Below are 288358 nucleotides of genomic sequence, written 5' to 3' on the forward strand. Positions count from 1 at the left end.
TCATCTGCATTCAGCACGACACAATTAACTATGTAGCCTCGCGGATCAGAAAAGAAGCCTCCTTTATACCAACAACTTCCAACAAGTAACAGCTTAATATGCACTATGGAGTTAATTTAGCAATCCCTGGAAGCATTACGTGACAGGCCCTGTTGTGACAGGAGCTTGCTGTTTCACTGCAGTCCCAAATGCACTCAGCGCTGCTGTACCACAAGGGCACGATCTAGCTGTCCCCCTCAATGAATTACTGGCTTAACTGCGTGCAACAGAATAAGTCTTAATGAACTGTGAAGCTGGGATGATTGCTGATTTGCTTATCTGGGCTCTCTCCTCAGCTCCTCTCTGGCTGTTAGTGTTGCAACTCAAGTTCTTGAAAAGAAAACCCTGTGTCCTTCACTTCCCATGTTCTCACAATATGATTATAGCCTTACCTTTTCTGCCTCTGCTCCTTACAGAACTGCCTTTTTCTGTGACTTTTCTGTGAAAACATTGCTTTGATTTGCATTCACGGACTTTGGAGCATAACATCTGGATGACACAAGCTGTGCCTGACATTTGAGGAGGTCATGTCACTTGTTAGACACATCAGATTCACTCTGTGGTCCAGCAAGCAGCGCCTTCTCCATTTAAACTGCTTTCAATAACACAAGTGACCTCAAAAGCATTTTCCCCTTTTTTTCCTAGGCTTATCCGACATCTGTAGACTCTTCACTCCCAATTTATGGACACATCTGAGTGGCAAAAATAAAGGATATGGTTTACATCCCACCTCCTTCTCTGCTCCCTTCTTCGTACCGCAACAACATCTGCTCTGTTATAAACTGTAAGGTGTTAATCATAAACAAGTTACAAGCTGTGAATGTTCGTACATGTAGTTAAATACCAAGTAAACACACCTACTGTAACAACCTTTCAGATTGTAGTACATAGATGTTGTTACAAAGTTTAATATTTTTGTAACACAAAAGAGAAAGATTGCATCCAGAACGGAGAAGCTGTACTTTTAAGCTTCAAAAGACTTATGTCTTCCTGAAAATAGAAACCAGTGTTGGCTTTGATTATGTTATAAATCCCTAAGGTACCTTTAGGCATTATTTTCAACCTAAGATCAGTACTTTCAGCTTTAATGCTTATGTGAAAACACTCCCACATTTCTTTCAGTCTGTCATATTTAGTTTGTTTTGATGAAATGGTATTTTTGTCCCAATCTATTCTGTAATTCTCCTCCTCAAATAGCTTACAATTACCTCTCTATTCTCTATAATTTGGTACGTTTGTGTCTGAGGAGAGACCATTTTTGCGGTTTTGTATAATTTCAGACCAAATTGCCTACAGCTCTGTCTGACAGAGGTGAGGTGAGGGAAATAATCTTATACCAAAGAGTAGTGGATGAACAAAAGACAGCCGAAACCAAATGGCTTAGATATGGTCCAACACACACATCTCTTTTACTTCTTCAAAGAGCTTTCTCACTCCCACTTCCCTTGATCACTCAAACTCCTCTTCCTCTGTTTCCATTATCGTGGCGGGAGACGAAGTTGGATCCATGAGTCATTCATCCTCATTCAATTCAACAGTTATATGTTTAAATTCAGCATGCGGTCTAAAAGAGACGGACATCATTTAATCAGGTTTCTAAATGACTTCTTAACGGAGACAGTGACATCTTCAGTTCTTGTCAATGAGGTTAGATATGTTCTTCCCCGTGTGTGCTTATGTCTATGTATGCATTCTTTTTTACATCAGTTTATTCTCATATTTTAACCTTAGTTACACTCATATGCATTACTTTTAATGGAAGTAAAACAATTGAATATTTTCACACATATCAAAGTAAAATGTTTGGTTGCTCCTTGACATTTGCAGTCGAGACTTATAGACACTTGTGGTTGTGTATCTAATCAATAAAAATATTTGTAGCGGGCTACTACGTGAACATTCTAGTTTTATGATGTTATACGACTTTAATGGACAGCTCACATACGGTAGTGACAAGTGTGTAACTCCAATTGTACGTGTTTCTTCACTACTGTGTGTGCTGCATACTGTAGTGTTTATTTCAAATGTCTTAATTATGACATATTTGTTCTTTGTAACTCAAAAACTTTCAATTTGAATTGAAATCCTTCAGCCATTATAATCAGGGGAGAAGTTAATAAACCGAGTGATAACACAAGCCCATTGAGGCAGTCGGGGGTGAGGAATAAGAGACTACTTATGCTCAAGTGCTACACATAATTAATTATCCATCATTAATCAGTCATCTGTTAAATCTCAGACATTTCTGGTATTATTGAGATGATTACTGAGTTCCAAAATGCATTCATTCCGATTTAATTTCTATTACAATTTGATGTTTGATTGAATTTATAAATCAAGATGTTCCAGATGGTGCCTCAAATTGGCGTTACGTTATCATTATCAACCAACAGTGTTTAATTTGTTGTCTGCAACCATAAATACCAGTATCCAATTTGGCCACCATTGTTGATGTCTTTTACTGCACCCAAGCTTGGAAATATGTGGCAACTGGCTCAATTAGTGATTCTCTATCTCACACAAAAGAATGGCAATACTGAAATAAAAGAGAATTGCATTTAGGAGAGAGCTATGGTAGGGAGCCAAGAGAATAGCTTTTTCTTGCAGTCCTACTTTTTTCAAAGGAAATGATCTCTTTAAAGATTATAGTTAACCCTGAATATGACCTAATTGACGGTGTAAACATTACAAGATGACTGTTTCCCGGTTGATCTCCTTGTGCTGTATGTTTATGTAAGCATGATTATGTCATGCATTCATATGTGTTTTCCCCCCGTGGCTTTTTTATGTCGGTCATGCAGCTCCAGAAACAATTCTGATTCACGGTATCACAGGCGCTCTCTTTATATTCTCTACTTTGTATGTAGGGCACATCATCGTTCTACTTTCTAGAATATATTCTGGTGTACTCCTTATGAAGACATTTCCAGAAGTGTGCTAATGTTTTCTATTGCTTCATACACCAAAGTTTTGTGTCATTTCCTCAAATATTTACTACTTCAGAGATAGAAGATATGAGACACTGAAGCAGATGCAGAATCGTGTACTTTAATTACTGATCAGGCTTTTATCGAATACTGTATAGTGCAGTTAAGGACCTGAAAGTGACACTGATGGTTACATACCATGATGTACAGCTTCTAAGAATAATCACTGACTGAGTGACCTTACTTCAAAATGTAATCTGGAATTTAAAATGAATGATTGCTGCCAGTATATGACAGCTAAACGACATCCAAGACATTTTCCAACCATTGTTAGGAGAAATTATACTCCTCAGAAGCTGGTATTTGAGAATGAATGGGCCTAATACAATGGTGCAGTTTAAATTATCTTTTTTTCTAGAATAAGGCAGCCTACAAAGCCTGATTTATGTTCCTTCTTGCGTTTTAGGAGATGTTTTAATGCATCTCTGTCTCCTTTAAAGCACTTCGTATTCCTTTGTGTTTTAACAAAAACCTCTGTGATGGGTTAGGGTTAGGGTTAGGCTGGTGATTTCTCTCCCTTTGACATAAATAACTGATCCTCTTCCCTCAATACATGTGACATGGTTGTTGTTGTTGTTGAGGTAGTTACTCTTCCTGCAATGCATTATTTGAGAAATGTAGGGGAAGCTATAAAAATCGTGATCATCATCAGGGACAGCAGGTGCGCTCAAAGCAGGCAGGTGTTCAAATGTCGCTTATCGGAGCCGAGGAGAAATGTGTTATAAAGTGGTCAGGTGGTAGGAGGAGTAGAAGCTGCAGCAGTAAACACCATTTGAATATGCGGGCATGTTAGTATTATATCCTAGGTCTAAATTATCCTTTACTTTGTGAGTATTTGGAATAACAAAGTGTTAAAAATGGCATAATGTATTCTTGAATCTTTCAAATTATTATTAATTAATTAATTAATTATTGGCCTTAAAGGTCACCTATTATGCAAAATCCACTTGTTCATGTCTCTTCTACATCAACATGTGTCCCCTCTGTGGAAAGAGACTCTGAGAGTTTCAGGAAAAAAGATTCTCTCTCTTTTTGTCCTCCTGATCCATTTCTATAAAAACCTGTGTGAAAATGAGCTGATCAGATTTTGGCCACGTTATGATGTCATAACGATTTTTTGGCTTGTGTCACCATTAGCCAATCACCAACCAAGGTAACCCCCCCCCCCCCCACCACCGCCCCTTATCATCTGAATCTCCTCCTAGAGCACCATTGAGTTATTTTTAACCAAATCTCTCTCAGAGGGGCGTGGGGAGGGGCTCCTGATTTTCATCTAAAGTAACAGACAGAGAATCAGCACTTTCGAAACAGGGCTGAAACCGAGGGGATTATGGGATGCTGCAATGATCTGTTTGGTATTTATAATAGGGGACCTTTAAACATATATGTGGTGGAGCCAAACGTTTTCAACCTTGTCTTTTTTAAGTATGCACAACCTAAGAAGTGCGCTGGGATAATTGAAAAAGGTTGGTACTTTTACCCTTCTTCCAATAACCTGCATGTAGTGTCCTCTACAGTACATCATGTCCTCAATGCAATAATGAATCTCTAATAGAACAGCAATTACTTTCTACTTTTCCAAGAATACATAATAATAATAATAATAGATTTATTTTGTTAGCGCTTTTACAGGTGCTCAAAGACGCTTTACAGATATAGTGAAAAGAAAAGAAACCTAGAAACATAGTGGTGCATTATTAGAGGATAACATCCCCAGGGTCGTATATTTTAACACATCAAAGCTTCTTTCTTTCTTTTTTTTTTTTACAGCTGAATGAAATCAATTTGCAAGCATACAGTGACTACCCTGATAAAAGCACGGGATACATTGCTATTTGTCCTTAGTGGCAAGAAGTGAGGCTTCAGTCAATTAAAAAAGCAAAACACACTACCTGAATATCCACAGGGAGTATAAGAAGAGCTTCTATTAATCTATTATTTAATATAGTTTCACACAAGCTCAGGAATGAGTTGTGCAATGTGAAGCAGCCAGGCCTCTGGATATGCACGCCTTAATGAATGACGTCTTTTACCCTTCAACAATCATTTCTGAGCAAGTACATTTCCATAAACAACCTGTTGATGTTTCTACCCTTGCTTGAATAATGTTTTTACAAAATCAACATGTTAGATTATTTATAACTACGAAATGCTGAAAGATAAACCCAACCAAACACTGACCATGCTGTGAATGTGTGACAGGGGTCATGGATTCTTTGTAATGCTTGTATTTCTACATTTTGAACCCAGCTCTCATATTGATTCACTTTTGATCTTACATGAAAGGATGTACTGTTGGCTCTGAAGTCTTCCAGGAAAAAGTATTCTGTCTATTTTAAAGTATATTCCTTCGTGCTGTGAAAGGGTGTGTGGTTAGACCATTTTCTGTGTTTATGGTTGCAGGTCCAATTTGAATAGTATGCAATTTAGCCTATATATTTATAACCATTTCTAAACCTGCTAGTGGTGTTCAGCGTCACTGGTCTGGTATCTGGTAAGAGGTTAGTTATATCTTGCAAGCTTCCTTTCTCAATACTATTTATTTATATACAATTATGTTCTAAACAATGGGGAAACTATGATGATATCCAGGAAGATCTCATGTTGTGTTTACAGATATTGAACCTGCTCTATTATTTGCTCGGGCGCCTCCCTAGGGAGGTGTTCCAGGCACGTCCAGCTGGGAAGAGACCAAGGGGTAGACCTAGGACCAGGTGGAGGGATTATATCTCTTCGCTGGCCTGGGAGCGCCTTGGGATCCCCCAGTCAGAGCTGGTTGATGTCGCCAGGGAAAAGAAAGGTTGGGGCTCTCTGCTGGAACTGCTACCCCCGCGACCCGACCACGGATAAGCGGGAGAAGATGGATGGATGGATGCTTAGAAAACAATTTTACAATTCCCACACACAATTAAATTGTATTCTCTGTTTAATAATGTTGTGGTTGAGCTGCGATCTTCATAAGTGAACATAATTATCTCAGATCATTACTTTGTAAAAGACAGAATTTGATGATGATACAGCAGGAAATAATTGTGAGTGCACAACACGAATTATTGCATTAAAAAGACAATTCTTAAAACTAAGAAAAAAAATGTGTTTGCACAATCTAATCTCACTTGAGTGAAAAAGAGAGTGATTTAGATTTTGCAAACACATTGTTTTCAAATATTCAAAACTTGCATTGCTACATTACATAAGAGGAGTTTTGTCAACAGCTCCTACGCAAAAATGGTGTTTGTTTGGCCCGTTTTAAGGAATGAAATCAATAGGAGGCCTGAGGGGAAATGTGACTTTATTAAATCTCAGAAAGGCCACATGTTAATGTTTGCTAGAGGAAGTAGAACTGTTGATAAAGGATGGCCTGGAGTACTTCTGCTGTTTATGGGATTTGAAGTAACTCCCAAAAAACTGCATAAGTGACCTAAGGGACCTCCCTCTGTGTGTACTAACACACACACACACACACACACACACACACACACACACACACACACACACACACACACACACACACACACACACACACACACACACACACACACACACACACACACACACACACACACACACACACACACACACACACACACACACACACACACACACACACACACACACACACGTAAAAGTAAATGTTGATTTCACAATGTAATCGCGATTGAATACAGACACTATCTGTATTTGGATCGGTTCCCTGTGCATGCTGTCAGCGCCACAGGCTAAGATCTCCATGGAAAATGAAAGCTTACTTTTGTGGAAAACAAAATGCAGTGTGCCAGGTGCAGTGTTGCCAACTCTTTTTAATGTGAGTAGTTAGCAACGCTAGCTCCAAACTATCTCAACAATGAACTAACACTGAAAAGACTGCTCTGTTTAACATTCTCCAAGCAAAGAACGACATGATACAACTCTGGAGACTTGTACTTCCATAACTGCTTGGGTTACATATTATTTCAAACCAGCATCTCTCCTGAATTATATCAAAAATACATTTCCACCTTTAGTTAACTTTCCATGTGAGATGTATCATTTACTAACTTGAATTCTATTTCCTACATTTGCTTAAAAGCAGACCGTTTTTGATTAAAAGCCAGGAAGTTCAGGCTTCTGTGCTAACTTTACTGACTGCTTTTGGATATCAGTTATTGCCTTTATATATTGACAATTACCTCTGGCAAGGGCTGGCTCTTCGAGACAGCAGCTTTGTCAACTTTGTGTAGGAAAATTGTCGGACTCCATGCAAATAATTTAGACCCTCTGAATTCTCTGCATGCATTTTTTCATGACCTTTCCACACGTGTATGTATTTTAACTCACCCCAACAGGTAAAGACTAATACTTTGAATGTGTGATTAACATGATTTTTTATCAATTGACAACATTATTTACAGCTACTAGCCTATTTGTATCTGCGTTTGTAGCTGTTTGGTTTGTAAGTAAGTGATACGATAATAATTGGAAGAAGAGAGGAAGAGGGAGGAAGGGAGGGAGAGATGGTGTCAATTGAGTAAAGTGCAGTCCTCAACATCTGTTATCACATCTCAAATGAGCTAAAATATGCTTGTAAGACACAAAGTATGTTGGCAAAAACCCAGACGTTAAAATGTGGTTATTAAAGAAGTATGTTTCTCTTTGGAAAAAAGTGGTGATTTGAATCATGATTGAAATGTAATGAAAATGGGGAACAGCTGTATGTGTGTGTAGCTCTATTTTGAAAGCTATTGGATAGGTGTGAAATAAAACCAAAACCAAAACACACCAATTTTGCTTTTGATGGAAATACATGGAAATGTGCAGTCAAATGTATTTATAAGATTTATTCTCTATGGGCTTCGGTTTTGTATATTTCCATGCAGTTTCTTATGTTGCAGGGCATTGAGCTGTCAGTGAGGCTGTGTAGAATGCATGTACATGTCCATATTGTAGCTGGAGGAAGAGGATGAAAGTAAAGAGGGTTGAATTGCAGCAGTCATGCCACAGTAACCTCGCATTTCTTTGTGTTGAATTCATATTGGACATTTCTCGCAGGTAACAGCGAGACAGAAAGTAAGGGTGAGAAAGTCTGGCTGGTAGAGGAAATTCGAAGAAGCTGTGACCGGCAACTTTTGGATAGCCTCAAACTGCCTCCGAACAACTATTGAAATGAAAAAAGGGGAACATCCATCCAAGTTGGACTGTAGAAGCAAACTAGTGGATGATAAGCAAAATAAATTGGGATTCCCAAAGAACCTTGGGCAAGTCGTTTTTCAGTCTGGCTGTATATAAGCACCATCAATTATGTCTGCATCATAGTAATGACCACCATTAAGTCTGTTCACTGTCACCATCATGCAGTATAATACGTTGTGTCCTACATTCTCAGCAAAGTGCTTAAGGTGAAGAATCAGAGAAGTAATCAGAACTGTGAATTATTTTTCTGTCTATTCTGCTCCTGGTGAAAGATCAGACTGCTCACTTCTTTCATTCCTCGAGGATTCGGGGTACTAAAATGAGCTCGTTTCTGTTCGAACAGGAGGGCACTGACATTGATTATAAGGTTTTTTCTTCTTTTCATATACTACATTTGTGCCCCACAGTGCAATTACCGGTCTTGCTTTTTTTTTCAATTTGACATGCCCTCCTCCTACTATCTACATAATCTACTCAAAAGGAACCCCCGGCTATCACCCACGGGAGGCCTTTTTCTACCCCATGATCACATTCTTCTTTGACATAAATGAATAAATTACCATTTTTATACTTGCTTTGAAAAGAGATTTAGCACCTTAGTATGTCTGATAGAAGTGCTGCTGTTGTGTAATCCTAAAATGTGGAAAGTCACCATCTCTGGTTATGACAATCCGAAGTGTGGCTATAATTCTTTATGAAGCCGTATAATATCTATGTCAGTTAAGATATATTCAGTGAGACTTAATATGAATAAAGTAATTATGTTGAATAGATTTCTCGAGGGATGCAGATTATCAATTCCATTAATGTGCTTGAAGGATTTGGAGGTGTAATCAATATTATAGACGTAAACAACTCAATATCAACAGCCTTCAGTTGTCTATATAGCTAATAGCGTGCTCATAGCAAGTCTGATGACAATTGTCTGAAGCCTGGTTTATCAGCCACAAATGCAACCTCGCTATGAAATGACAACAAGATCAACGGTTGTATTATTTCCTATTGCCAGACACAAACAGGAAATAACTAAAGATAGTTTTGTTAACCTACAAAGAAGCAGGCTAACTGAGTATCAACACTATTGTAAACTAAGACTTATGGAAAAGCTAGATGCCACACTTTCCAACAATAGGTCTCCTGTTATCTAACACCTCTGGTTATTTGCGGCTGTTTGAAAATAAGAATAGCCTTATTTAATCAGTGTTGTTAAGGTTTTTGTTAAAGCACATGAATGAAGGCTCGACTGCTACATGTTAGGAAGACTCGTCTTTATTCTGCTCTGACTGTTGCACATTGAAACACTGAACCTTCGAGCACATGAAGGGCCTGAAAACAAGTCATCTTTGCTGTTACTCATCTCTGCTTTTGTTGTGATGATTGAAAAATAAATAACTTTAATAAGTATTAAAGAGATTTATCAAATCAAAAACACCTTTCCTGCTTGGTTGCTAACACGTTTGCATACACTCTCGTTGAAATGATTGTTTATCTGCATGAAGACTCGATGGCAACTTTAAATGTACTCCAGCATTGCACTACTTTAGGCGCGTTTAGTTCCGTTAGTACCCCTTATGTCGCGTTCACACCAAAAAGAGTACTTAGTGCCGGGAACTTTTACCCCCATTTTTAGTGCCTACTAGAGAGGTGGTTCCAAAAAAGTACCAATTTCTATTGGCTGGGCGAATTGCAAACCACGCCCCATAAAACTCTAAAAAGTGTGGTGAAGCCGCCATTGTATTTGTGGCATTAGCATTATTAGCATTAGCATTAGCCCCCCGCACCAACGGAGAGAGAATAACTTATGGCAACACAAAAAAAAACATGGGAGCGGGGGAGATGAGGAGGTGTCGGCGTTCTGGCGATTTACTCGGAAGGCTTCAGTAGAAGCTGCTGGGAGTCCCAGCCAGTCCCCAACTCCGGGGACTTCCGGCCGGGGACTTTGCGCGGCAGTATACGCCGTGAAGTTGTTTGCGGCCTGCCAGTAAACCCAAAGCAGAAGAAGACGAAGTGACGTCAGCGGCTCAATTGTGTAATCTTCCCTCAGGGAACTTATTCCGGTGTGAACGCGATTAGTGCCCTGGGGTACCAAGTGCCGGGGCACTAAGTAGGCCTACTTGGTGTGAAAGCGGCTATTGTAACCGTATTTTCAGCTATATTTTCAGAATCTTATCCCAATTTCCATTTTGTTGAGATATATTTGAGTATATCCACTGGAAACTGCAGATATACCCCTTGGGTACAGTTATGGACTCTATGTGGGCAGATATTCTCTATTGAAAAATCAATACAAACACACACACACACACACATACCCACATCTGCACTCCACACACTCCAAACTCTGGTTTGCTGCTCTGTCGAATGTGCTCTCTATAAAGCTGATGGTGGAAAAAATGAAGCTGTAGCGCCCTCCAGTTAATGACACAAGGCTGAGTTCTTGTTTCAAATATGAGGTTTATTTTCGTAGTCAAACAATCTATTTCAACCCGTGAGAACTGGGTTAAAACACAGAAAAATACAAAAGGTGAGCAACAAACAAATATGTAATATATGCACACACGCACGCACGCACACATACACACACACACACACACACAGTAACTGAAGCACTTATGGAAGGGATGATAACTCTCTGAAGTCGTCTGTCTTTTGTTCCATTCCCCGTTGGAATGGTCTTTGACTAAATTGCGTTGGGCGATGAATATAATGCATTGTGTTGCAAGACTTAGCCAAATCCCTTTGCTTATTAATGCAAATACAAATGTGTTATGGCAGCCTGAGTAGACAGCTGGAGTTTTACGTTCTGCTTTTCTGATCCCTTCCTCAGCCACAATTCCACTTTAAGGCCCCTCCGCTGCCATTTCATTTGTATTACCTATTCACTTAAATGCCAACCTGTTCCCACTTTACTTTTCTTCTTTTGCCTTGCCCTCCCAACCTGCCTCTTCCCCTTGCCTTAAATGCATTTCTTTCAATTTGTTGGATTCCAAAAGTGTTAGAGCTTACGAACTTTACCAGAAGCATCCTTTAATTCATTTTAATGGAAACACTTTAAGGCACAGCATTTGATCTATCCATCCTCATTGATCAAGAAGATACAATACTATTTCGGTAGGTGGTTAGGGGAAAGTACAAATATATTGTGGGGGGTAGGGGACTGAGTCTATTCTGGGAAAACCCTAGACAATAAAATAATGAAACTGTTTACGAGATAAACATGGCCAAATGAGAAAAAGTCAACCTGGGACCCAGTGCTTCCAGGCATAGACAAGTTATATGAGATGAATTTGAAGACAGATCACTGTGTCGCCAATTAAGAGGCAACATCAGTGTATCGAATAAACCTACACAGCTTTGAAAACCCCTCCAGGAGAGAAAACTAAAATACTAGGAGAACTGTTTTTTTTTTGTATTTTCTTCGATCCATTTGTTCATGGACTACAGAGTGAGTTTTCATCAGATTGATTGCTCTGTGGTTTAGGTTTTTGGATAGTATTCATTTGTGATTAAGTGCAGACTCCCAGACTCTGCAAAGCACATTACTGCCTTCATGAAAGTCTAATAAGAAAACTGGCCTGACCTCCTTTTTTAAAATCAGTAAACCAGTCACTTGAATTTCCTTTTTGGCGATGCCTCATGTTCTTTCTGATAGGAACGTCAGTTAAGAAATGTTGCAAACCTCAATTTGCCAAACTTCGTATAGCTAGACCCATATCTATTCTGCCAGAAACCCAGTGAATAAAAGCCAATGTGATTATTCATCTGGAACATCATCACATGGCCACCAGCCACTCAGGGAAATGAATGCCTCCCATATGGCAATCAGAAAGCATGGCTCAGATTATTCTGGAAATCAGCATATGGTATTAATACATGGCCAAGATTTATTACAGATGAAGACTCAGCAATCAACCCACCATCAGTGTGAAGACATTTCTATCAACATAGGATTAACATTGTGCAAAGAGCCCATTTACAATAAACTTGTTTGGCGTCCACAAATCAGAGCTTTTCTATGTGCTCATCAACCGGAACAAACAGTGTGCAAATGTGTAAATCAGTGGATTGACTAAACAAAGGTCAACCGTTAAAGACAACCTGAAGACACGAGTGCAATATTGATGACTGAAAGGTAATTTTAATGTCAACATAACACGGATACAGGCAAGGATTTGATCTTGTCACTGATGCACCACCGTTGGAGGTGGATGAAAGTAATACATCTTATCTCTCGTCAAAATGATTTGTGTGAAAAAGACAAGTCTTTAATCTTCTGGAATAGCCTTTAAGTATAATCATACCAATACAATAACAGTATACAAGTAGTAGTACATATTCCACACTCAAATGCAGTAAACATTTTATGTGCAACAATATATACTATAGTAAAACCATAATAACATTTGATAAGCAAAACGAATTTACTTGGATAGGAAACCAATCTGTCCTGTATTTAGGAAAGGCCAATGTCAAACACAAGTTTGCATTGATCTTTGACAGATTTATGTCGGAGAAAAACACACACCCAAGGACAGCTTTAAATCAAATTAAAAGAGAGGCGGAAGATTGAGCTGCAGCAAAAATGAAAAGACATAGTGAGAGATTTAATGTAGTGCTCTTACTGGAAACAGGACCTAAGTGAGGCACATCATCAGCGTCATTTAGCTGCAGTGTATATTGCATTCAAGATATGAAGGATAAATTGATATCTCTGTTTACCATCTGAAATAAATGACTGACTGTAATTCATGCCAAGAAAAACAAGGTAATATATTAAATATGAAGACAGGTGTATACACTTCGTGTTGCCTCAACTTTTGATTAATACCCGAGCATTAAGGCAGCTGAACTTGAAGTCAAGTGAGGTAACAATCTGAAAGGAGATTATGAAGCTAATGATTTGTGATAAGTGTTGCTGGGAGAAATGTTTTCCTTACCAGAATGGATATTTGATATGCCTTAATTGACTTTATTTAATTTTTATGGCCAAGTCCTATCATCATAAACTGTTCAGTGTCATCTAATATTTATCTACGTACTGCAACTAAAGGATTCTCAATGTGTTTGTGAATGTAACTGCCCTGAATTCAGATGCTCTCTCTTTCTCTGTTCATAATTCACAACCATTAGCATTTAATCAGAGGAGCTGTAATGAACAGATCTCAGATTACTGTTTGATGCCATCTTTAAAACTTCCAGTCAGGCAACTGAGACAACTTCTAGCTTGCCTCTGCTGATCAGATCTGGATCAGGAGAACAGGGACTGCCTGCCAATCACCCCGTGAGTGTCTAGCAGGAAGTAGCCTATTAATCAAACCACATTCATCTGGGTGACTAAGTGGACTATGTGGGACATCTAACCACGATGCTGAGAGGTAATATAGATTTCGATACCATCACGTTGCATTTAGTTTGTCGCTTGAAATCATATTCACCTCCATGTGCAATTGTAAAAAAAAAACTCTGGCAAATACCACAACGAACTCTCTTGGAGTTGCCCTTCACTGGCTTCACACATGAGTAAATACCCAGACTTTAGGAAGCTACAACTTCTTAATCTTTTCATAGTTTCCATCATATTTTGCTAAAAAGTGGAGCTTTTGCTGTTTTGTGCCAGCAGGAAAAACAAAGGCAACGAGATTATTGAAATGTTGGTGAGGTCTTGACCCCATCCTCGTGTGTTGATTGATATGACACAGACAATGGTGATAGTGTAAGGATGACAACTGTTAATCAAATGCAGGACATCGGCTCTAAGAAGACGTGGCACAGGTCATAAAATGCAAAGCAGTCCCGTACAAAGCGGGACACGTGGACACCCGATCTGTGAAGTACATTTCTCCATCACACATTTTTCAAATGCTGGCCGTGCAGATGTCACGATTGTCTCACTTATACATCTGTTCCCACCGGCACTCTGCATTCCCGCTTTGTAAATATAAAGATTTTTCATTATTCTCTTACTACTTGAATACAAACATTTTGAGAAAAGCAGCAGCAGCAATTATTAAGATAAGTTATGATTTACCCTAAAAAACCTGCGAATGACAGCAAGGCCTGCCATTCACGCTAATCAATTAATATAATTAATTTACATTGAAAGAATACATCTGATCAGACAAAAAAACAACTGACATGTTTTAAATGTATATCTTAACAGAAAACATATAATTTTCACTGAATTTTCCAAGCAAAACAAAACATTTTTTGACATTATTAATATGATACACACATTGCACCCTGGTATGAGAGCTGCCAAAAAAAGAGCTCCACTGTAAAAATAAATAGGGTATTTTAACATATAAACATAAGTTCAAGGGCTGCCTCATATATATGAGTTGACTTAAAGTAAAAATGTACTTTGTTTCAACTTACGTTAAGTTATACAAGTTATTTTACTAATGATCATTCATTGTTATAACTTAATACTTTGAGTATTAATTAAGTATGAATTTTACATTATAGATTCAAGAAATGTTCATTATCTAGTCAAATCAACTTTAACTTCTACCTTATCTTAACTCACAATTCTAAGTTAGGATAACTTTAACTATATTTATACCGACTGACACATTCAAGTTATGTTGACTCATGTTTTCAAGCAATTGAACTTACATTTTCATGTTAAGTAAACTAGTGTTTTCTATTTCTATCTCTTATTATAATGACAAGTTCCCCAGCTTCCTTAAACTTCTTACTGACTGAACTTAGAACATTAAACATCACCCAAATGTATATCAAGGCTTGAAGTTACTTCAGATGCTGAAATAAGTATAAACATAAATATACAGTATACAACAGATATACAAACAAATTATAACATCTAATTTATGTTATTAATTTTACAAATAGGACAGAGGGTGCAGCACAAACAGTACAAAACAAAGAGCTTTTTGAACATTAAGTTCTTTCTGAACATCAGCAGGAGAGGACTCTTTCAAGACACTAGTAAATACTGAAATGAACATTAAATGTCCTCTTAAAATGCAAGTTTCTTCGTGACACTTCCAACATAAATGGAATTCTCACTAACCTAAAACATTTTTATTTTTTAAAAAACATTTCACTGTCGAGGCACAAAATACTTGAACATACAAATGAATAGGGTTGGGTATCGTTAGGATTTTATTGATACCGGTACTGCTTATCGGTATTTTTCGATACTCTTTACAATAATTTGGTGCTCAAAATTGTAGACATGAATCAAATCAAATCAAGTTTTATTTATATAGCACATTTATAAACGATTTTTGGTCGAGCCAAAGTGCTGTACATCAAATACAAATAGCCTACAGTAGAGACACTTTACAGCAAATACAACAGCACAGATTGTTCAGAATATCAGTATGAGAAAAACGACACCCTCTGTCCTTAGACCCTCACATCGTACAAGGAAAAACTTCCAGAGAAAACCCACAGTTTAAGGGGAAAAATGGGAGAAACCTCAGGGAGAGCAACAGAGGAGGGATCCCTCTCCCAGGACGGACAGACGTGCAATAGATGCCGTGTGTAAATCGAAGAGATAATACATTTTACAGCATATAGACCGAATGTTAGGAAATGCATGTGTCTGTAATAAGAAGATGAATCCACGAGGATGTCAGCTACAATCCTGTGGAAGCCATCAGGGAAGCAGCATGACGAGACCCAAGGCAGGACCGCAGGGACAGGTTCAGCCACGGCCCGAAGTCCACGACTTAATCCAGAACTCAGGATAGAGGATCCAAGACACAGGACTACAGCAAGAGGATCAGCCTCGACTCCAGATCCCGGCGTAGATATAGATACAAAACAAGAAAAAATATTTGGCTGGGTTAATCGGAACAAGAGAATACACAGACACAGACAGAGGGAAAAGTTAATTGGATAAAAGTTCTTCTTGATAACCATCTAGAAAGATCTCATGAACTTCTCCACTCAATCTATCAAGACCCGAGCAGTTCTATTAGATATAGGATAAGAAACAGAGATAGGGAGCACAACAACCTATCTCTTCGTCAGATGCACTCCCCCGCTTATCTAAGCGACTCTGTACCCCGTTACCCTCTACAAGGCCATAGACCAGCAGAGGGAAAATGGGGGGGTGGGTAAGGGTTTTTAAGAATAAACCGCAAGGGTCTAAAGGGAATACAAAATGTGAAGATTAAACAGTCATTTTATTATTTATTCTCTTAAAGCGATATTAACATCATTACTGAACTGACGTTTCCATTGGGTTTATTATACGGATGAGTCAAGACCACCATCTGGATATCCCCTCTAGCAATCATTCATTATGAGCCATAGAGTCATTTCATTTAACCACATCCCCTCCCAGAATAATCATAATCCACGCCTCCGGTGCTGGATCACCTCCAGCCACTTCTCCATGTCCTGTTGTCCGTTCAAATCCATTCTGCATTTCCTTTTCTCCCTGGCAATTCCTTTTTTCTATAACAGTTCTGTGGGCTTGTGTGATGTTTATTGTAAGACTGTAATGTCATTTATAGTATCGTGAGCGTGTCAGAAACTGCTGAAAACACCACTACCGACTGGTGATTGGACATTATTCAAATTAAAAAGTGCTGAAGCCTTAGTTAAACATGTTATATTTAAGTTTCACAGATTTAAAAGAGAACACATTCAAAAGAAAATATCTTTACATGGGGACATTGCAGAAGCTATGGAAGGTTAAAGTGAAAAGACTAAACTACTGCGAGGAAATGTTGAATATGGTTAATTTATTTGGATAATTGTAAGCTGTACTCGGCTCTGTTTGTGGATGTGCTTTTATTGTATTTTTGTTAATTTGCAAATGTAATTATATTCTTGGTCTGTATTTAAACTGATTTCTACACACAATTTATTTTTGCGTTATTTTGTAATCTGCCATATGTCTAATGTTGGGGAATGTTCGGTTGTGTTAATGTAATGTGATAAATGGAAAAAATCAATACATGTTTAAAAAAGAAAAGATCTTAACAGAAGCACAGGAAAGCATGGCTGCACTGACCCGTCATATAATTGCAAATTGCTTACCTCACTCCCACCCCTAGCATTTTTTTCACCTACTAAGGGCAGCAATCAATTCCTTCCTTTCAAACTATCTTTCCATCTCCTACCCGTATAAGAGAAGAGTCTTGAAGTGCAAGGCAGCTGGGTGTATGAACATGAGGGAGTTCAAAGTGTGCACCATTCGCTGGTAAAAGCTCCAATTCTGAGCCTTAAGTGTCACGATCTGTCTTTGTGGTGTTTTGTCTTGTCTAGATCTGTTTTTGGTTTTCTGTCTGCGTTGTGTTTTGTCTTGTTTGGATTTGTCTGTGGTTCCCTGTCGTTAGTTTCCCTGGTGTGTCTGATTACCCGATTGTGTTCACCTGTGGCCCCTGTGTTTTCTCCTCCCTCCTCACCTGTGTCTTGTTTGTGTGATTAGTCTTGTGTGTATTTAAGTTCTGGTTTTTCTGTCTGTCTTTTTCGGTTCGTCTTTTGTCATGACTAGTTCGTCAGTGAGTGTTCTGTTTTGTCTTTGTTTTCACCTAGCCTTGAAATAAAGGAATTTTCACTTTGATCTGCATTTGGGTCCTACCTGCTTCACACACCGTGACAGAACGAACCGACCACAAAATGGACCCAGCAGATGATCCATGGGAGGTTGAATTACAGCATTTAACCTTCTATCTGGCTTGCTGCTTCGATTGGTGGAAGGGAGCGTCCAGTGTTCGGCAGAAGAGGGCCGCTCTGGTAGAGGCGCTCCGGTTGGCAGTAGAGAAACCATGTTTTGTTGAGTTTTTACCTGACTGGATTTTGGACTTCCTTCAAGCATGTGATTCCAGGCATGCTAGCTCCCTGTCTCCCAATTCCCAACCTGGCACCATACGCCTTGGTGGATTCCGCCTGAAGTCAACCCGTGCTTCTGCCCCAGTTCCTGCTCCTGTCCAGGAGTCGTATTCCGGAACTCGTCAGGCTTATGGAGGTCCACGGAGTATTCAGGAGGCTGCTAAGAAGAGTCGTCGCAAGGCCAGGCTAGCAGCCCGAGCCCCAGCAGCCATGGTTCCGGCTCCAGTAACAGGCCCCAACAGCCATGGTTCCGGCTCCAGTGCCGGACCCAGCAGCCATGGTTCCGTGCTCCAGTACCATCCCACATAGCCATGGTACCGTGCTCCAGTACCACCCCACACAGCCATGGATCCCGTGTTCCGGTTCCTTGCCCAGCAGCCATGGTTCCGGCTCCAGTGCCGGCCCCAGCAGCCAGTTTCCGGCTCCAAAACCGGCCCACACAGCCATGATCCAGGCTTCAAGCTCCGGACCTTACAGCCATGTTTCTGGCTCCAGAACTGGATCTTACAACCGTGGTCCCTGCACCAGAGCTGGCCCATACAGCCATGGTTCCGGCCCCAGTTCCAGCCATGATTCCGGCTCAAGTACCGGGCCCAGCAGCCATGGTTCCGGCCCCAGTTCCAGCCATGGTTCCGGCTCAAGTACCGGCTCCAGCAGTCTGGTCCCGACTCCAGCACCTCGTCTCCTGCTGGCTCCCCAGCCGACGCCAGCTCCCCGAGTCTTGTCGGCGTACCGGCCGACTCCAGCACCTCGTCTCCTGCTGGCTCCCCAGCCGACGCCAGCTCCCCGAGTCTTGTCGGTGTAACCGGCCGACTCCAGCACCTCGTCTCCTGCTGGCTCCCCAGACGACGCCAGCTCCCCGTGTCCTGTCGGGGTACCGACCGACACAAGTTCCCTCTCAAGTCCCTCTCAAGTTCCTACCCGAGTCCCCTCTCAAGTTCCTACCCGAGTCCCCTCTCAAGTTCCTACCCCGAGTCCCCTCTCCAGTTTCCTACCCGAGTTCCCTCTCGGGTCCCCTCTCGAGTGCCCCTCTCGAGTCCCCTCTCCAGTTCCCTCTCGAGTCCCCTCTCCAGTCCCCTCTCCAGTCTCCTCTCAGTCCCTTCTCGAGTCCCCTCTCAAGTCTCCTCTCCAGTTCCCTCTCAGGTCCCCTCTCTAGTCACCTCTCAAGTTCCTACCCGAGTCCCCTCTCAAGTTCCTACCCGAGTCCCCTCTCGAGTCCCCCCTTTAGTCCCCTCTCTAGTCCCTCCTCTAGTTCCCCTCGCGAGTCCCCTCTCGAGTTCCCTTCTCTAGTTCCTCCTCTAGTCCCTCCTCTAGTCCCTCCTTTAGTCCCTCCTCTCTCCTCTAGTCCCCTCTCGAGTCTCCTCTCGAGTTCCCCCTTGGTTCCCCTCTCAAGTCCCTACCCAATGTCCTGGTCCGTTGGAGGTTCCGCTGGGGGTCCTGCCAACTCCATGTCCTGTCCCGTTGGAGGCCCCGTCGACTACTCCTCTGCCGGGGGTCCCTACCAATCGTATGTCTGTCCCGTTGGAGGTCCCGCCGTCTACTCTCCTGCCGGGGGTCCTGCCAACCCTTTGTCCTGTGCCGTTGGAGGCCCCGCCGACTACCTCTCCTGCCGGGGGTCCTTGCCAACCCTTTGTCCTGTCCCGTTGGAGGTCCCGCCGTCTACTCCCTGCCTGGGGGTCCTGCCAACCCTTGTCCTGTCTCATTGAGGTCCTCCCGCCATCTACTCTCCTGCTGGGGGTCCTGCCAACCCTTTGTCCTGTGCCGTTGGAGGCCCCGCCGACTACTCTCCTGCCGGGGGTCCTACCAACCCCCTTTGTCCTGTTCCGTTGGAGGCCCCGCCATCCTCTGTCTCGCCGGGGTCCTGCCATCCCGTGTCCTGGTCCTCCTCCGTGAGGGATCCTGCCGAGGCCTGTCCCACCAGCTCCGGTTTCCTGTCCGGCCGACACCGGGTCCTGCCCGGCCTACTCCGGCGCTGGCCCGTCAGCGCTTTCCTGCCCGGCGGTCTTCCGCCCTCGATCCCGGCCCTCTGTGAGCCGTGGTCCTTCGCCCTCGAGCCCGGCCCCCTGAGAGTCGTGGTCTTCGCCCACGATCCCGGCCCCCTGACTCTTCCTGCTGCTGCCCTCGTCCTCGAGCCCGGCCCCCTGACTCTTCCTGCCGCTGCCTTCGCCCTTATGCTCGGCCGCCCGAGTCCCCCACCTTAGACTCTGCCTTGCCCCCGGGCCGTCCGCCCGAGATCCCTTCCTGGTCCTCTGCTGTGCCTCTGGGCGGTCAGCTCAGTCCCGTCCTCCTGACCCCCTCTACCCACCCTGGTGGCCTAGTGATTGGATTTGTCTGTGGTTCCCTGTCGTTAGTTTCCCTGGTGTGTCTGATTACCCGATTGTGTTCACCTGTGGCCCCTGTGTTTTCTCCTCCCTCCTCACCTGTGTCTTGTTTGTGTGATTAGTCTTGTGTGTATTTAAGTTCTGGTTTTTCTGTCTGTCTTTGTCGGTTCGTCTTTTGTCATGACTAGTTCGTCGGTGAGTGTTCTGTTTTGTCTTTGTTTTCACCTAGCCTTGAAATAAAGGAATTTTCACTTTGATCTGCATTTGGGTCCTACCTGCTTCACACACCGTGACATTAAGAGAGAATCACTACTACAGGAAGCTGAGTCAAATCACCCTCAAGACATCCTAATATAAAATAAGAAATTAGTTCTAAGTGATGTATTCAAAAAGAAAACCTTGCAAACACTTTGTCAGGAATGAAATATAAAACAATATTTGAAGGGAGAGCCACACATCTTTTAGAGCGTACAGGGAGCAAGCAACAACGAGTATGATACATCAATTTTATTTTCCGTAAAGAACTGTACATGTAATGCATATCTTTTTACACACGGTTCACTTTGATGAGGTTCAGTGTCACAACCGAGTCGTGTTGAATTCTTAAGATCCATTACATTCCACAGATTTCCCTTTGGTTTCTCAGAACATCCTCTCGTCCTGCACCTGTTAGTGAATTATTCTCAAGGAGATTCACCTCATTAAAACAACATAAGACAAAAGCATGCACATTCGCACAGCATCTGGAAAACAAGACACAACAATGCCAATCCCACATTTCAAAATGTTCCAAAAAGACACATCTATAATTTTTTGTTTTCAATTTGGTGGCTCGTTTAAAACTGAAAACAAAACATTGTGAACAACATTCCTTAAATAATTCAAACTATGGGCAACCAGAGCTCCTTCATCACAGTGTAAATGTTTATCAGATCAAAATGATTTGTGCTTTGCAAACATTTTAAAAGCTGTTCCATGTTTGTATTAATGGTTTAAATCAATTGGCTTTCTATCTGTAAACTCCAGGCATAAACAGCTTCTGTTTCTGTGGTTCGTCATTTTATTTCCCGTGACAGTATACTGTAAGCACATTCAATTACCAGTATGTTCCCAAGGCGTGTCATTTTATTTGCATCCAAGTGAGCGGACGTACCTTGCTCCTAATTAGATCAGCAGTGCACCCTTTTCTGCCTTAAGCTTTGAGCTGATGTTGTCCTGCTGTTGCATAACCATGTGTGACACAAAAATAAAACTGGCTACCGTATAATGAGTATCTTAAATTGAAAACGAAAGATAGAGAACATTGAGGTTTAAGAACTTGTACTCTGAATCTCCCATGAAGCTCAGAGTTGATTTATGTCTTACAGTATACCTGCTTATGAAGCATAGCAGACATCTAACAGATCACGACACAATGTTGTATTTCTGATCATACCAAAGCTTTAATCACTGATGAGGTTTCTATAATTTGGGAATATGTTGTGACATATGGCTTGCAATTTTAATACTGTATCCATAACAAATAAAATGAAGTGACTGTGTTAATAGCAGCTGGCAAATACAAGCTACTTCATATGCATCATTTCCCTCATGTTACTTTTTCTCCATAAGATCATATCCATATGGTAGAAAAGCTAATGTCTGAAACATCTGTATTCTGTGTGATTACATTTGTGAAATGTCAATGTGAAGCACTTTGGACTGCACTTGTTGTATGAAAGGTGCTATACAAATAAAGATTATTATCAGGAAATGTCAAACCTGCTTCTATAATGTGCACATATTTTAGGGATGGTGACATGAACGCCAACAGCATATTGCAGAAAGAGTGTGTTTGAGCACAGCACTCAAAATGACTACTAGCTTTAGCTTTCATCTTTCAATGAGAAACAGTGATAACCTCCACTGCCCATTTCTGTTTAAAGACACTTTTATGCGTTAGTAATATACATAATATGTTTCTTTTTCAAATCAAACCAAAAATCAGCTTTAATTCACAGTTTTTTTCAGAACCTAAAATGTTTGGCCTTAGTTACAATCACTACCACTGTGCTGCGGCATCTCTCCTGGTGAAAACACTCCAGCCTGGTAATCAAACACCCAAATACCTGTCCTGAAAATGTGAAGCTCACCACATAGTCAGGCATGTATTAATGTACCAGAGAATACAAGTATGTGTTATTAACTTCAGCTACATTAAAAGGTAGAAGGTAAGAAATACATCCAACTACTAAATACTGTTATTTGACCTTTTTGTTTTTGATAAGCATTGTAATGCCACTTTATTTCACTTTGAAAACCATATTCCTCCTAGGATTTGGCACACTAAATCATTACCTTTATATTCCACATTAAAGTTGAATGAGAAATGTAAAAACTCAAGCTGTGAAGTTCAAACATGGTTTGTGGATCAATCCTTCAAGCTGTCGAGCATGGTGTCATTTTTCGGTCGCACGGTGAAAAAACCCCAAAGTAAGGGTGCAGACGGTGAGAATAGGGAACATAAAGGAACATAGTTGCATAATGTGGATGTAGGGTAAGAAAGTCAAAGAGAGAGAGAGATAATGTTTGTTCTTCCTTTTCGGCAATTGAGTCTCTTGCCTGAGGCATGCATGTGAACTTCAGCACAATGCTGAAGAGAAAACTTTCTTAAGATGACTCGGCTGAATCCTTAGAAAGAAGCAGTATGAAGGCAATGTGTTTGTTTTTAATAGAGAAACTGGCACTTGCCATAATATTAAAGATTGACACAATTGTATTAACTGTAAGGCAGTACTGTTGAATGAAAAAAGACTAAAGGTTTCCCCCTACAGTAACTCAACTCATTGTATGTACAACTAACCCTTTTTAACTATGCGTATTTCTTTGGTTTGAATTTAAAAGTCATTACTTCCCTCCATGTAAAACATTCCTCTTTTTTCGTTTTTGTTAAAGGTCACCTATTATGCAAAATCCACTTTTTCATGTCTTTTCTACATAAACATGACACTTTATGATGTCATAACGATTTTTTGGCTTGTGTAACCATTAGCCAATCACCAACCAAGGTTACGCCCCCCCCCCCTCCCACCTTATCACCTGAATCTCCTCCTAGAGCACCATTGTGTTCTTTGTAACCAAATATCTCTCAGAGGGGCGTGGGGAGTGGCTCCTTATTTTCATCTAAAGCAGTGGTTCTCAAACTTTTTCTGTCAGGCCCCCACTTTGGAGAAAAAAAAAAGTCGGGCCCCCCCAACACAAATAGTCAGGCTCAGTGGCGGCGCCAGAGATTTATTTTGGGGGTGCTGTGGGGTAGCTTGACGTTTCGTAGAGGGTGCTCAAACATTTAGGGATTCCCATTAATGTACCGGTCGCTACAATGGAATTTTCTACTGCAACAATCCCCACGCAAATACACAGTGTACTGTTACAATGAAGGCACGATAATCAGCTCACGGCATATAGGTGTAAGCAGGGGTAAAGTGCTATTTTTACAGGTGGTGTGTGGACCTCACATAGGGGGGTCCGGGGGCAAGCTCCCCCGGGAAGATTTATAAATATTGAAGTTAAATGCATCAATCTGGTGCACTTTGAGAGCAAAATGAAGAGATCTATGGATACCTCTCTCAACACCCATTTGAAACAGACCTGTTAACAGATTTACTTTTTCTTTAAGGATATTTTACAAATAACCCTTTTAAACTTTATTCTTTTTTTACTGTCATATAGTATTTCATACCTGTTTTTCATTTATTCTCTTATTTTTGTATAACTATAATATATATATAACGTTCCGGTTTTTTTAGCATAAAGAGACTGGGTTTTTGAGAGAGCGCGAGAGAGAGGGGGGGAAACCCCTGGTAGACTCTCTCCCGGTAGGCTTTGTGCTTCAGAGCTGGGTAAATAGCTCTTGGTAAGGTCCTCCCAGACGGGGTAAATATCTCTCGAATTTCTTGGTTGTTGGCTGAGTGGAATGATTTGATGAGAGATGTGTTTGTGAATATTATAACCCGCGACCTGTGAGGAATCTTCCACCGAATTAATGCGGATAGGAACGGGTTTTTGAATGTTAAAACTGCCGTCTGTGTCGGAAAAAGTGTAACAACAACGATCTCCAGTACCGGTGCGCTCTCTCTCGCGCACACAAAATGGCTCGTTCCGCACACACACAGAGTCGAGCTTTAATGAAACACTGAGACCCAGACGTAATAGTACTGCATCATATTATTTTAGAATCAATAATTTTTCAAATTCTGATTTTTTTTTAATAACCATTTTTCCTCCTGGTCTCTCGCGCCCCCCAGGGGGGGCGCTCCCCCCACTTTGAGAACCACTGATCTAAAGTAACAGACAGAGAGTGTTTCTCAATGTCGAGGAGGCTTGCTTGGTAGCACATGTACCTCCGAGTCAGTTGCTTCAGAAGTGAGGCAAGAATCCTTCCTAGCATCGGAAAACGAAGAATTGTGGAACAGGCTAACAGGTGTGCAGGTGTGCGTCATATGCGAGGCCCCGCCTTAAATGGAACGCGACTTCCGCCAAAGATTTGGAAATTGGTCCGTGCGCAAAGCATTGTGGGGATTTTAAGACCGCGGAGTCTACACATGTGCAGCCTCGAAATTTTCCGCAACGAAGGACGCCGGCCTCGGTAGAATTCCAAGTATCCTGGACATTGGAACAGTCCTTCGGCGGCACTCGATGACGTAGTATCCTTGAAATAGTGGCTCTGGAGCAGCCTTCCTTGACATTGAGAAACACCCAGAGAATCAGCCCTTTTGAAACGGGGCTGAAACAGAGGGGATTATGGGATGCGGCAATGATCTGTTTGGTATTTGGAGCCAAACACTTCAGAGACATGTTTTGTATATATCTGAGACCTATAATATATTGATGAAAAACAGTATGATAGGGCAGGAGTTCTCAAACTTTTTTCAATAATGTACCCCCTTTGAAAAAGAAATGCAGCCAAGTACCCTCTGATCAGAGCAGAAACAATGTGTTAGGGATGAAAAGCCTATAAAGACGTACAGTACAGCGCTGCACCATCAGTGTCTGATTTATTAAAACAACAACATTGTAACTGAGAAACACTTAAATGCTACGTTTCAAATGTTTACAATCCATCACTAAATTCATGGCAAACCAATTTTAACATCATGCAATAACACTAAGACGACATTAGTTGCTTTGAACTGATCTTTTTAATAAGTTGTACTTATAATGTAGTGAAACATGGGCTTGTGCTTCACTGAGGATCTTTGTCATTCTGACAGGGAGGCTAACTGCAGTTAGTACACTTCACGTTTTGAAATATGTGTAACTCTGTTCATATAAAACCCACACTGCTCAAACTTCTTTACTTTTCCTAAAATTGGTTTATTTATTTATTTTGAGGCGTGGGGAATGAAGAGAAAAATATATATGAGCATTTTATGAGCATGGGATTTTGACCCCTCATATAAACATATGCATAATGGAGTGCCACAGTGACGCATCCTAAAACCCGGAAGTAAGCTGCGCATGGGTTCCCTCAACAAAAAAGCAATGAGATTTCTCCATAGAATTTTGGAAAATAGCTGGAAATAAGGTCTGTGGTTGAGACACATTTAAGAGACGGATCACGTTTTGTTCAGTCGGATAATCTCCACATGTCTATTGTCTACCCTACTTTTATAATTTTCGAATCATAAATGTAATCGATAGATTTATGATTGTGGCACTATGTTGCGTTATACTTTGCGGCCACACGCCGTTGCTAAGCAACGCTTATTGTTTAGGTGTCCTTTGATAAGCAGGCAGTCATATCATTAACTAGAACTAGCTAGATCTGATAGATTTGGACATAAACGCGAGTAAAGTATAACCGGACTCGAGCGAGAGATCAGATCAGCTGCTGCTGACGGAGAACACGCAGCTCTGCATGATCACAGCTCTGTCGCTGTGACGGACCGGTGAGCGGACCAAAATACACTAAGAGTTAGACCTAACACACTTAGCTAGTTAATCTACTCTGTAACTAGCTAAACTAGTTATACATATATGTATTCTTTACTGTCGGGTCACTTATTACAGGTTCAGCGAGCTGCACGAGACTGACGGGCTGTCAGGAGAGGGAGAGGAAAAAAGAGCACCCCGTTTATTGTTCCCATTTTATTATCCAGCGTTACTGTAAACCTTTGAATAAAGTAGTTCATCTACTATTAGCAGTTTGTGTAAATGCATTACTTATGTTGTTTTTCCCATTAACATAAAATAAATCTCACGTACCCCCTGCAGTACTCCAACGTACCCCTAGGGGTCCGCGTACCCCCATTTGAGAACCACTGTGATAGGGGACCTTTAAGTGTTTGCTGTTAAGCTCTTTCTGCAGTAACCTGGACACAACTCCCACTTCCCGAGTGACCTTCTCACCTTTCCTTATGAGGACAGCATTGTGTCGCCATAGAGTTAACTAAATCTTTATAATTATCTCATTCTTATATCTTTAGCAAATACTCTATGTACCCTTGCCCTCCTCTGCACCGCAACGGTCAAATAGGTGCTTCCAAATATTCATATTTTTCTTTCAATTCAAACTCTCCATGTGTTACCATTGTTGATCTATGGCTTTGCACATGTGTACCCTGTATAAGAACACACAGACGTGTTATCATTTCAAATGTGAAAAATTCAACCCCAAGCATTTTTATTATTGTGAGGAACTTCATTTGTTTGTTTTTTAAAATGTGATATTTGTATATATTTTTTTTTTAGGTTCTAATGAAAGTAATATACTTATGATTCTATTATAAAAAAGTATTATTCAGACTATAATTTGCAATTATAAGTTGATTTAATCAAGCCATACTGGAATACAAATGTTTGTGGTAAAGCAATGTACATTCCCATTAAGCAAGAGGTTGTTTTTGAAGCACTTTGCAGTTGAAAAAGAGAGCATTAAACGGTAATACACTGTTAATCTGTTCGGTTATTGAGCTTCAGACACATATATTACAATTCCAAAGACATCTCCATGACAATATACCACAGTTAAATACCACACTGACAGTAATACACATTTGAAATGTCTTTTGACATTATATGGCAGCCAAAAAACGGTGTAGCACGACAACATGTTCAGTAGGCACCCTGAGATGGAAATACAGATATGAGCAGTAACTTCTCAACAATTTACATCTTTCAGCGCACTGTTCAGTTGAGAGGCATTGAATGTCACTCTTCTGTCAGTTTATCTACAACCAAGTGACAGTACAACTCCACAATACATCCCTAGCTGTGCTCTTTTTGTTGTTTTTTCCATGTTAAAAGCATCAAAATGTGGCCCTGATGAACAAGGTTTGTTTTATTAACCACGAAAACACATTACCTATGAAATGAAAAGCTAAAATGTTGCATAAGTACTTCAGAATAAAGACAAATAATTGACCACATTCTGCATACAGCATGATGCAGTAGCCAGAGGGACCTCCTTTATAACTCGCTGCACATTCAGTAAATGTTTTTACCAGCTTTCCTTTTTCAAGGTGCTGGAGCTTTTCAAACAAAGAAGGCAGGAGATCATCCTGAACTTGCTGTGTATTTCAGTCATTTAGTGTGCCTGATGTGTGGCCTAAAGTGCAGCATCATTTCGGACTGAATCAGTCAAATAAATAAATATATTACGGTGAAGGACTATTTTCCACTGGATATGGGTTTTTTGTTTCACTTTGTTTCAAATTGCATAGCAAAGTGTTCTTGTGCACATACTATAATTCATGCTGTAGTACTTGGCTATTCATGGGAAATAGTTCTACGATGTTGTTAATATGTTGCCATCAGTGTATGGAGTTGTGCTCTCGCTGTGTAAAGTCAGCACTGTGGGTTTTCTACAGTGCGGAAAGAAGTACTAACTGTATGTGATACTACAAAGCGTATTAGCATTAAAATAAACTTAAAGCCCTTCATTAAAATACCTAATAAATCAATTTCAGCACAGTACTTGAGGAAATGTACTTTTATACCACCACTGATATTCTCTAAATTAAATAGTAAATGAATAGGTTAAGACTGAATATATATGTATTGAGTTCCTTTGTTTTAATAGCCCTATCTTCACAGTTTTGTAGTTTTTATCACAATTTATTCTTTTTTAAATATTTGTATTTATTGTGTAACGCTACAAGCTATATACATGTGGCTTTAACTACACATGATGAAATATGTTGAGATGTGTTTGTGCTCTTTATAAACTCATATTGCACTGATATAACAGAACATTAGAAAATTAGGAGTCGATATAATGTAATTGTGACTTATTGTAATATTTTGGGGGAAAAACATTAGAGAAATGAATTTATTGTAATATCAAATTAAGCCTTCAGGGAAAAATATGGGTATTCTTTTCTGAATCTTTTTTGACACATACAAAAATACTATGAGGTGAGTATTTACATGCAGCTCCCAGTTACATTTCATTAAATGGTACATTTTTAATTCAAACCAAAGCAGTATTTGTAGAAGCAATCGATACAGCAGCAGCAGATATGTGGGTTTCCTCTACATTTGTTTTGGAACTGAAAACTAAAAACAGCCATGTTAATTGGCACATCTTATATTGTGTGGTTCTAGCTTTGTTCATGACTTGTTGCTAATTTCCTGAATTATGTTTTATGTTCATTACTAAGTTTGTATTTTTCATTTATTTCAGTGCAAAAACGTTACATTACGGTCACCACATCATACTGATTATGTACACAAAGACATCATCTCCTCTTCTACCACTCTAGCATTCATTTGAGGCAAGTTATTTGAGGCTTTTGAAGTTACTAAACAGTAGTACATGTTTACCAGTGGTTACCCCGGGTCCACACCCGCAGACAATAAAGGATGTTACATTTTTGTGAATTATTAATGTACCATTCATATTGTTTTGAGGTGTACGAGTACAATGAAACTGCAATGCTTGGCTCTATTCTACCAGGACAAAGCAGCATCTTTAAAATGTTTCATCTGTTAATACTTTGTAGTGGAAACTCAACCCTGTTTCGCACTTTAGCAAAGTTGTTGAGTGAAATGCAAAAATAAATCATTACATGATTCTCCAATACTTTTGATGATTGAAACACTTTTTGACAAATTACCCTGCACTTTATTCCGATCAATGTCATTTAACTGAAACCAAGCTACGGTATGTATGTCAGTTTCATCTGTGACACTTTAGCTGGCAACTGACTGGATGTCACATAAAAACAGGATTACCATTTAACAGGCTCATAGATTTAGATGTCATTCTTTGTTTGACCGATCTCTGACAGAGTCGTTGTTGTTGATCGGTTGAGGCGGCGACTGCTTGCTCCTCACGCTCCTGCCGTCCGTGGCGCCTCGCGAAGTCTCCGTCACAAAGAGCCGAACCATCCAGTTTGATGTGACAATGCGTTTGTACTCGTTCCTGAAATTCCGGTTGAGTAAACCATAGATGATGGCATTCAGACAACTGTTAAAGTAGGCCATGAAGTAGCTGACCACAAAAAGCCATTCTGGGATCCGGGGAACCACACGAGACGGATCGATGGCCACCGCCAAGCCAATCAGGTTAAGTGGAGCCCAGCAGATGGCAAACAGCACGAAGACCACAAACATGGTGATGAAATTCCGCACGTCACTCGGTCTGATGCGAGGACTCTCCTCTGATTTCACTTTGCGTCGCACCTGGTGAAAACACACAAGACAGGAATTGGACTGTTAATGAAAGGCTACCATTCTCTGTCTCTCTTTGTTACAGTCATACAAAAATACTGTCTTGAACTCAAACAGATACGCTGCTATGGACAATGTTGCACTAATGTACATTTCCCAAAGATATTGAACTGACTGTTATTTTGTATATTGAGTGTTGTGCTTTTATGTATGTCTTAATGTGTGCATATGTATACATGTGTCTGTTGATTGTGTACATAAAGGTATATACAAATGTTGCTACATATTTTTATATATATTTGTATTTTTGTATTCGGAATTGTGGGAAACGGTATTTCGATCCCTCTGTCTGTACACACAAACTGAAAGATTGACAATAAAGTTGACTTTGAGATATTACTCCAGAGGTCTGCCAAATCTAATCTATGTGCTTGTCAATCATGATATTCCAGCTAATCACTTTGCTCAACTCCTGTTATATGGCATTAAGGATGTCTATGATGGTATGAATAATTTTGTTCAGTATTTACTCAAACAGTAGAGGGTCAATAATTAAAGGTCAACATTTTAAACCTGGGAGTGACCATCGTATTTGACTATGTTTCAGTCCAATTTAGAACTGAAACCTTGTATCATTGTTTGGCCCAAGGGTGTGTTTTCTTACACCTGTTAGTACGATTCAAGGACTCAAGGATCCACGGCTTTTATTGTCATTTGTACATAGCTACAGTGTAGATATGTCAATGAAAATCTTAGGTCACAGGCTCCTCCAACAGTGTGTACACAATACAACAGATAAGTAGTGCAAGTAAATACAATTATAATAGAATAGAAATAGTGTAAGAAGGGTCTATATACAAGTAATTGGAATATGATATATTAGATAAATAATGTGTGAGTTGCAAACAGATTAAATGTATGGATGTTCTTTCAAAGTTCAGGTGTTTAACAGTCTTAAGGCCTCTGGAATGAAACTGTCCCTGAGTGTGTTGGTTTTAGACCTGATATTGAAACCATAACACTTTCTATCTGGGTGCAAAGACACGAATAACCACAGAGAGAAGCATTAGACTGACCTGAATCACAAGTACCCAGATGCGTAGATAACAGAATGTAACCACTGCAATGGGAACCAGGAAGTGAACCACCACCACGGCCACTGTGTAGGAGCTGCTGACATTCTGGTCAAAGGTGCAGGAGTAAACCCTCGGGTCGTAGCGCAGGGAGCCGACGAACAAGTTTGGGATTATGGCCACGACTGTGAGAACCCAAATTAAGGCAACAAACAGCAGAGTGTTGCGATAGCTGTACAGCCGACTGTAGGAGAATGAGTGACAGATGTAGCAGTATCTGTTCACTGCAATCCCAGTGATGTTGAAAATGGAGCCAATGACACTCAGCCCCATAACGAAACCGCTGACCTGGAAAGAAAGAAAGGTGTCAGTGTATAAGGCAGGGGTGTCCAAACTGTGTGTTATAGTGAGTGTTAAGAAGCCCAATTTTCAAAGAAATTCAGTCAATTAAAGTTGAAAACATTTTCTAACAAATCTAAGAAAAAAGCCCAATAACACATTTACATGACAACCTTGAAATATACCCTTCATATTTCCTCTTTTTACACTGAACAAAAATATAAACGCAACACTTTTGTTTTTGCTCCCATTTTTCATGAGATGAACTCAAAGATCTAAAACATTTTAGGGTTAGGGTTAGGGTAATGTTGTGAATCGAGTGGCCCATGGTGGTGGTGGGGTTCTATTTCGTATATGGCTTCGCCCTCTAAGGCTGTCGCTATTGGGTTTACCCTTCTGCGCCCCCGCGCAGTACTGAAACACTTGTAGTCCACGCCCACCCGCTAGGTGGGCCCCACCCTCGGGCCACCTTCCGGTATAAATAGGGAGGTTGCCCGGTGATCTGCTCCCTCTTTTCTTCAGCAACCAGCAGTTTACTGAAGCACGAGAAAGCAACATCATGAGCAATAAAGAGTGTGTCCGTATGTGCCCTTCGTGCAATACGGGCTACATTATGAGCTACAATTTGCATCCGATATGCGCAGCCTGTCTGGGGCCAGAGCACGCGGACGCGGCTCTCAGCCAGCAGGTCGCATGTCCTCACTGTGTGCGTCTTCCTTCATCCGACAGGAAGCGAAGGGCGGACGCTCTAGCTGCTGCGGGGGAGGAAGACGTCTGGGGTGGGCAGGAGCCCATCCAGGACAGCCTGTTTATGGAGGCGAGTGGGGGGCAGGAGTCAGACGACTCCTTCCCCGCCTCCCTCCAGGGCTCACCATGCGGCTCTCCCCTTCCCCCTCTTCCCCGGACGGGGGAGACGGGGTCGGAGCGAGAGTCAGAGGTGGCGGTGGAGCAAGTGGTCCCCTTCTCCGTGGCCACGGCGCTACTGGCATTGGGAGGCATCATGCTGGAGCTGCCGGAAATAATCGGCAAGGCAGCAGCATGTAGAGGTCTCCCCGTTCCACGAGTACGGGAGAGGGTGGCTCTGGACGACATGGCGGGCGTGTTTTCTCGGGTGCAGACGGGCAGGAGTGATCCGATCTGGCCGCGCTTCCCCGCCATTAGGCGTTATCAGGAAGGTGCAGCGGCGAACCCGAGGAGCTTGAGGGCTCCGGTGGCCACCTTTGTCCCCTTCACCAAGGTGGAGGGGTTCACAGATGAGGTTTTCCCAACCACCCCCGCTCTGGAACCGAGCTTAACGGCATTTTTCGTGGTGAGACAGGCCAACTTGGTCGCCGGACGGCGCCCTATGTTGACCGACCCCAAGGGCCAGTATGTCGCCCGCCAGGCTGACCGGGCGCACCAGTGTGCGTTCCAGGCGTCGGCAGCGGCAAACAATATCGCTTTGCTGACCAACTCGGTGGTGACGTTGGTCGAGCGATCCACCACCGTGGCTCCAGAGGAGGCGGAGGAGATCGCTAAGGCGGCCAGCACGGCGCTCACGCTGTGCGCAGCCGTGGCGGTGTCCCAGGCGAGGATTATGGCCTGGATGACACAGATCCAGCGTCACCTCTGGTTACAGCAGGCAGCGGTCACAGAGCCAGCCAGGAAGGTCTTACTGGACGCTCCGATCAGCTCGGACGGGCTGTTCGGGCCCCAGTTCCTGGCCATGGTTGATTCCATGAAGGCGGCTTTGGAGCAGGCGGAGGACATCCGCCAGCACGTCGGCTGGCTCCAGCCAGCGGTGAAGCAGCAGCGACACCAGCGGCAGCAGCAGCAGCCAACCCGGCCACAGCGGCAGACGGACAGACACCAGCAGCAACAGCAGCCGAGGCGTCCGTCAGCGGCGGCCGGGGCACCGACCCGCACCTCCAGGGCACCGTCCCGCACCTACGGGCCCCCACCAGAGGGGGGTAAGAAGGGAGTGAGGTACTCCCGTTCGGCGTCTACTCCACGAGAGCCGCCGAAAAAACAAAGCCGGCCTTGACAGTTTGGGGGGGAGTGTGATCGAAATAAAAGTCGTTTATTTCCTAACATGTGGTCTGAGTCATCAGTTACAAATGTGTGTCACATATCCCCCACCCTGGGAGCTGCCTATGACCTGTCGGTTAATAGCCAGCCGGGTTCGGTACAAAAGCCTGCGCTATTTAATCTATCGATTAATAAGCTGCGGAGCACAATAATTACACCAACTGCCTCCAATCTGATGATTAGTAGGCGGCATGGTTCGCGACAGGCTTCTGATGGTTATGACTCTTCGGTTATTAAACCACAGACCTCGCGGCATTCTTCTGTCCGAGATACGCCACCTATACACGGTCATAATAAGCCCATGAGCGCAGTGTTAACGCCTAATGTGGATATTACTGCACACACCTCCATCCATCCTCTGAGCGTGTACACGTCTCATGATGCGAGGCGGAGTGATACGCAGCGTGTGGAGGCCTCCGCACAGCCCTTTCGCTCTAGGCCCACCTTGGGTTGCCTCACGGGCAGCGGCGGCGAGGGCTTTGGAGTGGCTCGTCGTCATGACAACCACAACACATCTCGAACAGGCACGCCCGCTGTCAGAGTGTTTCTCGGCGTGGCAGCGCCTGTGTTTGATGGACGGATGGATGCACAGGCTGATCAGCAGAGGGTACACCCTGCAGTTCGCCTCCCCCCCCCCACAGTTCAACGGGATACAGGTGACATGCCTAACATCCCAAGAACAGTGTCTTGCGCTCCAAGCAGAGCTACGGGAACTCCTGTTGAAAGAGGCTATTTCCAGGGTTCCCCAGTAGGAAGAAAATCAGGGGTATTACTCTCGCTATTTTCTTATCCCGAAAAAGACAGGGGGAATGAGACCCATCCTCGACCTGTCAGTTTTCAACGAGGCAATAATGAAAAGACCTTTTCACATGCTGATGGTCAAAAAGGTGCTAGAGTGTGTTCACCAGGGAGATTGGTTCACCTCTATAGACCTGAAGGATGCTTACTTCCATGTGCCCATCATTCCGAAACACAGGAAATTCCTGAGGTTTTCATTCCAGGGAATAGCGTACCAGTACAACCGTCTGCCGTTCGGCTATTCCCTGGCTCCTCGTACTTTTTCAAAGTGTGTAGAGACGGCGCTGCAGCCGCTACACAGAGGAGGAATGAGAGTACTATTTTACCTGGACGACCTGCTGCTGCTGGCTCGTTCCAAGGAGGAGGCGGCTTTACAGACGGTACAACTCATATCGCATCTGTCAAAGCTGGGTTTCATGATCAACTGGGAAAAGAGCTGTCCTGTTCCAGCCCAGAGTATTGTTTACGTGGGGGTGGAATTGAACTCAGCCCGCATGAGAGCACGACTCTCACGGCAGAGAGTGGAAACGCTGACAGCTCTCCTTCAACGTGTCATACCACGCAGCGTGGTGACGTCACTCTCCGTGATGCGGCTGCTCGGCATGATGGCAGCAAGTCACGTGGTGATGCCCCTGGGTCTCCTACACATGAGGAGACTACAGAGGTGGTTCATCAGCCTCCGCATCGACCCCATTCGACAGAAGATGCGCATGGTGGTCATCCCTCTGTCCGTGGGTTCAGACTTAACATACTGGAAAAGTCCCCACGTCCTGTCAGAGGGGGTTCCCCTGGGCAGAGTTACGTCACACATCTCGGTGTTCACAGACGCATCTCTCTCAGGGTGGGGAGGAACGTGCATGTCGCAGGCAGTGGGAGGACAGTGGCCGGCTCACATGTCTTTCCACATAAATGTGCTGGAATTGATCTCCGTACGGAGAGTAATTCAGCATTTTGCCCCATTGCTGCGGAATCAGCATGTGTTGATTCGCACAGACAACAAAGCCGCGGCGGCCTGCATCAATCGCCAGGGGGGTGTACGCTCAGTGCAGCTCCTGAACACAGCCAGACGGCTGTTGATCTGGGCGCGCGCACACGTGCTATCCATCAGAGCACTATATGTGCCCGGAGAGCTGAACAAAGGGGCAGACCTCATGTCCAGAGGAGGTCCTCGCCAGGGGGACTGGAGCCTCCATCCCGAACTGATTGCCCAGGTTTGGAGCCAGTTCGGGAAAGCGGAGGTGGATCTGTTCGCCGCACGCGGGAACGCGCAATGCGAGCTCTGGTTTTCCCTGTCAGCACGGGACCACCCACCCCTGGGGGTGGACGCGTTCGCACATCGGCCATGGCCCAGGGGACTGCTGTATGCCTTCCCACCAGTCCCGCTGATTCCTCGGTTCCTGGACCGAGTGCAGGAAAAGCGGCTGTCAGTGATCCTGATAGCCCCGGAACGCACGGGAGCTTCCTGGTCTCCATGCCTACAGCGTACGCTGTCAGGCAAGCCGTGGGAGATTCCGTGGCGGGGGGACGCTCTCTCACAGGTGGAGGGAGCGATCTACAGTCACCCAGTGATAGGCCAGCCCTTATGGGCATGGCCCCTGAGCGGGAACACTTAGAGAGCTGGGGTCTCTCTCAAGATGTTGTACGCACCATTCAGGGAGCCAGGGCCGCGTCTACCAGAGCGTCCTACACAGCCAAGTGGGCAGCGTTCCAGCGTTGGTGTGTAGGGAGAAGCCTGGACCCCATTACGTGCCCCCTGCCTCACGTGCTGTCATTCCTCCAGTTGTTGTTGGACAGGAAGTTGGCGTTCAGCACAATCAAGGTGTATGCGGCTGCCATATCATCTTGTCATGTGGGTTTCGGAACAGGGACGTTGTTCAGTCACCCCCTGACGAAACGGTTTCTGCAAGGGGTAGGAAGACTCAGACCGGTGTCACGCGCACTGGCGCCTCAGTGGGATTTGGCTTTGGTGTTACGAGCACTATGCAAAGCCCCATTTGAACCTTTAGAGGAGGTTCCCCTCAACATGTTATCAGCCAAAGTAGTACTGCTTTTGGCTCTAACATCGGCGAAAAGGGTGAGTGATTTATCCGCTCTCTTTGTGGCACCGTCATGCCTCCGGATCCAGGGGGATGGCAGTTCGGCTGTGTTACGTCCTAACCCAGCCTTTATGCCAAAGGTCATCACTAGCTCTTTTAGATCAAGAGTGATCACCTTGGACGGGTTTTTTCCGCCTCCTCATACATCGGAGGAAGAAGCCACATCTCATCTCCTCTGCCCGGTGCTATGTGGCGCGCACAGCGGCAGTGCGCCGTTCTCAGCGCCTGTTTGTGCATTACAGAGAGCGCTCGATCGGGCAACCTCTGTCTACACAACGGCTGTCACACTGGCTGTGTGAGGCGGTGTCACAGGCGTATGTCTCATCGGGAGTGGAGCCCCCGGAGAATATCAAAGCGCACTCAACCAGAGGAATTTCCTCCTCCACGGCGTTGAGCGGAGGAATGTCAGTGGAAGATATTTGCACGGCTCTATCTTGGTTTTCCCCCTGTTCATTTATTCAATTTTATTTGAGGGATGTTTCCCTTTCCTCTATGACGCACCCTGTACTGGGTGTCCTGTCAGAGTGAGTGACGTCAGGGAGCCAGCTGAGCGCCTCTCTCCTGCCTCTCGGCACACAGAAAGCGGCCTTTTTCCCCTCGTAGGAGAGGGATGTTCCCCTTCCTCTAATACACTTCGTACAAAGTGTGTGATTAGAGGGAGTAACGTCAGGGATCCAGCTGAGCGCTCTCCTACCTGGCTGGCACGGAGAGAGCGGCTGTTTCCCCTCTAAATATCGCAGGATAAGGTGGGACCTTCGTCTCTACTTCTCACAGCGGTCGGTATGTATTGTTCCCAGCCTTCACCCCGTCAGGAAAACAGGTATGTTTGCTATGTTCCAGGGACGGGGAGGTGCCATTACGCATGGCACAACAGGCAGGGGGGTGTTATTGAGCAGGTGTGTCTGTGCTTCTAGTGCTGGACGGACCCAGTGGGGCGCAGACTACATCATGCTTCGCCCTTAACCCAATAGCGATAGCCTTAGAGGGCGAAGCCATATACGAAATAGAACTGAGGTTACCTAACTGTAACCCAGCTTCTATGAGTATTGGCGCAGCCCTCTAAGCGCCGGGCCCCACTGGCTCTACGAATAGCTGAAGAAAAGTTATATTGTATGGGAGCAGATCACCGGGCAACCTCCCTATTTATACCGGAAGGTGGCCCGAGGGTGGGGCCCACCTAGCGGGTGGGCGTGGACTACAAGTGTTTCAGTACTGCGCGGGGGGCGCAGAAGGGTAAACCCAATAGCGATAGCCTTAGAGGGCTGCGCCAATACTCATAGAAGCTGGGTTACAGTTAGGTAATCTCAGTTATGGTATGGGCAGGCGTATGTTATGGACGACGAACACAGGCCACTCGATTCACAACATTACCCTAACCCTAACCCTACCCCTCACACCAGATACTGACTGGTTTTCTGACCCCCCCAGACCCCCCCCAATAAAGCAAAAATGCATGTTTCAGAGTGGCCTTTTATTGTGGCCAGCCTAAGGCACACCTGTGCAATAATCATGCTGTCTAATCAGCATCTTGATATGCCACACCTGTGAGGTGGGATGGATTATCTCGGCAAAGGAGAAGTGCTCACTATCACAGATTTTTTCAGATTTGTGAACAATATTTGAGAGAAATGGTTATTTTGTGTATATAGAAAATGTTTTAGATCTTTGAGTTCATCTCATGAAAAATGGGAGCAAAAACAAAAGTGTTGCATTTATATTTTTGTTCAGTGTATAAGCAATCTGAAGCTTGGATGAGCTGCTAACAAAATAAATAAAACCCTATGGAGAGCTGGGATGTACAGCATTTTCAGGCATCAAGAATTATTTACCTTCATTGGATTGATTTTTCCAACTTTTAACTGAACTTATGAGGCGATATACCTCTAGTGAGTGTCCCAGACCTTTGTATATATATTTCTGTATGTGGCCCTCGTGAAAAAGGATTTAGACACCGCTGGTATAAGGTTTACTTGCTTTGTATTGGTAGTGAATGGAAACATGCTGTTACTAATGTGATCTTACCATGCATTGTGTGTTCCCCACTGACCATCCATCGTGGAAGAGAGCATAGAGAACCATGGGGTAGGGGTAGAAAGCTACCACAAGGTCAGCAAAGGCCAAACTCACCACGAACACATTACCTGGAGAGGAAGACACAGAGAAGCAGTCTCTTAAGTACATTCAAAGTAACCTTCTCCCTGATTGTGATATGAGTCGTGCGCTTCATTATGCAGGCGACACCATAATCAGGCTGTTCCTCTAATTCCGCTCTAATGGCTTCACGCCTCATCTTCTCATCTCAACACATTGATTTGCCTCCTGATAGAATGCGTAAGTGGCAACACTTTTGATGAATTAACATTTAAAGTGCTCAAATGTGGGCATGTAAAACAGCTTCGTCATGTTTTGCAATGACATGCTGTTTGTGTTGGGATGTCAGAATCCATATAGTACCCATATACTGTACTCTATAATACAGTTGTATACATTTATAGCTTAAAGCTTGCATTTGTTCCAGAAAGCTAGACTTTTTATTAGGCTGGAATGAGTTGTGGACTATGATTTATGTTCTCTGTATTTTTATCAATATTATAAATGTGTTGTTGCGTTGATTCATAAGTTAAAAATAAGGTATTTTTATTGACTGTTCACACCATTGTCGACTGCTGGCTCCTCACTCCTTTGTTTGGCTGAGAGAGCTAACAGCTAACGAAACACCACATTTATATCACAGCTCTGTTCAAAAGAGAAACAGTCAACAAGAAGTGTTACTCAGTAAACTGCAATGAAGATGATCTGCGATCCACTGAGTGTTCCAGTTCCCGTGTTGTTTTTCCTCGTTCGCCCATCTTCACACCTGCTCTGTATCAGCCTCGTTAGTCCTTCCCTGCTCCCACAGCTCTGTAAATTTGCTCCTGCCTAATTTCCTCATTCCTCTCACCTGGGCTTCTCCATCTTTCCATCTGCACTTCATCCCCTCGTCAGATTGTTTGAAGAAGTCCTGTTGTTTTTGTTCCCTCTCGGTGACGACCTCCTAACCTATCAGGCTCTCCTCTCCTCTTTCTCTGCTTCGATCTCTCAGGCAAAAAGCACTTTCTTTCAAGATAAGATCCAATCTTCCTATTCCAATCCCAAAAAACTATTTTCCATCTTCTCCTCCCTCCTGGACCCTCCAAAAGCTCCTCCCCCCTCCTCCCTTCTGTCAAGCGACTTTGTTAACCACTTTGAAAAAAAGGTTGATATTCGCTCTTCTTTTTCTGACTCACCTCTACTCACCGCTGGGTCACCAGACTCTCCTTCCACCAACACACTGACCTCCTTTTCCCCTCTCTCTCCAAGTGAGGTTCTTACCCTCATTACCTCTGCCCGCCCTACCACCTGTCCTCTGGACCCTATCCCTTCAAACCTCCTTCAGACTATCGCTCCTGATATTCTACCGTTTCTCACCCATTTCATCAACACTTCTCTAACTTCTGGTCACTTTCCAAACAGTCTCAAGGAGGCAAGAGTAAACTCTCTCCTAAAGAAACCCACTCTCAACCCGTCTGATGTTATAAACTACAGGCCTGTCTCTCTCCTCCCGTTCCTGTCTAAAACACTTGAACGCGCTGTCTTTAAACAACTCTCCTGCTATCTCCATCAGAACAACCTTCTGGATCCGCACCAGTCTGGTTTCAAGGCAGGTCACTCCACAGAAACTGCCCTCCTTGCTGTCACTGAGGAACTGCACAGTGCTAAAGCAGCATCCCTCTCCTCTGTCATCATCCTTTTGGACCTGTCTGCTGCATTCGACATGGTGAATCATCAGATCCTCCTTCGCACTCTCCAAGAACTTGGAGTTTCAGGCTCTGCACTTTCCCTCATCACCTCATACCTCAAAGACCGCACCTACAGGGTGACTTGGAGAGGGTCAGAGTCCGACCCTTGTCAATTAACTACAGGGGTCCCTCAGGGCTCTGTTCTTGATCCCCTCCTCTTCTCCTTCTACACAAACTCGCTCGGATCAGTCATTAACCCGCATGGTTTTTCATACTACTGCTACGCTGACGACACCCAATTAATTCTGTCCTTTCCCCGCTCAGAGACCCAGGTCGTCGCACGCATCTCTGCTTGTCTAGCTGACATCTCTCAGTGGATGTCTGATCATCACCTCAAGCTCAACCTTGACAAGACTGAACTGCTTTTCCTTCCGGGAAAAGATTGTCCCACTCTTGACCTAACAATCAACATTGGCACCTCAGTTGTTTCCCCGACTCAGACTGCAAGGAATCTGGGTGTGATCCTAGATAACAACCTGTCCTTCACTGCAAACATAGCTGCTACAACCCGCTGCTGCAGATACACGCTTTACAACATCAGGAGGATACGTCCCCAGCTGACCCAGAAAGCGACGCAGGTTCTGGTCCAGGCTCTCGTCATCTCACGCCTAGACTACTGCAACTCCCTCCTGGCTGGTCTACCTGCATGTGCCATCCGACCTCTGCAGCTCATCCAGAATGCAGCTGCTCGCCTGGTCTTCAACCTTCCTAAATTCTCCCACACCACGCCGCTCCTCCGCTCCCTTCACTGGCTTCCGATAACTGCTAGAATCCACTTCAAGACAATGGTACTTGCGTACCATGCTGCGAATGGATCTGGCCCTTCCTACATCCAGGACATGGTTAAACCGTACACCCCAGCACGTGCTCTCCGCTCTGCATCAACCAAACGGCTCGCTGCACCCTCACTGCGAAGGGGACCCAAGTTCCCATCAGCAAAAACACGTGGGTTTGCTATCCTGGCTCCAGGATGGTGGAATGAGCTCCCCATTGACATCAGGACAGCAGATAGCTTACACACCTTCCGGCGCAGACTGAAAACTCATCTCTTTCGACTCCACTTTGAGCGATAGAACTATTAACAAAGCACTTATATACTAATAAAGGGCTGCTTATCTAAAGCCAGTTGAGTAGCACTTGAAATGTTTTTGCTCTATGAAGCCTGATGTACTTATATGATTCTGTTCTATATGATCCAAACCTTCACTTTATCTTCTAAGCTTTTGGTAGTGTTAACTTTACTGAGATATTAATGTCAGTTAATGTCACCAGAAAGCAAACAGAATTAATTTATACAGCAACCTTCACAGCTCACAGAGTGCTTCACAATCAAATCTAATCAAGTGCATACAAAAATCTGAAAAACTGAATATTCATGGTACCTGACTTAACAAAAATCTAAATGCCTGTTTGATCAGCTGGGTTTCTTTGGTCAACAGAGTCCGAATACCATCTTTCTGTTAGTACACTATCCCAATGCTTAGGTTCTGCCGACTGGAAAGCAGGCTCTCCCCAAGTCTTTAAATGTGTTGTGGTACATTTAAAAAACCCTAAGTAGAGGATCTTGGAGCACAGCTTATGCAGAAAGTCCATGGTATACTGTAGAGCCTGGTTATGTTCATTTATTAGTATCAAAAACGATAATAAACAAAGAATCCTACGCACCAAGAAGCACACATATTAAACATTCATTATAAATGAAGTATACCACATGTAAGGCAGCTTCAATCAGGATAACTGGAAGGGAAAAATCATTAAATTAAACATTTAAATTGCACTCAGGATACATGTTGTGTTAGATAATGCAGCTATGTTATTCCCTGTGCCCCTGCTTGGAATAACATGCTGCATAATGAGGGGAAACTCTCAAGGGACCTGCATTGAAAGAAAATAAGTAATGTAAGGGGGTCAAAAACAGTAATGGCCTTTATAATTAAATGAAAAAAACGGGCCATCCATCCTTAGCGAAGGGCTTACAGTGATGAGTGTTATAATTATCAGAGCATCAAAGGGCTTGAGAGTGGCAGCTGAAGCATCCATGTAGAAAATATCCCCATCATAAGACTGATAAGACATGTGTCTCTATCAGTATGCACCAATATTTCAAATGAAATACAATATGGGGCGAAGCCAGGCTACTTCAGGCAGTCAACTCGAACAACACGTGGTGCGTCTCGTCCCTCTTACAACCAACCAAACACATTGTCCTTAACTTGCCGCTCTATTTAAGCTGCCAGGTCTTCCTGCCTCTGCCTCGCTAATGCTGCTGCCACTGCTGTGTTTCATGTTGCTGCTGCTCGCCTGCCCCACCACCCCCCCAGCTTCCACCCCAACATCCACCTTTAGGCTCGGGGGAGAGTTATCTAATCATCACTCAATGTTCTATGTACATCTGTGGAGTGATGAGACCCGAGCCTAGACGCCAAACTTAAACTATATGCTGCTTCTAATAAACATAGTAAGAAACAACTGAGTTGTCTGACTGAAATGACCATGATTAAATGTGTGTATGCGAGGGGTTATGGCAAATGCAGCATAGAATTTTAAATTACAGCCCGATGAGACTTAAAAAACTAATAGTGTTCTTTCTTTAGTGTTTTCCATTATTAAAAGGACTGTGGGCCATGGGGAAAGAACACAAGAAGATTCTCATTTAAGGGTTCCTTTAACACGTTAAACGGATATCTTGTTGGTCTGGATTGTTCATTATCAAATGCTTTGTGTCTGTGGGCTTGTGTTTCATTTTAATCACTGCATTATGCAATGAAGGTAGACGCACATAAATCACGGTTAAGACAGTTTGTGTTTGAGTTCAACCTTGAGGCTACAGCCTTATTTAACAAAACCATTACGACTACTTTTCTTCTAGTTCTTTTAAAAGGCTTGCTAGTTCGTTTTTGCGGCATTTTTTATAAACTTGCTTTTATGCGTTTCGACCACAAAAAGGTGCATGTATGTGCCGATTTAATTAAAGGTCCCATGTCATGGCAATTTCTACTGATCATAATTCCATTGTTGAGGTCTACTAGAACAGTGTTTTTCAAAGTGGGGGCCCCGAACCCCCGGGCCAGGGGGGTCACGCAAAGTTTGAGGGAAAGGGGAATTTTTTTTTTTTTTTAAAGTAAATTATTATTTTTTTATGTTATTAATAACTGCATATCTATCAATCTATGTGTCCTTTGATGCCAATCTTTAAATATTTTTTATTTATTAATATATATTTTTTTTAAATCACACGACCGCCCTTCACGCCAATCAGAATCGAGCTGCCGCTACTGAGAGTGAAACTGAGTATCTGCTCAGCTTTTGGAGCAAGTGAGAGCTAGTGAATATTTCGCTCTGCAGCTGGATGAGAGCATAGATGTAGCAAATATTGATGTTTATATATATATGTATATAAATATGTTTATTGTTAATATTACTGTTAAATATTATATATAATATTATTAAGGCATAAGTAGCTTTCAAAAATGCTCAAAATGTATGTTAATTGTTCATATTACTGTTTAATATTGTGTTAAGAATGTTTATAACAGAAGACACAATGAATGTAATGAATGAAAAACAAAAGATAAATACAAAAACATTTTAGAAGAATAACTGATTATTAATTATTAATACAAATATATATTGAGAAAATGTATTAAGCTGTATAATTAATTTGTCATATTTTCCATCATAATGTACTCATCATTTAAAAAAAAAATTGCAACAGGGGGGGCCCCGCCAGAGGATAATGCTATATGGGGGTCCTTGGCATGGCAAAGTTTGGGAACCCCTGTACTAGAATACATTTATATTGTGCAATTTTCCAAACTCACAGTGCATGGTTTCTCATACAGCATCTCTGTATAGTATGTGTATTCACTCTCTGTCCTAAACGGCTTGTTGGAGCTCCTCCCTTTGAGCCCAGTGGCCGTCTGCGAGACAGCGAGACATAGCGAAACCCAGCCCGACACACACACACGCACACAGCCTGGCTGGGAGTTTGTGTGTGTGCCCAGGCTGAGTTCCGCAGTGTCTCGCTGTCTCTGCGCATTATACCCGAAATAAGTCACTATACCCAAGAAGTGGAAAAACAATGGAAAAAGAAATTCCCAACGAGGCGTTCTGGGGCAGCATAGACAGGTATTTTCTGTGTTAGAGTTTTACTCGCGACAGGCTGTACTTTGAGGGTTTGTGACTCTGCAGACCGTTTACATGCATATAAACAGGGCTGCACATAACTGGTGCGCAGGTGCGCATGCGCACCTCCGCCAAAAAAAGAGCACCGGGTCATTTGAAACAAAGTGCATTTGCGTACCAACATTGAGAGAGGGAGAAGAGAAAAGAGAAAATAGAGGAGAGAGAGAGAGAAGAGAGAGAGTTGCATATGAACCATGATATGAACTCAGGGCCGGCCCGTAGCTCTGGCTAGATGTTCGCCTAGGGCGCCAGATCTGGGGAGGTGCTGCGCTGGCAGTTCTGGTAGGGAAAAAAACATTTTGACCGTTGGCGCTCATCCTAATTTTCGGCCTTGATGTAACAACATTCATAATTAAGTAAATGTAACACCCTTTTCACCCCGGTTACACGTTTAATTTGCCCTGTACGATGGGCGCTGTAAGTGATGAAAATTAGGGGATGTTGGCTTATCTGGCGCCCGCAGCTCACAGCCAAAATGCGAGTGAGCGAGGGAGAGAGGGAGGGTGCACCGGTACCAGCGCTGTTGTTATTATAATCTGGTGCTAGCTGCTCTAACGGATATAAGAAGAAGATGTTTCTACAATAATGTGGAGGGAGAGTCCTCTCCAGTCAGACTGAGAGCCTGATAAGTTAACTACAGCTCAGTGAGGTAAAGGACTCTGAGTCTAAGTTCAAACGGTTTGGTCACAATTTATGTAAACACATATTTCCAAGGCACTCCTTTATAATTATTGGGATAAACAGGTTTGAAATCATTCCAATGTATACTATAGGACAGTAACCAAAATATCCTTTAAAACTGGAGAGATAAAAAAAAATGCATAAATAAATAAATGTTAAGGTAAAATAAGATATGAATGAACAACACAAATAAAATAAGTTACATTAATTTGTTATTGGCTATGGTAGGTTATTGGTTATGTTCACATACTTATTTGATTACATCCACTTTTCTAAGATGACAACAGAGACTTTCGACCCAAACCCAGCTGTTGACTTGTGGATGCAAGCAGCTAATCACAGACTCAACCAGAGAGGAAGTAGTAGGCCTACATCATCAGCTACCATGTCTGACAGTCAGGAGGGTAGTGATGACAGCTTGTAGGATTACTGGTTGTGCTAATGTTGTCTTGTGTTCACCTCTGCATGTGTGTTCTGTGGTCACCTCTGCATGTGTGTTCTGTGTTCACCTCTGCATGTGTGTTCTGTGTTCACCTCTGCATGTGTGTTTAGTGCCGTGTGTCTGGCAAATAAAGTCAAGACCCCCTCAAAAGTTACGGTTTATTTCATTTTAAGGATGAGCACCAAGCAACATCTCCAGGTGCTCCTTTGAGAACCAGGGCAAAAAAGTTATGTGCACCCCTGGTTATAAAGCTACATAACACACAAGGGGATGGGTAATAACCGGAAAAGCATGACATGGGACCTTTAAGACTAACTGATAACATTTTGTATCATTCAAAGATTTATAAGTGCTTTTTAAAGTTGCTCAAAGAACTGCACTTGATCATCAAAGCCTATTTTGATGGAGATCATTTTAATCTGTTATTGCATTTGGTTGAAATTAGAAAGCGGAACTTGAATCATCCATCATGCAAAGAAAGTTAATGAACATACATGTAGGAAGGAGCTTCTTTTAATTATTTTTGTATAAACTCGACAGTTTCTGAAGTTTTTTAATCAACTTCTCATAGAAAGTTAGTCATAAAAACCCTCCAAACTTGTTTCCACAAAGGCATTTTAAATCAAGCAATCACAGATGAGTGCCAATACAAGTTTTCTGATATGTATGATAATTTGATTCTAACTAAGTCACCTCTAACACATCAAAGAGTGCAGCATATTTGGAATGTTGTTATTTCAGCTTGCCTTACACAAGCATTACAATATTCAGACAATTATCACCCTGCTGTGAGAGCAATATTTTATTTTTGGGTGGCAATCACCACTTTTCTAAAATATTCCACTGCGCTGCCATAGCATCACAAAACATGTGACACACAACAACGTTCCATAAACTCTTGTATAGCTGCACAGCTGTTGCAAGCCTTTTCATGCATAATTCAAAACCAAATCACCTATCAGCTTTAGCAAACTTTATTTGTTTCATTGTTTCGCTAAGCATTGTTTAACAGAGAAATACATGGAGGGGTACTTTTGCCATTAGGTTTATTGATGAGAGTGGAAGTCATGAGTAGAAAATATAGTCAACATAATGTTAATTGTGTGTAATGGTGTAACAAGCAACGTAAAGTTTACAAGTAAATCATTTGTTAGTGTGTTATTTCTACTAAGGAACTGATGGACATGTATTAGGACTGTTTTTCGGTTGTAAAAACACGCATATGGTGACAAAAGTGTAAAGAGAAATCCTTTCTGTTGATCACTTTTCTGACCGTGCTGGTGTAACTGTGTTCATTTTCTGTTGTTCAATTGTCCCACATTGTATTTTGGTTTGATTGATTGAAAAGTTTATTAACAGCTTGTATATTGGGTACAGTACAGCTCAAAACATACAATTGTTAAGGGGATGCAGACCAGAGAAAGACTTTCGTCTTGTTTACATCAGGGTCCCCCATTTCCAATTCATCATGTCATTTAAGACATATAAGACATATTTGACATACAGATGGCTTATTTACAATTTACATACAGGTGGTTTTTTACATACAGATTGCTTATTTACAATTTTCATTTTAGATTTCGTTCTAATGCATCCTAACCGGACATTTAAGACATACCAAGTCTACAGATATACAGTTAGTAACAGAGTCTAAAATGCGAGTATATACATAGATGGGGGGGGAAGCTGTCCATTGTACTACAGGTTGAGATTTGTACCATTACCGGGGCCAATTTTGCAATGCTCTCCCCCGAAGGTGCTCTTTAAGAGAGGTTTTGAAGGTAAGTATAGTTTTACTTTCCTTTACAGTTGTGGGAAGAGCGTTCCACCTTGATGTGGCATAATTGCGAAACGTGTATTCCCCCTTTTTTGTGCCAAATCTGGGTTTCACATGATTTGTGGAGCTCCCTCTGGTGTTATGATCATGGTATTCCTTGACCTTTGGGAAGTATTTTGACATGTACATGGGTACCATAGAGGTGTAGTGGATCTTGTAGACCAGGCCCATTGCAAGTAGCTGTACTCTGTCGTCTACTCTAAGCCATCCTAGGTTGTCAAAGTGGGCAGAGGTGAGGTGGGTTCTAGATGAAAGGTCAAGCAGTAGTCTGACCAGTTTATTTTGCGATGTTTGAATTTTTAGCGCCTTGGAGGTGCTATGGTACCATGACGTGCAAGCATAGTCATAGTACCCTTGAATGAGTGCTCCTGCCAGAGTTTTCAGGGTGTTTTTGTTTACCAGAGAGGAGATCCGGTATAGGAATCTAGTTCTTTGATTGACTTTTTTTATTACATTGGATGCCGTTTTGTCACAGGAGAGGTTTTGCCTCAAGAATAGATCCTAGGTATGTAATTTCCTTCTTACTTGTGACAATAATGTCACCCACTGCAACTGAGAAGTCGTCGGATTTGCTGAGATTATGTTTCGAACCGAAGAGAATGGACTCTGTTTTACCCAGGTGTAATGATAATTTATTATCGGCGAGCCAGGTGCAGATTCTGCCGAGCTCGGAGCTGAGGGTTTTTTCAACCTGCAATCTGTTCCTGTCAGAGACCAGCAGGGCTGAGTCGTCCGCGAACAGGAACAAGTTGCAGTCACATGCTGATGACATGTCATTTACATAAATTAGGAACAGTAACGGACCTAATATGCTTCCTTGTGGAACACCACAGCTTACTGGGAGGGGGGGGGACAGAGTACCGTTTACCTCCACCATCTGTTCTCTCCCCTCCAGGTAGGACCGCATCCAGCTCACCGATAGTTTATCAAAACCAATTGCTTTTAGCTTGTCAATCAGAATGGGGTGATTGACAGTGTCGTAAGCCTTTTGTAGGTCCAGCATCACCATGCCGCAGTACTTGCCCTCGTCCACCTCTTGTTTGATGTGGTCGCTCAAATAAAGAAGGCATGTGTCAGTGGAGTGGGATGTTCTAAAGCCAGATTGAAATTCATAGATTAGTTTATTTTCCGCGAGGTACTTTTCGACCTGTTCATATACTATTTTTTCCATGACTTTCGAGATGGAGGTAAGTATAGAAACAGGGCGGTAGTTGCCTGGGTCCAATTTGCTGCCCTTTTTGTGCAGGGGGGTTACTATTGCAATTTTGAAGTCTTTGGGTACTTTTCCCTGTTTTATGGAGAGGTTAATTATGTGAGCTATGACTGGTGAGATGGCGGTTGCTGTGTCTCTGAGGAATTTGGAGGGGATATTGTCGTGGCCAGTGGCCTTGTTAGGTTGGAGGGCGCTCAGTTTAATGAGTACCTCTGCTGTTGTTACCCTTGCTAGACTGAAATCATCTTTGCGTACCCCTAGGTTTTTGTAGTAGGTCATGATGTGATCTACTCCAAAAAGCCCTGACTGGGAGGATAATTTATTTACAAGAGTTGTGGCTATGTTTGTGAAAAAAATGTTCAAGTACTTGGCCACATCCAGTTTGTCTGTGATGAGCCTGTTATCTGTCTTTATGTTTAAGTTAGAAAATCTCGTTTTGAGTTTTTTACTGCAGCCAAGCTGGTTATTGAGTAATTTCCAAAGTTCACGGGGTTTATTTTTGTTTTCCTCAGTTTTGATATTGATGAAATTCTTTTTGGCAGTTTTGATCATGGAGCTTACGTCATTTCTTAGTCTGTTTCTTTCCATTTTGAGTTCAGTCACGTGGGCCTGGAGTTCACTGCTCGTGCTTTTGGAAAGCATTGACTGACTTTTATGAAATTCAGAGCATCTTTTGTCTCTGGTTTTCATGGCGGTCAGTATGCCGGCCCTTTGTTTTAGCTTTTTGCGGGTACAGAATATCATATAATGATCACTTAAACCACATGCTATAACCCCTTTACTGGAGATCCTGGACTTGTCAGAGGTCAGAATGAGATCAATGGTAGTTTGTGTTGTTTCACATACCCGGGTGGGTTGGGTGATTAGCTGGCTGAAGCCGTGCAGATCACAAATCCTACTGAAGGACTTGAAGACGGACGTGTCTTTACGTTGCATATCCGTGTTCCAGTCTCCAATAATAATTGTCTCTACATCCCCCACATCAGCCAAACACCCATCTAATGTATCATAAAAGTCACTCTGTTCCGGTGGTCTATAGATTGTCCCGACTATTACAGATTTAGCATTGTCAAAAAGAATTTCAACCCACACAGATTCAATATTTTCATGATGCAGGTCAGTACGGTTTTTGAAATTGGTGTCTTTATGTATGTACATGCAGACACCACCTCCATTCACGTTCCTGTCCCTTCTCACTACAAGATAATCTTCAATTTCAATCTCTGAATCTGTAATGGAATTGTCCAATTTGGTCTCAGAAAAGTATAATATGCTTGCCTTACCGTTCATGAATAGCTGCCTGAGTTCAGCCAGTTTGTGTCTCAGGCTGTTAGTGTTCAGATGAAAAATATGTAGTCCATTTTTGTTGCTTAAATGCACAATGTCGTCAGCTTGCAGATATTTGTCTTTGTCCGTTACAGCAACCGGCTTGCGTGAGGAATAACCTCCAAAGCGGGAGCTCTCGAAAATGCGACCACTCATAGCGAAACCGGATCGTGTGGGTTAGCATGCATATATTACATATGTGTTTGTTGCTCACCTTTTGTATTTGTCTGTGTTTTAACCCAGTTCTCACGGGTTGGAATATATCGTTTAACTACGAAAATATTCAAACCCCATATTTGAAACAAGATCTCAGCCTCGTGTCATTAACTGGAGGGAGCTACAGCTGGTAATGCCTGAGGACTGGATAAACTGACATTGCCACACATGCTTTCCTCTGGCACGGACCCAGAAAATCTGTGTGTCTGTGTGTGTGTGTGTGTGTGTGTGTGTGTGTGTGTGTGTGTGTTGTGTGTGTGTGTGTGTGTGTGTGTGTGTGTGTGTGTGTGTGTGTGTGTGAGAAAGAGCTAAAGCGGTTTGCTTCATTTTCTCCACCATCAGCTTTATAGAGAGCAGCGCACATTTGACAGAGCAGCAAACCAGAGTTTGGAGTGTGTGGAGGGCAGATAGATGTAGACCTGTGAGAATATTTCAACCATCTGTTCACTAAAACACAGATTATTATGATGATCACTAGTTACATGCAGATTAGATTCAATTAAATATCTTGTTATCTTGAGTGTAGAGCAATGGAAAGTATAGTTAGATTACACTACAATTTAATTTACCCAGCAGCCCCTGTGAGTGGGGTGTAATTTGGACAAGCAGCTGCTTGGAGACCTTGCATGTTTTGAATTTCCAGATGAAAGCATATACACACTGAGGCGTTACATTTTTTTATTTTGCAGAAGCAACTTATTTGGCTACACCAATCAAAAAAGGAAATTTACAAACATGCATGGTAAGCAGTATTTTTTGCACTGCCGGAAGTTTTTACCGAATGTTTTTGCTTAACAAGGAGATTGGATATTCCCTAGAGACTGAAGTTTGCATAGCTCTTTTTAAGGTAATTCACAAGATGATTAAATATCGAAATAAGAACAAAATCAAATCTTGTTTGTCAAAGGCATACAGATTGCTGTAATAAACCATTTTAGATCCATCTCAGTAACCCTTTCTGTCATAGTCTGCTCCATCATTCACCAGTAGTTTTCCATTCACCTGTCTCACCTGTTTTCCACATCCACTCGTTAGGTCTTCTGCACCCATTAGCTTCTGCCAGTATTTAAACCTGCACCTTACACACACTCTTTGCCAGATTGTACTTTGCCTCATGCTTGTCTTTCCCGCGTTTGATACCAGATTGCCCACCCGGTTCCGACCCTGCTTGTCCTCGATCTGCCTGTTCCCTGATCCTGCCTGTCCCTCGACTATCCTGTCTGGCCTGTTATCCGACCCTGCCTGTATCTACGCTGACCGCCTCGCTTACTCCCTGACTCTCTGCCTCTCCCTGACTCACCTTCTGCCCGCTGTCCTCCGGTGCGTTAAACTGCTCGGTTGGTATTCCTCAGATCCAGTGGAATCTCCATAAAGTGTATTACCAATTCTCCTTGGTTTCTCGAGTGCTGCATTTGGGTTCTCCTTAAGATTGTGACACTTTCACCATGGGCAGAGATTGAGAAAAATGGTTCCTCTAATTTGCCTTTTTATTTTAAAATGTCTTTCCTGGGAAAGGACAAAGGCAATTTCGCCTAGTAAGCATTTACTGTAAATGTGTGTTCAGTGAAGGGACAGGGCCTGTACAAAAAAGATGGTAAACGAATAATGGCAATAATGGGGACTAAATCCAGAAAGTAGTTATGTGGAGGGAAAAGTGGTCTCATATGTGAATCAAATCTGCAGTTTCACGTCGAAAGACTCGTCCTTCAAAGACAAGTTGGGAGCCGATCTAATTTTAGAAGGGTTATTAATACAATCCCCACAAGACATGATATGGCCAATTAACAGCCTCGATTTTTTTATAATAAAGCTGTCATTTCTGATCATTTCTGCATTCTGTTAAGAGGGAAGAACGTGACACAAAGGCAAAAGGGAGGCATTGGTTGAATCAATCTGCAGACATGAATGAACAAAGCTGTCGACAGGAAATAGAGAATTAGGAAAAATGGTGGAAAGAAAAAAGGGGGTTAATGGTTGGCAGAGGATCGTTCGCAGAAGAAGATAAGAGAGAATGAACTGATGACAGAAGACAAGATCAAATAGCTTTGTAGGTAAGGCAATAAACTATGTTGTCATCACTACTATATATCAGGGCCGTTTCCCAGCATGCCAGCAGCTTTCTCGCCCTGCAGACTGCCTGGTCAAATGTATCTGACCCCCCAAGGAGAAAAGAGACAAACCTTCCCTCCACTGTCAGGTCTTTAGTATTCACTCAGCTGCTCTTGAGATTCCTTAAGAAGTTTTATATGGAATGGCTTGACACACAAACCGCCCTTCCTCGCACCGTAATGATCCTGCTTTTTTCTTTTCTATTCTATGCTATTTCCAACGTGTTTTCAGAGGTTTTTCTCATGGAATAAAAAGAGACCAGACACTGACTGAGACTGCAAGGTGAATGGTCAGGCTATGCTGCCAGTCGGACATTGAATTTGCAGCATGACTGGCTACTACTTTAACGAAAATAACATTAAAAGTGTTCTGCATCACTACCACATTAAAACAAGTCCACAGAAGTGCTGTGTTTATATGCTCTAACTATTTCCTCAGGCGAATACTGAACAGTGAGTTAAACTTCCCTCTCATAAGCTCACACTTTTTTTTGCTGGAGCAAGGACAAATATAGCCCTCAGTGCTTTCCAACATTTAAAGTGTCTGAGTGCTTTTTCAAGACCAAAAAAAGAAGCTGCCAAGGAGGTAAACATCACAGAACTGTTGGAAAAGTGTTTCTTCAATAGCCAGAAATCTTGTAACATCCACACAAAGACAGCTGTGATGTTGAGATGGCATCATATTGATCTGGGACTGACATTTGAAGGAACACAATAGTGGCATATAAACAAGTGAAACAAAAAAATATACTTCTGATTCTTTGATGAATGTAATCCTCAAAATCCACATAAATAAAGAACTAGACATGTCCTTTTTGCATACAAATTCATGCCTTACTCATCATCATATTCCAATATATTCTAAGCCCCTATTCAATTATTTCTATGTGTAGAGGATACAATCAATTTTGGGTGAGCTAATTGATAAGAAAAACATCCCTTGGGTAACATTTTCATTAAAACCAGAAAGTATGTGACAAGTATTTTAATTTGACCGTCTTAGTTTATCTGGAAGTGGGTGCTGGAATCCTAACCAGCTCAAAAACATCAAACATGGATCAGCAGTATATTCAAAAAAAGAATAAAGAAATAACGCAGTTACCTTTTGCATCGTAAAAAAAATACTAGAAATGTCTTAATTCCATCCATCCATCCATCTTCTCCCGCTTATCCGTGGTCGGGTCGCGGGGGTAGCAGTTCCAGCAGAGTGCCCCAAACTTTCTTTTCCCTGGCGACATCAACCAGCTCTGACTGGGGGATCCCAAGGCGCTCCCAGGCCAGCGAAGAGATATAATCCCTCCACCTGGTCCTAGGTCTACCCCTTGGTCTCTTCCCAGCTGGACGTGCCTGGAACACCTCCCTAGGGAGGCGCCCAGGTGGCATCCTAACTAGGTGCCCGAATTAATTCAGTCCAAGTAAATTTTAAATGTTGAAGACGTTTTTGCGACAGTTCATGCAAAGTTTTATACAAATCTAAGTATGCAAATATATTATAAGTTTGCCCTCTGTACTCAGAACACTAAACTGCTTTCTAAAGCTTTATTCATTAAGGGTTATGTTTCTGCTCTTTATGCTGTGTGTCTATACTAAAACTAGCTTATCAAAGTCACTCATATTCTAGTTTGTGTATGCATCGGTATGTACTACTAATGCTAACATACTGATCCCACATTCATCTGAATACCATTTATTCCAAATGTGATGCCCCAGCCTGTGCAGGAGTGTGTGTGTGTGTGTGCTCATATACAAACTATGCCACTAAGTGTTACTGTTCATACATTATTCAAAATGTTATCTGTTTGAGGGGCTGAATGGACTCTTTTTGGCACAGACAGTCATTTGTTTAGTACAGTCCTCTGGGATATTTCACAAATATGTCAGAACAATTGCTTTTCACCTTGCAGCGATACATGTGAATTGGAAATTGTGGTAGACCAGAAAATCTTCTTTTAAAATCGTACGCTCATTTGTTTTGCCACGTAAAAAATAGCATGGTAATAGCATGACGAATTTGATGCATCACCATAATGATCTGGAAAACAGGCTATTTCCTCTATAACTGAGGGAACTTTGTTATGATTCTGGATTCTATATTTATGTAATAATCATTAGAACAGCATACTTTGAAAACAGATTTGATATAATACTTCATAAATAGAGCAAGGTCAAAATCAGGAAAGAATGAATGCAAATGTACATGGTGTAAACATTACCGTAAGTGACAAATAGAGCAGACTAAAGTTTTAGTATCACATTATGACGATGATAACATGACAGCATGTCATGAGAAAGTAAGTTTTGGGATCATTAAGTCAAAATGCTTCTTTTTTTTTACTGCAGTTATGATTAATTGCTCCATGGAAAAAAAGTTAGTTTGAAATTACAATAAGAAGAGTCAGCGTTCATATCCAAGTAGAGATGTCAGCATATGGACAACATTGGTGGAATGGCAACATAAAGTGATTTAAAATGTTGTCAGGTGGAAGGATGAGTGAAGGATTTAAGGCTGGTGTTTTTATTCCACACACAGAAACCTCTAACCTTCCCAAAAAATATGTTTTATGTGTCATGACCATGCATCGTGATTCTGAATGGGTTGCCAAGGAAAATAACCTTTAACTCGGCTTACTTTTATTTATTTTGTCTTTCTTTTCAGAGAAGAGAATTTGACGTATGTATTCAGAGTCAGCACTCACTTCCCAAGTGTCCAACTAAATTTGTCCTTGTGCAAAATGGCCTGTACTGTAATAATTCCAAGCAAAGTAGCTTTACAGTAATATCGATTTTTTAAAAAAAAGGGTCTAATCAATAAGGGCTGTTTCCGTGGGTGGACTTCTGACCAGATTATGGTTGCTCAAACATTTCTAGACAGCACTATCAGGATTGAATATGATAATTGCTCCACATAAGTACCATACTTATTACTAGTACCATACTTATGTATGTCCTTAGTCCTAGACTAAGTATAGATGGACTCATTTGTATTTAAAGCTCAATGCTGTTTGTAATTAATGTTTTTAAAGGCAGAGTTGTGATTTCAGGTAAAGGTATCATTTGCAATTTACTATACAGCATACAAGCTTTGTTCTGAAAAAACGGGTTTGTCAGGAACAACATGAATGAACTTTGATATAGAGATGGAAAAATAACTATTCAGTGTTGTTGCTGAATGTGATACATAATGCATGTTATGTCAGGCTTTGTGAATGTGCTGTGAGCCAGAGTCCATGTGAACATCTCACAAAAATGGGCACTGCCAAATGATTTCTCATCATTTGTCAAAACAACAAAAAGAAATTGGTTTAATGAGAGAGCTCAAGCTTGTTATGTAACAACACTTTGAGCCTAGCATGTGACAATACATGTCAAAGAATTCCAGAAAACCAAAAGCAAAATGATTCACAAAAAAAAGTGTTGAATATTTTCAAAATGTGCTTTTTTGTTGTTGTGGTAGCACACATTGCAGAGGTGGATTTCTCAAAAGCAAATCTGCATGGTACTTCCACCATGGGGGAATTTGAGATTAAGGTGAGGTTATGTATGATGACAATATTCACTGGTGTCAGCCCCTGACTTGTGATTACTGAACTGAATGAGGACACCTTTAAAGAGATGGAAGGAAAGACAGAGATTGAGCAGGAGAGATCTCGGGATAATCAGAAAACATCTGAGAAATCCAGCAGTTCAGAGGCTGCATGGAAGTTCAAGTTTGATATTGATCAGAACAATCAACCAAGACACTTTAGTAGTTTCAAAGACTTGATGTTTGAAAGTTCATTTCCAATTCAGATTCGATTAATGAGCCAGAGATTAAAATAACTTCTCCCCATGCATGTTAACAAGCAGCTGGTGATACAAGGACTGCAATGTATGTTGTGTTAATGTGGAGGGTGAAAAACCTTCACATATGGATATGACGAGTGTCAGGGAATAATTTACCCTGCATGTGCTCCTTCGCCCTCTGACGCAGAGGCCCAGCCTTGGACAGCTGCTATCTCCCTTAAGGAGGGGCTGCCCTAGCATTTTGTTGTTGTTACCAGTTTATGACCGGGTAACTCTCGGCCAGAGATAGTTTTTGTTGTGGGACACCTGGAACACATCCTTCTCGGGGTGTAGATGACCCGAGCCATAACCGACAACTAAAGTTGATTGAGTGTCCTCAGCTGTTTAGACTCTCTATTGAAGAATGTTGAGTACCCTCAGCAAACTAGTTAAACCCTCCTACCAGAGAGGAGACCCCTCAGAATTGATTGTGGCATCTCAACCTGTGTCAACTCGTGGTTCATGACATGTCGTGTGAATTCTCCGGCCGAAGCTCCAAATAAACCGTCAGTGTTTGCCATCAAAGCTCCAGCTCTCCTCGTGTCTCTGTTTCCAATTGCTTCAGAAGTTTCCCTCACAACGAGTATGTAATATGCTGTTAGAATAATACATCCTTGTATTGATGCTTAGGGATATTTTTATATATCCGCAACTCCTAAACTAAAACTGTACTATAGTACTCTTCAATACCTTTGTGTTTGTCAAGGCTGCATGTAAAATGAATGATCTCTAAAAAGATCTGAAAGTTATTAGGACATTTTGTAACTAATGTGGATCTCAAGCCTGTCCTGGCATTCCAAGTGCCATGTTTACCATCTTAGCTGAGCATGTTAGCATGCTAACAGGGGCTTATTAGCACTTATCACACATGGCAGTTGTTCTATAAAAACAAACTCCCAATCCGATGGCAAAGTTTTCCTCATTACTTTTGTTACACTTGGCACTGGTTTATTTATTTAAGTTTATCTTTGAGGAAGGTTACGACCTCCTGTTGTCATACATTTCCGGCATTTCCAATTCTCTGCTGGTGTCAGCGTTTTAGTTAAAAGAAAGACCTGAGTGAAACCCAAAGCCGAAGAGTAATTTACTGCACAATACTGCCAGTCAGCTCTGCATGTTGGTGCCCAGCAGTTCATCTTGGCTGAAGGTGATGACGCTCACCAGCCAGGCTTTGCTATCCCACTGTGGGCTGCAGCAGCATCTACATCCTTCTGCTGGGCGGGGTATTTATAACCAACAGTAGGAGAGCAGTAAGTGTGAAGCAGACAAATCGAGGACTATACAGTAAAACCACACAAAAGGTTGCTGAAATATGGTATGGTAAAACTTTGTGGGGGAAATTGGAGGAATCATGTACAAATTCCCCCAACGCAAATATACTTGATATACGAGTTACTTTTTAATAGCTGCAACGAGAAAACAACAAGAAAGTCTAAGAATAAATCTGAACGCAATACATCATATAAACTGAAAATGTCTCCTGGAGAATATGGCTGGAAAAATAGTTGATAAACAACTTCCTCCTTTTCATGCGAAGTTGCTGTGGCACCATAAGCACACACAAACCTTCACTGTGTAGGCCTACTCATCACTACTTTGACAAAAACATGGAAATAAGGTTTAAAATGTTAATGTTTTAATGTTTTTTTCCCCAAACAAAAAAACCAGCATCCAAATTATTCATAAACAGTTGTGAGAAATGATGGAAAGCGTTACTAACTGAGTAATGTTTTCCACTTCCTGTTATCTAAAGTGTATCAATCAATCTGTGAATCATATCCTCACTTAGTTTTCTTGCTTTTTCAACTTCCCTTTATGCTTCACATCTTTAGAAGGCACCATGAATGGTTGATGTCATGTTTTCCAGTCTCTGAATGTGTTTCTTTAATGCATGCCACATTAGTGATGCACTCATTAATCTTACCTGACCTCGGGTGTGAGTGCATGAGAATCAACTCGGCACAACAATGCTCAGGTCAGTCAGTAACCCTTTACTGCCAGATTTCTACAAACTTGCTTTTCTATTAGAGGTGATGAAGCTTCCTGTCTCCCTAACATGCAGAGGTGCACATATAGTACACGTGTTCCTGCCGGCAGCTGACGTCTTCTGGGTGTAATTGAAATGCTTAGCTGCTGGGCGGAGGATATTTCTTGGAAAATCAGCAGACTAGTCGTGATGTAGGGAGTGTGAAAATAAATGCTTTACCCGACAGAAAATTACATTTTGAATGGGGAAACTTTCACTACAAAAAAGTTTGTAATAATGTGTGTATGCTTAAATGGAGAAAAAGCAATTTACTGTGCTTTTTTACATTATGGCGATTTTCTGTTCTTGTTTTCTCCAGTCTGTAATGTTATCTTCTTAAACAACAGGTCTCGCAGCTAGAGCTGTTTGCAATATCCCCCTCTGTCTGAAAGCCTATTACATACGGGGAAGTAATGTTAACATTTATCACAAGAAGATGACAAAATGATTCCCTGGTGAGTACAATTTGAATATGGTTAGGCTACTGTTGTTTATCACAGACAAACATTTTATCTTGCCGGTTTTCTAAATAGGTGAAGCAAGTAAAAAAGAGATAACATAAATCTATTTATATTTTGCAAGGCTGTAAATCCAGCTGTCTTTCAAACCAGAACATTGTGTGAGCATCACAAATTGATGAAGCTATTGTTGAGCTTTTGTTCAAGGTGAAGATGAACTCACTTCAGGACGATAACATTAGGAATGCACTTTGTAGATGCTTTGCCTCAGGCAGCAAAACCCTCCATATCCTCCCCCCCAACATTATGGATGCACAACACCGGCCCTCGTTGATTTCCCCTCCACTTCTCACATTTATAATGCCTTCTGCTCCGTCTGCTGGCACATGCTCGCAGAGACGTTTCACAGCAGATGCATCTCTGTCTGTCTGTGGTATTTGCATTAATTCAACGTCTAATCGAGGCCATTTAGAACAGAAACTGGTTGCCATGCTGTGGAAAAGAGGCCTATCCGCGCAGTAGATTCTGTAGAATATGTTGCACTATGCGTGATTTGTTACATGTACACGTTACTTTGTCTTCACTAGTTTTTTGAATGAATGCATTAGACAGACATTAAGTCTGGTTAGCCGAAGCAGATTGACCTTTGAAGAGCACGCTGAACTGTGAAGCAAAGCAGATTATTAAATCAGAAAGCTGTTTTAGCTCGTCAGTATAACAGGGAACATCTGGAAAACACACAATGCACTTTTCGAGAAGGGACTATTTCCAATATTGAATATGGACCCACCAACAGCTGATGGTTAGGCACAACCTCTTTCACAATGTAAAATGGTTGGCTGGTTTTTTCACGTCATACCAAGAAGGGCCATAAGGATCAGACCTCGCATGCTCTATGTGGGAATGGTGACGAAAGAGACGAAAGGATTTGTTTATCCGCTAGTGATTTGCATTTGTTGAAAAACAGTTTTTTTCCTTGAACAAGGCGTCATCCTTATGTTAAATTCTGTAAGGAAAATATCACTTGACACCAGGTTGAGAATCAATAATCAGGTTCTAATTTATTCTTGCAAGAAGGAGCAGAGTTAAATCACAAAAGACATCAGGCTTAGTCCAAAACACGGAGATAACAACAAAGTTGTAAATCGAGGTGGCGCTAATATCATCCGCGGGTGTCGGAAAGGTGTCAGGGTCATCTGCGACGTCTTCTGGAAAGAGTCACGTACTTCCCATAGAAATTTGATATTTAGGAGACAACAAGTATGTGTCTTCTCATAAATATCAACAACCTGAAATGCCCTGCCTCAGAAGAAGAGGCAGCTGCAAGGTCGTACACAGTGCAGAGTCACACATAGTAGCAGTGCATTAAAACAACCCATAAAGTGGAGACAACAGTATTTCTCCAACAAATTCCATGAAATACCAGGCCAGTAGTTTTTCCGCAATCCTGCTGACAAACGAAAACACCAAACGAAAACATACCCTCCTTGGTGGAGGTAATTATGTCCGGTGGACTGACTGCAGCCTTTGAAGGGTTTACATTTCTCTAGGCATTCTGTTTGATCATAACACTTGGCATTTTGGTTGCAAAGCATTTCAGTGCTTAAGTTATACAGGGCTGCAATAATCAGGACAGAGATTCAACTTACTTACAAATACCCCTTCTGCTAATTCAAAATGTGTGTTTTAGTGAAGTCCCTTAGAGCTTTCTGATGAGCCTTTCCCAATTTCATGATAGTTGAATACATTTTAATATTAAAATGTAACACTCATACGTTAAAGTAGGGGGACATTGTATCTATGTAGGGAAAATGTCAATGTTGAACTTGGTCTCTGGAGCATCTTCAAGCTGAGTTTGAAAAGAGTAGTATATTCATTCACGAGTCAAAATCAATACGATCTGATTACGCGTCTAATCAAGGATTTCTTTCAAATCAAGAAGCATGATGGGCCCCTTTTCACATCTTTCTTTACTCCGTGTTTTTCTTAAACGGACTAATATGCTCAGCCCTAATGAGATGAACTGCTGTAGCATACTGTATCATGACTTCAAGGTTTATATGAGAAAACTAGTTGAAGGAAAATGTAACACTTTTCATCTTTTGACTTTTAACACATCCAAGTGCGGCTCTCAATCTTGTGCTTATGAAGTTTGATGGAAATTAAAAACATTTCCAAGTGCATTTCACTACGATTTCTTTGGCTTCTATGATGATTAATTATATGGTATCAGTTGTGCTGTGATCCCGTTTCAGTTCAACATTACCCATTTGAACCAAAACCAGATAATTCCCAGCCCACTGCAGTTACATTTAAACATAACAAAATTAAATAAAGCTCCAGATGCATCACACTCTTCACATTTGGCCACTAAACCTTTAGTCTGCATCTATATTTCTGTAGGGTTGCATCCAAGAGGAGATAAGGGGGTAGCTTCCATCCTGCTCCGCTGGCTCTGGCTGCGTCATGACTTAGACACACATTTTGTTTTTCTGTCTTGTTTGCTGGGTCGTCTGCAGTTCTGCACATCTCAGTGACAACTCCCTCCCATATCCTATTCCCATCCTAGATTGCCCTTCATTTCTCACGTCTTCTGTATTTCACCTCCTTTCTCCTGCAGCAAACCCCTTGCGTATTCCACGTCTTCACCCACGGCTGCCTGAGGGTTGAGAAACTTACATAATGCACTTAAAAATGATCGCAACGCATCCATTATGGATATAGGAACAAACAGCTAGCTTTGTGGGATTTGAATACTCGTAAAACAATGAAAATGCTAATCAGTTACTTTGCAGATGAAATGGGTCAATCTGTCTTGGTTGCTGAGTTTAAAGAAAATGGTTCTGTCAGTTGCTGTGTGTGTGTGTGTGTGTGTGTGTGTGTGTGTGTGTGTGTGTGTGTGTGTGTGTGTGTGTGTGTGTGTGTGTGTGTGTGTGTGTGTGTGCATATGTGCAAACTTGTGCTATTGAGTCATCCCCCATCTCAGCACTAACGTACTGATAACAACTCGGTGACTGTGATGACACTTGACAGTATAGTTCCTACATTGTCTCGGCTGTGCCTCCTCCCTTTATGAAACAGAATCACTCCTACATTTCGTAGCGAGGATATTTTCCTCTCCTGTCTAAAAGCTGGACTGTCTTTCTCTACTTTAGAGCCTTTGTTCTTATTCTATTGTTTTGCTTTTGAAGTTTACAAACCTTCCTTATTACTCCCCTTTCTCTCCCCTTTCTCCTGGGAGCTGGTCTCAGCTCCTCCTGCTTCATCCAACTGTCTGTGTTCAAGAGAATAACCGTCACGGCTCACCCAAATATAGAGGACGGTGTCTGGGCACAGCTCAGGCTGAAGTGGAGTCTCAGAGGACTTATTCAACTTCTTTCTAAATACACAGTGAGCAAGACAAACAACATTAAAACAAGTTAATGACACAATTATATGAGAAGAAGTCTAATTACATGCAGAAAAGGCCTCATAGATCAGTGGGAAGCTCCCCTATAGAACCTGCATCAAGCTACATGATTAAACCAGACCGAGGCTAATGTTCATCGCAATGGGTTGTATAATGGGATATCAAAAGCAATTTCCATGCTTGATTCCAAATGATTCAATATCAAGAAAATAGATAATTTCAAATCAAACCAGCAACAAAGCCCCTGTGTCTAATCTCTTCCCTCTTTTCTTTCTGAGCTACAGCTTAACACTCTCCCATATCCATTTAGCCAGTTCTATGATCTCTACCTCTCTCTCTGTTACGCACATAAGAAAGATCCAGGAGAGTATTTGCTTTGCTTTTAGCAGTCTGTTGGGTGTGCAGCAGAAAACCTGAGACAGCTCCTCAACACCTTGACCTGTTCAGCTGTTTGATCTCCTGCTTTGCTTTTAATGAAATATAATCAAACACAAAAGTGCTTGTGAGGCAAGAAGAAATATGCTGGGAGCATTCATTATCGCAGAAACCATGAAACAAGCATATCAGGAATCAGGATTCAAGGCTTCTCTACACGTCAGAGTGGAAACGAAGGGCATAACTATGTTTTAAAAAAGGATGAGCGGAATATTAACATTCATGAGGTTTTGAAATTTTAACTTGGCCAAAATATACTAGTGTAGCAAGTAAGTAATTCAACACCTTTCCTAACATTGAGACCGTGGCTAGAATGTGCTTCATATCAAAAATGCACCACAAACCTTGTTTTGTCTGTTGTCATTTAACTTGTGCATATTTGATGTTGTTTGGATGGTTTTCAGTTTGGTCGACTTCATCATTCTTATCCTCGTATGTATATTGCAGTATGTATTATAACTCAAGGAGGAGATACTACACAATGAATTGCCCAAAGAAAGTCTCACTTACCATTAGCATTACCCGGATCGTTTATGATTCCCATTACTGCATGTTCAACTTTTGCTAAAGTGCTACTCAATTCAATTTGTAAAAGTAAATATCCTTAAGTAGCACCATGAGTATTCAAACTACGAGAATGCAATTACAAGTCAAGTGAATCAAGTCTCTCGTTAAACCATCTATGTCTTTTTGAAAGATTTGAATGTCAATGTTGTTTTTTGTATCCGTATTTTAAAACAAAAGCAAGAAATAGTTGCAAGAGAAACTTTATTTTTAAAAGATCAGCGTAATATAATCTGATATAGGACGATGTTAAGATAAGGTTGGTTTAGCTCAGCAAGGCTCAGTTCCAGCTGGCATTTATCAAACATTTTGTTATTGTGTCTGGGAGGCGTGTGGTGCAGGTTCAGGTACAGGTTCGAACCCCACTGCAGTCAGCATGTCGTTGTGTCCCTGAGACACTTCACGCCAAATTGCTCCAGTGGGGATTGCAGTACTGAGTATGTAAGTCGCTTTGGATAAAAGTGTCTAACAAGTGACATGTAATGTAATGTAACAAAAATAAGTATAACTTTAATACACTGCATGATACATCTGTAAGAAGCCAGGTGCTTAAAGCAGCATTTCCTAACAATAATCAGTATAGACAGGAATGCAGTGTGGGCAAAATGGATCCCACGCATTGTCTGTTCTATGTCCTGTCAAAATGAGACACAGAAATCCTCCTTTCCCTTTTCATTAGGAGGAACTCTGGATTAATGTGTCAGAGCCACGGTATGCCGAGAATGTAAAGTTTTCAAATGTAGAGGAACTGTTCAATACATTAGGAGGTCGAAGATGTCCGTTCAAATCAACATACTTTCTCTGTCTACGAGTTTGCAAACTTTTGAGGTTAATGTATTGAATTGAATATATTTACCAGGGGCCAACCCTCACAGAACAACAACCGACACTACAACTCAAAATGAAGTTACGTTGGTTATCCAAGCAATGGGGGCCAAAAGGCCATTGTCCTCTCCACTGGTTACATTTGGAATCACAAAACTTAACGTGTGTAGTTTAGGTCAAGTTGAAGATTGGGTGTGGTATGAGAGGCGTAGAGAGCGAGGAGGGGGCCATTATAGAAGTAGTTGTCACTGAGGACGCTTAAGATGCAAAAAGATTTGGAGAGAGACTGGATTTGAATGTTTCAGTGCCAAGGAGAGAGTCAGACAGACTGGAGGTATTTTTCCATACTGATGCTGGCAGGTAGAGCTCGCGTCCTTGGGAGTTCAGACTCTGCAGAGCGCAGCGTGCTGGATGTGAAGCTGTTGCCGCAGCGTATCTGCTGCCAATCCTGCTCAGCTGGGCTCTAGTGATCAGGCTTCACTCCAACACAACTGTGCAACTGTTCTCTGACAAAATAACCTCAAGTCAAAGCTTCACTAATAGGCTCTCTGGGGAAAACAAAACTACTTCTTGGATGGAGCTTTGGATTTTGAGATGCAGCCAACAGTATGTTTGGCTGTAAAAAAGATCTACATGCTATTCATACGATAATGACCCAAAAGTAAACAAAGGCTGCAGTATAACATTACTGTTCGACACTGAATTGGCAAAGTTCACATATCGGGAGAAAAATGCTCAAATCATTTTCACGATTTGAGCTGTACTCTAAAAACCCTCTCCCCTCAGTACCTCACAGATCTCCTCCACCCTTACATCCCGTCCCGCACCCTTCGATCCTCAGACTCCGGCCTGCTCTCCATTCCCCATTCACGCCTCCGCACCTTCGGGGACCGTGCCTTCAGTGTCGCTGCCCTCCCACCCTCTGGAACTCCCTCCCTGCTGAAATCCGTAACGCCCCATCTCTGAACATCTTCAAATCAACCCTGAAAACTCACCTGTTCAACAAAGCCTTCCAACATTAACTCATTCTTCCCCCCCCCCCCCTGCAATGTAACACTTCCATTTCTGCCCCCTGTTTTATGTCTTGTCCTTATGTGTTTCTTTGTTAAGCGACCTTGGGTTGATGAAAGGCGCTATATCAATTAAAGTTATTATTATTATTATTACTTGCCAGAAACACATTTGGAATTTGAACAGTTTTTGGATTACAAGTCATGACGTTCCCGAAAGATCACGGGCACAGATAAGGAAGTAGATTGAGAGCACTTAGGTTTCCAGGTTGCAGCACCATGGATAGAGGCAGAGTCTTTACCCTCAAACCTACCTAAGGACTATTTCAGGCATTGTGTTTGCAGAGGCAGAGAGCCTTAGAGAAACGTAGCTAAAGGGAATGAAGAGGCAAATATGTGTTTTAAATAAATTCTCTGTGAAGTGAGTCGGTGTAATGTGTGATCCTCTCTTTGAAAGTTCTCAACACCTACACACCTTGAACAACACATCTCAGGAGACATACACCTCTGCCCCTCACAATTGTATAAGACACCTTGCACACACTCTCACAAACAAATTCCACAAGACATTCAAATGAGATGTGTAGATGAACTGTACTGCATGTTCCTGAATGCCCTTTGTGTTTGTGTGTGAATCAAAGCTTTTCTTAAACACAACAAATGGCTCAATCAACGGACAAGTAGCTCTAATTTCTAATGAATACATGCATGCGTGAGTGTGTGACGGTGTGTCAAGAGCACAACATTTCTCATACACGATCACGCCTGATGAAAGAGGCAGGCCTTCTACGGAAACATTGAGGTTTTTGAAAAGACAAAAGAGGAAAACGAAAGAAATTGTGCAATGACAATGTAGCTCCTTACGTGGGCAACACCGTTTTGATCAGTTTATCATATACTGGTATTATAAGTAGCTGAGAATGATGAAAGAAATGCACCATGTGAGTGGCAAAACCTCCACTGAAAATGTTTTTTAAAGCACTCTGTCTAGTGAGGTAGGCTATAGGAAACCTAGAAAAAAAACAAGCTGTAAAATATATCCGGTGTTGGAAATTATTCAAATTGTGGATGAGATTGACAGGTGTGCTATGTGTCCTGCAATGTACAATGTACTGATCCGCTCTTAAAGGTGGGGTAGGTAAGTTTGAGAAACCGGCTCGAGATACACTTTTTGTTATATTCCATGGAATGCTCTTAACATCCGATAGCAATGAATATCTTAAGTGCTTTGACAAAAAATCCATTAAAAAATGTCATCTGTGGAAGCCGTAATACTGTAAAAAGTACAACCAATCCGTTTAGCCGGCCCGGCTAAACGGATTAGATTGCCGCCTTGTCTGTCAGCCTTCCATCTCGTGCACGCACAAATGTATCTCGTGCCCTCATTGGGCGTGCATTGCAGCAGTACTTCAATGACTCGCCAGCAACAGGCGGCCACTTTCACCAGTCTGCTGACATCATGTGCGCGTTCATGTGTGTTGGAGGAGGTGCTCTGTAAGGAAGTCTGAAGGAAGGGGCCGATTCTTTTCGGCTGTGTACTTTCAAATTTTAGTGCACTCGAGCCGGTTTCTGAAACTTACCTACCCCACCTTTAAGTGTTGTCATGATCCTAATTGTGCAGAAATCCGAATGATTACCCTTTGCTCTAACAGCCAAGCCTCAAGCGCTTCCTCTTAATAGCTCGAGTGGCACTTGAAACAGGCCCTGTGGACAGATGAGCCTTTTTTTCCAAAGGGAGAACGTGATTACAGTCCAGAACACAATATTTTCCAGAGTTTTTTATAGGATACCAGTGTGTGTTGTGTGAGATTTACGTGGGACAAAAACTCCCACACTCCTTGTTTCAATCAGCCTGGGGCTACATGGCTTTTTGCACTCTTAATAATATTTTTTGTATGGATGTACTCCCAGGCTGCATGTCTTATATTTGAAAGGTTGTAGGAACATATAGTAGGAGTCATAGAGATGTTAAATACATGCTCATGGTTACAAGACATCTCTTAGTCATCTCTCTCATATTCATTCAAGAAGGGGGACGATCTATTTTGTTTGATTAATGTAAAAGCCGTTTGCATTTGGCTACTGAAAAAGTCCACTCACTGGTTATTCTCAGTTATTGGTATGGTTGAGTTTAATAACGTATAGCTCAGTGACATTTTCAGTAGGTTCTGTGTGTTATATTATCAATCAATCAATCAATGTTTATTTATATAGCCCAATATCACAAATGTTACATTTGTCTCAGTGGTCTTCACAGTTTGTACAGAATATCAGTATAACAATACGACACCCTCTGTCCTTAGACCTTCACATCGTACAAGGAAAAACTTCCGAAGAAAACCCACAGTTTAAAGGGGAACATGGGAGAAACCTCAGGGAGAGCAACAGAGGAGGGATCCCTCTCCCAGGACGGACAGATATGCAATAGATGCCGTATGTAAATCGAAAAGATAATACATTTGCAACATAGGTAGTCCAAATGTTTGGAAATGCATGTGTATATTAATGAGAAAGCCGCTGTGTTTCTTGCTAACTTTAAAGAGGTACCAAGTCCACACAGCTTTTCATGGTGGCCATAGTTACTGTATCTTTTTTTATACTGTGCTAATAAGCGATATTTTTGAAATCTAATTTTGGAAGTGTGTGTCATTTGCTTTGGCTCAATTCTTCTATGAGAATATTTATTTTCAAAACAATACAGATTTGAATGTCTTGTTCATAATAATGAATATTACTCATCAAACGTTTAATACAAATGTCTACACATGCTATATAACCACTTGGGGTGTACACGGGTTACTGATCAAAACGGATGAGTTGATTCTCATCGTTAGAGCCATCACTAGTAAATATTAATCCTTTATGTTTTGTATTCTCTCAGATATAAAAGTTGACAAAAAGCTCTGGCCCGACACACAGCACCAACAGGATGCCCACCAATTCACCCATTAGAAAATAACCTGTGAGGAGGTATATTGTTCTGTTTTTTATTGAAGTACTGCAGTTCTGTTTTTGTGGCAAATATTCTGTTCACTATATGACTTACTATGAAAGACCAGTGATGATTTGTTTGCTCTTTTTTTATAGAGTATGTAACATTGCTAAAAGTACTTTATGAGCACAAAGGAAGTGTGTTTTTTACCAAATACCAAACACGTGTTGCTTAAAGGTGGGGTAGGTAATTTTGGAGAAACCAGCTCGAGTGCGCTAGAATTTGAAAATACACAGCCGGGAAGAATCTGCCACTTCCTTACAGAGCCCCTCCTCCAACACACACGAACGCGCACATGACCAATGAGGGCACGAGATAAATGTGTGCACAGAACCACGGCTTCCACAGATGACGTTTTTGTATGGATTTTTTGTCAAAGCACTTAAGATATTCATTGCTATCGGGATGTTAAGAGCATTCCATGGAATATAACAAAAAGTGTATCTCGAGCCGGTTTCTCAAACTTACCTACCCCACCTTTAATACTTTGAATAATGGTGAAGAGTATCTGAAGGTGAAGGGTAAGTTTGTAAAATATTGTTTGTATAAAGTGGTTTAGTTCAATAAGATAATGATTAAAAATGGATTTGACGGTTAAGCCTCACACAAATAAAATCACCCTAGAAATGATCCTCTTCATTTCTAAATCTGTGAACTTGAAAACTTCTTAGCTTAGTAAAGAGCTTTACTAAATAAATGTCCTTGCAAACTTAGTTGACAAAGGATTCAATGCTCATCAATGCTAGAGTACCGTGTAGGAGTAATTCTTGTTCCATTTAAATGAATAAGTCCAAGGCAAACACAAAGTTTAAATAAGAGAGAACATTGAAAATGTTGTTTCATAAAATTGTGTTTTTGTGTTACTCCTCCAGGTATCTTGCCCATTGACTAATGAAAAAATAGTACTGGTTGAATTCTACAAAATATAAATGCATATTACCTTGCCCAATAAAGAGCAAATAAAATGGTCAGGAGGATACTCACATTTGATGTTAAACAATTTCATCCAAAACATATTAATAATCCCATTAGGGTGAGATACTTGTTTCATTATCTTTCTTAGTAAAGAACAACTATCAGTATATTCTGATTGAAGCGGGGCAAGTTAGGTGGTAAACAGAGCATATCAACAACATAAAAACTATGCATAATTCAGTATATTTTTGAAGGCGTTCATTATCATCAGAAAAGAGTTGAATAACAAGCTCAAGGGTGCAATTATACCCATAGGAAATAGTATGATTTGGCATACTTCACAGCAGCCGCATAAGGCCTCCTGGGTAATTCCAACACTATGACAAGCTTTTCTGAAGGACTCACCTGGGCTCATTCAACTGCTCTTACACATCAAACAGGAGATAGTCTTTGAACTTTAAACAGCAGAAGAGAAAGAGACACATAGATCTGCTACAGCAGTGCAGTGTGTCAAACAAGTCACTATAGTGGCATATGAGCTGTGAAGATAATAATCTGTCAATCAGCGCACTGCAGGGGTTAAACCCCTATCCGGAATTACTGTGGCTTTCAGCAGATATGTGGTACAGATCAGCAGGAATTGGTGTTCTGGATAATGTCATAAACTGGGAGCTATAGCATTAAAGTTGCAAGCAAACTAACCAGAATAAGGCATTTGGTTTAAACTACTGCATGGTGTCAGTTAAATGTGTTTTGTTTTTTTATTATTGTAAAAGCAGTATAAGTAAGATGCAATAATTTACTATGGACTGGTTTTTGATATTGGAGTTCACTGATTGAAGTGATATTTTGGGGGAAAGCAAGCTCCAAGGTGGCTTAAAACATGAAATGTGCAAAAATGCCAGCTACATGTAAAACACATTCACTATAGAATTTATAAGAGACATTCATTAGTAATGCAAATGATTACTGCCACAACAAAAGTCGTACAACAGGCACAAATACACAACGCCTTGCATTAAAAAATGTGAGTGATTGTTAGTGACTGTGATATATAATCACCTTTGTAAATACAACACCAAGGAGGAACATTTCTTACCAGAGTTCCTCAGTTTGCGGTTCCTGAACACGGATATGATAACTAGCAGATTTCCCAGCACGTCCACCACCGTGGTGAAGATCAAGACGCTGGCCAGGATTGCTATGACCCAGGCGGGGCGAGCGCTCTCGTCCGTGTCCAGTGCGCGCTCCAGCTGCCCCAGCCGTGGCTCTGTCCGGTTCTTTATGAGTGTGAATGTGTCCGGCATCACTGGCCCACAGCCCAACGCTGCCTTCAAGTCCCAACTGTGCTTTAAGTCCCGCAGGTACCGCCGGTACCTGTGTGTCCTAAACAAAACATGGATCGCGCCTGGATGCCTCTCCAAATTCCAAAACGCACGTAAAGTCTGCTACATAAAATCGAGAGGAGTTCGTTTAACCATGTGGTTTTCATTCGTGACCTTTATATAATGTCACATGGAGTCTTCTCTTCATTTGTGTCCGCGCAAAAGTCATCCGTATGCCAAGGACAGCTGATCAGACACCCAATGGTGCCACGCCTCCTCCCTGGTGAGAAGATTTCACTTAATTGTCGTTCAAATAACGTTTCATAAAACTACTTACATTAAAGTCTTCATCCTCTTCGAGTGCTTCTGGCTTGCTGCTTGGCATCACAGACTCGTGCGCCAACGTAAGACATGATGACAAAACATGTCAAACCATTACACCGCCCTGGAGTCCTTGTGTTGTATTCAATAGCATCTGCAAAAACCGAGGAACAAAGTGTCTTCCCGTTCCATTTTTGATGCCCTTACAATTCGACCAAGTACGACGCAGCCGGCGCTGTGTGTGCCGAGGAGGCTCAGTGGTAAATATCACGGAGATGCCCTCAGACTGGCACACGGCTCCGCTCTCCACAGATCTATCCTCCTTTCTCCTCCTCTCTGTGATTTCCACGCGCCATCTCCAATGACCATGCCGTGGCGGGCGTGCAAACAAAGACTCCCCTCATTTAACCTGCACGTACCCAGCGGGGGGTCTGCGCGGGAAGTCCAATCAGCGCACTGTGATTTATGTGGACCACGTGTCACAGACAATTTTAAGTGTGCACTAATTGAGCATAACAAGATACACATCTTCTGCTAGAGCTTAATGTTTATAGTATAACTGTTTTATTTGGTTTCCAAAAGCCTGTGTAAGAACTTGAGAAAAATCGCATGGAGCTATGAGTCTTTCTCTCACACAATATTGATTCAACCAATATCATTTAGCAGAGTGGGCATACATCCACAGGGGTGTCATTGTTAGACTCAGGACTATTTGATTGACTTTATGCACCATGCAGTGAAAGCAATTGGAGGCGGCAGTTTAATCCCATTAATCCATAACACGACTCACTGGTGGCAGCCAGTTGAACTTTCCATTTCATCCAGTGGACGTTTCATTGATGCTGTCAGCGCCTGTGGTGACACATTGAGGCCAGCACCATATACCATGCACTTGTTTAACTCTTCACCGCTGGAGGATTGCTAAAGCACAGCAGCAGGAGCAGACCAGTGTCAGCTTCAAAGCAGGGTGATGTGATGACCAGGCTACAGGCTGTGGGGTTAGCTAGACACACACACACACACACACACACACACACACACACACACACACACACACACACACACCACACACACACACACACACACACACACACACACACACACACACACACACACACACACACACACACACACACCACACACACACACACACACACACACACACACACACACACACACACACACACACACACACACACACACACACACACACACACACACACACACACACACACACACACACACACACACACACACACACACACACACACACACACAAACTGAAAACCCCAGGGTAAGGGCTGAACATTATCCCAAAATCACACACTAGAACCAATGGCATTGATGTGCAAAACATAAATCTGCTAAATAAAAACGGCAAAAGCCTCATAATATTATGCTATGAGTGTGGTGGACGTGCGTCATAGACTTCTAGTGGGATTTCTGTGTTTGCTCGTTAGGAAATAACTTTTAATAGTCCTAATGACTGACTCATGAAGCATATATGATTGTGGGTGTAAAAGCGGCAGGAAGTGAATGGATGATGGCCACAAAAACTGGGCATCAACATTTTCCTCTTCAAGAGCCAATGGCGTCATTATTTCATTGATATTGATTAGTGCTCGTTTGTTTGTTTGTTTGTTTATTTAAATGACAGTGCACATTAATCCACATTGCTGTAATTGTGCCAGTATTAGCCAGCAGGCTAATTTTCAACTGTTGTCCTTGGCAAGATGTTAAATAACCACAACAAGACTAGAGAAATAAAAACATAATTAAAAATAATACAACAGCAGTACAACAATAAATAGGAACATGCAAACAGATGAAATACTATCATACTATGATACAGTTAAAATTGTTCACATTTTTGATTGCTTAAAAGCCAGTTCTTAAGATAGTGGTTAAATGTATGATAGGAGGTGTTATTCCTTATCTGTATCCGTAGTGTGTTCCAGAGTGTTGATGCCCTCACAGAGAAACAGTGTTTACCAAAGGAACTGGACCTAAGAGGGACTACACAGTCCCCTCTTAGGGCAGACCTTGTGGTTCTGAGTGGTGGGGGTGCCTTGCCGTTTATAATCTTAAAAATGAGACATGCATCAGTGTGTTTTAAAAGATTTCCCCAGCTGAGCAGGTTATGTTTGTCCAGGATTTTGCAATGGTGGAATAGCTTAGGCTTTCTGTCCAAAACTTTGAGAGCTTGTTTGTGAAGTGATAGGATAGGCCTTAATGTTGTGCTATTCACCTGGGTCCAGCTGGTCATACATGTTAGGTGGGGAATGATCATGGCAGTCATATAGTTTTGCTACAGGTGTTGTCAAACAGTTCCTTATATATCTAAAGTTTGCTAGATTGTATTTAGTTATTTGCATTACCTTTCTCACTTGTTTTTTGAAGGATAGAGTAGTGTCAAGGATAATGCCTAGATATTTAAAATGTGTAACTGTTTGAATGACCTCCCCAGACACATAGACCTTGGGTTCACAGTGTGATAGTGTTGGTCTTGCTAAAAAACATACAGACTGTCTTCTTAACATTTAGATATAGCTGGGAGTCAGTAAGCCATTGATTTACATGAACCATTGCATCACTTAGTTTGGCAGCAGCTTGTGCCTTGGTTTTTTCATGGACATAAATGGCAGTGTCATCAGCGTACATTTGCACCTCACATCCAGTGCACACTGATGGCAAGTCATTTATATAAAGGCTGAATACAATTGGGCCCAGGATAGATCCCTGGGGTACACCCAGTTCCTTCCTCAGGGGTAGTGATGTCTCACCACTTACCCTTACACATTGAACTCTCTGACAGATAGGAGCTCATCCAGTCTATAGCACTGGGTGAGAAATTAAAATAAGACATTTTGTGAATGAGTACTTGATGATTGACTGTATCAAAAGCTTTCTTAAGATCTAAGAAGATTGCTCCAACAATGCCTCCATTTTTGATTTAATATTTTCCACAAGGAAACAATTTGCGGTCTCAGTGGAATGATTGGCTCGGAAGCCAAATTGCATGGGGTGTAGTGTGAAAGGACTACTGTTAAGATGTCCAGTCAATTGCTCAGCTACACCTTTCTCGGAGATCTTAGACATGACAGGTAAAATACTAATAGGCCTACAGTTGTTTGCATCAGTTGTGTCCCCGGATTTGTGGACTGGCACAACAATGGCTAACTTCTAGTTTTTTCCCTCCCTAAAAGAGGTGTTAATTATTTTAGTAATTGTCCCTGTGAGAGTGGCATGTTTCTTTAGAAACAGAGAATCCAGTCCAAACGTGTCTTTTGATTTGGAATTTTTTAAAGAAGAAATTATAGAATTCACTTTGGATTCAGAAGTCTCTGTCAGGGAGAAGACTGGCTGTGTACTATCAATAGGTGATGAGTGTATTTGACCAATTTGGGGAATGTTTATAGTCAGCCTCACAGAATTAACAAAATGGTTATTAAAAATAGCCGCTATTTCCGCTGGTCCCTTACATAAGGTTCCATTGTTATTGATCTCCAGCTGCTTTATTATTTTCCCTGTTACAGTATAGGTTCTGCAGACAGTCCCAGATTTGTTTATGATTTCCCTTAGATTCATGAATGAGATTAACAAAGAAGTTGGATTTAGCTGCCCTGATTTCCTTTGTAAATCTGTTTCGTAAGGACACAAATATATGCCTGTCAGTCACAACATGTGATTTAAGAGAGTGCCTTAGAGAATTATCTCACTCCTTCATTGATTTCCTGATGTCACTACTAATCCAGGGGAGGGTGTGTTTATTTTTGGCCTTAGATTTGCTTTTCCTGAGGAATCGTTTTGATATGTTTTGGATTGTTGACTTAAGGGCATGTGTGTTGGTCTTGTTAGCAATTAAAATCAATTTTGTATGGCATAATTTAATTTAAACATACCGTCAGCTTAAAAACTGTTTTATTCTGAAAAAACGGAAGTTCTCGCACAATCTTAATGCCAAGCTTTTATTCTGAAAATCCTTCATCTCTGGTTAGCATTTAGCATTTGGCTAATATTACCTCTCCTAGAAAAATGAATGTGAAATGACACGGAGTGTTGCACACCAAAACCTACTGACTTTAACACTACATCTATAGACGTCGAGATATTATTATTGCTGAATATTAAATGAAGGTAGGCCTACAGTTTATTTTAATACGTTTTGTTTACAGAAGTATGTATCTATGACGACTTCCGGGGCTACCGTGAATGATAACTGCCGTAAAGTACTTCCAGTATTACTAAAAGTAACGATTATAGCCGTTAAAATGCAATACATAAAATACCATGAAAGAGATAAGAGGAGAAAAGCCGTGTGGAAGTAAGCAATGAATGTAAAATGTCGAAATCCTCTGTTTAATGCGATGTCGGACATTGAAGAGTCTGCAGCCACATCAGAGACAACGCCGGATTTTGTCTCTTCATTACCTTCTGCTTGTTCTATTACCACGTTACTTAATTACCCATTTGAACATTTTCAGAGACTCCATTAGTCTCGTTATTTTAAGTTTCTTTCCTGGGAGCGAGAGGAGCATCACAGTTTTCTTCAGTATCCACATCTGTACCTGATAACATTTGGCTCCAGTTAATGTTTTTAATGTCCCTGTCAAATTCATCAATATCACTCTTGGGTATTCTTAATTGGTAAAATGTTGTATTGGGTTTCAAATGGAAGCAGGATTTAGTGAGCTTTCTGGCTATGAGTTAGGTTGTGGTCAGACAGACCAGTGATACTATTGAAGATTTGTGTCACCCTTTCAGGTTTGTTGCTGAAAATCAGGTCAATTTGGGTTCTTGAGGATGTGGTTATTCTAGTAGGCCCCTTCATTAATTGTGTGAGATCAAATGTATTTGATACCCGTTCTAGTGCCTTATTACTTGCTTTGTCCTCCCAATTAACATTGAAGTCACCCATTAATACTATTTCCTTAGCAAAACTGCATTCCCTAAGCATTATTTCTAATTTGTCAAAGAAAATAGCTTTTGCAGATGGTGGTCTATACTCCAATGAGAATGAAAGACATCTATGGTGACAGGTTAACATTAAGACAGATATGCTCAAGCTCATTCTCAGCAGAGCATTGAACCTCATTACATGATATGTGGTCTTTGAAATAAAACAGTAACCCCCCACCCCTGCCCACAGCTCTATCTTTCCTAAAAACATTATAGCCAGGAATATGTATGGCTGAGGATGGGGAGTTTTTATTCAACCAAGTCTCTGACAAACATAAATAGTCCAAGTTAGAGTCTGTTAAGAGATGTTTTATCTGATCACTTTTGGGAACAAGACTGCGGATATTCAAGTGAGCCCCCAGCAGACCACTGGGTTTTGCATGATGGTCCCACAGCACTCTGGCATTGTTCACTGTTTGAAAGAAGTTGAGTTTTCGCAATTTTTTAATTGCTGGATTTAATCCTGCGGCTTCCCGTCGAGGTTGTTGGGTAATTCTCAGCGCCATTGTTCCACAGAGGGTTTAGTTGAAATTACCAGATGGTGCCATCAAACACATTTGGACAGAGAATGTTGTAAAGAAAACAAGGGAAAACCTGTCTGGAAATACCCAACTGTGTATGTTTATTTCCTTGAAGCGAGTGTCTTTTGAAAAACTGCAACAAGAGTAATCATAGTGCAATCATGCAACACTTTGTAACACTACTCTGAAACGACAGGTTTGGAGAATAAAGTGTTGGCATTGAGGAAGGAGTGTGTTTTCTGTACAAGGTCTTTGGCATGCTTCGGCTGAATGGATGGGAATGTCGATCCGCTTGTTACCACTGCATTTCAATCACTGACATTAACTCAAAGCACCTCTGCCAAAGTGGTTCCTCTTATTCTAGGCAGCGCTTCTAGGATGTGTCATTGAAATAAGCAATTAGGTAAAAGCAATTGTGGTACCACACTCTGATTACCATACCTTTTATAGTGTCGGCTAGTTGACCAAAATCACTTGTTTAAACAATTTCTAGGCATTTATGATTTTAGATCTGATGACCTACCAACTTTGTTAAATGGTATGTTTGGAAGTTAAACAACATTTGACCCTTAACGGCCCGTCCACACAGCGGCGTGCATTGACGCTTGCCGGCGGGCGTGTCTGACACTCGACCAACAACCAATCACATGAATCTGCCGCCCCTGACACACAAGCAGCGGTTTGATTGGCTAGAGCTTGTACTGGCATATGATTCGATTGGCTGACGCTTCTGCCGAGGCGTCAAAAGTTGAACATTGCTCAACTTTTGCAGCGAGCAACGCCAGCAACGCTCCGCGTCGCTTCCCACGATGCAGTTCGGCTAAAAGTGACGTCACCCCATTCAAAGTGAATGGGCAGAAGCGTTGGAAGCTTCAACGCACGCCGCTGTGTGGACGGGCCGTTACTTGATGATAATGACTTAATATTTGTCACTGTAGAAAAATATGTTTTGTTAGAAATATATAAACCCTTTATCGAAAACAGGTGACAATACAGTTAATATTCATTGAGATATAACTACTTTATTTTGTTGTGTTGAGTGATTGTTTTAATTATTGGGTATCACAACCATTGGTAAATTGTCTTTCAACTCATAACTGCTCATAACTGGTTGCTAAAGCTTAAAACCAGAGTATGGAATTTGGTGCAAAATCAGCCCTAAACCAATGAATGTTTTAAAGAAATGTGGTACATTTTGGATTTGGAATTTCAGCTATTAGAATATGATGTTATACCATCAACAAAGAAACTGACGGAGGCTTAAAGTGCATTGTTAGAAAGTTATTTGCACTATGCTTTTGCATTTGTTTTTGAAATCTGAGTATAAGTATGTATATCAGCAAAAACTTTCTGACAGAGTTTTTGACTTTTTAGGTCTTTTTGACGCACAGTTTTGTGCTTTATGATTGTTCTTACATTTGAGTCAACAGATGGACTGTACAGGTTATTACCACAGGCATTTCACGCTTGCACAGTTCAACGAATACCTTATAAAAGTCATACAGCTGTTGCAACTTCAGCAAATCGAGATGCTTTTTCCGCTGTCAAGCATAAGAAACCCTGATGAATGATACCCAATATAGAACTGAAGACCTGCTTTCTACCAAAATCAGATCCCAGCAATCTCCAGGTGACAGCTTTCCAATTCCTCAAAGCTAAAGTATATAACGAGCAGAGTTCTGATGCAGCCAAATAGCCCCGCAGCATTTGGATCAATCATTCTGCCACACATTATTTACAAGATCAAAAAACTGGGGTGTTGTAGCAAACTCCAAAAGCGTGACACTGAAGACCGCTGTCAAATAAACACAAAAGAGCTCAAGCCTGATGTTGGGGTGGACAAAAAAACATATCCCCTGGTAATTGGATTCAACTTTTTCTGTGCTCTCTGTGGAGTTTGCAGAAAGTGGGCAAGAGAGAAAAATATAATATGATAGTAGAGAAGTCCGGCTTAATCTAATGACATTTATTTGCATTCATCACACTAGAAAATCCAATAAAATGACATAAAGTACGCTGTTAACTTCCCTGTCTCACAAATAGCCGTTTTCAGGCATATGTCAGAGGATTGCCTTCGTAATAATCTGTTAGAAAAGCAAGAGGGGGGGTCGATACATGACCCCATCCCATAAATTGCCCCCTGTTCCCGTGTTTTTCTCAGTGTATGCGTGTTGTGTCTGATTAATCGTCAGTTTAAACAATGTGTCAATATAACGTGATGGAATTGCCTCACACACAGACAGCAACTGGTAGCCATTCTGCTCATGTTGATGTTATACATAAATGTATGACTGTCTGTGTGTGCCTGCGCATGTGTCACCAGAAGCAGATGTTAGCACATACTGTAGATTAGGTCTAGCCGGGGGTGTAATCCTGGTGTTACTGAGAAGAGTGTGGATTTCTAATCGCCCACACAGCTACTCCTCAATAAGCAGAAAGCAGGGAATCTCTTATACTTGTCTCCCTTCTCCTCTCATCCCCTACCTCTCTGACATGATCTCATTCTCACCCCTAATCCTTATTCATGCTTCTGTCCATCCCTGCTGTGTCCAACAAGACCTGGAGCAATATCCAAAAAGCATAGAAAAGGAAAAGATAAAAACATGGGGGGTGTTCAGGGTAAAAAGAGGTTATTAGTGGCTTAGCTGACTTCATGTTGTATGTTGTTGACCAGATGGTCCGATGAGAGACAGCGGAGTTAAAGTGAATGGCTGGTCCGTATCAGTTTCCTCTGACGCATGATAAACAAACACACCAGCCACTCTGTTTATTGCTCTCCCTCTCTGTTTTGTTGCCTTTGGTTTGACCTATTCCTTTCATTAGGAGAGCCAACATGTGTGGAATAAAAAAGTGTTATGGTTGTCAATTATTTGGGAAATGTTGCATATTCCATAATAATGAAGTAAACTGTGAAAGTTGATGAATAAATATGTCCTATCCCTCAGACCACAGAGCTAGACTTTTCTACCTGCAGTTTTGTTGTTTATTCAGACAATACAGCGGGAAGTAGGTCATGTTGGGTTTCGCCTCGATGGATGCTGTCCTGTAGGTAATGACTCCTTTTCTCTCTCAAACTGAAGTCAATATCACAAAACAAAACAAAAAACATGAATGATTGGATTCAGAGAAAGCTGACACGCCGCCCGAAGCATTTTGTGTTGCTGTTATCACTCAAGACATCTTATGCATATTAGACTAATTGATCAAATCCAATTTTCCGAAACACAACAAGATTTAATTATTTTTGGGCTGTGAAGTTGGTAATATGAGTGGTGGTACGTCTCCCATCAAGCTTCATCAAGTTTTGGTGAGTTTGACACAGAAATGCATGATTTTTCGCTGAGCTGAGGATCCATCTCCCTCGGGTGCTGCCTTGTACCTGACTTTTTTGAGTCTTCTGTGGTTCAGGGATCCTTCAGGGAGACAGAATAGAACTGGAGCTATTTCCATCTATTGCACTGACACATACTGGCATATACTAAAAGATATATGAGGTGTTTCACTCAAAGTGATATTCACCGCTGTAACACTTGTTCTGACAAAATGATTGCTGCCATGGAAATACAGCTATGGCTGCAGCTGCTGGCCTTCTTTAAATGTACTCTTTTGAAAAAAAAAAAATTGTAAAGGATGTAATGATAGATTATTGATAATAGTCCAATAGTCCCCAAGCAATATTTAAACATACAACTCTCCTCCCCGACTGCATCAAAGGACACACAGGAGCAGACATGTTGGACATCATGCATCTGTACTAAAACACACACAAACACATGTACTGTACTCTACTGTACACACACACACACACACACACACACACACACACACACACACACACACACACACACACACCTCCCCTTTAATTGGCCACAATGTGTCATATGTGACAGTGAAAATGAACATCAGGGGAATTTCTAGTTGCCATGGGAATGTTTGTTTTTTTGCACAGTGTGCCTACTGTTGTTTAGGGGGGTTGGATGATAACAACTTAAAAGATTGTGCCGTGAAAGGAAATAATAATATTGTTAGTTACACACAGCGGTGTAGGCACTGACCATCACTCTCTTTTCTACCTTTGGTCAACAAAATAAAAGTATTTTGACCGGTCATCATATGAAGATGTAGATAAAGGGATTTTCGAAAGGCCACCTTACACCTTTAACCATGCAGTGATTATAATTGCTTTGTTATGGAGATTTTGTTACGAGGTGCATGTTCTATTAGTGAAATGCATATTTAATTTCTATGTTTCATGCTTAGCTGGTGTACATGACACGTACACATTTCTGCACTGACTGCAGAGTGTTGTCTAATCACTGACAGGTGCTTTTTTGAGAGCTGCACAGTCAGCATCATTGGATCACTGCACTGGGTCAGTTTGGAAATAAACTCAAGAGGAACAGAAAGTGCCACACAATAAGCTATTCAAGTCAGCTGAGTAATCAATTCCCGAGGTAAACAAAAGCTGATAGGGAGAAGATTATGCAAATCGGCTCATCTCTAACCCTTCATGTCAGGACATCAGTGACTTTAAGCTCTGCTAAATGAATCTGCCGGATTCCAGTCAGGAAGGATATGTAAAACATCATGTAGGAGGCGTGAAAGGAATGATTTGATAGGATTATATATTTTATGGGGATTATTTATCTCTTCTAGTCTGCGTAGAGATGGAGCTCAGCTGCTACACCACACCAGGTACATGCTCACCCTTAGGATAGGAGCCATTTCCTTTCCAAATAAGTTGAAATGTGTATGATAGGAGCATACTTTTTTAAAGTCGTGAACACCCACAGTAGAAGATAAATATTGTGCTTCCGCATGTCGGCCATGTCAGACTGGGAAGGTACTATGAGGATGATTGATGGCAATAAAGCAGTAAAACATGACAGTAAAGGTTGCTTACTTGGTAGCAGTCTTGTTGATCGCTCCATTGAAGCTCTATAGGTTAAAATGTGAGCCTTTGGAAGCTGCTTGGTCTGTGTCGAGTTTGCGCCTTCTCACAGTCTCACAGTATTCATCTGGGTTTCCTTCAGTGGCTCCATGTTCCTTCTTCAGTCCTGATGCAATGCGAACTGAAGACTGTCAAGTGACCACAGGTTTGAAAGTTTTCTGTACTTTCCGTCAGTCTGACCCGCCCAGGGACGTTGACCGACACAGACTTGGACACGCTTCGGCTACACACTAACACTAGACCTGAATAGGAATGAGTAAAGAGGATGAATGGGTGGATAGAGGGACACAATACTGTGCGACATGAATACATGGAAAAGTGACACTAAGCCCATGACAACTTTAAGACCTGACAGTACTGTATGTACAGCTACTTTAAAGAGTTAATCCCTAGGTGCCCTAGTCAGTTCACCATTCTTCACAGTTATTATGGAAAAACACATAAAAGATCAACCCACCGGCAAACAGATTTTTCAATATCAACAAAAGTAATTTAAAACATAAAACTTTTAATGGCATTTTCAGCTAGATTTCTAAGTACTCCATTTGAATCCTCTAACAATGTCCTCCTTGAATCTTTAAAGGCTATCTTTCTTTACAGTGTTACATCTTATTTAAGATACATGTACCGACATACTGTTTGATGATTTTCTCATCACAACGAAAAGAAAAAATCAATTTCAATTCAAAACACATATTTACCAGGAGATACAGTGCTTACAGATGAAGGCAGTGTATTGCAGTTGTGTCTGACAGCAGACTTTTGTCCTGCACCTTCACAATCCACAATTGTCCTGAACTGCCGTTATATGTAAATCCCAAATGATTCCTTTCTTTACATACCGCCTGTCTTTTAAAAGCGGTTTAGTCTAATTCCATATACATTCCATTAGTTGTGTTCAGAGTGGGAGCGTTATGAGTGAGGCAACCATGTGTAAACGTTTAAGGTGCAGCAATTTACAGATGCATTTTCGCCTCTTTCTCTTTCAGCACATAAACTCTGCAAATTCCCATATGTGGGATTAACTCTGTCTGCTGCTAAAAATAAGCTTTGGTAAAATACACAAGGTACATAATGTATAGAATCTGTGTGCTATGCATACAGTAAGTGAATCTGGTTATTTCAACACATTGTCTTTCATAACTCTAAAGAGGGCACTGAGTTAAAATGAAAGGTAAAAACGATTTGCATGAGAACAACTGTATGTAATCATAGCTTATATTAGCCATATACTCAATGATTTGTTTTCATTTAGATGCTTCTAAGCAACCAAACAAAGAAAAACACATATTCATGTCTGGTAATCTTAATAGCTATTGCAATAGCTCTCTGGGGCTGTGTTTGGTGATTCGGGTGGCTAGTTCTCTTCAACACTGACAATATGTGCCAATTCATATCAAAAACACGTAAAGCATTGCATGGTTGAGCCTACAATTTGATTGTGTTTGATGTCAACAGAACGAAGTATGAAATACACCAGAATACACAAGTTAGTATCATCTAAAAACACACACACAGACTGGTTCCTTTCATATTTGCACGTTGATAAATGCTACGCTCCAGTGGTTCTATAAGTATTAAATGTAATAGCATTGATTCACAGCCAATCTCAGCTACATGTCCCGCAGCAGAGGACTAGAGAACACGTATATTTCCTCTTATTCCTCCAGTTTATAAATTACCCAGGGGGTTGTTGAGGGATCAGTGTTTGCTTACAGCAGGAGGATAATGCGGGATAATAAAAGTATATATGGTAATACTGTATACCTCTTTCAATATTTCTATTTGGTGGACCACAATATAAATGTCAAGTACAATCAGAGAGGGTCAGTGCCTAGCTACTAAATCTGTATGTCTTAAAGGGTCTTGAGTGCTCATTTCAACTCGTCCCAGTCTGTGGAGGGGTCGGATTGGGTGGAGGCTCTGTTTGTCCGCGTGGCCCTCCTGGCTCTGAGGGACACGAGGTTCAGGAGTCTCTCCAGCTCGTCCCCGGACCCCGACAGGCTGCCGGAGCCGAGCCCCCTGCGGCCCTCCTGGGACCCCCGCCACTCCCCCGTCTGTAGGTCCCAGGCCCTGAGGGGGGGCAGCAGCTGAGCCGGGTGCAGGTTGACGGCTGAGGGGCTCGACGGGTACCCTTCGTAGGCTCGTCGTGTCGGGGGGAGAGTGTCATAAAGGCCGTCTTCACCGTGCTCTGGGTCACGCTCTCGGTATTCCTCGTAAACAGGCGAGGAGTTTTCTTCCCCGCTGTCAGGCTGCTGGTCCTCGCTCGCCCCCCTGTCTCTGCTCCCTTCTCCCTTCTCCTTTCCTTCCCCGTCGTGCCTCCTCTTCTCTTCTTTCTCCAGGAGGCGTTTCCTCACCCACTCCCCCGACTGATTCCTCTCCCAGTGGAAGGCCCTCCTCTCGCTCTCCACCTCCTGCTCTCCGCCTCTGTCCCCGCTGCAGCTTATCACTTTGTAGTCCAGCTGGAGAGACCGCGTGCTGCCCCCCCGTCTGATGTTCTGCTCGCTGTCACTGAGGTTCAGATTAGATCCCAACTCCGGTAGACGCAGACGTGAAGGTGACAACCAGGTCGTCGTCTGACTGCAAGGCTCCCAGCGGTATGCTGAGAAGAGAAGAACAAACGCAGGAAGAGTACGTTTTTTTTTAAATAGTTGAGAATAGTTTCAGTGAGACGTTGTTTTTTATAGAACAAAGAGACGACCTGTTTTAAAAGAGAATTATTTTTTAGTTAACATACTCTGTTGGCAGCCTGGGGCTTCATTCCCTGGACAAATGAGTGCTGCCAAATTACTTGAAGTATGTAGTTCTCTCTTACCTTACGGTCAGCCTTTGTGTAATGCACAGTGTGAGCAAAGAATGAGATTATGTATCAAGTAGGATTAGCCGGCGAAAGGTGCCACATCAATAAATCACATCACTTCTGAAAACACAGTATCATCATGATCTTATCTCCAGGAGGGAAAGCGAGGTGACACGGGGAATATGCTCTCAGCTGCTGAAGGGACTGATCTACTAGAGATGTTCACTATTCACTGCAGATCCCATCGCTGCCCTCGTAAAGCAACAACAGCTAACTTTAGATGTGAACAAATAAACCTTTACTTAAAAAGAAAAAGAAATGTTCGTAACATCGTGACTTGTTGTGTTTCTACACTTGGATTATCTACTCCCTTCTTTTCATTAAATGTGGTGCTAGTTTGATGCGCCTGTGTGTTTGCCTGTGTAAATGTGTGCTGTCTGTTTAGGAGTATGTAAGGTTTTCGTTTTGTGATGCAGAGGGAGGCGTGTGTCTGGCTCTGTTTCTTTCTGAGTTGCTGTGAAGTTCACTGTGTTCACTGGCACTGCGTGTTTACATTCTGTAATTTCTCCACTTCTCATTAAAATGCGTATCTCTGTGCAAATATAACCAGTCAACGGACTGACACATAACTCCCCACTAATCCACTTTTCATTCAAGTTACAGCATGCAGGTTGCATAAGTCATGGTCGGGGTGATGAGCTGAGAGTGAATAAATATGACATTAATGGAGAGAGAGAAGACAGGGGGGGGGGGGGCGGGGGGGGGGTTATCCCCTGTGTGGAATGGAGAGTACTCTTCACAAGCAGTGCCAGATTTTTGTATATAATTCATGACACGTGTAGAAAGAGAAATCTGACAGACTGCTGTGCCAACACTCCACAAAACATGTGGGAGTTCTCACTTTACGCCAAGGAGCTGAATGTGTTTGGATGAAAGCTTAAAGGATGAAACAAATATATAATATTATGTTCTTACAATCCACAATGGACTCTGTGATGCACACATTTCTTATTTGCTATGCAGGTGTGGACTTGTTGTCCGATATTAGAAACCACAAATAATATATCATGGGACAGGAAGCCTTTGATGTTGAAATGCTCTTTTCATAGAGACGACTGAATGCAGAAACACAGAGTGAATAGACGAACACAACTGGATGATGGGAGGGAGGCTGCAAGAGAGCTATTGAGCACATCACTGATTCGGGGTACACAATGCCAACAAAATCACAACACATTAAGTACACATGCACTCCATTAAACAGACACATGCAAACAGGAGTTATGATATTTGTAAGGGGTTATTACATGAATCCTGTTCACCTATTCTTAATTCATATTTTCTTCTGATTATATTCGTATCTGTCTTTTTAATGCAGTTTTTTTTCCCGAACTTTATGTTTTCGTCACTTTTTAGGACATGAAATAATAGGAGAAAATATACTTTTGCACAAATGTTAAACACACTGAATAAAATGGGTAATTTAGAAACGACCTTCTGGAGAATACTTCCATTCATCTTTTAATGCTAGCTGTCTGAAATTAGGGTTGTTGTGCTCCAGTCGGCTGGCAGAGACAGAGGCATAAACACAGTCTTGTTTTGGGTTAGTTGTGAGGTGCTTTGTTGACCCAGTAAATTACATTCAGCTGAGAACAAACAGACTTGGTAACAAGATGCCAATTATGTTGTGTTTGAGACTGTAGCACAAGCCACTGCCAAAACATTAGAGGAAGTGCAACGGGATCATTCCTAATCTTTATATAACGCTGCATGTTATATTAAAAATGTGTTGCAGAATCTGTGTCAAATCTAAATCCTTTGTCAAACCCACAGGACATGAATAACTCTTGGATGAAATTAATATTTGAGCTTTAAAGCAGACCCACCACAGATTTGAGTGGGAGACTAAGTAGTTATTAACAATTTCGAAATGAAATCCTTACCTGTAACTACAATGAGCTAGAATACTATTAATATAGGTCCCTTGAACTAATGAACTAGCATGGTCACACTATTAATATTAGATTATTACATTTATGAGAGATATTATACACATTTTATATGACGGATGGGAGATCAAGATTTTGGTGCTACTTGTAAAACAACTCACGATGGAAGAAAAGTGTGTGAAAGCGTACAGTCTTTCTGATCCTGCATTTTTGAAGTCAAAGCTGGTATTGATATTTGAAATCTACCCAAATTATATTTCTAACCTAAAAATGTATAAGTACAATTGTTTTGTTGCAAGAAACTACACTGAACAAAAATATAAACGCAACACTTTTGTTTTTGCTCCCATTTTTCATGAGATGAACTCAAAGATCTAAAACATTTTCTATATACTCAAAATAACCATTTCTCTCAAATATTGTTCACAAATCTGAACAAATCTGTGATAGTGAGCACTTCTCCTTTGCCGAGATAATCCATCCCACCTCACAGGTGTGGCATATCAAGATGCTGATTAGACAGCATGATTATTGCACAGGTGTGCCTTAGGCTGGCCACAATAAAAGGCCACTCTGAAACGTGCATTTTTGCTTTATTGGGGGGGTCTGGGGGGGTCCGAAAACCAGTCAGTATCTGGTGTGAGGGGTAGGGTTAGGGTTAGGGTAATGTTGTGAATCGAGTGGCCCATGGTGGTGGTGGGGTTATGGTATGGGCAGGCGTATGTTATGGACGACAAACACAGGCCACTTGATTCACAACATTACCCTAACCCTAACCCTACCCCTCACACCAGATACTGACTGGTTTTCGGACCCCCCCAGACCCCCCCAATAAAGCAAAACTGCACGTTTCAGAGTGGCCTTTTATTGTGGCCAGCCTAAGGCACACCTGTGCAATAATCATGCTGTCTAATCAGCATCTTGATATGCCACACCTGTGAGGTGGGATGGATTATCTCGGCAAAGGAGAAGTGCTCACTATCACAGATTTTTTCAGATTTGTGAACAATATTTGAGAGAAATGGTTATTTTGTGTATATAGAAAATGTTTTAGATCTTTGAGTTCATCTCATGAAAAATGGGAGCAAAAACAAAAGTGTTGCATTTATATTTTTGTTCAGTGTAGTAACCCGCATTTCCATACAAAGTCTGGGTAGTTAAATACATGTGGATAAACATAAATAGTAATATATGTTCCATAGGGCATGATATAAGTATTGAGAGCGAAACATTTTGAAAACAGAACAGGTTAGTTTTGGGACCTTAGCTTGAAAGCTGAAGCCTGAGGGATGGAAAGTTAATGGGATGTTGTTGCTTTGTGTTTCGCTCACCAGGGCTGTTCCGCTGCTGTTCTTTTTCCATGCTGGACACTACAAAGGGAGAGAGAAAGCCAAAGTCAGAGAGAAAGACTGACACAAACATCTCAGAAAACCAAAGGGGAAACTTTGAAACACAGAGAGATCCAGTGTTAGAAACTGTCAGAAATACTTCTAAGCAGGGTGTTTTTTCGTCTGAATAGAAAGGATGGACAGTCAAAGCATGGCTTCATTCACTACAGAATATCTGAGAGCTACACCAGTAAACAAAGACACAAATGAGAAACAGTATTTAACAGGAGATATTCTTTCATACCTTCACTTTCAATATTATCAACAGCTTCATTGACTAGACGTATGACTGTCACTATGGAGGCTAGGCAGAGTACAGAAAGAGAGAAGAACAACAACAGAAACAATGTCAGTGCACTTGTGAATAGGGTAAGGCGTTGTGTGCTGGGTGTGAGAGTGTGTGTAAGCGTGTGTGTGCACAGGTGTTAAGAACAGATATTTGTCCTCCAAACACATTTGTATGCATGTGTTATTTGGTGTGTGTTCTATAAGACAGTAGGGGATAAATGAGGTCTCTGCAGCTACACTAATTAGACAGGAGAAACGCACACCCACACACACGTTCCACTCCCTAACATCAAACCAAGTAAAGATCACAATATTGATTTATCTGGGGAAAATACAGACTATAAGACTGAAGAAAAGCGTTAAAATAGATTTTCTTTCATGAACACTTATACATAACCTTTTGATGAATGTTATGTATGAATTTGGTTGCATTGAGTTGATGTCTATTTTTAGCTTGATTTTCAACATGCACTTAAAATGCAAAGGTACACTGTCTTTACACTCAGCGAATTTTATCGCAGTGCTTCACAAACTTTTTCTGAATGTGACTTTTACATTTGAAGCAATGTCTTCTTGATGACTGGTTTCCCCTTTTTTTTTTAAAATAACGTTTCAAAGCAGTATGTGGTAAACTAGTAAACAAGCGTCTTGGTTCAGTCTTACCATTGTCATCGAAGGACTCTGAAGTGTAGGAAGAGTGTTCCTCAGAGGTGGAATCTGAGAGACGTGCCACTTCCTCCACCAGCCCTGATACACACACACACACACACACACACACACACACACACACACACACACACACACACACACACACACACACACACACACACACACACACACACACACACACACACACACACACACACACACACACACACACACACACACACACACACACAACACACACACACACACCACACACACACACACACACACACACACACACACACACACACACACACACACACACACACACACACACACACACACCACACACACACACACCACACACACACACACACACACACACACACACACACACACACACACACACACACACACACACACAGGTATTAATGTATTTCAAAACCCCTTCTATTAACGTACTTATTGACAAATTGGCAATATAGTCTCAACACGTCCCTCCGTCCTCTCGAGAAATTATAACAGCATCCAACACTCCTTTCAATTCACATATGTGCATCATTCATCAAACTCTTCACACCTAAGACATTGAATTCAGGTCTATTCTTAAACGCATCCTGACTACTGTGGAGTGTCATCCCACCCACTCCAGGCATCTAATACCATCTGCAGCAGCTGGTGGGGAAGTCATTGAGGGTACAGAGGTATTCTGGTGTTTGTGCAGCAAGATTTAAAATGGAACTTCTCTAAACGGCAATGCAAACAAACACTTTGAAACATTTTAAAAAGTTACTAAGAGCAGCCTGCTCTCTCCTCTGTTATCATCAAAGCCACAGTCACAAACATAAACAACTCAGATTACATTTCATTTGGAGGAAGCTGCTAGCATCTCCAGTTAGCCCCAACCTGCTTGTCTTTAGAAGCAACATTTAAAATGAATAGGCTTACAAGTCGGCATTGGCAGAATTGCGACTGAGTGATTGTTTTCAAACGACTGCCACAGGGTCAGAGCTAGCTGTCACACAGTCTTCACTGGCTGTGAAGACTGTGTGTTAGTACTCAGATCTACCAGGTATTCGAATCCAGCAGCACTGAATTAGTCTTTAAATTGGAAAAGTGATTCAGGAGAGCAACGGAGCAGAAATCCCTGGTATGGGTTTAAAAAGAAAAATCTATTTGTAATATAAAACTGCTTGAAAATCAGAACTGACAGCTTTGCTGATGTGATTAAATGTTACTAAAATGTAAATACTCCATGGAGGTTACTGGAACAAATGGAGAATAGCAGAAAGAGGGAAGTTTTAGGACTTTCACTGCCACCTCTTCAGACTCTCTGTGCCATTAAGTATCAACCTTGATTGTCATTTTTAGGGACGGGTGGCGCAGTGGTCTGTGCATCTGATCATCAGATCAAGGGGGGTGCTGGGGAACTCCAGTTCGAAACCCGCTCCTGCCGCCACTGCGTCAGGCCGTAGTGTCCTTGGGCAAGACACTTCACCCGGATTTGCTCCTGTGGGTAATATCCACAGTACATGTATAATACCAATGTGTACTTGTAAAAGCGCCTCGATGACCTCGAGGCGTGAAGATGGACGGTGTGGCGCAGTGCGCTGTGCAATGATCATCAGATCAAGGGGTGAAACCCGCCGCTGCTGCGTCTGTAAAGCAGTTGTGTCCTTGGGCAAGACACTTCACCTGAACTTGCTCCTGTGGGTATTGTCCACACATTGCATGTATGATATGTGTAATGTGTATTTGTAAAGCGCTTTGAGCATCTGGAAAAGCGCTATAATAAATGTAAGGAATGCTCAGGATTTCTTAATCAAATATTTCCCAAACTCACAACTTTGATTTTTATGACTTTAAGTACATTCTTGTATTGTAAAACTGCTTGTATTAAGGTATCAGTAAAAATAATGCATTTTGCCGAATGAAGAAAAGTTTGTTTCTAAAACTGAGGTAATAAACACATGTTTGAATGATCAGTATCACATATAAAATAGAATTCATACAGTATATCATGAACATCATATATAATCAGGGCTGCACATAACTGGTGCGCAGGTGCGCATGCGCACCTCGGCCAAAAAAAGAGCACCGGGTCATTTGAAAAAAGGCGCATTTGCGTACCAACATTGAGAGAGAGAGGAAGGGAGAAGAGAAAAGAGAGAAGAGAGGAGAGAGAAGAGAGAAAGATATTTGCGAGTTGCATATGAACTCAGGGCCGGCCCGTCGCACTGGCGTTGATTTTCGCCTAGGGCGCCAGATCTGTGGAGGCGCTGCGCTGGTATTCTGGGAGGGAAAAAAACATTTTTGACCGTTGGTGCTCATCCTAATTTTCGGCCTTGATGTAACAACATTCATAATTAAGTAAATGTAACACGCTTTTCACCCCGGTTACACGTTTCATTTGCCCTGTACGATGGCCGCTGTAAGTGATGAAAATGGGGGATGTTGGCTTATCTGGCGCCCGCAGCTCACAGCCAAAATGCGAGTGAGCGAGGGAGAGAGGGAGGGTACACCGGTACCGGCGCTGTTGTTATTAACATCTGGTGCTAGCTGCGGATATAAGAAGAAGATGTTTCTACAATGATGTGGAGGGAGAGTCCTCTCCAGTCAGACCGAGAGACTGATAACTACAGCTCAGTGAGGTAAAGGACTCTGAGTGTTTAGATAGTTCATAGTCTAAGTTCAAACGGTTTGGTCACAATTTATGTAAACACATATTTTCAAGGCACTCCTTTATAATTATTGGGATAAACAGGTTTGAAATCATTCCAATGTATACTATAGGACAGTAACCAAACATATCCTTTTAAAACTGGACTTTCGACCCAAACCCAGCTGTTGACTTGTGGATGCAAGCAGCTAATCGCAGACTCAACCAGAGAGAAAGAAGTAGGCCTACATCATCAGCTACCATGTCTGACAGTGAGGAAGACAGTGAGGAGAACAGTCAGGAGGGTAGTGATGACAGCTTGTAGGATTACTGGTTGTGCTAATGTTGTCTTGTGTTCGCCTCTGCATGTGTGTTCTGTGTTCGCCTCTGCATGTGTGTTCTGTGTTCGCCTCTGCATGTGTGTTCTGTGTTCGCCTCTGCATGTGTGTTCAGTGTTCACCTCTGCATGTGTGTTCTGTGTTCACCTCTGTGTGTTCTGTGCCGTGTGTCTGGCAAATAAAGACCGGTTTATTTATTTCATTTTAAGGATGAGCACCAAGCAACATCTCCAGGTGCTCCTTTGAGAACCAGGGCAAAAAAGTTATGCGCACCCCTGTATATAATATACATTAGTAATTAGCTTGGCTTTTATTTGGACTAAGCAATTTACCGTCCGTTTGTATGGGTTGTTTAAAAAGGTTGCATGCTTCTCAAAACCCAACCTATCTTTGTTACCCTTGTCTACTGTCACTTCCTCTAGAAATATCCTTGTTTTATTCAAAATGATGCATTTCCCCCACAACAGCCTCCGAGCAGTCAGGGTTTGGTCCATCATATAAACAGAACTCTGTCCATGCAGGCCGGGTTGTCTGAAAATCCACTTCAGCTTTCTGAGCCAAAGTTAGGTGTTCACGATCCGATGCGTGTGGAACGAGTCAAATGCTCCTGTGGGAATGTGAGCGGCAGAGCGATACCATCAATCACACTTAGTGAGGAGAGCAGCGGCAGAACCACCGGTGTGATTCAGCATGCAGGTGATGGAACACATTTAACACAATAAAAGACGTTTTTTTGTTTTTAAAGACAACTTTGTATTTTTCTATCTTTCTCACACACTTATTGTGCCAGTGACCATCGTGCCATGATTGAGGCTATGACATTGACCACTGCTTAAATAATGTGTGCATACGGTATGTGTAAATGTGTTTGTTGATTGTATAGGATATACATATTTTATACATATTTGTATATCTGTATTATTGTATTTTTGTATTCGGGATTGTTCAAAACGTTATTTCGATCTCTGTCTGTACTCACAAACTGAAAGATTGACTTTGACTGCTTTAATCCTACCAATGACACCAAGCCAAACCATATTCTTATCCTGGCACCTAAACATTTTACAGCCATCAGGCTCAGTTTTTCCATTATTTTTCTCCATTCAGGCAAGTTAACATTGTCTTTTTAATTGGAAATACTTCTCACACAGCTCCTAACTCCAACAAATGTTAACACTTTATCTCAGCAGCTACAACAGGTACCCAAATTGCTTTCTGTAATGCATCCTGTAATTAGAACAGTAATAGCTGTGGCTTTCGGACTGGAGAATGTTCCCTAAGAGCAGAGACGTGCACACATAGACTCTAGGTAGTGCTTGAGCACCTGCCCGTTTTGCCCTCTTGACAGCAATGTGCCCTTTTGAAAGTTCGTTTTTTCCAGTTTTTTTTATTATTTTTTTTACAGTGTACTGTATGTGGCTCATGGTAACATCGATCAATTCTGGATTAAAAGCTTCTAATATATACAACAATGCCCCAAATGCGCGTTGTAATTTTGTCAGACATCCCCACACGTGCCCCGCGGCACTCCCGTACGTGCTCTGGCTGCAGCCCCTCCCTTCCCTGCTCTCAAAGTGAACGCGCAGCGCGCAGAGCTGACAGTAGTCAGTCAGACAGGCCACGGCGGGTGTGTGGTGCAGCAGCACGCAGCAACACGATTAAAAGTGCCCTAGTGACGACCAAGTAAGTAACCACCAGGTAACAAATACAACGAGTGTATTGTTTAATCCCCTAAATCAGATGCCAAACTAAACTATACAGGGTCCGTACGGTCATTGAAAACCTGGAAAAGTCATGGAAATTAAAAATGCAAATTCCAGGCCCTGGAAAAGTTATGGAAAACAATATTTGTCATGGAAATATAACTAAAGTTGCGTCAAATATAATTTACATTTTATCTAATCGCCGAAATAATCTGCGGTCGCGAGCTGTTATGTGCCATCATGACGCGCATGGTGTTATTTTTTAATATATGAAGCGCGAGCTGTGTGCTCGAGTCTTCTTGCCTGTCGGGCCGGCTGAACTCTGCTGCTTCGTTAACTGTGGAGTCACTGTGGCACAGACTGAGCCGCTGGTGAACAGCTGTTAGAACGGGCCGTTCAGGTGTTCAGAGCAGAGCGTGATGTGAACTGAAAAGTGTTTCTGTCGCAATATCATTGTCACTATCTGCTAACGTTAACTTTAGCCTTCGTTTTCTAATAGTTTTTTTCATAGGCTATAAACAGAGGTGGTATAAGTATAGAGATTGTAGGCTACTAGAGTAAAAGTAGAAGTATCTGTACTTGTAAAGTAGTCAGATCTTGTACTTTAGTAGAAGTACTCAGATCTTGTACTTAATAAAAGTAGAAGTACTCAGATCTTGTACTTGAGTAAAAGTAGAAGTACCAGAGTGTAGGAATACTCTGTTACAGTAAAAGTCCTGCATTCAAAATGTTCCTCAAGTGAAAGTAGAAAAGTATTATAAAAATACTAAGAGGCATGAAAATACATTTTCAAAATACTCAACAGTGCTGCCAAAATTATAAACTGACTGCTACACAATTAAAATAAATGCTTTTATATATTTCTATTAGATGTAACTCTTTGGCGTTTCTGTTATTATTACCTGCTGCTTTAGTTGTTCTGACTGCTAAAATCCTCTGTTATTCCTAATTTCAACCCGATATTCCGTGGGGTCGGGGGGCTCGGATCCTTGTCACCTTTTTCATACCTGATGAGTTTGCATCCCTGACTACAGTTGCTTTAGCGTGTAGAAGCTAGTAAGCCTATTTGATTTGTTTTAGATAGGCATCTGCATCAGACAGCATATGGTTATTGAAATAAATATATATGCAATTACGACATACAAGATGTGCCTTTAATAAATCTCACACTACTAAGGCAGCCGGCGGTTCCACCAGGGGCGTCAATCCCGGGGGGGGGGGGGATTTCGTCCCCCCCTTAGCTTCAGATTGGACCCCCCTAAGTCATTTAGAATTAAATAACATAACCCTAACCTAACACCGAAATAAAGTAACCAAAATCCGAAAAGAAACTAACAAAATCCGCCATTATCCGGCAAATTTTTGCGCACAATTTCGGAGCGCACAATTTCGGCGCGACCGCCACGACGACTCAGAAGGTGCCCTTTTTTTTCTCTTGAGCACCTGCCCCTATAAATGTCTGTGCACGCCACTGCCTAAGAGCGTTCTGCATTTTAAGGAGCAGCTCAGGTTATAATGTTTTTTGTGAGGTGAAGTCATCAGTAAAATGTATTTTGAGCCCTCAAATATATGAAAGAACAGTAAGCAGTAATTGCACATTATAAGACGTGATTTGTTAAAGTTACTTCCAGTTATTTTACAGTTTATTAAATGTAATTTATTCATGAGCAGCAGCAGGTAGTGACAGAAAAACAACTACAATTCCTCATCAACTTGTGCGCATCTATGGAAATATAAAAATATGTTCTTGTTTGTATCGCTGTGGTGTAAAATGTTTAATTAAACTGTAACCCTCATAATGACTACATTTTAATGAACGTATTCTACTGTTACTGTGACCCCCATAGGGCAAATTGTTTTCCTTTTATGTGCATGCACTCAACAGGGAAGCAGATAAATCAAAATATCACAACAGGAAGTTCCCACCGCAGGCTGTATTATTCAAACAGGTTGAACAGAGAATCACAGTGTGTGAAGTCCACCTCAACACAGAGACGCAGCGTGATTATTTCACGGACAGAGAGCAAACTGTGTTGGCAGCTGAACATCAGACTAGATATATCTGACAATGACTTCTCATGTCCTCTCCGTAGACAAAGGTATACTTGAATAAAACTTGGATGAACAAATAAAAGTGTAAGAAAACGTTGTTTCTTTTTTTTTAGTGGGATGTAAGACAGTCATTTTAATAGAAGGGGACAAAGAAGCCAAATTCAGCAGTGTAATAGAGAAGTATTATCATGTAAAGCTCCCAGGCAGTTAATAGTGAAGCAAGAATGATGTGAGAGCAAAATAAAAAATATAGCTCTTAACCACACCTTCTTACTCTGGGCTATTGTCTTTGATGTGTGGGATCAAAGGCATGGATCGCTGTGAAATGAGCTCTCTCAGAGGAGTTGACAGTACGGGTGTAACACAATAAGTACATGACCATTACACTGTGCTTTTTCACAGGTCAGAAACTGTGTGTGTGTGTGTGTGTGTGTGCACGTGATGGCAGTCTTACCCTGTGGACTGTTATCTCTCTGTGTTCTCTCCAGCTCAAAAGCTCTCTGCCCCCATTCCTCCACTCTCACTCTCTCCATCCCCTCACCCCTCATCTCCTCTCCCTCCCAGGACACTTTGTGAGCTGGACTGTGGTCTGAGCAGCAGGCCGATGCAGAGGGGAGGTTGGGTGCCACGCTGCACACTGCGATACCCCTCCGATTGGCCAAACCTCGAACATTAGACATGTCTGAGAGGAAGCTGCTCAACTGTAGAAGGAGAGAAAAACAACAATGCACAAAAAAGACTAGTAAGATTATTGTACTGTCAACAAATACAATGAAAAGTCAGTCATACACACATCCTACTGCTTCGCTAGGACATGGCTCAAAATAGTCCCAAACAAATGCTCAGTTACAGTGCTGAGTTCCTTGAGAAAACCATTCAGCTTTTTACAAGATAATAAATAAAAGTAGATATTTAGGAGCTATTTTTTTTATAAATGTACTACTTTAGTAGAGTCAAAGACAGGGCCAGGAAGTGAGAGACTAATGTGTGTTGACTTTGGTCTTTTTATAACACTTATATAGACTATGCCCAGCCTATACTTTTCTTTAACCCTTTTATTTTAAAGCATATTTTATATTGCTTGTATAGCATTTGTTTTAACGTTTAAAGAACAAAACAAAACCAGAGAAAAATTGTGCAGTTTATGAATTCATTTCAGCCCAGGTCTGATCATTATAGCAGCAGGGGATTTGTTTTAAGACCACCAATCAATGGCACCTGCGTTATGAATTTTCAAATTATTCTCACGGTGGCTCTGAATCCAAATGACTTTTTTCTCCTAATCCTGTAATATTAATATTCGCATCACAGCACCATACATTCTGTTATTTGACCCCATTATCACTAATCGAGACAGGAGATTATGCACCAGAGAGCTGTTTAGGAACCTGAGTCTTAACGAGGATTAACACATCATTTATTAACAGCATATTCTTTAGTTGTATGGTATATTGACACAAGTGTTCTTTGAGGCTAATGTTGTTGTTGTTGCCTTGAAGCAGGTCTCTAACTGAAAGCTTGCTTATTAAAAAGATGCTTGCACAGATTTGAGAGCAAAGGTTTTTGGTTTTGTTTTTCATAACACTTTCCATTATAACTGCAATTTCATTGTGCCATAGTTTCTTTGAAATCAGAACGCTTTCATCACTCTACTTCCTACCACAAAAGCCCTTTTTTCTTTTTCGCAATTCAACTGCGAGGACAGAAAAACACGTTTTAATATTTGGCTAAATATGATTAAAAGAGGTACTATCATTTTTGAGTCTTTGTCAAACAATAAAAGACTAAAACTGAATAACAAAAGCACAACATCATTAAAGGGGGAGCTGGAAGATATTCTGATATAAATATTGATAGGTCTTTACATTTCATTTAATTTTCTAATCGGTGTACAGTGTGACATTACAGTATGTGCTCTGGTTTTATGTATCAGTATTTTGTAAGCAACTGTGACTGAAAGAATATTGCTTTTATGTTTTTTGAAGGGGCAGGTAAAATAAGATTTTCATCTCCCTGCTCCTTTCCCACATGCGCTATAAAAATAAATAAAAATTCAACCAGTATAAGTGTACATGTTTTGTGAAGTGTACATGTGTTGGTTTAAAATAACTGCCATGTGTGGAATAAACTAATACACAAATGATTTAAAAATATGTATATCATTTCTGACTCACTATCAAAAACCAAAATTGCCACGACAAAATATCTCAGTCTTGTTAAGATACAGTAGACATGCACATTAATTATAATCATTAATACAGTCATGCACACTTTTGTATACCTGACTGCCCTCACTGGATGTGGTCCTTTCCCCATCTCCCCCCCTCATACCCTGGCTGCTGAATGCTCCTGGTAAGGGGGAGTGGTTAGTGGGGTGCACCATGACCTGGGGGGGGGCCCCCAGTGCCGCCCCCCACCTCACCATAGGTGCTTGTGGTGGCTGGAGATCCCGAAACACGCACAGCTTTAAACTCAATCCCTTCTACGCCCATGCCAGTCTTGTGCAGCATGTATCTGGTCTCCGTGGAGATAGCTGAAACCCCCATGACAGCCTGAGTCCCCGGGCCTGGGTCTGACTCTTTCCTGAATCTAATTTTCTTCCTGAAGGCGATGAAGAGTATGAGGAGGAAGATGATGACAAAGATAAGGACCCCGATGCCCACAATCTCTCCTGGTCCGACATAAGATAGGGGTTCCGCCTGGGTAACACAAAGATAAATATCATATTTAAAAACATCCAAATAACCGTACTGTATCGCTGTCTGGTTGAATTCACCTCCAGTTAGATAAATAATAATCACATATTTCAGATTTGCAGAGAAAAGAAGGTGTTATGATAAAACCTGTCCTTAAAAATGCACATTATCTCTAATAAGAAATGTTGCCAAGGTAGGAATCCAGCTTTTTTCCCTTACTCCGATAGTTACAGTAGTGCCAATTATTAGAAAGTATCCAAGCAACCATACAACTGTAGTAAATATGCATGCTTATGGTAGAGGGCACAGAGACAGTACAGTTGACCTTCCAAGCCCAATTATTCTTCGGAGTTTGATGTAAAACTAGAAAGACCACCAGCATTACACAAATGTTAGAACCAAAAATAATGTTGGTGTAAAATTAAGATTCTATATCATGTGATGTTAGATAACATTTATTGTGTATACAGTATTCCTACTGCTCAGGATTGCAAGCATTACATTACATTTAGCTGACGCTTTTATCCAAAGCGACTTACAATAAGTGCATTCAACCAGGAAGACACAACCTTGAAGAAAATAGAATCATAAAGTACATCAGGTTTCATAGAGCCAAACATTTCAAGTGCTACTCAACTGGCTTTAGATAAGCCAGTCCTTTATTAGTATATAAGTGCTTTGTTAGTAATTCTTTGTTAGTAATTATATCGCTCGAAGTGGAGTCACATCTTTGGTCTTGGAGTAAACAGGACATTAATTAATTTAGCATCATTGTTTCTTAATAAGATACATGATAAGTAGGCTCCAGTAAAAAGGCTTTATTCCCAGCAGAAGACCTTTAAATGTCCTTAAAAACAACAAACAAAGCAAACGTATTAATTACTTGTGAAAGCAGCCGAATAAGATTTTTCAAATGGCTACTTCTCTACTAATTACTGTCTTCTACGGAATAATTAAGCACCTTCTCAAAATGTGTAACATGAATTGGTGTACAGTCTCTATTTAAGAAACATAGTGCATGACAAAAGTCAAGTGTGCCGACTTCAAAAGGACTCTTACTTTTCCACATTACCACACTTTTATTCATCTACTGCCGGGACAAAGATACAGCTAATGAAAAGCCGTCTGGGAGTCTGCTGCACAATAACAATTATTGACTGCTTCACAAAGTTTGAGAAAAAGTCCATTGAGAAGCAAGATGAAAGCGTAAAATCGAGTACTTTTTCAATTACACTTTTAATTATATTCTGTAAGACGTACTCCTATGTGAATTCAGAGTTTCTCAAACGTTACCTGTGTGTCATCCCCCTCATCGTCAGGTGACTGATCATCACAAAGCTGCCCCTCGTACCCCTCTGAACAGTTACAGTAGAACGACCCGAACGTGTTCACACAGTCGGCTTCATCTCCACAGCCGTCCTGCTCACACTCATCAACATCCTGGTCACATCTGCAGAGGCACATGGACAAAAGCATTGCTATGCGTGGGAGTGGTGAGGATTGTTAGCATCAAAGTGAAGGACAATAATGAATGATAAAAGTGTGTCAGCGAGTTAAAAAGAGAGAAAGAAAACTGGCTAAAAACTGGCCGATGTATTACTATAATGTTGAAAGCTTGCCCTTATGCAACACCATCAATTAGGAAACTGGTGACACAGCAACTCTCACCTCGGGTACCTTATGGCTGTGTGGTCCTATGCTGCAACAAATATGTGATACAGTTCCAGCTTACACAAAGTAGAGCCTAAAGACACGTTTTTAACTTTAAAACTCAGTTAAACAGAACATGTAGTGTCTGGGAATCTTATTACCTTCACACAATAAATAAATAAAATATCTTTAAAAAAACAAACACTTAAACTTGAATGAATGACAGGGATCAACCGATATGAATTATACATCAGGCCATAAGGTTTTGTTTGGGGTTTTGAATAACTTGTTTGTTTAATAACCTCTGATTCATATATTTGATTAATTTCTGTTTTGATTCCTTAGATTTCAGATGTGTAATTGTATGCCATTTGTCTCTGTTATATGATTATGCTGTCAGTGTTTGTTTTACTTGACATCCTGGTCACATCTGCAGAGGCACATGGACAAAAGCATTGCTATGCATGGGAGTGGTGAGGACTATTAGCATCAAAGTGAAGGACAATGATTAAGTCTTAGATATTGACTTAAATTAAAACCACATCCAACACTCATAAGTGCTTCTCATTGTCATTCCGCGCATGGTGCCTTGCTGTGACAGAGGGGGATAAATATATATATTTTTCTTTTCAATTACTTTTTTTTGACGACATTTTCAAAACAAAAAAACAATTGCTGAGAAACTTACTTGTAAAACTACCTACGTTTTGCTTTACATGGTAATTAAATGAAGGAGTCATTAAGCATTAGTGTCTGTCTCAGGCCTGGGTATATTATCCAGTGTTATCCTCATGAATACATTACAGCCTAATTTGCATAATCATGACCGAGCAGCTTTTACATTTGCGAGTCTAGGATTCAGCTTTTAAATGAAATGTTTCCCCCTTTAACGGAATGTTTCAATTCATTATATGACATGGTATTGTTATAAAAAAGCTCATATTTAAAATGTGCTATTATTACTAATCAATCTGCAGCAAAAATCCATTTCAGAGCTAATTACCCTCAACAGCTGCCTTTGGCTTGAATAGTATTCACTATAGCAATGGTTTCAATTTGTGTTTATCATTAACTGATAATGATAAGTACAATCTGCTGCCAGCAGAGAACATCTTCATTTTTATCTTTCTTATTATTTAGCTAGTTCAACTTCATCAAAAGCTTTGTCAGTACATAAAAAAGCAGAAACATGAACTCCATTGAGGGAAAACTGCTCTCTTGTGGCGGCTTCATTGAACAACCACAGTAGCAGGAAGGTCATTTCAGACGCAATTAATGAGCTGTAATTAAGAACGCAGCTAGAGAGTTATTACGTTCTTTCAAACTAAATTATACTGAATTCAATTAGAAAAGTAATTTATTTCACATAATAACAACACAGTGTACTAATGTGGAGGGATGATTGTGTGTGTGTGTGTGTGTGTGTGTGTGTGTGTGTGTGTGTGTGTGTTTCACGTTTGAATGCATGAGAGTGTCACATTCTAAATCAATACTCTTCCCGTCAGTGAGTACGTACAGTGTGAACAGAGATCAACATTCATCAACACTGTTTTTACAATCAATAGTTTAGGTCTAAAAGTGTGTGAGGGTGAGGGTGCAGGATCTTACATAATTCCCCCGAGTCCTGCAGGACAGCCACAGAGGAACGCACCGCCGACAGGCTTACATTCCCCCCCGTTCTGGCATGGGTTAGGCATGCAGGATGTCAATTCAACTTCACAGCGCCCCCCAGTGAAGCCACCGCTGCAAGTGCACACGACGCCTGTTGGAGAGAGATTCAAAATGTGTCAAATAAAAATGTAGATTTAACTTGAATAACTGACTGTGTATCTTAACACAAGCTGGTGGTCACTACTGCACAAACAAACCATCAAATTCAAATGAAGCTGAAATTGAGGCAGAAGCTATAAGATTGAGTGAATCTGTTTCAGATGGCAACATTTATTACGCTCATTTATTTATACAACAAGATGACTAACACCCACACACATCCATCCACACAGACCTCCAGAGGGCAGGCTGCTGCACATGGCTCCGTTGAGGCAGGGCTGACTGACGCATGGATCCGGATAAAGCACGCAGCCCAACTTGACCTCGCTCAGGCCGGCGATCTCGGCATAACGGCTCCTCTTATTTTGGAGAGGCAGCTCGTTGCCGTTCAGCCTCAGCGAGCCCAGGCATCCCTGGAATCCGTCCTGGGCTCTTGGCTGGGCCTTCGCCCCCCGGTCCCAGAGCCCAGGCCCCGGGCTCGGCCTCTCGCTCTGCCCGCTCACTGGCCTCACTTGGGCCCCAAAGAAAAATGATGAATCTGGGGCCAGAGGCCAAAGGCGAACAGGAGCTCTGGCTGCTCGCCTGCGCTCAACATAGCTGTCATCCAGTGACAGGAGGGTATAGTTCCTAGTCAGCTCCAAGGCAACAGCATGCCAGAGGCCGTCGTTTATTGGTCTGCCAGAGATACCCATAATGCCAAGGGTGTTGTCACAGTCCAACTGGAACCAGAGTCGACCCTCTTCAATCTGTGGAAGGACAGGGAACATACGCTTTAATGATTGTAGAGGAAACTTCTGTGGAGCATGCAGTGGAGTCACCGACTCAGGAAGGAGACACGGGAAGAGTCGGAGCTTTGATGTCAAACCACTGTGATTTATTTGGAGTTGGTACCAGAGTATTCACATCACAAATCCAAGAGTCAGAGGTTCTGACTCCACGGTAGAGTTGCCACGTCAATTCTGGAGAGCCTCTCTCTTGCCAGCCCATCTAACTGGTTTCGCAGAGAGTCATCAACATATTTGAAGAGATAGCCTAAACAGTGTGGGAACACTGAGCTACTTGCTTCGGACACTTATGACCTCGAAGATTTTACCTTGGAGTCCACAAATACAGAGAAGGAAGTGTCCCAGTGTACCCACAACACAGACCATCTGTATCCCAGTATTGACCGGTCACAGAATGGGAACAATAACATTATTGGCTAAGCAGCCTGTGTCCTTAAAGAAGGTAAACAGACATCGAGGTTTGTCCTGTATGTTACTAATTGGCGTCTTATGATAATTATTTCCATAACAATGATGATGATGATGATGCTGAGAAACAGCACACCCTTTGGGACACGATAATGTGCTTACCTTGAGCATGGTGCAGGGGTTAACACGTGTGAACATGATGACTCCTCTTCTCTGAAGTGTTCGGATCCTCAGGCCGAGCCTCATCTCTCCACTTTGGCCACTCTCTGTCACTCTGTACTTGATGTAGCTGTTTCCAGAGAAACTAAGAGAGGTTTGGCCTACAAGTCCACAAAACATATACACAATTAAAAAAGAGAAACTGATCAACTTTTTTTCCCCCAAATGCATCAGATACATAGGTATAAAATTCAAGCAGCAAAGTAAATCATACCTGCACACTCGGCTAGTCTCTCAGGCTGACACTGGCAGACAGATGGCGCTGTAGGACCAGAGCGGACACACTGCATGTCTGCTGGACAGGACTGACCTTCACAAAGTTCCACAGGACTGGAGCAAGTCCCCCCTGTTTGGGCCAGATACAAAAACCACATTAGAAAATAATAACTCTAGGAAGAAAAACAGCTTTAAAGGTCCCCTATTATTCTGTTTTTCATCAATATATTATAGCTCTCAGATTTATACAAAACCTGTCTCTGAAGTGTTTGGCTCCAAACACCAAACAGATCATTGCAGCATCCCATAATCCCCTCTGTTTCAGGCCTGTTTCAAAAGGGCTAATTCTCTGTCTGTTACTTTAGATGAAAACAAGGAGCCCCTCCCCACGCCCCTCTGAGAGAGATTTGGTTAAAAAGAACACAATGGTGCTCTAGGAGGAGATTCAGGTGATAAGGGGCGGGGGGGGTTACCTTGGTTGCTGATTGGCTAATGGTTACACAAGCCAAAAACTCGTTATGACATCATAAAGTGGCCAAAATCTGATCACATGAAATGAAAAAAACATGAAAAAGTGGATTTTGCATAATAGGTGACCTTTAATGCATGTATACATCTTTGTTTGCATGTATCCATCTCTCTGTTATGTGTTTTTCATTTTAACTTGACTAGAAATGCACTGTGAAAAGCGGCTGTGACAGATATACAGAACACTGTCAATGTCTGAGTGCAGTGCTCACCGGGGCAGGTGCAGGTCTCTTTGCGGCTGAACCTGGGTGACACCAAGCTGACCCTCTCTGTGCTGTAGGTGACAGTCGACTCCCCGTCCATCACCAGGGTCTGCTCACACAACCTCTCCCCACACTCCAGCTCCCCAGAACAGGCAGAGCTCACCACCTCCGCCCCAGACAGGATGCCCCGAATCTGCCCCCGCACGGCTGCTTCCTCCAGCTTAGCAGAGAACTCTTGCTGCGAGTAGATCCCACTCATCCGTCCGCCGCCTGATGTCTCTGGCATTTCCACCGCCAGAAGCAAATCCACTTTTGTTGTCCCCATCACCGGCTGAACACCCAGTATGTGGAGGGGATCCTGTTGTCCTGGTGACCATTTCCAACCGGCTAGTCCCCGCAGCGTTAGTTTGATCTGGTTCAAGTAGCGGCCAAGCAAGTCCTCCGGGGACAGAGAGCTGAAACGTAAGGTCAGGGCGCTACGCAGCAGCACATCTGTCACCTGTTCCACCTGCACTGACACGTCTGCTATCACAGCGAAACGTCCATCACTCACTGTGGCATTCATCTGGTATCTGAGGGAGGACAAGGGAATGTGTTTGTGTTTCAAGTTTTATCCATTTTCTTTATTGTTTGTTATCAACATTAGCTTCAACAAGAGCAGTTTCTATTCTTTCTTAGATTCACAAGAAGTGAAACAAACACTGACGGCATAATCATATAACAACAGAGACAAATTGCATACAATTACACATCTGAAGTCTAAGGAATCAAAACAGCAATTAATCAAATGTAAAAAGTACAGAGGTTATTAAACAAACAAGTTATTCAAAACCCCAAACAAAACCTTATGGCCTGATGTATAATTCATATCGGTTGGTCCCTGTCATTCATTCGAGTTCAAGTGTTTGTTTTTTTAAAGATATTTCATTTATTTATTGTGTGAAGGTAATAAGATTCCCAGACACTACATGTTCTGTTTAACTGAGTTTTAAAGTTAAAAACGTGCCTTTAGGCTCTATTTTGTGTAAGCTGGAATTGTATCACATCTTTTTTGCAGCATAGGACCACACAGCCATAAGGTGAGAGTTGCTGTGTCACCAGTTTCCTAATTGATGGTGTTGCATAAGGGCAGGCTGTGTGTGTGTGTGTGTGTGTACCTGCCAGGTTCCAGGCCCGGCAGAGCCACAATGCTGCCATCCTGTCTGTTTATCGTAAACATGCTTTTGGGCTGAAGCTTCTGGGTAAATGACAGCACGTCATTGGGGTCGCGGTCCGTTGCGTAGATCTGACCAATTGGCCCACCCTGGAACGTGTCTGTTACCATGACGATGAAGATTTCGATGGGGGAGACAGCGGGTTTATACTGACTGTTCCCGATGACTCTCATAAATATCCAGGAGGAGGAAGTCAGACTTGGTTTACCAGAGTCAGTTGCCTAAGAGACCAAAACAAAGTCACAGTCAGTGGTGGATAAAGTACTCAGATCAGAGGTAAAGCACAGTGTAAATATGCCAGTCCTGCATTCAAAATGTACTTTTCCGAACAAAAGTAAAACAAATGTTGCTCAAAAAGTTCCTAAAGATCATGAAGTAAACGTACAGTACTAATTCTACACAACGGCAACATATCAGAAAATTAAACTGTATCTTATTGTATCATCCTTTTGAATGCATTAATTTGTCTATCAAGGTTTTTTTCTATATATTGCCAGGTAGTTTTAATTTAAGAGAGGAATAAGAAATAATAATACAAATAAATGATTTGATCCATTTTATAAATCTTTATCCAAATATTCAATATAACTAATGATTTCAGGCAAATATAGTGCAGTAAAAATCAGGGCACATGTACTAAAGTTACATTTACTCAAGAACGGGGAATTAACCATTGTAGTTAATTACAGTACTTAAGTTAGTCTAGTATTAAGAAACTGTCTACTATTGGTTACATCAATCTGAGATCAAAAGCGTTGTGGAAGATCTCAAAAGATGGTAATAGCAAAGGGTGGCATTGTAGCTTAAACTGAAAGACACATCAATATTAAAGCTCAGAGCCCCCTTCAGTCTCATCATAATAATGGTGTTCATACAGTAGCTTCTCTATAATTGAAAATTGAAATGAGTTCATATGAGGCTAGTTATCAAGATGAAACAAATAATCTAATAGCCTCACATTTAGAAATACTGTGTAAACATGCTAACACAGTGTACTATGAGTCAGGAGTCAGAAAACCAGCTACTGCTAACCTGGATTTCAAGAGTGAACTCTCTGGGGGCTTCAGGGCCAAACACACGTTTGGCCCTCAGAGTTCCAGTCTGGTCGAAGGAGAAGAAATTTCCCTCATTTCCTGACACCAGTCGAAACTCAAAGGGAGGGCCATTTCTAGGGGAGTCTTTATCGCTCATTGACAGCTTTAGCAGGGTGGTGCCGGCAGCTTGGTTTAACTGGAGGCATTTGGAGAGAGTGAAGAGTTAATGTGACCCTAGCACAGATGAACATTGTGATGGAAACCTCTGAAGCAATGGCGACAGGACTCAGAGAGACACGGAGAGAGCAGGAACTTTGATGGCCAACACTGATGGTTTATTTGGAGCTTCGGCCGGAGAATTCACAAGACGTGTGCTCTGCCACGAGTTGACACAGCGGTTGCCCGACCAATGATTAAGATCTCTACCCCAGACCCATGTATTTAGCTGGTTCTGAGAGAATAATCAACATTGTGCATAACAAGACAAAACCATAACACCTCTATCAGCTGACGCCGACAGGCAGGAATAGGAAGAGAAAACACTGAGAGGGCAGCTGTGCTCAGCGAGGGCAGTACAAACTGATCAACTGGGTCAAAGTTATTGGCCTAGGAAAATATTTCGCCAACAAACATGAATATGAGAAAAACACACAGACTGGTACCTGTATGACGGCTGTGGAGTTGGGAGGAGTGAAAACAGGGGGGTTGTCGTTGACGTCAGATATGTCGATGTTGAGGGTGACGGTGGAGGACATGGCAGGAGAGCCACTGTCGAACGCCTGCACTGACAAAGAGTACTGGGATACCTAGATGGAGCAGGAGGGGATGAGAGTCCTCTTTGTGTAACGGGATATATGAGAAGTACAGCTAAGCCTTTATGACGTAAATAAATCGGAATATAATATATAACTTCATTTGGTGTTGACCTTGAGCGGACTTGGTATTTTGTGTGCTCACGAACCATAAAATTGCTATTGATGGTAAATGATATATTGAACTTAGAGATGCATCCTTACTAGTTCTCTGTCGAGCCGCTTATTGACTTTGAGCAGTCCTGTTACAGGGTCAATCCAGAAGTGGTTAGTGCGGTCCCCTTTCAGGATGGAGTATGTGATGCGCCCATTCACCTGGCTGTCCAAATCTTCTGCGGAAACCTAGAGAAACACACACACACATGGAGTGAAATGCAGTTAATAAGAGAAGATAAGATGTACTTTATTGACACCAAATTGGGAATTGTTTGCAATGCAGCAGCATAAAAAACAAAACAAGGCATTGCACATAAGTAGAAATGAACAATTCTAGAATTTCAAAATCTCAAAATAGAATTAAAACAGCATTAAAAGTAGAACATATACAGTAGATAACAAATCTATAAACTCTAACAATAAAACACTATTGAAGGGCCAATTTTCAGTTAACACAATAGAATATAATCAGAGGGATGAAACCCTCTTTAATGGTCACACATGCAGAGCACACAGCACACACAGTGACATTTGTTCTCTGCTTTTAACCCATCCTAGTACCAGGAGTCTAGATAAAACAGAACACTTAAGATCCAATGTGTATTATTGTAATCATTCTTTCTTTGCAGAGATGTCACACAATTAAAAGCAATGCACCAAAATTAGCTAGTTGCTAATTGACATCTGTTGTTCCTGGCCAAGTAGACAAAGACAACCATAAAACAACTAATATGTTACTTAAAACAGCACATATCACACAAAGTCCATCGGTGCGAGATAATAAATGGAAAACATGTACAAAATAAGAGAGCAAATAAAATGTTACCCTCGTTATTGTCTGCCCGACAGACGCATCCTCGCTGACCAGAACATTGTAGATGTCCTGACTGAAGGTTGGAGCGTTGTCGTTGACGTCCATCAGTTCAATGGTTACCATGGTAGCTGTGTTGAGAGGAGGGTTCCCGCTGTCCCAGGCCTCCACGGTGAGGTAGTAGTCCTTACACACCTCAAAGTCCAAATCATCAGCCACAGAAATAGAGCCTAAAATAAACACATTGTATAGGATTTAATTTAAGACCAGCTAAAGACACATCTTTTTAGATTAGCTTTTTATTAGCAACCCCCCACTTTAAATAGTCGTTATTATTTACCTACCTTTATATTGTTTTATTTATTTTATAGGCCTTAAAGGATTTATCTTATTTTATTAATCTAACATGTTTCAATAGCAATATTTATTTTTACATAGATTTTTTTATATTTTAATCGTTTAAACTTTATTAGAATTATGGCATTTTTATTACTGCTATCTTTTTATTTTAATTTCTGTTTATTACCTATATGTTCACTTTGTTTTATGGGGTTTTATATTTTATATTGTTGCAACGATTCAGTTGTCTTGAGAGAAATCATTATTTATTTAATTTGTATTATCATACCTTTTACCTCCTTGTGTCTATTAACCTGATAAAATGTTATATGTTGCTGCATGTACCTGTAAAGTTCTTAAAAAATTATCTGAGGGGAATTTCTTGTTGTTTATTTTTAACTTGTGATGTGTCATTTTGTAAAGCACTTGGAGCTGCATGTGTTGTATGAAAAGTGCAATATAAATAAAGCTTTATTATGATTATTTGAAGTGAGTTTTAGTTTTGCATTCAGCACATACAAGGACCTCCGCTCACCCTGGTTTCTGTCTATGCTGAACTTTCTCAGCTCATTGCCTGACCGGATGGTGTAGGCGATATCAGCATTCGCTCCGATGTCCACACTCGTCGCCATCACTCTCAGCACCTCGGTTCCCACAGCAACATCCTCAGGGACGGTGACGGCGTAGTCCCTCCTCTGGAAGACTGGAGCATTGTCATTCACATCCAGCACCAAAATGGTCAAATCCACCTGAGGGAGAGACAAACTCATTTCACTGCCCTGAGAGTTCAGTTTCAGCACAAGATAAGGATATTCATGAAAGAAAAGATACCGAGAGCTCCACAAACAAGAGAGGCGTCTGGGGGGGAAACCCATTGGCGTTTTAGTCCACCAAAGCCCCAAAGAGAATCTATTGAATTCTTTCTTACTTTCTTTTTGTAGATACATATTAAATAGAAAGTAACCCTGGATGTGTCATTTTGTTTCTGCTCTCTGGGATGTCAAAACAACTTCAAACAAGGCTGTGATGTTACAGAAACATTAAACCTTGTTATAATATGTATATTTTATTTTGGTAGGTTATATTGCAAACAAAAGTCTATAAACAATTGAGAAGTTCAATGTAGCTGAGGGTTGGGACAATGTATCATCAGTTTCTAGTATTTATTTATTGGAATGAGTTTGCAATGTTTCTGCTTTTCAAATATTGCTTAATTTTTACATGAGAATGTAATATTATAAGCCTCTTATTTGTTACTTTTTATTATTAAAACAAATATTGTTCCAACAATTTTGATAAGTTTGTTGAAATGAAAAAAATTCTGTTTATTTGCCTTCAGTTTTTCTTGTATGTCGTTTCATTAAGTGTTGTGGTTGTTGTAAATCAGAGACCCCTCTTTTAATCAAATTGAACATAATTTCATACAGTCACACCGTCCTCCATTAGGCATTATGTAAGTAATAACCTTTAGGTGTAAGGTTAAAACTGGTTACATAATGGTATTAGTTTAGATTGTCAACTCTATTTAGTGTTAGAAATATGAATTGGCTAGTATAAAGAATGGGTAGATGTAAAAGTACAAAGATGGATAAAAGAATCACACGTTTTCAAGCTAAACTGCATCAGACCTTCATTATTTTCATCCCTGTTCTGTAGTCTGGCATACACACGCAGCATAATGGTACGGTATATTGTAAGCTACATATGGAGTCAAAGAGGAGAGACACTTGATCCCAGTTCCACTCACTGCAAGTGGGATGTCTAAGCATTTCTATATTTTCTGCTATTATATAGAAGTGCCTGGGAATATGTCTACTACTTGCTACTATGACTACCTCAGCTGTTATTCCAGTTGCTACAAATTTGGTCCAAATAGCCACACCTGGTCTCACTTTTGTCTGGGGTTCATCTAAAGTTATAGCTAGTTCTGGCAGTCCTAAAAGAACCCTTTTTTTACCTATTTTCTCCCTGCCTCTGCGTCTGTATCTGTCATCTTCCCCACTTTCCCATCCAAGACACTCCACAAGTTGATGATTTATCTTGATTAAATCTACCAGGTTCTTTATCTGATCTCTTCAGTAAACAACATGTTTTTATTCATTGGTTTCTTGTTATTCATGTGTATGGACAGAAATACAAATTGCACATTATCAGCTGGTGGACTTACTAATGTGCCTTTTAATGTTTAGTGTATAAAATCGAAATGCATAATTATGGTAAAATGATTTCATAAATATTCACATCTATTCCTTTTTTTTAATATACATAATTGGTGTAAAGAAGCAGTTTCCATTTAGTCTGTATCTCATTTAATTTCCATGTTTATTTCACCTTGTTGGTAATTTGTGTGAGGACTGTTATTGCCCTTGTTTTAGAGGTGTCATATGTTGTGATTTTGAATAGCTTTTAAGATGCTTTTCCCTGCACTTACGCTTCGTGCATAGCATGGGAATGACTCAATGAGATTGAATGTGTGTCACTGGCATCACTTACCTGGGAGGACAGCGCCCCCTGTTGCCCATCTTGATCAGTGGCCTGGACACGGACTTGATAGGAGTCTTGGCTCTCTCTGTCTAGAGTCTTCTCCAGAATTACCATCCCTGATACGGGTTCAATGGAAAACAACCCGTTGACTGAATCCACCAGAGAATAGACTACTGTACGGTTAAATCCTGGAGAGAATGGGAGATAAATCCATGCACAGCGAAGACTTAATATTCATATCAAAATGTTTTTCTTCCTGTTCAAGGTTCAAGGTAGTCTTTTCTATTTTACAAATTGTGTGTGTGTCTCTTTTCATCAAACAGCTGCAGATAATTAAGTAATCTCATGTGCGAGTCAGCAGTTTGAATGCTTAGTGACAGTATCTTCAACCTGCATTCAATGTAACTTTATTTGCTCATTATCATCCTTGTTTAACACCTTACTCGTCCAGCATTAAACATCTTATTAGCTTACCTTCATCTGGGTCGCTGGCTTGCAGCCGGGTGAGCAAAGCCTTGGGGGCGGCATTCTCATAAACGCTAGCCAGGTAATGGGGAGAGGAGAAGGAGGGGGCATTGTCATTCACATCCAACACTTTGAGAGAAATGTCAGAGCGGCAGAACAGCCCTCCTCCATCAGTAGCCTGGGCAATGAGTTTATAAGTGGTCGTCATCTCCCTGTCCATGACCGTGGCCGTGCGCAGCTCACCTTAGGACACAAAAACAGAGATTTAGAAAGGAGGCTTATTCTCGGACATACTGTGTATATTGTTATTCCTATGAAAGCTTAGAAAATATAGCAACTGAATGTACCAGTGTTGGCATCCATGTAGAAATCTTCAACCCCGATGCCAAACAGTGAGTATTGGATCTCAGCGCTGGAGCCTGAGTCAGCATCTGTTGCGCCCACTGACACAATGCCCTTGTTAATGGGAATGTTCTCAGGGAAAGAGGCACTGTACACCGCCTGTCAAAACAAACACACACACACACACACACACACACACACACACACACACACACACACACACACACACACACACACACACACACACACACACACACACACACACACACACACACACACCACACACACACACACACACACACACACACACACACACACACACCACACACACACACCACACACACACACACACACACACACACACACCACACACACACACCACACACACACACACCACCACACCACACACACAACACACACACACACACACACACACACACACACCACACACACACACCAACACACACACACACACACACACACACACACACACCACACAAAGTTGAAACAACAGTGTCTGAAAAAAAACAATCTTGTCCAACACAATAAAACGATTGAGCACTGCCTCCATTATCCCTGGTGATAAACCGAGTATAGCAGAGTAAAGTGCCCTTTTCTGACCCTGCATTCACTTTGGTCGCCTCTGGAAATGAACTTTGTGACCCCACTAATTCCCCAAACATAGACCAGCACATTAAAAGAACGACATACTTTTTTTCTCTGTACTTCTGACTTACACTTGGTGCAATTAGTTGTCCATTGCATGATGGTGTGGCCGATCGACATGTATCACTGCGAAACTACTATATCTACTGCCAATTCTACTGCTTCACTTTCAACTGCTATTACTTCTACTCTTTTTACCACTATACTTATCGCTATTATTTATTTTGTTGCATCAGACATGACGAAACACTATGGCTAATATCAGCAGTGGAGGTTGTTTATGAACTTCTATTGGCATTACTGCTACTACCACTTTTACAGCTGACTTCCGCATCTACCATTACTTGAGGTAGAAATTATTGTGTTTCTCTTGTTAGAGCAACAGGCACTACAATACTACTAATACTTCTTATGCAACTGGCACTTTTAGTAAAAAAACATGAGAATAAGGCCATGATAAGTTAGAGAATAGTGTGTGACTCTTAACATATTTTGATAAATGTCATGCCGTCACCGTATCATGCCAGAATAAAACAAACTGTGTAGTTACCCTGGCCGAACTTGTAAAGGAACAGAAAGAATATGAGAGGAGAAGAGGGACACAGGGAGGGATGATTTCAAAGAGAATAAGTACGTTTGGAGAGAAAATTTAACTTTGTCAACTAATGATGTGAAATTAAAGGAGGGTATTTCCAGAAGATTGCACAGCTCAACGATTGTCCCTTTTCACAGTTTTTGGTCTCTTATACAACGTTCATTTGAGTTTGCATCTTAAAGTTGTCGGCAGAAATTAGCACCACACCTGATGTTAAATGTTTTTAATTGTCAATCATAAGTTAGTGTCATTGTTGCAACTCGAAGATCATAAGCTTTTGACTGTGGGTATTTAAAAGATTACAATATATTACGTTTCGGAACGTTACTTGTACTCAAGTTACAGTACAGTATATTCCTAGAAGTATATTATGAGTACTATTGATATAATGTTGAAGTAATTTAAATTCAGTGTGTACTTTAGTAAATGGTGAAACAAAAAATATTTAACTAATCCGGTTCTGCAGCTTTTTCACATACATAAATATTATTATGCAAACATTATTCAACAGCATTTAAAATAGAGGGGCTGCAGTTAATGTTTGTTGCTCTCAGATTCTGCATGACACGATAAGACAATGATCAACTATTCGTTATTCAACGTGTTACTATTTGTTCAATTTCACCTTAAGCACGAAGCAATTTGTCTGTGGCCAGTGTAACTCGGTAAGACATTGAAACATTTATGTTTTCTTTTCTATTTTTAGCCAATACTAATTGCAATGTGGTTAGCATGGACATACGCAGAGCACATTTCATGTCCCCCATATAAAAAAATCTAATAATCCATGCCCAAAATGCTAAAAAATGCACTTGTTGTGTTAAACATACTTGTCTTGAGACAAAATGTATATGAAGTTGTAGAAAAAGTGGTTTCAAAATATTATTTAAATGATCAAATAGCTCTCGAACATCCCCTAAAATGGCATTTTTCTCTTGTCCCCGCTTCTTGGTGACCAACTTGCATGTCAAATATAACATTTAAAATAGGGATTTTATTTACTTTTTTTGGTATTATTCTATTGATATATGTCTCTTGTAATGGTAAAATCAATTTGTTAAATCATAAACATATTTTAAATAACAGTAATGTTGCACAGAAGGTGTGTCCCTCAACATGCGTTCAACCCTGTTACCCAAACCTTTTTAGATTGGCACAGGAAGTGAACAAACTGTAAGTCAGATGACACAGTGGAAGTGACATCAGCAAGCCATGTGCTAGACCAAAACTAAGTCCTCTCTTTTATTCTTCATATTTTTACAATCTTTTCAGTCTTAAAAGAGTGTGGCACTCTGACCCACTAAACCCTGTTACTCATATTATCAGAATAAAGCATATTCATTTCAAAGTTATCTTTCTTGCATTAGATATCCAAGTTTGTCCTTGCCTTGAAAGTAGCATTACATGCTACATCTAGCAATAATTCCTGAGGTTAAAGCTCAAATTAGCATTGATTTTCAACCCTGTTACTATAATTAGAGTAACAGCGGTAATTCTTCATTGGAAAATATACATGTGATGCCTAGCTGGGGAAATCACTTTTTTTGATGGTTTTTTATGTTTTTCCTGAATACATACAAAAAAAATTAAATAAAAGGTTCATTTTTCAAAAATGTTGGTGTCTAAATTGTCCTCCAATTCTGGAATGACCCATATAATAATACTTCACTGTCCTACATTCCATTGAATTATTTGTTTTCTGTGCATATTTGAATTTGTACCCATCTACATGTGTGTATTCTGACCTGGTTGCAGATGGGACTGTTGTCATTTGCATCCATGACGGTGACTTCCACTGCAGTGCGAGCCACATATAAGCCGTCGCTGGCTGTGATGTTGAGCAGATACCAGTCCTGCTGCTCCCGATCCAGCAGGCCGCTCACATAAACCTTCCACTCTCCCTGAACGAGAGCCAGGCCAAACACGCCCCGCGGGTTTCCCCCCTGAAGATTAAACGGATGAGAATTAAACCGCTGTCACTTCAGAGCAAAGAAAGAGGCAAAGATGCATTGTAACAGACTTGTGAACAAACAAGAAGTGTCATTCAGTCCCAAGAAGAAAAATCACCAGCTCGGCAGCTCCCCACCCATCCACACCCCCACACAAATGATGCAAGTACCCTTTGGCATAATCAATAAACCTCTATCATCATGGCCTAAACCAGTGGTTCCCAAACGGTGTGCCGCGGCACACTGGTGTGCCGTGAGGCAAGTCTGGGTGTGCCGTGGGATTTTGTGACAACCATACGTTATTATTGCAATATACAACTACAAAAAAATAATTATTTTAAAATGTACTATATCAGTACTTTGTAGGTTTATATGTACGTAATCTGCGCGATTTGCGCGTCCACATCTCAACGTGCAGTGCTGCATTTCATGCTGAGTCAGCGATAACTTTCGAGGGGTGGAGGTATGCCCATTATTTTGAGTTCGTCCGAAGAATAGACAGGAATGTGACGGTGAGGTGCAAACTGTGTCCAGGCCAGAAGCTGTTATCCACTGCTGTAAACACCACGTCAAACACCTGCAAAGAACACATGCTTTTTTGTTTATATCACGGAGTCTGTTCTTCTTCTCTCTGTCTTCCGGTTGTTTGCCTGTTTTGAATGACAAATACACACTACCGCCGCCTGCTGGTAAGGAAAGTTATTGCCACTCACGCATGCGCAGTTCGTACGTGCTCGGCGAGTAAAGTAACGAGTTACTTTATGTAGATAGTAACGAAGTAGTGTAATATATTACTTAAAAAAAAGTAATATGTAATATATAACGACCCCATCTCTGGAGTTGGCGTTCTCTACTCTGGTTTACATGAAGAACAACAGGAGGTCACGGCTCTCTGTTGAACAGGACAAGCGAGTGGCCCTCTCCTCAGTGCCACCAAGGATTAAAACATTCTGCGTGCCCCGACAGGCACATGTATCTCACTAATTTGTAAGTCGGCAAAAAATATTTACAATAGCACATGTTTCAATGCTGATTGCTGAAATGTTACATTTATAATTTGTAGTTCAGGACCATGGACAATGCAGCTTCCTTGCATTGACAGTTCTCTGTGCTGAATTTCTGCTGAGTTTCCTTAGCCTCATTTTTAATTTTGTGACCTGTCTGGTTTAAATGAGTGTGTTGCTGCTTTGATGAAGCCTAATTTGATAAAGTTTCAAATTAATTTCTGAAATATTTCGTTAATAAATATTTCATGAGTAATATAGTTGTCTTTGTCACATTTTATTTGGCATTAGTAAATAATTATGCACATTTACAGATATTTTACATGATATGAATGATAACACGTGTTATAAGGGCTATTTTGCACAATAGGTGTGCCTTGAGATTTTTACTTGTCCTTTGGTGTGCCTTGGGCACAAAAAGTTTGGGAACCACTGGCCTAAACAATGGTGGTGGTGAAATAGTTATGGCCTTTCAAAGTTTAAAAAATGTGACCTTTTGTTATAACTAGGGCCGGGACTCGATTAAAAAAATGAATCTAATTAATTAGAGGCTTTGTAATTAATTAATCGAAATTAATCGCATTTTTAATCACATATACATATTTGACCTGAGAACAGTGAGAAGCAATTTTTTTCACATGGATTTTAGTATACCATTATGCGCATTCACACCGCAGTACTTTACCCACAAAGGTTCATGAGAATTTAGTTCATGAGAACTCTTTGAACCTGGGGGGGTGGATTAGGCAAATGAAGCCGCTGACGTCACTTCTTCTTCTTCTGCTTTGGGTTTACTGGCAGGCCGCAAACGGCGTATACTGCCGCCCAAAGTCCCCGGCCGGAAGTCCCCGGAGTTGGGGCCTGTAAATCGCCAGAACGCCGACACCTCCTCATCTCCACCGCTCCCATGTTTTATTTTGTGTTGCCATAAATTAGTCTCTCTGCGTTTCTGCGCTGGGCTAATGCTAATGCTAATGCGAGGATAATAAAATGGCGGCTTCACAAAACTTTTTGGGAGTTTTACGGGGCGTGGTTTGCAATCCGCCCAGCCAATCAGACATATAGCTCTTTTCTCACAAGAGAGCTGTACGAAAGTCCCTGCTCTCTAGCAGCTCTCTGCTCTCTAGCAGGGACTCTCGTGGGGGTAAAAAGGTTCTCATGAACTAATTTTAGTACCAGCTCTTTTTGGTGTGAACGCGATAAAAGAGGCTAACGTCCACGCTAGCTGCTATATGTTTTGCATTGAGGTGATACTTGAGGCTTGATGTGCTGCGGTGATATGCGAATTCCTTTTTGCATAATTTGCACACAACCGTGCTCTTATCGACGCTTCCATCCGTCCGTTTTTTAAAACAACATTTCCCACTGTTGTTCACTGTGGTTTGTTGTTGTCTGAAGTCATGAACGTTAGTTGGTGCTCCAGTATAATCGGTACGCCTGAAACTCATCCAGTGAGAAACGTTCCGCGGTGCAAAAATAAGTGCGATTAAAATGCGTTAATTTTTTTAACGCGTTAAGTTTTGTGTAATTAATTAATCTTAATTAACGCGTTAAAGTCCCGGCCCTAGTTATAACATTACAAAGGCCAAAATAGATCATCCTTAGATATTATCAGACAATTTTATGTGAATACAAATTATCAAGCTCAGTGTCAAGGTGAGAGTTTTCCCTGCGAGTCTGTATAGGGTTTTTATTACTCCCATAAAAAAGAGTTACTACACAAAGTCATGTGCGAGTGTCTGGAATCCCAACCAATATACCAACTTCATGTCGTTTTAAAGAATCATTGAGCCATCCTTGTGCTGGTTGGTGCTCTATATATTATATAAACTTTACTTTTTTTTAACCAAGCATTCTTTTCATATATTCATAAATGAAAATGTGGAAAACAGGGTCTCTCTGCCTTGATTGAGAGGTTTTCTTTGTACAATGGGTACATTGTAGACTCAAAAGGAAATTCATAAAAACAAAAGGTCCGTCGTGTTTGACATTTCATTTGGAATTTATTTAAATGTGACCTTTAATAATAACAACCTCCTTAGTGAAATTAATTATTATGCAACACCACCTTATCTCACTACATAATGCAATTACTGTAACACATTATTCCGCCATTATGTTAGTATTATCTTTAATTTCCTCACCAGTTATGTAAAAGTTGACAAGGCGGTTTTGGTCCGTGCCGTCTTGATCTTTAGTTTTTAGAAGAGCTACTACCTCACCGAGGGGGTCGTTCTCCGTTACTGCCCCCCGGTAAAGCTCCCTCTCAAACTGCGGGGGGTTGTCGTTAACATCGGACACAGTGATGGTAACCACTGTGGTGGAGGAGAGAGACTGAGACTCCCCCAGGTCAGAGGCCACTACTTCAAAGCTGTAGCTGGAGCAGGCCTCGTGGTCCATCTGACTCAGAGTGGTGATCCAGCCTGTTTTACTGTCAATAGCAAACACTGAGCTCATAGTGATGGGGCTACTGACGGTGCGAGCGTCCTTTGTCAAGTCCAAGTTGTAGTTGATCAGAGGTCCAAGTTTGTAGGTTACCTGGAATTAAGAAAACAAGTATTAACAAGCTTCTGAAGCATCTACAACACTGCAAACTTATGATAACTTGGCTTGGCTGTCACAGACCTGTCCATTCGAGCCCCAGTCTGGATCAAGTGCACGGACTTGTATCAATCTGGTCCCTACTGGCATCCCCTCCATCACTGTGGCAACATAGGCATTCGTCTCAAACATTGGCATGTTGTCATTCACATCGAGGATCTGCAAATAAAAATTAATTCAAAATATACTGAAAAATATTGCAAAAGGGAATTAAAATCCACTAATTCTCAGAATTATTCAAGCTTATTTTAATGGTATTCAATTTCCTTAATGCATTGATTTTGTATAATTTCCACATTTTGAATTATAACACGTCTTCCATTTGTGCAAAGTTTAATTATGTTATGAAGCAACTTCAGGCCCTCAAATAGAGGAATCATAGGAGAGAAGATAGGTTATTTCCATGTTGTCACGCTTTCACATAATGAATTCACAACAGTCTTTATTTAGCTGTATCACACACCTTAACCTCGACGTCCACAGTGAGACGGACTCGATCAGGTCTTTTCTTGTTGTTGCTGCGACCTTAAAGCGGAAGATGCTGATGAGCTCATAGTCGAGTGGCTTGATCAGACGGATCAGCCCCGTGTCCCTCTCCACCAGGAAGGTCCCTCCCTGGTTGCTGTCAAGCGTTTCTCCTCCAACTGCAGAGAAGCTCCCAGTCTGTCCGGGGACCATGTACACAGACCCCAGAGCTGTCCCTGCAGCTGTGTCCTCTGGGATGGTGAAGGAGTACTGAGGCTGGCTGAAGGAGGGAACAAATGCATCTGATGGGACGACGTGGATGAAGGCTGACACCAGCGAGTGTTTGGCCGGGGAACCGCAGTCTGTGGCTTTGACGAAGAAGGACAGCACCGTCCCCTGGAGGTGGTCCACGGTGCTTTTAGTCATCATCCAACCGCTGTCCGCCTCCACCTGGGCTCCGGCAGAAACCACAAGGAATTTTAAATCTTTAGATACAATCAGAATCAGAATCATTCGTTCCGCAGAGGGGAAATGTACATTTGTTAAAGCAGAAAGGAGCCAAAGGCAGCTTAATGTTAACTAAGAAGCATGCATAAAAAAAATATTAAAGATAAAAAATTAAAGAAAATTCCACAATTTACAAAATACACATCTGTAACAATAATCATAGTAATAAAGACAGTAATATGTATTCCACTTTTTTTATTTTCATCCATATCAAATTAGCCGTTTGTACTTCACGTTTCGTATAGTTCTTTATTTTCTCCTAGCTCGTACTTTTGTTTACCTTTGGAGCAGGCAAAACTAACTGAGGCATCAATCTTAATGTAACGTCATTTTAACTTGATGAGTAAAAATGTACAATTACAGATACCAGATGGCTTTTAATCCAATGAAATGGGGAGCTGGAGTCTGTTGAGAACATTTCTTAATTAAGATATATGGTATATATGAGTTTGAATATGGTCAACTCTCATTAAATACATTTGTTGTTGTAGAATTGTTCTCTTTTTCCTAAAGAAGACTGAGAAAATGTTTGCTGCTCTATTAAGTTATGAAGTGCAAATATAATTATTATATTGTGTGAAGTACAGCAGTATAAATTATAAAGTTGTAAACCAAATGTACTGACCTCCAGGACATCCACCAGTGAAAGGCGTGCCTCGCTGTAAAGGGAGTAGGTAACCCTCCCATTAGACCCAGCATCATTGTCAGTGGCTTGGATCTGTGTGACCAGAGAACCTTTAGCAACATTAGCTTTAATGCTCATGCGGTACTCCACGGCTCTGAATCGAGGGGCGTTGTCATTCTCATCAGCAAGAACCACTCGAACTGTGCAAAACGATGCCCGGCCTGGAAAAGGAACACGATATAAATGTCTATGTGATTCATACAAGTGTTTCATACAGACATAATTAGCCTCGTGAAACTGTTTTCAATCACTTGAGGTTATAGCGAATGGCAAAACGTAATGAATCTTTAATGCAAAAATGCTAATGCTTTTAGAAATTCTCATTTTGTGATCTTCTTATACAGAGGCTATTATCTTAGAGACAAACCAATGCAAGAACAGTGACTATTCGTGCATTAATGTTAGCTACATGCTTGGTCTGCCAGATTTAGGTATAACTTAGACTATTGTGTACGTCTAAAGTCATATACATGGGCTGATTTGAAGATAGCCTTTGTCAGGGAATCAGTGTTACAGCCTGGTTAGTGTCAAAAAGTATACCTCCACCATCCAGGGCCATAATGGTCAGCACCATGTCCTTGTTAAGAGGATTTTCTCTGTCTAATTTCTGAGCGGTTGATATGAATCCATCTGCATCGATGGTGAACTGAGTTTTCCCCAGGTCATTGATGAAGGAGTAGCTGATCTGGCCAAACAGCCCGGAGTCTTCATCTGTTGCACGGACCTGGAGACCAAATAGAAAACATATATATTTCATATTGGTCGTTGTAAGGCTCTACAACTTCTTCCATAGGAACTTCCAAATAAAAGCCCTGATGGACAGATAACTTAGTGAGCAGAAAAATATTGCAAAAGGGAGTACAAATTCACTCATTCTCAGAATTATTCAATCAGAATCAGAATCAGAAACAGATTTATTACCAGGTAGGTTTACACGTACGAGGAATTTGACTTGGTGTCATGGTGCATAAAAACAATAATTAAAAACACAGATAGAGAACTAGAAAAATATTTTAAAAATCTAGTAAAATCTAGCAGTATTTACATTGCAATGGTATGGAATAGAAGGAATAACATATGGAATAAAAAATCAGGAGTAATACAAAATATTTGTGTGCATTGTGTGCATTAATGTAATTAATGCACACAATGGCTGTGGCTCAGTGGATAGAGTGCTGGACTTCAAATCAGGGGGTAGCAAGTTCGAGTCCCACTGCAGTCAGGATGTCGTTGTGTCCCTGGGCAAGACACTTCACCCCAAATTGCTCCTGTGGGGATTGTCCACAGTACTGAATGTATGTAAGTCGCTTTGGATAAAAGCGTCTAACAAATGACATGTAATGCAAGATAATTTTAACGGTACTCAATTTCATTTTTGCATTGATTTTGTATAATTTCAACATTTTGAATCATCATTAGCAACAGCCCATCTTACTAGGCAAACTTACTTGAATGACCTTTGACCCTGGAGGAGCATTTTCTTGGACTTCAGCCAGGTAGAACCTCTGGCTGAACACTGGGCTGTACAGGTTGGCTCCGAGGACACGTACAATCACCTGAAGATCACAATCATCCTTATAATACTCATCCCCCTACATATCATTTTCATTTTGATGCCATCATAATAATCATTACTGACCGATTTGTCAAACATGATCACATCAATATGACATGCACACAGGCAGTGAAAGCATCAGGCCTGTGATCTAATGGTGATTGATGCAGCTGTAAACACTCGGGAGAAACTACTGTGGAGGTCTGCTGTGTTCACATCATGTCAGAAGGGGAAGCAAAATAATGAGGTGACATGTTGTATCTACATATAGACTGTCAGAGATAAGGGATATCAGAGCCTACTTGTAATTACCACTATAGGACAGTTTTTTTTACAGCTGGCAGGTCGTCCTCACAGTAAATCTCATATGACACGAGCACACATTAACCTCTAACTGCAGAGCGACTCAGCAGCCAATGGTACGAGGCATCAGTCGTACTAGACAGCTGCAAATGTATGAGATCAAATTGAAGCAAGGGATTTGCTCGGTATGAAACACTCCAAAGTTAAAAAAAATATCAAATCAGCTAATAGTCAATTGTACGCTCTCACCTGAGCGGTGTTGGTGAAGACTCCATCTGACACAGACACATTTAGTTGATAAGAGAGTTTCATGCCTTGTCTCCTCTTGTTAGATAGACTGAGCACGCCTGTATCTGGCTCCATCGTGAAAATCATTTTGTCATTCCCGGAGAGAATAGTGTACCTGAAAGCAATTTGAAAAAAAAGAGTACAATGGTGTTTACGTTGTTTCATGTAGTTTTGCTCAGAAGCTGCTGGAAACACAAAGTACCGACTTTTGTTGTTTTTGTCTGAGAAAAAGACAAACAAAAGTCCAAACCACTACGATTGCGTTCACAACACAAAACTAAGATTGCCTATAAGAGGTGTGCTTTTCTGAATATAATGAACAGAAACATTTAGACGGGATTCAGGGGGGAACAATGCACACACATTCTAACTATCACTTTTAGAAGAAAAACATAAAATCCACAGGTATATAAAACATATTTTACCTGAGTCTCTGAGCATCACAGATGTCGGCATCCGACGCCTGAACACAAGTCACAAAGTGCCCCCGGGGAGCCAGCTCGCTGACAAAGGCCTCGTACAACGCTTGGCTGAAATTAGGAGGGTTGTCGTTTGTATCGGTTATAGTCACAGTGACACTAACATCACTGCTGAGGGCAGGGTCTCCGCTATCTGTCGCCCTGACAATGAAGTTGTAGCGTTGGACGAGCTCATAGTCGAGCAGGCGTGCCGTGAATACCAATCCGCTGTTACTGTCAATGTGGAAGTAGTCGGTGCTGTTGTAGATGTCGGATAGGATCTGGTAACTCACCGCGGCGTTTTTCTCTGAATCTTGATCCTGAGCAAACACCTACAGGGAGAGAAATATTAAACATTTGCACTGCCTCATGCATTATTCAGAATATGGTCTGATTTGTTTACCCTGACATACTCAATCGTTACAGTACTAAGTCACTGAACACCGAGTCCAAATGAAAAAAAGTATGGATTGAGATCCAGCATTTAAATCTAAATCAAAACATTGTCAAGCGTCCAGCATAAACATTTTGTTGAAGCGCAATCATTTATCAACAGAAACCGACAATTATGCTGTATTCTGAAACCATTGTCATTTATATTATTAGTGTTTTAGTTCATTTGAATATGCATATGTATTGAGTGAAGCAAATGTTAGCATGTAAGGTGGCACAAAACTTTATATTTGAAGTGAAAAGCCACAACCTGCTTTTACAATGCATGAATAATTATTTTAGTAGACAATACTAGAATACCAATGAGCAAGCCAAAGTGTATTTAAAGGAATGAAAAAACATTTGTATTAGCCTATACAATATTGTTAGATACTGATTCTTTCTAAAAATCAATACTACAGTCAAACAAGGTCATTGACCTATTTTGATACCAATATATTCATAAATCTGTCTCAAATTCAGCTCGAGGCAACATGTTTCTCAGTGAGAGAACATCACTGGTCCATTATTTGCCAAAGGTCAAGGGCCCCCACAGGGAAATATTACACTATCATCTCATAAATAAATCAGTAAGCAATCACTCTAATATTCATCCACAATACTGCTGAAGTGAGTCCTAAGTGTTAACAGTTATTTAACATGAGTACACACTGGACTTACTCAATCAATAAACACACACACACACTCACACACACACACACACACACACACACACACCCACACACACACACACACACACACACACACACACACACACACACACACACACACACACACACACACACACACACACACACACACACACACACACACACACACACACACACACACACACACACACACACACACACACCACACACACACACACACACACACACCACCTGTAACACGGCTGTCCCAATCATGGAGTTCTCAGCGATCACAGAGGAGTATGAAGTGTTCTGAAACAGTGGCGGGTTATCGTTCACATCCAGCACGACGATGTCCACATCGACCTCAGACTTTGCCCCGGTCAGCGTATCTATAGCCTTCACCGTCAGCCGGTAGTACTGCGTGCTCTCGTAGTCTAACAGGTAAATCACGATGATGATTCCTGTGTCAAAACCAATGTCGAACTGCAGTGAAGGGTCTCCGTCTGTGATGGTGAAGATGATGCTCTGGCCTTCAGGGCTGGTGGCATTGATACAAAGGACAGAGGTGGAGACGGCTACATCCTCTCTGACAGTGAGACCATAGAAAGGTTTGTCAAACACCGGCATGGCTTTATTCACTATGGTAACAGGCAGCTCCACCTCACTGGAAAGAAGCGGGAACCTCCGTCACTGGCCACAAGGACCAGCTTGTACTCTGCGTTGGATAGGTCAGCCTCAAAGGCCCTCTTTAACGTCAGCTCTCCTGTCAGTGGGTTCACCTGCAACCAATACGATTAGTTGTTTTATGACATAAGGAGCATGAGAATGTACTAGAATGTTTTTTCAAATATATAGCACCCTGTAAGAACACATTTAAAGCAGGAATTTGTAGCTGTTACCTGAAAGTTCCTGTGTTGCTTCTTAAGACTGTATGTCACTTCTCCATTAAGACCGTAGTCTGAGTCGGTGGCGGACACTCTGAAAATAGCTGATCCAGGCTCTGCTTCGACCTGCACTGCAGCGTAGTAAGGGAGGTTCACAAACTCTGGAGCATTGTCGTTCACATCCTCCACCTACAGAAATAATCGTTATTTTAAAGAGGCCCTAATATTCTTTTTGGGGTTTTCCATTTCTTGTAGAGTGTAATATGTTTTTGTGCATGTGTAAATGGTCTGCTCCCAAAGTCCATGCCAACACACAATTGGATTGCCTTTATCTTCAGTAATATAATGACATCACTGTATAACACTCGCTCTTCTATTGGTTAGCGCTTCAACACATTGTAAGTGATAGACCTGGAGGTCTTTAAGAAAATCCAATGGGCTCTGTGTAAAGAAAGTTAAAAAAGAGACACCCACCTGAACTTGTACGGTCACCCTGGCCACCTTCACTATTTCATCTTCTCTGCGGACCTCCACCACCAGCTCGTAACTGTCTTTCTCCTCCCGATCAAAAGGCACTCCAGTGGTGAGCACCACCCCGCAAGTTGGCCGAATGATGAAGCGTCCGTTGGGGTTCAGTAGAGTGTACTTCAACGGTTCGTTAAGACGGTGGCCGACTGTGTTGACAACAGTGACCACAGTGACATCGGGTATGTTCTCTGGGATGGAGGCGGAGTAGACCGGGAAGGTGAAGAGAAGGCCGCTATCTATCGCTTCTCGGACAAGCACTGTGACCGACGCCATGCTGGAGAGCCGCCCATCCCAAACCTTAAAACCAACACATACAGAAGAGCATGAGTGCCTTTTTTATGGGCATTCAGCGCTGAGTGGGAAAGCATTCTTTTTTTGTTTATTTGACAGCTGACCCCCAATAAGCTAATGCAGAGGATGTAATCCTGGGGTTTAATTGTGTACTCAATGACACTATGTATGCATAGCTTTGTTTATCTTCTTAGCAAAACATAACACAACAGAAAAAACATTAGTTATTACCGATTTACCAGGGCATAACACCCTGCGTCATTTAGCTGAAGTGTTTCATAGCAACACGCTGAATAACAATAGGTTTGCAGCTGACCCAGTGCTCTGTCATCCCTGTGGGAATCATTCTTATGCAAGCCAGTTGAAGCCAACTACACGCTGTAAATCTAAGCTGGTGACAGGATACATAAAAATGATATTTATGTGTCATGTCCGCTGAACAAGTGTAGCTAATCACTTACCTTCACATTAAAGCGGTAACGGTCTTTACTGAGGTCTTGATTGAAGACGGTCACAACACCAGTGTAGCGCTCCACAGAGAAGAACTCCGCATTGCTGTCCACCAGAGAGTAAACCAGCTGAGGGGTGATGGATTTGTCAGGGCTCAGGGTGGGGTCAGAGGTCATATCGGGGTCCAAAGCCTCTACCCTGAGGACTTCGACTCCTATGTAGGTTGGTAGGAGGAGGACTGCGTCGTAAGTGTCCTGTGACAACTTTGGAGGTGAGTCATTGATGTTGATCACCTAAGATTGAAAACCATATCCACAAATAAAATACAACAAATACAATTGAGTCAGGTAGGTTTTTAAAGCGCTGAAAGGGGACTCATATGTCATTAACTTACCTTTATAATCACCTCTGCTGGGCTCTCCGCACTCAATGGAGGAAGACCACTGTCCCTTACATGAACCCGGAAGACAAACTCAGAGAAGTTCTCATAGTCCAGGCTGGAGATCGTTCTAAAATTCAACAAACATCCACATAATCACAAAATCATGAGACATATTGGTTTATAAGAAAGTTAATCATATGCCCAATATTTGTGGATTCTACAATTTCACATACCGGATCGATCCAGTCCCAGAGTCCACGCTGAAAAACATACGAGCGGTGTCGTCTATGATCTGGAACACCAACAGGGCGTTGTGGTTTCGGTCCCTATCGGTCGCATGGATGACGAGAGGGTTCCCATCCTCTCCCAAGACCACCGTGTTGACTAGAGCAGCCTCACTGATTACTCCCACATACCTGTTGAGGTGAAAAGATAACACTGCTGCAAAAGACGAAAAAGTATGCTTACAAATCTGGAAAATGGCATGTGGTGATTGATACCTGATTTCTCGGAAGACTGGTGGGTTATCATTCACATCCCCCACCTGGACGATGACGGTGGTGCTGGCCTCGACTCCCGCCATGCTCAGGGCATGCACCACCAGAAAGTAGGATGTAGTTTGCTGTCAAAACAAATAAATTCAGTGAGTAGTCGAAAGGGATATAATAAAATGTTATGTGCACTCCTTGTATAACAATCATGTCAACACTGAGAGCTTCAGCAGATGAAACAGAAGCGTCAACAAACCTCAAAGTCAAGGGGTCTGCGTGTGGTGATTACACCCGTGTGATGGTTGATGAAGAAGCAGTTCTCGTCGTTGCCCCTGGAGATTTCATATATGACGGCTGAGCGGCTGAGCGCATTAACGGTGATCACATGTGTTCCAATGGAGCTGTTCTCCATTATCTGTCAAATCAGAGACATCAGTATCAGTCCATAATATTAATAATATTTGCACAGTATGCACACAATACTTTCACCACACTGCTACCTGCACATTTACATATATATATATTATGTATGTATGTATGTATGTACACTGAACAAAAATATAAACGCAACACTTTTGTTTTTGCTCCCATTTTTCATGAGCTGAACTCAAAGATCTAAAACATTTTCTATATACACAAAATAACCATTTCTCTCAAATATTGTTCACAAATCTGCAAAAATCTGTGATAGTGAGCACTTCTCCTTTGCCGAGATAATCCATCCTCACAGGTGTGGCATATCAAGATGCTGATTAGACAGCATGATTATTGCACAGGTGTGCCTTAGAATGGCCACAGTAAAAGGCCACTCTGAAACGTGCAGTTTTGCTTTATTCGGGGGGTCTGGGGGGGTCCGAAAACCAGTCAGTATCTTGGGTGAGGGGTCGGGTTAGGGTTAGGGTAATGTTGTGAATCGAGTGGCCTGTGTTCGTCGTCCATAACATACGCCTGCCCATACCATAACCCTAACCCTAACCCACCACCACCATGGGCCATAGGTTTCAGAGTGGCCTTTTATTGTGGCCAGCCTAAGGCACACCTGTGCAATAATCATGCTGTCTAATCAGCATCTTGATATGCCACACCTGTGAGGTGGGATGGATTATCTCGGCAAAGGAGAAGTGCTCACTATCACAGATTTTTGCAGATTTGTGAACAATATTTGAGAGAAATGGTTATTTTGTGTATATAGAAAATGTTTTAGATCTTTGAGTTCATCTCATGAAAAATGGGAGCAAAAACAAAAGTGTTGCGTTTATATTTTTGTTCAGTGTATGTATGTATGTATGTTTGTATGTATGTACATTTAACCTTTATACATATCTGAATATATGTACATTCACCTGTATAGAGTTTAACTGTTATATTTATATTCATACTATTACTGCATGTTTATTTGAATTTTATGTTTTATTATTTTCTTTGTATTCTTATAATCCCATGTGTACTATCTGTGTTTCTGTCTTGTTCTGTTGTTCCTGCATTTCCCTATGGGGATCAATAAAGATCAATATTATCCCCCATGCACCCATCCTTTCAGTCAGCAATCTGTTTCTCTTTACCTCGGCCTGATACTCATTCAGAGAGAATTTGGGTTGCGAAAAGTCGGAGAGTATTAATGAGATGCGAGCTGAAGCTGTGGCCATTAATGGAGGAAATCCACTGTCTGTGACTCGCACAGTTAAGGTGTAAAAGCCCACAGAGCTGAGGGCCCAGGTCCCTGGCGATGAAAATAACACCTGTGGCATTATCAATGCCAAACACACCAGCAGTGTTCCCTGAAAGCAGCAGAAAGGTTACAGACATCGTTACTAGTAAATAAACAATTTGTTTTCCTGTGACACAACGTTACAAAGCCCATCACAGGTCGAAACACTTCACAAAATAGAAGCAAATACATACATTAAAATAAGATAGCATCAAACCTGCTTCAAAGGTATAGGAGAGTTTCCCGTTAATCCCATTGTCTTTGTCTAAGGCTGTCACTTGTAGGACAGGAGTGCCTATAGGAGATGACTCATAGGCCACAGCATCATATACAGTGCTGGTGAAATAGGGGATGTTATCATTAGAGTCCTCCACTGCCACCAGGATACGAGCCAGGTCGCGGTTAAATGGAAACTCCTGATCCTTGACCTGGAGTCAAATGAGAGATGAATATGGATACCGTTTTAGGATGCATTAAAAAAAAGAAAATAAAGAAATTAGCCAAAAAAGACGGCACATTTTCAGAGAGGAGCATCATTTGGAAGAGAGCCCAGGTAACGACACACACACACACAGATTAGTGGTAACAGCCAAACAAGCAAACCCCAAAACAAATATTTGTGTTCCCACCATGATAGTGAGGATGTGCTGTGTTCTGGCCTCGTAGTCCAGCCGGTCTGCGGTGTAGACCACCCCGGTGCCAGGGTTGACCCTGAACAGCCTCATACTGACTGGGTCTGCACTGCCATAGATGGAGAAGCTCAAACGGGCACGCTCGTCCATGTCCGAGGCTCTGACCCGCAGCAGCTCCATGTCCACTGGTGCGTCCTCTGAGACACTGACATCATAGGCTGGCTGGGAGAAGACCGGAGGGTTGTCGTTGCTGTCCAATATTCGGATAAACACCTGAATGACAAAGAGACAGAGGGAGAAAAGTAATTCAGACAAGTAATGTTGAAATAATCTATATTATATGATCATGTGTTAAGTCATGCTCATGAGTTTCATCCTTTAGTTTATCTAAAGAGCCTTTGTACCATGAATGTGCAAATGTCTGTCTGCAGTGTGTTATTGAGCATAGGATCTTGTAACATGTGATTATAAAAGGTCAAAAGCTGTAGGGCTGTGAAAACTAAAAAGAAGTGCATAAAACCTGTGAGATTCTGTTATTCTTTAGACGGACATCTATACTCTTAGCGGACTTGACGCAAGTATTCTGGCTCTTATACTGTTGTACAACAATATAATAATTCCTTCAATCAGCAGTGTGTCTGTGTTTCTATTTCGTTATATTTGGTTATGTCTTGAGTGTCTAAGGTTTCGGATCCACGACAGCAATGAGAGTGCTCCGTATATATTTTGTATGGATAAGAGCCATGTTGATAATACTGATAATATTTTATACAGTCGAGGTGTTGGGTTATCACATTCATTTTTCATTTGCAAGTTGGAAATACCAGCACTATTCACACTAAATCTCCTTAGTCAAAGCCTTAGGTATCTTTTACAAATTGGACAGGGTGTTTTCAATAAAGAATGTAACTTTGGCACATGACCTTTATTTACACAGTCTAATCCCATTAATCCACTGATATCAAGGATTTCCCTTACGAGGCAGAACGAGTAGGCCAGCCAAGACAGCAGGAGGAAATGTCAAAGACAAAGCCACATTTCATAGTCAGTGAGAGATCCTTTCAGGGGAAGGGAGTGCATGCATAGGAGGGAGAGATGCTGAGAGTATACAGCTCCCAGAGGAAGAGGTAACAATAATTTTATTTGATGTGGGTCTGGAGTGTGTAAGAGGCAGTGCCAGTGCATAACAAATCATCAAGTGTGCTCACCTGAGCTGTGGCAAAGTTAGTCCCATCTGTCACTTGAATAGTCATGTTGTACACAGACTGCACCTCTGCATCCAGGGGCTTGGCCACAACTAGAGTTCCCACCCCCACCTGAAGGTCATACTGCATGTCAAAGCTCCCTGGAATCACACACAAACACATACACAAATAGCACACACAGAGTTTCAGTCATTTAGTATTCAGGGAGCGTGCTAAACTCAGGTGCTCTAAGTTATTACTGTGTAATTGTTTTGGCCAGGTTCCTGCATCTGGAGCTGGAGGGTCTGTGAAATAAAATGAACTGAAAAGCAATGCAATGTAGCAACGAACCCACTTGGCAGCCAGAGAGCTGTTAACAGCCACACAAACATCTGTCTTATCACTCCAAAACACAACCCATCTCAGGGATCAAAAACCTGCAGCCGGGTCTTTCCGCGGGTGGTGAGTACAGTTTAGAGGCTTAATGTTTGATTAGGACGAGGGAGAGGATTGATATGTGTTCGGTATTCAGTGCCATCCTCCGTCTCATTCCAGCTTCTCTCCAGAGATATCTGGTAGCTGAGCTCTCTTCAGCATATGAATACTGATTGGCCATTTTTCACAGGAGCACTGAAGCATGTTCAGTCGCACCAAACCGCTGGGATTCGCTTTTTAATGCAGGTTTAGGTTGGTCAATATTACACTGTGATCACAAAGCATTAAAAAAAACTGAAGTCACAGTCTGTGGTCTCTAAATAAAAAGAAGTGTGCTGTTTCCCTTCTGTATGTTAGAGTTGCCTCTAGGGGGTCTTCAGACTTAGTTTGACTATTTTTGGTAGCATCTTTTACAAACATACACTTATCTAAACACCTACACTGTTAATACTGTTTCAGAGTATACTGTATGTCTGTAAGTGCAGTAGCAGCAAATGTTTTTAATTTTGACAAACTGTTTTAACGACTGACCGACTTTTAGTCTTAAAAAGCTTGATTTGCTAACAGTGAGATAAACAACATTTGTCTTGAGTGGGTCCCTGTTTTGTTCTTATTACATAATCTTCCAGCGTTTAAGAGTGTATAGTTACAGTAGGCTATGTCTATGACACAGTTTAATCTCACCACACAACACAATACATACACTGAACAAAAATATAAATGCAACACTTTTGTTTTTGCTCCCATTTTTCATGAGATGAACTCAAAGATCTAAAACATTTTCTATATACACAAAATAACCATTTCTCTCAAATATTGTTCACAAATTTGAAAAAATCTGTGATAGTGAGCACTTCTCCTTTGCCGAGATAATCCATCCCACCTCACAGGTGTGGCATATCAAGATGCTAATTAGACAGCATGATTATTGCACAGGTGTGCCTTAGGCTGGCCACAATAAAAGGCCACTCTGAAACGTGCAGTTTTATCACACAGCACAATACCACAGATGTCGCAAGTTTTGAGGGAGCGTGCAATTGGCATGCTGACAGCAGGAATGTCCACCAGAGCTGTTGCCCGTGAATTGAATGTTCATTTCTCTACCATAAGCCGTCTCCAAAGGCGTTTCAGAGAATTTAGCAGTACATCCAACCGGCCTCACAACCGCAGACCACGTGTAACCACACCAGCCCAGGACCTCCACATCCAGCATGTTCACCTCCAAGATCGTCTGAGACCAGCCACTCGGACAGCTGCTGCAACAATCGGTTTGCATAACCAAAAGATTTCTGCACAAACTGTCAGAAACCGTCTTAGGGAAGCTCATCTGCATGCTCGTCGTCCTCATCGGGGTCTCGACCTGACTCCGGTTCGTCGTCGTAACCGACTTGAGTGGGCAAATGCTCACATTCGATGGCGTCTGGCACGTTGGAGAGGTGTTCTCTTCACGGATGAATCCCGGTTTTCACTGTTCAGGGCAGATGGCAGACAGCGTGTGTGGCGTCGTGTGGGTGAGCGGTTTTCTGATGTCAATGTTGTGAATCGAGTGGCCCATGGTGGTGGTGGGGTTATGGTATGGGCAGGCGTATGTTATGGACGACGAACACAGGTGCATTTTATTGATGGCATTGTGAATGCACAGAGATACCGTGACGAGATCCTGAGGCCCATTGTTGTGCCATTCATCCACGACCATCACCTCATGTTGCAGCATGATAATGCACGGCCCCATGTTGCAAGGATCTGTACACAATTCTTGGAGGCTGAAAACATCCCAGTTCTTGCATAGCCAGCATACTCACCGGACATGTCACCCATTGAGCATGTTTGGGATGCTCTGGATCGGCGTATACGACAGCGTGTTCTAGTTCCTGCCAATATCCAGCAACTTCGCACAGCCATTGAAGAGGAGTGGACCAACATTCCACAGGCCACAATCAACAACCTGATCAACTCTATGCGAAGGAGATGTGTTGCACTGCGTGAGGCAAATGGTGGTCACACCAGATACTGACTGGTCTTCGGACCCCCCCAGACCCCCCCAATAAAGCAAAACTGCACGTTTCAGAGTGGCCTTTTATTGTGGCCAGCCTAAGGCACACCTGTGCAATAATCATGCTGTCTAATCAGCATCTTGATATTCCACACCTGTGAGGTGAGATGGATTATCTCGGCAAAGGAGAAGTGCTCACTATCACAGATTTTTTCAGATTGTGTACACTTTGTGTATATATAAAATGTTTTAGATCTTTGAGTTCATCTCATGAAAAATGGGAGCAAACACAAAAGTGTTGCATTTATATTTTTGTTCAGTGTACGTACTGAAAATGAAATTTGGTAAAGGTGAGAGAACTTATGCAATAACATTGTTGACACAGAGTACCCTACAGTTTTCCCTCTTTTGTAACAGAGATTCCTAGGGTTGTCTGTAACTGCACACAAAATCCTCAGGATGACTTATATTGTAACTTAAGTGGTAAAGGTAATTATTTCAAATGTATTTCCATTTAGAAAAAGGCTCTCGGATGTAAGAATGCTACAGTAAGAGGCTGAATGTGTCACACAGAGTGGAACAGCACAGTGGCTAAACTAATGATTTGAACCTATATGCTGCCTGGACCAGAATAACAAACTACTACTACGTGTGGAGTGCTTTTTCAAACACAGATCAATCAATACTGCCTTTGGCTAAACACAGCCCTGGCACTGGCATTTCCTGAATTTTCTACTTTTCTCCAGACCTGGGGCAATTTAGGAAATCATTTGGCAAAATATGCTTTGACCAGACCTGTTTCAAGTGAGCAGTTTCTTCCACATGCATTTTGAGGAATGTAGAAAGTTTCTCTGGCAAGACGTCCGCCTTAACAAGAGAGAAAGAGAAAGAAAAAAGAGGTTAGTTGAATTTAGGAAATCAAGGATGTCGTTGTGATCAAAGGTTTGCCTCATCTACAGCACTCTGAAAAGTCAACCTCTTGAAGTTTTTCACATTTCTATGCGTCATTAAATACTGCAAGAGGACTCAATACGTGTGCTCAGTGGCGGGAATGTGATTCATTCGTGGATGATATTCAAGGTCAGAGAAAAAATAATATAACTATGCGTTAATTTTTTGAAAAAGAAAAAAGCGAAATATTAATGAGCTGCACAATTACTTCACTGACATTAACAGTAATAGTGGAAAATTAATGAAAAATGTTCATGTTCACGTCTCTTTTACGCGTGCATAAAGACGAATAATCAACTCATCAAGTTGTTTTTAATTCATTTCCAAATGAACATTCAAGCAGGCGCTCTGTTTGAATTATTTAATCAGGGTAGCAATCAATAATCAGCTTTTTACTGATACTTAAACAATTCTGAATCAAGAGGCAAGCTTCCCATTTTTCAACAGGCAGACGGATATAAAACCAGTTATTTAAAAAAAATCCTTGTTTCCAACAGAGCAAAATAAACAAACCAATAAACCTTTATTGTATTGTAATTTGTTTGCCAGTGTGCTTTTGCCAAAATACATTTTAAGAAATGTTTTATTTAGACAATTCACTTTACCTGTGTACAATTAATCACAAGAAAAGAGCCGTTAGATTTTAACAAGGACATTTGCATAATGAGAAACTGTCTGCAGTACATTTACTGCATTAAGGGGTAATGTAAATCTGAAATATGTCCAAAGCTGTTATGGAAGTCTGTGGGAAAGCCTGCAGAGTCAACAATTGTAACACTTGCAAACTATTACACTGCATGGTGTGAAATGCATCACTTCCATTGTGTTGGTTTGGCTCACCCAGGATAGGTCTGACCCAAAAAACATCTCTCAAAACTATTATTATTATTATATATATATAATATATTATTATAAAAATCCAGCATACAGATGGAAATACTAATACAATTCTGACCATCGCTTTACAGTTATGATAGATAGTTGAATAAATCCAAAATTCCCTTTTAAATTATACAACATTTTAATATGACAAATGACAAGACTCATTTAGTTCAATTTGATAATGTGACCCGGGGGTGCATTTGAATGAATTGGTCACCTGAAATATTATGAATACCCATTATTCTTCGTTTATTGTCACACATTAATTTTCTTACCGATAATATTGAACCAGACAGGTGTGCTCGACTGGCTGACAGCCACTACTCCCACCGGCTGAGCCACGACAGCTGTCTCCGAAATAGAGAAATTGTAGGACCTCTGGGTAAATAGCAGAGTTACAGGCGAGGGGACGGGTTTTCGAATCCATTCTACGTGGAGTTTGACAGTAGACCATAATGGGGGATCACCGCTGTCCTCAGCTTTTATCTGAAAGACGGAACAATAAGGAGAAACCAAATATTCAGCTGACACATGCGGGAGCCAATGAATCAGGCGTTTGGGGAACATTTAACAATGATAAACCAGACAGGTAAACAAGCGAATGGAGTGTTTAACATTATGTTGGTATGCATGTATTCAGGGCAAGAAAGCATTGAGAAGATATTAGTATTCTGGCCACATTTATGTCAAAACTATGCCAATGAGCTCTATACTCATCTACATTTACTAACACCTGCACCTAAGCGACAACCTCCTATCAATAAATCATATTTTACTAACCTCAAAATTGATTCCAGCAATTACAGTTTAATGGGATGGCTGTCCCTGCCTGACTTTAACTACCTCGCTCTACTTTTCACACATTACACAGGAAAACATCTTACTCTTCGGAGGAACCTAGAGCATCTGAGAGGTAATTTTAAAACGTAGCGCTAAGTGGTGCTCATTTAAGAGCAGAATCTGTGAGCCAAATGCATTATTCAAATACAAAGAAACACAGTTGAAAGAGAGAAAATCGGTGTGTTTATAGTCGATCTCACTTTCATGTCACACATGAGTTATTTTCCACTGAAAGTGAGCACAACCCCAAAGGGCTCATGGGCGTGAGCGACTAATCAGTGAACCAGACGAATAAGACAAATCAAGTCTTCGTAGCGCATATGTAAAAGGGACTGGAGCAGGGTGAATACATTGTCAGCATGAATAATTTGATATACAACCACAAAAATTGCAATATGTGCTTGTGTTTAAGGAGTGCCATTTACTGCCAGAGAATCATAAATGCTTTGTGCCACCTGATGTGCATAAACACAAATTCAGCTGTGCCACTCCATCCACCTGGCGCTTTTGAGCAGATTTGCCCATGGAAACACTAAAAACGAACAAGCTCTCATACCTGGGCTTCTGCCTGATGAAAAATGAACTACGTGACTGTGTTTGCTACTGCCAAATTTGCAAATATATGGAAGCAGATCCACTAACCTAATGGAACCCAAGTGGCTATGAATCTATTTTGAAGAAAGGAAATTGGGACAGCACTTCGCAAGTGGAGAGAGAGGAGCACTGTTCCTGAGAGAGGTCACAGTCTTATGCATAGTAAGACCATATGATTGAATATAGATGTATCCTTTTGTTTGCCATGTTGATAATGAGTCGAGACCAAATAGCACTTCAGTAAAAATGTATTTATAAAACAAACTTGGAAAATGACACTCACGGTGAGGATGTCATAGCTTCCCGCTGTCACCATCTTCTTGGATGACACCATGGCAGTCCTGGGGTCAATACTGAACTTGTCTTCCTCATTACCATCGACAATGCTGTAGGTGATGTTGCCATTGGCTCCTAGGTCACGGTCATAAGCGAACACACGGTACACCTGTTCGCCACGTTTGTTGCGGTCTCGTTCGGTCAAGCTGATGCGATAGGTGATTTCGGGGAAAGTGGGCGGGTTGTCGTTCTCGTCCTCGACGTGAACTATGACCCAAACAGTGGACTGCCGGGTGGTCACTGGGCCATCTATCACTGTTACCTGAGGAAGTGTATGAGAAGACATAATGAGTTAGTCATTAATGTCTTTTGAACATGGTTTGTCGTGTGCTCTTCTTGCATGAATTTATTTACATCTTAAATCTCACACTGTGTGGCTGAGCTGATGGGAAATCTCTTTGTGTTATTGATCTCCTGGAGGCGGAGGCAGAGGTTTGATCATTGATCAATTGGATCAGATAAGGGTGAACACCGCCGCTGCCAGCCCGACTGCTCACTAGACTATTAATTACCAGCCGGCAGCAGAGACTGGCAGGCGGAGCAGTGGGTGGCACGCATGGAGCGGCATTTCTATCAAAATCTCAGGACAGGACAGGAGGATGTAACAACAAAGACTTCTCTGCCCCCAATTTCAAACTCGCTTTAGGTGTCAATGTTTAGGTATATGATGCTGTAAGGTGGAAGCGTCCTTGCCCAACTTTTTTATTTTGTAGTGTAGTGCCATACGCTGGGTTCTTATTGCATACTGCAGCTGAACAAAGCAGAACAAAGAGTTATTGTGTGTAGACAAGTCAATTGGCAATACGGAAAGAAAACACCACGCTGCAATACTGCGGGTGAACTGGGGGTTATTTCATTCCATTTTGCAGAAGGGCAAAGTGCTCGCAGATTCAACAGCATTTAATAATGTGTAACAGAAGTCTGGGGAAGTAGAAGTTTGCTCAGATCTCTGAAGTGGAGAATCTCTGATTATCATGTTCATCTGCATGCAGAGCAGCAGGAGCATGGTAATCACAGTTATCTGTGTGCCTAGTGTCTGCGCTTATCAAACGCTGGGCAGAGAAACTCCTCTCCTCCCTTTTCCCGTCCTGAGTAGAGAAGATAACCAATGATGAATGATTATATTTAGAAATTCCTAAACCTGGGGCCCAAAACTACAGCCATTCATCAGAGTTTATGGAGTGTTGAGGGCCTGCCAGGTTTGTCCTCCACACCGTCCCTGTTAATGGTGGCTAGTGGCAGGTGGCATGGCCAGATAAATAATAATACTAAAAATGTAATAAACACTGTTCCGGTTATTCTGTACCTCTAAGAAGTGCTCCGCCTGTTGTTCTCTGTCCAGTTTTCTCGCGGTTGTCTTGATCAGCCCTATGAATCATGAAAGAACAACTTCAGATTACACAAACACAGACGTGCAGATGGTGGATAGAGATGCTAGATTACAGACCTCGTCTCTTAATAATTTAGTGTTTATACAAGTTTCATTAAAGATGCACCAGGAAATATCAGAGAGGCCAACTCAGTGGACATTTTTAAACACATCTTTTTAGATTAGCCTTTTATTAGCAACACCCCACTTTAAATGTTCTTTTAGTCTTTATTACATTGTTTTATGTATTGTATTAAAGGATGTTATCTGATTTTATTAATCTAACATGTTTCAATAGCAATATTTCTTTTTACGTTGTTTTTTAAAATATTTTAATCGTTTAATCTTTATTAGGGGCGGTGGTGGCGAAGTCGATAGGGACTTGGCTTGGCAACTGGAAGGTCACCAGTTCAAGTCCCGGCAAGACCAAGTGCTACCGAGGTGTCCCTGAGCAAGGCACCGTTCCCCACACTGCTCCCCGGGCGCCGTTCAAAATGGCAGCCCTAACTCCTAACACTAGGATGGGTCAAATGCAGAGAAACAATTTCCCCACGAGGGATTAATAAAAGTCCATCTTATTAGAATTATGGCATTTTTATTACTATTACCTTTTTATGTGTATTTCTGTTGTTCCTATATGTTCACTTTGTTTTATGGGGTTTTATAAAGTTCTCAACAAATAATCTGAGGGGAATTTCTTGTGGTTTATTTTTGACTTGTGATGTGTCATTTTGTAAAGCATTTTGAGCTGCATGTGTTGTATGAAAAGCGCTGTATAAATAAAGCTTTTTTATTATTAATATATTTTTAAAAGCCAAACTCAATACTAATCAGGAAGTCTTCCACTTAAAAATGAGCGTATGCGTGCACTAACACGCACCCGTACAGACTAACCCTGCAGTCCTGGCAGAGATGACGGCACTTGGCACATGTTCATATGGAACTGTATAGCTGAGGGTCATTCGGTTGGCCAGCACGCCACCATGACAGAGCGAAAGGAGTGAGGCTATTCATAGTAACTGTGATCGAACCAGATTATTCCGATGACAACTTGACAAACCGTAGCAAGCTGCAGTTTTGATCACACACATTTTCCTCTGATGGTTTATGTTCTCTTTTGTATTTAAAGGTCACCGATTATACTGTTTTTCATCAATATATTATAGGTCTCAGATATATACAAAACATGTCTCTGAAGTGTTTGGCTCCAAACAGATCATTGCAGCATCCCATAATCTCCTCTGTTTCTAAAGTGCTGATTCTGGGTCTGTTACTTTAGATGAAAATCAGGAGCCCCTCCCCACGCCCCTCTGAGAGAGATTTGGTTAAAAATAACACAATGGTGCTCTAGGAGGAGATTCAGGTGATAAGGGGGGTTACCTCGGTTGGTGTTTGGCTAATGGTTACACAAGCCAAAAAATCGTTATGACATCATAAAGTGGACGAATTCTGATCAGCTCATTTTCAGACAGGTTTTTATAGAAATGGATCAGGACAAAAAGAGAGAGAATCTTTTTTCCTGAAACTTTCAGAGTCTCTTTACACAGAGGGGACACATGTTGATGTAGAAGAGACATGAAGAAGTGGATTTTGCACAATAGGTGACCTTTAAGGGTTTTAATTTGTTGTTATTTATTCTCCACACACACAGAAACAGTTTGTGGTAATTAATATCTGCTTTGTTAATTGAGTAAAAACTTTGCTAGTTAAAATAAAAAGCTCCCATGACATTATCCTCGCCAGAAGGCAAACATGGATTAAATATGCAGGCAATAATCCATAAGCAAATTCAGCCCTAATGAATGACAGTTTTACAATATTGTAAGCAGGCGTTGTTTTCCATAATAAATTGATTTTATTCATCACGATCCTTGTATAATATGTAACATCTCTCAAAAGCATCCAAACACTGGAAAACGTGGATCTCGTGTTCTAACACACAAATGCAGAAAGAAATGTATTGATTCGATACAAGTTAAAATACTATTATTTTCTACATACATGGGCACATTAAGACGCGGAAATACACACAAAAGCACATGCACAAATACACATATAAAGAGGTACAGTATAAGGAACTATTTATGTGTAGATTCATTGACTTTGTTACTGTGCTTGAATGGCAATGATGCATTTGTTTTAGGGTAATGAGCCGTTGCGTGGAAGTAGGATTATTTTGGACGCATACAATATCTATGCAGTTAATGGATAGACTAATACCACGGTGCAAACTCACACACTTTCACATTTTCGTGCTTGTGCATATCACAGTGTCACCTTGAGCTTGCTATGCAGGCTAACTTAAATTAAGCAAATTAGGAGTAAATCGAGAGCAGCGGTCACAAGCTGAAAGGGGGGGGATGTGGGGAGGTGGGGCTTATTCAGCAGAACATAGAGTTACTCTGATAAAAATCGATGATCTACAGAGTGCAGCACATCTGCAACAGTACATCTCCTGGTTGTATTGAAGATAGGTAAATATTCTCAAAAGAATCCTCACTCACGCCATCACAAAATGTATGTCATGGTCCAATACACTCCCCCTTCCTTTAAAATTATGTCAGTAGCAAATAAGGATGTGCTCACAATAACTACTGTCTGTTATGTCATTGTATAACCTATTTCTTTTTTAGGCCATGTAAGGGGAATAGCTGTCATATGATTTCTAACTGGAACAATGGAACACAAACTTCTACCCTTGTTCATTGTATATCTTGAATATTGACTGAAACATGTACAACTGATTTATTAATATCATGGGACAACAAAGCCAGTGCAATCGAACAGTGGATTGCAGGAAAAGGTCACACAGCCACCATCATTCCATGACGGGGCCCTCTGAAAACATGCCATTTTTAGAAACCAGCACTCCTTCTTCTAACACCCTTTGTCAACACTTGTCTTTTCCGTCTTCGCCCCCAACGGAGGAAGGCTCTACTCTCACACCCAGAGACAAACAGACAGCCCTGCAAGCTGTGACAGCACATTTGCACACTTTGCACTCGTTCAAAGTTCAGCTTCAATACATTTTGGGAATTGAAGCAATACCTCAAACCCATCAAGCTGACATTTCCAGAGTGAAGTTGAAAAATGTATTACTTTAAACCCCCCCCAAAACCCAGTTCTGAAAACAACCATTTTGAATTTTGACGGGGTTTTGCAGCAGCTCAGGTCCTCGTTTGGCTGGCTGCCAATTTGTGAAATGAAATCAATCGACTGGGTAATGTTTTTTCATCTATCCAATGAAGCCACACTGGTACATGGAAAGTTTCTGACTGAACAAACAGTGAGGCGTGATATTTATTGAATGCAACTCTCCTTTGTGCAAACTAATAGACTGGAACTGTCATGCCATTTTTTTTTAACATTATAGTAATGTAATGGATATGCCTTTCTAAAACTGCAGAATATAGTAGATCCACATTTTTAAAAGAATACACAAATTGAATTCACATTATTTAATGGGCTTCAATAAGCTAATGGGAGTACACCAGAAGGAGAAAAGACCACATGAAACATGAAAAACCTATTGCTCAGTTTTTGCAATGAAAGTCAATTTATCACAGTGTGAACAAGATAGGCATCCATGTGATCTCCATTGAATTAAATTAATGAGCAACAGATAACAGAATACTGTGGGTCTCTGACAGAGAAAGACAGCAGGACTCAGATGGCTAAAAACTCTCCCTTGTGGCGCGTACACACACACACACAAATCATTTGTATACAGCTGTTGGATGTGTGTTCACACAGAGACGGGAACACATGTGAATGAACTCTCTCATGTGAGTTTCACACATTATGAGGTGGCTTTATCACCATTGAAACCTTGCAATAGAGCTGCCCTCTGTAACCTACTGTAACAAATTAATCAAATGGCTTCATTTGCCACACTATCTCTCCTAATCTCTATCTCACACATGTTCATGCTGGATGTATGAACAGTACTAGAAATCTGCTGAAAAAACAATGACAAACTTACTAATGACACATGTGATGGATGCACCAGAACAGGGACAGAAACTAATCATTACAGCTGAGGAATAACCCACATCAATCATATTTGAATCTCAAGGATTTCAAAGAGTCATGAGTAACAGAGCCTGCCTGTTTGATGGCTACAGTTTGCATATTGATGAGCGTGTGATGACCAGTGTTTCTCTTTTGGGATCAATATTAGCCTTTTCACCCTTGTTCAGTCCAGTCCACTTCCCTATGTGATATCAATATTGTATGTATATGATGTTGTAATGTAAAAAGGCTTATTCACAGAGGGAAAGAGGAAGAGAAACGGACATACTGTAACAACTCTGAGTTGAGTTAACATGCAACCATTAGGGAATTCTATATTCCATAATGCTTCATAACTGTCACATACAGGCCATTGCCTTTTGCTTATTACATTGACATTTCTTTGAATCAGAATACAGGTCCCCGTGACATTCTGAAAGTTGCCCTTTGTTGTTTACAAAACACTCACAACCTAAACTAGGGCAGAGATAGCAAAGACTTCAACATTTTTACTTTTTCCTCAAGATTTGAATAAAACATTCCACCTCTTTAATAATTCTTTAAGCTTCAAGCAAAGCGTGTACAGAGAATGCACGGGGACCTCTGCAGACATCAAACTTGGCAGCCAAAAGTGAAGCATGTCAGAAATGTGTTTGTTTTATTAATGTGTGTATTCTGTGCAGATATAATGTTAATAAATCAGAATTACTAGAAAAAGAAAAATAGCAGAATTGAAAATAGTTTATAGTGCACAGAGACTGTGAAAAGTGTGGGATCAATACAGGCCCAATAGAGTTTTCCATCAAAGAGAGATATGGTAAAGTCTGACACTTGGGCTAAAAGACTGAGTTTTGAAATGTTGTTAATAATAATAATAATCCTTATATTTATTATAACGCTTTAACAAAGACTCTCAAAGCGCTTTACAAATACACATTACACATACAGATCATACATACATGTAATGGTCATCTACTGTTCAAGCATAATGTTGGGAAATGAGATCCAGTTCACAGGCTGCAGTTGTGAATGTTGTTTATTGTAAGCCTGTTCAAATGCATCGGGAATTTGAGTGTGTGAAATGTCTAAAATAAGATTTTTCTGAGCACATAAAATTCCCAGATGTGTATAAAACGATTTGTGGTTCTAGAAGCAATTTGAGAATATATAAATAAAGTATGTGCACAAATGATCTCGTAAGGTAAGTCGTGCTAACAGTCTGTTCACTTTTGGGACTACACAGGTACTGATTAACAACAGGAAACAATGTGTAAAATGAAAACTCAAAGATTCAGTGTTTAATTTAAAAGGTAACTCCATCAATGTTTCCTTATCATGTGCTTCGAAGCCTTTGAGAGTACTACTGTTGAAATGAAAAACTTTTTAAGCTGTCTGTCATGAGCCGACAATGTTATAGCTCAGTTGGTGGAGTACATAAAAATACACTCACCATTTATTATCCCACCTTTATAGCTCAATCTAACTAGACTGAAATAGAACTGCCTACTCACTATTACATAAATCAGGAGGCAGGTTTTACCACCCAATTGAGCCACATTCACAGAAACAGGCGGGTGCACCTTAAAGGTAAATTGGTCTGGACAGGAACAGGGAACAAAAAGTATCTTTCTGCACAAAGGTTTTTTTTTTACCGCAATCACAGACTTTCATTTCTCATGCAGTATTTTCCCACAGGCTCGAGAAAGTAATATACAATCACAGGCTGTCTGAGCATCATTTTCACAAGCTCAGACTTAAACCCCATGGTGATCCCATGGTACAGGGCTTATTGTGAACCCATATGGTGGTTTTCAGTACTTTTTTGATTACAAATCTAATTCCAAATCCAAGATAATACTCCTGAAACCTTTTGACAATTTTCAGATTTCCTTTTCCTGTCTACTTTCTTTGAGTCTCTGAGAAAACCCATGTTTTTATTCATACGACTATATATCACATAATGCAGAAATGTACTAGTTGTGCAGAGAACAAACAAAAGTAATGGAAAAGAAAATTGCTTTCACTAATTTAAACTCCTTCTTATCTGGAAGATATTCACCCACACACTGGCTTAATAAAAAACTAACAACATGAATTTCCTCAAGTGCATTGCAGAGAGCTTTCACCCCTTAAGATGACTGAAAGCAATATTCAGTTAAGAGCGTGGGGAAGATTGTGTGGAGGGGCAGCTCATCAGTGTCGTAGATGTTTGATTGTGTGGGCACAAAAGTCTTTTTAATTTGTTGTGTGGGATTCAAGGCCTTTTATTGAATGAACTTGGAGTAGGAGGGACATGATGAAAGAACATTATACTGATTTGAGAGGCATGCGAACAGGTAAACACAAAATACTTGGATCATTTATTTGTTATTTGTAAGAATATATCACTTTCTAGTTCAATAGTCTAGCGTATTAAACCGTCAATTATGATACCAAAATGGTTGCATTATTGGTCTTACCTGTTCTGGGGTTGATAGAGAAGAAATTCTGCGGGTTGCCGGCGGTGATGCGGTAACTTAAACGACTGGGAATGGCAGTGAGGTCAGGGTCCTGCGCCTGGATACGGATGATTGACACATCCTTTGGAGAGTTCTCCATGACGACTGGGTGGAAGATAGGATCTGAGGTGAGGGGAGCATTATCATTTACATCTTCTACCTGAGAGAGAAAAGGGGGAGAGGAAAATGAAGAGAAAGAGAGAGTGATACGTTGAGAGAGGGAGAGAAGGCGGAGGAGAATGACAAGAATAAGCAGTGTTGTTTGTTTATATTTTAACCGTCTACTTTATCAGAGTTAAATCTTAATTGGCCTTAGATGTGTTGATAAAACATAACCCTCTAAATCAGAATGGTAATATTGCGTTTGGAATCTTTTTTTAATCAACAACTCATAAAATGCATCTTGCCCTTGGTCTGGGTTGATCTGTTATCAATCACAAAATGGAATGTTTTTTACCAGAAAACGTCATGGATGTCACACTTTAAATGCACAGCAAATTCATTTCCCTTCTTACAGCATAGATCTAGAATATTTATGGCCAACACAGCTTTGATGGAGTGTTTGCTGCAAGGCACAGAGAGCCAAGACGTTCAGCCGGTGAATGAGGAGCACCTGTGCCTGATTAATCTCCCTATTTTGGTCGTGACGAAGCGGCCGGGAGTAAAGCGCCCGCTCACACCGCCACACCTGAATATCCTGCAGCCAAACAAGGCGGTTTGTTTTTGTATCCACTGCTGAACTCTGCCCCAAAGGGCAGTGTTGGAGCAGTGATGTGTGTTTTTCAGTGTTTGTGGATTACTTGGTGCAAAAATAAAATAGAGGCAGAAGCAGAGACTTCTCTCTGGTGGGTATCTGTAGCTCACAGACAGAGCATGGCTATAGTTATCCACTGCACTGAGCCCCATTAGCATTTCACTCTGTAGCACAACAATGTTCAGATGCATAAGGTTACCTTGGAGACCACCACTGCAGTAAAATTGCAATTTGAGTTTAAGATTTGTCCTGATATGATAGAAATAAATGTGACATTAAGCAAATAATACTCCACACAAGCTATTTCTGATACAAAACATCAAACAATAACCCCCTGTCGACTTTAGAATATTCTGCTTCATGAAAAATGTCTTTAGGAGTGACAAACAAATAAGCATGATGTTTTTTATACATTGCACCGTGCTTGTCACAGACCCACATGGGTGGGGACGTTCGAAATGAGGCGCTACATCTGTAAGCAATTAAGGTTCAACTAATGAGTTTTTACTCAAAACAGCAACATAAATAACTACTTATTAAGGAACTGCATGATTATGAATGTGAATACAGCCAGCAGAATATGGGTACCTGTATGAAGACTTCAATAGAGGAAGACTGGGGCGTAACTGCTCGGTCTGTGGCAAAGACGCTAAGCCAGTAGGAGTCTTTGGTCTCACAGTCCAGGATTCCAGCAGTGTAAATAACCCCTTTTGAAGCAGAACAAAAAAAGATTCATACAGTTGTTACTGGGGTTTGAGAAAACATATTAGGTGTGTGTATGTGAGTGAAGGGACTGTGTGGGTGTCTTCTGCAGAATGCACTGTCAAAATATCTCATGGGGAAAAGTCTTTCAGTGCTAACTTTCTAGAGGCAAATACAGAAATTCAGAGAAAAAACGTTGTGTCCCGGCTACAGTGACATTCACGGGCATTAGAGGCGCCGCTGTAGTCACCTTCAATGTTTCAGCCTCTCTAAACCTAATCACAGCTGACCAAACTGCTCCCAGCTGCAATTTGCTTGGTGCTAAACGTACCCTGAACGGCCCTATACACCAATAAAGACAAACGCAGACACTCAGACATTCATGCACAGTGACTGGCGTGTGTTTAGTGGCCCTGAGGAAGATGAGTAGCTGACAGCTCTGGTGACCTCTTGAGAGACAAAGAGAACTCTCACAATGGACGACACATGGGTTCCTATTTGACTTTTTTTGCAGGACGTCAATGGAAAAAATGACACACATGCTCACACACTGGGTTTTAGCCTTCACTCAAGAGCACTGAAGCTCAACGGTGGTCATCACTGTCACACACAGTTTATTTGAAAACCCAAAGTTTGGATTAAAAAAGAAACACATATTCAATCATTTTTATTTACAGAAAATAATACAAGTCCACTGAACTTGTCATAAGGACTAGCTGTTGATGAATTTCCGCTCCGTGCACACAAACTTTTAAAAGCCAGCATGAGTGTGTGACGTTAACTAACTTTAATAAAGTCAGTTAGAGCTAAGGTGTGCAGTAAGTGTTTTCTCAATGCTTGCAAAGTCATGCCTCAGTTCACAAGCAATTAACCCCAACAAGATGCTAGGCAGAGCTGAGACGGCACATGTGAGAGTATATATTTGCTTTAGACTTACTTAAATCTCACCACGGCTATTTCATTTCTTATAATTAACGACTGAGTGATGATGTTAGTGAGTTTATGCTCTTGCATGCAAATACCTTCAATATGTAAGTATCACCATTTGAATACTTATGAGAAGTAGCATTAATGGAAGGAGAAGTATTTATTGATGCTCGAATGGCCTAAATTCATATTTATGAACATAAAATGAATGTGTCTTAATTTTCGCCGTAACCACTCTGCTGCCATGGCAACATGACTGCTTAAATGCATAATGTTTGGATGAGAGTAAAAGGTTTTTGGGTATTTGTATTAACCTCTACATAAAAGCATGCACTTGTGTGACTGGAAGTGGGTTCTTAAGTCATTTGGTATATTTCTCAGCCCCATGCCATGAGTGTCACCTTATCACAGAAAGTGTGTGTATGTGTCAGGTTATGACTAAGTAGCTGCCCAGGAGCATGCACAATGCATAGTAAATGTGTTTGCTGAAACACATCCTTGCTCTGACGTCCTTGACCATGTCCTTTTCAAACCCCATCTCATCTCTGTCAGATAACTCGACAGAGAGAGGCGAGAAAACAGAGCTGGCTGTTTCAAAAGCTCTTTGAACTTTAAGACCGACAGGAACTATTCACTGAATTCAATATAAATCTGACTTGACAGCATCCATTCTCACCATAAATAACACACTTCAAAGAGTGGAAAAAAAATGAAGAGGTCATAATTTCTAATCTTGAAGTTCACAGTACTCTTGGGTTTACATCCATCTGTCATGTTTACTCAATCCCCCATTCTTGGGAAAACGGTGTAGGGGTCCCACTATTGAATTTATGCCGCCATATCAAATAATCAATCCCAAGATTGATGAGAAAATACTGTTTGTATTTCTCTAACACTTGAAGCACAATCGAGTAGCTCTGCGTGTGGCAGGAAAGAAGACATTGAAAGTAAAAAATTCAGGATAAATTACTTTTCAAAAGTGTGTTTGCCTGGAACTCAAAGACTGCTTTATCCCGAGTGCCCAATGAGAAATAGCAAGGTTTGCTTCCACCCTCACTGATGACAAGAATACCAATTCTTGTTCAAAGTACAGAAGTGCTAAGCATTTAAGCCAGAGAAGATCCTACTTCCCTTTTGATGGATAGCCCTTGTACTCTCTATCCATACTGGAGTGAGTAATCTTAGGCATCTAAATAGCAAACCCAGTAAATCAATAAACATGCAATTAAGTATATGACAGACAATGGTGATGTCATGAGCAACACAAGATGCATCATCAAAGCCAATTTACAAACTAAAGGAGGAGGTAATGCACACGTTAAGGCAGTCTTAACAAAATAGATTCCTCACACAATATCTAATTCTCTCTGACCCTTTTACTCACTCTCACTGTCTGTCTCAATCTATCTTCACATACTTAGTTTTGGCACTAAGAGCCACGGATTGACAAGCAGTCAGAGCCGAGCCACTCAGCATGGCAGCTAAATGCATGGTGGGAGGACAGAGCGGTACTCTGCCCATGCCTGACAACACAAACATCTACGCTACACGATAAAATGAAACACTTGATGAGAGGAAACTTGGTATGGGCTTCCTGTCTCTTCTCATCTGATAGCAAAAAGGGTCATGGACTTTTTAAGTTGCTTATGGGGGAATAGCTGCAACTAGAAAACAAATGCCAGAATATACACTATTTATATATATATAAAAGCCAGGGAAGAAGAAAGCATTATTTTCTTTTGACAGTTTTTATGCACTTCCCTCTCCCCTGCATCCTCTTCTTGCTTCACTTCCACTCCCCTCTCCCTCCACGTTCTGCTCTAACAATCGTTCTGCTTTTTCCTGGAAAATCTGCACTCAATAAACTTTCTCACTTCTGTGATGCTCCCTACTGAGGTATTAATACCAGTACGAGTAAATAACAGCACCAAGTACCATTGAAGAAGACTGGCTGTCTTCTGCAACACTGTTTTGTCCATCACTACAGCATGTACACATACGTTAGTAATTATTTATACATTTAGTATATTAAAAGGGACACTTTTTCCATTTGGTAATCTGTTTCTCTCTCGCTTCCTCTCCATAAAGTCAATACTAATTACCCCAGTTAAAGTCAATACAGGCCTCCAGTGCAAGTCCTGTACAGTAGGGACCAGCGTGACAAGAGGACAAGAAAGAGGCAAAGGAGGAACGCTGTCGTAAAAATAACAACTCAAATGAAATGTAATGGCTATTTATATATAGCCACATATTGTGTTGTCAAATCCTATTGAAAATCGATATTACAAGTTGTTACTAAACAATATTGCTGTAATTATACACATATTAGTGACAAATGTGGGTTAAGATACAAATTTACACTTGTATTTCACTTGCTATGTTTGGGGACTACATAGCTGTTCACAATGAGTCACTAAATAACCTGCATAATTAAAATGCATTGGTTAATAAGAAAGTAATATCACCTGTACAGTATATCTATATTATCTTGGTGTATTATTATATTGCTGCTACTTGATTGGCAGAATTTTGGATTGCATTTGACCTGCTGCGTACATCTGTGATACAATACAACAATAGGACTTTGATTCCAAATGTGCATGCTTGTACAAATTACAGGACCTGTCAGTGGTAAGATGTTGCATCAGTTGTAATTATGAGGCACTACTCATTACGGGGTACCCTGGAGAATGGATGAATACGGGACTGATTTTGGAGCTTGAATGTTTCAGCACCATGGAGAGGGACAGATTGGGTTTAAAAGCTTCGGCAGCAGGGATAAAAGAGAGAGACTGCGGCGAGCCTTGATAAGAAGCCTTGATGGGAAAGTGAGAGTTCTCTAACCTGCTTTTGTTCACATGGAAAAATCAAATGAGTCCTCTTCCTTGAACGGAAATATAGAAAATGGGAGAAAGTTGGCGTTTCATTCTGTACATGAACTAACATGAACTGTCCTAATTTCATACAGGGTATTTGATACACTTTATCCCTGGGTGAGTGAGTCTCTCTTTGGATCAACATGTTTATCTGCTGTGGTCTGACAACGGGGGACAGTTGGAGACAAAGGCACACTTTTTTGTGTCAGGCCTCTGTAAATAAGTCACAGTGATTTCACTACTTGAAAAGGATGGTGGAACTGTGCAGGAAATCCTTGATCAATGTTATCCACACTGCATTGGATCAGCTGTACTGAGCGGCCTGAGGCTCTGCCAGTGTGGCTGCCATGATGCCCTCATTACAGTAATGATCTCCCAGTACACAGTGAGGCCCGTTCAACACACTGACTCTGGCTGTAACTCACACCCTTTTCACCTCTTTCAATGCACACATTATTTAAAGGGGACCTATCATGCAAAATGCACTTTTTTATGTCTTTTATACATAAATATGTGTCCCCGGTGTGTCGGGGAACTCACGCAGCGTTTTCCTCCGTACCCGATTTTTTTTTTTAAACGGGGATACAACGAGCAGATACAGATTTACTGCCGATATGACGTCAAATCGACGGCGGACCCACAGAAAGTTGCTTTCAGAAACAATGCCTGATGTCTTTTGGACGTAATCTCGTCTTTGTTTCCATTAGCAAGCTTCGCTAACACTCAGAGCTAAAAAGCAGGAAATAAAAAAAGGAACTCACCTAAGCACTTTGAATCGCCACGTGCTGAAAAGTGCTATATAAATAAAATTGCCTTGCCTTGCCTTGTGATAAACCCACAAGAGAAAAATAATTTGACATCCATACTGTTTCAGAAATAATCCTTGATGTGGTTTAGAACAGTATGGCGTTTTATCACAGCAGAATTTAACTTTATCTCTGGTAGAATTCTGATCAGGCATTAGCTCCGCCTCCTCTCTTTTTCTTTTACAAGCTAAGGACCCAAAATCCGCGTTTCTCTAACAGGGCTGCAAAAGAGGGGTATGAGCAGTATGAGGCATGGCTACAATGGGTGATCTGTTTGGTATTTTAAGCAAAACACTTCACAGACATGTTTTGTATAGGTATGGCCCTACGATATATTTTTCCAATATAGCATAATAGGTCCACTTTAACTTCACATGAGAAAGTCATGGCAGAAGCATAGTACGATTTCCTAAACAAACGCAAATCACTTGGGTGTTTAAATTCCATGCATGGGACTGTGAAGTAATGGAGAGCCACTTTACATAAATAGGCTTCCATATTGATCTTTTGTCGCACCTGTGTCTTCGTCAATGGTGAAAGTGCCCAGTCCGCTGCCTCCTCTGACAGAATACCTCAACATCCCATCTCGCCCCTTGTCGTCGTCCTTAGCGCTGACAGTCAGGACACTTGTGCCCGCTCGAGAGTTCTCCTTCACTGAGCCTCTCACAGCAAAGTCAGAGAAGTAGGGTGCATACAAATTCTCGTTGACGTCCACCACCTGAAAAAAGGTAAGGGTTCCCTTTAATTTTGACTGGAAATCTGAAAAATGTACTGAGTTATCTGTAGTATCATACAGAATAAATATGCACAACAGAGCTTTAGACTGATATAAAATACTACTTTTAATTACTTTACAACTAGCAGCTTTTCTGATTAATATATTTTTGCTTTGCAAGTGTACCCTAAATACTCATTTCAACAGAAGTTAATAACACTTCAATTAATTAAATGTAATCTATTTGACACGTGAAATTAATCAACGGACCTATTCATGTCAATTTCAAATTGATGATTTAGACTTTGCTTGTGACACACATTTTCTTGTACTTGTGTATGTATGTTACGCACCTCCACCTCCACAAATGTCTGACTGATGAGGCTGGGTATCCCTCTGTCCTCAGCTTGTACTGTCAGGTTAAAAAAATGTTGTTTCTCAAAGTCCAGCTCCTTCCTTATCCTCAATGCTCCGCTCCCAACATCAATCTGTAAAAAAATGCATTACAATCCCATGCATCATTAACTATAAAAAAAAAAAGAAGAGGATCTGTATATGGAACTGTTTAGACAATACACATTTGTGACATCACCTACCTCAAAAGTGCCATTGAAGTCATTAATCAAGGAGTATCGGACATGTCCCCCGGGGCCCATGTCTGGGTCCTGAGCCTCCACCCAAGTAATCACGGCCCCTGGAGGCAGGTCCTCAAGCACTCGAGCATTATAGCTGCTAGGGATGAAAGCTGGAGCGCAATCATTGATATCTTCCACAATTATGGTAAGAGTAGTCACTGAAGACCTCCGAGTGCCTCTTTCAGCCTTGTCCCGCACTTCAATCTTTAAAGGGAACATCGGGATAGTCTCTCTGTCCAAGTGGCTGGAAACAAATACACTTCCCGTTTCGCTGTCAATACCAAACTGAGGGACACTGGTCAGCATTACGTATGAGATTTGTCCATTTTGACCCATGTCTCTGTCAAAGGCAGTGATTGTGATAACTTCGACACCAATGGCCGAGTTTTCTGCAACAACAGCAGAGAAGCTCTCCTGATCAAACTGAGGGTCATTGTCATTTGTGTCCTCAATGATCACAGTTAGTAGTCTCCAATTGGACATCTGAGGAGAGCCCTGGTCGTAAATAGTAATATTAAGGAAGTAACGATCCAATCGCTCACGGTCAAGTGGCTCTAACACAGTTATCAACCCGCTCTCCATGTTGATATTAAAGCAGTTATCCTTGTTACCATCAGATATGGAAAAGAGAATACGGCCGTTAAACCCTGTGTCACCATCTCGTGCCCTCACCGTAAATACACTGGCACCAGAAGTCAGGTCCTCTTTCACCAGAATACTAGTAGGTAAGGCTTCAAACTGTGGAGCCTGTTTGTTGATAGAGAAAAGTGTATCTGTGTATCTCTCTTCTGGTTTTGGTCGAGCCATAGCGGACACTTTTGAAAGCATTCTTTCTGCCAACATCTGGGCAACCCTGGTCTCCTTGCAGTTGAACCCCCTGGGTGGCTGACGACCCCTCACCACAGACACATTCACAAATGTAGGATCAGAAAACAACTCACCATCTGTAGCAACTATTTTTAGGTTAAATATCCCGCTTTTTAAATTAACCACCCCTAACGATCTTTTCAAAGACAAAGCCCCTGATTCTGGATTTAAGTCAAAATAGTCCAACTCGTTACCAGACAGTATTTTGTATGTTACCATTTCTAGCTCGTCCATGTCCACGGCTGACAAAGTGACAATAGTCTGACTGACAGGGAAATCACGGCTTATCATCCCTCTACAGGAAACACTCTCAAAAAGAGGCTGGTTGTCATTTATATTTGTCAGACGAACGGTGACATTAACTTCACTCTCCCTTCTGAAAGGTGAACCCCAGTCTGAGGCCCGCACTGCAAAAGTATAGATATCATCTGATGACTCAAAGTCTAGGTCTCTTGTTATTCTCACTTCCCCTGTGACCTGGTCTATTGTAAAGGGAAGAGACTGTTCTCCGTTTATTGTGTGGGTTACATACCCATTCTCTCCTTTATCAGCATCTACAGCAGACACCACAAGTGCAACCGTGCCAACAGGTAAGCTCTCATTGATTGCTATTTCATAGACAGGCCTGTTGAACACTGGAGAGTTGTCATTAGCATCCTCTATGGTGATTTGGACCCTTGCTTGCTGCTGACTGATAACATCAACTACCTCCATCTCCATGAAATCCTGTGATATCCTTGTCAGCTGCCTTGTGGTCATGATAACTCCAGTCAAAGGGTTTATATCAAAGTACATTAGATCTAAGGGGTTGCTGAAGCTGTAATTGACACTCAGAGGAGCTGGAGAGATTTTCACCACCTCCACAATAGTGCCTGGGGGAGCTATTTCACTCAGCTTGACTTCATAAACATCTTTCTCGAAATTCCCTAACACTGGGTCTGGCTTTGTAACCAACAACTGAACAACTTCAGTATTGGAAAACTTAGGAGGCATACCTCTGTCTTTTGCTTGGAAGGTTAATTTACAACCATAGGGGAATGTATCCCAGTCGAACAATTCTGATGTTTTAACCCTATACTCATTACTGACAGGCGATCGATCAATGACAAATTGTTCAAGGTGGTCACCCTCAATAATGGACACCCATTCTATATCCCCAGATACGCCCTCGTCTTTGTCCTCCACAGTCAATATGGCATATACTGGGTCCTTGTCTGCCCATTCTGGAACGATAGCAATTACATTGAGAACAGGGGAAAAGTTATTGACCCGCTCCACTGTTAGGACCAGCCTAGCAGTGCTGCTGATACCATTGCTCCCATAGAGTTTCATCCCTCTGTCCACCACCTGCACCTCTAGGTTAAATCGCTGTTGTCTGTCCAACCTGGGACGACCAGTTAGGGTGATAACACCACTAGTCGGATGAACAGCAAAGAGTTCAATCCTGTTCTTGAAGAAGTAGTAGAACTCCCCGTTGGAACCCACATCAGCATCTGTGGCTGTAACACGTCCGATGCTGGCACCCAGTGGGGCACTCTCAGAAACAACGAAGGAATAGGAGGTCGGGGAGAAGAGAGGTCGGAGATCATTGGTATCCAATACCTTGATATAAACTGTAGCTAAAGATTTAAGGCCTCCGTGGGCAGAAGCCTTAACTGTCAGTGTGTAATTGTCCTGTACTTCCCGATTTAATGTGCCGCCACTGCCTCCATTGGTGCGTACACGGAGGAAACAAAAATCTCCCATTACAAACTCCTCAGCCTGGAAGATTCCCTCACTGTCTCCAGACGTAATGGAGTATTTTATGTCTAAAGACCTGGGTGGCCCCAGAATGATGCCCATTTTAGCCTCACTCCTGGTATACGTTCTTGTTGCTGAGTTCTCAAAAATGGAAGCATTATAGGCAGGCTGCGTGAAGAGCAGCAGGCCTTGTCCTGACCTAGGTTCTGTCATGAACTGGGCATTGATTGAGGTTAAACAGAAGAGGAGGAGGATAAGAATGAAGCAAATAAAATGAAATAGAAGAGAGAAGCTGTGTTGAAGAAGCATATTTCCCCACTGATTAGGCTTCATCACAATTCCATCACCCAGTCACCCTATATGTGGATAGAATAAAGAAGAAGAAAATATCTGTTTTCAGTTGGTGAGCTGTTAAAGACATGCACTCTAAAAAGCTAAACATGTAAAGAACTGTGAGATTAAAATTCCAAAGACATTTCAGGACTGCTTATCGTTACAAGATTAAGATAGCATGTCAATGATGCGCTTCAAATGTTTGCTTTCAAACACTGTATATTGCATCCAAAAGACTCCTTGACATATCTTTAAACAAACCAAATCAAAGCCAGGTGAACTTACACAGCCTCAGGGAATCACATCATGTCAACAAATAAAATACCAGGGATCAGGAACAGTCCCTGTTACTTTAATAGAGCTCCTATAAAGACACAAGGGCTTGTTATTTTTGTAACAAGTGACTTCCAGGGTTGCATTAATTTCATAAAATAACACCATGGCCTGACAAATATCATCTTGCACAATTAAAAAAAACTACACTTTTTTAAAAGGAAATGATGATGTATTTGTATTACCTACATATCTGGATTAACCAGCAGCAACATGTGTGATGCTTACACATTAATGCACTCATGTTGATCCAATATTATGAAATATATTATTCTGAATTGGACCATTTTGCATTGTCCATTGTACTTTTGATAAGTAACACTTCTAATGCTACTGACTTAACTAAGATATCCAATAGAGGCCTTCTATTTTAAACAGAGCGTTGATACGTTTACCTAAATAACAAGTGATTCATCCACCAAAGGTTATCATCAGGTTAACTGTAAAGCAGAGCCAACTTTAATTACAAGTTTAACTCATGGGTGACTGACTGCCAGAAAAGGACAGAAAATGACATTTATGGTGGACTTTTCAACGTTTTGTAATATATTTTTACTTTAGATTCCGCTTCTAGATAGGCCCTTAATGCTAAATGCATTCCCTCATCGCATGTTCTTGATAATTGTACAACTTCAACAGAAACTAAATAAAAAAGAAAGAAAGCCTGGTGATATGACATATGCCCATTTACAGATTCAAGGACATACATTTAAATCAGCAACAAAAGGGCTAGGCTGTCAATCCAACGACTCAAATTAAAATTCCCGAGGCAGACTGTCCCGGGAGATATTGGGGTGCATTTATCGGCTCCCATGTTGATGCAGATGCGATGGAGCTTGCCTCCGTGACCAATCCACGACTTTACTAAGCTACAGGCTGAAGCCACAATCTACATCTTTAATAACTACACATACTTCACTCACACAACGCAGCGTGTCCTACCTTTACACGAAACAGCGGTAATCAGTGAAAGTAAATAATTTCCCATCCTCTCTCCGACAGTCCTTCACAAAAAACAAAGGCAAAACGCACGAAACAGTCGCGCTGAAGTCAGAATACTCGAAACGGAACATTCATGAGCACATCCAGACAGGCAGTTGTCTACTAGGCTGCAGCCATCCTCGTAAAACTAAATAGGCTATTGCCCCAATTTCATGCACCTGACTAATGTAACCCTGGGTGCAGGGGGCTACTCCGGCTTTATCTGCAATAGTTAACACAAAACACACGCTAAAACAGCCCGGTGTCATTTGCTGGTTGATGTTAAGTTCCGAGAATAAAGTAGTATAAAGAACATGTCGCTTTACGCAAGTTGTGAAGCAGTCAGCATCAGTTGTCGCTTCAGTGGGACTACAGAGCGCTCACTGGATAGAGGTGGCGGGTTGGGCAAGCTCCGATCTTTACCGAGAACTTCCGGAAGTGGAATGCAGTCCACAAACGGCTAGGGCACTGTTTCCCACACTCACGAGCCGTATAGTGGTTAGTTAAACATCTGGGCACCGGTAAAACTTCTTCCACCCGGCACCATGTCCGTTTTGTGTTATAATAAGGGATGTGGACAGCAGTTTGATCCAGAAAATAACCCAGAAGGTGAGTAGTATCTTAGTTAACGTACACTGCCCCGTGCCAGTGTGTTAGCAAGCTAACCTCTGATCATTCTGGAAATTTCTACAGCGAGAACGCCTGCTGGGCCCATGTAGCTAACCTGAGGTGACTGAAACAGACTGGACCCAACACAGTTACTACTTCATTCATTTGTATTGCTGTAACCGATATCTCAGGAAGCTAGTAGCATGTGGTCCTGCATAGATGCGGTGGCTAATCACGATGTTGTTAGCATGTTAAGCTCATGTGATTAGCAGGTTAAGTTAGAAATGAACGTTAGACTTCCAGAAAGCATTGTCCCAGACAGGATATACAGTACATCGGTGTTTGAACAACAAGCTGTCTATACATAGCATATTTCCATCGCTATTCCACAAAACACGTGTTATTGCCAAGACAGCGAGATGTTTTTTTCTAAAACTGTATAGACCGTGGGGAGGGAAACTGAGAGAGCCATCAACAGTGAGGCTTTTAAAGGAAGCTAACTTCACATCTGTGTTTTTAGAAACATTTACTAAATTACTTGTTTTAAGAGCTGTCTATCACCTTCATAATTAGTCTCTTAATGCTAACACAACACTGCAACATATTAGGGAACTAAAGACAACAGTAGCACCAGAGAAATAGTTTTCCTCTGAACTCGACCTGCCTCCCATACACTATGATGTACCTAAAAACAATACATTTGAAATCTTATGTAGGTTTTCTTCTAGGTGTGTGTAACTGCAAACCTCATATGTTTGCCATCTCTGACCATCAGCATGCAACGATGCAACTAGGAGCATATAATATGTAAAAATCCTATAAGAGATATAAAGTTGTAAGAGCATCCCTCAAGATAATGAATGTCATTTGTGAAGCCAACTCATTCTTGGGGAATAAGCTTTTAAGTCAAAGTATATTTTGAACCCACACTGTCTGGGGGCCTCATTTAGAAATCAGGACATTTGACAAATGCTGTCAGGATGCGTTTACAGTGAGTATTCTTCATTGAAACAGAGGCCAAAGCCTTGAGTTAATGTAACAAATTAAGCTTCCTCAGGACAAAAATAAATGTTAAACACCGCTCATCATCATGAGCAAAACTAATTATTTCGATCTCATTGCATTTTGTCATGGTTGAGTTGGTGTTTACAGGTTTGGCACATAGTTAATGGCTAAAATGGTCTGTTTTAATGTGAGAAAAAGCATATTTGTGGTACTTAATTATTCACACTTGCAGCAATGTATCAGCATAAATGATTCCATTGCTGTTCTCTTAAAGGTCCCATGTAATGCTTTTATTACCCGTATTACCCGTGTGTTATGTAGCTTTTTCTGCATGTAAACGGTCTGCAAAGTCACAAACCCTCATGCCCCGGCCACACGAGGACGAAAACTGTCGTTTGCGTTACTGTTTAGTGTCATATAGACCGTTCGGCCACACGAGGACGACAGAATACGGCACTAAACGACTGCGGAAACGATAACGGGTCCCAAGGTGGATAGAACGGCATATGCAACGCTCTGGGGGGGTCCAACGGCTCCGTGTGTACGCCATATACGATCATTTTCTGATAATGATGAGGCAATAGGCCCGCCTCTCCCCACCCCCGCGTCAAAGTAAACTGCACACTGAATTCAGATTATTTATCTTTCTCTCGATATGGACATAAACGCGAGTGAAGTCTAATCTGACAGGACGGAGACACCTCTCAAACTACCTAAACTAGTTATAAATATGTTTATTTTTACTGTCGGCCGGGTCACTCATTACTGGATCAGCTGCTGCATGAGACAGACACTGACGCTGTCCGAAGAGAGGGAGGAAAACGAGAGGCTCCGTGTATTTTATTATTATATTATATAGATTCGTTATTCATTTGTTTTAAAGCTAAATAAATAACAAAGAAGACCTTTGACCGGCACTTTTATAATTTTGTCGGAAGATTTAAACTTTAATACACGTTGACTGGCGAAAAACTCTGCCCGGTTCCCTCGGCCCCCACCGCGGAGAATAAACAGAAGGGCAACCATGACAACCATGCTTCTTCGCTGCTTTTGTGGAGGATGTTACAGCGCCACGTACAGGCTCGGCATATGTACTGCAGCTTCTCCAGCGGTTGGAGCTAAACGGAGCGGTCTCGTGTGGACAGACACTATCCGGATGACTATTGCGTGTGGACGGAAGCTTGTTTGCGATTGCGTTTGCGTTAATCATATGCGTTTAGCCATGTGATGCCCCGGCCACACGAGGACGAAAACGGTACAACGGTATAGATATTTACGTATCATAAATATAGGTTGAAGTTCAGTCCAAAACTCTTTATAAAATTCTGCCGTGAAGCCATCTGGTCCTGGGCTTTTATTTATAGGCATAGATTTAATTGCAGCCAAAACTTCTACTTCTGTAATTTATGAGTTTAGATACTGTCTTGATATAAATCAGATAATGTAGGTAAATTAATGTTATGGAGATAATTGTCCAGTTCATCTTGTGAGTAATCACTTTGAGATTCATTTAATCAAAGCTGTGTTTCTTCTCACAGATGGCTGCACCCATCATCCAGGAATCCCTGTATTCCATGATGCATTGAAGGTAAAACCGTTAAAAATGCATAGATTCCTTGTGTTTTGGTGTATGGTCCAATCTAATGTCTGTCTGACTTCCTCCAGGGATGGTCCTGCTGCAAGAAAAGAACCACTGACTTCTCAGACTTTCTCAACATTGTTGTAAGTTTAAAAGTCTCCGATTGAATCCATACTTTAAATCCTCCATGGACATGTTTCCATTGCCTCCGTTTTCACAAGCGTTGACTTCCACCTTTGCTGTGGCCACATTGTCCTGAGCACTCATTGTTTGTGACTGTCTCCTCTACAGGGCTGTACAAACAGTCCCCACAACAAGGAGAAGCCCCCTGAGCCGGAGAAACCAGATGTGACATCGTCAGGAGAAAAGAAAGATATAGACGACCCAAAGTTCAATGAGTTCATCATTTCCGCACCAAAGCCTCATGAGTCGATACGCAGACCAAGGTATCACAGTTTGCTTCATACATAGCTTTTTCTATTGTAATCAATATCATGGGAAAGCTCTTATTATCTGTGCAAGAAACTCTTATAAGACAGGAACATGACAAGAAGGCCCTCTCAGCCCTGGTCTGGCGGAAACACTGCCCCAGTTTGTTGTTAATGTGTCCTACCTAATAAATGTGTTACTGTTACAGTGCTGATGAGCCGATGGGGAGGATGCCGCACAAAGTCTCTTCATCTCTGAAGCAGGCTTTGGAGAAACTGAAGCTTACTGAAAATGCAGAAGAGAAGGAGGGTAAGAACTGAACTTCACCTTAACCTCTGTCTCTTGTTATCTCATCAGTGATTCTGTTTGGCCCGGTTACTGCAGACTACCTCCATTACCATAGGCTTCTTGTTACAGTAGACAGGAAGGTCATGTTGACAGGGGAAGTTAATGGATGTCCTGTGGGAATTTGCCCAAACCTATGTCTTTCACATTGTGGCGTTCGAGTTAAAGCTGGCAGGGACAACACATCACAACCGTGGATGCACTTTTTGAAACCTCTTCAAAGCATCTAAGTCAATTCGTTGTCTCTCTTTCTGTCTCTGTCTTTCTAGAGGAAGATAATGACGAGGTCAAGATTGGAACATCCTGTAAGAATGCAGGATGTACTAAAGTAAGACAATGTTTTGATGTACACGGGAGGAAAATGGTATAAATGATCGTGGTGTTAAACATTGTACAACCCAACATGAGTGATTTGAAACTTTTGAATGCTACCAAGACAAAGCTAATGATGTTCTCGAAAGCAAAACCCAAGGTCTTGAACCTTCCTCCTATCACCACCTTGCATGGGTCGGAGGCTGAATCTGTGTTGCAGTATTTTGGAATTATAATTGACAATTTGCTTTCTTTTAAACCACACATTGTGGAACTCTTGAAATAATTAAGAATCAAATTAGGTTTTTTCTTTAGAAACAAGTCCTGTTTTTCCTATGAGGCCAAAAAGAGACTAGTGTCTGCAACCTTTCTGTCTGTGCTGGATTATGGAGATGTGGTTTATATGAATACATCTTCAAGTTCTCAGTGCCTTCACTCGCTGGATACCGTCTACCACGGAGCACTGAGATTCATCACAAACCTCAAAACCTTGACGCACCACTGCAATCTATACACTCGTGTTGGATGGTCTTCCCTGACCACGCGTAGACTGAAACATTGGCACATCCTTATATATAAGGCTATTCTTGGTGCTCTTCCCCCTTATCTAAGGATGTACATAAACAGAAAATGCACAGAATCTTATCGGCTTCGCTCCGAGAACTTTTTCCTTTTAACTGCACCAAAGGTCCGTACTGAACTGGGGAAAAGGGCGGTCAGTTACGCTGCCCCTCAAGCTTGGAACCTGCTTCAAACTGAGCTGAAACTCAGAGAGCTGGTCTCATTAAACACACTCAAAGCAACTTTAACTGACCTTGAAGCAGGCCGCTGTGTCTGTAAATGCTTTGGCTAAACTTGGTGTATGACTGTAAAATTGGCTGTAACTGTGCTGTTACCATTCTTGGGCCAGGACTCTCTTGAAAAATAGATTTGTAATCTCAATGAGACCTATCCTGGTTAAATAAAGGTAAAATTGAAATAATGTGTAAATAAAAAACTATTTTGTATACATACCTCTGTAGAGATTTGGCAACAGCAGCTCAAATGTTTAAAGTTATTTGGCTTCATGCTAAAACTGTGGATTCTGTTAAATAAAGTTTCCGCATTTCTTGATTTGAAAACTAATTGTAATTTGCATCATGAAAACATAAACAAATCATGATGAATTATGTCATGTCAAATGAGCTAAGGCAAAATTGATGTAAAAAAAAAAGTGTCTTCCATGTTTGCTCAAGCTAATCTGTTCTGTCAAAGCAGAAACCACACATTTAGAACATGCATTTTAAGTAAAGTTGCATTAACATATTTTACAAAAGCTTGGAGCATGACTTTAATGATTTACATAAATTGTGCTTCAACTGATGTGATTGAAAGCCATGAGATGTTCTCCCAAGGGGCGCCTGCCTTAAGTCAATAAGGGTCTTTGTAGAGGTAAAATCAGGACATTGAAACTTTTCCAAAGTCTTCATTGGAAAACAAAACACTGTACAACTCCATCCCATAACTATATTTGCTATACAATCAAGCCCTATTTTTATTTGTGTCAACAATAGCAATCTGCTTAATTCTTTTGATCCTCACTTTTGTTGTCGTCTTTAGAGTTTTGATGGACCTGCAAGCGATTCGGAAGAGTGCTCATACCACTCGGGATTTCCTATCTTCCACGAAGGGTTAGTATCACTGAAAAACATTTCCATCACAGCATTTCACTGTATTGACATGGAATAGTACATATGTGACCCGCTCTATCGAAATCAGTCGGAAGTCGAAACGGCTCATTTCAAAATAAACGTGGATTTGCGCTAAAAAAATTATTTTCGGGGTTCGGGTGTTTTGTTTGATTGTAAATAAACAAAGTCTTGGCTTTCAGAATATGAAACTTTTATTTCCAAAATCACACGATAAATACATTTTTGAAGCTTGTAAAGGGAAGAAGACGGCTCTCACTCGCAATCTGCTCTTCCACAGCGCCGCCCCCCTCCCTCCGGCTGACATTATGAATGTACGCGTATAGTAATCATAGATAACACGGCAGGATCCGTTACAGTTTGTTTTCATCTGATTTAAATTAAACAAAGTCTTGGCTTTCAGAATATTAAACTTGTTTCGGCAAATTCAGATGATAAATACAACTTTGAAGCTTTTAACGGCATCATTACAAGCGGAGAACGGAGTAACTTAACGTCACAGCAGGCGTAACAACAGCCGGTGTTTCTCGTGAGTGTTTTCCCCGGGAAACAAACACAATACACACAAACGCAAAATTACACAAACACGTATACACACACTCGCGAGCTTCTCCCAGACCAGTAATCCAAACGAAAATATCTTCCCTCCGTAGTATTTTGATCATTTGCTCCGCTAATAATCAATCAGATCGATGGATTCCAGAGAAGAGGAAACTTTGAAGGCCTTTTTCTCAAAATGATGACTCGGTGACAGTCATTATGTAATGTGACATATTTGGAGTACAACAACAAACCTGATATCATTAGAAAGCTAGGAATCTCCTCTTTCCAGCTCATACAACTCAAAATGTGTCTTCGGGTCAATGCGACTGATTTCGATGGAGCAGGTCACATATTCTCTCTAAACTGTAAAAGAAGCATGAGGATTAACACTAGTATTTTCCTGTTGTCTTCTTGTTAGTCTTTTTCACTTTTTCTCTTGAGCGACAAGTAATTGACAGCTAAAACCCCAACGGGTGTCTATTCCTGCATCTTCAGGATGAAATACTGGAGCTGCTGTAAGAGGAAAACCTCTGACTTTAACACCTTCCTCTCTCAAGAGGGCTGTACCACGGGAGAACATCTATGGAGGAAAAAAGATGAGGTAGGTGCCGGTTTGACAGCAAGTGATCATTCATGTATGTATGTCCTTATGAGAGAGCCTCAGCTGTGACTCCATCTAGTGGTGTGTGGTAAACACTTGCATGGTGGAGACACTGCTTTGTGGTTCAGCTTGACTTTGTTTAAAATGTTGTGAAATCTCCACGCAGGGTAACAAAGTGGTTCCATGTCGGTTTGACTGGCACCAGACGGGGATGCAGGTCATCGTCTCCATCTACGCCAAGAATGGCATCCCAGAGCTGAGCTACGTGGAGGCTAACAGCACCACGGTGAGGGATTATTAAATTGTAGAGACTACAATATGATTTCTGTCCATAGCTTGTTTCTGTGTTTGTGGTCTTCTCAACCTAATGTTTATTTATGTTTTCTCCTTCAGATCGACATCCATGTTATATTTGAGGGAGAGAAGGAATTTTTGCAGAAAATCAGCTTGTGGGGAGTAAGTACAGCATTACTTACAAACTGATATAAAGTCCTATGACCTTTGATATATGCAGGTTTGAATACATACACTTTTGTGCAGCATTGCACATACAGCAATACATCATAGTTTCATGCATGAATATATGTCATATTCATATATATACCACTGATTACCAATAGTACTTTAAAAATACAATCCCACCTGTGTGTATTCCACCGGTTTAACATGACTTGAAACTCCTCAGAGCTCCGTTCAGTGTATCTGTGATCACCCTATATCAAAGCAGAAAGCATATCTGTTACATTTCCTTGTTTTCTTTTAGGTTATAGACGTGAGTAAAAGCGTAGTGAACATGATGGCCTCCAAAATCGAGATAGCCATGAAGAAATCTGAGCCCTTGACATGGGCACGCCTTGACCTTCCTCCACCGGCCCCACCCAAAGAGGAAATAAAGGAAAAAGAGGAGACTGATAGCGAGGAGGAAGATGATGAATGATGAGGTATTACATTACAAACATGGTGCGTACCTTTAGCTGAATCCAAGGCATTCCTTACCTCTCTAAAGAGTCGCCTCTTTTGCTGTCATGGACTATTGGCCTCTGCTTTTCAACAGCGTTCCCCTTTCATTTTTATTTGTCAACAAACTTGATTTTGCCAGTTCTTCTTGAGTTGTTGTCCTTTGTATTGCTCAATATAAATGTTGGAATGCTTAGGAATCTACAACATTTGTTTACAAAATGTTTCCACTAAAGGGTTACACTTGGTAATTGCACTGAAATCCCCTGGGGATTACTACCACACAATAAGATAAGAGTCGGGTGTGACTATGCTTAAGTCATCCTAAAGGACCACAGTTCTCTATTCCCACAATGTATGTTAAAAGATTCATTCCATCCTATCATTTCATATATTTAATGATTGCATTGTTTGTCCACCAGAATCACTTCTGACTGAATGCAGTGCTCATAGATATGTTCCCATAACAATGAAGCGGCTCCATGTAGTCTAGGCAGGAAATGTTGATCTCCAAGACACTTGTATAATATAGTTTAATATGAATAAATTGTGTTCAAAAGAAATACAACAGCTAATTGGGACCCTTAAACTTACAAATGAAGATGTGCTCCTACTACCCCCTTTCATTCACATCACAAATTGTATTTTTTACCATGATTATACCTAATGTATATTTGTACAAGTTTTGCTTCGAAATGATCAATGCTGTATTCAGTACTGTATAATGTACTGTAATATCAGAGAATGCTAATTGAATACAAAGTATTTTTCAGCAAAGTACTGTATTGTTCAAAATGCTATGCTAGAGAGCACATCTCAGATTTGGTTGGATGAAAACATGACGTATGGGTAAAAATGATTAGAGAACCAATTTACCAAAAATAAACATTTGTGTTGAACTTTTGAAATTGGGTTGATGTGTGTGATAGATTATATCCCAATGTAAATATTTCTTAGAAACGGTATAAGCAGATCAAGTTTTGCGGAGGGGCATTAATGCCACGTTTTTCCATCAGTTGTGACCTCTGATTTTTTTTAACTATTATATGCTTTGGGGTTGGAATATTAAACCATGTCCCAGATGTAAAGATGTCTGTCCTCTTTTCAAAAGCACGTCTCGCAACACAAACAAAAATCAATTTAATCAATCAATCAATGTTTATTTATATAGCCCAATATCACAAATGTTACATTTGTCTCAGTGGACTTCACAGTTTGTACAGAATATCAGTATGACAATACGACACCCTCTGCCCTAGACCCTCACATCGTACAAGGAAAAACTTCCAGAGAAAACCCACAGTTTAAAGGGGAACATGGGAGAAACCTCAGGGAGAGCAACAGAGGAGGGATCCCTCTCCCAGGACGGACAGACGTGCAATAGATGCTGTGTGTAAATTTAATTGTCAATTAAAATGTGATTTGTCATCTCCCAATGATAATGAAAGAAAGTCCCCCGAGGCTTTTGTAAATGCTTCTAAGGAGTCTGGGATTCTAACTCTGAATGGAAGTGGGATACATGTTGGATTTATTTACTCCGTAATAAATGCCCACTTGGGTACCACTTTACAATAAGACTACCCTTAGAAAGGGTTTACGAATAGTTTGTAATTCATTTATTAATTGGGTTGTGAACTCTTTATAAATCATAATAAGCTTTTATAAGACATGAGATAAACAGGGCAACTGTGACCGGTTGCTTGCTAAATAGTGAGCCCACATCTATCTGTACTGCTAAGCCTTATATTAGCTACTTAGCTTACTTCGTCTTATTCATCAGCCAGCATCCTTGGTATCTGTTTTTCACTGAGTTGATTCTCGCTAAGTAACCAATATAAGGCTTAGTCATCTTGCCAAATAGTGAGCCTGTGTTGATCTATGAAAACGATGTTACAACTGGTTTATAAATGGTTCTTAAAGGTCCTATGTCATGGCCATTTCTACTGATCATAATTCCATTGTTGAGGTATACTAAAATACATTTGTATTGTGCAATTTTCCAAACTCACATTGGTTTCTCATACCGCAACTCTATAGTATGTGTATTCACTCTCTGTCCTAAACAGCTTGTTGGAGCTCCTGCCCCCCCCCCCAGTGTCTGTCGGCGAGACACAGCGCGAAACACACACACACCCCCAGCCTGGCTGGGAGTTTCTGGGCGGATTGTTCCAAAGGTAACGTCACTATACCCGAAATACGTCACTATACCCAAGAAGTAAACAATGGAAAAAGAGAAATCCCCAACGAGGCGTTCTGGGGCAGCAGACAAGTATTTTCTGTGTTAGAGTTTTACTCACTACAGGGTGTACTTTGATGGTTTGTGACTCTGCAGACCGTTTACATGCAGACAAAGATTCATAACACACAAGGGGACGGGTAATAACCAGAAAAGCATGACATGGGGCCTTTAATGATTAATAAAGTGTTTACAACCTAATTCATAACCTAATTATGAATCCTTTATAAGCTTTGTCTTATTATAAAGTGGAACCCCACCATCCTGCAGAACCTTGATTTGATGGTAATCAGCTTAAATCGTGTTACCTTATGAATGTGAAAGTCATTATGGAACATTAACATGACAGGAAACATAACTTGCACAGACCATGTGTGAAATGAGCTAGAAAGTTGTGTGAGGAATATGAATGCCTCTTAATAACAAACTTCTTTTTTTTAACGCTTTAATACAGTTTAAATACATTGCCGGTAACAAAGATTGCAATGCTCATTTCAATAAGCCAATGTAACACATCATTCACAGTGCTTTGATATTAAAAATCATGGATGCATGCGTCAGTGCACAGGGATGGCTGTGCCTTCAGATAGCTGTTTGGTAGTTATGGTGTTTGCTTTCTTCACTGCCCCTGATAAGTAGCTCTCTCTCTGGGAGAGCAAATACGTTTCTCCACTTCCTCACGCTCAGCCAAGACGGCCCTCCATATCGCCGTTTTGCAGTTAGGACAGCAGCCACTATGCTCACTGCTAAAATCCCTCCACAGACCCCTGCAACCAGCAGCCAGGGCCACACGTCCTGCAACACCTCCAGGTAAGGACCCATTGATTCTGCTAGCCTCTGGTCTGAAAAAAAAGATATAAGTAGTCACAGGAAAGTAGGGAAACGTTTATTCAAGTTAAACAGGGATAGTACAGTATGTAACCAAGCCTGAATTATATTTTCCTTGACAATATCTTTCCTCTATAGTTGCAGGGGACATTTGAAAACAGATGATGGAAACCTATGTACTCCAAATGCAAATAGATGTTGAAAATAGAAAGCCTCCATTTAGATTGAACTTACTATAATCTAGAAGGTATGAATATTCATATCCCAGATCCTTGCTGGAGATGAAGAAGTCTCTGTGTCTGTGGAGGGGCAGGAAGGGCACCATGTGGGCGTCGCCGTTGTGCCCTATAGGTGTATCAGAGTCTGGGAAATCTGATGGAGACGGTCTGTACCTCCTGAGCCACTGCTCGTAAATGCTTCCATAGACAAAGAAAATGATGTTGAGTGAAAGTGTACTCAAATATAAAAGGTGTGTCGTGTGTGTGTGTCTCACCTGTCAACAAAAGCGTGGTGGAGAAAAAATATGGGGTCATTTGCTGAGCCCTGCACTGAAGATATGGATCCGTTCAGGAACACATGGAGAGCAGCATGCAACCCCCTTCGAGGACTGTTCCCTATTCCAGTCTGAGAGTCCGCGAATCCTGCAAGAGGACAGGTATTTACCGGTTAATTGGCACTTACAAAGGTGACGGCAGCATGTTATAAACGTCAACAAATTATAATTAATAGAACTTTATTGGGGCTGTGTGTCTGTGTTATTTATTTGTTTGTTTGAGGTCAAGCTTATCTGACCTTCCAGAGTGTTCCTGAAGCTCATGTTGGCACTGCGGTCCATGGCTCCGGTATCATAGTCGGTCAGACTGAGAGCGAACTCCACCTCTGCTGAAGTTGGTATTCGTTCAACCAAGTTACGGTTGTGGTTTCCAGGGTTACGCCGCAATGGGCCTTCTTCTTCAGCATTACACAACACACCCCTGTTACTGTAGTCCTCTGCTCTGGAGCACAGCACCTGTTGATGGAGGCACTAGGTGTCATATTGCTGGGATGTTGCAAATTATATTTTTGCTTCTTGAAATTGGTTACACTGAGTTTGAAAAGGATCCTTATATTAGGTGTTCTTTGTAAGGTTGGTTGATGTCAAAGTATCCCGCTTCCAGACGAGAAGGAGGAAGGAAAAGTATGTTATAACCTTTTGATCAAAACAGATGTTTTTAAGCATTAATTCAAAAATAAGCTATCGATTTTGTGATGGACCAAAAATTAGTATGTAATGATCTTTAAGTAAACATTTCTTAATGTGTTAAGATCAAAGCCAACTCTTTAGACGACTAAAACCTTTAATACTTTAACTGAAAAGTCCACTTAAAAGCCTATCCACTTTTAACTCTTAAGCTCCTTATGCATAATAACATCCCTGTTTACATCACAATACTTACTTTTGCAATGGCTGTCTACCACAAATATATATTATTGTATTTATATTATCTATATGTTGTATTTTTCCCTATAGTTTAACTTTGCAATATTTTACATCTTAGATTCCCTTTTATGACACAAGTGATTTTTGTTGTATACATTGGCTAATTATTAAGCATTGTTTGTTAGAGATCTGTAGACTATACCTCTTAGGCATAGCTTATTCATGAACTATCTTGAAACTGTATTACTGTAAGACATGAAAAAGGCAAGAGGAGAAACATGGAGAGAACACAGAACAAAACAAACGTTGTCACACCCAGATTGGAGAAGTATCTTAAACATGTTTACCGTCCAAGAAGATAAGACGGAGCCTGGGCTGAGCAGACTGGGGTCATGAGGGCTCCGGTCGCCCATCAGCTCGTCTGTGCACACGTCACATCCCTGGGCATCTCTCCAGTCCCAGTACGGGATGGTGAAGCTCATGTCTCCGGTCAGCTTCCTGATCTCATGCTCCCAGTGCAGCAGGTACACACGGTGCCATGGGAGGAACCCCGGCGCCCAGTGGGCAAAGTCCACCTCGGTCCACACATTCCCCGGGCCGCCGAGCAGCGCGTTACGGGACACGTAGTAATGCATCCACACAAACACATCATACACAGACACATCAGCAAACATCGGGTTGGAGCCGTTTTCCATCTCCTGGTAGGTCCCAGTGACCACTACATAGTCCCGGCTGACCGTCTGCTTGACCAAGTTCAGGTAAGAAACCAACCTGGTCTTCTCGGCCCTGGACAGGTGCAATATGTTCCTCCTGACGGACTCTCTCCTCTCATTGCAGTCCACACCAAAGTATCCGAACTTACAGTCTGCGCAGTTGAAACCCATGAAGTTCCCTGCGCACTGGCAAGTCCGGTTGAAGAAAACCAATGGCCACTTTTCCCTGTCGTCCAATCCGGAGAAGGGGTACTGCGGCCCGTGAGGCCGGTCCGGCACCTCCACATCCTCGCAGGAGCCCCGGCCCGAGGTGGCTCCACAGGACGAGCCGTCCTCTCCCCAGGACGGGCAGCACTCCTTTGTGCGCAACACTTCCCGGGTGGCACAAAGACGGGGAAATTGTTGATATGACGGTACCAAACACAATACGAAACTAATAATTGCAAGTTGCCACATTTCAGCTAGGTTATATTGTGAAGACTGCAAGTAGGAACGAATACACACATTGAATAAGGTCCAAGTGAATCTTTCCCAAGCTTGAATTACCATGCACCCCCTCCTCTGTCGAGCCAGTCACATGCCGCTTAGCCTCAGGGTGAAGCTTACTTCATGAGGGGGCAATTAGAAGAAATGCAAACATCCCGAGACTTCAGCAAAACGAATTCCATTCGAGGCCCATGTTGTAATAACAAAGATGGTACAGTTGTTTTCCCGAGTCATGAGCGTAAACAGCCTTAACCCATGATGTGTCCACACACACATAACCGCTGGCACATTATTCCTCAAACAAAGTAAACTGTTATTCCTTTCCTGGCATTATGGGATGTAACTAATTACCATGATAATACCATGAATTTTGAATTGGAAATGGGGGACCCTGATGTAAACAAGACGAAAGTCTTTCTCTGGTCTGCATCCCCTTAACAATTGTATGTTTTGAGCTGTACTGTACTGTACCCAATATACAAGCTGTTAATAAACTTTTCAATCAATCAATCAATCAATAAAACGCGGACCACATGTGTAATTGCTTATTTGTATAAATAGTAGGCCTATGTTTTTTAATAATGTTGTTAAAGGCAAATCAATATCATCCAAAAATGTATTATTTAACTTTAAACAGCCAACATATTTACACTCTGCAGTTAGGTAAAGTATTGAACAATAAGCCCCTGTCAGGATTCATAGTTTAAATAGTTTAAATGCCAAACAACCAAATGTCTTGTCTATTCATTTTTGTTGGAAAGTATTGCCAAAAATTCCTTTAATCAAACAACATTTGTGGAAATGTCTTTGATTGTCTCTGTGGTCATATGACCTTACCTTCACTTCAGACGGATGACTTTAAAACAAATTATTCACTGAGAACAATCTGATAACACATGCTCAAAGCAAGCTGTTGCCTGTGGGAAGTATGTGATTTATTTGCATATCAACGCTATATCAGAAGATCACTTTGATGGAGTTGGAGCTTTCTGAGTAGCTACTGCTGTCTCTCATGGCTCTCTCCACCTGAGAATATAACACTGTGTGTTTGTGCCCCCTGCTTGAGTTCAGTGATAGGGAACTCGTTGCATGTGATATAATGAATGAGCTTTCTTCACAGCCCCACCAGAGGGCGCCATCGGACAAGGCTACCTTCCTTTCTCTGTCTCCCCAGGCAACTAACAAACCTGATTTTTGCAGAGAGAAATCCATTCATTTAGCTCCTGGTAATGAATCCATGTAGAAAAATCCTCAAGTACATATTTGACCTCCATTTGATTAGACTTTCCAATCATCCTGTGAAAAGATTGTTGTTGGATATGCATCATTATTATTTTCCACTGTGCTAATTAACTGTGGCTGGATATGCTTTTGTTTATTTGGGGGCCTGCTGAAAGCCTTGATCATCCCTGCGTCTTACACCAGAAGCTTCTGGATTCACCTTTACATTGTGGAGGTGTTCTCATGTCTGATGAAGCTTCAGAAATGTAAATAAGTTATTTTGACTTTCTCTTCTGTAGATGGAATAATTATACCCAATTACACTAAACAACATTTTTGCTTGTGTTCTTATGGGGGTGTAACATTTAAAAATCAAAGCAGGATGTGATTCTTTATCAGTTGAAATGAAACCTGGCTATACTAAACTTAATATTAGTGGTATCAAATCCAGCATATTTCGCACACTGTTGTCGCCATGCTAAATGCATCTATACTGATTGCGTTCTTTGTTATATTCAGATTGTGTATTTGCCTAGATTTCCACTTCATATAAAGACAGACATAGTATAATTAAATTACATAATTGTTTAAGAGAGTTCTGTTCTCTCCTATTCATAATTCACATCAATATTCTCTCCAATTTAGAGTGAAGAGCTTCTAGTTACCACAGAATATATTTGATGTTTGACTTTGATTCAAATGTTGGCCCTCATGACAATATAGAAAGAAATACATGGAATTGGACGAGATACTTCATTTAATACAAGACAAACCTTTCATATTTTCTGGGAATCATTTGGACCCGAGGCAAGAGAGAGAAATAGTTCTGTCCTGATACCATCACTTTCTTTGCAGCTCAGAGCCACAACCATATTTGAACACAGAGACTTAATGACACATTAATCGCAATCATGAGGCATTAAGGAGAATATATATATATATCTTTGTTTTTCTTCAATCACACAGTCAACATTTCCTCAAGCACAGGAAGGTCAGAAAGAAAACCATTTAAATCAAACTAAAACATGGACCATTTCGAATCGGTTATTACAGTGAATGCTGCATGAAAAATAATCACGCCGTACCAATTAATTGCACACCAATCGCATGTAGATCATCACGTTCCTCAACACCATTGGTGCTTTGACTTACTTGTGAACAATTACCATTTTTCCTTTATATGTGTGTACTTTTTGTTCATGCTAAACATGCGTTTTCTGTGGCTCGGCTCCCTTAGCTTTCCACAGCTCTGCTCGTTTAGTCACTGTTGCTGCTCCATGCTCTCCACTGTTTTGGAGTAGGAGGAGGGGGTGGAGAAGGAGGGGGGCCGCCGTGTGCGTCAGTAAGTCAAACATGTTCCAATAACGAGCTATATTATCTGCTGCTATTTGCAGTTTCCTGTAACCAGGCGCCAGACTGAGCTTGAGCAGAAATCTGCAGCGTTTTTCTTTTTGCTCTTCTGTGATGGAAACGCTCTCAAAAGGGATGGCATCTGCAGGGCTGCGGGCAGAAAACAGGTAGGCTGAAGTTGTCTCTTAGTTTGGATGCGCGCTACGCAGACGTAATTAATTGATTCTTAAATTCAGGAGCGATGTTTTCGTAGGGTGTTTGTTCTTCATTGTACACAAAGCCCAGATGTAATTTATTAAAAGTTGCATGAAGCCTTGCCAGCATAATTTCAGCACCAGCAGCTTAATGACATTTTAAGTGGGGAATAGAAAGTTGTAAATACACTGGCATTTGTGAAATATAACCAACCTACTTTTCTTTGTTCCCATTATCACTCTACTTAAAATACATGAGTATTCAACTGAGTAAGTCTTATAATACAAGGTCCTAGTTGACTGTCTGGCATAATATTCACGTGCAGAAGGAAGAGGTGTCATACTTTTGTCCATATCTCACGTTTTTATTCTGCCATTCCAATTGTTTTTCTTAATGACTTAATATCATTGTTATCTGTTTCAGAATTACTTTTTTTTTAATAATCATTTTAAATATCAATGTATTTCTGTAATGGGAGAACCTTAGCACCTAATAGTAGCCTTGGCACGGTTTAAATATACAATAAAATCAATGGATAGATACAATATTTGCTATGGGTCCTTATCTACAGTATTAGGAAGTATTCAAAGATAACTTTCTTAAAATAATATTCTGAATCTGTGATTTTTTTCCTTCAAATTATATTAATTACATAACAATTCTGTTTTGAGAAAAACAAATTATAATGGTCGTCAGTGATTCTTGTCAGGTTGGTAAAATAACAATTGCTTACACCCTGAGCTCATTCACCTTCTACCCCTTTCCCTTTCTTCAGGAATATAACCTTTACCCTGTACACTAAGAGCACCGTGCCAGAGAAAGCACATTCATCAGAACATCAGCTCTAAGAGGAATAAGGATGGCTGGAGGAGCAGGGCGAAACCCAGGGATGGGAAATAAATTAGGGTTATATGTTAGGCTGTTGGCAGTGACTGTGATTCTGGGAGCTGATCCGGGCTGGCTGGGCCTCAAAGAGCGGGTTGGGGTCAATGCCCAAAACACTGAGAGAAGGGTGTTGACACATATCCCTGGTGACATCATTATAGGAGCTCTGTTCTCCGTCCATCACCAACCACCTGCAGACAAGGTACATGCTGCGTGTTCATGCGTATGTGCTCATTTTCTCCACATGTGTATATGTGATGTCATCAATCTCACTTGGGTTTTGCTCAGGTCCATGAGCGAAAGTGTGGTGCGGTGCGTGAGCAGTATGGGATCCAGAGAGTGGAGGCCATGATGCACACTCTGGATCGAATCAACGCAGACCCCACTATCCTCCCCAATATCACCCTGGGATGCGAGATCAGGTCAGAAACCATTTACAAAACTTCTGATGTTGTTTGCGACGTTTACTGTTAAATTATAAATGGGCCACACAAGGAAGAACTTTTTACAAAAGAAGGGTCTGGCCAGGGAGACTTAAGGTAAGGGAAGAGGGCTGGCTACAGGCAGGTGGAGTTAAGAAAGTCTTAAGAAAAGATTGACATGTGAGTAGGTATGAGTAGGTAATGAAATCCCATTGACTATTGTAACATCAAATAGAATTTCAGGTTTTACGACACACAGGTCACACTGACCAACAGGTCAATCCGACCAACTAACAAAGGGTGGTTGACAGATTGCAGTCAAATGTATCCGAAATTCCATGTGCATCTTGAAGAAGTAGGTCGCTGCAATGATTCCTCCTCTCCATAAGGGCTGTGAAAACACAGCAGGGGAACACAAAAAGGCACATTTGTACAAACAAGACTTTGTAAGATTGATGTGACTGACTCATATAAGCTTTTGCTGAACTCTGGACTGCATATTGCTCACAGCTCTTTTTTTTGTTTTTTCCCAAATCATCTATTTGGCTTCTCCAAACCGTCACCTTTTCCCATCATGCATGCCTAAACACTATCAGGGACTCATGCTGGCACTCTGCGGTGGCGCTGGAGCAGAGTATTGAGTTTATTCGGGACACACTAGTGTCTAACGAAGAGGAGGAGAGCCAAGGCAGGTGCACTGCAGAGGCAGGGAGCATGTTGCTACAGGCAAAGAAGCCCATTGTGGGAATGATTGGACCAGGATCCAGCTCCGTGGCCATCCAGGTGCAAAATCTCCTTCAGCTCTTCAACATCCCACAGATCGCTTATTCAGCCACCAGCATGGACCTCAGTGACAAGGTAAGAACACAAACAACATTATGAAGGCTTTAGAAAACTTCATATTGAATTCTAAGGTTGCAAAAATGTCTTCATCAAATGTTGTATTTTCATTTGCTTACTGGTTTTGTATATTAGATATTGTAATATATATTTCCCTAATTGCATTGTATTGTACTTGCAACTCTATTATCATGTGACTATTATGCAGCCATGACAACTACAAGGGCAGACATTTCATTGAGTATCTTAAGGATGGTTATATAATATGACTAGTGGAAAGCTGGTGATAATACGCCAGGTAGAATACATTAAATGAACTAAAAATAAAACACAGCATGTGGGATGTTTTGTTCATCGAATTTAACTGGAATGATGTTTATAATAAGGGTTATAATGGACGCAAAGGTATACTGCCATTTTTTCATATGGACATATGTATTCCTTTCAACAGAGCCTGTTCAAGTATTTCATGAGGGTGGTGCCATCCGATATGCAACAGGCCAAAGCCATGGTAGACATTGTGAAGAAATACAACTGGAGCTACGTGTCCGCAATACACACCGAAGGTAAGAGTGTGTATAGTGTGTGTTATAGTGTGCGTTACAGCTTAACATTTGTCATTCTGTCACTCTCCTGTCATACCTCTCTCATCGTTATTTACACTTTTCTTTGTGTATTCAATATTCTCTCTCGTGTTTTACATTGGGTCAGAACATCTGCATTTTTGTGGGCAGTGCCTGACTAAGTGCTTATTATTAGTTCTAGGTTTCAGTCGTTTTCCATCTTTTCCTTTGAAGTAGAATTGAAGAAATATTATAATTATACTCACTAATATTCTGACCTACCGTTGGAAGAAGAAGAAGAAGCTGAATCTCCACTATCATTATCAGTGTGAATAGCCTCAAGCACACTGGGGACACATAAACACGAACACACTCCTCTGTGAAACATCACATTTTAGTTGTTACAGTACAGGGGAGGCCATTATATCTATGCATTAATATCAAATTCATATAAAAGTAGCTCTGATTATATATTCTTTGTAATCCTGTTCATTATTGGCAAAGCTTCCCAGGGAACATCTGCCATGGGCTTTGAACTCTCTGCGAAGCATGGCACCGTGTCCACTTATTTCAGTGTTGCTTCACTGATCCCATTCTCAGAGCAATCTCTCGTTATACCCTTCATTTTTTATTTTTTATTATTGTACCGTATGTATGCTATCTTTTAATACAGTGAGACCAACAATTGATCTCCCATCATTATAGGGAACAATCAACTTTTTTTGTTTTAATGGACGGATGTGTATGTGAAGGATGGCTTAAACACTTTAGTGCATTTCCTTTTTTGTTACCACAAGTGTATCTAGGATATTTTTGTAGAGCAGATGTTCAATGCAGCCCTAACCCCCTGAACTATAGGCAAAAGCAACACACAGGGATATCACAGCTTCAACACATTCAGCCCCTGAATCATCAATCTCACCAGAGACACAATATATTGTATTGGCATGATTCTCAGTAAAAAATACCCAACATATTCGATACCGTGCCCTCTATTTACTGCGTCTTTGTAAAGGCTTGGTGGCTTTTGATAGCAATACATTCAAGTGTTGTCCTTATGAATACAAACATATTGTAGATGATATTTAGAGAAGAGGTCTGCTGAAATGTTCTCTTTCAGGAGAAAAACCTCAAGCCCTGGGTAGCTCTTCTTGTATAAAATACTTATGTTTTACTGTTTATGTTGCAGAATATTGCTATAGTCCAGAAGGCAGTAGGATGTCACTGTTTAACAAATTAAACTGTGTGTATATATGATAACCATACATATTTATTTGTTCTCTTTTGTGATCTATTTGACACTACCTAGACAGCCGTATCAATGTTTTGCGTAGTTACAAGACAAACAAATAAACAAATATTACATTTGCCATGCTCAGTTCTGGCGTTTTGAATCTATGTTATTCCAACCTTGTTAGACCAAGACAGTGACTTTAATGCCCTATCCGACAAATGCAAATGCACCTTGCTTGTGACTCTTCATGGCATTTGCATAATCTAATAACAAGCTTTATAACCCAGTTAATTATATCAGCATTCCCACATACAAAGCACACAACACTTCTCTTTAAAATAGTCTAATGTGCTGATGAAGGCACAGAAATCCCAATGACATCAAAGAAAAAAATAACTAAATAATTACGATGCAAATAGAAATGGCAGCCCCATTTCCTGACACATTAACAGGGAGTTGAATCAAGGTAACAGTTTAACACAGTTAGCAAATTACTACTCAAGAAGGCATGCCACATATTAGAGTAAAACTCACACGTAGTAAAAAAAAAAAGGATGCCTCAAACGGTGCCTTGCACAGAGTGAGAGCACACTCGCTAAGCAACAGAAAGTAGGTGACCTAATTTTGAGCAAAAACAGGGAAATGTAACCCCTGACAGTTGCCATAATGGGGACAAATTCACAGTGTTGTGCCGGCATTACATCAGAGTGTTTCATTGTGCACACCCCGTGTATGCCTGTGTGATCATACAGACTGAAAGGGTGGGAAGCAGAAAAACAAGAAACAAATGCATAAATGTTTACGAAATATTGCAATGTGAAAGACCATTTAATGAATGTTTTCCCCTTCTTAGGTAATTATGGTGAGAGTGGTATGGAAGCATTTAAAGACATGGCAGCTAAAGAGGGGATCTGCATCGCCCACTCCGATAAGATTTACAGCAACGCAGGCGAACAGGGCTTTGATAAGCTTTTACAGAAACTACGAGCCCATCTGCCCAAAGCCAGGGTGGTGGCCTGTTTCTGCGAGGGCATGACGGTCCGAGGAATACTGATGGCCATGAGACGGCAGCGTCTTGTGGGGGAGTTCCTGCTGATTGGAAGGTGAGTGGGCGATTGTGCTGCGTAGAATGTATTGTTTCTAATGGACCCTTTGTTTTGCTTTCATCAGCAGTTGAAATAATTGACTGAAATATTTGTGCTTCAGATTTCTTCATAGTCATTTCCAATCCAGTCTCTGCAGATGTCCAGCATCATCAGACAAGATGTGTTTGTTGTCATTGGGGCCATCTTTGTCTTCTCATCATCATCCCTGTTATCAAATTCATCGCATTCATCAACTTCATGGTGGTCTAGGAAAATAAAGGTATTTTTTGTATGTATTTCTTACAAGTGACACTGTGCTGCAAACTAATTTAAGATGAGTGAGATGCAAAAGTCTATATTAAAATACCATCGTATTAGGACTATTTTTTCATTTGGTCTCAATCTCTATACTTGTTGCTATTCGTGGAAAATATAACTGCTAAAAAGCTGCTTTGATTTAACAATTATTTTAATTGTAATACAATTAGTTTTATTCATGCAGGTTTTTTATATAACCACATTCAACCTGCAAAAATGTGCTTGAGATTCAATCATATATATATACATCATCCATATTTAGTAGGACACTATTGGTATTGGCGCTTCATACCAGGTATTGTTTATTAAAAGTGGATAAATACAGCAGTGATGATTTTCCAATAATAATAAAAAATGTAGCAATGTAACGAGATACTAAATCATTATTTTGTTTTCTTTTAGGGAAATGTAACCAGTTCAAATGTTGTTATGTGCTGGCTCATTTAAAGATTGATTTAAGAACCGGAAAAAATAAAGACTGGGCAACTGATGCAGGAGGGACAGAATGCAATTAAAAACATGAGGCAAAAAAATAAATGGGAAAGAGGGGGTTGATTTAGCAGGAGGTTTCACACTCTCCGAGAATAACATGTTTTATTTTAAGGTTTAGCTCTCTGGCTCACTCTCGTCCCTCGTGTTCTATAAATGCCTTTCCTCATTAGGAGCCACATGTAGGCTGTCGCTCAAACCTGACAGCAGGAAGCATAAAATAACCTTGAACTACATTACAAAACACTATGCTCTATAATCCAGGTTAAGGTGGCAAATGTATGTGTCTTTTTGTGCGATCAAAAATGAGCCAGTACTGTTACTGTATATGTGTGTCTTATTAATGCTGCTTTCCTTCAACGCTTCTGACCTCACTTTGTTGGCCCCATCCTCCATCCTTTTCATCAGCATGGAAGATTTGTCACCAGGTTTTTGTATGTGCGCAGTGCATTCATGCTTAGTTTCCATTTATAGAAAGAGACACACTGAAGGAGAAGATAATGATTTTTTTTTTGTGTGTTTTGTTGCCAGCACTGCCTAAGCCGATTTCAAACTGTTGTTGCCAAGCCACTGTCATCCTTCAGACTGTACGTATAGAAATCAGTTGAGAAATGACAGTTATTGCATATATTGCAAAGACATTGAGTTGTGAGATTCTAACAGGCTTTGTCCTCAAGGATGGCAAAGAGTCACACAAGTGCAGTACTGTCCCCTTCTTTGTATTTAGCCGACTATTAAATGGATTTACATTTGTCTTTGGTGACACCCTGAGGTTTTGAGATAAAGAGGAAGTACTTTTCCTTTTTTTTTTATTGGTTTTGTGCATGTAAATGGTCTGCAAAGGCTAAACTCCCAAAGTTCCCTCCATAGGAAGTTTCTCTCGCACACCCCCCCCCCCCCCCCCCATGGCTGAAAACGCCTCCATTGGACTCCTTTGTTTACTTCTGTAAAATAGTGACATCACAGTGTAACACTTGCGCTTTTACTTTGTACATGATAGGCTAAAGGGCGGGACATCTCTAAGCGGTTGACCAATCACACAGACCCGGCCAGCTAACCAATCAGAGCAGACTGGGCTTTGGTTTCAGACAGAGGGTGAAAAGAGGTGCTGCAGCACAGGCGGCATGAGAAAAATAAAGAGCTTTTTGGACCTTAACGCATGGAGACATGTCCCATTAGATTGGGGTAAAATCGATCTATGTGCCGATGTTGAAACTGCATGTTCTTATTTTTATCTTGGTTTTATGAAAATTATTGATAGACATGCACCCCTGCGTACATTTAGAGTGAAGAGACGAGACAATCCTTGGTTTTCTGCTGAATTGCCTAGTCTCCTACATGAGAGAAACAAGGCCTGGGCAAAGGCTAGGAAATCAGGCTCAGAGGTAGAATGGCTGCGATTTAGGCAGCTAAGGAATAGCTTCACTTCACAAATCAAAAGTGCGAAGTCTAAGTATTATCTGTCAGTTACCACAAAGAACCTGAATAATCCTAGAACATTTTGGAAAGCCATAAAATCGTTATCCACCGGTGAAATCCGAAATGAGCTACCTCCTTGCCTTACCACAGCATCTGGCACTATATCAGACAGGGCCGCTATTTTAAATTGTTTTAACAAGCATTTTGTGTCGTGTGGCTTTCTGTTTGATTCTGTTACTAACTCTGCTACTGTGAACACCACAGTCTGTGACTCTGAAAAACGTGGTATGGAAAACCCTTTCAGTTTTTCTCCCTTTACTATTGAAGTCGTTCATGAAGCCTTAACCAAGTTAGATCCAAAAAAAACGGCTGGTCCGGACAACGTAGAACCTTTCTTTTTAAAGATAGCTGCAGATTTTATTGCACCACTTGTTACTTCTCTTTTTAATCTCTCCCTCAGCACTAACACCATACCAAAAATATGGAAGTCGGCTTATGTCCTTCCTCTACTAAAAGGTGGGGAGGCCACTTTATTAAGTAATTATAGGCTCATCTCTAAATTGTCAGTTCTGGCCAAGGTTCTTGAAAGCTTAGTGAGTGAGCAGGTAAAGGTGTTTTTATGTAAAAATGACATCCTGTCTAAACATCAGTCAGGCTTCAGAAAACAACATAGCACCATCACTGCCACAATGAAAGTGGTGAATGATATTGCGGGTATCTTAGACAAAAAGCAGAGTTGTGCAGCTCTGTTTATTGATCTTTCCAAAGCTTTCGATACCATCGACCATCACATCTTGAAGCAGAGGCTGGCCAATATTGGCATATCCAGCCATGCAGTGGGGTGGTTTGTGAACTACCTCTCTGAAAGGTCCCAATGTGTTCATTTTGATGGGCTCTCCTCTGAGTGGTTAAACATTACAAATGGTGTACCACAAGGTTCTGTTTTAGGTCCACTTTTATTCTCCATCTATATCAACAGTTTAGGTCAAAAATGTGGATGAAGCAACTTTACATTTTTATACGGACGATACCGTGAGGTACTGTGCAGGTCCCTCCATTAAGGAGGCTGTTGTTAAATTACAGGCTGTTTTTAATATTATTTAAGCTTCTTTTAAATGTTGATAAAAAACTAAGGTAATGACACCGGAGACCACTTTCGATATTGTTACTACGCAAGGAAAAGTACTCAAATTGGTTACCTGTTATAAATACCTTGGTATCTGGCTTGATGATTGTCTCTCTTTTAAACTTCAGGTCAATAATCTGCTTAGAAAGCTGAGGGTGAAGCTAGGTTTATTTTTCAGAAACAAGTCCTGTTTCTCGCTTGAGGCCAGGAAAAGGCTAGTCACTGTGACCTTTTTACCTGTGCTGGACTATGGGGATCTGATGTATGCACCTGCCCATTGCCTGAACAAGTTAGATGCCACCTATCACAGTGCGCTGAGATTTGTGACTAACTGTAAAGCACTTACTCATCACTGTACCCTGTATGCCAAGGCAGGTCTGCCTTCACTTACTGTTCGGAGGCTCAGTCATTGGTACATGTTCATCTATAAAGCCATGCTGGGTAAACTACTGACTTATATCTGCTCTCTGATCTCACAGGGAGTCGCAAGCCTGAGATCCCAGGATGTGTTTTTATGTGCCAAGTGCTAGGACTGTTTTAGGCACTAAAGCTTTTATGTGCGCAGCTTGGAACACTGTGCAAAACATTTTGAAAATGAGCATTTTGGTTCCCCTGCATCATTTTAAAGCTCGGCTGGATGAAATGATATTTGATACTCCTGGTACCTGTCATTGTGAATAGGTTTGTAATTGTACCCCTGTAATTATGTTGTATGATTGTTTTCTGTTGTATTTATTTATGTGTAACCAATGTGCTGCAGGTCTCCCTTGAAAAAGAGATTGTTGATCTCAATGGGATTTCACCTGGATAAATAAAGGCTACAAACAAACAATTAGCGGGAGACAATACAAACATGAACCTAAACATTTGCATAATCCGGCCCCTTTAATTTATGATTTAGTTGTATCGGTGTGAATCAGTTATCACTTAGTGGATTTGAATCATGCTGTTCAGTTTAAAGATTCGTAGTCACCTATCATGTTATCTTTGTAAACTAAACTAAGCAGTCCCCTGCTAACAACTGGCAATTCACAATGTAACAATGATTCAGTTTAAAACAGAAAAACAAAGCTTGCTTAGGTTGTGTGTTTTTCCTCTGTTACCTTCAGACAGTAGTTACATTTTTTTCTTTCATGTCTCGTTCAGTTTAATTATAGGAATGGACACCTATTCAGCCTCAAGTTAGTACCACTACACAGTAAAGTGTCCACTCAGTGAAGATCTGGCCAAAAGTTAACTAATGTGTGTGTTTCTGTGTGTGGGTGTATGTGTGTGAGAGAGAGAGCTCACACTTGTGTGTCTTGGAGCTTGTAGGTGGTGTAGCAACACGCTGCATACAGCATATTACCCTCCCAGGTCGATGTGTGGGTTTCAGAGCTCTCGTTCAAGAGTGATTCAAACTATCCAGAGTCAAAGCCATCCATGCTTTTCATTTCCATTCCTGTCTTTTTTATGCCAGCATATCATTTCTGTGCTTGCTTCTCTAAGGATGTGTTATAAAATGATCTCCTTTCTCACCAAGAGAACCAAGCATCATAAAAAAAAACACCCACACTTCTGTTGTGTAACTCAGTTGGCTAAGTCTTCAAAAATGACTTCCTTTGCTTTTTATGTCAGTTAGAGTAGATAGAGAGGAGTTATTTTATTTGTGTGAGTGAGGTGTGCCTGTTTACATGTGTGCACATGTGTGGAGATGTAAGCTGCCTTCTGTGTTTGTGGATTGTAGTGTCCAGAGGGAGGGATAATAATAGATGGAGCAGAATCATCTCAACCGTTCACTGATGAGATAGCTTTTTGAGTCCAAGCTCGTTGTTTTTAAAAAATGTGTCTGCAGATGCTGCTGTTTTCATGCTGTTAAAAGTGTATTCACCATCAGATATCTTTTGTCATAATAGTCAGGTGTTGATGAATCAAAGTTCCTATAGATAAAATAAAATTAGTAGATGAATCCTTAACATTTCCATGTAAAATTCATTACATGCTTTGACTTTGTCTGTATTTATAATGCATTGAGAGATTGGTGCATAGGAACTTGTTTGTGATATTGAGATATTTGCTCCTCAAGTTATTAAATCAGTAAGTTCTTAATTTAAATTGTATCTAAACGGCCTTCAGTCTATGGAGATTGTATTACTCAGCATTCAGACACCAACTTTGCAAACTAAAACTTGTGACCATGGAATTGATATACAAAACAAGTCATACAACGCCAAACATGTTGTTTAAAATAAGTCCTGAAAGCACCATTAACCTTTGATCTCTTAAAGTTTTCAAGTTATCTTTGCAATTGAACACAATTCAAATTAAATGAAATCTTCAGCTTGGATATGTGAGCAAATACTTTTAATTTGTTATCACCCAGTGAGTCGTGTGTCGGTACATCTGAGTCATCATAAGAAATATTTTAATTTTACTGTAACTCTCTGCACAGTATTCATTAGGTTTATTTAGCGAGACACCACCTGTCTCTTTTCAATCTGTGCAATCACCCAGCTCTTCTCCAGCAGGCCACATTAAAAGTCACTGCCATCATGGTGTTATTCCTCTTTAAAAATACATTATGAAGTACGCATGATAATCCTGTGTTTAGTTAAACCCCTACATTTTGAATCATGTTGCCTAAAAGTATTTTTTTCACCTGAGCTAATGTTGGTTGTTATGGTAACATTTGCCTCCTGCAATGCTGATCTTGGCTATTTCAAGATGTCGAGTCTGGTCTGTTGGTGAAACCAGTTTCATTGGTGTATTTGTGAACCAGGTTTAAAGGCTACAGTGTTGGTTAGTTTCTCTGTGTCAGGGTTCTCTGTTCCTTAAAGATAAAAGACAATAAGAAATCTTTCTGAGGTGACAATGCTATCCAAGCAATGACATTTCTGTGTGGGTGCAATATTAAGCAAGCATTACCAAGAGGCTCAAAATAGTACACAATGTGCTCTATATAAAAAGGAATAGTTCATGTGTAAGAATGAATAAGTAATTCTTAAAAAATGTATGAAAGTCAACACATTTTCTATTATTCCTATTTTTGCCTGTAATATATTTTTGAATTTAAAACGATTATATAATCAAAAGCTTTACCAAAAAAACTAAAAGACTATTAATGTAAATACAAACTCAACAATCGTTTAAAACTAACATGTAAAATAGAGCCTCATATCAGTAATCCTTATCCTCACTAATGTTGTGCTGTACTTTCGTCCGTGTCTCTCTCCTCCTTCTCTCCAGTGACGGCTGGGCAGACCGGTCGGATGTTACCGATGGCTACCAGAGGGAGGCAGCTGGTGGTATCACTATAAAGTTAAAGTCGGCATACGTGACCTGGTTTGACGATTATTACCTGAACCTGAAGCCGGACGCTAACCTGAGGAACCCCTGGTTCCCCGAGTTCTGGCAGCATCGCTTCCAGTGCCGACTGCGGGGCCATCCGCTGGAGAGCCTCACGTACAACCGCACATGCACCTGTTAGTACGACATCATGTAGCACACACCTCCTTCTACACATCCTAAAAATGTGGATTACAGTGATTGGGTTTCTTCTTATGAGCAGGTCTCTGTCCTCCACAGGGAGAGAGTCTCTGCGCCATCAGTATGTCCAAGACACCAAGATGGGTTTTGTCATTAATGCCATCTATTCCATGGCTCATGGCCTGCACGAAATGCAGCAATCCCTCTGTCCAGGATATAAGGTACGTTAATGTACTGCGTGCTCATTTGCATGCTTTCTCATTTCACAGTATTGAAAATGTTTTATTTTTCTGGTGCCAGGGTTTATGTGAGAACATGCGGCCTATCGATGGCCGCAAGCTGCTTGAGTTCCTGATGAGAACAAACTTTACTGGTGTGTCTGGGGAGACCATCTACTTTGACCAGAATGGAGACTCACCTGGCAGGTAAAGATTATGGTGGGAGAAGTACAAAGGGAACTATGAATGTATCCATGTGCTGTTTCATGCACACTGTATTTGTGCCTCAGGTATGAAATAATGAACTTCAAGGAGACAGGGGAGGATGAGTTCTCTTATATCCATGTGGGAAGCTGGGATCAGGGTGGCCTGAAGATGAACGATGAGGAAATCTGGAGTAACACCAGTGAAATCATCCAGTCAGTGTGCTCTGAGCCCTGCCAGAAGGCACAGATCAAGGTATGTACTACAACACACAGTTTTACACTGTAGATAAGATGGGTTTTGCAAAGTTATTCTAAATTTAAATGATAACCCATTTGTATAAAGTAACGATAAATGTGGTAATTTTGTTAATCATTTATTCTTCTTTATATAAATGGTCTTTATTTTAATCATTAAGGCCAATGATTTGAGAATGACCAAGAACACAAATTTGCCTCAGGGGGGGGCCCTGAGTCAGAGATATGGAAAATGCACGCAAATGACCCCAGAAGTGGTTTTTTTCTTCTAAATCTCTCTAAAAAGGTCAAATGTAACTTGTATTGCATCAATCTTGATACAGGGTACTTATTATATGTTATAGTTTGGATTCCTAAAGCTTTTAGTCTACTATCCCATCATTCAAGGGTGGTTTTCACTATAAGTAATGTTTTTTTTTTGGACGGACACTATCATTTATATTTTTTTACTATGTTCAATCTGAATTTACTTTAAAATATACAAATTCTATATTGATTCTGACTTTTCTACATCCAACTCAGGTTTATCATTGCTTTGAGGAAAAAAAGATTATTAATTTACCCCTTTTTAGAGATGAAGATATAGTCATTTGTTCTGGGAATGTCATTTTCGAGCCTGAGGCCTGAAAAACCGACTCAGGGCTTAACAGGTTAAGCAATACCCACGCGGGAGTCGTGATTTGGGCCCACAGGTTTACAATCTGTAAAATTGGTCCAATCATATCCTCGAGTATCCCACCGGGGACTCAGAAAAGCTCTTTGTTCAAGCTGTAATCACGTCCCATCTGGGCTTCTGTAGTTCCCTGTAGCTCTTCCAAACCATGGAGAACACGGCAGCCTGCCTTCTCTTAATCATCACAAAAGTCTCTGATATTAAACCCTTCCTACACACTCAACATTAACTCCCAGTAATGTGGCAGCTTGTGGGGAATTAAAAACGTGAATCTCACACATAACAATTTGAGGGGACCTGCTTTTTACACCTCCAGGCCTCAGACCCCAGCCCACGCTGCATAGCTCGGCTCCACCAGCCACTTGGCTCTCTTTTACCCATGCCGACCTTGACAACACATTGGAGTCGTTCCCTACCTCCTATAATTTTAGCAATGCATTTCTTAAAAAATAAAATACTTCCCAATTTCAATCCTTTTCATCCACCTATGAAGCCTCTCCATGGTTACCATCACAGGACTACTGTAACATGCAGGCGACACGTGTTTTTAAGATTAAGAGCAACATAATGTTTTCCAGAGATGGCAAAAGTGCACACATCCTTTACTCAAGTAGAAGTACAGATACTACAGTGTTTAAAAATACTCTGGTAGAAGTACTGACTAAACTTCTTTACTCAAGTAAAAGTAAAGAAGTATGGGCTTTGAAATGTACTTAAGTAAAAAGTACCCATAACTACCATCTGTTTTAAAGAGTACCTGACCTCCCTTTATATTAATAGAACAATAATGTCATTGTTAGCTAATGAATGTTTCCATGCTGAACAACGGCAACATGACAACGTTTTCATTGGTCCCTCTTCTTTAGAGAAGACCAGGAAATGATGGATACACGGATCGTGTTCAAATCAATAGGCACGCAATGACTCTAAAGAATAATGATCACGCCACCAAACACACATTCAAACTAAAGGAACCAGCTGTTTGGAAAATGTAAGAAGTACAGTATAAAGTACAGGTATTTGTGCTAAAAATGTAAGAAGGATAAACGTATTCTATACATCTTTCTCTTTTTTCTCCTTTGATCCCCTGATGAAGACCTCGTAATTTCCCTGTCCTACAGAGCAGTCAGAGTGTAAGATTAGCTACAGCAAAGTGCCATTAGAGCTTTGAGACCTTCCCACCCCTTTTACTACTGTGTGTGTCTCCAGGTGATCCGCAAAGGAGAGGTGAGCTGCTGTTGGACCTGCACTCCCTGCAAAGAGAACGAGTTTGTGTTTGATGAGTACACTTGTCGAGCCTGCGTCCTTGGCTTCTGGCCAACAGATGATCTCACTGGTAAATAAAACACTTTTATTTATTCTATGTCCTATATATATATATGTTGCACTGTTGGAAGAGCCTGTGACATACATTTTTCATTGCCATATCTACACTGTAGCTAATGTGCAAATGACAATAAAGCCTTGAAACTTTCTTTAAGTGTCTGATAATTGCAACTGGATATTACCAAACAGATTGGAGGAGCCTTGGAGGAGCCTTGAAGTGTGCCTTTCTCCTTACATCTTTTGTCGACAACCTCAAAAAACTTGACAAGACTCTAAACTAAGACACAGAAATCCACACAAATAATGCAAACACACCACAGTACTTCAGATCCTTGTTTGAATAGGGCATTTGGCTGAAGCCTTTTTAACTCAATAGTCTGTCAAATGTTTTGAAACCCATTTTCTTGCCCCTTTGTAAACACGTATTGTCTCCCACGGTAATTCTGTTCATCTGTTGTTGTTGTTTATGTGTATCCTACATAAGAGAAAAGCAGTGTGTTTATCCTGTCTTCTCTCTGATCCCTCTTTTCTCTGTCGCAGATCGCTTTTAATGTTTCACAAAATATAATTGCCTCCACTCTCATTTCCCCCCCCGCATCATTCACTATATTTTTACCCTTAACAAGTTGTTGTTCAGGGTAAATAGTGCAGTAGATAAGATAAGATGTAGGCCTACTTTATTGATCCCAATGGAAATGTTTGTGTTGCAGCAGCATAAAAAGACAAGGCTAGAAATAAACAATTCAAAATGTAAACATCTCAAATAGAAATAAAATAGCATTAAAAAAGTTGAAATACAAATAGTAAACAAAATATAAGTGTGTAAGGAATACACAATAGCTTGCATATAGACTCTTATTTCACTACTTCACTTTTTTTAAACTATTTTCTTTTTGTATTTACTTTTTAATATTTACTTGCACTATATTGTTCTGTTTTTCTGTATTATTGTGTTGCACTGTTGGAGAAGCCTGTGACCTAAGATTTTCATCGACATAACTACACTGTAGCTATGTTCGTGTGAAAAATAAAGAACATTGACCTTGATATTACACTAAATATAAATGTACAATGTGAGTTTAAGTCCAGTTAAGTCTCAAGAGAAGCTATGGAGCCGAAACACATATGGCTGTAACACACAAATACATGAATGTCCCTTTTGCAGACAATATAATTGAAGTTTTCCTTGTCTCTTTTCTCTCTCCCGTTCCTCTCTCTGTTTTCAGGTTGTGAGCCGATCCAGGTGCAGTATGTGCGTTGGGGGGATCCAGAGCCCATCGCTGCGGTGGTCTTCTCCTGCCTGGGCCTCTTGGCTACACTTTTTGTTACTTCGGTCTTCATCAAGTAATTACAGCCTATAGCTTTACTGGTCAAATATCAGTCAAAAAGTTAATGGGTTAACTTTAACAACGTTGACTAGAAAACTTGTGTTTTTATGTTCTATATGACGGTCAGATTACTTATCAAAAACAAACTCAAATTGAACTTGCATGTCACTTTGTGTTACTAATAAGTTTGTTTTTGTATGTCACATTATGTTTTACAGCTAATAATAAGTTAGTTGAATGTACATCTTGAGATATTATGTCTGACATCGGATCAAAATAACAATGGTTCAGTTTAACTCTAACTCTCAATGGTTCAAACAACCTATTTTTTTACTAGGTAAACCGGTGTAATGCAGGCCTTATTTACAGTAGACACCAAGTGAAAATATATTCAAATGTAAAAAATATAGAAATACAATTTATTCATACAAATAAGATTTTAACTTTTAATGCTATCTTGATTGAAAACCGTGAGCATGCACATTATTGTATATGTTAAATATCATTGTGCAGAAGCAATGAAGAAGAAATTAATTAGAATGAACATATACATATTGGATCAAATATATCTAATATGTATATATAACCCAATATGTATATGTTCATTCTAATTAATTTCTTATTTTATAGTTATTTTATCATTTTTAAATGTTTATCTTTAATCGTATTAATCTGTGTGAATCTGTGCTGTCCTGTTTTTCATCCTTTCCCTGTTGCTGTTAAACTCCTGAATTTCCCCATGGGATCCATCTTATCTTCTCTTATCAATACCTTTACTAATTCATCTGTTATGGTAATTACGTTAAATCTTATCTATCTGTAGGTTTTGGGACACTCCGGTGGTGAAGTCATCCAGTCGTGAGCTCTGCTACATCATCCTGGCTGGGATATTCCTGGGCTACCTCTGCACGTTCAGCCTCATCGCCAAGCCCCACATCATCTACTGCTACCTCCAGCGGCTGGGCATCGGTCTGTCCCCCGCCATGAGCTACTCTGCACTCGTCACCAAGGTACTTTCTTTTCTATTTCATTTTAATGAGGTAGGGGCCCATATATAAACTGTTCAAGTAGTGCAAGTTAGTGTTATGTCTCACAAAGCCCCTATGTTCAACCATCTGACTTTGACATCAGTGTTTTGTTCTGTGACACTGTACAATGCAGCCTAATGACACTTATACTGTCTGTTATGTGTGATTGCACTATTGGGAATGCCTGGAATTTCGCTGTACTCTGTGTAGTGACAATAAAGGAATCTAATCTAATTCCATAATTTAAATCAGGGGTGTCCAAACTATGGCCCGGGGGCCAAATGCGGCCCACGGACCATTTTGAATCGGCCCTCGTAAAATTCCAAAAGTATAATGGAATATGGCCCACAAATGAAACTTGTGATTGTCTTATATTGTACTTCTTAACTATAAATGTAAACATATATTACACAGTAGTATTCATGTGTTAATAAGACCACTTTTCAAATACATTCAGTCAATTAAAGTTGGAAACATTTTCTAACATATCTTAGTTGATAAGAAAAAAGCCCATTGACTTATTTACGTAATAAGCTTGAAATACACCCTTCCTATTTCTCCTTATTATAATCAATATGAGGTTTCTGTTTTAAGGGATGAGCTGCCAACACTCACGAGCATCATTTACCTACATTTGATTGATTTTGCTAACTTATAACTGAGCTTATGAGGCGATATACCACTAGGGAGCGGCCCAGCCCTTCGTATATTTTCCTGTATGTGGCCATCGGTGAAAAAAGTTTGGACACCCCTGATTTAAAATGAGTTTTACACCTCCATCTCAAATTGGTATTGGTATTGATTTGTATTGTTTGCCGACAAACTACGAAATGTACACTTTAAATTGCTATCGATGACCCATTAATTTCGTTTTACGCACTTACTGAGGTGGTGGAGAACTAACAGACAACCATGCAGTGAGCAGCTAACGGTGTTTGTTGGACCATTTGGCAGAAGAGAGATGTTGATGATGTTGCAAACCGAAACATGTGATCTGTCTAATTTCCACTATCGCAGTCTAATGTTTTTTAGCATAAATAGAATGGCATTTGAGGACAAGTGCAGGAGTAAAAAGGCGCACCTCCAGAGATTGGATGATGGCCAATTGTTAGAGAAGTACATTAGAAGTTTAATCTCTGTGTGTGGGTTGAGGCTAAGGTTTCAAGATCTAAAAAACTGAAAAGGGGATTATCATTATGAATCAGCATGAGCAGTTTTTATCGACATTGTAATCGAAGCCTGCATAACCATTGAATCTATTTTTTATCCAGACCAACCGTATAGCGCGGATCCTGGCAGGCAGCAAGAAGAAGATCTGCACCAAGAAACCTCGCTTTATGTCCGCCTGCGCACAATTGGTCATCGCCTTCCTACTCATACTGCTGCAGCTTGGGATTATTGTGGCGCTGCTTATCATAGAGCCACCACAGGTATATAAGAGCGTGTTTTTACAGTGTCAACGATGTTCATTTAGATCAGAATCAGAATCGGGTTTATTACCAGTTAGGTTGACACGTTCGAGGAATTTGACTTGATGTCATGGTGCGTACATAAAAGTTAAACAAAAATTAAAAACACAGATAGAGAACTATTTTAAGAAAACTATAATAACATAAAAAAATAACAAAAAATATAGTAAAATATAGCAGTATTTACATAGAAATAGAATGGAATAAAATATGTGCAGTAATAAAAAAAAAACTGATATTGTGTACAGTACATTGTTTGCATTAATGTATACATTATACACTATGATGACTTTCTATCATATTTTTGTGATACAATACTCCAGAAAAGTATACATTTAGCATTTGAAATGGAGATTTTTACGGCCGGTTGACACAAAGAGTGATCGATTCCCTTTCTCTCCTCCTAGGTGATCTATGACTACCCGAGCATCAGTGAGGTGCATTTGATCTGCAATCTGACCACTCTGGGGGTGGTGGCGCCGCTGGGCTACAACGGCCTGCTTATCCTGAGCTGCACCTTCTACGCCTTCAAGGTACCTCAGCACACCCGTAGTTATTAATACAGTCCCAATGCACAGGTTCATGGTTTTCTTTCTTGTACCTTGTCTCATGTTTCTTCTTCAGCCTACACCGTTTTTCAAATTTCTGTTCTTAATTTTCTCCCACAGACTCGTAATGTTCCAGCTAATTTCAATGAGGCCAAGTATATTGCCTTTACCATGTACACCACCTGTATCATCTGGCTGGCCTTTGTTCCAATTTACTTCGGCTCCAACTACAAGATCATAACCATGTGCTTCAGTGTCAGCCTCAGTGCCACGGTGGCTCTGTGCTGCATGTTTGTGCCAAAGGTAAGACAATGAAAGCATCACACGGTTGAGAATGTTCTTTAGACTCTGCATTTTGTTGCTGATAGCTATTGTGTTGTTCATTTTCGTGTTCAGGTATACATCATGCTGGCCAAACCTGAGAAAAATGTCCGGAGTGCTTTCACAACATCCACAGTGGTGCGCATGCATGTCGGTGATGCCAAGAAAGTTACAAAGACCGGAAAATCCACTAGCAGCATGGCCAACTTGTTTCGACGCCGTGGCTCTGCGCAGGACATCAGGTATGATTATAAGTAAATACACCTGTGCACAGTTGCATAGAGGAGAGGGAAAACACCTCCTTAAAGTTGCTCGTTAAGTTTATATTCAATTCATATTTAATTGAATGTTGTATATTGTTGTATACATTTTGAAATCTTAAATTATGTTTTCTTCTACATGTCCCCGGCAATTAAAATAAGAAAAGATACTTAACGTATTATAATCCAATCTAACTTTATTTATATAGCACATTTAATAACAACAGAGTTGACCAAAGTGCTGTACATCAATAAATATATAAAAAGCAGCATAAATACATTTAGACAAAACCGATAGGACAAAAATAATTTTCAGCTATTACACAGGAGAGGATTTTTTTCTAAAATAAATCTCATGAGGGCGTTATAATATTAGTCGTCACCTTCTGTACTCCTTCCATCTAATTGTTTGATCATTTCATTTTCAATATTTACTCACTGATTTGATATCATGTCATCTTTTGGCCTATAATTACACAAGAATTTGGCGTCCTTTTCTGCTGAATTCTGTCCATTAGTACAGGAATACACAAGCAAACTCTGCTAAGATATTTCCATGAATTATCCGTGTTTCTTCTCCAACTGTCTTGGGTAAATCAGAGCCGATTCCACTACAGCAGGGTGAATATGCCAGGAACAAACTGCTCCCCGAGCTGAGAAAAGGCTACCTCATTTGGGTTAAGTACTCCCAGAGGAGACTCGCCGCCTTAAGGAATTCTCTTTCTAGGGAAGATAAAAAGAAAATGGAGGGAGATGTGAATTTACACAGACGGCAAAAGATTAAATGGGGGGATGGAAGAAATTCAAGCGAGAAGAAGTAGAACAGGAAATTACTAATCCTGGTGTTGTAGTAAAATACGTTATTTGCCAACATGTACTTTATGTCAGCACTCAAATGTATATACATGTATTTATATAGAAGATATGGATATTTACCATTACTTCTTATCTAATGTCTTTAATTTGTTTTGCAGTTCCAATGGAAAATCTGTAACATGGGCGCAGAATGAACGCAGCTACAGACCGAACATATGGAAGAGGATGTCATTTCATGTGAAGAAAAAGGAGGCAGTGGAGGTAAACCAGACGGCCATCATCAAGCCGTTCTCTAAAGGAGGAGACGCTCCTGCGGACACCGTGGTCAAAGAGCAGTATGGCGACCAACATGTGCCTCCACCCTTCACCTGCTCCCCCTCCCAGTCGCCAAGGGGTTTCCAGGGAGGAGATACGGGGGAGGACGGGGGAGCCTTACCCACCTACATACCTGAGAACGGAGCAGGGGTCAGAAGAAGAGGAGGGGACAACAGCCAGGATGTTTGTATGTTGGACGGGGGGGACATTAGCGTGATCGGCATAGGGGACATCGGCACAGGGATGATTGGAGGCCAAGCTCAAGGCACTTGTATCATGGACCAAATCAGCTGTGTGGTTAACCGTTTCACTGCCAACATCAGCGAGCTGAACACCATGATGCTGCCGGGGGGGGGTCACCGCTAGCCCCACGTCTACCCCTGCTGTTCCTACAGATGCAGATGCCTCCCCCTGCCCACCTCAGTACCAAACATCCAGGAGCATAGAGGCCCCCTCCACTGTCACCACATATGCAGAGGTTGCAGCCGTCTCCAATTTGTGCGAGAGTCGACCAGCAGGGAAGTTTTATGAGAACCTGGCTGGGACTTGTAGCAGGCGAGCCAAGGATATGGAGGAGCTGGTGGCTCTGACGCCCCCCTCCCCGTTTAGAGACTCATCTCTGAGCTCCAGCGGCAGCTCCACCCCCTCGCTGTCCCCCGCCTCAGATGCTGAGTACGACCAGCTGCTGCTGAGACACTACAGCCAGAGCTCCTCCTCCCTCTAAACCTGCTCTCTGCACACCTTTCTCCCCTTGTTGGAGTATTTTTTTTAAACTTTCTTTAGATGGGACCAGACTCTTGGATTGCTTTTTCTACACATGGATATTGAGAAATAAATAAAAACACATTTTCAGATTGGATTCAAATGCGCACACACAAGCCTCAATTGAGAGGACTGATAGAAAACACATCAGTGACGAGACTACAAATACAAAAGGATTAAATTAAGCAAGTCAGTGCTTCATCATTTGTCTTCAAGTGAGTACAAAACTTGGCAAACTAAAAGACACTTACGGGCGTTTTACACCACTTTTAAATGCTATGATAACTGTCACAATTGTTTCAACTTTCCAAATTCCAAAGAACATACTGAGAAGCTGAGAAAACAAATGTGAAATAGCCTATTACATTTTTATTTCATTATAACTTTGTCATTGATCCTAAGTTACCAAATATTTATGTTCAGTGTTTCTTTGATTATGCCAAAATGGCTTATATACTGAATTTCAAATAGGCATTTGATTTTCTTTTTAGGTAACTACAGGTATTATTAGTAACTCTTGTATTTCAGTTGTACATTTTGCATCACATGTTATCATAAACACAAAAAGCGTGATTTGTTTTGATTGCTTACTGTATCGCTGTTGTACATGTGATGTTTTTTTATATCTCTAATAATGTGAGATCTGGTGGATGCCGATTGTATCAGCATGATGGCGTCTGTATAGAAGATAACTTTCCTGAAATGAAAAGGTTAGTTTTCCACGTCTTTTTCCTGACCTCTTGTTTGTTTTCAGTCCTGAAAGACTCAAGCAAGCATTTTGTATCCTGATGCTAGAGGAGAACATGTACAGATGCTGCATGAGGTGAATCAGACAGCAGGGTTTTCCAGTGTGGAAAGTTCTCAATGACCCTCCCTTTTCTTGGAAAGAAAGAATGAATCCCCCTCCCATTTTGATAGGACAAGAGCTCTTTGTGTCTTAAAAGAGTTAAAATACCTTGTCTTAATGGACTCAATGTCATCAGGTGTCTAACCGACAAAGACATGGACTACTTGGATGTGTTTTTGACTCTTTTCTCTAGAAGTGACTTAGCTGAATGTACAATAAGTTGTCATTTGAAGTGGACCAAAACGATCTTCCTCCTCAGGATGTGTCTGAACCAAAATACCTTGACTTTAACTCATAACTGCCGAATGAGCACCGTCTTTTGTTGGCTCAGTTTGCATGATGTCAGGATTTGGTTTCCAATCGTTAAGGTACATTTGTAATGCATTTCTTTTTGATATTCTACATGTTAAACCAATAAGATGAATAGATACAGTAGCAAAGTAATCATACCATGTGTGGGTGCATTGATGTGTTTGTATCACATATATCAGTTCTAGGAGAAGAGAAGCAAACTGAAAATGTGCCAGATTTTTCAGACATCCATTACAAAACAGTTGTTTCTCGCCTGGCTTTTTAACTCTGTATGTGCGAATGTCTCTTTGCAGTAAATGACATGTTTCTATGAATGGGCTCATGGTGCAGGCATTATAAGGAGGATGTTCTTTTTTTATAATATTTTATGACATTTAACTATGTTATTGATCAATTATTGAACATTCTTTTTTTATATCTGCATTTTGGACTGTCTGATGATAGTGACAATGTCAAATAACAGGCTAGCAGATGTAACTGATGATATATATGTCATAGCTAGCTTATGCTCGTTTAACAAACATATTTCTTCTGTATGTTTACAGGCAGAAATGTGTACATGTTTTTTCAAATTTGAAGAATTTTTCTACTGGCTTTAGTTTGTTAAAATGATCATGAGTAATTCTCATATTTGCATGCAGGTTTGTGCCAATTTGTGCAGTTGCATACTACGCTTTATGCTAATTATTCAATCTAGAGAAGATGTTTGTCTTATTTTATCATCTGCCTTTCATAATTTACAATCTAAACTAATGTTGAATTAAAGGTTTACAACCAAAATGCAACATATGGTCTTGTAATTGTTTCAATTCATTGTAAATACAATAATTAACATTGTAAAAAATGAAATGTTTTCCCCTTATTATACGATTAATATTATATTTCTCTATTCAGTCAAAAGCACAACTGGAACTAGAATAAAATGTCTCAAAGTGACTTTAAATTACCTTTTAAATATCAAAATGTATGCTATTAAGGAGCCATAATTATTATAATTGCAAGAAACTGGATCATGTTCAGCATTATTTATACACTTCCCAAGACCATGTTACTTGTGAACCTTCTCTAAATATGAAGATAATTGTGTCGAAACATGGTGCAATAATTAATGAAGAAATAAGGTTTCTGGGGCACTCTTTATTAAATAAGATGAGATTTAATTTTCTATGTTGTATATTATAGACCTGCATTAAAATTAACATTCACACCATGATGGGGAAAGCAAAGCAGTCACTAGCTTTGATGAGCTTAGGGAGAGAGAAAGGCCTAAATGGACCGCCGCATTGTTTATCTGAGGGTGAAATCTACTGTTAAAATCAACTGTGAATGATAAGGTGTTACAATTCAACTGCACCACAATTTACAGCGACCCAACTTGGCCTACATGTCTATTAATAGGCAACAGAAAACAACCAGTTAATCATTATTGCCTTACCTCCAAGCCATGTTGTCCAGCTGTGCTGAGAGGTCACTGCCAAAGGGGAGAATAAAGTCACCCATTTACACCTAAAGCTACATAAAGGCAAGAAGTAGCAGGATGTCAGTAACAGAATGTACTGTATGTGAGCAACCTCCCATTTTACATCCTAGACCTAGACATTGTGTTGATTCCCCCAGAGAATCAAAACAGCACTCTCATTTTTGCAATTTGCCTGTTTGACTGGATAAAGTGAAACCTCTGTATTCAGGGGTTGAATTGGGATTTTGACATAATATACCAGGATTTTTTTCAGAAATGTTTACATACTTTACTACCACTCTTTTCAAACATACTATACCATTACCTTTTATCATATTTTACGACACACTGTACTATGGATCTTTTGTCTGTTTTTTAACAGAGAATTCTAGGACTTTGTGACGTACTATACCATGACTTTTTTCATGTTTTTTTCAACATACTATACTGTAACTTTAAAAAAATAGTTTGACATGCTATACTTTCCACATATTTTAGTTTGACTTTTCTAATACTTTTTTGTACCTATTATTTTTTTCATGATATTTGATATACAGTACAATACTACGACTCTTTTTGAACTTACTATAGAATGCCCTTTTTTCATATATTTCAACATACTATCCTTTGATTTTTAAACATAACATAACATGATTTATTTTAAGCATACTATATTAAAGACATTTTTTTCAACATACTATAATATGATTTTTTTCATATTTTTCGACATAGGCTACTATACTAAGACTTTGTCTTTTGTATCCGCACACGACACCATGACTTTTTGCATGATATTTTTAACATTATACAATCTGACTCTTGGACTATTGCAATGGAGTCCTGTCCGGGGTTCCCAGCAAAACCCTGGATAGGCTCCAATATGTCCAGAACTCTGCCGCCAGGCTTCTCACCCACACCAAGCCATGGCACCATATCACCCCCACCCTCATCCACCTACATTGGCTGCCGGTCAAGTCCCGGATTCAATACAAAACACTCATCCTCACGTCCCTCCGTACCCTCGCCCCCCAGTACTTATCGGACCTCCTCCATCCCTACACCCCTTCTCGGAGTCTGCGGTCCTCAGACACAGGCCTGCTCTCCATCCCCCGCTCTCGCCTCCGAACTGTTGGTGACAGGGCATTCAGTGTTGCGGCCCCCACCCTCTGGAATGCACTTCCTGCCGAGATCCGTAATGCTGCCTCCCTGGACATCTTCAAATTATCACTAAAAACACACCTGTTCACCCTGGCCTTCAGGCCCTAGCCCTTTTCTGGTCCCCTGGCTTCCTTTATTTATTTCTTTGGTTTGCCCGTTGATTGTCTGTTTGTTTTGTTTGTCCACCATGTACAGCGACCTTGGGTCCCTTGAAAGGCGCTATATAAATATCATTTATTATTATTATTATTATCATATTGTTGTGATACAATACTACAAAAAAGTTGAAATGGAGATTTTTACGGTAGGTTGACACAAAGATATAAGCATTAGGTCCAAATGTATGGTGGCTGAGAGGTGTAATCGACAATTACAAAGTGTGAAACACTTTAACAAGGCTTGAGACAAATTTACATTTTCTAAAACAAATAAAAACAAATGTATATTTTCTAAGACAAAATTACATTAGCAAAACACTTTCACCACAGAAAAAACTATTTAACATTAACAAAAACAAATTAACAAGATGCGAAACACTTTTACAAAGCTAGAGACACATTTACAAGTGTCGAAACACTTTAAAGGTCCCATGTCATGGCCATTTCTACTGATCATAATTCCATTGTTGAGGTCTACTAGAATAGATTTATATTGTGGAATGTTCTTAACTCACATTGGTTTCTCACAGCATTCTCTGTAGTATGTGTATTCACTCTGTCCTAAACGGCTTGTTGGAGCTCCTGCCCCCCCCCCCCCCTCCCTGTGAGCCCACTGTACTCTGATTGGTCAGCTCGCCCACTCTGTTCTGATGAGTCCACCACCGTTACAGCGGAACATCAGTGATTATGTGTTACAATGGCGTTTGTTAGCAACCAGAAAATGACACCAGTAATGACAAACAGATGAGAATGCTGCGTGGGGTCTGGGTGCCGTGTTCGCGGGACGTTGCGCGGCTCGCTGCTGCGAGGAGCGGCAGTGTGAGCTGGGTTCATTTCCTGTTTGCTGCGTGGGGTCTGCGAGACAGCGAGACAGCGCGAATGGACGTGGGAAGGGGGGGGGATGCTGAGGGGGCTGCAGCACCCCCATCTGTGAGGCCTCCACTAGTAGACTCCGGTACTGCACATTACTCACGAGACGTGAAAAATTGCTTCAAGTGAAACATTCGGGGCTTTTCAGAAAACATCCGGGGCTTGAGCCCAAGTAGCCACCCCCTAGCGCCGCCACTGGTTTCGACACTTATAAATGTGTCTCTAGCTTTGTAAAAGTGTTTTGCATCTTATTAATTTGTTTTTGTTCATGTTAAATCGTTTTTTCTTTGGTAAAAGTGTTTTGCTAATGTAATTTTGTTTTAGAAAATGCAAATTTGTTTTATAAAATGTAAATTTGTTTTCTAAAATGTAAATTTGTCTCGAGCTTTGTTAAAGTGTTTCACACTTTTTAATTGTCAATTGCACCTCTCAGCCACCGTACAATTGAGTGTCATAAGGCTATATTTCACTAGACTCACGAAGCCCTGTGACAGGAACTTCGCGGAGCGTACAGTAAACCGTGCGCACTTCGAGTCTCCTCAGGGAGAGGCAGAGAGGTCACAAGTTCCCAAGTACAGCCCCTGTCCCGAGCAGACACACTTCCTCACAGGAGAGGCGGTCACTACACTCATTACAAAGAGGCTGCACACGGGATTACCGGGTCCTCAAACTGCCCTCGAGTCAAAGTTGCTGAAACCTGCGTTACACCTCGGAGATCCAACAAAAGCAATGACCAATCACTCATCACACTCAAACGGCATGCACACCCACCGCCAGGAGCACCTGTACAAGGTGCTGGTGATCGGAGACCTGGGGGTCGGGAAGACCTCCATCATCCGGCGATACGTCCACCAGACATACTCCACCAACTACCGGGCCACTATCGGAGTGGACTTCGCACTGAAGGTGTTGAACTGGGACTCAGAGATTGTCCGCCTCCAGCTGTGGGACATCGCAGGTATGACGCTGAACAAGTGTAGCCTATGTGTTGTCATTGTTAGTATACAGTGATCACCTCCTTTATGCTGGTGTCACCACAACAATTAAAACATAAAATTAACCCTCATGTATGGCTGTTATTTCCCTGTTTAATTTGTTAAAGCATGTGGAAGAACTTTGGAAGCTCTTTTTATGCTAATTGGAAAAAATAATCTAAAATGTTCTTGAGCAACTCTGTTTGTCATAGTTCCTGAAAAGTTGATCGTTTGTGGAGATAAGATTTTTCTTCAAATTGACAGTGAGGTTGACAGTTGTAAAAATGATGAAACATTCACAGCTCAAAGATGCACTGTCATTGAGAGCTTGTTTCTGACACAGAGTATCTCTATCTCTCTCTCTCACACACACACACACACACACACACACACACACACACACACACACACACACACACACACACACACACACACACACACTGCTCTTAAATGGCAGTATTAGTGGTTGGGAAGTGAGTGGAGGATCTGCTCTCTTCTAGAACCATCAACTCCAAGTGGTTGGTTGGAGCACTTGTATGAAGGGACTGTCAAACTGTATTTCTCCTTTTATAAACATGACAAGGCAAACAAACAGTAGTAACAGTGACGAGGACTTTGGTGGAGTAATGTTAGCTGGGAGGTAAAAGTTCACAAAGTCTGATTTAACTAACATCATAATACTGGGATTATGTTGAGTACGATTTACATGTACTGATACTGATACATGGATAGAAAGGATAATCGTTAAGTATAACATAATACAACTCCTGTCGGTCTGTCTCCTCCTAATGCTGCCTTACATTTATAAAAACCATTTGCTGTCGAACCTTTGACTCAATACATTGGCCCATTGGTGAGTTTAGCCATGCTTACAATGACAATATTGCCTAGATAAGAACACCTCATTCAGTCATTATTCAAGGTACGGTGATGCGTCATGTGATTCTAGGAGCATGTGAGGGAGATTTAAAGGCAAGTCACAGGAGTGTCATTGAAGCCTGAATAAAAAACAAAACATCATTATTAGTCACTCACACACAAGCACATGCTTCCAGCGGGCAAATGCAATTATGAGTAACATCGGATGTAGTTTCATTTACCTGCTTGGAATTCATCCCAATAGGAATAGACTAACTAGGGTCTGTGAAATTCTGTTTTATTTTAATATGGTGGTGAAGTTAACAGGTTGTAAAGCCTGAAATTGCACTGTCATTTTATTATATGACAGCGTATCAAGCAGGCCCGGTTCTACGGGGGTGCATAAGGGTGCATTGCACCCTCAGTTGAGTCGTTATGCACCCTCATTTGAAAAATGAAAAGTGAAAAAAAAAATAAGTGAAAAATATTACATATATAATAATAATAATAGTAGTAATAATAATAATAATAAGAAGAATTTAGTTGAAATAAAATAAATTGTAATTGTGGTTAAATAACATTGTCTGCTGCATTTATTTGTTCAATTTAAACAGTAAGTAACGTTATTATTATGTCAGGTGTGCGTGACCTGTGCCGCTGCGCGTTCGTCATCTGCAAGGTTCTTACAAAGCAGTCATGGACATCAGTAAATTGTTAAAACAACCAGCCCTTATCGCCAGCAGTAACACTGCATCTACTGCAGGTAATAACAGTTCAGATCATGGGGACATTACGTTACCCGCGGCCACTGTCGTGGACAATAACGCCCGACTCGCCGGCTTTGCCCGCCTCGCCCACGGAGGCGGAGCAGCCGCAGCCGTCTTTGTTGCCCCAAACACCGCCACCCCTCAGCGGCCCGCAAGTGCCAGAGGACCTCGGCAAAACAGAGCCTGCCCAGGTATATTTAAAAAAGTGCTACTCATTTTGCAGCTCATGGTTTCAAAACAGAGATTGGCTGGAATATTCATGTAAAAAACATGCCATCTTCTGCTATGCGACATTTCGGTTCAAGTAAGTCAGATGCCTTCACCACAACTGGCTACAAAAACTGGCGCTATGCTCTTATAGGCTAGGCTACGTGATAAGGGACTGGGAAGGCATGAATCAAGCAAAGAGCAGATAGATCCATAGATCTCTTCATTTTTGCTCTCAAAGTGCACCAGATTGATGCTTTTAACTTCAATATTTAAAAAAAAAATCTTCCCGGGGGAGCATGAGGACCCCTTAGAGCAGGAGTGGCCAACCCGCGGCTGTCGAGCCGCATGCGGCTCTTTGCCCAGTCTCATGCGGCTCCTCAGTTCATATCGAATTTTAATTGTGTTTTTTTTTTTGTTGCGCATATGTATCCCAGTTCACAAAGGGTTAACAACACACAAGTTCCAGCCCAATCGTTACACAGAGTTTTCAACAAAGAAGTGCTTTAGCCAATCAGAATGCAGATCCTGCAGTACTGGAGGTGGGCTTTACTGCACTCGCGATGTGACAGTGAAGGGAGAGATCTGCTTCCGATTGGCAGAAATATAACTCAGATAAAACCGTAATAACTCAATATAATGTTGTCAAATCAAAATGGTAACAATTTGCAGTGGTATACAGTGGCGTTTTCTCCCGGAGGCCAAGGGAAGCCAGGCTTCCCTTGTTTTTTTGGATTGTAGTTATAATTTAAATAAATAAATAAAAACACTGTTTTGTTTCGATAATTCTCCTTTGCTGTATGTTGCTGCCGGCCCGTCGCTCCCCCATTCTCATTGAGTATTTTACAAAGAGTGAAACAAACAGCGCCCCTCTAGATGTTATGGTGAAACAGTAGATTGCACTCACTGTTGCGAGAGGAGGCCAGCCGAATCTAGTTTCCCTTGGTGAAAAAAAATGGAGGTATTGACCAATCAGATGAGGCCCACGTGATGCCCCTGCCAACCTGTGATTGGACAGGGCCATGCCAAGGGAAGCCAGCCGCCTCTTGCTTCCCTTCAGAGGCGGCTGGCGGCTGGCGATTTGATTGGACACTGCCATCCAATCAAATCACATCAACATCAGTTTTAATACTGTAACTGTCATCACCGCCGTTAGAAATTATCAAGCAAATGAAGCATTATGGAGGGTGGAGATTTGGCGTACTTAATCAAACATAACTTTACTAAACTTCCGCTACAGCAGCAACTGAAAATTAAATCAGATGACAGGCCAATGCCCGCACTCGAGCTGTGTGTACACAGAGGTAAAAGGGAGAGAATCGGACGTTCAATGAGGACAATTATGTCCGCACGGAGTGGCTAACTGGAAGCGCTAAACTTCAGCGTCTATTTTGCTGGCCATGTCTTCTTTTTGACAAGGATTCGTGCTCCCTGAACAATCCTTGGGCAACTTCAGGATTCATCGACCTTGCCAACCTGTCACGGGCAATTGAGAGGCACGGTAAATCCAAAAATCACATAGATTGTGTTATTGTCTGCATACATTAATAAGTAAAATGCTTAAATTAATAAGGAGAGTTTCAGCTGGAGAGTGCGTGCGGACCTTTCGGTTAGATAACAGGCGAGTGCAAGTCCTGCATCTGTGTGATACAAATCTGTGTAAAATGATACCGGGTGCTGTAATCACTCATCTGGTTACGTTATTGACCACCCCCCCGACCCAAAAAATGGGCTTCCCCTACATTTTTCCCCACGCCACGCTACTGGTGGTATATGTGTTTGTGAGAAGGCCTGCTCCCGGAAAGCTGGCAGCTGGCACAGAAGGGCTCCCGAATTTGGTGATTCGCGGTAAAGAACTAAACAAGAGAGAAAGTGCATCTCTGTCAGCAGAGCTTCTGTCAGTCAGAGGGTTAGGTAAAAGTTGAGATGTCATGTGAGGAGAATTAACAAAAATACACTTCATTTATTTACATTTATTTTTAAATAACTGTCATGAATCTGTGTGTGAGATAGGCCTACAGACAGGGAGAAAAAAGTCGCAAAGATCGCAAATGTGCCCTTTCATGCATTTGAGCCCCTTCCACATCCTCTGCACGTTTCAAGAAGCAACATGCATAGTAAGATAACAACTTTTTTCAAATGTTTTGAACTGAGAGTTTGTGTGTGTGAGACACAATATTAATGGTTGACTATAACTAGGGTTGCCAACTTCCAGAAATGGAGAAACGGGACACATTTTCGGGTTTCTGGCCGAACTTTTTTAGTTACTCCACCTCCTCACCTGCTGCGACCTCGGTGAGAGGAGGACACAGCTCTTTAGAATATCCCGAACAGTTTTGGGGCCAAGCACATTAGCTGTTATCATCTCAGCCTTTGTTCTTCCACATTGCTTTTTCTTTGCAGTGAGCGAATCACTAAACATGGCACTTGCCCGCTTATTACTGCAGTCCATGCTGTTGTAACTCAAACCATGCTTAAAAGTGTGATACACTGATGTTACCTCACATGCAGCAACTTTGTCTTGTTCTGCAGTTGAACTGCCGAAGAATTTAGTTATATTTGATGCACCTTTATTTTGTGTTGCTCGCTTGTGCATTTCTGTGCCAGCATGCTGTTTCAGGTCGTTTTCTCCACCGTGACCTATTGAAAACTCCCTCCGACACAAGGTGCAGAAGACCCGAGACAGATCTCCACTCACGGGCTTTACCCAACTGTGTTTTTCTTCCCACTGTTTGTTGTAAGACACAAGTCTTTTCTTTTTAGAAGGGCCAGGGCCCAGAACCACATCCTCTCTCTCTTCTCCTTTTTCATTATCACCTCCTCCACCGGCAAGGCTCATTTTCCCACACGACTGAACAGGCTGACATGCCACACAAACAATGATGCCGCACCCGCCGCCCACCGGAGAAAATCTCACACACACACACACACACACACACACACACACACACACACACACACACACACACACACACACACACACACACACACACACACACACACACACTCGTGCGAGCATTGTGCCTGCCCTGTCAACTGAGCGGTAGCGCCCTTCGCATACAGCACACAAACACGCACTGAATTGCGCAAACAGAAACATTTTTTTTATTTTTCCCTTTACACGGGAGTCCGGGACAAACAAAGTCCCGTACGGGACACGCCCCTTTTGGCTCAAATACGGGGCGTCCCGGCTAATACGGGACGGTTGGCAACCCTAACTATAACTGGCCTCTGGTCTTAAAGGTCAGGTAGGTAATTTTGGAGAAACCAGCTCGAGTGCGCTAGAATTTGAAAATACACAGCCGGAAAAAATCTGCTACTTCCTTACAGAGCCCCTCCTCCAACACACACGAACGCGCACATGACCAATGAGGGCACGAGATAGCCTACGTTTGTGCACAGATGGAAGGCTAACAGGCAGGTAGACCATCCAGTTATTTTAGCCGGGCCGGCTCAAATGATTGGTCGTGCTTTTTACAGTAGGCCTACCACGGCTTCCACAGATGAAATTTTTTAATGGAGTTTTTGTCAAAGCACTTAAGATATTCATTGCTATCGGGATGTTAAGAGCATTCCATGGAATATAACAAAAAGTGTATCTCGAGCCGGTTTCTCAAACTTACCTACCCCACCTTTAATACTGGTAGGAGAGGTTTAAGTCCATTTCTGTCAATATCATGGACTGTGACATTTATAGGAAATCTGGCTGAGCGGAGGTATGTGTTTCTGTATGTGAGTGTGTGTGTGTGTGTGTGTGTGTGTGTGTGTGTGTGTGTGTGTGTGTGTGTGTGTGTGTGTGTGTGTGTGTGTGTGTGTGTGTGTGTCAATTATTGTTCATTTTTAGATTTTCATTTTGTATGTGTGAGAGATAGAGAGGGGCACATAGAGGAAGAGAGTGAGGGAGCACACAGAAAGGCTGAGAGCAAAAGAGAGAAGGAGAGAGAGAGAGAGGTCGGGGGACATACACCCAGCATGTGTGCCTGTGTACTGTATGATGTGGCTCTTTGCAGTAACACAGGAAGATTATTGGCTCTTTACCTCTGTTGGTTGGCCACCCCTGGGGTGTTAGGTCCACTCCCCACTTGTAAAAATAGCACTTTACCACTGCACTCTCTCTAATCTCAGATGCACCCTGAGTCATTTTGTTCTGGAACCGGGCCTGGTATCAAGTGATATGTGTGACGTGTGTGTCTGCTGTCACACCGCTGTCCATGAGGGTTCCTTGTGAGCAATAACAGTCTTTGATACATTTTTTCGCAAAAAAGGAGGAAGTTCTCAATCCACGTACTGTCAGTTTTTCCATTTCCTCTCTTACTCATGAGGCAAATAGAAGCATTTTGTCTTGTCGAAGTATCTCTAGCAAAGCCAAAAGTGGACTCTGGAGCGTATATATTTATTAACAGTGTAAACTTTTCTGCTGAGAGGGCATGGTATGTAAAACAAGCTGAATGCAAATGCCTACACACTCAGTTTGGACCAACAAGTATTCACATTAGACAGCAGAACACAACCCCCTGGGAAATGTGATGTTGACAGCTTTTCTAACCTGCCCCTCAAGCAACTTATTTCCATCCCCTGCACAATACACACATTAATGAACACGCAAACACGCGTATCTCCACAAAGATATTTCACATTGTTATATTCTTACAAATACATTGTTTTAATACCGTTTTAGTCTGGGTCAAAGTTAGTTTTTATGACAGGTCAGGGAAAATGCAGGTTTAATTTAAGTAGGCCTATTATCAGCAGGCACAAGCAGTTGCATTGACCATCTGGTTAAGAGCAACGTGACAGAAAGACCACAGGAATGTGCTGTTTTTGTGGGAATGCAGGCTGTGCTAACTGCAGTCCGAATGCCAGCTGCATTAGCTGTTTTGCTGCAAAAAATAAGCGAAACAATCATGAATCTGTCATTAAACTGGTGTCCAGGAAACAGCAGTTTTTCAACACTTATCAATGAAGCCCCCTTTGTGTTTGTTTATCACAGGTCAGGAACGCTTTGGAAACATGACAAGAGTATACTACCGTGAAGCCATGGGAGCCTTCATAGTGTGCGATGTGACCAGGCCCACGACCTTTGAAGCCGTCCTCAAATGGAAAGAGGACCTGGACTCCAAACTGATGCTGAATAACGGGCAGAGCATTGCCACAGTGCTTCTGGCTAACAAGTGCGACCAGGGAAGAGAGCTGACCAACAACAGCATCAAAATGGACCAGTTCTGCAAGGACCATGGCTTTGTTGGCTGGTTTGAGACATCAGCTAAGGTGAGATCAGAGTATGCTGAAGGTATTCTTGGTTGCAATGTGTGAAATTAAATGTATTCCTGCCGGTCCTGGGCATTTGTAGTTAAAGGAATGCTTTCCCATTATAGGAAATACTCTTATCAACTTCCTTGATAATAATTAGCTGTTAAAATTAAACCCACTTATAAATCTGTCAGGTAAAAATGAACCTGGAGTCAGTCGACAATTAGCTTAGCTTGGCATTATAAATGGGAATAGGGGACATGGCAAGCCTCTGTCTTAACGTAACAAAGCACATATCTTATTTAATATGCACCAAAAGTAAAAATGTTAAACCACCAATCTTTGTTGACGATTGTTACATTTTCTAGAGCAAGAATGGCTTTCACCCCTGTTTCCAGTCTTATTGCTAAGCTAAGACGACGCTATAGTTACGTAATATTTGACATGAGTGTATCTATCTTCTTATGCAACTCAAGAATGCAAAAGAGACAACATCCCAAAATGTTGAAGCATAGCTCTAATCATCTACATTATAATGAATGGTTCGGATGGTAGTCCTTGACACACTCAGTGGAGACCCTCTCCCACTCAGGTCACTGCAGTCAGAGACATCCCCATAGAGCCCGCTGGAATTTCATATCCTGGTGGAAAGTGTCTCTCTGAAATACATTTATAAAGCAGGGTCAGAGTTGTGTGGTGTTTAAAAAGTCCATCTATTCTGTTACCAAGTAAAGACAAGTTATTTAATCACTAAACTAGTTTTTCTTGACTAGAATAGAAAATGTTATGTCTGAACTAATCATTTCTGTACAGTGTTTGTTTGTCTAGGTAAAACAGGATATAATATCTGAGATGCACAATCATTTGAATGAGCCTACTTCTTTATAGCTAAAAAACTCTGCAGTACTTAAACATGGCTATACATTCTACAAAAGTCTTTATTAACAAAGCTTCTGCTGACACTAATTTGTTTTGGAGAGCATAAGTGCACTGTCACTCATGTGACATCAAGACTCAACATTCTCAAAAGGTCAAAGGTTAATAAGGTTCACGTTCAGCCAGTAGTGTCAGAGACAGGCGCTATGCTTGCAGACACAAGTGTTTTCCTTTGGTAGCAATTAGAAAAACATGCACAACTTTGTAATAGCTGCAACCAATTACACACACACACACACACACACACACACACACACACACACACACACACACACACACACACACACACACACACACACACACACACACACACACACACACACACACACACACACACACACACACACACACACACACACACACACACACCTCCCATAAGAAACAGTTCATTAATTTGGCCACAGTACCTAAATCTTTGTTAAAGGCCACTCTCACCTCACGCCCTTTTTTCAAAATGGCATGTAAAAAACCACACCTTCCCCCTCAAACAAAAACCAACAATTTTCTCTCTTTTTTAGGACAATCTCAACATTGCCGAAGCTGCAAACTTCCTTGTCAAGCACATCATGGCCACAGAGAATGACATCCTGAAAAGTGTGGTACCAGACACCATCTCACCTCAGCTCGACTCCAACAAGCACATGAGCTGCTCTGGATGCTCCAAATAATGAATGGAGAGACAACAGAAGGACAAAGAGGGACAGGCACAGTCTTCCAAAGAAGTATCAACAGTACAATGTGGCTTCGTTGGTCCAAACCAAAGTTAAAGGTTTTCATTTGGTACAGAGAACCAGAGCTCACAAAGGAAATCACATGGACTCAGGAGTTCTTGGTTTCAAGAATGGCAGACCCACACGTGTCACCTCTATGTTCTTTGGCATGATGATTGAAAGTATCAAACAGTCAACTTTGCCTTTTTTGGCAGTTCTTATTAGGTGGTCGACACCCTCTTCTTATAACAGTGTACTTGGAACAAGACTGGCAACTGTCGCACAACCTGCCGGCCCAAACTTAACAAACTGCTCCCAACATACCCGACGTGCAGTAATTACACACTGAAAACTGGAGTCTTGTTTCTTGGTTCTTCATCATTTCCAGACAGTTTGATTGTGTTGCTGTTCCCCATCTGTTTACATTCACCTCTATCTAAACATGGTGAAAAGAAACAGTGTGGGTGACTAATGGCGCATTTCCACTGCAACGGGGTAGCCCCGTTTAAGCGTCCCTAAGCGTCCTCGCTCAGGCCTCGGGCTGCCTCGCTGGCCGTCCGAGGCCGTGGCGCATTTCCATTACAGTTTAGGACCTGGGGTAGCAACGCAGTGTAGGCGGGGCGATCGGCTTTGTTTTTGTTCACATTTCGAGTTGTTCCGTCGAGCTCCCGCTGGATTTGATCATCCCCAATGAGATGTAGGAACGTCGTCACCTCCTCGGTCGACCACGGTGTGCTTTTCTTATTAGACGTAGCCATTTTTGTAGCTCATCCGTTTACAAAATGCTGTTTATAAAAATGCTGCAAGCTTGCTTCTAAATATATATGCGACGCTTGGGATGAACTCGCGCGCGATCTTGTGACGATTCTCTCTGACCAATCAGCAGTCGAGAGTGTTGACGTCACTAGTTCAGCCCTGGCCCTGGTCTGATAGAACCACGATTTTATGGGGCCGGAAAAAGAGGGAAAAAGTACCCGCTAGCCGGTACTAGGCTATATGGAAAGGCCACCAAAAACTGGCCTGGCCGCTTGAGGACGGTTAAGGACGCTTAAACGGGGCTACCCGCTGCAGTGGAAATGCGCCATTACAGACCTACTTTAACATTATTCTGTCAGAGCCATGAAAGCAGTATTGACTTTGTATGCAAGTGAATTTTGCACATATATTTTTGATTTTAAGTTATTTACAGTTAACCATTGTGAATGCAAAGCTGATATTCTGCTTGACATATTTTCTACAACTGACTATTGTGTGTGATTGAGATTAACGAAAGGGAGAGTTCAAAACAATCATCCTGGAGCTCGACTAGTTAAACTTGTTTTTGTCCGGTGGGCGGTTCCCGTGGAGCAGTTTAAGTTGAAGTATTCAACATTTGTTTCTAATGGAAGACAGTGGTTTGCTGCCATAATTACTCTGTCTGGTTGCAAAGTGATTTCTGTTTCTTCTTCATCTGTTCAAAATGTTTTTTATCTGTGCATGTGTTATCTTTCTTCATCTGAAGGAGAATTGTGTTGATTGTCTGGATGTCTCCTGGACTTTATTATGAGTTCACTTGCCAAAGCCTAACCCTCTGTATCCATGGTAACTAGATAATTTCTTATGGGTATCCTCGAACATCCATGTGAAGCTATTTCTCGCTGTACTCGCAACCATGCAGGCACAAATGCACACGCACGCACATACACACACACACACACACACACCCACACAGGCAACGAGATCTTTCCTCTCTCCATGTCCTTGTTGCTTTGTAACTACATATTTTCTTCTCTCCCACTCGCTTCCATAATTTGTTTTTGTTTCTGATACTGAACAATTCTGAGTCTCTTTTCCTGATCTTCTCTCATGATGTGATTTGTGTACAGTCATCTACACGCCCAGAGAACTATAGTACTTTTTTCGATCATCCAACAAGTTATTGTCATTATTTAAAGTTGTTTTCCTCCATTTGTGACCTTGCATCTTTGTATAATCCCACTAAGGGCAGGCTAGTTGAACCCCCTGTTGTCTTTTTTTCATTGTAACTTAAGACAGAGAAGACTTGTACCTTGTATGACCTTCGTTACATTGTTTCTTACAGCAGCTGTTGGTCCACAGGGTTAGCACAGTATTTATAAGAGTGATCTCAAAAGTGTCATGTGTTATTGAGTGATTTATTGGAAGTAATGCACAGCATGCACATTAGGGCCTGATAGAATTAAACAATGTCTTCTTCACCTGATTACAATTTCACAGTGTTAATTTGGCTCATCATGAGGGTGTGTGACATCATGTGACATCAGCCTGGTGTTACACTATTGTAGCGAGAACTGCATTATCTTTCTCTGTCTCACACACACACACACACACACACATTCAGTGGAGAAAATTACTTTGTATCAGATAATCAACTTTTTTATATCAAAAGTAAACTGCACACCTTTAACCACCACTTGTGGATTGTTCGTGTTTGTTATTTATTGTGAAGTAATGACAAATACATTAACACATTTTACACATGTCCCTCTTTTTGTAACTCATGTAATACAATGTGATATGCAACAAGATACAGCATAAGTAATATGATAGCCATATTTATCAAGATATTGCATGTTTTGACAGGTGAATAAATAAATAGTCTATATGAAATAACCACATGGTGTTTGCTTTACTGTATTTTGGATTAATGGCAGTTAAAAGGTTGGAGAAGAGAGCTCGTCACTCTAAGGTTGGAGACTATTAATCACATTGAACTTGTAAAATTGCACTGAAAAATATAACTTGAATCTATATATTTCATATCAGTTCTTCTGTGAAATTCTAGTTGTTTTCGGTGTTATTATCACTACAGACGATGTAATCACCATATCTCAATATAATAAATATAACAGTTCAAAGGAAAAAAGGAAAACATATCATATTGAATGTTGCCCATTGCCAGCTCTACAACCAATTTTAGAGCCTTATGATCACTGCAGTAAGCTTTTACTCTAAGAGATAGGTGTGTGTGTGTGTGTGTGTGTGTGTGTGTGTGTGTGTGTGTGTGTGTGTGTGTGTGTGTGTGTGTGTGTGTGTGTGTGTGTGTGTGTGTGTGTGTGTGTGTGTGTGTGTGTGTGTGTGTGTGTGTGTGTGTGTGTGTTGTGTGTGTGTGTGTGTGTGTGTGTGTGTGTGTGTGTGTGTGTGTGTGTGTGTGTGTGTGTGTGTGTGTGTGTGTGTGTGTGTGTGTGTGTGTGATCAAGGGCTCTCAGGTCCTCATTAGGAAGCCCCATGACTGCGTGGATTACTCTCTGCCTGAGGGATTAGATTTGGTCGTCCGCTCTTGGCTCACATTAAAGACATCACCACCAACAACCCATTAACTGATCTAAAAATTCTCTAAAAAACAAGATCACCCCATACTTCATAATGTTGATGAAGTTGTGTCAGTGGGTTTCAATGTTTTAGAATGTTAATTACGTTTCAAAAGATGTAATTAAAACAACACTTCAATTAAAACTTCTCATTTCAATTTGGGACAATCTTCTGTAAGTTTTGGTCTGTTAACTCTTCCTATGAAAACAACTGGCACAGATCTAACTGTTCATTACTGTGATTACGAGCCCAACATATTGTGCTCCCTTATAGAGCTCAGGCTCTGCCAGAGAACCACCTACAGAAAAACGCCCACATTTTCTCTGGGAGGGAGGGACGGCGAGAAAATGAGAGACAGAGACGGAGAGTGATGAGGAAGAAGCAGGTAGCAAGAAATAAAATGAGATGGAAGAAAAATCAATAATTCCATCTTCCAATACTTAAATCTGCATGCAGTTGAACAGAAGCAAACGTAATAAATTGGTCAGTTTTGAATGCCTTTCAAATATGTTACAGAGGGAATTGACTTATATCAGATCAGATGACTCTCTATTAGATCAAAACACAATCAGCCAAGACATCGAGACCAACAGTCATCTGGAATATAACAGAATAAAAGCAGCAATAACTCAACATGATAGAAGAGAAATGATCTGATCTGATCAAGATTCCTCACCATCAGAAATTGCTCATCTGGTGCCATCTGTTGACACATTAGTAACACCGCAGGCATTTTATTCACTTCAAGTTTCTGATGCTGATTGATTCGAAACAACCTTCCCTTTTCCTTTTCTGTTGATATTTATTTGCTAATAATAATAATAATAATAATCCATCCATCCATCCATCCATCCATCCATCTTCTCCCGCTTATCCGTGGTCGGGTCGCGGGGGTAGCAGTTCCAGCAGAGAGCCCCAAACTTTCTTTTCCCTGGCGACATCAATAATAATAATAATACATTTAATTTATATAGCGCTTCTCATCTGCCAAGACAAATCTCGAAGTGCTTCACAACAAAGGACACTGATACAATTTGAGAGATTAAACAAATAATAGTAATAATAATAAAAAAATAATAATAAAAAGAAAATAATTTTTTTTTTTTTTTTAAAGTCAGAGATAGCGATACAAATGGCAGTACTCCAGGTGTACCATGCTCAAAGTTTATTGGCAGGCCTGCCGAAAGAAGAGGGTCTTAAGGCCGGTTTTGAAGACCTCGTGGAAGGGGCAGATCTCAGCTGATCGGGAGGGAGTTCCAGAGGCGCCGGCGAATGAGCAGAAGGCTCAGCTAACCTCTCCTTTATTGTTTTAGTATATCTACTGAAAGCTTGGCTAACAAGATGCATGGCCTCAGGACATGGTGACAAGGTCCTGTCAAATGCAGGACAACACCAATTTCTCTGCCCAAAAATAATATATCAAAAAATAAATCATTTCAATTACTTCGATGCCCATGACCCCATGGCGGAAGGACGGCTGCTATAATAGTGACATTTGAATGAAGTTCAAATGATAAACAATTCCTAAGTTTCCTCATTTATAAAGGAAAAACACAACTATGAACACTGAGGGCTTTAGCAGTAGAAACACATGCAGCCATGAGTGAAGTGCAGCCACTTGAGGATGACTGGTTTAAACTTAATTACAGCGCGTGAACTCATGCTTTCCAAAGCTAATGACCTCCTCCATTGGGCTGTTTTTGTCATTTTTAAGCCCTGGGACCTCAGCGACCCTCGGTTCCCACTGCCCAGTGCCATAATCCATTAGGCAAAGTTAACCTGCGTGACCTTTACCCCCTTGGGTTATACTTTCATTCTCTCCTTATGATAAGTTCATTAATAGCCTCTGAAAATGACCAACATTGCTGTGTATTACAGATCTTAGTACAGTTTCGTAATCATCTGAGGAGTATTACGTTATGTTTGCTCCCATAAAAGAAAATTGAGAGATGAAATAACAGTCCTTCTATAATTAAAATAGCCTCCAGAGAGAGACAGAGGGAAAGAGGGGGAGTGAAGAAAGAGGGAGAAAGAGGGAGAAAACTTCAAAGTAATAAAGATGAAACTAAGCTAAGTGACTGAGATTCAGAAAACATGAAAGTGAAGTATTAAATCATGAACACATCCGTCCAGGTTGAAAGATGAGTCCTGTGAGGACCTTAGGAGCTCAGCTATTCATCACTCACTCTGAACACTGACAGATTCTACATCTCATTAACCTTGCAGATGGTTTTTCAATTACACTGCATCTTCACAAGTTGGGCATGATAACAAACACCATTAACTGTTTATTTTTCTGTTTTATTGTTGATTGGTTTTGTTTAACTTTTGTTTATAAAAATCCTTTTAGATATATACAGTCCTTTTTTGTGCTTTTAAAATAAATGAACAGTCTTAACAATCTTTTGACTGTAGCAGTACTGCCACTAGAGGGCAATAAGCACCAGCGTTATCATGCAACACAACAAAACATTCTTTTGTTGAGGACATTTAACAGCGCCCAACTGTCTTCAAAAATATAATGTTGTTAGTCAGAATTTCCTCACATACCCTTTATGTAATTTTTGTATTGCTGTATTAGTTCACATTAGACACAAATCATTTTGAGGCTAGATGCACTGAGTGTGATCAAGAGTACAAAAATAAACATATGCACATATAATACAGTGAAATGAGATCATGAGGAAGTGGTGAAGCTGGTTTGCTGTAAATAATCCTGAGTGTCAATATCTACTAAGCGGGGAGAAAATAGGTCAAACGTTATAGGTGGAAGTCAGCAGAAACGCTGAGTAATGCATGGAATGCAAAACAATAATAAATAATTGTGCTTTGAGACACAAAATATAAACGTAAAATTGACCTTGAGAGTTATTTAAAAATGGTTGTTACACACAATCCTGCCGCAATTCAGGACAAACTGGAAATGTGGGAAGAATGATGGGAATGATTTTCATTAGACAGAGTGAAGCAGCTTTTCTCCTGAAAGTGTTTTTTTGTTCGTATTTAAAAGTTCTGCTAAGATGCACTTTCTTTAGACAGCATTTTAAACACATTTAAGCACATTAGAAGGTTTGTTTTAGTGAGTCCATGCTGTGAGCAACCTAAAAGAGCCATGTCACTGCGGTTGGACAACCACAATGACAGTTGTCTGGTTTGTGTGCAAAATCTTGTTGTGTGTTGCTCTCTCCACGGAGAGGGCCTAACCCACACTGTGTGCAAGAGGTATTGTTGCTGAGTTTTCCTATTAACACCTGAGAGCCTGTATAAAACACTTTAGAGTTTTAAGAAAGGAAATTAATTATGTATAAGGATGAAGTGCAATTTCCTGAGATATGAAGCAATGAAGCCCACTATAAATATAGAGACCATTGTTTCCTTTCATTATGATTAGTGTCTTAGTGCTAAAATGTTAACATTCTCAACTTGCACCCTGGCTGGGTTTATTTGTGAGCAGGTACCGATCAGCTTTCACCGGAAAACAAAGTCTGATAAGCGGTTTGCCAAGGGTGAAACATTTGCTCTACATGTAATCAGACTTATCATTGGTGTCAAAGTAAAATGAATAGTTTTGGACACCTGGAATGCATTCCTGACCTCACAATTAAACACTTGTGTTTTCAATTAAAAAAAGGGTAGCAGGAGTTAATTACAATGTTCGTTGATTGCAACCACTCAATATAAATGTATCAAAAGTATGCCACTGCGTTATAAAACAGCCTGTCCTCAGTCCAAAGTCTGCAGTCAAGTCTTTAGATAGGTAGGGAATCATTGAATCATTAGTTTGACATCATAATCAACCCTATTGGTTTTTGCTGTATCTAAAGCGAATGATGATCATCTCTGGTGAGTGTATCCTTTCTGGAGCTGGAAGCCTCATCAGACGCCATATACTCATCGTGGCCAACAAGACAATCTGACCGTACAGCATGAGGCTGGAGGAGCAGCCCAGGCTGTGAGAAGAGAGGGTCCATGTGAGTAGAGAGAGAGGACAGAGGGCAGTCCGGGGAACTGTATTTGGCCAACACCTGGAGCTGCTCCGGCTGCAGGTTGGCTTCGTTGCAGACCCTCTGGCATAATGCAGAGACATTGTGACACGCTTTGGACTTCATCTGGCTCAGATGGCTCTTCTCCGTCATCAGTGTCTCCCTCTCTGTCTTCTGTGACACACACAAGCAGCACATGCAATCTAAATGAATACACAAGAAGCGGATTGGAAAGTAACTGCAGATTTCAAGAGAAGGTTTTTCGTTTTTTTTACCAGTTTGTTGATTTCACACTGCAGATTATATATGCAGTCTAGTTTCCTCTTGCGGCAACGCTGAGCTGCGAGGCGGTTTTTGCTGCGGCGTCTCATATCGTGGACAAACTCCAGCTGTTCTCGGGTAAAGACCTGTTGCTTCAGCAGCTGCTGGAAGTCATTTCTGCTCAGATCAACAATCCACTCTACAGAGAATGGCAACTGCACCTGAGGACACGCAAACAGGAAATAAAGGTTTCACAAGAGAGTATGTGAAAGATGGAGCAAAATCAATCCTATATTGCATGTCACACTTTAGAAGACATGGGAATGTGGTACAAACACCCAGCAGCAGGGTTGTAGAAACAGCTTTGATTTGGTTGTATTGACATCATAAGGCCTAATTATCATTGTCAACTTGAAATCTTAGGAAATCATCCTTTGAATTAAAATACTATGAATACAAATATGTAATGATCAAACAGATGCATGGAGCTGTTATCGCTCAAAAGAAGGGAATTAATATAGAGTTAAAATACAGTCATGTTAATTTTTTACCAAGATGTTAATCATTTACTTGGAGATAACTTGTATAGGCAGAGGTTGGGTGCTGGGTTATTGCTTCTGGACAATGTGTGACAGGAAATGTACACTCGCTGGTATATTGGAGCAGTACCAATCATGTAGTGTTTTATCTAGAGTAAATACAAGCTTGGTTTCTCCTGTGAAGTGACCTCAGCTTTGTTCAACCTCTCTGTACAGAAACATGAGTTTCCTCAAACCTGTCCTTTGTGCGTGATCATTGTTAACTCAACGGGCTGAGCTGTCAATTTCATGCATTGGACTCTGAGCTAATTATGCACACCGTCGCAACAAACACAAGTAAACACACACACACATCATTAACTTGGTGAATAATTAACTTGGCACTTAAGTGATTCTGCTTTCTGTTCAAGCAAACATAGTGAATGTATCTACATGTGGGGGTGAGCTTGCTGACGTTTACTGACACAGACTATTTTCAGCACATGAACTTCCCAGTTAGGTGTCAGCAGGAAGCATATACATATATCAAAGAACAGAGCAGATCTGTAGAGAAAAGGCAGACTTGATTCATGGTTTAACCGCTCACCTGTCTGGCCCGCTCTCTTGCGTAGGCCTCACTGTCTCCTTCTGTCTCCGTCTCCCACTCTCCATCCTCCCCCGAGTTGAAGGATGACACACCTGACTGAGAGCCCCCCTCGCACTCAGACAGCTCTGCTCCCTTCCATACACACCTGCCTTGCTCCAGATCCTGGAAAAAGGGACAGCTGGTGCTTGTGGAGCTGATGTTGTGGCACTTACTCCACTCTAAAGACTTGCTCTGTGCCTGTCCGCTCCCTGTATCGGAGGAACTTCCTGCATCAGGCTCCACGTCGGACCCCAGCCTCCTCGCCAGGTGCTCGGCCATCTCCCTTTCCTCTGTGCTCCTTTCTCTGGCATTATCTACTGATAGGGTCACTCTCTCCATCCTGCCTCTGTCTTGCCAGCCCAAATCTATCTCATCGTCTGCCATTTTTACCTCAGCTTCAACCTGTTCCTCTGCCTTATGGGAAATGGATACTGGCGGCAGTGCACCAGAGTTATTTGTTTTCTTGCCCTCTGTAATGTCCACGACAAACCCCTGTGACAGAGTGATTGCAGGGGCTTCAACAAAGGTCTTCAGGGGGCAATGGTTCAATATAAACCCTGATGACCTCTCGCCCAGCGATGTGCTTGACCCTGAAGAGACTTCCTTGACAGTGGATCTGTCTGAAGAGCTGATCTCTTCCCCCACATTCATCTCTCTCTCCTTCTTAATCCATTTGTGTTGCCTTTCATGTGTGTCTTTCTCAATCACATCAACCTCCCCACCATTCTCTGTTTTCTTGTCATTTTTCCATGGCTCATCAGCCCCTCCTTCGCTCTGTGTGGTGGAATTTGAGGTGGAAATATGAGGGAATTCAACATCAGCTTCTTTTTTGCTCTTAGCACTGCTGGAGGGGGGCGAGCAGGAGAGGTCCCAGGTGTCCCTGATAACTGTTGCAGGATTGTTCAGACTTTTATCTGTGACACAACTTTCCTTACAACAAGCTAGCTGGAACTTGCGATACTTTGGACATTGCGTATATTCAATGTTGGTCCCTTCAGCTTCAGGTGGAAGAGTGCTTGCTTTGTTCAGACTTCCCATTTTGTTGTTCACTGATTTGTTACAGTGCCAAGCCACTTCCTGCGTACATAGTGAGTCATCAACTGGTTCTACTTCTTTCTCATTCAACAAAACACGGTCAGAGTCAATGTCTTCCTTTAATAATTGTCTCTTACATATCTTCTTACAACAGGTCTTTCTCGGGAAAGGGGCAGAGTCATTACTGGAGAAGAACTTGGGGAGGAGGAAATCAAAGCATGACTCGTCTAGGTCTCTGAAACCAAGAAAGGAAGCTGAATTGCGTATTTCTAAGACATCGTTTTTCCCGAAGAGAAGTTTGGATGTGTAGGCAAAATTCAGCAAAGGTTCAAAGCCAGCAACTGTCACCTGTGAAAGAGGACAAGCAATATAAATGAGCATTATCTTTCTCAAGGATAGCAATACATAATTATATAATATGTTCTGTCAGAAGGCAACAATATGCCAGTAAGCCAGGGAAATAAAGCTTCTCTGACCAGATATGTTTTGTGAAATAAGGCCAAGGATTGTAAGATTTTACTGACACAACAACCAATACATGTAAACAATAATCTATTTTCTATCTTTTTTCAGTGGCTTTTGCATTTACCAAGAAGCTGAATACCAGTGTATTAAAGAATTGTGCAAATGCAAATTCAATTTGTGAAAGAAACACTGTACTTGTGGAATAATAGAAAACACTGAAAAATCTAATTAAAATAGCTTTGTTATCGAGCCAGCGGTTTCCTCTTGCAGATCAAATTGGTAGAACACTTTTCTGCTTATTTTTCTTTTTATCTTAGTTGTTTTTCTTTCTAACTTTAGTATCATTGCTTAAGACCCACTGGGAATATATGTTGTACTTAAATATCTCTGCAGGAAACCACTAAGAACCACAATAATAAAAAAAGCATTTTGAAGGAAAACTGCAGTCAGTCAAGTGTGTGTCATAGTAGTATTTACACTAAACAGCATACTAAAATGTCACAGGTTCAACAAATCTAGTCCGCCTATTTACCATCAACACTATTGAAGAAATGAACCATTCATCATACTTCTCACTTCACATTCACACAGGGGTGTGTTTGGCAGCACGGCTTGTGTTTTTCACTTTCTCTACGTTACTTTATGTATCTTGAGGTGTCCTCTCACCTCTTGTGGTAGACTGATGACAGCTCCATGCTGTGTGAGGGAGGAAATCCTGTGTGAGAAGTACTCGCTACAGGAAGCGAGCACTGAGCGGTGGGCTCTCAAACTGTGGCCCTCCACCACCACGGTAACATCACACAACGTGTCCCGGCGACGCTGCTCGTCCAGGCGGCTCAGCACATGGGAGGAATGCACCGCAGACTCAAATGTAAACACAGACGACCGTGGAGCAGCCATCACAGACATCTATATGTACACACAAACACACACTGTTACAGTTAACCATTTTCCCTTATTTGGGATACATAAAAGGTAAAACATAAAAAAAACATACCAACCTTTCAATGCTGCCTTTATATATCCAGCTTTCTTAGAGAAGTGTTAAAGAAAGTCCCATCTTCTGAGCACACATGGTTATTTCTAAATGGAATGCCGTCAGACCGGGCTACGGTTCTCAGAAAGTCTTATCACAACTCTGCTACAAACTAAAATCCGAGCTTGACTCAGTCATATGGCCTGTGTGTGAGTATGTGGGAGGGAGGGGGAGAAAGAGGGAGTGTGTGCTTGTGTGTGTAGGCTATGTCGCAACAACTCTGGGTGGAACAGAGCCAGCGCTGACTCATGCACTCCTGCTGATATGGGATGAGCAAGCAGTTTTCCTGTCCGTACCAATCGCACCCTTAGATCTGTCTGGGAAAATAACGGGCTTTTCCCAGATAAGCCATTTATAGATTTACCAAGCAAATAATTCAGAGTAAGGGTTTGGAATTATAAACCAAGTGTTTAACACAATTTAGTCTTTTGTCCAATTTAGTCTTTTGTCCAGAGTAAGTGTGGACTAACTCGACTCATTTCAGACAATGCATTTTGTGAACAGATGGTGCGATAACAGAGGGTTAAAAACAACTGATAATGAACTTTTGCAAGAACAAGGAGGCAATTATAGGCTACTAGTCGAAAATGAAACATTTCTCAGTACTTCTCATATTATGCTGTTCTTCTAGGCAGCAGCAATCTTTCCAAGAGATCAGTTCAAGTCTCCGTCATGTGTTTTTGTGTATATGAGTCTGCCTTCCTTGCAGAAGTCAAATAAATGAACAGCTGTAAAAGAGTACACAGTATTTGTCCTCATTTCATTCTTAGATTTAGATTTATTTTTTAGGCTTTTGTGCAAGAAACTGTAAAAGGTCGGGTCATGATTATTAGAGGCAGAAAAATCATGTAATGATTACAAGTGAGTTCTCTGCGTACACCTTCAAAGCCAGGATTCCTGGCATTGAAGGTAAAAATAAAGTGGACTAATCATCACCACAAAGCATTGTTGCCAATGTCACATGATTCAAAGGAGGAAGAAGGAAGGCTACCAGAGTCAAACTAGCCAATCCGGCGACTGTTTCATAATTCCACAATGAGCTAATCTCCTCGTGAAAAAAATCTAGTTCCCTTTTCCATGTAAGCACTGCAATACGGACGCAAAGCAGACACCAAACACAACAGCGCTGGAAATGAAACTAAGGAACTGATGCTGGTGTTAAAATAAAATTCACTTTAATAATGGACGCCGGCAATAATCAACGTTTAATCTTGTTGTATAATACCCAGGTGGATGAGACACGCTACATCAATCAAATGTACAATTCTTACAGTGTTGTGTCACAGCAGATGCTCATTGTGAAACGTATGAGCGTAATCATCCTTCTTCTTTTACTGTTCCTCACAAAAGGCTATTATTTCCCGGTCCCTGACACTTTTAAACCACTCGTCTCATATCCTTTTTATCACAACAGGAACTTGACGGGCAATTGTCTAGGTGGAAGAGAGGGAGCAGGGGGGGGGGGAGAACAATCCTCAAAATACAACATTTGGACCACATCATACCACCTCATGCTACCTCCACAGACCCCAGGTAAAAGATCTGAGTCTCCACAGGACCTGAGACAGATTTCAGATGATCTGGTCACATTCACAGCAGCTGAGTATGAATATATACTGTAAGGTATTTGCAATGACAACCAGGAAGGTTCTGCAAGATCACATAATAACACAATCCAGAAAAGTGGCCTTGTGTCATAGCTTGGTAGAATCACTACAACAGCAGATGATGATATCTCAAACAAATGACTCACGAATAACCACGGCACCTTTCTGTGTAATTATCTGAACCACTGACTGTATTTGTGTTGAATGAGCACTAGCTGAGCCTTTATTTCTGCCTGGTTTCCTGCCTGGCGTCAGCTGGATGTTGGGAGGCCTCAGGTTCTGCGGGAGGTCAGAGGTCACGAGGAGTCCTGCCTCGTCTGATTGGGTAAGCAGAGCCTCTCCAGCTGCTGAGCGCACTCGTTGTGGACAGTCATCAGTGTGCGGTTCTCCTCTGTTAGACGCAGAAACTCCTCCTCTAGACGGGCAATCTCCATGGCAACCTTCTCATCCTCCACCAGCTCTGCCAGCAACTGACGCCTAAATAGAGTGGGATACAAAACATTAACATTGCTCTTTTTCTTAGTATTTCTCCAAATTATATAATTCATTTTCTGAATAATAATTTCTTAATTCTCTATTTCTTCCTGATTAATCTTATTTTCAGTTGTGAAAACCTGGACCCAGCGTACACTTGACTGCATGCAGACAAATACCCTGAACAGGTTCCTATAAAAGGCAGATTTGCAGACTAAGCTTACATTTATATCTATGAGCGATTCATATTCTTGAGCTGTTTTGTTTCTTAAATGTGGGAGTAAAGATGGAAACAATGCAAACTTACAGAAAAGGCTGAGCTTCAGAAATACAAACATTGTTACTGGGCAACAATGCTAACCACTGCAATAAGTTAATCAGTCACGTGCACAGACATTTGGAGGGGCTATTGCTCTAAACTGGAAAAAGGGCCTCCCCCCCGAAAAAGACCTTTTGAAAATTCTAACATAAACTCATAAAATAAAAACACAACACTGTCATTGCAAGTGACACTCAGTTGACTTTTATGTCCAACTGCTAAATTCGTTATTCAGGCACATTTTTTGTTGCGGTCCATGTCTCATTAAAATATCTAATGTTAGTAACTATTAAAGAAACAATGGGGACAATTCTGTTTTAATGTAGTTTTACCGTTGTTACTGCTGTGCAGACATAGGCTACTGATAACATAGGGCTTCTATAATTACCTTAAATAAACTCACTAATTAATTAAACCAGTTCAATACGCATTATTCTTATCATTCTTTATGAGCGTAGTAACGGTAAGGTATCTAATTACTTATTTATTTAGAATTCCATAACTTAATAACAGAGATGATCAAGCTAAAGTGGAGACATGGCAGAAATCCTACAATTAAGCGGGACAGTGAAGTGTTCTCCTGTGAGAGGGCGATCAAGAAAAGAGAGCGAGGGTGAGGGAGTTCACGGAGCGGAGTAAAAGACACAGAAAGACAGAAGCACAATAGCAAATATTTAGCTGTTTTTTTTGTAAGTAACCGACGGTGTCAAGAGGAAGTAAAGTCCCCTGGTTTGTCCCCTTTACTCTAACGGGCAGGAGCCAGGGCAGGCGTTTGGTGTGATCACCATAGCCATATGAGGTTGGACTCGGAGGGCTTTCCTTTGCTTCCAGCTGTCAGATTGTAAACAAAGTCACGTGACTGGGGGCAGATGACAGCGCGGACAAGGTGTGTTTCCCGCAGCGAGACGCTACAATACTAATTGTGGGCTTATCATGTTGATTCGGCCACAATAGAAAAAAAAAAAAACTATTGCTCTCTCCAGAGGGGCAGGTCAGGCAAAAATGGCAAAAGGGCCGTTGCCCGGGCAACATTAGCCCGTACCTGTGCACGTCCCTGAAGTTAATCATACATTTGGCTAATATTCAAGATGCAAAAGGCACATTTTTGTTATGTATAAGAGTTCTTACAAACCCATATTACAAACATATTGGCTAGTGATGCACAGCTACAGTGTAGAGCCTTTTATATGAAAGACAATTTCAACAAAGGTCAAAGATTTCAGTGAATACAACGAAAATCTCTGTCTGAATTTTTTTTCCCCAGATCAACTGAATTGTTGATGTCCTGTACCGTAAATCCACTATGCCTTAGCACATGAAGGTGCATGACAAAATAAATAACGTAAACCACATTTTTTGGAATCAAATCCAGCTTTGGTTTAGGAAGGATGACCTGACTTTGCCTGGCAGTGATTTCACACTCTTGGAAGAGAACAGCGTTTGGACTTTGAGAGGCATTGTGAGCACACAGACACGTATATGTATGTGTCCGGCCTCAAGCCAGAAAGTGTGTGAATGTCAGGGTTGTATTACGGCTGATAAGTGCCAAGTCACACAAAAGCAGCATTACCAAAGGGGGAAATTATTCTTTATACAATGCAGGCTGTCTGTAGAGCTTTCATGACTGAACAGGTTTTCATTTGCTGAAGGGGTTCAATGTTAGATGATTGAATGGCGCAAACCATACTTTTTTTTAACCAAATTTACACACACATATGATACATATAAATATAGGTAAAACATTTTTCCAACTCTGTTTCAAAATATTAATTGATTTTGACTCAGATTGACATTTTGTCTAGGCATCGCCATAATATGAATTAATTTGATTGTGACAGCAGGATACTGACAGGGTTTTTTTGTGAAGTGTTTTGTGTTATTATGGCTACTATTTTGTTTAAATATGGATCACAAATAATTCCTTCAAATATTATGTTAGTTTAAATTTACTGGATGGACTTTTAATTTGTAATCATCCTTTTCACATACCTATAACACCTAGTATTTTCATTTCCTGATGTAAAAAGCAATAATACAAATAGACAGTTCAGCGGAAGCTATGAAATATGATATGACTCATCACCTTATCTTTCTATCTCTTCTCATTCTCTGTCTATTTTTAGTTGTTACACCCTCTAAGACTGGTAATATCATCCTTTTTGAAAAGCATAACTTCATTTATTTTTGTAATACTTTGTGACAAACACCTAAAACACAAAGAGAAGGCTTTTGGTCACGGTCCTTTACAATTTTACAATCGTATATGATTTCATTTTATAGAGGGATTAAATAATTGTATTAATCTGCAATTAAAGTTAAGCTTTTTCAAACCACAGCGTTTTCCACAACAAGCGACACACAGTGTGATTTACAGTCAATGATCAGGGAATCCGATGCATTACATTTTTGCTGCGTTTCTGTTTTCTTTTCAGGAGCAAGTTGAAACGTGCATGTGCATGTGCATATGTTTCCTGCTGTGTGTAAGTAAGTTTGTTTTACAGAGAGAGGCTAAGAAAAGAGGAAAGATCCTTCTTAGCTCAGAAAAATGCATTTGGAAACCAGAAAAGAGGAATTAAATCTGATGTAAATAATACCGATTGTTTTTCCTATTTAACGAACAACTAATACACCATCATATGTGCTAATGTTGTCTCTTCTGTGTGCCAAAGTTGTGAATACCTGAACAAAATGTGCTTAGAAACAACATAACAGACACCATCCAGTTAAAGTTATGAACAAGTATGACATCATTTCAAATCTTCTAATATGGACACCAATGTTTTGAAGAAATATTATGATTTCATAATTATTTTACAATTGGGAAAGAGTTTGCATCATGATGGTTCCTGCGATCGTATCTACTATTGGCCTACCAATGTTTGAATCATTGTTTTGTACACACTGAAAAGGGGTTTTCTGAAACAAATGAATTTGTCTCATGTAAAAAAAATTCTCTATACATTCCAACAGTATGGGCTGATTTGATATTACTGACCAAAAGTTCACTGAGTGAATTTTGGAAAATCCCTCCGCAGTGTGTTAGAATGTTGTTCCTGTTGTAATTTCTGCAACACTTCACTGTATGTTCCTGAGACTAAGACACCTGAGTTTCTGCATGTGAATCATAATGGCCAAGTAAACAAAAAACGGTCGGATTGTATAAAGTATGTCTGTCAATGGTTGAGTGACCTTAGCATAAAAATATAAAAATAAATCCACAACACAGATAAATATGAGTAATAAATTATCAACAACGAAAGAAATATTGTACTTGTAGTATTGGCGTAAAAAAGCACAATCTGTGTAGTGCCCTTCCTTCTGCCTAGTTGGTGAATCAATTTTACTTGACGGTGTGAATCTAAAACTTGGCGTGTGTACGTGTCAGTGGAAGTTGGCATGAGCGACAGCGTTAAAAGAGAGAACCGCGGCCTGGCCTGACTCATCAATTGTGTGCTTAATCTCACAACTCACGGGCTACACTCATCCCATCAGAGTCTGCCTGCGGTTCTCTATTATGGAGCTCGGCCAAGGTGGCCGTAAGGTGTGTGGTGTGTGGTGTGTGTGGTGTGTGTGTGTGTGTGTGGTGTGTGTGTGTGTGTGTTGTGTTGTGTGTGTGTATGATGTGTGGGTGTCGTGTGTGTATGTGTTGTTTGGTGTATGTGTATGTGTTGTGTGGTATGTGTTTGTGTGGGTTGTGTAGTGTGCTGTGTGTGTTGTGTGTGTGTGTGTGTGTGTGGTGTGCGCGTGTGTAGTGTGTGTGTGTGTGTATGTGTGTGTGTATGTGTGTGTGTGTGGTATTTGTGTGTGTGGTGTGTGTTTGGATGTGTGTTTGGATGTGTGTGGTTGTGTGTGTGTGTGTGTTGTGTGTGTGTGTTCGTGTTTGTGTGTGTGTGTGTGTGTTTGTGTTGTAGCGGCGGTGGGGCAGCAGCAATGGCCTTGAAAATCCCCCTACTAAGATCCCCCCACAGCTGCTGAGGGCACAGGGGACATTGTGCGCTGTGTGTGTGTAGTACTCCCCTGTGTGTGTGTGTGTGTGTGTGTGTGTGTGTGTGTGTGTGTGTGTGTGGTGTGTGTGTGTGTGTGTGTGTGTAGTACTCCCCTGTGTGTGTGTTGTGTGTGTGGTGTGTGTAGTACTCCCCTGTGTGTGTGTGTGTGTGTGTGTGTGTGTGTGTGTGTGTGGTGTGTGTGTGTGTGTGTGTGTGTGTGTGTGTGTGTGTGTGTGTGGTGTGTGTGTGTGTGTGTGTGTGTGTGTGTGGTGTGTGGTGTGTGTGTGTGTGGTGTGTGGTGTGTGTGTGTGTGTGTGTGTGTGTGTGTGTGCGGGCATACACACCACACAGGTGCATACAAAAATACAGCAGGTCTCACTTATTACAGCTTAAAATGGTCGCAGTGCGATATTCACTCTATTATTCTGGTCTCTGATTTAACGTTATTACAAAAATAAAGAAATATCCCTTAAAATGAAGTTGTACAGAACTAACTGTTCACATATAATCTTAAAGTAGTACTCTCAGGAGTTAATATGCTAAAGTCTGTATGAAAGCTATTAACATGTGCCACCTGGTGGACATTTTGAACAAAAAGTGATTGTTTTATTTTTATAGTAAAGATGGCCTCAGTGGGAATTAACTACTAAAATCATTAGTTGTCCTAGAGTCAATGTTCCTTGATAATGTCAGAAGCTAATATGTATTGTGATGTACAAGGCAAAGAAAGAAAAACTAATATTAATGAAAATTAGTTATGTATTTTCTTCTGGTCCCAACATGCTTCCGTTGCATTACAACACCCCCTGTTTTGTTTTGTGTTTTTCCAATAATAGATATTTTATAGGGACTCACTTGCAATCCTCAATGGCAGCGATCTCGTGTTTGACCTGGTGGAACTCTCTGGCCATCCTGCAGTGTTCCTTGTGCACCTGGACGCTCTCTCTCAAAGACACACAGGGGGGTACTGGCTGCAGGGGGGCAGGGTGAGACGGATCAGAAAGACAAAACAAAACAGATTATGATTTAACACACATTATTTCACACAATCAGTAATATGTCAAAACGTTTCCAACCACTTTCCAACTTCTAAAGAAATTAAAATGTTACTGACGTTATTAATTATTACAATTTATGCTACTTGGCTGTATAATGGCTAATTCCTTTACTTTAATGACCCTCTGACCACAGAACCCCAATATCAACATTTTCATGTACTTTGATTTGGATTCGATTAGATTTATTTCGCATGTGTAAAACAATAATACAAACATTTAAAATGAGAATTATTATACAAAACTAAATTAAGCAGTGTCAAATTAATATACAAAAATATTACTGATTCTGATTCTGATGATGTATAAACAAATAATCTACTTAATTATACATCCGAAAAGGGGTGGGAAGAAGTTTGCACTTATTTAATCCCACCCCTTCTCCCAAAAACTAAATGACTAACATATCTTTTTTTTATTAAAGAAATACATTTGTTATTCAAAAACAAACAAACAAAACAAAAACATAAAACAACAAACAAATAAACAAACAAATAAGCAGATAAATAAAAAAACAAACACATACATAACAGAGGTAAATGATATTCAAGAACATGTTTTTTTTAAACTTTGATTTAATAAAGTATCTCGTTACATTATAAAAATGAGACCTGAACTGACTTGTCTCCATACTGCTTGTATGAGATGAACAAATGCTTTATGTCACAAACTTAAAGGCCTTACAGTAGAACACCCTATGGCCCAATGCTAGTGAGTAAGCCTGTGGTAGAGTGTATAAAAGCTATTATTCATTGGCCTGTTACTACTGTTCTCATTTGATACTTTAAACCAGCTTTATCTAACCCTGGCACTGGCACACGCTGAAGGATAATTCAATGACAACACTAATAGCAGCTTTAGTGCACACAGTCAAGACACTGATTTACAGGGTTGATCAAATTAACTTCTCTTGATGTAGCAGATTCAGAGTCTACCATTAACAGAATAGTTGGGCCATTGTAGTTAAAATATAAAATCAATATTCAGAGCCGAGAGGAGGGAACTATTCCGAGGAAAGAAAATCTACTTAGACTTTATATTTAAACTTAGATTAAAGTGGGACATCATGAGGAAAAAACTTGATTTAAAAAAAAAATCAATCAATTATTCTGAAAGCTTTCTCGTACAATCGTGACTCTAACTTCCTGACCAGTAGTGTATACACATACAGTATAATAATAATACATTTAATTTCTATAGCGCTTTTCTTGAACCCAAAGACGCTTTACATTTGGGAGGGAGGGTAGACAAACAAAACAAAAACCAAAAATAAACAAAGAAACAAAACAAAACAGAAAAAGGTATGTACTAGTATAGTATTACTGTATACCTGTAGTCGCTGTTCAAGGTCTGGGAAAGTCTGAGGGATGTCCGCCACATCTTTTACATCTATTAAAACAGAAGACGTTATTCAGACATGAATAATTAGGAACATGTGCTGAGTTATCAAAGAGTACTGTTATTATATATTTTTGAATTATTGGCTTATTATTATTCATGCATTACAATGTAAGGGACATTTGGATATTGGTTGAGTTTGGGCTAAATATTTCATATAGTGTTGAGTTATGGTTAGTACATGACAAGAAGTACAAGACAATAGGTTTAGCTTCATTTACTGCTTCTTCCCAGAATGATTTCCTTCATTCTCTCCCAGTACTATATTAAAATCGGCCTGCAGATATATGAAACTTGTGGGAGAGAGATTATCTTGTCAAATGTTTGGTATGAATCATGTGGTGATACCAGTGCAAGCAGAAATTGCTTTGAACATATTGGAAGCATTGCAGGAAGCTATTACATTAGGAATTTACTACAAAATAATGTTGCAATCATGGGCTACATATTCAAAGTAAACACACGAGTAAAAGTCAAAGAAGTAAGACAAACACTAACAACCATGCTAATCTTGATGGACAATTACGTATTTCCTTTAATGAATAGGGTTTCTTTTAGCATTAAAAACACTTTTAACTGCAAGTTGATTTTCATAGGATGCTAAAAGTCGAAATGTATATATGTTTCTATTTCATTAGTATTGCTTGCTGCATGTTGTTGATGTACAGCCAAGTGACTTGTCCGACGAGCAGTTGCTTAAATGCCTTTCCCCGCCTCATAAAATAGAACAAAATGAAACACTGTAGGGGCGTCTTATACGACACCACAGCATAGCAACAAGCTGCTACGCTTATAAATGAGCCATGTCCTCTTACTGTACATCAGTAATGAGCTGCCACACTGAATGACATGCAGAGTAAGAACACAAACAGACCAACAGTGGGCAGAAAGAACAGACAGGCCAGATGTATGGACAGAGAGGGATTCAGACAGGCAGCCAGACAGACAGAAACAGATAGGTTGTCTGCACCAGCCAGTAATGTCCCCCAGGAATTGTGGAACACATGTGGAGAATCCTGGGATGATGCAACCTTCTAAAAGCAGAGGTATCAGTGGGCCAGGCTGCAGCCACGGGGCCAATTATGATGAGGAATAAATACAGTTCTCATGCTTAGGATTGACACAGTGGTTATAACTATGCCTGGCATGAAGTCATGAAAGCCCCAGACGATGATCCCTAGATGGAGCACAGGTCCCCTGCCGAGGAACACGAGTTCAAAGAGGGAACAACATGATCGTCTTGGGAATATCTAAAATTTGATTTTGGAGGGTAGGGTCAGGTTGTGCCTGAGCAGCTCTGGATGGTTTAACTAAATTAAAACAAGGCACGTAAGCATGTTACCAAGTATAGTCGTCGTCGCTGGATAGGTATTTGATCCTCAAGAAAAAGGATAGAGAAAAAAACCATATGGTAAAGGGAAACTAAATCTGAATCCACCGATGTAAATCAAAAAGCAAGCTATTAACAGCATTAAGAAATATGCAAATGTAACTCAGTAAGATACAGTACATGTTGCCATGAGAAAATGACAAGCAGAATGTCAATGAGTTCAATGAATCATTGCTCAGAGTGGGATTTGAGTGTAGTTCCGGCTACAGCCCTTCATCTCACTTCCTAAGAGAAAGACAAGGGGGATCAGAGATGGGCGGAGTAGGACTGGAAGTGTTAACTGCTTATAAATATAGGCCAGTGTTCTAAAAGCTGAACAGTGAATCAGGCAGCAGGACACTGTTAGTATTAGAGGGAAACCTGACTCTGCCATTTCATAGGAGCAGCTGCTGTCCCAGTGCCCGGCCCCACTCGAGTAAAACATCCTGAAAGACACCTTGTCCCTGGACAGACCGCTGAGTTCTGATTGAAAATGATAGAATGAAGTAATCATGGTCACATAAAAGGTTGTGCAATCGCTAGCGTGGTGCAAGTGCACAGCTGCTCACATGCATGTGTGGTTGGTTTTTAATATGCAGGGGTCCTACAGAAATAGAGGGAGCACCTGTCTCAGCTGCAGCGTAGAAGAATGAACACAGTTAAAGGGATAGGGTGTGAGGGAGGAGGGGGTGGGGGTGGGGGTGTGAGGGGCAGATTGTGCCTGGTCTGTTTTGGTAGGAGGAATGCCGTGCATGTGTTCCACACATACTGGAAATGCAGTGAGAGTAGAGCTCCAAGCAATGCAGGTGTTACATTATCTATTGATTAATAGGTTTAACTAAACTCAAAGAAATGTGTTAGTCTTTTTTGAGGATGCTGGAAACACAGGTGTGTGTGTGTGTGTGTGTGTGTGTGTGTGTGTGTGTGTGTGTGTGTGTGTGTGTGTGTGTGTGTGTGTGTGTGTGTGTGTGTGTGTGTGTGTGTGTGTGTGTGTGTGTGTGTGTGTGTGTGTGTGTGTGTGTGTGTGTGTGTGTGTGTGTGTGTGTGTGTGTGTGTGTGTGTGTGTGTGTGTGTGTGTGGGCATTTGCAGGTTTGTGTGAGTGCACAGTTAGTTAGTGAGTGAGTTTACCTGATGTGTCTTCGAGGCTGAAGGCGATTCTAACTTCAGATTTATCAGGAGACACTCTTCTGGTTGAGGTGATCATTTATCCCTTCACGGGCCCAAGCACAAAACACAGCTGTTAGGGCGAGGATCTCATGAAAGAGAAGTGATGATGTAATAATGAAACGATCACTCGATCAACTGGAAACTGACAGACCTATAATTCATTTAACACATTTAATAAAAAATACAGTTTCAAGATTCCTAAATGTGGGGTTTTCTTGCCTTGCTGTTTTATATAACTCTAAATGTGTGGGGTTTAAACAATTGCTAGGTCAGAATAATCTAAAGGTGCTTCCGACATTTCTGGGAAACTGTAAGTGGCATTTATTTTTACTTTTATAACAAATGATAAACCAGTGGTTAAAGTGGTAATTTGATATGTAGTTTGTCCTATCTGAAATGGAAGGGTAAGTATAGTTTTTTTTCATCCCAATATTGTGACTTCAACTCAACTCAACTAAACAGTGAACTCAGCAGGTGTTGTGTTTATTAAACGAAAGCCTGTTCTGATAAGCCATGTGATTAATCCACACCTAGGAAAGTATGGGGCTTTATAAACACACACACACACACACACACACACACACACACACACACACACACACACACACCACCAGTTTCATCATCCATTTAAAGTTGCAGTGGGATTAAATCATTAGAGAGCTTTGACAGACTGGCTCTGAGGTCTGGATTGTGCCCCCTCTGTAAGGGTAAGGGCTTTTTATATCAGGGGGCATTTGCCTACTTTAACCCTGGTAAACCCTGTCACACATAACATGCCTCCCTGACTTTCTACACTAGCAAATACATTGTTTTAATGTATCTCTGAAAGGTCAAATGTGACAGAACAGGCAGCTGGAATAGCATAATAGTGCATATATTTTAAGCATTGTTCCACATAATGATGAAGACTACTTTATCCCATACATATGGAGTATTTCCAGCATGCACTGGAAATGCAACAGGTCATTATTACCTGAAGCAGCAGCAGGAGCCCGACCAATGAAATTCCTTATAAACAAGTTAGAAATCAGATGGCAGTGTACGTCCTCAATATTGATTCACCGTCTGCTGATGTCTCTTCAGAAAAAACACAAGTCGTACATCAGCATGGCACAACTATCTCTCCAAAAGTTAACCTCAACGTCCCTCGGGAGACAAAAACGATATTATTTGGTATTCAGAAGTTCTTCACCATAATAAACGCGTCTCAAGTATGCGCGTGGACATGGGCATGACATCCACGGAGTGCAGCCACGCGGCGCAGCGCAACACAACAGGGCGCAGGCGGGGGAGGAATGTCTGCTGTCCCCCTGTGGCGGCCTGGGCCCAATTAAATGTCTCGGATGACATGACTTTAGCTCGCAAAAATGCCCATAGCTGCAGCACTGTTTTGAGTGACACGGTCATGCCGCTGGGATGGTCTTGAGCTTTGTAATAGCTTTGCAATGAGACAGTTGCTCAGAATGAACATATCGTGCTATAAAAGCTCTGGCGGAAGAAAATAGAGCAAGAGTGTTTTTCTTTTGGGGGGAGGGATGGTGTTGGCAATGAAGTGCAAGTCCACCTTTACGCAGGTGATAGGCCTATAGTTTGTTTATATAAGACGAGTTCCTTGCAATTATAAAGCTACATCAAAAATAAATTTAAAGGCAAGGGGCGCTACTCGGGAATTTTCACACAGCAGTTTACTAAATGTGGCTCTGTGGGAGCTTTCTTAAGTCTATGAAAACATAACCCTAATGATGTCATTATTCAACAAAAAAGAAAATATCAACCTTCTGTTTTTAGACAGAAAGACATATGGTGCTTTCCAATACCAATACTATTTAGCGTCCCATGTTACTTTATATGTCAAATTCAGTATGCCAAATGCTGATTTAGTTCTGGGTGTATTGCTTTTACATGGTATTGATTCGTTTTTCAATGTAATCCAAACATAAAACTTGAGATATGGGCTTCACAATGTACCCTTCATCTGTTTTGTTTATAGGCTGAACGTGCATGACAAGCATTCACAATAGGCCAAACACATCATAATACTCACCTGACCTTAAGCCTTTGAGTATGGCTAAAAAAAAAAAAAGATTAAGTCCTGTTTTCTCACATTGTTAGGTCTCAGGGTTTCCTCATATTCTGATTAAGTGCAATTTTCTGAAGTTTTATATGAGGCCAGTTCACCTACACACCACCAGATGAGAGCATTGCCCCTGAATTATATACAGCTAGGCTTTTCCACAGTAGAGAAAGAGAAACCCATGAGACCAACAGAGAGAGAGATAAATGATGCTCTGCTCCTCTCAAAGCCCTCCTCCTCGTTTGTCTTCATTGACAGGCTGTTGACACAGACCTGCCTTATCAGCCCCAGAGACTGTTCATCTCATTGTGATGGATGGGACCCACTCAAACGTCTGCCACTCTTTTATCTTAGAGACATAGTTTGGATTGAAGTCTTCTTCATGTACAGTTGAGAGCCTTGAGTAGTGATACTTAAAACCATACTTGACAGGTTTTATATGAAAGGTATAAGATATGAGGCACAAGTCTGAAGTGCTTCCTAATGTTTTTCTATAATGCAGTTGGTTTTACAGAACATATTGTCTAAAAGTAGCCATTCTGAGTTTTCTGTGCTTTATTGACCTTTCCTGGACGCTCATTTTGGACATGTTTAAATGTCAACAACAAGCTCTTTGAACTGTCTCTTCATCTAAATGTTCTCTCAATCTCTTTCTGATAATCTGTGCAAGAGGTATAGAAGTTATAGATCATAATCTCTGACCTTCTTACTGACGGCACAAACAGACAGATGCCACAATCCCGTTATCTCTCTCCATTTCTTTTTCACCTCTTCCACTACCACCAAGGTTGGGGGCTCTGCGTTTCACGATCATTAAGACAAACAAACGTTTCTGATGGAGGAACAAACAGGGACAAAAAGACAGGTGAAGACAGAAATATTGTCTAACTGCACAACATTGTTCAGGTGAGGTCATCTGATGATGAAAAGGACGAGCGTCCTGCTCAGCAGTGCAGATTGCAAAACCAGAGGAGTAATCCACGGCTTCCACGGATTAGATAATGATAAAAAAAATACTGCCTTTGGTTTTGATTAAGAATTATGGGGTTAGGAGATTAGAGACACTGACATTGGACTGAGGGAGCCCAATCCCAGAATTAATCTGAATACCAAAAAGGAGAAAACTCATTACATGGAGAGATTAAGAAAACTCGGTTCAATTCTCTCAGGACGCATTTAAACCAGCGCACACCATGCACCTAGAGAAATGTCAAAACAAAACCTCTGACTCGAGTCATTTATAAAGAATTTGGATCCATTTGTTGCTCTTTCTTGTTGGAAATGTCATTGCATTAGCTGGTAAATGTTAGGTCAGTTTTGAGTGTCCTGACATTATTGATAATGAATTGTGTTAAGCGCGTAGGGTGCTTCAATAACATTTGATCTATTCCACACTATTTGGCAGTAGAGTTGTTTGTATTTCTTTCTTGATTCTGGTTGTACTGATGGTAGTGTTTCAAGAAAAAGGCAAGAATACTGAAATGCCGACTTCAATAAGCTTTTCCAAAAAACACACAGTAGTACACTTCAAGTCCACTGACAGAGTACAAGGCAGGTACACACTCAGACGTTAAGAGTAAAGCGGCAGAGGAAGTAGATGCTGATAGAGAGAAAAGATTAAAAGGGGTTTGGCATGATGTGCCAGAGAGACAACGCTCTCTGACCTTTCACTGATTCAATGATTTGACCCTAAAGTCAGTTTACAGAGGACAGAAACAATCCTGATGATACGGAGGAGATCTTAATGTAGCAGAACACAATGCAAATGAGGAAGATGTACAGGACTTGTCAAGGAACAACGTAATTGATTCCTTTCTGTATTCATGCTGCAGAGAGGTAATTACGCTCCAGCTGTTGAGAACATATCCATCCTTCATTCTGGTTGGAATTTGTAAAAAAAGAAAAAAGAATTTGATTTGTGTGTAGGCAGATTGGATTTGTGAATCACATCAAACACATTTAAATTAGGTTTTCATGAAACACATTTTCAGCAGCTATACATTCAACTTTTTTAAAAGTGTTTTAACAGTATGGAACCCACTTGTTCTTCCAAAATAAGGTTATTAATGTTAGTTAATTAATTAATTAACTAATCGCATGATAAATTATAATGAGCTTCAAATATTCCGGTAGGTAAACATTTACAGTAAGCATGTGGAGTATAGAGAGAAGCTTTTCACTTTATAAATACACACTTCTACTGAGATTCAATTCTGGGAGACGAAATATCCCTTAAGGCTTTCAAATGTCTACAACTGCAGACAGAGACAAATATTGAAAAATAAACTATTACTCCTAGGGGAACCAAAAAAAATGTCTTTGCCCTTCTAAGAATTTCACACATTGAAAAAGCTGCTTCTCATTTCACCTTTCCTTCTGCCCGTATTACAATCTTTCTCTGATGCAAAGAGGCCAATATTTCATGATCACAAGCATTTGACGGGCTGTGTGTTTGTGCGAGTATGTGTTCGGAATGGGGATTTGCTGTCTGCGATGTCGGTGCTTGAAGGGCATAAAACAGCAGGTGTGTTCCTTGCTTTCCTTAGAGGTCCTTATCTTTTTTCACTGGCCAGGGTTGGCTCAGCAATAGGCTCTGAAGATACTCTGCTGCCTGCCAGTAGGCACACAAGAGACACGTGCACAAACTGCTGCCAAGCATAAACAACAAGCATCAGTCATTGGTTTAAAAAATTCAAAAATCCTTTTACTCTGAAAGTCAGTGAAGTTGTCATACATTTACACAACAGGAGTATCTATAACGTGTGCAGTGAACTACAGCCATTAGGGAACAGAAATGTTGTTTTTTTAAACTATGAGGTTGTACTCGCCCGTTTTAACATTATTAATGTTGATACAAGGCCAAGACTTTGTTAACTAAATCTACAGTAGAATACTTAATGAATTATCCAGACACAGATGTGAAGAGGAAACAACTTTATATCATTCTCTGGCGAACAAATAATGGAGTGGAGAGCGATCAGTTATGAGTCTCTGATCCATTTCCATCCGTTAGCTTATCCAGGCTCACGTGCTGGAGTCCCGCCTCGCTCCTTCTCTCTTGGTGCGTTTGGGTTGACAGAGGACACAAACTGTCCTGGCTCCGCTCTGGGCTCTTGACCTCCTCCGGACGCCCTTGTAACACTGCAGGGAGGTTCCCAACTCCTCCATCAGGGCGCTAAAAGATACGCACTGCCAAAGAGAACAATAGTTAAAGGCCTGGGTTAAGACAACATTAAAGCTGATTTCCAATTAAAGGTCCCCTATTATACTGTTTATTCATTTATTATAGGTCTCAGATATATACAAAACATGTCTCTGAAGTGGGACGGGTGGCGCAGTGGTCTGTGCATCTGATCATCAGATCAAGGGGGGTGCTGGGGAACTCCAGTTCGAAACCAGCTCCTGCCGCAACTGCGTCAGGCCGTTGTGTCCTTGGGCAAGACACTTCACCCGGATTTGCTCCTGTGGGTAATGTCCACAGTACATGTATGATATCAATGTGTACTTGTAAAAGCGCCTCGATGACTTCGAGGCGTGAAGATGGACGGTGTGGCGCAGTGCGCTGTGCAATGATCATCAGATCAAGGGGTGAAACCCGCCGCTGCTGCGTCTGTAAAGCCGTTGTGTCCTTGGGCAAGACACTTCACCTGAACTTGCTCCTGTGGGTATTGTCCACAGTGACCATTGCATGTATACAAAATATGTGTAATGTGTATTTGTAAAGCGCTTTGAGCATCTGGAAAAGCGCTATAATAAATGTAAGGAATTATTATTATTAATTATGAAGTGTTTTGCTCGAAACACCAAACAGATCATTGTAGCATCCCATAATCCCCTCTGTTTCAGCCCTGTTTCTAAAGTGCTGATTCTCTGTCTGTTACTTTAGATGAAAATAAGGAGCCCCTCCCCACGCCCCTCTGAGAGAGATTTGGTTACAAAGAACTCAATGGTGCTCTAGGAGGAGATTCAGGTGATAAGGGGGGGGGGGGGGGGGGGGGGGGGGGGTTACCTTTGTTGGTTATTGGCCAATGGTTACACAAGACAAAACATCATTATGACATCATAAAGTGGCCAAAATCTGATCAGCTCATTTTCAGACAGGTTTTTATAGAAATGGATCAGGACAAAAAGAGAAGGGGTATTTTTTCCTGAAACTTTCGGAATCTCTTAACGTTGAAGGGACACATATTTATGTATAAAAGACATGAAAAAGTGGATTTTGCATAATAGGTGACCTTTAAAGCTGATTTCCAATAAAGTAAATGTGACCTTTGTGAACTTTGGCTGTTATTTTGAAGACTGTGTGATTACATTACAAAAAAGCTGGGGGGATTGTTAGATACAGAATTCATTGAAAGCTACACTTGTGTAAATGTAAACCTAAGGTAAGAATATTTGACTAAGATGTGCAGAAGCTTGTCCACAGCTGAATGTGAGCAGACAGCCAATTACTGCAAATGAAAAGTAAAGTCTGACCAGGCAAACATCAGAAATAACAAAACACACATAAAACATTCTGTCAATCTGTCAAAAAGACTTGTAAACTCTGTTGTCTCACCATTAAATCCAATGACACAGAAAGGAGACGAAGGACAGTGTCTGTTGTGCAACAATGCAGGAAGTTGGATTCATATGGTAATCATTGGAAATAATCAAAGGCAAGGCCGTCTTATATGAGACGCCTCGGGCTTATTTGATTCTGCAGAATAACACATTGCACTGAACTCATTAATCTTCAATTACGTTTATTTGCCTTTTATTTTGTTCTCCTCCAGAGGCGGTGCTATCTACATTTATTTTGCAAATTATCACTCGCAGCACAAACTCATCCCATTTGTATCTGTTGGTCTTTGTTTCCAAGGACCGTAGAAGGACTTCCTCTTTCATCCTCTGGCTTTGCCTAAGGCTTCTCAAACCGATGTGGCTTCCTGCAGGGTTTCCCACGATTTCTTGGAACACTCAGAGGACAAAACCTACCTGGTATTAACCACAGACCTTAAAGACTGCAGAGGAGCGAAAAACACAGACTAAAATACATCTGTTTTTGAACTAGGTAGAACCCTGTTAAATCATAAATCATAATAACCTAATTTCAACTTAAAATAAATGTACCTGCACTATTAATATGTTTGCCACCTGGAAGTACCAAACAGTAACAACTCAATACAAATTAAACTATTGAATGTAAGTACACAAATGTTATACCCTTAAATAACATAACTTCCTCTTGTATGAGGGGATATCTTTTCTACAAGCTACTGAATATTTTCTTGGGGTTTGTGTTACTACTGTATGTTTCGGAGAGACATTAATCTTCCGATTAGATGACGATGTCAGTCTAGGAGAGCAGGGCCGACCTTGAAAGTCTGTTTTCCTCTGATTAATTTTTTAAATGTCCCGCAGTCAGCAGAAAATATTTAAAATATCAACTGTGCTTTTGGCTTTGGATCGGTGTCTTGGGACATCATAACTTTATTCCATCAATGTTATCCAAATTGTAACCATTCAAACCAGTCTACCGATGAGCCTAATGATGAGGAAAGTATCCAAAATAACTTTCCCTGTCTTTTGATTTCCCACAAGACATTTTGATAGCCCCTTAAGTACAACAATGCCCACTGAGACTTTGCTGAATGAAGTAAAATGTGTAGGCACTAGGCAGGCTTCATAAGTGCAAACTAGAAAGCAGCAGGGCAGCAGAGCTCCACACTAATTATATGAAACGTCACATTTTTCAAACCATCATGGACAATTAGAAAAAGAAAGAAATGTGCAAGCAGAAGGATCAGGTATGGGAGGTAAAGTGGTAATTGGGATTGGCTGACACAGGTGCAGATAAACTGGGGTGTTTTCAGTCGGGGGCAGAGAGAAGGACGCCTCGTTACAAACCTATTGTCTAGAGTGTCTATGTGTAGTGAATGTGCTGCCATGGCTACTCTGTATCATCCCCCAGTAGCCTGCCGCTCTCCAGATCAGTGGATAAGGAGGTGCCGGAGGAGGAGGTGGAGCCGCGGCGCTGGAACTGACGGGACTGCACCCCGTAAAAGAAACAGAAGGCCTGACCCGAGCATGCAAAGAAAGAAAAGGAATGGAAGAAAGAACACAGAAGAGATCAAATGATACATGTTAAAACAAGGACGAGGTGACAAAGAAAATAAAAAAGCTAAATAATAAATACACAAAAGCAAGGCAAAGTAAAATAAAGTTATCATGTGAATATTATTGCTTTCATAACAGTGTGGAAAGTGATAGCATTGTCCACAAAAAAAGATTGAACAATGAACAGATAGAAGACGCAACCCAAAACAGCAATTGAGTTTCAGGCATTAAATGGTACTAACGGGATGAATGATATGTGTTCATATATGTAAGGCATATTGGCACATTCAATTCATGTAGTTGCTTTTAGTTTAAGACTTTTAGTTTAAGAAGTGTTGGACTGTCAGACACTGATTAGTCATAAATCCATCTTGTCACTTTCCTTTTGTTAACACTAGCAAGTGCAAATTTGATTTTGAGTGAATTAATTTTGATGGAGCAAACACCATCTAACAAGCACTTCCATAATTATAAAAAATACGAGTCAAAGACAAACTAAAAATAAATTCTTTCTTCAGTCTCTAAACATTTTTGTGCATAAATGTTATTTGTCTGACAATATTAATGGTTTTAAAGTTTCCGCACAGCAGAGTGTCACCCCTAAGCCTTTTCAACCCCCCCCCCTCACCTCCTCGATGTCTGCGTTCCTGCGAGCCTTGTAGATGAACTCTCCGATAGCCACGAACACAGAGAGCACCAGCCCAGCAGCCAGGACGATGAAGATGCCGCCGATGTTTTCCACGCCGAGAGCACTGGCTTCCTTGTTGTCCTCCTCTGGACATCCATTGCCCCTCCACCACTTCTCCTTCATCATATGCAGCTTCCCTTCCTCCTGCAGCTGGAGGATGGCAATGGTCACTTTATCCCTGTATGGGGACCCTGGAGAAGGCAAAGAGAGAATGAAGTGACAGAGCATAAACAATGATTAAAAATTGCCCTCGAGCAGCCCTTTGTTTACATTGTTTAAAAGAAACAAAAAGTATTTTCTACTGCGACCTTTTACAACAAGATCAGAATATACAGTCAGACAGGAAAAATGCATCTTCTTGTATCTTGAGGATACAAAAGTCCAGTATGCATTTGTAATATTTATTGTTATTCAAGAGGCATTTCGAGTAACATCACAAGCTTCAAGCAGACCAGCGATCAGAAGACTGCAGGAGACATGGAGACATGGAGTTGAAGGTATTCAACCACTTGTAATAGATGTAAGAAGGAGTCTCTGTGCTGTGGAAAACAGCATCACAAACAACTATAGAAGTGATGGGGTAACAAAAGAAGGAACATTAAGCCATCATTGGATCCCGTGCACTTTCCCTACCGGCTAGATTTTGGATTTGTGGTTTAGTTTTAATGCCATATCACCTGCCATGCCATGCATTGGCTTCACCAATGAACGCTTACATGTAGGTACACTCTAAAAACGAATTCAGGCGACCTTTCACCTCCACTTAATTAAATGCATGGTTGCAAGATAAACATGTGAGTTAATTGATTTAGATCAGGGGTGCCCACACCTTTTTGGCTGGTGAGCTACTTTTGAAATGACCAGCTCACTGAGGTCTACCAACCAAAAATAAAATTGCAAGGGTTGCTGAATAACACGTTTTATTTATACATGGGATAACTACAATAGGGCTGCAACAAACGACTCATTTGATAATCGATTAATCTATCGATTAATCGACTATTCGGACTATTACTGTATGCCTTGCACAATTTCTCAAACGCTCTTATTTAGCCATCAACTTTTAGATTTAGCTTGAGGTTGTTTTAGGCATGTGGAAACTAGCAATGAAGACAATAAAGATGAATACTTGATTCAAAAATACATATATTATTAAATTAACTTAAATTGTTTACAAAACTAACATTGCTTTTTATTTAAATTAAATAAATAATATTTCACATCAAAAGAAACAACAGTGATAACAAATCGTTTTAAATAATCTGATGACAGAACTGTAAACAGAATAGCTGAAACTTTAACAAACTAAATAACTCAGTTTCTTCTAATCATTAACCCATGTTTGTATAATGTAGTTAACTCCGTGTGTTGCTGCTAGCATACATAACACCTGACGTGGAAAAGTTACTCGTGGATGGGGCTACAGAGCTACTAGAAAGACAGTCGAACCCGGTGCATTCCTCCGTCTGGATGTGGAGCACTTTTGCTAAATGTTTAGAAAAATTGCTCGTGTTACCGCCCTCACATGCTGAACTCTCTTGACAACGAGCATTGTCCACCTCAAGACGGGTAACATTTAACCACACCTTGGAGCGATTCTCTCCGCCATCTCCTCCGTGTGTTGCTGCCATAGACTGTATATAAATGTAGCAGCTGCGTGTGTAAACTGCCCCGCCCCCCTCGCACACAGACGGGGGAGAGAGAGATCTCGTCTCGATTGGAGAGATCAAAAATACACCGACCATAGACACATTTGTTTGTCTTTTTGCATGTTAGAAACGAGTTGGCGACACTAAGACTGCGAGATAATGTTTGTGTAGCAATAATACATGACCTTTCTCTTTCTCAACTCGCTACTCGGAGGGAAGTCGCTGTCATATGCCTTGTGAACACTCCGATAATGCCTCCCCACGTTACCTTTCTTTGGCAGAGCGACGCTTGCTTTACAAATAAGACAAATAACCTTTGAATGTGACATCACAACAAAATATTCTTCCTCCCATTCTGGGTGGAAGTGGTATGTCTTTAGCTTTTTGCTCGGTCCCGCACTCATTTTGTTGTTTGTCTCTTGTTTGTCTCTTTAACTTAATTTGAGTTTCCCCGGCACTTGACTGATTTTGTATCGCTTTGCATTCTGGGTTAACAGACTGGAAAGCGATAGGTCGCTTTTTCTGTCAATCAAGTAAACTCCTGAATTAAGTGGCAGGGAGGCCAAGGGAGGAGGGATCAAAACCTGTTTTGTCTATTTTAATGGAGCTGGATTTTTTTTTTATGAATAACTCGCGATCTACCAGCATTGTCCCCGCGGTCGACGTACTGGGCACCTCTGATTTAGATAAACATTTTAAGTTGCAAACATTAATTTATAAGTTGTGTTGACGTAATAATGTTGATAATTACATCAACTTAATATTGTGTGTAATTTGAACTCGGATTCCTGCGTTAATTGACTTAAAACTAAATTCAAGTTGTATTAAGTAATGCAATTGGCTTGATAACTTAATTGTTCTACACCTTGAGTTAAGGATTTCAAGTCCACTCCCACTTAACATTCCTGGACAAGTTCCGACAGTTAAGACAAATAGAAATATACAAAAGACATTTTAAGGTGAGTGTCATCTTTTGTCATTCAAATACCGTAGCCTTGTTGTTGCAAATTGCTGTTTGACCAAAATAAGCAGCCTTTGAACTGTGAATAGTTCTGTGAGAGGATACAAAGTAGTAGAGGCTACTGTGAGAGTAAAAATACTTTGGGTACTATTGTGATATCGCTTTTTATTAAAAATGAATCTCGTGAAGCAGATCAAGGACATGCTTCTTGAGGTAGGATCGTTATTTAGAGTTGTCATTGAAATGCAAGTTGTTGGCATGTCACCCATTCAGAATATATTCATTTAGGTAATTTCTCTTGTTTTCCTTTTTCAAAAATAGCACAATGCAATTGAAGTACGCAGAGAACTATAGCCATCCGCTGCCTTGTCGTGTACCTTGGAGAAAAGGAAGAGGACCTTTTCAAGGAGTTTAGCGGCGTAATTAAAAATCTTGAAATAAAATAAAATCCATGGGCAGAGTGTAAAAACACAGGACAAAAGCACTGCTCTCTGTCAGTTACATTTTGAAACATATTGCACTTTTGGCCACACCCCAATCAATAATATCTTAGCAACGTTCAGCATGGATAGGTGTTGACAGCAATGGCATGGGAAAAGGATTGTATACAATTTGAAAAGTGGCTTCTGCTCTTCACTTAACCAGTTCAAATATTGTATGGAACCTGCGAAAAAGATGAGAAGGTACAGTAAAATGTATCTACAAAATCTTTCCACATGCATTTAAACACTCGGCAAAGTACTCAAAAGCACCTCTGTGTGTCTTCAGGACCACATTGCCATGACGACACACACATGCAGACTCAATAGGTGAAAACAATACCAGCGTTGCGTTAGCAGCTGGTAATAATGGCTCTGAATTCGCTAAGAGTGACAGTTTAAAAAGTATGCAATTACCTAATTCATTATCTCTTATGCGCTAACCTATTATTTAATGTGCTTCAAAAGGACATGAATATCGCCTTCATCAGTGACCGGTCCACCCCAGGATCTGACCATACGATGGCAACCATCGTGGTCGAGGGAAACAAATGAATGAGCATTCTGCGTTAAATGTGTTCATACTGTTTGAAATAATGACTGTCGGCAGTGTAAACATCTTTGTTACATCTTTTGTAAAATGGATGTGTGTGATCTGCAGATTGTTGGCCATTGAGAGTTTGTTTCTGTAGTTTTACAACAACTTTACAGATTTTACATATTTGGCACTGGTTTTAAATATGCAAAGGCCTCTAACTTCGTTGTGATGGCAGCATTTATTTACTGTGTCCCCATGTCCCATGGTAATATGGCTAATGTGTTTATTTATTATTTGTGGGGCAATTTAAATTTGTGTTATTTATCTTTTTTTTCAAGATTTAAATGAAGTTCAGCGCAAGTTCTTTCAGGAAGACTGGGTGTAAATACATTCACTCCGCAGCAGCATATAATCAGCTCATCACAGGCATTCTCTTTAACCTATTACATTTCACCTCATTCTCCAGCAGCCAATCAACGTGCTGCAGCCGAACTATAAAATGGTTCTCCTCTCTCCTGCAGTCAGCTGTGATTTCAGGTGTTCATGCACCTTATCATAATGTATGGCATGTGTCAATAAATGTTCAAACAAAAATGAATTCTGATTGAAACATCATGTGTTGAAATAAACAATAAAAAATAAAAAATGAATTGCCTCATATTTTTGTTGTGGAATCAATTAATTTCTTTCTTTAAAGGCAAAAACATGAAAAAGCTAAGAAAAAAAACTATTGAATACAATATATTTGGAGCAACTTCATTTATAAATAGTTGTCAACTTAAAAACGTGTGTTCATAATGATGGTAATTAAGTACATACAACTTAAAATTCCTTTTAAATCATGTGGTAAAACAAGTTGGAACAACTTAATTTTTTGAGTAATCAACTTAAAAACTTGTATCCCGAATGAGGGTAATTAAGTACATACAACTTAAAATTCCTTTTAAATTATGTGGTAAAACAAGTCGGAACAACTTAATCTTTTGAGTAATCAACTTGTTTATGCTACCAATTATTAAGTAAGTGGAAATTAAAAACACCTCTGATTGTAGAGGAAAAGCCTTCTCCCCTAACTCAAATAACTTTGTTGCTTTAAGACAATTTCATTAGAAGTTGTCTTAACTCAATAAACATCGATGCAAACTGTTGCGTTGATTTTCTTTGTTCAGCCAAGGCATTTGTTTTTAGAGTGTATGTTTCTCTTAGTGTCATAGATGGAAAGTCATCCAAGTTGCACGCCCTAATATGTTGCTGGAACATGAAACATGTCTTCCTTCTTCCACCATCATAGAGACACATGATGTGGGCTGGACGACCTGCAGCTGGATGAGCGAGCCAAGTTAGTGTTTTTGGAATAACATCTGGTATTTTGCCATCTGCAGTTCTACGCTCACGCTGCATATCCTCTGTGGTGGCCGTCATTATATCTGACACAGTGGTGTTCAGGGTGAGAGCAGCAGACAGCCCTCCTCTCTACACACACATCAGGAAGGTTGGCTTGCTGGTGTGGGCGAAACTTGGGTCTCCTGTGGAGGTGAATCAAACTACGTGAATAATTGGCATGCCTCCTTCAAGTCTGCTTGAGGTCTACAGGTAGTGTTGGAGGTTGTTTCTGAGGGCTGCAAACTTTACAACCCCTTCTCCTGCTGCTTGGAGGAGAGCCTGCAACCTTTGAACTTTGGCTCTTGCTTATCATAGAATTTCACATGAGTAACATTTCGTAATGATTGTACTCACACTGTACCTTGATCTAGTGTATGTTGTAATAGTAATACTGTAAAAATAGGGCTGCACGGTATTGAAAAAAACTGACATCGCGATTTCCCCCCCCCCCTGCGGTATATATTGCGGTTTTTTTAACCTGTTAAACCCCAAAGTCCCGGCGGGTACTTTACTTTTTTTTTTCACGACAGTGTCTCAGGGGATCGTAATATTTAAGAACCTATTAATGTGTTATACCAGATTAACGGAAATAATCTCAGCTAACTGACGATACAAACCATTTTCACCAAAACAAAACACAAGTCTCATAAGAAGCATCTAAATGACCCCTGAGCGAAAAATGCTAACGCACTTTGGCACAGAACTCAAGATAAAAGTACCCTTATCGTAGCTGCACTTACAAGATATCCGATTAAAGCTGAGGTTCCACAGATTATTTAGGTATATACTATCATCACTGAGTGATCTGAACTCGGACAGGGGAAGCAAACACAGACATCACAACACGTACCTTTACGTAGCTTCTAGGGGAGATGTCTCACCGTAGCTGTCAATCTGATCAAAAGACGTGTTCAATGGCATTAAAACGAGAAAGAAAAAACGCGGCTGAATCGGTTAATCCATAAATTTTTAACGTCTCTGTATAAAAAAACGATTTAATTTATAATCCATAATTCCATTTGTATGTAAATATCGCAGAGCAAAAGTTAGCTGCTAATGGTAGCCACCAGAGTGGCTGCTGCTTTCGGTCTTGGCTATGCGGAAGTCTCACACACACACATTACCAAATAAGGACTGTGTGATTTCCCCTCGATTCCATTGGCTCTGACGGTCAGAAAGAGATGTCACATGTCAAAATCCAGCAAGGTGGACCAGAGATATGGAAAATCCACCCAAATGGCCCCAAAAGAGGGTTTTTTTGTGCTAAATCTGTCTAAAAAGGTCAAATATCACTTGTTTTGCATCAATCTTGATACAGAATGATTGTGATTGGTGGTTTGCTGTGCATGCAGGGGAAGTTCTACACACACCAACACATGAACAAATAAGGAGTGACGCGTAGCCAAAACCGGAAGCTGCATACACTCTGGTAGCTACCATTAGCAGCTAACTTTTGTGCTCCGATTTTTACATAAAAATGGAATTATGGATTATAAACAATTGCTTAAAAGCCACAGATACATTATCAACCTATGGATCAACCGATTCAGCCGCGTTTTTGCTTTCTCGTTTTAATGCCATTGAACACGTCTTTTGATCAGATTGACAGCTACGGTGAGACGATCTCCCGTAAAAGCTCCGTAAAAGGTACGTGTTGTGATGTCTGTGTTTGCTTCCCCTGTTGCGAGATCGGATCGCTTAGATACTATACTTAAATAATCTGTGGAGTCTCAGCTTTGATCGGATATATTGTATGTGCAGTTTCGTTAAGTAATAAGGGTATCTTTATTTTGAATTCTGTGCTAAAGTGCGTTAGCATTTTTTTTTTTAAATGAATAAAACCGCACGTCCCTGCGGTGTGAATACCGCGCATGGCATACCGCGGTTATCGCCATGACACGGTATATCGTTCAGCCCTATGTAAAAGTATCCATTTATGATTCCATCTCTTATCTAAGAATAGAGCTGAAGAGGCTTTAATTGCTATGTAATAATTTACGGTATATCATTTTCATAGATACTGACAGCCAGCCAACATCTCATGGTGATGACACAAATGTATTGTAATGTTGTTTTGCCCCTACATATAAATGTATTCCCTGTACTTGCCAGCTTATGCAGGTGTGGAGGATATTCTTGGCTGACAGGTTGTGCTCAGTAACTACCACAGTTTAAAAGGAATATTTTAACTAGGGCTACATTTTTTTAACATCTCAAGAGGAAAAGAGAAAAACACAAGATGTTAAGCACTGCTAAAGTAAATATCCGACTGCAAACACGGTCCAGAAGGTTGACTTGCTTCCAGTTTAAGCTTTCACGCCAAAATACTGGCCTCAAACCTCACATGGGCATTTGCAGTGATCGGTTGGCAGAGCTTAGGGATAGAAGGACATTTGCATGTGGAAAATACAGCACAGAAAGATTGCACTTTAAAAATGAAAATGCAAATTGGAGATAAACTGAGTAAGAGTTAAAAGCATCAATTTGCAGAGATTGTAGGAAATTATCTTCCATCAACCAAACATGTTAAAAGGCCTTTCATTTTTTACATTTTCAGAGTTATGAATGTGATTTATGGACAGTATATACTTTGCCATGGCTTGTTGGAACTATCTAGATGTAAGCAGTCTACTATAAAGAACAAGCAATGAAGGCCAGCGAGTGTTGCTGATTTAAAATAACCTTAACTCATGTTGGGCTCATATAAATAAATATGAGGTTTTCCGAAAATGACGACTGTTACAACACATTCAAAAACATCCTTTTCCTACGTTACAATATTTATTCTTCTTTACATGTTCTTACCTATAGGGGTTCCCACTCCGTAGCCCTTGGAGTCGATGAGACCTCCGATCTGTGTGAGGTTGCAGTTTCTCTGGCTGATGTACTCAATGCTGGTGGACTCCATCAACATGGCGTAGTCGGTGGTCAGGACCCGGGTGATGCCTTCTTTGTTGTTCTTAACCAATGCAGTGTTCTTCCTGCTGCTCATAAACGCCCACATCTTCTCATAGGTGGAGATCTTAGATTTCTGCCAAAGGAGCCAAACACGCCAAAGTTGTTAAGAAGTGCAATATTTATTTTCTTTATGTGTGTTTGTGGCAGCCCAAATGTACTATACACTATACATGTACTAAACTATATATCAAAAACTATTAATAATAATAATACACTTTATTTGTATAGCACCTTTCATGCATAAAGCAGCCCTAACAAAAAGCTTTACAGAACAAGATAAAACATCTACAGTGATCCTAATAAAATTCCCTTGAATTAAAGCTGACAAGAAATTAAAATAGGTTAAAATGAAACAATTTAAAAAAGAAAATTGTATCGTATTTTACAGTAGTATTGTAAAATTACATACAAGTTAGCGGGATGTGCAGCACTTTTGTGCTTTTGTTCTTTTGTGTGTGTTTCTCCTTGCTCAGTCAGAGAAAATGGGACAGCTGTGTACTAAATCTCCTCCAGCTGATTCAATTTGTTCGAGCCATCAACACAGCCTGCCTTCTATCCAGGCAGCCGTAATCACTGGCTGCAATCTGGGAGGATAAAGCGCTGCATGGATCACCCCCGCTGAGCCACCAGGAAGCTGGTGGGGGCGGGGGGCGGGGGGCGGGGGAGGAAGTGACAGTCCTGTCTGTGGACTCTCGATTGAGTGAAACATTATATAATACAAACTAACAAGTGAACATATGTTAAACTACAACACTGACACATAAGTAGACATAAGTAGTCTTAATAGGCATCATTTCCACTTCCCATCAAACATCTCAATGCATCAAACTTGCTTTAATTGCACCAAATGCAAATATTTGTTCTCTCTGCCTTTCAGATGTGTTCTTTTCCCTGGGATAATTGGCAGAGATACAGGATGATAGTTGAGAAACTGAGGAAACCCTCACGAGTCTGATTATATGGAAGTGAAGGTACTGTACCGCTGCTTCATAAAGTAGGACAAGGATAACAGAATATAAACTGTTTTGGGAATTCATCCAACTGCAAAGACATGAGCAAACTTTATTGAGAATATTGTCTCCAGTTGTTGTTATTTGGAACTAACCTGCGCCATTTGCTGATAATTAAAAGTCTCAAAGTAACATTTCTTTTCTTTTCTTCCTACATTTGTGTCTAATTTAAAAAAGGTATTTTTGCTTAAGATAAATCAATAAAGACAGATGATGGATGAACTGTATTTTGCATGTTTATAGTTTTACTAAAATACTCAAATGTATTGAAGAAGGCAATATTCCAAATAGGGATTATATGAATTTAAATCAGGGAGTGTAATACACACGAGGGCTTTTTATGACATCTGATGAAGTTGTTTTCTTTGAAGATTATATTTTTGGCATGTTTACCTTGCGCACAGTTTGACAGTGAGTAGGTAGACAGAAGGGAGTGTGCCATGCATGCAATACTTCTGCAATGTGTATAATGTAGTGTTAGGGGATATATGACTTGACATGAACTTTTTTTTAAAACAGGCTGTGAAAGTTAACAAGCTCATTTAGAGCCCTTTGCACCTTGAAGAAGGTCATGGTTGATCCGTCTCTCACTGCCCCGTACTCAATCCTGGTCTGCTTCGCCAGGTCGTCTGCCGAGTCGATCGGAGCGTCCATTCGCTCCACCGTGAGGAACGCAGCCAAGTTGGCCGTGTAGGAGGAAATTATGATTAAGGTAAAGAACCACCAGATACCCCCGACTATACGAGTGGACAGAGCCTTGGGCATTAGCTCCGAGCCTGGAAAGGGACAAATTAAAAATAAAAGTAGCTTCAATTGGATTTTCTACTGAACCCTAAATGATAAATGGTGCAGCTCTTCATACAGTATGTTATGTTCTCACACTGCACTATTTCAGTCTAAAAACAAATAGATCACTGTGAACAAACACACATAATAGAACAAAATGGTACAGCTTAGATAAAGTAAATGTCACAGACAAAAGATACTAAAAATGAGGGAACACAACATGCCCAAAATGTAATGAAACATCAAACTGTAGAAGCAGAATGAGCACTGTTCTTTATCTATTCCTGTCTGTGCAGAGAAAAGAGGAAATGAAAACACATAAATGTGATGGAAGAATACATTGTGGATGTTTTCTTAACAACACTTTTAGAGTCAAATCTTTTCTGGAGGGTTGGTTTAAGTGCCATGTATCTAAGGAAGCAGTAACTTTCAGGCACAGCATCCCACAAACAGCCCAAGGCTTCCATTAACCACCAAACAGCAAGGTTACACACACATAGGCAACAGAAATAAACCATAACGTAAAAGCATCTCTGCCTTTAATACAACGTGTTCTGGTTTTTCTCTCCTGTTATCACTATCGTTGCATTTCTGAAGCAGAATTACAACATTTCATCTGCATCCCCGTGTTATTGTGGACTGCTGCTGTGAAGTTAGTTTGTTGGCTGTCCAATCGAGCACGTCGGATTTATCCTGCTCAAATCTCCAGCCTAGAGGGAGGTCAAGTCCCCATGAAGTGCAACATGATTGGTATTACAGGGCATGGTAGCAATTAATGCGGCACTGGATCCTGGGCTATGTGGAAAGCACATTCGCAGCAAAAGGGAGGCAAATATTGATGTTTTGAATTAAACAGCTTAGAGGAGAGTTGAAAGTGTCAGAACAGTAACGGCTGTGCAGGGAGCTCAGACAGATCTACAGTACGGGATTTTTCAGCCTTTGCTATTCATAAATGTTGTGTTTCTGACAACCTGAAAAATAGGTTACGTCCATATTCAATCTCCTTTTAGTCTTAATGTGGTCTCGATAGATCTGTTATTTATGGGGCGGTGGTGGCGAAGTCGATAGGGACTTGGCTTGGCAACTGGAAGGTCACCAGTTCAAGTCCCGGCAAGACCAAGTGCTATCGAGGTGTCCCTGAGCAAGGCACCGTTCCCCACACTGCTCCCCGGGCGCCGTTCAAAATGGCAGCACACTGCTCCTAACACTAGGATGGGTCAAATGCAGAGAAACAATTTCCCCACGAGGGATTAATAAAAGTCCATCTTAATTTAGCTGTTATTTTAGCTGCTAAATAAATCAAATCAAACTTTGTGTACGTAGCACTTTTCATGCACAAAGTGCTTCACAAACCCAACACATAGACAATGTACAGATACATTGTTTATACTGTAGATCTGTTTAAGGAACTGCCTGCAATACTTTACTATGTTCAGCAGCTTGTGACTTATTCTGTCTCTCTGCAGTTTGATATCGGGTTAGCTAGCGCACAGAGGGCTTTTATCAAAGCTTTTCAGCTAAATTGTTTGTAGCCTTTATTTAACCAGGTGAAAGCCCCTTGAGATCAAAAGATCTCTTTTTCAAGGGTGACCTGTAAATACAGCTGCAACTGTAAAAAGCTGACGAGAGTTAACCGGAAAAATCTAGACAGGGAAGTTGTCAGCACGAAAAAACTAATTAGCTCGAAAAAAATAAGATTATTCCTGGTCCATGCTGTATAGGAGCACCCAGGACTGGTATTTGTTAAGAAAAAGCAGCACCAGTTGTTTCAGCTGTGTATGAACATTTTCAATTTCATACGACAATCCGAAAGCGTCATTGTAATTTGGAGAATATCTTGTAGCAAGCCCTTCCACACAGAAGTAGCCCTTTGATCCATTCTTTGCATACAAATATTAGTTGTGATTGCTTCAACTGTAAGCTACCTTGCCGCATGAGAGCTCCAACGCCGAACCAGAAACTGTTGAGTAAAGTGAAGTTGTTCTGTATGAGAGTGGAGGACGGGTTGCATGGATGTGGGTTGTACCATTCGTACGGAGTAAACCTGCAAGACAATAAAGGAAAAAATAAAATAAAGTCAATTTCAATATTCATAGATACTAAACATGAACATGCAAAACCCCCTCTACAAATCTCCACACACAAATGTAACTTTAATGCAGGCTTTCAGTGTTTCTCTAGTGCAATGAACACTTTACCCTGGTTCGCATTTGGCATTTATACAAAAGATATATCCATTAAGGGTTTTAAAGAGCAACCTGCTGGAGGTTTGTTTTGTTCACAGAACCTAAGAGGGAGCTGAAGAGAGAGCTAGCAATGACTCCCTGCTAGCACAATGAAAACCAATGTTACAGTTGACAGCTAAAATTAATTCAGGGTTATTTTAGAATAACTTTAGAATATTGGACATCTTCTGAATTACAGTCATGCCATTATTCCACTATTTGTATTGTATTTCTTGCCTTGTGAATAAGAGCTGTGACAAAAAGCTAAGCGCTGACACCATGTCACTGTTTTCTTATCTGTAGCCCTTTCAAAATCGTAACAAAAGAGCTTTTGGAAAAGCTGATCCTGGCTGTGGACCCCCCATTAAGCAGTCACTCTCTATTCATCCTCCAGTATACCCTCAGCAATCATTATATTCTTCCATCCCACTATACAATTTCAATCAATCTTCTTACCTGGCAATCACAAAAAGCACACAGCTAACTCCTGTGCAGGCTAGCAGCACGTACATCCAGATGTCTGGAGTGAGGGGATTCAGGAAGGAGAACACGCCCGGGTTGGTGCCGTTGGGTTTGCGGTACAAGATGCTGATCCCCAAGGTCATGAAGGGCTTGGAGAAGTCGATGCTTTTCTCTCTAACGTATGTGATGGTCAAGGGCGCCACTGCAAGGTCTGCGATCTAGAGAAGACAGAAGACAAACTAATATACCACAGAGAAACAGATAGTCCTGGAGGAAGACATATGTAACCTCCAGGACATTTGTTTTAATCAATTTAACACATTTCTGTGACACATACAACTTGTTAAAAGAAACAAACTGTCTATTAAATATAAGAAAACAGAGCAATATAAGGAAAAAAGGAAGAATAAAGAGGTTGTATAAAACCATTAATGTCAGTACAATTATATGTAAGGGTTATATTATTTCCTATCTTTGACTATATGATCAACCTGTTATTTGTTATGTTCTTTCTCTACAGGCTAAGAAAATGTATTAACACTGATTGTACTCCCTTTGGATAATATCAATACAGCAACATGAAGCTTCCTGTCTAACAGGCTTTGTTTCCATCTGTGAACCTAATTATAGACTAATTGGTTGAATACATGTTAATGCAGAATTTGTATCCACATCACAACTCTGTAAGTGACTGTTTTTTAGTAGTTGATTCATGAAGACCGGGAGATTTAATACATTTTTGATACACTATCGCATTTTTCACCTTGCCTTGAGCAGATTAGTCATGAAGTAAAAGCAATTATGTACTTTTACGCAGGTTGAATTATTATGTTTTATACATTACAATATGTCATCACATCCTTTAGATGACATTGACTTACAAACTGTTGTCGGGCCGAAATATAGTTGATTTTGCTCCAAAAACATTTGCTTAAATGCTGCCGTTTAGCCGTATTACAACCATCATAATGATACATGTTTCTATTTTAAAAACAGATAATGTCCACTTTTGGTTTAATTTTTGAATTCCACAACTTGATTTCTCTATTGAAAATCTTGAAGTTGTTAATGACAGTCAACACATGCTGGACCTAAAACTTTATTAGCAAAGGTAAAAATAGTGATACCCTTTGGTTAAAAGAGACATTGCAATACCTCCATAGAAAAAGTAGGTCCCACCGATGCTTAATTTTTACAAAACGAGTCAGTCCACTCTTATAATGTGCTTAACTGCCTTCATACACACACTCAGTACTTAATTGCAGCAAAGATAGGTCATTTGCCAGAAAAGACAACAAATCCATTTAGTTCTGTGTTAACTCACATGGTCGATCAGCTCCCGGACCATCCCATTCCACTCTCCCTTGTCATTCTGGGCGCCATATTTCCCATCACCCACCAGTCTGACTTCGTAGGTGAACCCCAGGATGTTGGAGAGCTCTTTCAGAAGGTCCAGACAGTAACCCTCGTAACGGTCGTTCCCGATCAGCTCCTTCTCCGACTTTCTCTGCATCACATATGGATTTTCCTGTGCAGCAAAAGAAAACAAGTATTTGACATTTCAATGTTCATTATTATGATTAAAGGATTATCTGACGGCAGTTGATTGCAGAGCTGTTGACCTTTGGATGATTGGCAAAATGTCTGAAACATTTTGAAATACACATTCAGACTCTCCAGTAACTATTTTCCTCTCCTTAACACCACTCCATCCGATGTCTCCCTCCCTTCCCTCTCAGATTATCCTCTGTTTAACCTTTCCTCTCACCAGTATCGTGGTGACAATAAGCGTCCTGTTAGCCAGGGAGTCCGTCACATTGTTATTCTTGTCTCGGCTGGTCTTCTCCGTCAGGTTCATCCCTCTGTACGAGTTCCACACAGCAATCTGGAAAGGCAAACAGGGCTTTAGATAATTGAGCCACATTTTCTGCTTTGTATTAAGAGAAGTTAAGGTGTTCAGATGTTGGCTTAAAGATTTGAATTAGGAGAATGTGGATTATTGATGATTACAAAGGAAGGAAGCTGATTAATATCTCTGACATATTCAGTCTCTAAGCCTTGACAGGAAACAAGAAACTGCTTCAATACTCTTCATAGTTGATCATATTTTCTGATTCGTCTAACAGGATAATGAAAAAGAAGTGTACTGGTTAAAAGACATGACAATCCTGGTTCATTTTCAACCTTCTGCTCCATTCACTATCCTTCGCCATTTCCCTTTGCCCAGCTTTGCTTTGATGATTCTTGGCAAACTTCTGAAAACGCCATCGAGTGAATCCACAGTGCATACAGTATACAAATGGAGAAGTAGAGGGCTCCAAACTGAGCTGCTGATTGTTTACAGATGCAAACCAATATCACTCCTGTTGTCTGCAGCCATTTGTCAGGTAGTGAACATATTGTGGGGCCTGAACTACAAAGCTGTTTTCCATAACAACAAATCCTTTATGATGAATGATTGCTTTGGATTTGCACAGCATCTGTTAGCATTTATATTTCATTCTGTTTGAACCTGAAACATATGAATATTTTCCAAATAGAAAACAGGTGTTTCTCACAATAACTTACTTTTGTGTTATTCTTTCATGATCAGTCAATAATATTTGCCAAGTTGTTGCGTATGGAATAATAATAATAAGCCACTGACACTGCCCCTCAGCCACATCATAGACTCTATGATGTACATTAATGCACACAATGTACACAATATATTTTCTTTGTTTTTGTATTACTGCCGAATATTATTACAAATGTTATTCCGAATTGTATTCCATATTTTATTCCATTATATTCTATTCCTATGTAAATACTGCTATATTTTACTATATTTTTAATTATTTCTAATATTTTTTTATGTTATTTTTTATGTATGCACCATGACATCAAGTCAAATTCCTCATACGTGTAAACCTACCTGATAATAAACCTGTTTCTGATTCTGATAACTGAATATATCTAAATGTATATTAACATTGATCAGACAATACTTCCGGCTCTAGGACATTGACAAAAAATGATTGACTGATGTTTTGGTGTTAGAGCAGCAGGGACAGTGTGAATGATGAAGGGCAGGATCAGAGAGCATCGGGGGGGGGGGGGTAGAGGACGACATGGCGTCTGTCCTCTGTCACAGAAGCTGTGAACGAGAGCGTCCGGTTCCTCGGACCAGGCGGTATAATCCCGACAGTTATCAGATTAGGACAGGCGTCTGGCAGATAGATGCTGACCTTTTTTTAAATCCCCTAACTGTTAAAGAGCAGAGCAAATGTCAAGGGGACTCGTGAAATGGATGCAATACAGTTAAGTGCATTAAATATACTACTCTGAACTAAAGCTTTCTGCCTTTTGCTTTTCAGTCTGTGAAGGAAAAAGTGATGAATTTGAAGCCAGAAACAATGGCTTTTTTCATTCCCTGGAAAAGATGATAATTCACGCATCAGTACCTCCTAATAAAGCAGAAGGTACAGTTTTATTTTTCATAATTTATTTCGCCGATAAAGGGCTATGTGAGTTTACCAATTGGAAAAGATAACGTGTTTTTCACTCCCCATTACGTTCTGTCTCATTCTGTTCACCCCGTCAGACAGACAGATGATGTGCTCACTTATAACCTTGCTTAAAGTACTCTGTATCTCCACTGTGGCACTTTGCGAGGTCCACTCTGTGCGGGAGTCCATAAATCTGTCTTATCTCTGGACACTGCAGATGAGAAACACAGTGAATGGGGTTGGATTTAATTAATTGTATTGTATTGTCTTCAATTTCATTGATAAATGGACCCAGTTAGAACAATAGTTTTTGCAATGAGGAGGGTATATTGGTCTCAAATTGTGCGGTGCTGTAGAGTAGAGCCGCGTTATTATGGGAAACATCATCCTCTATGAAATATCAACCATACGAATTTAAAGTTTAAAGGTCTCATATTATGCTATTTTTAGACATATAGGTCTCAGATAAATACAAATATATAGCTAATGCCTGCCCTTAATTATAACGGAGATAAAGGTAAATGCTGCCGTGATGAAACGCCATATCATGTTCCAAACACATCAAGGATTATTTCTGAAACAGCATGGAGCTCAAATGCTTTTTCTCTTGCGGGTTTACAAGGTGAGTTCCTCTGCTTTTTTACACATACACTCTCCAGTACAGGTTAGCTCTGAGTGTTAGCGATGCTTGCTAATGTAAACAAAGACCATATTGGAGCACGCTCAGGTACTGCGGAGCGCATAAAGCTTAGCAGACTCTTCACGCTAACGAATGATCACTTCTAGGCTACTGTCCCGCAGCTCCTGCCTCTCTGTTGGACTCTGTCGCAGCGGGGTTACTGCTGCGGAGCGCATAAAGCAGACTCTTCACAACGAAGGATCACTGCTTCTTCAAGGCAGGGAAGGCTACGCAGTACGCAGTCTACTGTCCCGTAGCTGCTGCCTCTCTGTTGGACTCCGGTACTGCACATTACTCACGCAACGTTGTAAAAAAAAAAATGAGTGGAGGGCGAACGCACTAACCACTCCGCCACAGTCACCCCCGTCGTGCGGGCCGGATGAGAATGTCTGGCGGGCCAGATGTGGCCCGCGGGCCGCCAGTTGATGGTCACTGGAATACATCATAGAGTGCATTTAGCATGATAGGTCCCCTTTAAGTAATAAAATGATCTGACCAAGCAAATGAAATCAACACCAAAATATAGCCTTAGAAGAGTGCACAGCGTTTATTCATCATCTTTTAAACCCCTAAATCAAGGATTAACTGTGCAGCCTTGCGAATTTATCATACGTACCAGAAGCAGTTCCCAACAACACAGTGTGCAAACTGACAAGACCTCTCTCTCATATGCTGCAAGTCAAATAGTATCTATGAATCCTTTAGCTCATCTCCATCCACACACCAAATCAGACTGGAAAACTGTAACCAACAAGCGGGAGACATACTAAGCCCGGCCAAGAAAGCTGAGAGGGGGGGAAAACGTACTACCAGAACAATTTTAAGAGAAAATATTATATTCCCTAAGAGACTTTGTTTAGTCCCATCATCCTCTTCAGAGTTTATTTAACACTCCAGTGCCCAAGCTCTAACACGTCTGCAACGCTCTGATAATTCAATCGTAATCAAACAGTTTATGTGATGTGCTTATCATGTTGTGGTATTTCATCTAAAGGGAGGCTTTTAAAATAAGTACTGAATGGAATTAAAATGACAGAATAAATCACTGCTGCTGCACCTTGACAGCTGCTGCCTCCCCCCATACCTGTCTGTCTGCCAACTGAGATGGACAGAGAGGAAGAAAATCTGACAGTAATATATTTGTTTTAAGCTATGAATTCATTAAACATCCCTTTTTATTTCACTCACAAATAGTTGGTTTCAAGGTGATAAGCAGAGGTGGTGAAGTAAAGATTACTTAATTTGCTCTTTAGTACTGACAGTATATTTTGTGAGACTGAACAAAGCCAATAGTAGTTTAAATTGCTCTTAAATGTGACTTAATTGTACAGAGAAAGAATGATGTGACACACAACTTAAGCAATCACATCACAGTGACTATTTAACTTGTGCACTGGCCTCAATCTGCTGCTCTTGTAACAAGTCTAAATGCTGACTTAAGCTGTCGTCTCCTCTGCTAACTGCATCCTTCTTTGCTGCATTAAGTACTGGTTGTGTGTATGAAGGCAGTTAAGCACATTATAAGAGTGGACTGACAAGTCTGTAAAAATTAAGCATCGTTTGGACTTGCATGACTTCCTACTTTTGCTATGGAGGTATTGCAATGTCTCTTCAAACCAAAGGGTATCACTATTGTTTTACCTTTGCTAATAAAGTTTTGAGACGTGTCAGAACAATGCCTTGACCCCGACACGGAGAAAACTGAAATGTCAAATACATGGCTTTGGTGTACACAAAATCAGCGAAGAGAAACAGGGTTGACAAGGCAAGGTGCCGGGAGGTGCGTGGCATACAGAGTGAGAAAAGTGGGAGAGAAAGGGGGGAGGGGGGCCAAACAACAAAGGCTTGGACCAAACAGGGCACTGGCACAAACCTTGATCCACCTTTTCGTGAGGCGACTTCCTGCCTCCACAAAACCCTTTTGAAAATGTGATTAGGGCCACATGAAGCACAGACGGTGTGGAGAGAAATAATCAGTTGTTGCAGTATTATTAATATTCATGACCAGACAAATCAAAACCAAATAATAAATGTGTAGATGGATTATGGAAAACAAAATCTGTACAGCCCCAAAGGGTTCTCTCTCTCTCACACACACACACACACACACACACACACACACAGACACACACACACACACAACACACACACACACACACACACACACACACACACACACACACACACCACACACACACACACACACACACACACACACACACACACACACACACACACACACACACACACACACACACACACACACACACACACACACACACACACACACACACACACACACACACACACACACACACACACCACAACACACACAGTTTAATGGACTGAATCAGGCAGGGTGGAAGCATTGTGAGAGTGGTGTAATTGGATGTTCCAGGGCGCTCTGCTCACCCTGGCACTGCCGTCCTCTTTGAGGCTGATGATGTCCAAATCAAAGTCTTTCCTCAGGCCGTCGGTCTTATTAAGAACAATGTGCCCTGTCAGTCCGTCCCACTGTGCCTACAGAGATGAGACGCAGAGGGGGAGAGAAGTGGGAGATAGTCTGAGTGCAGAGTGGTATTGAAGCTCTGCAGCAGACTCCCAGGAGGGACAGTGTAAGGGATGAAGTCAGTGAAGCATTAGGTGAACACTGGAAGATGTCCACTGGAGGTTTTGTGGTAAAATCGCAAAATGCATAACATTTTGTTCATGAAAGAGATCATAATTGAATTTCCATGCATATTCATCCAAATGCAATACAAGGGGTTTCAAATTGTTAATTGTAATTGGCATGCTTGTTAGCATGCATGCAACTTGTACTGAGTAATTACTAATTGTCTTCCCATTGCACAGTCTGTTTTCACACCTAATTAATCTAAATATGCGCACTTTGTTTATTTTACAAGCTGTAGTGTTTTCTTACCCTTTTTTCACATGCTCCCTAATGGCAGTGGATTTCAATCATGTCCTTACCTTCACAAAGTGATTCTCTATTTTCCCATATTGTTTTATGGAACACGTACAACGTTTTTGGATGTTTGGATAATTTCTTATATCTTAGACATGTGTGAAAAAAATGATTATTTTTCTGTGGTAATACAAGAGACTGAAAGGAAGATACAAAATAAAGTACCATCAAAAATGATAAATCTCCAAAAACATCAAAAGATATGAACTGGATATAAGAAACACCTTTCTGTGGTTTAAGAATGCTTCTACAAGGATTCAACGTTAGAAATCCATATTTCCACCTTTTCTGTAATGAAATGACGAACATTGAACAACAAAAATGTTTCCAAACATTTGAAATTGAATTCCATTAATGTTTTCCACAGAAGCATTCGGAGTATTGGGGACTACAATAGCCGGGGGAGAGAAAACACGCAGGTTAAAGTGCCTGTGATTTAATTTCAGCCATTGAAATGAAAACTGTGTACTCATATTCTGCACTCTCTTGGCAGAAATGCTTTTTAATTGAGTGCTGTGTGATGCATTACTGGTTCTTGCAATCAAAAAGGCTCTTATCTAGTGATGAATGGCACAGGAGGACAGATGCTTCAAAGGATAGGTGGTGGCAAACTAAACGAAAAGATGAGGAGAGAGACACTGAGATAGAAAGAAAGAGGACGGGGGGCATGGAGAGCGAAATATGAGTGAGGGGATTTAATGAAAATGTTCCCTCTCCGTGGTGGGCAACGCTGGGTTTAAGACTTAACAGATCAAAACACTCAAGCATCAAAGGCCTCATTTCTGTCTGTAGGCATGTCTGACAGTCAGGCCAAACCACAAGCTTTCAACTTATAAGTACATAAAAACCGTATATTTTCATGTTGTGTACTTTAAGAGGCAAAGCATGGCCTGTCAGAAGCGACCTATCATGTATCGTATCACATGAAATGATCTGACATGCAGCTGGGTACGTTTCATTCCTGGAGCAGAAGCATTACGAGGGCAATTTGAAGTACTGTAGGTTGTGCTTTTAAAACACACTGAAAACAGTTCATTAAAAAGGCATGGTGGTTTCTGAAGCCATGCTGCTAATGGAACAGGGTGTTTTAGCTGTCTGTGATCCAAAGACCTCAGCTGACACCGACCTCTTTGAAGAGGTTCATGAAGCGAGGTCCGAAGCGCCAGGGTTTGTGTCGGTGACACTGCAGCGAGCTGACGGTCATCTGAGTGGCTCGCTGCGACGCCACGGCAACCATGAACACTGCGTCGTACATCAAGGCAGCGTCTGTCTGCGGAGGAGGAGGGGAGAGAAATGTCAAATGATCATATAATCATTTAAAACATATAGTCTTGCCTTTTACACTGTTAAATTTAATTTTTAGTCTTGTACAGTATGCAGCTAAATACATTATATAATGTGTCCTCCCAAGCTTCCTTGCAGTCAAAATGGCAGCAAGATGGCAAGAAATAGGGATTTAATCATCTACACTCACAGAAATGAATCATGGTAGAGTTTATTTTTAAGCATTTACATCTATTTGATTTTATTTAAGTACTCATATTTTTAAAATGTATGTATTGAAATTAATTATAATCTGTATAATTCCTGTCAATTCTAAAATATATTGAATGTAATTACTTAGAGGTTATACAGTATCCTGCCTAAATGTAGTAAATCATAACATACCCCACTTCAATTTTTGTGTCATAGGAAAAGTGGTTGTCAGCAAGTGTCTAAATGAGACGACTAAACGTAATCACGCCCAACGTTAGCCGCCTCAACGCTTAGCATTTACGACTCAACTATTATAAAAGTGGTGTGAATATGTGAAGATAATACAAAACGTGTAAGTATCATCAACGTTTGGTTGCCACATATCTGATTCTCACTTCTAGAGTGCTACATCTGTATGTGTTTAACAGAGAGCAGAGGTGGGAAGTAGTGGAGTACAAATACTTCGTTACCGTACTTAAGTACATTTTTCTGGTATCAGTACTTTACTCCACTACTTATTTTTCTGACTAATTTGTACTATTACTTCTTACATGTTGAACACAAATACCTGTACTTTCTACTTCTCTCATTTTCCAAACAGCTGGTTCCTTTAGTTTGAATGTGTGTTTGGTGGCGTGATCATTATTATTTAGAGTCATTGCGTGCCTATTGATTTGAACACGATCCGTGTATCCATCACTTCCTGGTCTTCTCTAAAGAAGAGGGACCAATGAAAACGTTGTCATGGTGCCGTTGTTCAGCATGGAAACATTCATTAGCTAACAATGACATTATTGTTCTATTAATATAAAGGGAGGTCAGGTACTCTTTAAAACAGCTGCTAGTTATGGGTACTTTTTACTTAAGTACATTTTGAAGCCCATACTTTTACTTGAGTAAAGAAGTTTAGTCAGTACTTCTACTTTTACCAGAACATTTTTAAACATGAGTATATGTACTTCTATTTGAGTAAAGGATGCGTGTACTTTTGCCATCTCTGAGAGAGATATATGTTAAGGTTTTACTTATCAGGAGGTCAAAAGGAAATGTAAAAGGGGGATTTGTAAATGGTTAGGGACGAGGGGGTTTTATGGTTTAATGATGGGATGTAGGACCAGTTGGCTGTTTCCTTTCATGAATATATAGTGGGACTGTAAGCTGTGTTCGGGGTGCAGAACTTCTCTGTCCTCTGAGGATGACGTTGCTCTGTTCCTGCATTTGAGATCGATTTCACTTGTATATTGACTTTCTTTATTACTTTATTAAATATAACAAAAGACCAACTTTGTCCATGCATGACTTATCAGTTTCTCTTAAGAATTTCCTCCACAAGGAAGATGTTTTTTTCTCACACTGCGCATGTGTCGTTCGCATGTCAAAGCAGGTTGTAAACAAGATGAATTACAGTAAGAAACCGAGAGAGCACGGTTTGAAGATGAAGATGTAAAATAAACAGCAGATCGTATAGATATTATGACAGAACAAATACAAGGGAGGATTACAGCGATAACATTTTTTATCATGCTGAAATACAGCCTCTGCAAAGATTGAAAGGTTAGCAGCTGTGTGCAGAAAAGCAGGCAGAATACAATGTGCATCCTGGGCTTTCGTCAGTATGTGTGTTTATGGCTTACAGTCATGATTCCGTCCATCAGGCCACTCTCTTGTTTTGGACCTTGCAGTCTTTCCATAGCCCACTTATCCATAGTGGATGCTACCAAGGGGTGGTCAAAGTTCAGCAGTCTGAAGCCGGTCATGTTGACCCCGCTGTAGCGGTACGGCTCCAAGTCCAACGCAAACAGATCCTGCAGGGGAGGAGGGAAGCAAAAGGAAATGTATGATTTGGTGTGTGTGATATGTATAAAAGAAAGGGCAGGAAATAGCTTTGAGATCTAGCTCAGGTTGCAACTTTCTCAGCCTTTGCTTTGAATTGATGAGCCACGGGCAGCATTTTTTAACATCCTGAGAGAATTTACAACGCCAGTTCAAGGCCAAATTAGCACACAAATCATGAGCTTGGTTTTTTCCTTTGTCTGGTATCTTCAATAAAATAACTGTAGTCATACGGTTTTCTAACTCACCAAAGTTGTGAAAAAGAAATGGTAGTACTCGGTCATCATTCCCATTGATGAGAGCTGCAAACAATGAAAAGAAAGAAAGCAATAAAAGAAATGTCAGGGCATTATTTCAGATACATGAGTTCTCCAGTGCTTCAGCTACAGTCAAATCTTCAATAACAAAGATATTCTGCTGGTGATTTTTCTTTTGTGTGGTGTATCAAATATGTTATACATTAAAGGGGACCTATCATGCAAAATGCACTTTTGTACGTCTTTTACACATGAATATGTGTCCCCGGTGCGTCAGGGAACTCACCAAGTGTCAGAAAACACAACCCTCTCTCTTTTCCTCCATACCCAAATCTCTAAAAAAACGTGGCTGCAACGGAGCTAATACAGACTGATACAGATTTGAAATTGTTCTGATGTCAGAAACGGGGAGCTCCGCCTATATGGCCAACGCTCCACCTATCAGGGGAATGAGAGGTTGCGTGGCATGGTAACAGCATGGTAACAGCATGGTAACTGCATGGTAACAGCATGGTAACATGACGCTCGTGCCTCGCCCCCCTCCTTTGCAGGGGGGCGTGGTCAGCTGCAGCTCATTTGCCACAGAATCAGCCCTTGTGAAGACAGGGCTGGAATAGAGCAAATAGAGCGAAATGAGGCATGGCTAAAATGCATGATCTGTTTGGTATTTTGAAAAAAAAACTTCACAGACATGTTTTATATAGGTATGGCCCTACAATATATTATTCAAATATAGCATGATAGGTCCACTTTAAGGATTATTTAATGGCATTCAATACGGCTATTAAACAATTACATGAAAAAACATTCATGAACTTCACTAAGAATAGTCTCAAAACATGTGTCAGCATGTCTGTTATTTAATGAATCGTCAGCTATCGAACTTCACCATCTGTGTTTATGGGAAACAAAGTAATAATGTGAAGCCCCCAAAAGCACACCTAAATGTTTCGGAAAATCTGTGGAATGACAGAATGTTACAGGAGACTCAATCCCTGTACGAACCTGCTTCAGGAGCTCCGCTGCCATGCGATAGGAGCAGTCGAAGAGAATAAAGAACTCCTTGTCTTTCTTCAGTTCCTTCAGCAGCGGTCGGGCGTCCTGGTTGCCGGGGGTCAGCTGGCGGATCTTGATCTTCAGGTTGAACTTTGCCGGAGCTTTGATTAACTCCTGCATCCGCATCAGACCTACAAAAAGTTGGCAAATTAGACTTGATTTTATTTATCCCCTTTTACAAATTACGCATTCCTAGCTCCGCCACATGAAGGTCATATGTCACGGTAAAGAACATATCAGCAAAGCTTGTGCTTGCCGTAATACTTGGTGCCTCATAGTCAACTGAGGAATGTAATCACTATTCACTGCATCACCCTGTTGCCAAAAGTCTTGCATCTTTTTCTCAAATTCTTCTACTTTGTTTTAAACCCCATCAAAGGATAACACACACCTTCCCTGAATCGTGTGTGTGTGTGTGTGTGTGTGTGTGTGTGTGTGTGTGTGTGTGTGTGTGTGTGTGTGTGTGTGTGTGTGTGTGTGTGTGTGTGTGTGTGTGTGTGTGTGTGTGTGTGTGTGTGTGTGTGTGTGTGTGTGTGTGTGTGTGTGTGTGTGTCTGTGTGTCTGTGTGACATTTCAGGGGGCGGGAAATGTGGATCGAAAAAGAGGAAAAAATTAAAAATCTATAAACTTTGACATTTCAACAGCAGCATTTCATATTCTCCAGGACTAGGTCATAGGCTGGGACTCCATATTGGAACTCTCTGGATTTGAGGCCGTGGGTGTTGTGTTTTGGCTCTTCTCTGCAGCATCAATGCTGAGGGCAGCAGTGCTGGCAGCTGTTTGATACCAGGAACTCTGCCCTGTCACAGATTGGGTTCACTAGCTAAAGGTGGCATTGGTGGACAGTTGAATTGCATTTTTGTGAGTTATTATGACCTTCACATATGAATACATTGTAATGTCGAGAAAACAAGAGCCAGACCTATTCTCACTTCAAATGCCACACAATGTCATAGTGGATATTCTTTCATGCAGTAGGAAAAATCAAGACACATTGCAGTCTCCAGTCCAATTATATTATTAACTATAAGAAAATATAGTATGAGGGCGCTGATCTTGTATGAAATATCAATTCTCGTGAGAACCTGACGCCCGTATAAGATGGCGCCGTGGACGTAAACATCAACGCGACTGTTTGACACGATTTTCATATTTTTGGAGTAATTATACAGTTTTTGACGAACAGAAATATCATTTTCTGGCATCACTTTCAAACTTACGGGGGAAATCTGCATTTTGGTATGAGGGCGCAGCGCCCCTGTTACCCAGTTTGAAAAAAAACCTGGATATCACAATACAAGACAATATATTGATCGCTGATTTTATTACAGGGAGATGTACAGTAAGTTACAGATTTTTGAGCTGAATTGTTTTGTTGTGTCTGAGTGACCGGAGCACTGAATTTATCCAGCATCCTCCATGAGTGATATTTTTCGTTCTCAAAAATGTCTTGGATATATTTGCTTTATTTCATACATATTTGATCAAAACCCTTTGAGGAAATGATTTCCATATAAATTGCAGACTTAATCAAATGGGTTTACCTTCTAGTACATCTCTACTCATGCATGGCACCATGAAAAGACTTCTTGAAGTATATATATATGAATCTGTTTTGAAATCTACAATGGCAATCTGACAGATAAAAAACCGATGGCCCTACCTGTGCTGTCCTCATAAACCACGGTCAGCTTCCTCCATTTGAAGAACGTGACCACGTCCAGGATGGCCCTGGCGATGGCGGTATACTCGGGATACAGGTTGATGAAGAAGGTGTCTTTGTTGTTCACCGACGGGTGTTTCCAGCGGGTCTGGATGTGAGGGACCTCCAGAGCGTTGCAGATGGACTGGACGGCGCTGACCGAGGAGCTGTGAGACGGGCCGAACACCGCGACCACCCCCAGAGCCAGCTGGTCACACACTATGGGGGAAGAACAAGGTGAAAACAACACAAAGTCAGACGGGTGTCATCACATTTTGGAGACAGGTTCTCAAACAAAGTCCATTGTAGATCAGGTCCACTTTAATATTCAATACTTAAGGACTTTATAAGCTTTTGGACCAAAGAGAGACAATCACACGCTTTTAGCCTACGTTGGCAGGGCCGTCCTTGGCCAACATGAGGCCCCACGCAAAGTTATATGATGAGGAAACCGTGCCGCGCCACACTAATTGCGCCGCATAAGCGCATAGTGCGCCGCATTTTCGGCTCAGTTGAGGCACCCTCCGCAAGGTGTTTTTTATTTTAAAGAAAATTCAGATTGAACATAGTAAAAAACTGTAAATTATAGTGTCCGTCCAAATATTCTTTTTTACTTATAGTGAAAACTACCCTTGGATGATGGTAAGGTAGACTAAAAGCTTTAGGAATAATCAAAAGTACAACATATAATAAGTACCCTGTATCAAGATTGATGCAAAACAAGTGACATTTTACCTTTTTAGAGAGGTTTAGAAAAATAAAATCCACCTCTGATGTGATTTGGGTGGAAATGGCTGTTTTTACCGTTTCTCTGGAACCCATTGGTCGATTTGGGTGATTGACATCTCTTTTTGACCGTTAGAGCCAATAGAATTGAAGGGGAATTTCCACATACACACACACCATACCATTGAGAAATGAGAGCTATGCACACCCAGTTTTGCATGAGAGCGAACCTATCTCTCGCTCTGACATCTGGAAACGGAAAAGCAGGTTTATTGCTTATGGATTATCAGAAATAATTTCAAAGGGACACAGACACATTGTATTAACCTATGGATTAACTTCAGCAGCGTTTTTATCGTTTTAATGCCATTGAAGACCACTTTTGACCAGACAACGACAAAGGTGAGCCATTTTGCCGTTTTTAGCTATGTCTATTCTTGTTAATATCTTCGTGAGTTCTTATCATAGAGTGATGATGTATGTACCTATCGATTCTGTGTCATCTCACGATGCTAGGCGATATGTGTAACAATAAGGGTGTTATGAGTGAGTTTCTTTGCAGTAATGCGTTAGCATTTTTCCGCTCGTGGCTAATTCATAGGCTCAGCGCTAGCTTTGTGGGTTTAAAAAAAAAAAAAGGTCAGTTAGCTGAGTTTTTTCCCGTTACATGGATATAAAACATTCAGAGTTTATTGAATATTAAGATGCCCTCAGACGCTGTTTCCTGCAGATGACGCGTTTTCGGGGGGGGGGGCGGTGTAGAACAGGTTAAGCTAGGTTATGCTAATCTTATTGATTCCCTGTATGGTGATTAGAAAGGAATTGATCAATTTGCCCCACTCTTGTAAAGAAAGTTAAATAGCCTAATAGACCTAAAAAAAAAGATTACAATTTTCAACTTGAGCCTCGTTAGTTTGAGATTCAAAATAGTTTATTGTCCAATAAATCGACATAAAATTTAAATGTGTAAACAGAAAAATTCCATCTTGAAGTTTTCTATAGAAGTTTTTAGAATACATGCTACACACATGATTATGATGATTAAGGTGATAATGTTGTCATCGCTCACAGTAACTACTGTACATCTATAGCTTAGCATAGCTACATCTGATAATTTCTTACCTCTCCTTGAAGCCTCAAAGCCATCAAAGAGGTTGATCCTCTGAATGTCGTAGGTGAGAGTCGTGTTGGGCATCAGGGTCTTGTTGCGGTTTATGTTATTTACAGCAAATTTAAATGCCAGCTCGTCCATGCTGACTAACTCACTCTCCCTGGTCTCAAATATACCGCCTGCACATGGAGAGGGGGGACAAACACAAGAACACTGTCACTGCACAGAGATTACATTTATGGATTTGGATCTGTGGGTTGAGATTAGAACCTTTCAATCCCATCACAAACACATAACAAAAGGAAATTATAGCATCATTGTAAAGATAAGCTAACTGGTTGAACTCAGTGACCGGAGAACCCATTATCTGGTGTACATTTCAGTTTATTTACAGCAAATAGCAGTGCAGACCATCATAAAAACAAAGCTATATTCAAACCTTAAAGAGTAAACTAAAGTAAACAAATACAACTTTTCCAAAAGAACATATGAAATCCCGTAAGTAGACAAGGGAAACGTTTGAGCTAAACCCACAGCGATTGGCATCAAGTTTCAAACAGGTTTGCACCAAACCAAATTTAGCTCAAACAAGGAAGTGCCCTGAAGGAGAGTCTCTACACCTTCTTTGAAACAGGAAGCTCCTCTTCAGACAAACCAAAGTTAGCTCTGCATCAATTAAAACAATACAAGTACATGTCTATGTGAAAACAACAACAGAAAATCTTCATTATTTGTGTTTATCCCTATTAATACTAGCAATAAAGTACGTATATAAGAAAGTAAAACAATTCAAGAACACTGTACTTTCACCAATGATGTGTTCAAAGACAGATGGTGTTAACTACTTATTAGAAACGTAATCATCTAGTTGAATTAAGTTTGTAAAATGAAAAATGTCTTAATGTGTGGAATTCTGGTGAAAATATCCACAGCTTATTGGATATCTTATATAAATCAATATGCCGTGGTTAGACACAAGAAATATCTTGTATGGATTATTGTACTTTTATTTGATCAAATCATTTGAAATGACCAACAAATAATTTAATAAACATTAATAAATAATGTAATCAAATAGGACCACTTTCCAATAAAATATCCATTATAAAGAGTTTGTAACTTGTGTTAGGTAATGTTTAAAGATTTGTATTTTTGGTTAAAAAGTCCCACTCCATGTTGTATAGCCTTTCTATTAAATGCTGTTTTTATAGTGGTAATTCAATAATAAGTATTTATTTTTCACCTCTGCATTAGACATGTTAAAGGTAGGGTAGGTAATTTTGGAGAAACCAGCTCGAGTGCGCTAGAATTTGAAAATACACAGCCGGAAAAAATCTGCCACTTCCTTACAGAGCCCCTCCTCCAACACACACGAACGCGCACATGACCAATGAGGGCACGAGATAAGTTTGTGCACAGATGGAAGGCTGACAGGCAGGTAGGCCATCCAGTTATTTTAGCCGGGCCGCCTCAAATGATTGATCGTGCTTTTTACAGTACTACGGCTTCCACAGATGACATTTTGTTAAGGCCCTGTCACACTGTCCCGAAATTGACACCCGATGGACACACGAATATGGAATTGTGAATTTCGCACGAAGATGGCCCCGAACCACACACGAAGGCAACATTTACATTACATTTAAGAGATACAACTGCAATGAAAGTACCAAAAACAATTATGTTACAGTACTATGATACTGTACTGATATCTTCAGACTTTGTTCTTTACTTTATCGGTCGTTATATGTAGAAAATATTACGTTTTCTCCGTAATGTTGTTTCCATAACAACAACAACTTCCTGTCAACTGTCCTTCAAAATAATATATTATATCCTTTTTAGTTTCACAGAACACAAATTGGGTTATTTACATAATATATTTACATGATTTTGTTGTGCAATAAAACAACCCGATGGACACACGATAAAGGAAATGTTCAAATTCGGCTGTGATCGTAGCAACATCGTGCCATTCGTGAGGGCATCTTAAGCCATCGTATGACCGCCGGTGGAGTTTCTCAGGCTCCGGCAGCAACTTCGTGAGCGGTGGCAAAATCTTTGGCATGCCAAAAAATTGCCGAAGGACCTTGCGAAGGTTCATTTTCGTGTTGAATTCGTGTGTCAATTGTGCCCTTCGTAAGGCCATCGTGAGGGCATCTTGTTATCATCGGTGCCATCGGGCATTCGCCCCGATCAGAGTGAGGGTGAATGCACCGATGATAACACGAAGATGACACGATTTGACAAGATGCCCTCACGATGCCTTACGAAGTTGCCGCTCACGAAGTTGCTGCCGGAGCCTGAGAAACTCCACCGGCGGTCATACGATGGCTTAAGATGCCCTCACGAATGGCCCGATGTTGCTACGATCACAGCAGAATTTGAACATTTCCTTTATCGTGTGTCCATCGGGTGTCCATTTCGGGACAGTGTGACAGGGCCTTTATGGATTTTTTGTCAAAGCTTAAGATATTCATTGCTATCGGATGTTAAGAGCATTCCATGGAATATAACAAAAAGTGTATCTCGAGCCGGTTTCTCAAACTTACCTACCCCACCTTTAAGTCAATAAAAAAAGTTCGGATGAGAATGTAAAACATTCTGTTCAAATCATTTTTCCAAAACACTAACCAGACAAAGGGATTTCTTCCAAGACATAGTAACAACGTAAAAAACTCCTTTTAGAACGAAGTAGCAAAAACATATTTGCATCCCATTTTCAGTTATAAATAAGTCTTCATTAAGCCAGACGAGCACTGAATATTACACACAATACGTTCTCTGCAGCCTGATTTAATGAGGGTCATTTCAAATAATAATTGTTTTTGAAAATCTACCAGCCATAAACAAACCCATGAATACTTTATGTCCACAATAAAAGATAATATCTGTAGTTTCAATGCCTCCAGCTTCGATTTTCTATGAGAACAGAATTAATTTGGAGTTCCCTTAGAAGCAAATTAGATGAATATTAAGTGCTCAAAGAAGAAAAATCATATTTTTTCTCCAAGGCATAAAGTGTAGTCCAAACATTTTGTTTTTCAAATTGGGTAGAAAATCTGCAGCTGCTCTTCCACTTTTTGTACACAGGGACCCAAGGCCACACACATACAACTTTCTGTTGGTCCAGCTGTCAGCACGCTGTGGAGAAACTGTTGAATGCTGTTTAGACAGACTTTTGAAATTGCCCTGAAACCCCTCATCAACATCCTGTCAACCGGAAGATGTGAAGTGTGGACTCAAAGACAAGATGAAATGAAAGCAGTGTAATTGGTCCCGCAATGTGAAACGACAGGAAGTAAAGAGGGTTTAAGAGCTTCTCGTGGACGTTCAAAACAGGCTTTAGAAAGACAAGTCACATCAGTCAGGACATAGACCAAAATAAAATAAATCCTTGGACAAGTAATCGTCAGTCAGGGTAGATTCCTTAGAATGAAACAGCAAGTGTTTGCTCCTTAGCTGATTCTGCAGATGCTTCATCAGACTGAATCTAATCGCAGACAACTTAGTCTATTTGTTCAGTTCTAATAAAATACTTCCTGTCTTTTCTCTCCTGCTTTATGACTTCAGCAGCTCATATTGTATATGGCGGTGGTGGCGAAGTCCATAGACTTGGCTTGGCAACTGGAAGGTCACCAGGTCACGTCCCGGAAAGACCAAGTGCTACCGAGGTGTCCCTGAGCAAGGCACCGTTCCCTACACGGCTCCCCGGGCGCCGTACATAATGGCAGCCCACTGCTCCTAACACTAGGATGCAGAGAAACCGTTTCGTTACATAGTACCTGTACTGTGTAATGACAATAAGTTGAATCTATCTATCTATCTATTTACACTGAAATAATGTATCAGAACAGTTCGTAAGAAGAGTGGAAATCCTAGAAGCTCATGTGGTTCGCTCAGAAGCTCATGTGGTTCGCTCAGAAGCTCATGTGGTTCGCTCAGAAGCTCATGTGGTTCGCTCAGAAGCACTACAGCATTGCAATCATTTTGCTTAGGTCTGGTTTTAGTCCAAATAAAGCTCACAATATAATACATGTTGTTATGTAATGGTTGTGCGTGTATAGGCTGTTTACATATTCCTCGAGGATGAAGCTATAGTGCCAGGCAAAGCATAGAATGAGCTTAGCTTAAGCACACATTGGTTTAAAAAATATGAAATAAAAATAATGTGAACAGAAATGTGTTTGATGTGAGCAGGTGTTAGACTTCTGAAAAATGATTGTGTATGACTAAATACTAATTCTGAAAGAACACCTTACTTTGAGGAACAAACATGTCAAACCTTTTGATAAGTTAATACAGGAAAGATGCCTTTGATAAATACAAATCTTGTTTTACAAAGACAGTTTAAGGTTTTTGAGTGCTAACAAGTTTGTTAATCAAGCCAATGGAAAAGTGCAACCCAGAACAAAGGGTTTCAATTGTAGTGTAAAGACTGGGATGTATTCAGTGCTCTATGAAGCTCCTGCAGGGACACTGAGCCCCTCAGTGTCTGTGCCACTGTAACCGATCCTTTGAAGCACCCTCCAGCGTCTCATTCCCACCAACAAGCCGTTCAAAAGATCCAGGGGAGTTGTTTGAGGTCTCCGAAATCAATGGGCAGCCCATCATGTGGACAATTAATTAATTGTTGTTTAACAAGACGCTTTCATATGGGAAGCAGGGAGGCTTTGTGTATGCTTGTTAACAACTTAATGTCAAAGAACTTACTGTAAATGCAGAATAGCTGGAGGACGTCCATGTGCCGTGTCGAGCTTATAGAGCTAAACACAGTATAAATGACCAACCTGGTTTAATATCTGCTTGTGTAAATCAAGGGATGATCATCAATTCTGTCACTCCCTCAAAATGACTAATCTGTAAATCTTGGATTGGTTTTCAATGCATGTTTAAGGATTATTTATTCATTTGTTTCTAATGCTCAGATTCTCATGTTTTGGTTTATAATGATTCTCATTTATAGCAAAACGTACCCTCATTCAGACAGGCACTCAAGATTAGTTACAAATACGCATTTGTGAATACAGGGGCTGCCAATTATCAATTGTTATTATATGCAAGTGCCATTAGGTTGTTGACATAAAAATGTAAATCCTTCTGCAATTACTGTGATTTACAAGAACATAGTTGTGACTGCATGAAAATGGTGGCATAGAAAATGTGAATATGTGTTGCAAAACAATGGATGGGAGATTTATCTGCCTGCTGCGGTGGGAGGAAAACAAGAAGAATGATTTTGAGCTTTGAGCCCACCTGTCAGGCATACCTGATCAATCTCTCCAACAATCCACAGAGGAGATAAAGATATTTACGTGTGTGTGTGGTCTAGCATTACTATACTTGTGGGGACCTACATCTGTTTACACAGTCACGTGTGGGGACTCGCCGCCCTTATGGGGACAAATTTGAGGTCCCCATAAGGGGAATCATTAATTTTAGGGTGAAGACTTGGTTAGGTTTAGGGTTAGGGTTAAGGGTAAGGTTAAGGGTAAGGGTTAGGGTTAGGCATGTGTTGGTTATGGTTAAGGTTAGGATAAGTCTCCAGGAAATGCATGTAAGTCAATGTAATGTCCCCTGAAGTGATGTATACATGGTATGTGTGTGTGTGTGTGTGTGTGTGTGTGTGTGTGTGTGTGTGTGTGTGTGTGTGTGTGTGTGTGTGTGTGTGTGTGTGTGTGTGTGGTGTGTGTGTGGGTGTATGTGAATCTCACCCCTATCATCCGTCAATTCGCTATTTAATTACAAACAATTATGTTTTACATTAGTCATGCGTCATTCTTTTTGCAATGTTGATTGAACTTTACTGTGGGTGCCGACATAAAAATTGCTTTTTTTGAGGTATTTTTTTTTTCTCCAGGAAAATACATTATTGTACCTCGAAGCACTAAAAGCATTCATTCAGCTCTCAAAATAATGAGATATAATTTGCCTCGGGAACACGTATCAATCTGGCATACAAGACAGCATAAATGGCCATTCAAAGTTTCAGAGGACCCACCGGAGGCTCGTAAATGCTTTTTAACATGTGTTCGGGCTGTGCAGGTGGATTGTATCTGCATAATATGCACTTTACAGCTCATTACGGTCAAGTGTAAACTCAGTGGTAATTAAAGTTTTATATGGAAAAAACCTCTTACACTCAGGAGGAGACGAACCCATTTTTGTGTTTTGGTAAGGTGAACGAAATTCTGTATTAGCCATTTTGGTAAAACGCATTTTTGATTTGCAGATAACAATGTGTGCTAACCTGCTGCATAGAGATTACTGGGACTTTCAAACCCCGACACAATCTAGATACAACATTTTGTTTTCTCACAATGTTTATTTTTCATCATTACACTGCCACAGTTCGAGGATGCTTGATTTGAAAAGTACACAGAATGGAAATGAAATGCCTAGTTGATGATTAAACCGCCTTATTATTGTACCACTGTGTTCCACTGATTTCACCAAATAGAGACTACGTTTTTTTTTTTTAAAGAAGACAATAAATCAGATGTATTGTGTTGATCACCAGAAATACAATAGTCGATTCATCTTATTTTAGCACTACATTTAAGTGGAGTGCAGTTAAACTTCCAACAGCCTCTCAGCACCTGAGATAGAAGAAATGTAAATCATTGTTAACAGCAGCATTGAGCTGGACAAGAGAGTTGTCCTTTTTGCTGACAGTGACAGACACTACCCTCTGTGTCTCTCTGAAAACAAGTACTGTCCTGCTATTTCGCTCCAGGCAGGAGGAACTTGGGAGGAAAGATGTCTAAGGTGTCAAACTGAATGACAAACATTTCTCTGCACCCTTGCCGAGAAAACGCAGGGGGGACATTTTTTGTTCCCGACAGAAAATCAAGCCTCACAAATGGGCAAACAAGGAAAAAATGCAATCAGGGATGAACGAGTGGAACAGGAGAAAAAAGAGAGACAGACATAAACTGAAAATGACAGCAAGGGAACCAAAAAGACTTCGTAGTAAGTACTTGAATAAGTGAAAGTGATGTACAAGAAGCATCATACAAAATGTAGAACATGTGATGCTTTTGATCCAGAAATCGATAAACATCTGCCCTGTGATTTGGATGTGCTCCAAAATGTGATGGGATCTTTTTTAGCCCATGTAACAATCTTTCCCAAAATTACATTACAATCGGGTAAATACTGACCAACCGAAAACATGACCGAAAACATTGTCCTTGGAGAAGGTAATTAGCCTATATTTTAGCATCTTGACAGAAAATACATCAGCGTACTATTCAAGAACTTTACTTCTTTGCATTGCACTATGACTGAAAACGTTTAGCAATAGTTTGTCAGTTCGGTTACTGGATGTTAACAATAAAAGCAGTACGTGTTGCAGTTGTTGGCAAAAGAAAAACAGCTTCCTTTGAGGATGAGCCTCTCAGGTTCCAATACCATTCGTTTTGTGGAATTAAATCAGAGGCAAGAAAAGGAGGCAGAGGCGTGACTCCGTTTCTCTCACCACTCTGAACCCAATCAGCACGTCCGTGGAAAAAGCCCAGGATCAATACTAACAAATAGATACCAATGTTATCAATGTAATCCCAGGAAAAACTACAATCCCCTCTTCTTTCTCACAACCCAAAGTCCTGGGCTTCTGCCAGCATGATGAACGATCACAATACAGGGGCAGCCAACTCCAATATCTGTGTATTTATCTTCTAAGAAGTAAGGCCAACTTTCCAAAACTGGCTATTTGGCAGTGGATAGATTCATTCGTTTTCCTAATGGCCAGTTGTCGGAGAGAAAGGACCTAATGAATACAATTAAGCAGGAAACCAATTTATAAATGTAGCTACAACTTCGATTTTAACAGAAAGCAACACCTGGAGCCAAACGTCTGCGATTTCTCTCACTCTCTGACACACACATGGACATTATCCATGCACACGCACACACTCACAGTCACTGATAGTGTCTGTGTATTTAAATCTTTAGGGGGAGAGTTTCGGGGACTGTGTTATTCAAGTGAATCTGAGAGGAGAGCTGAACCATCAAAGCTGAACTTATTGCTCTTGAATGGTCCTGAATATGAATGTGTGACCCAGAGCTAAACTCTCGGCATGTGCAGCTGTGCACCAGATCAAATGAACAAATGCTGCCCATGCTAGAAAAGAGAACCAATACATACATCAAGATGCAAAACATTCACCTGTTTGCAATTTACAGATTATGTATCACTTGTATATAGACTCTTATGGCACTACTCTATTCTATTTTATTGTATTACTTGCACTGTTTTATCTGTTTTATTGTGTTGCACTGTTGGAGGAGCCTGGGACCTAAGATTTCCATCTACATAACTACACTGTAGCTATATATGTACGAATGACAATAAAAGCCTTGAATCTTGAATCAAGATAAACAGCTTATAATGTGTATTATGGCTGGTCAAAAAACATTTGTCTAGAATATCCTATGATCCAAGCTTATCACAGATATATTCAATATGTTCAACCAAAAGCTTCAAAGACATTGCAATACAGAAAAGGCAAAACATAATTTTTGGTAAGGAAAAAAAGGTCAAAATTGACTAGTGTGCCCAAAAAAAGTAAAGACATGTTTATTTTTCATCTTGCTTAAACATGACTTGGTCAAATTGTGAGTGATCTTTACAGACATTTCCGTATGTCATGCATTTTGCGTAAGAACAAACAAACATACTTTCTGGGTCAGTGATAAGTATATTGATATTATGGGCTGACAGAGTGAGAACCATTTCACTGATCTCTTTCCTCTGAAATTCAATGTAATCTTTTTCCTTTTGGCCAGCAATTTAAAGTCACCCTCAACTCAGAAATTAGTTTTGGGTATTGCTACTAATCAGAACGCCATTGACCTTCACTGTTCAACATGATGTATGTGCAGAGTTTGACACTAAAAGGCTGTTTTAACATGAATCTGCTGAAGGGGAAACGTTCCTCTGAGCTGTTCTTAAATTACCATGTGACATTATAGCCATGACTCAGAAGTAATTTGAGGTCCGATACACAACTCACACAAGAATGATGTGTATAGATAAATCAGTGCACAAACACTATAAAATATGACTTAGTTAGTGCAAGTAAGCAACATTTCTTGTCCTGCAATTAAACGTTTGAAACATCAACATCTGCATATTCAAAGATGCATTTTTTCCAAGAAGAACAAAGAGTAGCTCTCAAGGTTGACATTTATCAAAACAGAGTATTTTTTCTTTTTTAAACCATGTATGAAAATGCTCTGTAATGATCAGAACTCCCACCCATACACAGTTTCCCCCATAATTATCCAAGCAAAGCAAAGCAAAGTATGAAAGCCATTTTGTCACAAGGCACAACCAACAAAGGAAACTTTCACCTAAAAAGCTCAAATTATTATTATTTTGGAATATCATGGCTAAATGTATGTATTTCGTTATTAACAGATGCCTTACTGTGTTGTTAAATACTATCAATATTAAAATAGAAATGCAAAATCATGATTTGTAGTGTAAAAAAACAAGATGGATAAGGATTTGGATTTGGACATATCTAAATATATCCTTTCTCCAGTCCAGTGTTCCTATCCAATCCAGGATTACTACTGCATAGATCCTCTTCTAGCCTGTACCTCTTCAAGTTAGGAACAAGTGGCAGTGATCCCAATTTTAAAAATAATTCAGTCAATTATGTTCACATATTACCGTTTGACTCAGGTTTGATTCAAAGCCTAAAAAGGAGAGGCTTGGGTAATGAACACATCCCACAGCCTCCTCCTGTCTAATCAAGCCTTGGAGGAGTTCTCCCACTCCTCTTAAATCCACAGGACTGAGGATGATTACATCGCCCTGACTGCCTATTATACCAATCTCACTGATGGATAGATCTCTGCTGTTTGTGAATCAGCTGCTGGGGGACATAATGTGAATGAAAATGCCTCAATAAGAGTGTAGCGGACGACTACACAGAGAGGAATCAATAATCTATTACTTTCGACTGTTCCTGTGTCTTAATGTGTGTGTGTGTGTGTGTGTGTGTGTGTGTGTGTGTGTGTGTGTGTGTGTGTGTGTGTGTGTGTGTGGTGTGTGTGTGTGTGTGTGTGTGTGTGTGTGTGTGTGTGTGTGTGTGTGTGTGTGCGTGTGTGTGTGTGTGTGTGTGTGTGTGTGTGTGTGTGTGTGGTGTGCGTGTGTGAGTGTAGTCCTCTATGAAGTTTAAAATCAGATTAACATTTAAATTAGATAATTTGAATGTATTGCACAAGCCTCAAATAGACCCTCTGATGGCAAGGTGGGCAGAATTGAACTATTTATCATAATAAATGTCCCTTTATCAATGGCATTTTGAAGACATTTTTGATCAAATTATGATCACCAGCGAGACTCAAAACTCCCAGAAATGATTAATATTTAAATGTGAGTTAAATGTATGCAGCTCAGGTGGATCCCCACAAGTTTCAGCTGAGATAAAATGTATTTCAGACTCTTGCAACGACCTTTGCAATGCGCACAGTAATTGAATGTGCGGACTCATTAACGAATGGAATATATTTTATCTCCGATTAACCAGCAGGGAGGGAAGTTGACAAAGTCTGTTTTGTCCTTTGATTCAGGTGACATTTTTCCCTGTTGTGACACATCACCAATGACAGAATAACGCAGAGAATAAGAACAACACGTGCTTATAATTAAATGCATGCGTATAGACACAAGTAATGGATGAGGGGATACAAAAGTTCACATTACTGAATTAAATACAGAGATGAAATAAGATGTGATCCTATCTGACACAAACAATAAACTCAAATACCTACTCTTGGTTCAACTCATCCACACCGTGCGTAAACAGCTGTTGCTCTTACCTATTCTGAGGACTTGAGGGGAGCTCAGACAGAGCTGCAGCGCGAAGAGAAGACAGAAGAAAAGTCTCTTTGGTTCCTCCATTGTGCTTCAGGGAACTCACCGCGGGCATTGACACCATGACAGGAAGACACGACCTCTATCAGAGTGCAGAGACACCTGCCGTGCCATCATGCCAGCGCACAACCCAAGTTGTATTCCCAATGAAATGCTCTCCACTCTGCATCAGGATTTCGCACAGAAGAAACGAAGAAGTATCAACAGCGTGGATCAAAAACTTTCCTGTACAAAAATCTATCCAATTCACATCTTCTGTGGAAAAACTGTGGGTAAACAAACAGTAGTGAGCATGTCCACTTTCACGCACTGGTCCAACGAGGAGGCTGAGCTGAAGGCAGAGAGCCCGCGGAACAGCGATAACACGATGAAGAGGCATTCATTTCCGGTACGAACTTTCAAAATAAAAATTGTAGGATACACCTGGGTGGTGAGATTTTAAAGAAACAATACACTTAACTGCTTAAAATTCAAGTTATTTTCTCTATCCAAATAAGTGAAGTTATGTGTGTTGCCGGTATGCTTGTATTTCATAATCATAAAAGTCATAATACTTGGTAGCCTTAAGCTTTCCATCATGGCAGTTGAAACCCATACTTTATTGTAGCCTACTTCTACTATACAAATTGGGCTGTTTGTACCAAAAGTGGTTGAAATATATATATTTTGTATTATATTATATTTTTTAATTGAAATACCAGTTTTTACACTGAATAGTCCGGTTATCTCTGTATTCGGTATGGATTAAGGAGCAGATGGATTGGCAGCGGCTCTCCACCGGTCCTGATGAGGGGAGAATAATCTTCAGGTTATGGGCAGATGCCAGATTATCTCTCACTGCAGACAAGGTCTTATCCGAGTAGGTCACTGGAAGCCTTCCCATAACAAATACAGGACAGGGTAATGTTTTTTTTGTACTGATTTAAAAAAAATAAGAAAAAAGGAGTAAGAGATGTGCCAACAGCTGCCCTCAGACTTAAACACATTTTTGTATCTTTAAAGAGAACAATCTGAATACATATTTTTGTTTCATGTTTTTTATAAATATTTGAGTATATGAAAGAGGGATTTTTGTAGCTCGTGACATGTATTTACTTTTGGGTTTTTGTAGTTTGTTAACTCTGGACGGTTGTGTGATACCGTGACATTTGAAAAAGGCAAAGATTCACATTCTTCATCTCCTCAAGACATACGTCAGAACTGACATTTGGTTTATCACAATGTCTGTCAACTGTCTCAAAGCCAGAGAGCACCAGAAAAAAAGCTGCCAACTTCAACCTGGACCTCTGACAAAACAGACAAACTTAATTTAATCAGGAAATGACCATCAGCCTCTCCAGAAGGAGACCTTGGGCAACAGCCCGACGCTAAACTGGTCTGAATACTGAGCAGAAGGGGTCTCTGGTGAAGTCCCTGCATCTCAATGTCTGCTAGAGTTACAGAAGACCCTTAAAGGTTAACCCTAACCCTTTAAATGCAATAAATGAATATATTTTGAAAAATACAGAATTCTATAGAAACTGAAGACACTAATTACCAGATGTATTTAAACTACATTTTGCATTCAGGATATGTTAAATGTGTTTTTGTTATTACTTTACTGTACATATTTACATGGTAACCTCTATACTAAGGACACATATTTTTAGTTGTTTTTTTCATTATTTGACAATCCACAAATTGAAGGCAAAACAATTCAATACTGGAATTGAGTTTGAAAAAGCACCTGGAATCAATATTTTTTTGTTCCACATAATGGGATTTTCTGGTAACCCAAATGGGCATTTATGATGTCAGCCAAAAAGCTAGGTCTGCTTTTTTATCAGGGTTGGAGGGCTTTGTCCATTACCTAAAACAAATAATAAAAAGGACTTAAGAGTTAACTAATGCACAAGCACTTACAAGGGTCTGGCTTATTTGAAGCGAATATATCTGCACTTTTCTTATTGTTCTGAGTTTAATCTTTATGATGTAATGCTATTATTGCAAGTTGCTTTGGATCAAAGCGGCATCTCAATGTCATCCAATGTAATAATAATGGAGAGCCACCCCTTGACTTCAGAAAAGTGTGTAACACGACAAATAAAAAGCACATTCACACAACTAAATTTAGAAAATTTATTTTAACATAAAAATGATAATACTCCACAGTTTTATGTACGAACACAGTTTTAAAAGTACAAAGGGAGGAGTCAAAGGGGGTCTCACAGGATTTTGCCTCCAAGGCCAGGTGATTGTACCTCACAGTTTGAACGTCTCTGCTGGGCTCCGTCAGACAGCTAACACCTAAGAAACCAGCATCGCAATAAAAACACAATAAGAAACATCCAAAGTGTATTATCTACCTCCACTCTGTATCAGAGTAGCTCTCAGATTCCCCCCTCCCCCTCACAGTAGGGTATTAAGTGCATGTTCAATACATCCATTAAGGTGCGCATGACTGTTCAGCAATCAGCGTGTTGTGAAGACATAAAGTGAAACAGCACAGCCTGGTGGAGAATGGAAGAAATGCAGGAGAGGACTTAAGTAGGGGTTGATGATAAATGTCATGGATGTGAAGTCTGTCTCTACTCTCTACCAGCTTTTCTGTGGTTGTGATGCTTTCTGACATGACAAAGGTCAAAGAGCTGGAGAGAGAGAAGGAGATGAAGAGATCAGAGGAAAACTGTTTGATTCTCCTTGGAGTCACCAACATGGTTCTGTTGAATAACTCCTTTCAAAACAACAAAGACAATTCAAGTAAAACAGGATGGTTGGAGGAATTATAATGCTATTAACCAAGATGTGGAGCATGAGGAGGCCTCAGGGGTGAGACGACTCCAGTATAATGATGACCTTGATGGAGTTACCAAAATAACAACACATTTTATTGGAGCAACAAAATCATAGGCTGGACATTCATGTGAAGGTCACGAGCGACGGCTCTGTCAAGCTTGTTTCTGGCACCAAACACACAAAAGGTGGTTTGTAACACTGGGCAGCTGAGTGTGGTGTAAACATTGAAAGTTACAGTCAAAAGGCAATAATTAAATAAAGATTAGGTACACTTTCTTTCAAAAAGGATATGCTAGGAGACAAAAGTGAGCTTCAAAATATTTTCATAACAAGAGGTTAACGGCACTCTATTGTACTCCTGGCTATACATCAATGTGCAGCTGATATTAAGTTAAAACGTCAAAAAGCACGATAAAGCTAGTTGGATCTCACCATCTTTTTACACAGCAGTCGTTTAGCCAAAAGCACCTGAAGAAAGTTCAGTAACACACAGCCCTTTGAGTGTTAAAATACAAACAGTTTCTGAGTCAGAAAAATATAACACCCACATTCCTGTGTTGAAAAATAGACATTTTTGGCCAGAAGATCCCGGTTCAGTGAGTCTCTTCAGTAATGTGTGCACGGTACATGTGTCTGTGCTCCTGTGTACTGACAGTGTACAAACACACACGTTGCTTGTTTACTTGCGTGCACATGCGGTGCTGTCTTTTTCAAACGTTCACATACAATTCCAGAGGTTTATGTGAAGTTTGGGGATCCAAAAACAGTGAGGACCGTGTTTTCTTTTGGGTTCACTTTTAAGCAGTTCGGGATGAGAAGCTCCCCTCACTCGCTCGGTGGTTCAGCACTTTGGGATTGTCAGAACAAGGGAGATGCAGGAGAGGTGGGAAGAAGGGGGTTGTGTAGCAACACAGGGAGGACTGGATGAGGTTAAATTCCTCCTATACACGAATACCTCCAAATTCAACATATTTAAAGCTTGTGTTCAATCTCTCCCCTGTTTTCTTGCCCTCTTACTTTATGTAACAAAGTTAAATAAACCACCCTTTTGGCTCATTTTCTTCATCTTTCTATTATTCCCAATCAGAAGACGTCACCGTTGCACCCGTTACCAAAGTCGTCCCGTCGCACCCAGATGACATCATGGTCTTTGTTTGAGGCCCCCTCCACAGAACACTGCTTCAGGGGGGCGAGCGTCAGACCTGGGGTTGAACAGCGGGAGATGGAGACCCCGCAGGACGAGAAAGAGTCTACGGAGCCTGAATTGTCACACAGCTTTATCCGTTCTACTTCCTCCTCCTGCATCACGCTCAGCATGACCTCACTTCCTGTCTCCACCCGTCCGTTCAGGTTGTGGCTCGTCATCTCTCCGCCCTGTAGCTCCAGTCTCTCCATCTTACCCTCCAGGTTGGACGGTTCTGCAGACGCTGCTCGGACAGACTTGCAGTATTCGTCGTCGTCGCTCAAAATGTCCGTCTCCTTCACCATACCCTGGTCCTCATAGCAACCCAGGTCGAACTGCTCCTCCACCCAGCGGTCAGTGTCCTCCCCTTGAGGTTTTTGTGTTTGAGGAAGAGCATGCTGGGACATCAATGGGTAGGAGGAGTGGTGGGTGGTCTCTGGATCAGTGCTGTTGTTGTTGTTGCCATGGAAGATCAGGTCAGTGTCGATGGTGATGCGGTTCCTCACCAGCTTCCTGCGGGGCAGCGTCCGTGATGGAGCTGATTCTGAACCGACAGGAGACATGTTTTACTTTGTGAATATCATGTACTAAACATCTTTGGCCCCTCTTGTGCTGTGAACTAAAAGCTTTACCTAAGCTTTGTTACCTGCTCTGTTCATGCCGGGACGCGCCCCTTTAAGGGCACACAGGCGCTTCCCTCCAAACGGGACGTACTGCTGGTTGAGAGGCAGAGACTCCGTCTTCAGGAGCTGCCGGCGCTGCTTCTCCCTGAGGATGGAGTGGACTGCTTTCAGGAAGTCCTTCTTACTATCTGGAGAACTGCAGATTGGAGAAAAACACAATAACTTAAAGACAACATACTAGAACAGGGGGGTCCAAACTTTCACCGAGGGCCACATGCAGAAAAATATACGAAGGGTTGGGCCACTCACTAGAGGTATATCGCCTCATAAGTTCAGTTACTGTATAAGTTAGCTAAATCAATCAAATGTAGGTCAATGATGCTCGTGAGTGTTGGCAGCTCATCCCTTAAAACAGGAGCCTCAGAGTGATTATAATAAGGAGAAATAGGAAGGGTGTATTTCAAGCTTGTTATGTAAATTTGTCATTGGGCTTTTTTCTTATCAACTAAGATACGTTAGAAAAAATGTCCAACTTTAATTGACTGAATTTATTTGAAAAGTGGTCTTATTAACACATGAATACTTCTGTGTATATATTTTTACATTTATAGTTAAGAAGTACAATACAACACAAGCTCAAGTTTCATTTGTGGGCCATATTCCATTATACTGTTTGAATTTGCTGATGGCCGATTCAAAATGGTCCGCGGGCCGTAGTTTGGACACCCCTGTACTAGAGAAAAGGTAATTGTGTATGCTATGTTCTGCCTCCATGTTTCCAATGCAGTTTTTGGAAAATACTAATTCATACCTGCAGCACAACTGGAAGGTTCTCTCTGGTCTCCCCTCAGATTCAGATCTTATGTGAACTATCTCACACACCGCTGTTCCCTCAGAGTCTGAGAGGAGGAAGAGGAAAAGACAGATTTATTAAAAGCATTCAGTAAGCAACATCAATTTCTCCCCCCTTAACAACAGGCCATTAGGCAGATAAACGATAACACTTTAGCAGGATCGCCCAAGGGTGATTTAAGTTCCATTGAGGACAGGAATGTAAGGTAGATTGCATGCAGGCCTACTAATAGGTATCCATCTGTTTTATTTATAAAGGGTATCATTTATTTTGTTGGAAATAGAAAAAGCAAGTTGACAAAAGAGCCACAGAAGACACGGTCTAGATTGAGTCATTAGAAACAACTTCTGTGTTTTGGGATGACAGGTTCCTTCACAGGCCAATTATATTATTTATTTTAAATAAGACTTTAACATAACATTGCAGAATACTTTTATTTTGATTAGGTCTTGGGTTGTGTGTTTTCAGGCAATGAGCAAATCTACTGAGGACAAAAAGTAAAAAATCTACTTCAAGCACATCATAAAATACTAATACTCCAACATCTCCCTCTTGAGGACATCATTTAACTTTGATCAATAATACAGACTTTTGGTGCAGATTCTAAACTCTCCCAGAATGATGCGTAACACATGAATCTATCTAAAATCCCTTCAGAGGTTTCCTCACTGATCAGACGTTCATCATGGAGGCGCCTGGCTGACTGAAAGTATCAGGTCAGAGACTATGCTTTCTGGACAAGACAAATGCAAGTCTCCACATGGCGCCTCGAAATGTTTTGTCTTTCTATTTCAATTTTTGTGTAATACATATTTCAGAGATACAATAAATACAAAAGTATTTGATTTTACAGCTTATCTATTCCGATCATGACAAATCGGGTGAGTGAGACAATACTTATTTTTGTATACCAAAATGAATGTAGTCGTTTTCTAGAAGTCAACTAGGAGGATGTTGTGTGTAAAAAAAAACGATGAAATTGACCCTTCACTCAACTAGAACTGACCCCAACAGCAATCCTAATTTCTGTGATTCCTCACATTTCTGAAAACCTGAAGAATGGGGACGAAAGATGAAAAATATAATTGACTGCATGTTACTGTATTTAACAATACATACTTGAAAGAGCACGGTGTTGAAGAGAGTCCGTTGCGATCATGTGACGGAACCGGAAAGGGTCTTTGTCGTCACTCACAGACGCTCGGTGAGATCCACCCTGAGAAATACACATTGGGTAAATGTCTAACACAGAACCACTGCAATACGTCAACATGACAGCAGAGAGCAGAAGAGAGCAATGACAGAATGGGGGTGAAACATAATCTGTATTCAATTCCGATAAGAACCCTCATTCAGTCTATTGTCCATTTATGAAAGACATAAACGTCCGTAATTTGTTTTGCGATTGCGAAAAAAAAAAAAGTAATTCAAAAAGCACTTCAGGGAAAGCCCAGAGTCCCAATCTGCACGGTAGTGTTTCCCTGACTAGATTAATCATCAGAAAATGGGAAAATACTTACAATTTTTCTCCTGTGCTTGGAGCTGTCTTTGTACACAATACAACCGCTGTTTTGAACACTAAATGAAGACAAGGGGGAGATGGAAACCATTAGAAGGTTCAGCATTCACACATTACGCATATGTTATCCCCAAGTTAACTACAGTGACAACTTGACGCAGCATATCAAATGGACACTTTCACATGTTTGCATATTTTGAGGAAGAATAGCCTCAAACTGGGGGCACGCTTCAGCGATCAGCAGCACAAGCTATGAAATTGGACCAAAGTCACGAGATTGCATGCACGGAGCACCCTCTTCCACTCACTAACGCCTTGCCAGGAAAAGCTCTTATAGCATGTAGATGTCACATTAGAGCCAAACGTGTCACATTTTTAGACAAAAGGCACTCCTGGGTGTGTGAGAATACCATGTCACTCCTTTAATGTAAGGATTACACGCTGCTCTTCACGTGAAAAGGAAGAAAATAGATCCCTTGTGCTATATGCCCGACTGGGTTTTCCTTTTACCAGAGTGTAGTTCCTCACCATCAGAAATAGCACCGAGTGTCACACTATGCATGGCAGTGTTCAGTAGGATACAGTTAAGTGGTGCATGCTTGCACGTTTTAAGATACAGTATTCAGTGTTTTTCCAGAGCACAGAATAGTAGCATTGCTCATTTTTTTCTGCTGAGAAAAGTGTGAATGCATATCTGCTGTATATGGAACATGTGTTTATTCATCTAAAAGAATAAATCCCACACTGTTTGAATAGTTAATACACGAGGATGAGCGCCTTACAGATCATCCGTCCGCGTGACCCTGTGCATGTGAGAGGATTTCTAGTTATATAATGTGCTGACCAATACAAAGCTGATATCATTTATTTTGTAAATACTTATATTGAAGAGCTAACTTAAAAATTAACACCAACATAAGTCAAAAGTGTACTCTAAGCTGTGAAACAACTTAACCCAATGCTTATATTTTGCATTTGGTATATCCTTATGTTATTACATTTGACATATAGGATTGACCCGAAGGATGTATAATTTGATTGCATTGGATACAGCTAAGTACATTTGTCTTTGTCTTTATTAGGATCCCCATTAGCATTGGCTATTCTTCCTGGGGTCCTCACACACTCAAAACATACATAAACATACAACAAAATTAAAACAAAACAGCTCATAATGTCATGCAATTTACAGTGAAATGAAGTGAAAACTAAAATAGTCATCCAATTATCGCCATCCTAAGGCCAAACAAAAGTAAATACAAATAAGTGTACATAATAATATATGCATACATAGCCACAGGCACAGTTCAAATGTACTTTGTAATACTTAAATAATTTGTTAGCAACCTTTTGAAATGTACTTGAGAATTTTCCTGAATGATGTGAACCGGTAAAGAGTTCCAGCTGATCATGGCTCTGTACATGACTGTTTTCTGTCCCATATTTGATTTAGATTTGGGTAATACAAACCTTCCTTCTATTGTATGTCATCTAACAACACTTGTAAATATTCATAAGTTGTGGTAGATGTGTGCCTTGTGCTGTTTAGACAGCTGAACATGTAAACAAGATTTCAACTGAATCAATTCTAATAAAGATAAAGCATAATCATTTCAGCAATATTATCCTAAATGCACATGAAGCCTTACCAAAAGCAGCCAAATCGGGGTCCTTTTTGCTCTTGGTCAAGGAGGATGGAGGGTTGATCCACACCACCGTAGAATGAAGCAAAAGGTCCCCCATGGAGAGGTCCGCCACCTGAGATAAGTCAAACACAAGGTCAAATATGAATTTAAGTCATTTAATAATATTTTGGATTGAATATGGATTACCATGAGTAAAATAGGCTTTATCATGTTCACCTCTTTTCTATGCGCAGTCTGTTCGTTGATCAGCTGATCGAAAACAGCTCCGTACTCCTCGTGAAGCTTTTGCATCTCATTGATGTGACTGGCAACTTTGTTCATGGCCTTCATTGCAACTGAACGGGACAAACATTAATCATCATTGTTAGAAAAATATCACTTGTTCCCGGCTTGGTCTTCGATATCAGGATACATGTATTTATTATCCTTGCAAGAATGGAAGAAGTCATCACACACAGAGCTGCATGGGACAAATAGTTCCCTGAATAGTGTCCTTCACATGCTTATATACAAGAGAGTGTGTTTCAGTCACAAGATGCAGAATACCGGTTCAAAGCCGTATTCAGTGTTTAGTTCAGATTAGCTAAGGCCTGCGTAAGCAATAAACATGACAGTCATATGTCTATCTCCATTAGGGATGGGTATCGTTTGAAATGTATCGATGATTCCGGTTCTGCTTATTGATTCCGGTTCTTATCGATTCCCCGTTTCGATTCCAAAATTGTAAAAGAAAGAGGTCAAACGTTTAGATAACAAAAATATCTTTATTCTTTTAAGCTTTAACTGACATTTTTACAAATAAAAAATATACATGCAATACAAATGTATCGCACAATAGCTGTGCTTTATTTTAACTGAGCTATGCCTGTGGCAAGCTATTAACAGGCATTACACTGTGCCTTGTCTTTTTATTTTTTAGTGTAGTGGAGCCTCACTTCAGAGCGTTTACCGCGACCCATCTATGGTGTTATGAAGTGACTGAGCTCGTGAACTGTCTACGGGGGGAGCCTCGCTGCGGGGAAACAGTGGACCTAATCTCCATAGAGGCTGAATCATCATGTTAATCACATAGCTATCATATGCCTAAAACAGTCCTGACGCTCTTCTGGGTAATCATACATCCTGTTACGTACACAGCTACGTAGGGCCTCTGATATTGGAAGAGTACATTCAGTTTTTTTCCAACAATCATCTATCTATATCTAGTTCCATGTGTCAAAAAGTGCAAGCGAATAATAAACAAAGACACTGGATTACCGTCCAGGTGGTAGTGCTCCTCGCTGTCGGGGTCCGTGAGAGAGTAGAGCTCTCTGAGCAGCAGCGGGTACTTCAGGACCCTCTGGATGGGTTTGATCAGGTAAGACTCCAGAGTGGACGAGTGTTGCTGTCGGGGGTTTCTCTCAGCCAGGAAAGCTTTGAAATCTGGATCCGTCTTTGCTGAAGGAGCAGAAATATGAGCATTAGGCATTTTGTAAAAGGAGGCAAAGAAACACAAACAGGAAGCTGCATCTAAAATATATCCTTTATACCTGCAAATAACTTGCATCTTAAAAAGGTCCCCTAATATACTGTTTTTCATCAATATATTATAGGTCTCAGATTTATACAAAACATGTCTCTGAAGTGTTTGGCTGAAACACCAAACTGATCATTGCAGCATTACCCATAATCCCCTCTGTTTCAGCCCTGTTTCAAAAGTGCTGATTCTCTGTCTGTTACTTTAGATGAAAATCAGGAGCCCCTCCCCACGCCCCTCTGAGAGATATTTGGTTAAAAAGAACACAATGGTGCTCTAGGAGGAGATTCAGGTGATAAGGTGGGGGGGGGGTTACCTTGGTTGGTGATTGGCTAATAGTTACACAAGACAAAAAATCGTTATGACATCACAAAGTGGCCAAAATCTGATCAGCTCATTTTCAGACAGGTTTTTATAGAAATGGATCAGGACAAAAAGAGAGGATTTTTTTTCCTGAAACTTTCGGAGTCTCTTTACACAGAGGGGACACGTGTTTATTTATAACAGACATGAAAAAGTGGATTTTGCATAATAGGTGACCTTTAAGATGAAAGACTGTGTGTCATTCAAGTGAACTATCAGGAAATGCTGAAGTAAACTTTACTTTCCAAGCCACTCAATGGTGTGATGAGTAAGTCTGTAAAGGTTAAGCCTCAATGTGTGCTGAGACTAGTTGCAGCTCGCCCTCTGTACTGCACTTTTCAACTAAAAGGAACATTGGGTGTCTCCCTGCGTCTCACCAGTC

General features: G+C 40.9%; 10 protein-coding genes across 12 annotated transcripts in view; 3 read left to right on the top strand and 7 right to left on the bottom strand.

Moving 5' to 3' along the window:
- Positions 1-29416: 29416 nt before the first annotated feature.
- Positions 29417-70674, bottom strand: mtnr1bb (melatonin receptor 1Bb). The gene is made up of 4 exons (XM_034201947.1): positions 69735-70674; positions 38376-38494; positions 31057-31401; positions 29417-29992 (listed from the first exon to the last, which is right to left on the bottom strand). Exons 1-4 carry the CDS (start codon positions 69940-69942, stop codon positions 29570-29572), a joined length of 1095 nt encoding a protein of 364 aa, XP_034057838.1. The 5' UTR covers positions 69943-70674; the 3' UTR covers positions 29417-29569.
- A 10525-nt stretch (positions 70675-81199) lies between these two features.
- Positions 81200-153652, bottom strand: LOC117535367 (protocadherin Fat 3). The gene is given in 55 exon segments (XM_034199816.1): positions 81200-83314; positions 86793-86831; positions 87094-87153; positions 87801-87884; positions 94989-95235; positions 96816-96929; positions 96931-97233; positions 98524-98680; positions 100489-100642; positions 100886-101396; positions 102006-102163; positions 102277-102408; positions 103019-103581; positions 104167-104444; positions 105256-105453; positions 105920-106063; positions 106274-106411; positions 107052-107266; positions 107911-108124; positions 109869-110047; positions 110334-110567; positions 110672-110825; positions 113673-113871; positions 117027-117418; positions 117506-117640; positions 117945-117964; positions 117967-118396; positions 119079-119299; positions 119679-119862; positions 120587-120694; positions 121246-121399; positions 121710-122074; positions 123077-123507; positions 123510-123606; positions 123727-123900; positions 124186-124536; positions 124992-125273; positions 125375-125489; positions 125596-125778; positions 125863-125984; positions 126110-126268; positions 127416-127562; positions 127564-127631; positions 127779-127989; positions 128191-128466; positions 129402-129538; positions 132601-132672; positions 133914-134124; positions 135356-135670; positions 136715-136776; positions 143248-143446; positions 144629-144747; positions 149868-150069; positions 150420-150554; positions 150663-153652. Coding segments are annotated over 55 exon segments (14259 nt in total). The 5' UTR covers positions 153642-153652; the 3' UTR covers positions 81200-82586.
- A 1674-nt stretch (positions 153653-155326) lies between these two features.
- Positions 155327-164111, top strand: chordc1b (cysteine and histidine-rich domain (CHORD) containing 1b). The gene is made up of 11 exons (XM_034199440.1): positions 155327-155564; positions 158108-158157; positions 158235-158291; positions 158440-158594; positions 158786-158886; positions 159192-159250; positions 160834-160904; positions 161961-162066; positions 162233-162352; positions 162460-162522; positions 162830-164111. The coding sequence occupies exons 1-11, from the start codon at positions 155501-155503 to the stop codon at positions 163001-163003; spliced, it is 1020 nt and encodes a 339-aa protein (XP_034055331.1). The 5' UTR covers positions 155327-155500; the 3' UTR covers positions 163004-164111.
- Positions 164112-165690: 1579 nt separating this feature from the next.
- On the bottom strand, positions 165691-169004 carry LOC117535274 (tyrosinase-like). Its single transcript, XM_034199673.1, has 5 exons — positions 167855-169004; positions 166880-167096; positions 166581-166728; positions 166322-166503; positions 165691-166101 (listed from the first exon to the last, which is right to left on the bottom strand). Exons 1-5 carry the CDS (start codon positions 168767-168769, stop codon positions 165842-165844), a joined length of 1722 nt encoding a protein of 573 aa, XP_034055564.1. The 5' UTR covers positions 168770-169004; the 3' UTR covers positions 165691-165841.
- A 2225-nt stretch (positions 169005-171229) lies between these two features.
- Positions 171230-194791, top strand: grm5a (glutamate receptor, metabotropic 5a). Its single transcript, XM_034200861.1, is given in 19 exon segments — positions 171230-171444; positions 172248-172559; positions 172646-172779; positions 173376-173637; positions 174071-174185; positions 176270-176519; positions 183079-183314; positions 183418-183539; positions 183619-183743; positions 183827-183995; positions 185880-186006; positions 187223-187340; positions 188148-188334; positions 189624-189782; positions 190229-190354; positions 190490-190672; positions 190766-190932; positions 191925-192428; positions 192430-194791. Coding segments are annotated over 18 exon segments (3588 nt in total). The 5' UTR covers positions 171230-171444; positions 172248-172331; the 3' UTR covers positions 192806-194791.
- A 3375-nt stretch (positions 194792-198166) lies between these two features.
- Positions 198167-207934, top strand: rab38b (RAB38b, member of RAS oncogene family). Its single transcript, XM_034201445.1, has 3 exons — positions 198167-198605; positions 205444-205721; positions 207158-207934. Exons 1-3 carry the CDS (start codon positions 198377-198379, stop codon positions 207305-207307), a joined length of 657 nt encoding a protein of 218 aa, XP_034057336.1. The 5' UTR covers positions 198167-198376; the 3' UTR covers positions 207308-207934.
- A 3729-nt stretch (positions 207935-211663) lies between these two features.
- On the bottom strand, positions 211664-219054 carry LOC117535915 (transcription regulator protein BACH2-like). Its single transcript, XM_034200582.1, has 5 exons — positions 218589-219054; positions 218254-218496; positions 216049-217470; positions 214938-215144; positions 211664-214836 (listed from the first exon to the last, which is right to left on the bottom strand). The coding sequence occupies exons 2-5, from the start codon at positions 218494-218496 to the stop codon at positions 214498-214500; spliced, it is 2211 nt and encodes a 736-aa protein (XP_034056473.1). The 5' UTR covers positions 218589-219054; the 3' UTR covers positions 211664-214497.
- A 714-nt stretch (positions 219055-219768) lies between these two features.
- On the bottom strand, positions 219769-231237 carry map3k7cl (map3k7 C-terminal like). 2 transcript variants are annotated; one of them, XM_034200600.1, is made up of 6 exons: positions 231192-231237; positions 230973-231076; positions 229961-230042; positions 227395-227453; positions 225865-225980; positions 219769-220707 (listed from the first exon to the last, which is right to left on the bottom strand). In XM_034200600.1, exons 3-6 carry the CDS (start codon positions 230034-230036, stop codon positions 220527-220529), a joined length of 432 nt encoding a protein of 143 aa, XP_034056491.1. In that variant the 5' UTR covers positions 230037-230042; positions 230973-231076; positions 231192-231237; the 3' UTR covers positions 219769-220526. The 2 variants fall into 2 exon arrangements, with proteins under 2 accessions (XP_034056491.1, XP_034056485.1); XM_034200594.1 differs by having other exon boundaries at positions 230973-231229.
- Positions 231238-234992: 3755 nt separating this feature from the next.
- grik1a (glutamate receptor, ionotropic, kainate 1a) lies at positions 234993-277840 on the bottom strand. Of its 2 annotated transcripts, XM_034200611.1 has the most exons (17): positions 277444-277840; positions 266619-266786; positions 264732-264989; positions 263018-263199; positions 262004-262057; positions 261557-261727; positions 259573-259716; positions 257891-257998; positions 257352-257396; positions 253080-253196; positions 252636-252839; positions 251306-251529; positions 250550-250668; positions 248397-248614; positions 246676-246901; positions 238801-239051; positions 234993-235262 (listed from the first exon to the last, which is right to left on the bottom strand). In XM_034200611.1, exons 1-17 carry the CDS (start codon positions 277523-277525, stop codon positions 235098-235100), a joined length of 2736 nt encoding a protein of 911 aa, XP_034056502.1. In that variant the 5' UTR covers positions 277526-277840; the 3' UTR covers positions 234993-235097. The 2 variants fall into 2 exon arrangements, with proteins under 2 accessions (XP_034056502.1, XP_034056511.1); XM_034200620.1 differs by lacking the exon at positions 257352-257396 and having other exon boundaries at positions 235022-235262.
- Positions 277841-279602: 1762 nt separating this feature from the next.
- The window catches only part of LOC117536190 (T-lymphoma invasion and metastasis-inducing protein 1-like), a 10013-nt gene continuing 1257 nt past the window's right edge, over positions 279603-288358 (bottom strand). Inside the window, 9 exon segments of the mRNA XM_034200963.1 lie at positions 279603-282000; positions 282103-282275; positions 282891-282978; positions 284052-284148; positions 284453-284490; positions 284493-284510; positions 286101-286209; positions 286314-286432; positions 287355-287534. Of these exon segments, the coding sequence (XP_034056854.1) occupies positions 281357-282000; positions 282103-282275; positions 282891-282978; positions 284052-284148; positions 284453-284490; positions 284493-284510; positions 286101-286209; positions 286314-286432; positions 287355-287534 (1466 nt within the window). The 3' untranslated portion in view covers positions 279603-281356.

Source organism: Gymnodraco acuticeps, unplaced genomic scaffold, assembly GCF_902827175.1.
Source record: "Gymnodraco acuticeps unplaced genomic scaffold, fGymAcu1.1, whole genome shotgun sequence".
Classification (NCBI taxonomy): domain Eukaryota; kingdom Metazoa; phylum Chordata; class Actinopteri; order Perciformes; family Bathydraconidae; genus Gymnodraco; species Gymnodraco acuticeps.

Bases quoted from the DNA above. Each gene is read 5' to 3' on its own strand.
- mtnr1bb (XM_034201947.1), bottom strand. From the start codon at position 69,942: ATGCCGGACACATTCACACTCATAAAGAACCGGACAGAGCCACGGCTG. The intron at 38,495-69,734 runs GTAAGAAATGTT...CTTCCTCTCCAG, and splicing joins CCGCAAACTGAGGAACTCTG to GTAATGTGTTCGTGGTGAGT. The intron at 29,993-31,056 runs GTCAGTCTAATG...TGTTTTCACCAG, and splicing joins TCTGGGTACTTGTGATTCAG to GTGCGACGCAAAGTGAAATC.
- chordc1b (XM_034199440.1), top strand. From the start codon at position 155,501: ATGTCCGTTTTGTGTTATAATAAGGGATGTGGACAGCAGTTTGATCCA. The intron at 162,353-162,459 runs GTGAGGGATTAT...TTTCTCCTTCAG, and splicing joins TGGAGGCTAACAGCACCACG to ATCGACATCCATGTTATATT. The intron at 162,523-162,829 runs GTAAGTACAGCA...GTTTTCTTTTAG, and splicing joins AGAAAATCAGCTTGTGGGGA to GTTATAGACGTGAGTAAAAG.
- LOC117535274 (XM_034199673.1), bottom strand. From the start codon at position 168,769: ATGGTAATTCAAGCTTGGGAAAGATTCACTTGGACCTTATTCAATGTG. The intron at 167,097-167,854 runs GTAAACATGTTT...CTCCATCAACAG, and splicing joins CCGTCTTATCTTCTTGGACG to GTGCTGTGCTCCAGAGCAGA. The intron at 166,102-166,321 runs GTAAGTTCAATC...CTTTTTTTTCAG, and splicing joins TTCATACCTTCTAGATTATA to ACCAGAGGCTAGCAGAATCA.
- rab38b (XM_034201445.1), top strand. From the start codon at position 198,377: ATGACCAATCACTCATCACACTCAAACGGCATGCACACCCACCGCCAG. The intron at 198,606-205,443 runs GTATGACGCTGA...TGTTTATCACAG, and splicing joins CCAGCTGTGGGACATCGCAG to GTCAGGAACGCTTTGGAAAC. The intron at 205,722-207,157 runs GTGAGATCAGAG...TCTCTTTTTTAG, and splicing joins GGTTTGAGACATCAGCTAAG to GACAATCTCAACATTGCCGA.
- LOC117535915 (XM_034200582.1), bottom strand. From the start codon at position 218,496: ATGTCTGTGATGGCTGCTCCACGGTCGTCTGTGTTTACATTTGAGTCT. The intron at 215,145-216,048 runs GTGAGCGGTTAA...GCGTGTCCTCAG, and splicing joins CAAGAGAGCGGGCCAGACAG to GTGCAGTTGCCATTCTCTGT. The intron at 214,837-214,937 runs GTAAAAAAAACG...TGTGTGTCACAG, and splicing joins AGTGTGAAATCAACAAACTG to AAGACAGAGAGGGAGACACT.
- map3k7cl (XM_034200600.1), bottom strand. From the start codon at position 230,036: ATGATCACCTCAACCAGAAGAGTGTCTCCTGATAAATCTGAAGTTAGA. The intron at 227,454-229,960 runs GTAAACTCACTC...CTGTTTTAATAG, and splicing joins CAGCCTCGAAGACACATCAG to ATGTAAAAGATGTGGCGGAC. The intron at 225,981-227,394 runs GTATACAGTAAT...GCCCCCCTGCAG, and splicing joins ACCTTGAACAGCGACTACAG to CCAGTACCCCCCTGTGTGTC.
- grik1a (XM_034200611.1), bottom strand. From the start codon at position 277,525: ATGGAGGAACCAAAGAGACTTTTCTTCTGTCTTCTCTTCGCGCTGCAG. The intron at 251,530-252,635 runs GTGAGTTAACAC...TGTCTTCTCTAG, and splicing joins TCCGGGAGCTGATCGACCAT to ATCGCAGACCTTGCAGTGGC. The intron at 235,263-238,800 runs GTGAGGGGGGGG...TCTCTTTGGCAG, and splicing joins GGAACGCAGACATCGAGGAG to TGCGTATCTTTTAGCGCCCT.